The 288,358-nt window shown below is 45.2% G+C and overlaps 1 protein-coding gene across 2 annotated transcripts; it reads left to right on the forward strand.

Moving 5' to 3' along the window:
* Positions 1 to 16,110: 16,110 nt before the first annotated feature.
* BACH1 (BTB domain and CNC homolog 1) lies at positions 16,111 to 238,676 on the forward strand. Of its 2 annotated transcripts, none has more exons than XM_078658391.1 (5): positions 16,111 to 16,245; positions 145,342 to 145,626; positions 187,888 to 189,267; positions 205,174 to 205,380; positions 235,878 to 238,676. In XM_078658391.1, the coding sequence occupies exons 2-5, from the start codon at positions 145,387 to 145,389 to the stop codon at positions 236,331 to 236,333; spliced, it is 2,283 nt and encodes a 760-aa protein (XP_078514517.1). In that variant the 5' UTR covers positions 16,111 to 16,245; positions 145,342 to 145,386; the 3' UTR covers positions 236,334 to 238,676. The 2 variants fall into 2 exon arrangements, with proteins under 2 accessions (XP_078514517.1, XP_078514516.1); XM_078658390.1 differs by lacking the exon at positions 16,111 to 16,245 and adding an exon at positions 80,100 to 80,259.
* The last annotated feature ends 49,682 nt before the right edge of the window (positions 238,677 to 288,358 follow it).

Raw genomic sequence — 288,358 nt, forward strand, 5'->3', positions numbered from 1 at the left:
GTACTTTATAGGAATAAACCTTTCTACTACCATACTGGATTCCTGAAACTTATTTAGAATTACCCCTTACTACAAAGGTGTTTCTTTTAGTGAAATTACTGTGCATACGTGCAGTATGCAGGATGAAAAAAAGCAAAAGGAGTAAAATAAAAGAACATGGAAAAGGGCGGCCATGTTGAAGTGGTATCAAGGAAACTGCGAGAAAGCACATGGGCCTGAATAATACAGCAAAATAAGCAGAAAACATCAATTAAGACATGACGCTGCAGATACATCTTATTAATTATTAACCCTTATTAGACAGTAAACAGTGCCTCAAAGCGCGCATGCAGAAATGTTTTTTACTTGTGGAAAAAGATGGGCTTCTCCTTGTTGTACCTGTTCCTGCAACCGTAAGCAGAGCAGGACTTCGCCAACTTCACGCGGAGCACTAAGACTGCTGCACCTTTTTTTAAGAGCGCTACCATTAATCCATTTTGGCCATAACCAGTGCTAGATATGGAAATGTTTTCATCAGCAGCCAAGAGAGAAAAACAAGGCCAATCCCCCTTACAAAGAAGCCCAAACAAAGTAATATCCTACCCAAAAAAAAGTCCAACTGATGGTTGACAACAAAACTGCAGAATAGCTAAAACAATACAACCAAGGGAGTGGGAAGCATAGCGTGAGAAGAAGCACTAACACAACTGTAGCATTAAGAGGGAGTGGGAGGGAGAAATTCCATAGTTACATCTAAGCAGCTATGGCACCAAAGCTTAAAACAGGCGAAAGTAAAGGAGCAGGAAACCAAGAAAAAATAATCCCCCAAAGAACAGATAAAGAAATAACGTAATGAGACAATACTTAGTCCCTGCTGCATGGGAGGTACAGTAGGGAAAAGGGAGACAAAGGGGCAAGGCTGACCACTAGCAAGAAAGGATTTTTAAAGGATTCTGAAACAAATACATCAAAAGCAAGGGTATGGCTTTAAGCTCACAAGAGAAGTTACAACAGATCTCGAATGCTCGACCTAAAAAGGAAGTGTTGAAAGCAGCAATCCCTGTTGTGGGGGTTAATATTGTAAATGTCCTGGGGTCATTAGTTACAGGTGGGAGGGATCATCGTCAGAGAACATCAGCAAATGCGGGTAGCCTTATTGGAAGCAAAGTAAAGAAAGTGAAATGTAAGTATTCTTGCTAGTGTTACTTTGTGGAAGTTTCTTTCCTAGGAAGAGATCTTATCATATGTTTTAATTTACGAAAGCCTTCACATTGATGCCCCATAAACTGTGAAAATGGCTCTCCATTAACATATGTTAAACAGAGGCCATCGCGAAAATATTGTTTAATACTTTTGAATTGAAGGCGCCATGTGCTTTAAAAAAAGAAGTGTTGAAAGCTGCAATTCAAGTTGTGGAGGTTAATATCATAAATGTCCTGTGGGCAGCAGTTATGGGTTGTCAGAGAACCTCAGCAAATGTGGGTTGCCTTTTTGAGATCAACTACTTTGTGTCATTAAAGTGTGTTGTTTTGTAAAGTATGTAAAGATCTACTAAAACTTTATAAACACAGTTATGTATATTTTGCGCTATTTAAAAGGAAGGTAATTAAATGATGTATTTATGTTATTTTAACACTGGAAAATAGTGTTGTGCATGAAGTAATGAAACAACATACAGTATATATGTACAGTCATGAATAAGCGGGACGCAAAATGAACTTGTACACCCAGGGGGAGCTTTAGTAGAAACAGAAACCAAATGGGATAGAACAAAAGCAGGTATGGGGCTCGAGAAGGTTCTATCTTTAGCTACCGCAAGCTTGCTCGCCGCATGCTGTTGAAAATATCATTTCCACAAGTGGTGACGACTCTTCTGTATTACATATCTCTCTTTTGGGGTGGCTGGCCCCACCGGATGTCACACTCGAAACTGCAGATGACCTGCTGCAACGCTTTGCTTGTTGTATGTCTTCCTGTTGGCAAAGCCCTAGTAACTGCCATTCCTGCCACTGACTTCCTGCCTAATGGGGCGCTCTAGGCCTGCAGCATCCTTTCCAGTCTACTTGGTTTTTGTTATTTGGGCCTCATCCATAGGCATTCCCCTCTTCACGCTGCCACCCCTACTGCTGGCAACAAGCCTTAAGGGTGTCCTTCCCTAAAAATGAACTAAACTGGCCTTCAATGGGCCTGCCACTGAGACTTAAAGTAGTATATCCCCTTGCATATGATGTATATTGAATGCATTACATTTGGATGGGGTCATTTGTCCTCCACTCCTCATATTATTATTATGTTTAATGTTTTTTCTAGCAGCCTGTCCCATATTCCCCCACTGAACCTTTTCCCTCCCCAAGTACCACATGTGTCACTTCTCATTCATTATACTGTACACATGCCGTCTACTGACTACAACTTTCGGACATGGAACATTAGGAGTATGCAGTGTTACGCTCTATTCACCTTTCTAAAGCGCAGAGGGATGCACATAACCCACCTGCAGGAGTCACATATGATTGACCCAGAGATAACTCCACTACAGCAATGTTAGTGAACTCAGTGTTTCCCACAAACTATTCTGCCTTTTCCTGTGGTGTGCTGATTTGAGTGAGAGCTGGGGTCCCATTCCTACAGCGCAAAACTGTCCTTGACCAGGAGGGTAGATATGTCTTAGTGAAGGGGAGGCTGGATGGCCGACCACTTTTAAAAGGCAGCATATACGCCCTCAACTCTGTACAAGCCACCTTCCTTAAGCATCTTTCTGGGGTATTGGCACAATGGGTCAATGTCTCTTGGATACTTGGTGGGGACTTTAATAGTGTGCTGGATATCTGGTTAGACAGGTTATGCCCCCTTCCATCCTCAGGTACCAACCACTGATAATGCTAAGCACCTGGCCCACTGACTACACAGGATGTGCCTAGTGGATATTTGGCGACACTGCCACAAGCGTCCGAGAGTCTACTCTTTTTACTCTTCCTCAACAAACTTCATGTACAGCTTGATCGGTTTGTCTGCACCGCTTCCATAAGTTCACTGTTTACACAGACTGACTACTGGGGCCGAACAGTCTCTGACCATAATCCCTTTGAGGGAACTCACATCAGGCTATCATGCTACTTTATGACCCCCTTGGTAGTATTTACCGAAAAGGTTTTTAATCTGACAGGGCAGTCCAGTTATAAAAAGTATTTGGAGGTCTCCCTGACCAGTTTTAACCCACATCATCGCACTTGAGATACCACCCTACCTAGACTCTACCTTGAATTCAACATAGGGCACACCAATAAAAGATCTGTGCCAAAGTGACCCTTCAGGGGACCCATTGGGCGCCGGCCCAACAAGGAGCAATAGCCCTATGATGATGCATGACATCCCTATGGGATGTGTGAGGGCAAACTGAAACAGTCCTGTTGACTGCCACCGTGCACATGCACGAGTCCTGCTTAACCTGTCGATATCTCCTCTTTCTCTTTAGGAACAGTAGCCCTATTTTTTGTTTGTGGTATTTCTATACTAGGACTCTAGCCAAAAGGGAGCTGAGTGCTGTGAAGGGTTAAAGACAAGCATAAAGGCAATGAGTGATAGGAGAGGTGGTTTGTTAATGGTTATTGAAATGAGATGTAGTGTGGAGCTTCGACTCTTTCCTGAACTGGAGAAGAGTTGTGGTGGTCCTGATGGGCATATGGATGTTGTTCCAGATCCAGGCTGCTTAGATATTTTTTTCTTTTTTTACACTTCTTAGTCTTCAATCTGATGGGGGCTGTGTGGCAGGTGTGCCAATAACTACCTGGGTTAGTGAGCTTGTCTACAATATAAACGGGACACTGGATGTGATGGCGTTATAAATGATGCCGCTGATTTTGAAGATGGTGCGGGCTGGCAACGCGAGCCAATGGAGTTCCATTGGGATGGGGCTGATGTGACCATATTTCTTCAAGACCCGGATGTGATGTACTGTAGCATGTAGGATGCCCTTAAGGGGTGCCAGTGTAGAGTCTAGAGGGCCATAGAGCAGGTCGTTACCACCATTCAAGTGCAAGAGTACCAGGGCTTGAATAGCAGTTCTGAAGTTGTTTTGTGGAAGATACGGTTTTAATTTCTTTAGAAGAGGGAGCTGGTACCAGGTTGTCTTTATTTTTTTGCAATGGGTTGTTTGAGGGCGAGGCTGGTGTCTAGGGTGAATTGAAGTGGCTTGGCACTTGGTGAAAGTTGGAGTTTGAAACGATTAATGATTATCTCATTGACCAGGTTTTTACTGTTTCTTGCTTGCCGTTCTTGCAAATAACAGGATTCTGTCTTAGTTGGTTTGGGCTTCAGGGAGGTGCTGGACATCAAGGTTTGGGAGATGGTGCAGGCAGTGCTTGAGACTTTCATGTAGAGTTGCCTATCATCGGTGTTGAGAAGGAAAAGTCCTCTAAATGGTAATAGAAATGCAACCCTGACCTGAGTGCCCAACTGTACTGACGTCTGGATGCCTAATGCTGATTTTTGTTGTCATGTGCAAACATGCTGTGACATAGGCCCATCTCATGGATTGCGGTCTTGTTGGACCAGGAGGGATACCCAAAGTGCTACCCTCATAACGGTGGAAGGCTACTGCATTCACCAGGAATTAAGCAGCATGAGTGTGGTTGTGGCAGTATACAGTGTAGTGATCAGTAGGAGTGAGCAGGTCCTTTTTAACTTGTGTTACTGGAGTGACGCCTAACGGCTCACCCACTTTTCAAAGTTCCACTGATGTGTGCTTAACTCAACATTGGCCTACATCAGATTGGTGTGAAGTGGTCCATCTGCGCTGGGTGTATGTGTGCCTGGGAAGGGTACAATACAATGATAGTGCAGTACTGAGCAGTGCGGGCATGGCGTATGCATGCGCTGGATGTTCATGTGCCTATGAGTGGTACAGTACCTGAAGAATGTAGTGTATATTAAATGCATGTGCAGGATTTTTGTGTGCCTATGAGTGGTACAATACATAAAGGATACAGTGCTGGACAGTGCAGGCATGTTATATGCAAGTGCTGTGTGTATGTGTGCCTCTGAATGGTACAGTACATGGAGGATACAGTGCTCGGCAGTGCATGTATATTGCATACATGCACTAGGTGTATGTGTGCCTGTGAATGATACAATACATGGCGGGTCCTGGGTTCCATTTTGAGAGACCCAACCCTGCATAGTGAAACATGGAGAGGAGGTAGAGAGATCCCCCTCAGACAGACCTAAATCGCTTTTGGTGTCTAAAAATGGACTATAAGAAGGGGATGTTGAGACACCAAAATTGTCATCAGCTAAGCGGCTAAACAGGCTGCATGGGGAAGGGAAGCTCAGCAAGACTTCTGCCTGTGATCAGGACTGGGGGCCAATGCCTGCTCGCCTCCTTGCTGGGTGAGGAGACATCAACCAAGGGATCCAAGACCACCTACCCTGGAGCATCAGCACTTGCCTGCTTGTCAAGATCAGTATGCTCTGTGAGGAATAGGAGAGCAGGAGAAAGTGAGGTCCAGTGGACAGTTCTGTCAAGTGGACCCTCAGTATGAAGTGTAAGTAAAATGTCTGATGCACCGATTGGTCTTTGCCAATCGGTGCATCAACAGTGAAAGACTGTTGTGCAGTAAGGGCAGAGGTCTTGTGAGGTAGCTGTGCTGCTATTCTGTATGCTAGTAGGGGCCACCGAGGAAAAGGACTGCTGTGAGGGCCAAAGCCTTGAGCGGTAGCCATGCAGCTACACCGTAAGCCAGGAGGGGCCGCTGAGGAAAAGACTCCCATGTGGTAAGGATGAAAGCCTTGTGCGGTAGAGTAGCGGCAACCTTGGATGCCAGGAGGGACTACCGTCAATAACTTCACTGTGCTAATCTGGTTGGAGCCCATGGTCAGTAAATTGAAGTGAGTTTGTATGTAGCACCATGGATTATGACTTGTTTTTTTTACCCACGCTGGAGAAATGAGGACTCCATGGTAGCACCCGTACACCTTAACGAGGCGAGGGATCTAAGACAGGATCATTGTAGCCACCCACCATTGGGAGCCGAAGGAACGCTTACCCCGCAGGTGGACTGCATAATACCGCTGGTTACTTCAGGAGAGCAACCACGAGTGTGAGAACCTGGACCCACTGAGTGCAGCCGCCTGGGCCACATGCGTTAGACTTACCCAAACTTGGCTGCCGCTGCTGTGAGCGCCTGCTGATGGGTTGCACTGCAGAACTCAGGACACTGCAAGCCTGTCAGTGCGGGTAAGACTTCTTTCATGCACGATGGCGCCGGGGGAATCTTGCTGCTAATTTGAGTGTGTTTGCACTGGAACACTATTGACTTTAAATCAGAGTCGCAGTATACTCTTGAGACTCAGACTACTAGTGGGGCATACACTGAATGTTACCAATAGTGAATGGGTAATAACCACGATCATTAACACGAGGAGTGTGTGGGACTGGACACCGCCAAAGAAACATTGGAACCCAAGCCTCAAGGGAGGGCTGTGTAATTGTTTGTGAATGTCTTATTTTTCCTTTGTGTGGCTATAAAAATAAATGAAATAGTTATCTTTCTACATAAAAGTGAGTATTTGGCTGGACAATGATTTATTGCTGCTGTTACACGCATGTTGAATTGTGAGCCTGTGTTCACTAATCTGTATCCACCTCTCTGCCGAGGGAGTCTTGGACTACTGGTACCATGCTACCAAGAGAGTCAAGTGCAGAAGGGGTACTTTGCCCAGATTGCTCGGAGTCCATAGTAGGATGGGCCCCCAGACATCAGGAGTAAAACGCCTCATCCCCCATGGGTGGGCCCAGTAACATCTGCTTTCCCCGTGGCTCTCTATATGGGGTTTAGACTATCGGCGAACTTGTGGATCTTGATGCATTTATCTATGAGTAGTGCACCAAACGGCTCCAAGTAGAGGTTGAAAATGAGTGGCAATAGAATGGAACCCTGGTGACTCCGCAGGTGGTACCGATTATTTGGAACATGGAGGTGCCCTTATTAACAAACTGGTATTGGCTGGAAAGGTAGGAGGAAAACCGTGAAGGACATTGCCAGTGAATCCCATTTGAAAATGCAGGATAGGTATGAGGGTGAGATGATCAACTGTGTGACAGGCAAATGAAAGGTCCAGCAATATCAGAAGATAAGAGTCACCTCTGGTAAGGGAGGCATAGTCTACAAATGTGGACTGATGGCACCGGAGGGATAGGCATTGTTGGCCACTATGTAATAATGCTGCTCCATTTATAAATGAAATAAATGCCATGGGCCACAGTTATTCTTCGAAGCCTGTTGTGAGATGTAAAGTGTCTTGGTTGTTTTTGAAGAAGGCTCCAGGGGCCAGATGTAAGACGCTTGCATTTTGCGACTCAGTGTTGATTCCCAATGGGGTCGTAAATTGTATGCCTCATCAATATTCATGAGGCAAGTGCAATTTGCGACCCCATTGGGAATAGCTAACACTTTCATGGATGGTGGCCTGCTGGGGTCAGCAGACCACCATGTCTGGTAATACTTTTTACATATACAAATACGGTCGCAAAACAATGGTACATACTATCTGGACTCGCTTTTAGGATGGGACGCCCTCGACACGCCCCCTTCCTAATAGCGAGTCGTAAACGATATTTTGTGAGTCTGTGACTCGCAAAATAGCTTTGGTACAAAGCACCACTGTTTTTTGCGGTCGCAAAAGGGTTGAATACACTTTTGCGACCACAAAAAACGGTCGTACATCTGGTTCCAAGTCTTGATTCCACCTCATTCCTTGTTTCTTCCACCCTGCAATTCTTGTTGCTTTATTTCACTCTTGAAAGATATTTTGCACCTCTGCTTTTAACCGGTGTCACAGTTTTCCTGTTTTTCTTCCTCCTTCTGTTTCCCATTTCTGCCTCTCTCTCTCTCTCGCTCAGGGTTAAAGTTTGATTATGAAGGAAGGGCCGGAGACGCATGAAACCACCGGCACAAATTAAGCGCTTCGTTACAAACGTCTCTATTTCCGAATAGCCCACAAATGCAATGCACAGCACTGCTCCTGCTGACGTCTTTTAGCCCTGCTGCTCGTTTCTTTAACCCATAGGGCAATATCCTGGCGTACAGGGTAGAACTCAGCTTTGGCGTGTGAACTTTCACAAGACCAGCATGTGAGGTCTAATTACACAAGTGATTTATCAACAGAAGAAGATCAAGTCTCCACGGATATATCTGCACAGCACCTGCTGTACTTGGTATTCTCGCCACAGCAATAAATACTTTGCCCAACAATCCAGACAAATAACGCTGCATTCGTTAAACATAAATATAACACCTCTGCGTAGAGCTCTAGGCTGACCGCAAGAAGGTCTCTGCAATGATAAAACGATAAGTATGCTGTGCAGTTTGGCCATGCTACAGAATTCCTTTAGTGTGCCTACCGGGTGCGAGTCCCCCCCCCCCATAGAAGACATGAAGCAGGTTGTTGTCGTTCACCGCGTAGTCTTTTATTAAAACTTCAAGCAGTGTCATTAATCCTTTATTCATCTTGATTAAGGTAAATCTTTAAAAATACTTGCTTATCAACACCACAGCCTTAAATAATTCTCAAAGTTATACATTGCCATTATATTTATGCCCCGCTCTCCAAGGGGCCTTTTGCTTGTCCTTCGGGCTGTGCCAGCAGGCCACAACCAAGATAGCCTGCTCTCCTTAAGTTGACCGCCCTCCGGTCAACAGAGCCGCAGGTAAATAATCTGCCACTACTTGTGACAAACATACCGGGGTATACCCCCTCCAATGTTTATAAACCGACACCCCTTCATCACGGGTAGGGCAGGAGTGGTCAGGACCACCAGCAGGTCAGTCCCCCCTCTCCCGCCAGCCCAGAGCCCCACAATGACTGCTTGCCCTTTCCATGGGCAGCCAGTCCATACCAAAAGGGGAAGTCCACACCCTTTTCTTGCCTGGGACCCCGCCATTCTCTTCCTTGTTGCAGGGATGGGTGGGTGGGTAATTCTTCGCTGGTCTGCTGCCGCCGGAGCTGTTGAGAGAGGACAAAGAGGGTTAGTTCAGCCTCCCCCGAGACTTTTGTACCCTCGGGGGAGGGAAGGTCGGCCCTGCCTTCCTGATGACGTTAGGCTCGCGTGGTAGGCTCACGTGGTCATGCCTATCCTCCTTTCTTGCTGGCTATTCCCTGTCCTTGTTTCTGACTCGAAGACGTCTCTGCTGGCTCCCGCCCCGGATGCCACTAAGGGCGCCACGCCCCTAGGAGCGGGTGGCACCGTTCATAGTGTGCCTACCGGGTGCGAGTCGCCCCCCCCATAGAAGACATGAAGCAGGTTGTTGTCGTTCACCGCGTAGTCTTTTATTAAAACTTCAAGCAGTGTCATTAATCCTTTATTCATCTTGATTAAGGTAAATCTTTAAAAATACTTGCTTATCAACACCACAGCCTTAAATAATACATTGCCATTATATTTACGCCCCGCTCTCCAAGGGGCCTTTTGTTTGTCCTACGGGCTGTGCCAGCAGGCCACAACCAAGATAGCCTGCTCTCCTTAAGTTGACCGCCCTCCGGTCAACAGAGCCGCAGGTAAATATTCTGCCACTACTTGTGACAAACATACCGGGATATACCCCCTCCAATGTTTATAAACCGACACCCCGTCATCACGGGTAGGGCAGGAGTGGTCAGGACCACCAGCAGGTCAGTCCCCCCTCTCCCGCCAGCCCAGAGCCCCACAATGACTGCTTGCCCTTTCCATGGGCAGCCAGTCCATACCAAAAGGGGAAGTCCACACCCTTTTCTTGCCTGGGACCCCGCCACAGGGCGAGTAGCTTACTGGCGCGCTCGCCCTCCCCCGACCTAACAGACTTCGCTGCTGGGTGCCACCTCAGCACCACTCCCCTGTTCATGTATGACCGGGAACTCTGGTGCCTGCGGATCAGCCGCCGCTCTTTACCATTGCCTGCCAATTCACAGCTGATGGCACGCAGGGCCCCCCATCGGTAACACACCATCTATCATGATGCTTATGTTGAGGCCTGATCAAGACAACTGCACCGTAGTGAGCTGAATGGGACTAACTCAAGAAACCCATCTCTGGGACCTTGGAAACCTCCCTTCATTTCCAGGGTGGCTTTTCTCACTTGCTGCTTTCCAGCTGACCTGTGGCTGCCAATCCTACCGTAGAAGGTAGATAGTTCATAAATTAACTTCCAGGCTGACTGCAATTACTTGTAGTGACATGCATTCCTTGTCACGCTACCTGGCAGCAATGATCCTCTGAATAAAATACACATTGATGATTGCCAGCCTGGGGAGCATCTGGAGATTCTATGTTCTTGAAGGCTACTTTACGTGACGCCCGAGGAAAGATGATGCAGAGAATAAATAATATGAAGTATGCCCCGCGGCTGGCGGAGCCTAATCTTAGCTGATGAAGTATTGCATTAAATGTAACATATGACCCTTAGTAACTGCAGGCGGTCACGTTAAAGACGTCTCCATACATAAATGAATTCAACTTCATATCCTTACAATGGGAAATGTGAACGCATTAACCATGAACCTATAACTGGAACACTGATTCACAGGCTAAATTTGTACACAGTCACGGACTGCTCTAACAAAATGGCAAATTAACACCAATTATTCATGATAAAGACATACCAAATATATATGCTTTCTAATTAAATGTAATTGGTCTCCATTGATAGTCAAATTTCACTTGTTTGGTTCGTCGAATGAGTGAGCCAGTGAGTGTGAAAGGGAGTCACCAAGAAAACCATTCACAGTCATGTGACATGGACGCTTGCAGAAAGGCACATTTGTTTAGGCAAAAAATGGCAACTTTCTAAATGTTACGCTTTCGGAATTGTAACTTAAATTCCAACTTTACTATTAAAGTGCAATTTACAATACAACTCAAAAGGGGGAAAACAAATTAACTATCTCTTCCCAAAAATGAGGTTATCAGTTATTAAGACTAAGGTAACCTAGTGCTAGTCTATTGGTAAATGAGCCACGAGACAATGATAAAAGCGACTTTTGGCGCTTTTCACTGTCAGGACATATAGAACATAATCACATATGTCCTACGTTTGAAATACAAAGCCCCCTGCCCTATTAGTGTTTAGGGTCTGCCTTATGGGTGACTTCCAGGCGTTAGAAGGGAACCTATATGCTAGGCAAAAGGTTTATTTTTGCTGGGGATAATTAGCAGGTTACAAATGCTCAACAAGTTGCAGTGCAGGCTTGAGAATGTTTTACTATGTCACTTCATGGAGTGGCACAGTGAGTGTTGCAGCCCACTTGTAGTATTTAATACACAGGCCCTGGGTTCATGTTGAACCATCTAAAAGGAACTAATAAGTATAGAAAATGAGACAGTTGCGTGTATGTCAATTTTTCCTGTTTAAAAGGGGAAGTGCACAAACCTTTACCGCATATTAATTGTCCTCATGCCAACAAATATGATTTCAGCAAAATAGGGAAGTGACGTCAAGATTTAGAGGAATACCTCGCTAAGGATGTCCGATCTACCAGAATAACGTAATGAATTGCAATACCTAACATGAAACTGGGGAACAATCGGTTCACTTCTCCTGTTAAGTAATTATTTACCAATTTATAATGAATGGGATAGTCATGGGCCTATGGGCACTTAATGTGCATAGGTACATTGCCAGCTTTTAACACAACCATATAATAATGGCAGTTATAAACATTATTTGAAATATTGACAAAAGGTCTAGTGTAATTTTCACTAAATATTTTTCCGCAAAAGGAATCAATTTGGATTTGAGTTCCTTCAGGAATGGCTACCCGTGCAAAAGCAACAGGGCACGATATAAGAACATAATCTGATTTTTTGAGGAGACATTTCATATATTAAAGTTTTGAAATATGAAATTTACATAGGGAGAAAATGTATATCGACCTGAAATACCTACGTTGTTGCTGAAATGAGTGTCAACACAAATGCATATATATGTTTCAAAGACTAGCTTTTGGGGCAGTCGATGTGGTGTCCCACCGTTTGATATCCTCTCCCCCTCACAACACACTAGGCAGCAAGTGAGGGTCCCGATCCGCATTTGTATGCATCATTTGCAAGTTAAAAATGCAATAAAAGGTTTATACCACGGTGAAACTCCTCATATTACGATAGAGAAAATGCAAAATACAACACTTAAGCCCAGAAACAATGAACGCATCATCACCACAACAAAATGTTGTAAACTACTTTCTTGTCACACATTACTACCTCCAGAGACCTGCTGACATAAAACTCTGGTAAAACGCTATTGCAATTAAGCCCCCCCTTGCTTACCACAATGGCATGAAAGAAACGCCTGTCAAAACAAAACTGTGATCTGTCCTCCTGACTAAGGAAACTCTTATCCACTTCTACGGGAAGGCAAGAGGCAACGGCAGCTTTCTTCTTTTACGTGACAGGTGAAAGAGACTTTTTAGAAAAGAGAAACAAGGCGTTGCTTTGGCAGCTCTGACTATAATAAAACATAAAACAATATATGACAGCTGTGAGGTGAGCCTGCATTGCTGGACTGGGGCAAATCCCAGCCTTTTCTCTCATGCGCATGCTACTCTTCCATTCTGGGTCTCAGGGTGCTGTTGTAAGGAGCACGGGGCCCATCGATCTGGACTGTCATGGACTTGCAGCATACATGAATAAGAGACCTACTGCCTAAGTCTCTATTCTATGTATGCGGAGCTCTTGTGCAGTGCTTTAGGGTTGAACTAAACTATGTTCCCCTCCCCATACAAGTTATCAGTTTAGCCCCACAAGTCCGACCATCAAAACAGTGATGCTACATTTCGCATTGCGCATGTTCTGTTTGTCAACAATTTAAAACTTGTTGAGAGGCCATGTATAAATTAATGATTTATTTTGTTCATAGTTGAAAAATAAAACGAAAAATGAATTCTCTTACTAAGCACATACTCATTTATGTAGACTGTGCACAATACTAAATGTAGCTCATTACATAGACATGCACCTAAGCGAAGCAGCCCATGTTCTGCTAGCTTTAATTACATGCATGCTTGTGCAGCTAGTTATGTGACATGAAAAGTCATGTGTGTGCTTCGCTGCTCTAGGTCAAAATAAATATAGCTGAAGCATTTGAAGCTCTCCACAAAACAAGCCTCTCGTGAAATAGTCAAGAGTGAGCTGTACGTGCACAACTAGCGTATAACCTTTTGAAAACCCTTTTGAAGCACACAATAGAAGAACACAGTGATAGCTCAGTAGGAGACGTTAATTAAGTAGGATGCAAGTTGCAAACAAAAATGAAAATACTTTCCATGAGCCGGCATAACAAGAAATATTAATCCCTTGTTTATTTTAGGAGGAAGAGAAACAAAGCGTTGCTTTGGCAGCTCTAACTATGATAATACATAAAATTAAAACAATGTATGAAACCGTGTAGGTGGTGGTGGCAGGGGATATAGGATTATATAGGGTTGAGATTAAAGTTATTATGATGAGTTTTTTGGCCGACATATGCATTTGCACGCACACTTTCAAATCGTGCTCTCATTGCAGCCTGCTAAGAAACATCAGCTTGCTTGTGTTTTAATAGCCATCAATGCAACCCTCTCTTGTTTCCCAGGAGCCTGGTACGGCCACCATTCGAGAATATTTACAGAAAGATGGTAGGAAGATGTCAGAAAAACGCCTTTTGAATTAAAAAACACCACTCTGTTGTGGTTTCCAGCATGAGCCGGCATGACCGAAATTATTTATCGAAATTATTTATCCCCTGGTTATTTTCGGAAGAGTGTGTGTTTATGAATGAATACACCCAGGGTGTTTGGGGTTTTTCTATGTTGGTCCGGTTTTCGTCTGTGTTCTGCCGACTCTCTTAAAATGGCCGCCCAGTTAAACTGCCGACTCTCTTAAAATGGCCACCCAGTTAAACAACATTCAGCTCTCCAGATTAGCGTTCATTTCCTTACTACAAAACGCATTCCAAATGAATGCCCTAAGGCACGTTATCCCGCGATGCCGTCGCGTTTCCCTCTGTTTGATGATGTGTGAAGAGGTCTGAAAATAGTTATATTTCATTATATATCTCGAGACATACGTTTTACTGGAGGAGCTCTTTACCCCGTTGTGCACGCTGAGCTTAACGATATCAGCCCAAACAATTTACCAATGCTTCAATCGTGTAGGCAAGGAAAGCACACTCGGTGCAGAGCGGTCCGCTTTTAATAAATTGAGAAAAGAGAAAAAAAAACGAGCAGCGCGTCTCGGCTTACATTAGCTGCTATGTTTAAACGGTCGCGCACGCTGGGCTTAAAGGTATCAGCCTAATACAATTTACCTATGCTTCAATAGGGCAAGAAGGGAAAGCACGTACGGAGTAAAACCGTCCGATTTTTACTAAGCTTAGCACAATGCGTTATTTTGTTTGCCATACCCATCGTATGCTGTGAGGCTGACTCCTAGATCTACTCTTACAAGCTGGACATGTCTCAGGAATCACAGTAACATGAACAGAGGACAGCATTCGGACATATGAATATGAGCACGTAACTTTAGGAATGCACAACAATAATGAAAATTACGCATACAGGAGCATTTCTAGACCACTTTTACAGGAAGCATCACTTTTCCATATCCACGTTTTTATAGACAACTACAGGAGGGCACTACATTATCCCCATCACCATTCCATACCCCTTATGCACTAGCCCTGAGGCTTTCGCCATTGCTAGCCGCGTTGAGGAGTTCTTCCAACGTTCGTTGCTTATATTACCGGGCTAGGCTCCTGCTCCGGGCCTGGAAATTCTCCACGACTGCATTCCTTTCTGCAGCGCCTTTCCTCGAAGTAAGGAAAATAAAAGAATCGTCTGGCTAAGAATCTCGCACTACTGCACATGTAGCGCCGCTTGAGCTCGGTGAGCACTCGGCCTAGTCAGCAAAACAGACATTTCCTAACACTCACCTGATGACTACGCTGTGAGGCCCTCTCCTTTCCTCCACGTGCAGTAATCCAGCTATCACTGTAATTCTTCGCTGGTCTGCTGCCACCGGAGCTGTTGAGAGAGGACAAAGAGGGTTAGATCAGCCTCCCCCCGAGAAAAGGTCGGCCCTGCCTTCCTGATGACGTTAGGCTCGCGTGGTAGGCTCACGTGGTCATGCCTATCCTCCTTTCTTGCTGGCTCTTCCCTGTCCTTGTTTCTGACTCGAAGACGTCTCTGCTGGCTCCCGCCTCGGATGCCACTAAGGGCGCCACGCCCCTAGGAGCAGGTGGCGCCGTTCAGTTCAATGTTTATGCAGAATCACATTTGTCCGTTAATATAAAACACCTTCCCAATTTGTGACATTGACCAGGGGTAGCCAGCAGGGCCAGCCTTTACTCCCTTGCTTGCTACCTCAGGCAGTGTCCTTACATCCCCTCGTCTGAAAGGTCCTTAAGGTCAAAGCAGGAAAAGGGATTAAGAGGGCTCAGCGAGCCCTCATCCACTGATAATTACTCGGGGCTCCATTCCAGTCCACTGTTTTTTTGCTCGTTTGCCACTCCTGAGAGCAGGCTGCCTAATACTGGTATGCAAACCAGCCTCGGTGTGGCTCTACTAAGAACACTGCTGCTCTGCGGGAAGGGCGAAAACACATTTTACTGTCTATATTGGCTAAGAAGAGCAAATAAAAAACAATGGAATGGAATGGAATGCGGTCCACAGTAATTACCAGTGGATGAAATTAACTCAAGCCTTTGTGCTGTCCCTCTCCCCGCCCTAGGACAGAAGAAAATAATTAAGGATAAGCAGACATGTCTAATATCACACAACAGGCATAAAAGTGGACGGCATTGGTGCAAACTAGACAAAATAATGCACTGCAATCGGTAAGGGTTTGAACCCGGCGGTCTGAGCTGATGTAACGGCTCTGGAAAAGGCAGCCACGCCTAACGCGCTTATCTCTCACTCAGTATGTGGTTACTTTTCTATTTTCGCTATAGATGTTCAGGACACACAGTACTTTCGTAGGCACATTCAATTTATGGCACCCTATAAAATCCTGGTTAGAAATGTGTCGTGCACGGTGCATTAAGCAAACAGACATTGCACAAGCGGAAAACTGAATGAATAATTTCAAGTTACTTTTTGCTTCTCTTGCCTTGCTTTTCAGACGTACAACAAGATTAGCAAAAATGCCTGCTCATCCCTGCTCAGCAAAATGCAGTGAATCAGCATTCTTGTCTTTCGTCATCACTGGTTTTGGCAGGCATGAGACGGGCAGCGAAGGAGAAGCGTGCGGGTCGTCGAGAGGTAAACTCCAGACTGAATTCTCACATCTTCAAATAATATTCATAGTTCTGAAGTAATTGAAAAACTCTTTTATGTATGGTGTGTTGTGGGCATTTATACAGCAGACTCTGCCACCGGGAGGTAGGCTTCAGGCACTGTTAGCAGTCCAGTGACTTTCCGCATGGTTCTGGGGTTGTCATTACAGACCCGGAGGTGGATTCAGCCAGTTGTGGCAGAGACGTTTTAAGGCATGGGCAAAGTGGGCTTTGGCCCAGGGCCCCTGCCTTTCATGGGTCCTCCTGATAGAGCGATCTCTATTCTTCACAGTCTTACTTTGATGACCTTAGATAATTCTTAAACAGATTGTTTTAAAAACCATGTTCCTTTAATTTATTTTTGTTATGTGGGTGATGTGTGACAGTCTCATACAGACATTTTGCAGAGAAAAGTTGTGTTTATGTTTCATGCAAAATCCATACAAAATGTCTTTTGGATCAAAAAAAGACCTAACATAACATATAAGAAATGGGATGGTGTTACAGAGCTTTATTTGCAGTTATATTAGTGAGCTGCTGCTGTGTTACAATATTGCAAACACTCATCACTATCCCTGAATATTAGATGCAAACACATTTGGAATTCGGATGAGGGTGCGTTTGCACTGTCAATGACCTGGCCATAAAAGGCATGAAAGAGCTGAAATTGGATCATTTACTCAAAGCTGTTCGGAACAGGGCCCCCAATATACTTTCGGTCCAGAGCCCCCAAAATCTTTTATGGGGCTGCGCTCAGCTCGTGTTCTATGCTATGTGGTAGCTCTATGCATGTATATTTCATCGAGTCGTGGTGTAGGACTATGGGGCCATATGTATCAAAAAGTCATTTTGCGATTCTCAAATAGCGACTTTTTGCGAATCGCTATTTGAGAATCGCAAAATGCTATGTATGTAGGATTTGCAATAAACTTTGTGAATCCTACATATTCCTTAATTGCGAATCGCTATTTGCAATTCGCAATTAAGGAATACCTCCCCATTCATTCCTATGGGCCTAGAGACCCATAGGAATGACTGGGAAGACATTCTCAATTTGCGATTAGCAATTAGCGAATTGCAAATTGAGAATGCAATTTCAAGGGTGCAGGGGTGTCAAAAGTACAGCCTGTTGCACCCCTGAAATAAGCATGGGTGAACATGTGGCGCACATACATGCCCTAAGGGCATGTATGTGCTTCACATTGCACTTTGAAAAATGCAAAAAAGTGAATTTTTCAAAGAAATCGCAAATTTCCACCAACCTGAAGTTGGTGGTAATTTGCGATTCCTTAAGGCCAAATTGCAATTTTTTGGTGCTTCTTACATTGCGTTTAAGGAATCGCTAAATTTGCAATTCCTTAAATGCAATCGCAAAATAAGGAATCGCAAATTTTGCGATTCCTTATTTTGCCATAATACATACTATTGGCAGAATTGCATTAGCAAACGCCGAAATTCAGCGAATTTCGGCGCTTGCGAATGCAATTGTGCTTGATACATATGGCCCTTGGTGTCTAAAGGTTAGGGCCGGAGGGCAATGCCAATTTCTTCGACATCGTCTAAGTCGATAGGTTTTGGTCGCTGCCTGGCAAATGGCTACATCTGCATAGTGTTTCGGGGTCCTCTGATAACCAACTACGTGGCATATCTGGTCCCTTTTGGATGTAAACAGATTAAATTTCAATATGCTTTGTTGAATATCATAGTATTGGCCCCTATTTTGTTTTATCAGATGAATATAGAACAACTTAATTTATCAGTTGGATAGAAGAAATGTGTTAGTATTCATGTGCAACGCTGGTGCTTGTTTAAACCTATGTACTGCAGCTGCATCTGTGAGCTATACCACTAGCCTCACTGAAGGGAGCTTCAGGGCTCCCTTCTGGCTGAATGCATGCTGGGGCCTTGCTAATAGGATGCAGCTTGAGTCATGTGGCACAGTGAACACAGCACCCATGTGAGGGCATACCCCAACACATACGGCATCACCTGCAACAAACCGGGGGAGGGATGGAATGTTTGAATTAATCTCTACCACTGGTGATTGCTCAGCCCCATATTCCAGTCCATTTTAGTGTTAGATGTGGGAGGGCACTAGGATTACACTCGTACATTCCCACCTCTTCCCCGTAGCTCTTAGAGTCACTCTTTAGGGTGCCTAAAGACTTCTGCCACTTGAGAATGTCCAAAGTGTGTAAGTTTAGTCCCGGGAACCCGGACCCCATTTGTTAGTGGGAGGAACCAATCAAAACAAGGAAATTGTGAAATCTATCTGATCTTCGCATGGTCCGTGGTTTGTTCCGTTCCTGTCTCGATCGCTAAATCCAGCTACACAAGTGGGACAACTGTTTTTATAGGGACAAGTGTGGGAATGCTGAGTGGTAGGAATGTTGTGGATCACCACAGCTTCCAGAACTTTTTCTCACAGAAATGCGTGGAAAATGCCAGTTTTTAGCCCAAGTCAGAGGTTTGCAAGTCCTTCTGGGCAAACAAAATTGTATAATCCACACAAGATGGACCACCATGGACTTCTCGGAGTGTTCAGTTTCTAAAAATGTCTAGGGTTGCTAGGTGTCCACAGCTGTTCACATTGCAAAACATGGGATGGGTATGGATGAAACAATTTGGTCTGTCCATGTTGTGCTACGTGTCCTTTCCTGTTGTGTGGGAACCTATGTGGTATGAAATTTGATGGATGCCAACAGATTTGGAAGATTTCCCTCATAGAAATGTAAGGAAAATGTGTGCCTTCAGGCAAAATGTGAAGTTTGTTAGGCCTTCGGAGTACAAAAACATTGTGAAATCCACGGCAGACCATCCTGGACTCCCCTGCATGTCTAGTTTACAGAAAGTCAGGGTGTCTTATGTTTCCCTCGGTGGCAGCTGGGACGAGGCCCACAACCAAAATTCACAGCTACCCACACTGCAAAAATAGTTTCGCTTAAAGTAGAAAAATGTGATTTGTCCACGTTGCACCCTAGGGCCGCTCCTTCCGTGGGCCCACCCACACAAGTGGGGGTACTCTTTTTATTGGGACAAGTGTGGAAATGGTAGGTAGTAGGACATTTCTGAATCCCTGTAGATTTTGGGACTTTCCTCTCACAGAAATGTGACAAAAATGTGTGTTTTTAGCAAACATTTTAGGGTTGCAAGTGCTTCAGGTGTAAAACAAAAAAGAAGAAAAAAAGGTCACGAGATCAATGCAAGTCACACTATCCTGAACTCAACTGAGTGTCTAGTTTTCAGAAATGTTTGGGTTTGGTAGGTTTCCCAGAGTGGCAGCTGAGCTGTGGCCCGATTGCTTAACTACTCACATTTATTTTCTTTAAATGTGTTGATTTTTCTTTAAGAAATGTGGTGTCTCTACATCATGTTTTAGAGAGTTTTGTGTTATGGCCAAGAGGCTGAGCCGCTCAAGTTCAGTAATATTTTTTCAGTAGACGTGTGGAAACACAGAATATTACAAGATTTGTTTATTATCAATTGAATTTCTCTGCAATTTTGGCTTCTAAATGTATGCCAGGGTGCAATAAAAAAATGATATGCAAAACACGCTCTGAAACACGATGGTATGGGTAACCCCAAAATCAGAGGTTTACAAATAACAACTGTTCCTAACTAGTGCACATTTCAGAAATAAATAGGGTTCCTTCATATCCATTTTTCATTCATTATTTTTTTACCATATGAATTGGTGTATGGTCAGTATATCAATGAAAAATCTTTATAAGCTGCAGCTCAATTAAGGGCTCTGGGTATCGCATGTCATTGAAGGATTTACAAACCCGATCTGCGCGACCAGAAGGGTCGAGTGAACGGTTTATTGCTTTTGTTCATCTGCCATCATCGTGATATACAAAAATTACAGAAGAAAAAGTTGTCACCAGCAGTTATTTTTCCCTACTTATTTTCATTATTTATTTTTATTTCAACATTTAGTTTTTGGGAAAACCTTAAGGGATTGTAAGGAAATTCTTCTTTCTGCATGTTCACCCCATGTGACTGCTGCTCCTGGTTTTTCGACTCTGAACTTGCACTGAGGCCTGATAACCAACCTCAGTGCCATTGCTCTGGCCCTTAAATGGCATATGACTGATCGTTTCACCCACAAATGGCATAAGTGAACTTACTTTTAATTCTGTAGTGTATGGTACCAGGGATACCCAGGGCCTCGAGGTTAAGGTGTCCCTTGGGGAGTGCAGCACTAATTGTGCAACCACTAGTGAGACAAAGCAAAGTATGACTCCCAGTCTGTCTGGTAGAGCAGGTTTCACTGCTAAATCAACTTTGCCATTGAAAGCAATGGATCCCAAGCCTTCCCTTTTTTGTCAAACATCTTTTTATTCGTTTTCAAGAGATCGAGGTACATATAAATGCAAAAATAACATGTAGGGGAAGGAGACCCCAACGCATAATTTAAACCGAACCATACAGTGTGCTAATAGATCTTATACAGTTTGTGAACTAGTAATCGGCGTCTTACAAGTATCTTTAGTGGTCAACTTTCGTTTTCCTCATCCCCTCCACTCACCAAAACGCTAGAACACAAAAACATAAACTAAGGTGTCACGGTCCAACATAAAAAGAAATAAATGTTCCAAATCGATTGCTGTGTAAGGTCACTGTCCAAGGACCTAGATGCCCTTCCGTCTTAGCTTCCCTTTCAACCTCTTGGGGGTGCAGTGGCTGTGCTAGATGTGGAAGAAATGAAGGGCACGTAACCCCGGTCCACAAGCAAATAGGGGCAGCCCCTCGGATAGGTATTCCACCAGAGAGTCCCACACAAAGTCAAAACCCTTACGGGAGTCTTCTACAACGTCTGCAATTCGTTCCATCGCCAGAGCACACCACAGCCTGGCGTGCCATTGTGTGAGGGAGGGTGCCTCTGACTTCTTCCAAACTGCGGCCACTGCCATCTTGGCAGCCCGAGGCAATGCCACATCACCGAGCGGTCCCCTTGTGTCTGGCGCTTCAGCTTAGTGTTCCGGATCCCAAGGAGTGTGTGTTCTAGAGTATCTGGAATTGGGTACCCCAATATCTGCTGGATTTGAGCGAGGACCTCCTTCCAAAAAGGCTTGATGTGGGGCCAGTCCCACCAGATATGTCTAAAGTCACCCAGCTGCCCACACACCATCCAGTACCTATCTGATATACATGATTTTGTAGTGGGCCTCTCTTTCAAGTGCACAGAACGGTTATTCTTGGGAATATCTCTATAGAGTGAGGTCCATTATTTCTTCTGTAGTGGGGTGTTTAATTGTGTATCCCAGAACCTTTGGTGTCTCGGGGTGTGCGGGGGGCTCTGCGCCCTTAGGAGGGAGTAGAGAAAGGAGATGGTGCCCTTTGAGGAGGCCCATGACTGGGCAACTTTTTTAATGGGAAGTAACTCCCTGGTAGCGGCAAGCCGTACCTACAGTTGCAGAGCCCAGTGTTTAAGTTGAAGACAATGGAATTCCTCTGCACGTTGGAGTTGAAATGCCCTACAACATTCCGGGAAGGAGAGCAGTTTCCCCCCCCTCAAACAAGTGGGAAAGCATAAGGCATCCCCCCTCCCACCAGGCGTTAAAAGGGCCTTCTTGGAATGCCAGGGGAAATTCGGGATTGAAGTGTATGGGCGTGTAAGGGGAGGGAAAAGTGGTGAGGGGTGTGGTTCTGTTCACAACATCCCAGAACCTCAGGGTGGTCACCGTGGGAGTGCTGCTGTAGGCGTTGCAAGGCCGATGTTGTTTGTGTTTCCATAAGAGGTCCCATATCGTTCGATTTGTCTGTTCATATGGAGCCAGAGTTTTTCCGATTCTCAAAGGGACCACTCCATGATCATCCTCAGTTGGGCCGCCACTAATAATAGCCCAGGAAGTCAGGAAGGGCCAGCCCTCCCTTCTCCCTCAACCTCATCATCATGCGGTTTGAGAGACGTGCCCTCTGCCCCAGCCAAATGAACTTGGCGACCATTTTTTTCAATTCGGAGATCCACCGGGATCGGAAGGCCTTGGAAAAGGTATAATAAACGCTGCAAAACATTCATTTTTATAGCATTTAACCTTCCTATCAATGAGAGGTAGGCCGTCCGCCATCTGCCAAGGTCCACCTTAAGTTGGCGCAGTAGTGGGGGGAAGTTTCCCCTTTTATGCCCAAATTGGTGATTTCTTTGTGTGCACTATGAAAGGGGATCGCGCCCTCCATGGCCTGCATTGTTTCCCTGGGGACAGTGAGGTTTAAGAGGAAGGATTTTGAGAGGTTTACCTTGAAGCCAGAGGCCCGCTCATATAAGGTGAGCTCTGCCAGAATCGCCAGGAGGAAGGACTGCAGTCTAGTGATAGGTAGGTAGAACGTCATCCCCAAAGAGGGATATCTTGTGTTCATCCGTGCCAAACGGGATGCTCCCCATGTCCAGGTTGGACTGAATGCGCTCTGCAAAGGGCTCGATGCTGAGCGCAAATAGGAGGGGAGATAGGGGGCAGCCCTGTCGAGAGCCCCGGGGGAGAGCAAAAGGTGCAAAGGCCACCCCATTCACCAGTACCTTAGAGCGCAGCGCATCATAATTCGCTTTGTTCATCCCAATAAAAGTGTCAACGAAGCGAAGTGACGCAGAGTGTGAGTCAAGAAGGCCCAGTCCACCCGGTCTAAGGCCTTCTCATTATCCAGCGTGAGAAGGACCGTGGGTATTGCCTTTCGTTGTGCTTTCTCTATTATAAGGACTACTCTTCGCAGGTTATCATGAGTTTGTCTCCACTTGATAAAGCCCGCTTGGTCGGCCTGCACCAAGAACGGCATAATGTCTTCCAGGTGAGTGGCCAGGATTTTTTAATAGAGCTAGGTGTCCAAATTAAGGAGTGCTATCGGCCTGTAAGAGGCGCAGTGGGAGGGATCTTTCCCTTGTTTGGGGATGACGGATATCAGGAATTCGCCCATCGAGGGGGTCACCTGTTGTGAAGAAGTGATATCATAAAAAAGTGTAACCAGGCGGGGGACAAGATCCGGAGTGAAGGTACGATAGAAGTGGGCGTTAAGGCCATCCAGACCAGGTGCTTTTTGAAGCTTAAGCGAATCGATAGCCTTCTGAACCTCCTCAGCCTAGAAGGGGCTACTCAGCACCTCGTTGGTAGAGGCTGGTAGGTGTGGCAGGGTCAGTTCCTCTAAATATTGGTCTTGGGCTCGCAAGTCTGGTTGGTTGGCCGTGTACAAAGTATGATAGAAATCCCCAAAAGCCTGGGCTTTACAATCTTGGCCCTGGTGCAGGACCCCCTTCCCATCCGCTACCTTCTTCTCTTGCCGGAACGGTAGCTGGCATGCTAATAGCGAGCCTACCTTATTTCCCCCTCACATTTATGAGCATGGAGGTGCAGAAGACTCTTTTTGGCCCCATTAGTGTAGATCGCTTGGAGTTTCCCCTTAACCTGGGTAACCTTGCAAAGGGTTTGTACTGAGGGGGAAGCCTTATGGTCCTCCTCAGCGGAGCGAAGTTCACTCTCCAGAAGGAGACATTCTCCCTTGCATTGCGTCTTGAGCATGGCCTCTAATTCAATGCACTTCCACCTAATGACTGCCTTGAAGGCGTCTCAGTTGTTGGCTAGGGAAGTGTGTTCCAGGTCATTAAGATCAAAGAAGTCTGTAATTGCTTGTCGCAGTTCGTCCAAGAGGAGTCTATCTCTGCATAGGTAATTGGGGAAGTAGCACCTGGCAAATTTGGAACGTGGTGCAGGCCAATCTAGGGTCAGTTCCAGAGGCGCATGGTATGAGAAGCAAATCGGTTGGAACTGAGTACCTAGCACCGTATAGAGGAGGGATTGACTCACGAAGGCGTGATCCATTCTGGAGTATTTCTTATGTGAGTGGGAGAAGAAGAAGTAATCTTGTGTCATGGGATGGGAATTCCTCCAGACATCTACCAATCCCAGACCCCGTAAAGTTGCTTGAAGCGGTTTACTGACCCCCCCTGTTGCCCTGTGGCTGCGTGTGGTATCAATAGTCGGTTCCCATATTAAGTTGAAGTCCCCTAGTAGTATAACATCGCCTCTTGCAAAGCCTCCCAGAATAGATAGAAATGCGTTGAGGAAATCATGCTGTCCCGTGTTGGGTGCATAAAGCGTTGCAAACGTACAAGACCTACCCCGTAACTCCCCCCATCACCATCACAAACCTCCCCTCCTTGTCTGTTTTAGTGTCATGATGCAGAAAGGGGATTGAAGTGTGAAAGAGCAGCACCACACCATCGTGTTTGGTGTGTGCAGATGAGCGAAAAATTTGAGTGTATACCCTGTGCTTCAGACGGTGTTCCTCTTTATGGGGAAGATGCATCTTCTGAAGGGCAGCAACTTTGATCTGGTGATCATGTAAGATTTTCCAGATCCGTTGCCTCTTGTTAGGGGAATGAAGCCCCTTAACATTCCATGTCAGACAGTTAAAGCCTGCCATTTGTCGACGGTAACAGGACACTAGGCTCTCTCATCTCCCCATCAACTCTCTGGTCTTCAAGTACCCCCCCTCCATCCCCCCTGTAGCAGCAACCAAATAGTAAAAACAGCAAAAAAATAGACTGTGTCACCAAAAAACCAAGAGGAAAAAAGAAGAAATAAAAGTGAACCGTGTTCAACTTAGTCCAACAGTTTGCTCCCGAAAATCCTCCATTATGGAGGAGGACCTCATTTTGAGCAAAGAAACTGGGGCGGACCTACTTCTGCTGCGGCGGCCCATTTTCAGTATCGTAGATGTTGAAAGAAGTGGAAACCAGTAGGTCGCCGGCTCTTTGGTGGTTATGGTCGGCAACGTGAGTTCAAGCCTTTCCTCTCATCGCTTTAGCTTGAGTGACATAGCATGTTTCCGTCTCTAGAAACCCCAGGCTCGTCAACCCTCAGAGTTCTTGCTTGGGTGTCGCTGTTGCAGCCAGGGGCCTCCTCCTTGTTTCTTTGTGCCTGTCGCCTTCTCCGCCCTCCTCTCGGTTGTCGATGGGTTGTAGCAGGCACCTCGACACCCAGGATAGTTGCCGCTTCCTCTAGCTCCGTACAGTGACAATTTTTATTGTCCCATGTGAATTCCAGCCCAAAGGGGTATGTCCAACGGTACCTCACCTTGTGTTCCCATAAGGCTTCGGTGACAGGACGGAATTGCTGATGTCAGGCTAGTGTGGCTTGGGCCACGTCTTGGAAGAGTGAGCACTCCGTGTTTTGGAAGGAAACCTTGTCCAGCATTCATGCTTTCTAGAGGAACCTTTCCTTAGTTTTAAAGGAACTGAATTTTGCCAGCATGTCATGTGCTGTCTGGCATCACCCGGACCCCGGGGTCCCACTCTGTGTACTCTCTCCAGATGCACCTCCGGCTCGGAGTCCCCCAGCACTGTAGAGAAGAGCCCCACCATGAAGGCCTCAGGGTCTGGGCCCTCGCATCCTTCCTCCAGGCCTCTCACTCGTATGTTCTCCCGGCAGGAGCGGTTCTCCAGGTCTACACACCGGAGCACTGTGGCCTTCAGCTGTGCTCGAAGGTCATTGGGTTGGGTCTCCAAGGGTCTCATGCAGTTTTCCAGATCTTGCTGTTTGGCCTCAAGGTCAAGACTACGAGCCCCGACTGAGTCCAGTGGAAGAGGTGTGGCGCTGCGGCCAGGGCGACTGACGCTGGAATCTGGGGACCACGGTTCGATCCCCGGCTCCGGCGGCAGGTTAGCCCAGCACCATGTGACTCTGGGCAATAGCTCGCTTGATCTTCCCGACGGCCCCCAGCGCCTAGAGACCCTTACGGGTGATTGTGCGCTTTACAAATGTGGACTTTACGTCTGACTGCAGAATCACCAGCCGACCTCCCATTTCTGACTTGAATGCTTCAAAGGAGGCCCCTATGTCAAATTTAATGTCGTCCCTCAGCTCTTGCATGAATTCCCTTAGCGTGGTCAGCAGGTCATCTCGGGTGAGTGCCATATTGTCGGTTGCTCATGTGGGTTCGTCACTAGTTGCCCCTTTGGTAGCGGGGGGGGGGGGGAAGAAGTTGGAGACCCTTGGAGGCTGTGACTTTTTGGGTGGCATAGGGACATTCACCTCCCTCTTGCGTGGGCTTTCTCAGATGTGAAGGAGCCGGGGAGGTCTTAACACTACGGCCAGTTGTCAATCCTCTGAAGCTGGGGGTCAACTGGGTGAGACCCAGAAGGCCCGGGGCTCCAGGCTCTTCACAGTGGGGGAGGGCGTATAGGGAGTGATCCTTTCCCTTCCCCGGGCTGCCTCGTCCGGCCCCGGGCTGGGGTGCTCAAACGGACCCTAGCCCCCCTCTCAGGCATTGGACTTGATTAGCGGTATATAGTGGGCCTTTGGGCTCGTCTTCATTTGCGGAGGCACCTTTGGTACTGTAGGGGGCTGGTGGGGACAGCGCCTCAATCTTTCTCCTCCTAGCCGCAACAGGGATTCACAGACTGGGGATGTTGGACTGGTCCTCAGTTTGGACCCTTCACTGGGCCTAAACACCTCATCAGGTGCGAGAGTGCCCCCCGTCTGGGTCCCCTCACGAGGCTCTGGGCTGGTGCCTGGAAGCTGCCATCCTAGGGTCAGGCATTGCTCATAGCTGTATCCGTTAGCTGGCTGCTGAGGTGAAAGGGGCCCCGCTCCTTACTGGCGTTATCATTTGGCTCTTAAGTGGGCCCACTCTTCTACGGGCCCTCACTGGACCTATCCTAACCAAAAGTGTTGCATGTTGGGGGGGGGTGACCCACTGCACATGCGCTGGTGGCTCCGGTTAACTGGAGTGAATATGCGCTCTCATCCCTGGGACAATGCCCACTAAAGGGTTGATATCTCACCGTCGGCGCCTCCTCAAGGGGTTACAAATCATCGTCTGGCCTGCCACCATCTTAGGGCCAGGCACCGTAGTCGGTCGTCTCCGCGAGCGGGCTGTTTGATTAAAAAGGCGGTCTCCCCCACTCCTCACCAGCGCCGGCCAACACCATCGGGGGGCCCTTCCCCCCTGCAGTCTCATAGGGACCCTGCTCCAGCTGTCCGGGATATTGGTGGGTGAATGCTGAAACCGCACCAGAGCCAACAGCAGCAATCCTCACGCCTTCTGCTTGCAGGGACAGCCCCCGGGGATTTTGCTCTCACGATCTCCCTCCTGCGTGCAGAGCCCTCAACAAACCTTTTTGCACCGAAGCGGGTTCTCCCCACTAAGCAGTGTGACGGCCGCCATTTTGCTCATCCCCAGGTGCCCTCTGATGAGGTCTCCTGCTCCACTCGCCACATGGGGAGGCCGTTTCTCTTTCTGGCTGCTGCCTCTCAAATCACTGGTGCGATATATGTAATTTTTTGCCGAGTTTAGGGCATGGAGGGCTCCCGAACCTACTGGATTTTTAGGGCCTGGCGCGGAGCCAATCCCATTCACGTCCGGTCGGCCATGATGGCTAGCCACGCCCACCAAGCCTTCCCTTTTAATATTAGACATCAAAAGAAGATGCCCCAACCCTCGTGTATTAATACAGAAGAATCTATCAAATAGAGGCCAAGTATAACTACATAAGACTTGGTCCGGTACTTTTATTTATACCAATTATTCTTGTTTTTTATTTTATATCTTGTTTTTTAGCACAAAAAAGAACACAATAGAAAATGTATGCAATATTTACAATTCATATGACAAGACATTAAGTCAATACAATATCACACTAACACAAGACGATATATACATAATATACACTTTCATCATTGTTTTGGAGATAACTCGATCAATAACTTGAAAAACAAAGCAATGTGAAATCAAGAGTAAGAACAAAAATACAGCATTTTTCGCTTAGTCATTCAATGACATAACTTGCTCTTGAAAGAGCAAGTTATGTCATTGAATGACTAAGCGAAAAATGCTGTATTTTTGTTCTTACTCTTGATTTCACATCGCTTTGTTTTTCAAGTTATTGATCGAGTTATCTCCAAAACAATGATGAAAGTGTATATTATGTATATATCGTCTTGTGTTAGTGTGATATTGTATTGACTTAATGTCTTGTCATATGAATTGTAAATATTGCATACATTTTCTATTGTGTTCTTTTTTGTGCTAAAAAACAAGATATAAAATAAAAAACAAGAATAATTGGTATAAATAAAAGTACCGGACCAAGTCTTATGTAGTTATACTTGGCCTCTATTTGATAGATTCTTCTGTAGTAATACACGAGGGTTGGGGCATCTTCTTTTGATGTCTAATAGTTTATATGGTCCTGCTCCTCCCTCAGTCCCACTTAGGACCTAACTCCTTTGCTTCCCTTTTAATATGGCAGGGAGCATTATATTACAGCGTTGGACATGTGGTTCTTAACATAACATGTCCTAACGGTAAAAACCCTGCATTGTTGTTTTTACTGTAGAAAGGCTAATAGCCTCATTGGTGGGTACAGTTACATGCTGTCAAATCAGCAGTGCTAACTTCTGAATGGGACTAGTAAATCTCATATTTCAAGGTAGCAAAATAATTTTTGCATTAGACCAGACTTGATGGTCAAGGTGTATTTAATGTAATGTTTGTATGAAAGACAACTTTAGTAAGTTGCCACTTTGTTGCCCAAAATTTCCCAATTACCCTTTATGGTTGTTGGCCATGAGTCGTACCATTGGAAGAGGTATGACCTCTGCCTGGCAGGAAGACCAAACAGAGTGAGCTCAAAAGGCGAGCATCAAAGGGGAAGCTGGCTTTGAATGGGAAATGGTGGACATACTGGAGAGGGGGTGACTGAACAATTTACTTTATAGCACAAAGTTATAGGCACATTGGCTAACAGCCCCAAACAGTTAAAATGCGCATAAAGCTTTCTAATACATTAAGATCTGGAACAGTACCAAGGAGCATTTTTCTTCACAGCAGCAATCCAAGGATGCATATAGTAAAACACTGCATTCAGCTCTTCCACAGCTGCAATAAGGCCTTAATGAATAAGGAGCCTTCAAGCCTTAAATTTGCCACTGTCCCAATAAATCTTTACGAAAGAGTCAGCCCGGCCACTAGGGTCTATTTAAAAATGTATGTGCTTCAAGACTTAAAAAAAGATTCCCTTTCACCTTTGCCTATGTAATTTACTCCAAAGGCACAAAGAGTAAAGCAGATGTGCATGCATTTGTTATATGAGTGCACAGTCTCCTCACTCATGCATAGAGCTTAGTCAGTGTTTTCAACTTGAGTTACAGAGAGTCAGAGTATACAAATGCTCACTTGGTCTTAATTTAAGGGTGTATCAAAAGTATAAAAAAAGTTCTTTACACTTTGCAGCATATTAATGATATAGGTGTAAAACTGCTGAAAGTGTAGGAAAGGGCAGCAACTTCCGTAGCTATTGGATACTGTGAGGATTATCCTCCTCGGCTTCATACAGTTTTTCAAATAAAATGTCAGAATCTTTGTAGTCTTTACGAAGGGGCTGATTTAGTGTTTGGGAGGCGGAGGTAAGTCAGTCGTTATGGCAGAGTACTGATGGTCCTCCGCCCCCCAAATTTGGAGATGTGTGTCAGCCCTGTACACATAGCTAAACACTGGCAGGAACTGCCATCACTGTGGATTGTGTCAATGTCTTAAAAGTTTGATGGACAGTACCATCAAAATTACAGTAGCATACGTCAAACGTTTAACATGTTTTTGTTTATCCCAAAACAAAATCCCAAATTGGGATTTTGTTTTAAAAAAAACAAGACTAATAACCCTGACAGCGTGGGGATGTTCTCTTGTGTTATGGGGATCATTTACTTGGTTTTATTGTCCATTACCGCCACGTTTTTCACAGCAGTAAGGCAGAGTACAAACTTGCCATTCCACCACCCTCTCCAAATCAGACGGGTAGTCAAAGGGCCAAACTTCAGATAGCCCTTACTCTATCGTAGTAGGATGTCATCTACAGAGACTGAGTAGTCTCCATCACTGATATAATTAAGGTCCACCCATCTGTAAATAAGCCTGGGGAACTTTCTGTTCGGCACAGAAGATACTCCATCTCCGCTGCAAATGAAAACTCTATCCGCCAAACTCTAAATAAGCCCTAGAGTTTGCAAGATCTCCAAAACAGAAATAGCAGTAGAAAATCTATTTAGGATTATGGATACAGATGTATGGAAAAATGTTTTCGGGGTATCTCTGCTTCACAAAACACTTTTGTGAGAACATTCTCTTAGAAAAACATACTTTTTTCACCAAACTTTTTGCAAAGGCAATAGTAAATTGTGAACGGTGAAATGAAAAGTTGTTTACCTACACCCAACTAAATTTTCAAATAGGTTTTAGGAGGAAGGGATGTGTTGGAGAAAACTGAAATGTATATATATGACGATGCATAGATGGTCATAATTTACATTGGTTTTGTGAGCAGGACCTGATAAGCTGCTATGAGGGCCACCTTCACCATATTGTGAACACGAAGAACAGTGACTCTGCTGAACGGATTGTAGTAGTAAATCTCTCAAACCTGTAGCACAGCAGCATGAGGGGGTTTGTGATTACCATGGCAATCTATATCCTGCACAGAAAATCTAAAGGGACTGAACTCACATTAAGGATGTGAATAGGAGTCAGAACCTTATGGGAAAGAGTTCAGGGACCTGTGCCCCTGTTAACTCTACTCTTTTTAATGCCCCAGACACAATAAATGCTCTGGTTACTATTGGTCCTGCAGGTCCCTTGTATAAACCAGAGTCTTCAGGAACCAACACACATGCCTTGATGGTTCCAATTGGAGTAAATACATCAACTATTGTTCTGATTGGTCCCAGATGGGGAGGCACAAGAAGAGTTTATTTGGTTCCAATAGGGTGACTTCACCATATGTTGCTCCCGTACCATCAGCAATGAATCAGACATGACTTACCCCTGTAGAGGAAAAAAGCTCAGAAGCCACAAAAGTCTCACCTGTCCATTTGGAATTCAACTCAGTGTATTGCAAGCAGTAGTCAATAATTCTGGAGTCCAAAATGGTGTTAAATGACCACAGTTGGATGATTTGATTAGGTTTTTCAATGGATCACCACAAGAAGGTGAGGGTTAAGGATTGAGCAGAGAACCACAATCTCCAGGAAGGGAGAATGCAGTGGATGTGGTCAAATTAAAACTAGAATTAGATGCAATCATATTAGGAAATCTTGATCTACCTAGATTAGATACCTATCAGGAGAACAAACTTATATACATGTGCAAAGCTCATGATAAGCTGTCTGAATTAGCATGAGTGTATGATATACATTTAAGTAGGAGCAAATCCTTACAGAAAAGTTGTCATGTATGTTTTGATGTAAATGTCATAACCAGTATGAGAACCTCTGTAATGAAAATGTAAATTAGAGAATTAAGTGGTAGTATCCGGAAATGGAGTGAATTACACAAGTGGAATGGCAGATGGGCCAAGAAGAAAGATACGAAGAAAGCACAGGGAGAGACACATCCGTTTTTGATGTATGAAGAAAGTGATTCAAATTTTCCATTGAGAGAAGTGCCTGGTGGAGGTTATGTTCATGTACCATGTACTGGGAGTGATCTTGCATCATTTACGAATGATATCCCCAAATTGAGAGATAAGCCAGTGGAGTGGTACACCCAGGTTGATCGTTTTTTGAAGATTTCACAGGTATTGTGGATAGATATGAACACTCTTTTAGACATAGTGGGGCAGAGTGATTTGTGGGCAGATTGTAAATTAGCTGTACAGTAGCCCGAAAGGGAGCCACAGAAAAATTTGATACCTCATGTTCCATCACCATTGGAGATGAAAAAGTATCAAAAGGTGATTACCTTTTTGAAAGGGAAATTACAGGCAAAAGACATTGATTGGTTTAAGATTGACAGAACAACTCGGGAGCCTAAAGAGACTGTGCATTCTTTCAATGAGAGATTGTAGTATGCGAAATATTGCAGTGATGAATTGGAAAAGAAACAGGAGCGGTTGAAGGAGTACATAATGTTGGTCCTAGTTGAAAGCAGCAGGGAAGAAGTCAGAATCAACCATATATAGGGAGAGATGGCGCTATGCAAGGTGTGTATCTGCAGGGAGTTCCTGTGATGCAAGGTGAAAATGGTTATCTGCAACAGGGTACAGGTTGTGGTGTTCTGATTGACCCAGGTACTGAAGTTAATGTTGCAACATTAAAGAAATTGAATCCATGCCATTATTGTAACAAGTTAGGGCATTGGAAGTGGGAATGTCGTCTTAATCGCAACAGCGTAATGGATGAGAATCAGTTTCAGAATTCAGGGTTTGTACAGACACAGGTTAATAAACTTGTACAGCCACAAAATGTGGAAGGACACAAGGTCCTAATGTACAGCAAGTTCCAGTGGTGCAAGTTCCACAAGCCCAGATTCTTCAGCAAAATGCCCAGATTTAATTTGAACCAGGTTCCAAATTTTAATCAGAATTCCTTCCAGAAACAAAACCAGTTTCAGCAATTTTCCCCATTTGACTTGACACACTTGAGGGTTATGGTTCAGATCTTTCACAATCACGGTGCCTGAGTGGGGAGGAAGATTGTGTACTTGGTGGAGTCGTAGAAGTAGACTAGAGTGGTCCGTTTGTGGAAAGTGAGGTAAATAGACACCTGTTTCATTGTTTATTGAAACTGGTGCTACCCATTCCACTGTTAGAGCAGTGGAAGTTCCACACCTATCCCCGTAAGGAAAAAGAATCAAAGTTGCAGAAGTTGCAAATAAACAAATGACAGACCCAGTAACACGAGAATTAAAATTGTTAAAATGGTGTGCGAGTCTAATCCTGTAAATATTTTAGGACACAATTTGTTGTGTAAGCTAAAGTGCACTATTTATTGTGCACCGAAAGGTGTGGAGTTTCAGACTCATGATGAAGATATTGATTTCAAATTGGCGAGTCAATCGCCAAACAATGGATTGTACCCATCAATGGCAAATGATGATCTGATACCGGATCTCAGAGATATGGTAAAGCCTGAAGTCTGGAACTTCTCAGGAAAGGACACAGATATCATAAAAGGAGTCAAGCCTGTCCGTATAAAAGTTAAACCTAATGCTAAGTACCCAAGAATCCTTCAGTACAAGTTGACTCCTGAAATGATTGCTGGGGTTACTTCAGTGACTGGGTCAATTATACAAGGCATTTTGAAACAGATAACTGAGAGTCCATGTAACTCACCCATCATGGGCTTGCAGAAGCCTAGCGATAAGTACTGAATAGTGCAGGGCCTGAGAAAGATTGATACCATCGTTAGTCCCTGTTGTTCTGTGGTGCCTAATCCAGCTGTCATTTTATTTCAGATTGCATGTGAGGCTGAGTGGTTTAATGTAATTGATTTGTGAGAGGCCTTTTTGCTATACCTTTGCATAAGGACAGCCAGTACCTTTTCGCCTAATGGTTTCAGAACTGTTTTTTGGCATGGTGTCAAGTCCCACAGGGAAATACAGAAAGTTCCTAGATCTTTAATCAGACCCTTAAGAAGAAGCTTGAGTCCCTAATGATGCCTTTTAATTCCATTTTAGTGCAGTATATAGATGACTTGCTAATAGCGTCAGATACCCAGGAAGCATTGAAATAAGACAACATTGCACTGTTGTACCACTTGGCTGAGAATGGAAATAACATGCCCCCGAATAAGTTCCAGTACTGTCAAAAAGAAGTTCTGAATCTCGGACATCAGATTTAGAAGGGAGCAAGGAAGTTGTCATAAGAGAGAATCTCAACAATTCTATAAATGAATCTGCCAATCACCCAGAGAGAAGTCAGGATGTTTTGGAGAATGGTGGAGAATGGTGGGCTACTGTCGACAGTGGATACCCAACTTTTTACCTAGTGGCCAAGCCTTTACCGGGGATATGTCGGATCCAGTACCATTGGGATATCGACTGCATGGTTGCCTTCTTAGAGCTCAGAAAAAAGTCTCTGTCGTGTCCCCGCACTCGGAATGCCTGATTATAAGAACACTTTTTTCTCTTTTCTGCAGTGAGAGGGAGGGCTGTGCTCTCAGTACTTACACAGTACTTACACATTACTTACACAGATGCATGGCTTATTTTTCTACCTGTAGCCGCAGGACTGCCAAGATGCCTTAAAGGTGTAGCGGCAGTAGGTGTCATCATAGGATGATGTTAAAGTATTGTCATGGGTCATCCCCTTACTCTGTTTGTTCCCCATTCTGTAGAAATTATGTTGACATATTCACACACTCAACACCTGACCAATAGTTGATTGACCAAATAGGAACAGATTCTACTTGCTGGAGAGAATGTAACTCTCAAAAGCTGCATGTAGGAAAGTGGAATATTATGTGGTATGGGTTGGTAGCCTTGCCATGTAATATCATCAAAATACTCCAAAGATGGTCCTTAGATTCACACTAATAAATCCTTGGCTCAGTCCTGGTAGAGTGTCAGAGAGCAGTCAGGCTTTACTAGAGGAACTAGAGGAACATGTTAAGCATTTTAGCGTACAAACATGGATGATAATTAATTGACAAGACTTGAGAGAAATCCCAAATCAATTTACAAAAATAGAGTATTTTTATCTCAATTTAGACACCAAAATTAACATAATATCACACACATAGAGCTATAGATTTTTGAAGCAATAAAAAAATCAGTGCAGAAAAATACATAGACAAATTAGCACTGCGGTCACTGACAAAATCCACCAGTAATAATCGCTCACTTGCAGGTCGAGGTACTTTAAACCCCTATAGGGTTATAGACATGTGGGCCCCAGGACCAGGCCTCAACCGTCAGATCAATATTTCCTAGCCTCTGGAGTCCGGCTGCAGAGTTGTTCTGGTTGTCCATGGTGCTGAATGGGAGCTGTGGGTGATGTGGACTTTACCGCTTTCAAAGTGCTACAAGAAACAGAATGCAAAAACACAACAGATACACAGCTGCTGACATCGGATGATAGTTGCATGGTGTTCACTGTAGATGCAGATGCTGACGTCAGATGATGGTTGCACTGTGTTCTCTGTAAATGTGGAGTCAAGGGTTGGGGTTGGCTACCAGATTAGTGACCAACAAGACTTGGCAGCGTTATGCACAACAAAAAGCTTCTGGAATCTAACTACAAAGAACAGGGTTTCAGATGTGAGGGAAATTCTGGGCGCACTGCTAGGTTAACACACAAATGGATGCTTTAAGGCAGAAGGTGCATGCAGATGAGAGGCAAATCCCTGTAACCCCTCACAATGTGTTTTGAGGACACACCAAGTGAAAGAAAACCAAATTCTGCAGCACACTTATAGGAAAATTCAAGTCAAAGCGATGTCTCAATGGACATAAAGTTCAAAATTCATGGGCGAAGAAGTTGTCCACCAAAGTATCGTTTCTTCTTTATTATTCATACACAAGCCAGCCGACACGTGTTTCGTCGCAAGAAACCACACTGTTTCCGCGACTCCTCAGGGCTGGGGAGGATACAAAATAACGGATGGAGTATACAATAATAAAACAAAATATATTGCAAGGGTGACTGTATATGGTGTAAAAGCTTCTGGAACTTCACTGTGGATTTGAGCAATCCCTCAAAGGGCCCGATGCCCAGTGATTTTTGGATCTGGAAATTGTTTGCATATGGCCAGGTCTAAACTGGGGCGGTATAGTGAATAAAAAAATGATGGATGTAACCCAGATCTCTTGACTAGGGGTGAATGTTTTGATTTGTTCTGCATTCCGTCCATGTGTGTCTTTTGCTGTAAAGAAGATATGTGGCCAATCCTCTAATGTGTAATGGTTATTAATAATGAAGATATGCCCTTTGAATGTGTAGACCAGTTTTGTCTTTAAGTACTGTATACTGTATTTGTATGACCATTTTAGATATATTTATTGTATTTTATGCTCTGTGCTTTTATGATTGAAATTTCAGTTACATAAAGTTTATGATGACAGCAAGAGGGGATTTTGAAATTTCGAGGATATCAGTGAGATTCCAATTGAACCTCTGTGAAATAAATCTTGTGGCTGAACTGCGCATTGAATTTGTGTCACCATTGAATACCGGGACACAATTTGTTACTGGCATGATCTCTAAACGGAACTTTGATGTGTGCTTTTACAATTAAACTAGCAGCCCGTCACGACGTTGTCCGGGTATGAATTGCTGCCGGCCAGTAGTATATTGTTTTGTAGGATGTCGTTTAGATAGCATTTCTTATCCGTCACAGGCCTGCGAAACACTCTGATTCACAGTGCACTGCTGATGCACTTAAGAGTGCGCGTTCAGTAGTGTGTGAACTCGAGTTTCCCTACTTTATTTTTCCTTGCAATATTATATAGCGCGAACTCGACAACGTGGCATGAGCACAATTTACATTACAGAAGAACACATTCATTTGTGGTAGGCACGGGGAGACAAAACGATTTGCCTGGAATCACAGAATGTTGAGCTGATGCAGAGATTCGAACGTAGCTCCCCAGTTCTAAAGTTCGCAATTCTAGAAATTGTGGCGGGAGGTGTGTCTAAAAGTGTATGTCGGTGCTGGCCATCAATGAGAGAGACCTGTGCATTTTTCAAATGGGTGGTGAAAAAATATGAGTATGTTGCTGGAGAAGTGGGCCGCCATGCCACCAATGTACTTACTGGGGGAGGGTAAACACCCATTATTCCGCAACTTTCTTTCCGCATACCATCACTCCGCATACTTTCATTCCGAAAGTACCATGACTCCACAATGCCATTATAACGCATGGCATTACATTTTATATGCTTTTACCACGCATACATTTACAACGAAATTCGTTGTAAATGCATGAACGGTAAATATCATGTTTTTTTTTAATGTTTGGATAAGGTAAGTATGGGTATAGGGGTATATGTTTTGGGGTAGTGAGGTATATGTTTTGGGGTGTTTGGGTATTTTAAGGGTTCAGATATAGTTATGGGGTACAGAGGTAGTTTTAGGGTTTAGGGATAGGTATGGGTTTTGGGGTAAAGGGGTATTTTTAGGGTTCAGGGCTAGGTTTGGGTTTTGGGGTATAGGGGTATTTTTAGCGTTCAGGGGTAGGTTTGGGTTTTGGGGTACAGGGGTAATTCGTTGTAAAGGCATGAATGGTAAAAGCATGTTTTTTTAATGTTTGGATAAGGTAAGTATGGGTATAGTGGTATATGTTTTGGGGTACTGAGGTATATGTTTTGGGGTGTTTGGGTATTTTAAGGGTTCAGATATAGTTTTGGGTTATGGGGTACAGGGGTAGTTTTAGGGTTTAGGGGTAGGTTTGGGTTTTGGGGTACAGGGGTATTTTTAGGGTTCAGGGCTAGGTTTGGATTTTGGGGTACAGGGGTAATTCGTTGTAAATGCATGAATGGTAAAAGCATGTTTTTTAATGTTTGGATAAGGTAAGTATGGGTATAGGGGTATATTTTTGGGGGTACTGAGGTATATGTTTTGGGGTGTTTGGGTATTTTAAGGGTTCAGATATAGTTTTGGATTATGGGGTACAGGGGTATTTTTAGGGTTCAGGGCTAGGTTTGGGTTTTGGGGTACAGGGGTATTTTAGGGTTCAGGGGTAGGTTTGGGTTTTGTGGTACAGGGTTATTTTTAGGGTTTAGGGCTAGGTTTGGGTTTTGGGATACAAGGGTATTTTAAGGGTTCAGGGCTATGTTTGGGTTTTGGGCTACAGGGGTATTTTAGGGTTCAGGGGTAGGTTTTGGGGTACAGTGGTATTTTTAGGGTTCAGGGCTAGGTTTCGGTTTTGGGGTACAGGGGTATTTTTAGGGTTTAGGGATAGGTTTGGGTTTTGGGGTACAGGGTATATTTATAGGGTTAAGATGGGTTAGTGTTTAAGGGTGTTGGGGTATTTAGTAAGGGTGGGTTATGATTATGGGGTGCAGGGGTATTTAAAGGGAGAAGGGTGGGATTATCACACGATATGAGACATGGCATGAAGGGCGGAACGTACCACACGCCCCCAGCGTTTGTCACGCCCACAGCACAACGCAGACACACCCACAAGGGACTACTTTGCTTGCACGGTTCTTTTACCTTTTATGGTGGGCGTCTGCATAGCCTATGTCCTTCGGCTGCAACTGCCCTTTTCAACGCTGTATTGGGTGTTGTGATTGGTGCTGTGGTTCCTGAGATTACCCGCCTCAAAGGTTTGGGCTCTCTCTTTATTATATTAGTATGGATGAACTTCGTTAAAAAGAATTAAGAAGTTTCCCTTGGCCCGAGGCTGCAGAAGGAGCATAAGGGTGGCATTTAGAAGACGGAGTAGGGTTAAGAAAGATTCATGAAGATTTTGTAAATAATTTAATCATACAATTTATGGACTTTGTTTTGCTATTTACACAAACAGAAATGTGTGGAAGAAATCTGTTTGCTACAATTTTCTATTTTCTATTTTGTGATGATACCACATTGTCTTTTAAGCATGCTCACCATTGTAAAAAGCACAGTGTGATGTCATGGAACGAGAGAGTTGTTTCACCTCCTAAGTAGTTGTGGCAATGTTGATATTAAATTCCTGAAATTCAAAGTGCTGCGAACTAACAGCATTTTCTTGTGGTTGCACATAGTGTCCCCTGAGGAAGGGACAAACGGTCCCGTAATGCATATGGCATCAAGGCTTTTCTTTGTGGACCTCATAGAAACACAATTATGTTTTACAAGAAACTTGTTGTCATAAAGTCTTTACGTTGTACTGATCATCATTCAATTATTTGAATTTCGATGTTGTAAGAAATGTACATGCATGAAAGCATTATACATATTATTTTTTATTGTTTAAAATAATTGAATAAACTGTTCATTGATTATATTACTGATAAATTTGGCTTCATATCATGTACATTGAATTCTAATCAGTGTCAGATGTTGTGATACATTTTGCAGCGCACACTGGTCCTTTTGAAAGTTCTGTAGATATTGTTTGTGATTTTGGATTTTCCCAAATGTTCAAATCTCCAAACCACACAGCAGGCCATATGTTGGATTGGATTTTTTGCCAACCATTCGGCTTGGTGGGGGGGGATAACAGGTAAAGTGTTAACCCAAATCTTATAGAAGGTGAAGCACTATTTCCTCCAAAGATATGGCACTAGCACTTAGTGAGACCGTAGTGAAAAATAACTTGTATGGGATGGTGTTTATATGAGACCAAGGGTACAGGAAAATTGTGCAGTGATTTATCTCACGGAAGTTCCTAAACTTCCATTTAGGAGTCATGAAGATCGGGACTCGCTCAAGAATAAGGTCATCTATTGGTTCCGGCCTACTTGTCACTGCTACTCAATAATCAGGGATGATATAAAATGGGTTAGAAGAATCCCTATGCAGATATCACCCCGGGATATGATTGAGGTTAGCTTTCAGGACGTTGGTATTATTACTGGTCTATTGTCAATTCCTCTAGAAAATTCTCATATTTCTATTAGATATAGACCACCAGCCCGTGCAACCTTGAGACCGCTGTTGACACAAAATGCTGATACCCACACAAGATTGCCCCTTTAAACTCATGGGCCAGTCGCACCAGGGCTGCTGCTTTCAAACATGGGTGAATGGAGAGGGTATAGTTGACCGTTGCCTGAACTGCAGATAACACCTGTAAATAGGAGAGGATCCTTAAGCACCCTGGTAGTGCCACCTACTGGTCAATCTCTAACTATAATCCCCCCACCTGTCAATTTGGGTCATGCCCCAGAAGATAATATCAAGATGGTTCCTTTGGTGGGTGGTGGGGTTGTGACTGCCCTCCCATTGGGAGAAGTAGAAGGTGTAGAGTGGGAAAACTGCCAACCCACTCATTAAGGGTACTTGTATGGAATGTGGTTGGGATTTCCAAGCTAATGGGGGACCTTGAACGGTGCTCCTTTGTAGACTCCTTCGATGTAATCCTCTTTCAAGAAACTTGGAGCTTGCAATGCCCCCACAGAAATGTTTTTTTCCAAATACACCATTAATGCAAAAAGAAAAGAGCTGGGAAGACCCTTTGTGGAATTGGCAATATGGGTGAAAATTGACCCAGGGGCTAATGTTAAACTTTTACAAGTTGATACTGAATATATCCTAGCAATGGAGCTCACCTTCTGTAGTGGTCTATAAAAATTAGGATATTTAATGTCTACAATAGAGTGCTGCGGCCCCAAGAGGAAACCAATACATTATATATCCTAGATTTTGCCCTGTCACATTATGCAGACAACCTGCCTGTATTAGTGGTGGGTGACTTCAACTGTGCATTTGAACGCCTTGCTCCAATCCCTGCAGAATTGACTGATGAGTGGGATAGAGAGTGGCATATCCCACCGCTCGATCTCCCTGTAGTAAGATGGTCCAAGAGAGGTGCCCAGTTAATGGCTCTGACGATGCAACATGAATTGAGAGACACAAATGGAAGGACATCCTCTGATCCAAATGGGGATCCTACTTTTAGTAGGGTAGGTTATGAAAGCAGGATAGATTACTGCCAGGTGTCCCTAAATTTGTGGCATTCAGTAAAAGACATGGTAGTGGTTAAAAGGGTTGATGGTGACTATTATTGCTCTAGCACTTACCTTATTTGAGCAGAGTACTGTGAAGCCTACTAAAAGGGACTGCCCAGACTTAGGTACCCTGGCAATTTCCAATAATCGGAAGCAAATTAAATGGGACTGGATGGAGGCTCATCCAGGGGTCTTAGATAAGGCCAAGGGCAAGGTTTGTCTGCTATTGGAGGAAATAGCCAGCTTTACTTTTGATAATGTTGTGGAGATAATAGGCTCTTGACACAAATCCTTATATAATGAACTAAGGGAATTACTTGGGAAATCACCAAATCCTCAAAAAACAGGAAAGCATTAGTACACACCAGAGGGCAGCCCAGCAGGGTGTCTGGTACAATAAGGAATGTAAGCTCCACAAGAAGGTGCTCTTAAAGGCAGTTAAGCTAAAAGAACTTACTGAGATAGTGGCCTGTAGATCTAAATATAAGCAAGCAATTGAATCTGCAAAGAAGGAGTGGGAAGGCTCTCTATGGTCATCCCTACGAACAGCAGTGTCAGCCAAAGATTCAAAGAGCTTTTGGAGCATAGCAGCATACTGGCTAAAAGGAGAAGAGAGAGTTTTAGAACATACAGTCCAGCCACAAGACTGGGTAGAATATTTTGGCTCTCTCTATGAGTCAAGGGATGATATAGTTGAGAAGACATCTCAGGGCCTAGGTCTGGGGTCTGTAAATGAGGGTGGAGGTCTTTCTCTATTGAAGAAACGCAAGTTGAAATTCGCTCATGTCTCTCGGCCCATGCCCCCGGACCAAACAGGATTCCAAATGACCTCTGTAAGGAGGACATAACACTCTGGGGGTTTTACATTAACCTTCTGAACAACTCAATTCTTAATGGTACCCCTATTCCTCCATCATGGAAGAATGCAGAGGTTGTTCCTATTTATCAAAATGGGGACAGAACAAGGCCATCCAGTTATAGGCTCATTAGCTTAATAGACTCCCTGCAGGCGATCTTTTGTAAACAGGTACTGGGTCGTTTACAGGAATGGATTCTCGAGTCTAGAACCCTGAGTGTTCTTCAAATCAGGTTTTCAAGCGAAAAGAAGTACTCTTGATCAAACTTTTTGCCTATTGTGTATCTACTGGAAAGAAGTGCAAGTCAAGGGAGGAAAGCTTTATGTGACCTTCGTTGATTTGCGGTCTGTCTTTGACCTTGTCCTGCGTGCTAGTCTTTGGATGGTATTAAATTAGCAGGGCATACAAAGTAATCTTTTAGACATTGTAATTAAATTACATACATCAAACACAGCACAGGTGAGATGGGGCCTGAAAAAACAAGCAACAGATCCTTTCCCAGTCCAGTGTGGAGTGAGACTGGGCTGCGTTTTAGCCCGCACACGTTTTATTCTTTTTGGTAATGATGTTGTTAAATCTTTAGACAGAGATGGATATGATGCCCCAAAAATTGGCAATATAATAGTGCCCGCCCTTCTCTTTGCCGAGGACACGCTATTGATTTAAAAATCGCTGCAGGGATTGCAGCAGCTTTTAAATGATTTTATTGAATTTTGCGATGGGTGAGGGCTGGTGCTAAATGAAACCAAAACTAAATAGATGATTTTTACAAAAGGAGCGGAAACCCCACTAAAAGACCTGTACTAGCTGGCAGTACTAATCTGGAGCGAGTTGATACCTTTGATCACCTAGGCATCCGCCTGTCACCAACAATTAATTGGACAGTGCAGATCGAGAAAGTTAATATGCAACTCATACACCAGACTGCCAACATCACTAAAATACACGGGAAAACTCTGTCAAAACAACTTGCACCGGCCCTGGAAATCCATAACACGAATGTTTTAGGCGGGGCACTTTATGGAGCCGAACTGTGGGGCATTGGGATGACAAATTGCTTGTCCACAATTGAGAATCGTTTTATTAGATCTTTGGTAGATTTACCTGCAAGCACCCCGCTGCTGCCACTATACCTGGATCTTGCAAAGAGGCAGCTAGCACATAAGCTAAGCAATAAACTTCTCATCTTTTGGCATAGGCTGTGGGCTGTGGATGAACTCTTGCCATATAGGGAGCCAGTTCTTGATTTATTTAAGTCACCATCAATAACCTCAATCCCCTGGTATAGATCACTTAGAGTGTTATTGGTGAAACTTGAGATGGAGGGCTTTTGGAATGACCCAGAAAGTTTGGTAGATATATCTCGGAAGAGCCTGAAGAAAAATTCTGGGAAGTAACATCATTGCAAATCTTGGCTAAAACGGAGGGCTGATTGACCTCTGAATTTTTAAATGTTAAATTGGCTCCTTGTTTTGAGGAAACACTAGATGAAATTGTCCCCCCCTTGGCTCGTAAATTATTCTTCCAGTTTCGATATAAGACTATACCCAGGAAACCTTTTAGCAAAAAATGGCGAAATGATGTCCTTATGAATGATCTATGTCCGGCATATAATGCCTCCCCAGAATCTATAGTTTTCTATTTTTCTGCCCTAATTATAAACTCTTTTAGGAACAAATGGATATTACCACTTTGCAAGCTAGTTGGCAGGGGCCCCTATTTAGAAGTCCTCCGAATTCTGTGTACTGACACTCGTAGAGTTGTGATCTTTGGTCTTACTGGATTTTGGCAGGCACTATAGATAAAGCATTTGAAATGAACTGTATGACGCACTGCACTTTTTAAAAATCTATGTGATCTAAAATACAGTTTTATGGAAATGCCATGTAATTTGTTAAACATTTTCTTCTTTGGATATGCCCTGCGATTTTGGCAACCGAAAAGCACTTTATGATGGATTTTGTTTTAAACTTATGTGATTTTATCTTAACTCTTTTACATGATGCTTTTATTTATTTAGGTTCAATTGTCTGCCTCTTAACGTATACTGTGCTGTATTCTTTTATGATCCTCTGTGATTGAAATAAAGCAATGAATGAATGAAAAATAACTGTTCACAGGAACCAACAGCATAGAATTGTAATGGTTGTCGGACGGCCGCAATTGAACAGATTGCCTCAATTAAAAATAAAACTGGCCATACAATTAAAGCATCTGCATCTTGGTTCTCGGACAAACTAAAAGACCTCAGACTGCAGTGTCAGAGGCAAGAACGGAGGTGGAGGTTAAATCTGACGTTAGAGGAGAAATTTAAACAAAGAGCTGATCCTTATGTACAAGCGTGCCATTATGACTGCCAAAATCTCCTATTAAATTAACAAAATAAGATCTGCCAGTAACACTCCCAACAAACTTTTCAAGGTAGTTAAAGAACTCTCTAATTCCCCGGTCCAGCAAAGTTTCTGCAATAACATCATAGTTTATTTCAGAGATAAGATCATGAAGATCTTCTCTGACTCTAATGTTAATGAGGATAGGCCTCTCCTAATTTCTGCCACAGAGGACTCTGCGGATCGGCACCATACCACAACTATGTCCGCTTCAATCTCTTATCCATTTTGAAAGTAAAAAAACTCTTCTTTTGCACATGACAACATGTTTTACGGAAGACCCCTGTCCTTCCACAGTCTTACAACGCATACCGGGTCAGATTGCAACTTTTCTGGAAAAGGTCTACAATCAGATGTTAATAACAGTGTTTCCCCAACTCTGGAAGGAGGCAGTAGTTATTCCCCTTAAAAACAAACCAAATGGGGATCCAGAGGGCCTTAAAAACCCTTGCCCAATCTTTCTCTTGCCTGCTCTGGCTAAATGTTTTGAAAAATATATCTATTAGGAATTGGCAGTTTATTACCGCCCAGGACCTTCTCGACCCCTCACAGAATGGCTTCCGGTCAGCAGGATTTGGAAAATATCCTGCATGCTTGCCATGGTGCGACTTCTTCTGCATTTCAAAGCAGTATAGAGGTCGCGCATAGATGAGAAGAGGTGGCAGGCACGGCAAGGACAACCAAAGCTACCGCCCACCGCCTCAGGGGCCAATCACTGCGTGGCATGGGTCACAGTGAGATGTCGCCGTTCCTGGCACTGAAAACAACAGGCAAGGCACAACCACATATTTACGCGAGGGCATAATTTCTAGAGCGAGAACCCTTGCGCCAGTCGTTGTAAACTATGACAGCTGTTCTGTTGTCGCCAACCTCCTAAATGTTATTCGGCCACACTGTATTTTAAGATAGCAGGCTCAGAGCACTGCATTCAAAGGCAGAGTATGCAGCTTAACCGCAGCGTGAATTCCGTTGTGGTTTAAACGAGTGGGCGGAGCTGCGCGGCCAACAGACGTTCGTAGCACTACCGAGGTAGTGCTTGCGACGGGCGTTGGTCGACACACACAGCGAAGGGTTTAAAGAAATGCAGCTCCATGTTGTTGAGTGTCTCGCACTGGGGTCCTCCAGGGTACTATTAATGCATGACTAGTGCATTTTAGTGCAGTGATGCGGACGCCACACTAAAATGCATTAGTCTAACCCCTGATGCGTGGTGCTTGGCAGGGCTGAGCTAGAATGAGGCTTATTGTTTGTATTAGACTGCTGACAGAGAGGCATTGAGGGCAGAACTTGGCTGTGAACACGGAGAATCAATGGTCGAAAGAGGCCTTATGTTCATCATGTACCAGGATGTCAGGATGTTCATGGTTGAGAACTGTAGTCCAAATATTGATGCGATGGGAAACTAGAGGGATGTAGCAGATGCACTAGAGCAAAGATTTGATTGGTTCCCAATGGTGTGAAAAGAGAGGATGTTTTGGAGTCTCAAGACTTTTAAATTGGTGTTCTCACAGTTCGAGAGATTGCAGATTCCCTTTAGATTTTGAGAGGTATAGACCTTTCTGCTTGCCTTATTCTTGAAAGTGTGAAGTTTATGCTAAGTACTTATTTCCTTTTCAAGACTTCTACTGAAATCTGATCATGCTGACACCTTCTATGCTCCTGAATTGGAGACCCTTTTGAGATGACCCAATGCTTAACTTATATTGGAAGAGAGAAGGAAAGCTCTTTAATGAAACACTGGTTGACTGTAATCTGTTTCTTTATTGCTGTGGCTATCATAATTCGGTATTTCATTCTATTGCACCTTAACCTACTGAGACATTTCAGCTTACTTACTGTATCGTTGCACTTAATTTTAGTTAGTGTATATATATATATATATATATATATATATATATATATATATATATATATATATATACTGGATTGATTGGTAATTCATAATAAAACTTTAACACATTCAGTGATTCCTGCTCTTTATTGTAGAATCACATTTGCTTCTCAGGTTAGAAACGCATTGTTAATGTTCTCTACCGTTCAATAATTCACATCATCCAATAAGTCCATACACTAATGTGGAACAATCTTTAATGACTTGACTATGATTACGCTGCAACAAACCTTTGATACTTTAGGAAATAAAGTTATTAAGGGATAAGCATAAAGTACCCCAAATATCAACAACAACAAAATTTGATGTCAGCATTGGGAGTAGAAAAGCCTTAGCAGTTAAGGGGTAATATCAGAATTAGTGCCCGCCCTTTCTGAACAACTGGGACACACAATTATTCCAATGAAGGCAAAGACAGCCCCTGAGAAAACAGGTAACTGTGCGGTAAAAATTATCTGGGCACTGATTACAAAACATCGTCCCACCTGAGGCAAAACCTTGAGGAGCATTTACTAAAGGGTTACGATAAGGTTTAATCTAATTTTAACAAGAACGCTAACAATGGTCTTTAAACTCGGGAGGTATTAGCAGTTCCTTATGACTGAGCCATCGGCAAGATGTTAATCTTTGCGTGTAATGAGTAGGAGAAGGGATTAGTAGAAAAGGTTTAAATTGCATTATACAGCGCTTTACTACACCTGTACTCGCCGAACAGCACCCATGGGCTTTCACTTCTACACTTGGGGCTCGGCCTACGAAACAGATCGCATATTTGATTTCACGTTATGACCCGCCACTCCCTGTCTGGTTGGCCCCTTCCATATTGTGCCTAACGCGGATGTTAGTCCTAAAGTCGAACGTCACTGGGGGGTCAACGAACGACCAGCTCACAAAACTGCAACTCAGAAATAACGGCCTGCGTGCGGCCAGAAATATAGTAGGCATATAACGTGCGATTCGTCCCACCATACTTTGCCTCCCTTTTGGCCCACCACAAAAAGGCACCATACAAAGTGCCTGGTCTTCACTGCGTAGTCTTTATTAATTCTCAGATAACGCTCTCTTTATTTGTTGATGCATTGTCAACATTCGACCAACTTTAATAAACCAATCCAACACACATAGATACATTGGGTTGTGCAATATTCGTTTGCACCACAGGTTACAATTGTATTTACAATACAGGATCTCCAGAGCCACCTTGGATATGGGTTGTACCAGCAGGCCACAACCCATCTCCATTGCTTCCATTCCAGGTAACTACCTGTCGTCTATGCCCTAGATGTGTCCGCCTGGTACTGCTTTGCACCTTTCCTTGCGCACCAGCTTTCCACCCCCTTTCCTCAAATTGCTTCTTCCAAGCACCGGCATCTCGGGTAGGGCGGAGAGTCCAGGACCACCAGCAGGACGGCCCCCTCTCCCTCCAGCCCGGAGCCCTATTGACTGCCCTCCCTGTTCCAGGATGAGTCAGTCCCAGCCAAAAAGGAGTCCCCGCCATTTTCTTGCCCGGGACCCCGCCACAGGGCGAGGAGCCAACTGGCGCTCTCGCCCCCCTCCCCCCCAGCAGCTACTTCCCTTCCACATCCGGCGCTACGGCCCCCAATATAGTGTAAAGGAATGATTCGACCCTGCATTCCTGATCACCAGGAGACTCCTGCCAATAACCATGTTAGTACTCTCCCCAGACTGTTATTGTCGGCTTATTTTGGATAGTGTAAACCTGCTGCTACGCGATGTACTGAGATAACCATGCCTCCCCAGCAAGTACCGTCTATAATACGGCAGGCATATATTTGATATCCTTTGGTTGAGGCACCAGCTCCCAAACTTCCCCCTTTTGCTAATCGATTACCTTTTTGCCCCTTAAACTAAGCAGTGGCATCCCAACCACCTTAGAAAATTATTCCACCGGGTAACATGTGTGCCATTGATCCAGACCCTCTCGGCCCCCTGTATGGTGCTTTCAGACCACCGTACCCATACCCGACCCTTGCTTGAAATTGGTGCCGAATAAACTTAATCAGGCCTGCAGGACAGAGTACCTAGCCTATGTCACGTCACACGCCCATATGCGCCATGAACTTAGCACTGCTAAACCATTACCGCTGAGGTATTGAACGCACTGCTTAAAATCAGATGTAAATTGCCAATGAAGTGCAGGTAGTATGCTCAGCTCACTATGGCATATTCAATGACCGGACACATAGCAACCGTTAAAGTACTACCACACCGAACACAAACTCATCCACTCTTGTGTGCGGTACTGAATGTTGGCTATCCTGGATGTTCTGCCAGTTATTTTCCGGAGATCATGTTACCGTCATATCCGTGCAGTGCGCCTCCCACCATCACATGGAGAAAAAAGAAAACACGCAGTCAGTGTTTGGTATCTCCTTTGAAGGTGCAATTATAAATACATAGTAGAAAGTACATTTTTTATCAACCCCTGAGCAGCTCCACGGCACGAAAGCTGTAGTTTTCGTACCCTCTGAAGCAGCTCATCCCCCAAGCGCGAGCTATGTAAACACCCTCTGCATTACCCCACCCATTCTTAAATCACTCTTTAAAAGCATGACTCTGCCTGTTTGGAATGCCTTAACCCCTGAAATAATTGCGCCTCCCGCATAGCAGCTATTAAGTTATTGATTCCAGCCCTGCCAGTGGCCCCAAGTCTAACCCGCCGAAGCCACCTGTAAGACATTCCACTTTTCATCAGGCCGCCCCTAGGCTCCATATAACCTCAGCTGGCGACATCAGCCATACCCCCTTAACAACCTGGCACCCTGGTGTCATTGGACACAACTCAGCTATGCTGCACATTTTGTGCCCTCCACACGACCCTCTTGGGCAGGATTTTTTTTTTTGGTTGTACTTCTGCACTCTGCCCACTGAATGTTAGTTGTGTTGCACACCATTAGCCCTTACTAAAAACTATTGACACGTAAAAGGAAAGAAAAACTGTGGCCCTCGACCAAAGCAACCCTAATGATTGTTGATTTGGTAGCTATTCACATCGCCCGGGTATTATGCCACAAGATAAATCGCCACCCATTGTAAAAAAGGTCAGGGACAACTGGTGAACAAGATCCTTAAGTATTGCCCGGCGGTATCGCCTCTTTAACCCACGAAACATTAACCAATGAAGAGGCAGGCGCTGGAGACGGGAAGGCAGGAAACAAGGTTTTATTCTCTCCGGAGGAGAACACATCGGTTCGGACAGCAAATATCGTCACGAGGTGCTCTAACCGCATCTCTGAGGCCTGGCCTCTTATATACAGGTTTATAGCTTTATTACATATAACACATTCTTAGAAATACTTTGATGTACGGAAAGACTTTCTCGGAATCCCCGCTCCAAGCCCGTTCCCACACACATTTACAGTTGAAGTCCCCACCCCGGTCACAGCAGGTGCTGATTATCGCGCAGCTGGATATTCCGCTGATTCGCGGAGTGTGGGGGTTCGATCGTATCCCATAGGGTGGGGGCTTTGATCAACTCGGGGGTCCTTTGACGAGGGAAGCTTTCTACTGTACGGGGAGGGGCAACAAACAGTATCGGCAGGGCTAGGTGTTAGCCTGGGAACGAGGAAGACAAGCGGGCACAGGAAAGGGGTCTTTGCATCAAAGGATCTGGGACTATGAAAGGAACGATGGGAGGTGTCGCGCTGGGAACAGGATGGGGCTTTGAGGCAGAGCTGCGCTGAAGAGGGGTTTATGACTCAAGGCAGGTGCGAGCAGGAGGGGTTGGTCAGCGTGCAGGCTTGGTGAGGGCGAAGGGCTATGTCGGGGGCCAGTGGCGTGCAAAAAGGCTGTTCTGATCGAGGCACCTAAAATGGCGGGCGCGCACGACAAAAAGTGTGGCATCAGGGGGAAAGGCAAGATGGCGCAGATAATGTTTACCAAACTCGTACTAATTTTCCACAGTCCTCCCTTTAACATATCTAGCCAACTTGTCTATTCAATGTCAATCTTCATCAAGTTCTTAACCTCGGCATCATATAAAGCTCCCATGCGTTCGTTTCCAAAGTCCACAGTCTTAGGGCAAATACAGTTTGCGCATAATGAACACAGGGGTGGCAGACATTGGATTCCTAAGCATAGACCACATATTACAACTACAGGAATCAGGATAATGGTGAACAGTCTCCAGCCCCAGGTCTTAACAGTGTTCCAGAACCAGCCACCAAGCGACCATTCTTCCTGCTCCTGGTGGACTTCTGAAGAGAGTCTATGAAGATGTTCGATGGCCTTGTACACTGAGGGCGAGTTGTCCGGTATGTATGTACAGCAGCTGGACCCAATAATGCGGCATGCTCCACCACGGTCCGCCAGAACCACATCTAGGACAAGGCGGTTCTGGAGGGCCACCAAGCGGACCGCTTGGAGTTCCGCGGTGTTGTTAGCAAAGATACCAGCCGTGATGTTCATTGTTGTCTCAACTGCCTGAGTTAGATGTCGGATGGCTCGGCTGTTTGCCATCGGGCCCCAAAGAGGAACAAGTCCCTTCATAGCATCGAGGAACTGCGCCCCAGTTGAGTCGGCTTGCTCAACGTCCTTGGCTCGTTTTTGTCTATGGTGATTCGCTGGAGCCACATAAGTCGGAGGAAGGATGAAAGAGATGAAACAAGTGCCCCCCCCAGCCTTTGGGGAGCCAGGTGTAGGCTTTTGTGCCACAGATGAAATACATGTTTGGGGACGATACAAAAGAGGGTGGATCTATGGAGTCCAAAGTTCTGGTAAAACGGCAAGCACTGTGACCCACCAGCTGTGTCCCAAGTCCTTCTATGCACAGGTGGCCTGTGACGTTGATGACTGACAGAGCTACAGTCAAGGTGGCGGCCGTTCGTTTCCGCAGATAGGAGAAGGTGGGCCTGGTTGGATTGTTGAACACCTGCATTTCGACTCGCTCTTTAGCAGGGATGTCCATTTGGGTGGAGTTGTCGGAGGTCTGCGGACAGAAATGTGTCTTTGTTCTGTTTCGCCTGACCCCGTGAGAGAAATGCATTACGGTTTTGCTGGAGTTGGTATTGTCCTTATAGCTTTCTTGCAGAAGGATCAGCCAAGCAAGGCAGGAGCCATGAACTGAGAAAGGTGAAGGGATGAATGGTATTGAGTGTCCAGTGGCGTGGGGTAGCAACCCACAGATCCAACAGTTGGTGGCATTGGTGGCGAGATTGTGCTGGTGAAGGAGCTGTACGAAAGAGTTATTCCAGAACTCCTTTCGTCTCTCTCTGAGTTGAGGAGAGAGCGAAATCAGATAATGTTCCTTTGTGGTGGTAGGCTGAGCGGTGGTCAAGAATGTTTCGTGAGCGGGTGCATTCTCTTCCACAATCCAGAGTGTGGTTATGAGGAGAAAGCAAAAGAGGATTGTGATGAAGAGTGCGATTGTCTTTGAGCTGTGGAGTCTGTCTGTTCTCGGGTTTCTGTAGTGGGTATTTCCTGCTGCCTCCATCATCTTCTTATTTGGCGCTTCCATCATCTTCTTATCTGGCGCTTCCATCATCTTCATCTTCAAGGTGCTCGGTAGTGGGAAGAACCACAGACTCAGTTAGCTTCTCTCCGGGTGACCCTTGGTTGCTTTGGGTCACCGTTCTGAGATTCAACTTGGTATGTGGTCTACTTACCCGAAGCTCCCTCCTTTCGACGCAGGAAATACCCTTCTCTGGATGGCACGGTGGGATCAGAGAATCTCGAAAGTTCAAGTGCCTCGGTATCAGGATAGCAGGTTAGCGACGGTCGATCCTTGTTCAGGAGCTCTTCTTGGTTGTCGATGTTGTCTGTCGTGGCCAGGGTTGCGGAGACCTTCTTACAGTGGTGCGCGTGCAGCCAATGCCTTTTCCCCTCCACACGAAGAGCTGTCCGGGTGGTGATTAGCACTTGGCAGGGGCCCGTCCACCGGGGTTCCAAACTCTACGTCCGCTGAAAATTTCGGATCAGCACGAAATCCCCGGGTTGGATGGTGTGTCCCGGACCCCTGGAAGCATCGGGGATGGCCTGCTGCACCTGCTGATGAATGACAGACAGAGTTTCAGTCAATTTATACAGATAATCAGACATTAGGACGTCCGGGACGTCATGGATGGAAGTCGGTTTCGGTGCTGACCAGACGCTCATGGGTCAGCCGAAAACAACTTCATAAGGTGTCAGGTGATGTTTGGTGGGGGTGGAACGCATTGATAGCAATGCCAGCGGGAGGGCGTCTGGCCACTTCAGACCTGTGGTAGCCACTATCTTGGCCAGTTTAAGCTTCAGTGTGGCATTGTGTCGTTCTACAAGTCCAGCAGACTGGGGGTGGAAGACTGCGTGGAACTTCTGTTTGATGCCCAACCCCTTTAAGATGAGTTGGATGACTTCGGCTATGAAGTGGGGGCCATTATCGCTCCATAAAATACGACAGAGGCCGTAACGGGGGAAAAACTCCTTTAACAGTACTTTTGCAGTGGCCATAGCAGTGTTGTCACGGGTTGGATATGCTTCCACCCATTTGCTAAAGGCGCACACCACGACAAGTACATATTTCAGGCCTTGACATCTGTCTAGTTGGATGTAGTCCATCTGCAGGACTTCGAACGGGTGATCTGGGACCCCAAATCCCCCCCGGGGTACTACAGCTCCCTTCCCGGGGTTGTGTTGCAGGCATATCAAGCATTGCTGGACCAGACGTTTGGCGGAGTCTGCGATTTTATCATTGTGCCAAACTCTGGAGACAAGTTCGATCATGGGGGCTGAACCTATGTGGGCAGGGGAGTGTGCCATAGTCAGTATGGGAATCAGGTATGAATCGGGTAGCAACCATTTGTTCGTGTCTCTTGTCCGCCAGCAGCCTTCGTCATCTTTCAACCCCACCCGTGCCCATTCAGTCAGTTCGGGCTGTGTGCTAGCCATTTGAATGTCTCTTATAGTGTCCCTAGCGTCAGTCCATTTTTCTGCTTGTGACCTGGTCACGTACATACGTGTCGTCGTCCTGTTTTCAGCTGTCGTTCGGGCAGTGATGTCGGCTAGTGCATTTCCCTGTCCAATGATGTCTGTCACCTTTTTGTGTGCCTGGCATTTGATGACGGCAAGTTTCTTGGGGAGGAGGACAGCTTCGATCAAGGCGGAGACTAGATCCCCGTGTAAAATGGGGGTGCCGTGTGAGGTTAAGAATCCCCTTTCCCTCCAAAGGAGCCCAAAATGGTGAACCACCCCGAAGGCATACTGGCTGTCGGTGTAAATGTTCGCTGTGGTTCCTGCTGCCAGAATGCAGGCTTGTGTCAGGGCAATCAGTTCCGCTGCCTGGGCCGATCGTTGCGTGATGCGGGCTGTCTCGACTACAGTTCGAGCCGTGGTGACCGCATAGGCAGCGGAAGTGGTGCCGTCGGGGAGTTTGATGCAAGAACCGTCCGCCCACAGCTCCCCGTCAGGGTCAGGGAAGGCCGTGTCTCTGAGGTCCACCCTACTCCTAGTCTGTTCGTCCGTAAGAGTCACACAGTCATGCACAGGGTGCACGTTGGGATCGTTCTCTGGCAAGGGTAACAGAGTTGCCGGGTTCAGTGTGGTGCATCTTTTCAGGGTGATATGGGGTGCAAGCAATGTCAGTTCATATCCAGTCAGTCGTGCACTCGTTAGGTGTTGTGTCTTGGTTTGGTTCAGGAGGGTGTCAACTGCATGGGGTACCAGTACCGTGAGGGAGTTCGAGAGTACGATCCCCTCACTCTGTCGGATAGAGATTGCAGCAGCAGCTACAGCTCGAAGGCAGGCAGGCAAGGCTCTGGCTACAGGGTCAAGAGTGGCAGAGAAGTAAGCACACGGTCGTTGCTTTGGGCCGATGGCCTGGGTCAGGACAGATAAAGCACACCCCTCCCTCTCGTGAGTGTAAAGGAAGAAGGGTTTTTTGTAATCGGGGGTACCTAGAACAGGGGCCGAACAAAGGGCATCTCGTAGTTCCGTGAAGGAGGTTTGACACTCGGTGGACCAAGGGAGTGGGAAGGGGACGTCTTTACTTAGCAGAGAAAGCAGCGGTTTAACTACAAGGCTAAAGTTTGGTAACCATTGTCGGCAGAAGGAGGTGAGGCCTAGTAGGGAGCGAACTTGCTTCTGGGTCTGAGGGACAGGGGTTTCGAGAATGGTTTGGATTCGATCAGGGGTGAGTTTCCTTCCTTCTTTGGACAAAAGGTGGCCTAGGTAAGTGACCTGGGGTTGGCAGAATTGTAACTTCTTCTTGGAGACCTTGTGGCCGTTTTCCGCGAGGAAGTGTAGGAGCTGGATGGTGGCTGTGACTGCTAAGGGAGTGGTGTCGGCTGCCAAAAGGATGTCATCGACATATTGCACTAACACCACTCCATCGGGCAACTGGACCTGATCTAGTTGTCTCTTGAGGGCCTGGCTGTAAATGCTAGGGCTTTCTGTGTAGCCCTGTGGAGCTCGACAGAACCTATACGAGCGATTTTTCAGGGTGAAGCCAAAGAGGTATCGGCTATCTGGGTGGATGGGGATGGAAAAGAATGCGTTTTTGAGGTCAATGACAGTGAAGGTGGTGGCGGTAGAAGGAATCAAAGTCAGGATGGTGGTGATGTCTGAGACCACAGGGTACTGGGGTACTACCACCTTGTTGATCTCCCGAAGGTCGATGATAAAACGGTATGCCTTCTCATCTCCCTCTCCCTGTTTCTTGATGATGGGTAAGATAGGGCTGTTGCAAATGTTGCTTACCACTTCCTCTACCACTCCTGCATCTATTAGTGACTGAATAATCTTTACCAATGCCTTCTCGCCCTCGGGCGATATCCCATATTGTGGAAGTTTCGGGAGTGCTGCGTCGGGTTGGACAGTAATGCGCACTGGGTCAATTAACATGCGCCCTACGTCCGAATCCGTTTTGGCCCACAGATACGGAGGCAGGGTGTCGAGCAGGGATGTGTCAGCATCGGTGATGGAAAACATGCGTCGGGGAGGGCAATGTCTGAGCAGAACGGGGTTGTCGTAAAGGAAAACTCGAACTCCGTCTTGGGAGCACCTGATTGTCGCTCGGAAGTGTTTCAATAAATCAAGTCCCATAATGGCGTCAGGGCTATTTGAGGAAAGCAAAAACGTGGTGTCAGTGGTGTTATTTTCTACATCAAAGAGGATCGGGGCAGACAAAGGGTTAGTGGAGGGCGTTCCATCGAAACCTGTCGATGTTATAAGTGAGCCAGACAAGGGTGCCTCCGGAATCAGTCGTTTAGATAACGCACTACGTGTTGCGCCAGTGTCTACCAGAAATGGAGACTTGGTACCCAGGACCTTAGCAGTGACATAAGGGCCTTGCTGGTCAACATAGAGCTCGACTGGATCCCTCCCTTGTCCTTGGCAGTCCTATGCAAAGTCGTGGGCGTCATCGTAGTCAGATTGCTGGTATTGGTTCTGTCGGGGTCGATCAAACATATTTGGTCTACCTGATCTGTCGTTAGTCGTGTCATTTGGGGGCCCTCGCTGTTGCCCCTTACTTCTCGGTCCGCTCGCTACGTCCTTGGGGTCTTTGTTCCTGATTATTTCCAGAAGAACTGGGCACTGGGATTTCCAATGGCCAGTTCCTTTGCAGAAAGCACACTGGTCCTGTCTAAGGTCTGTACGTCCACTGTGGGGAGTCAAAGGGCGGTCCTGTGGAGATGTAGCCTTAGGGGCGTTCGTCTGGTAGTTTCCCCGGTATTGGTCTCGCCCTATAGTCACCCCTTGCAGTTGAGCCATCATCACCCTCTCTTTCAAGTCCTTCTTCTTTTTCTCTGTTGCCCTATCGTTTTCATTTTTCTGATGTTCATAATATTGGGCCATCTGGAGGATAGCCGTAGGTTTGGAGGCTGCCCAACTACTCTCGCTAGCCTGCAGTTTCTGGGAGACCTCCGACAACAGACCCTTGACATAATTCTGGACAAACAGATGGTGTCCGGTTGCAGTGGTCATGTCCTGGCCGCTGTAATCGGAGAACACTGTTTCAAACCGGGAGAAGTATTCGGATACATCCTCCTGGGGTTTCTGGCGACAGGCCGTTACTATCGACCAGTCCACTTTCTTTTCTGGGATCAGGGTTTTTAATTTCATTACAATTTGATCTGGGAGGTCTAGGATGGCTTTTGAAGGCTTTTGTCCGGGTCCTCGTTGTTTATCGACGGCATCGAGTTGTGACCAAGTGTGTCCGAACAGCTCAAGGTGGTCGACTTTCCGGATTTGCTTCCACACATCAGCTGGTAGACATAACCCAAAAAACAAGTCGATGTCAGCCAATGTCATTATTGTTGAACCTAGGGCTGTACCTAATTCAGTATAGAAGGCAGTGGGGTTTTTACGTAGGTCGGGTAGAGATTTCCGGAATGTCAGAATCTCTTGTCGGTCCCAAGGCTGGTAGACCCAGTTGTACACTACTCTTCCTTTAGCATCTTGATGGTTTGCATCATCGTGAGTCCCTGCACCTCGTGGAGGAACCCAGTAAGGGGCAGCCTCTCGTATCGGCATCATGGTGTTAGATTGCTCAGTTCGTGGCTCGGTCGCTACGGAGGTCGTGGGTTTAATCCCCGACTCTCGTTCAGTGAGGTGGCGGAAGACCTCAAGCGTACGCATAAGGAGGTCCGTCACATCACACTCGCCCTCATCCCCGATATCGACCTTCCGGTACAGAGTCGTAAGGCTCTCGGGACCTTTGTCTCGATATCGGTCCTCGTATGCGTTCAAGACATGGTAACACAGTCGTACGGTAAAATGTCGTCTGTGACTCCCAGTATACGATTTAAACATATCCGTGATGTACTCTTCACCTTCCTTCCTTTCTACCAGTGTTCTTACTATCTTGTCGATCCCTGTTAGCTCATCTTTGCTTAGTCTGTTTGTTCTCGTGGAACCGATCTCTCGGGTCTCGTGGTCGCCTAACGTTGTCGTTTGTGGAGGATTTGGTGTAAGGGGTTCGGCCGGCACAGAGACCGTGGGGGCCGAAGCTGTGGCACTACCTTCGTTTGTACCTAGGGGTGGTGAGTGTTGTGCTAAGGGTTGGGAGGGGGCATGTAGATGATCGGAGGACCTAACAGCAGATCATCGTTGGCTCGTTGTTTCGAGGGTAGATCAGGGTAAAGCGTGGAGGACGTTCTAACCGGGCACTGGCTTGAGGTTTCCCTTTCTAACTTCTGTTTGGCTTTCTCCCTTTCCTTTATCTCTTCTTCTAATTTCTGAGCAGCTAGGTGGGCTGCTTTTCGCAGCTCCTTTTCCAACCTACTCTCAATTTTCCTTTTACGTTGTTCGGTTTCTTTGCGCCACATGCCGAAACTATCAAGCATAGTGGGTGTTGTCTTGTTTTTACCAAGGGCTGTTTCTAGCGCATTTATTTTGTCATTATCGAAGGATCCTATCAGTGGCCACCGACTTTCTTGATCCTTTTTCGTATATTTATGCCACAGTTTGTTATAGGCTATAGCGATCAATCCATGCTTCATGAACATGTCCTTATTAGGGGTGCCTTCCGGTGGGGCCGGATGGTTCACCTCTAATAAGCGGTCCGGGCTAAACAGGCTACTAATCAGTGGGGAGAAGACAGACATGACGGCTCGCAACGAGGGACAAAAAGTCAGCACTGCCTATCTTATCACTGTGTGCAAAGACTAGACAGAATATTGCTATTCTACGTTGTTTGCAGGCAGTGAATACCTCATGAACCAATATCAAATAGTCAATGTTCGGTAATAAATAATTCAGTGGGGAGAATAAGTAGGCCCGCAAAGGTCTGCGTTACCTTACCCTTTCGCTATCTGCAAAAAGGAGAGGGGGGCCTTTCCTGTTTGCAGACGGAGAATCTCCAGAAAAACAGTCCGCGAACAATAGTTCAGTTTCAGATAATTAATCAGTGGGGGAGAAAGACAGGCGCAGCGGTTGCATTACCTATCCTCCACTGCTTGCAAAGAGAGAGCCTGTTGTTTTCTCCGTTTGCAGACAGCGGATCTCCAAATAAATTAACAATGAGTAATACTAGTATTTTCTAAACAATTCAAATAATCATTTCGCCATTCGTCGTGTTTACACGACCTTACCCGGACCGCATGGACAGTTTCTTGTCTTCCGAATCCAGCGCCCGATCGTCCTCTTTTCCTCGTAATCTTCGCGGCACTCCTGATGGTTCCCAGTCAGGACCGTAGATCACTCGAGAGAGGTCTGTTCGGAACCAGTGAAGTTCGGATGATCGGCTGTCAGACGAGGGTCTATCGGACAGGTGCACTTCCCGATCGTTGCAGTCGTTCACTCTGTCGTCAGGACCTCTCCCACTGGATCCACGAGTCGCTGATGGGCCCCACGTTGGGCGCCAATTGTAAAAAAGGTCAGGGACAACTGGTGAACAAGATCCTTAAGTATTGCCCGGCGGTATCGCCTCTTTAACCCACGAAACATTAACCAATGAAGAGGCAGGCGCTGGAGACGGGAAGGCAGGAAACAAGGTTTTATTCTCTCCGGAGGAGAACACATCGGTTCGGACAGCAAATATCGTCACGAGGTGCTCTAACCGCATCTCTGAGGCCTGGCCTCTTATATACAGGTTTATAGCTTTATTACATATAACACATTCTTAGAAATACTTTGATGTACGGAAAGACTTTCTCGGAATCCCCGCTCCAAGCCCGTTCCCACACACATTTACAGTTGAAGTCCCCACCCCGGTCACAGCAGGTGCTGATTATCGCGCAGCTGGATATTCCGCCGATTCGCGGAGTGTGGGGGTTCGATCGGATCCCATAGGGTGGGGGCTTTGATCAACTCGGGGGTCCTTTGACGAGGGAAGCTTTCTACTGTACGGGGAGGGGCAACAAACAGTATCGGCAGGGCTAGGTGTTAGCCTGGGAACGAGGAAGACAAGCGGGCACAGGAAAGGGGTCTTTGCATCAAAGGATCTGGGACTATGAAAGGAACGATGGGAGGTGTCGCGCTGGGAACAGGATGGGGCTTTGAGGCAGAGCTGCGCTGAAGAGGGGTTTATGACTCAAGGCAGGTGCGAGCAGGAGGGGTTGGTCAGCGTGCAGGCTTGGTGAGGGCGAAGGGCTATGTCGGGGGCCAGTGGCGTGCAAAAAGGCTGTTCTGATCGAGGCACCTAAAATGGCGGGCGCGCACGACAAAAAGTGTGGCATCAGGGGGAAAGGCAAGATGGCGCAGATAATGTTTACCAAACTCGTACTAATTTTCCACACCATTATGGGATGCACTTTAAAATGCCAAGGCTCACTCCGTGATAATTGTGTTGCACACTGCCAGTCCTCCCCAAGGACTGCCGATGCATAAAAGGAAATGAGAAACTCTGTATATAAATATTTGACCATTCAGTGTTTTCTTCCCCAAGTCCTCACCGTTAATTGTGTTGTACCATAATTCCTCACTCTGATATGCTGATTCCATTCCCTACATTACATGTGGATTACCTCCCATTTACATTGCCACCAGCTATTGGTATGAGTTTTAAAATGCTGTCCCTTCCCCAGGCCCATTCTTTGTGGATTGTATTGTACACCATAAGTCCCTTACGAGAGACTGTTGTAGTTGAAAGGAAAAGAGAAGCTCTGCATAAAATTATTTGGCCATTAGGCAAAACCCAATGATTCTCCACCTTGTATTGGGATGAGCTGGGTGCTCCTTGCAAGGGAACAAAAAAAAAAAAAAAAAAAGTGCTGGTTGGCAATTATGCAAGACCCAATGAATCTCCACCTTTTTTGTGGGATGTGCTTCCAAATTGAGTACCTTCCAAAAGCTCACTCCATGCACCTTGTGTTGCACACCCGCAGTTCTCGCTAAGGACTTACTGGCACAATTCCCCACATTGCCTGCAGATTAATTCACAAATGAATATCAGGTATTATGTCACCAATATATCTCCACCCGTTGTTGGGATGAGTTTTTAAACTGACTCTGAAACCTTTTTAATACCTTAGCTAGCTAATGAAATGCTTAAGCCTATGGCAGTGTACCCTGGGGAAATGGTCTAGACATTGGCTAGCTCCCTTAATGATGCACCAGGCAACCTTTAAGATCCTGCATGAATTAGCAGATTAGCATGATTGTTTTGATGTTATGGACATTCCCTAAAGAGATTCCTTTACTCCAGTTATGGATTTAATTTCTATGGCAACAATTACACATCTTCTTGGCAATAGCCCTTCAAAGATCAAGCCATAATCACTGACCGACTTTCCTAAATAATCATGGAACAAATGCAGTTACACACATGTTTCTTTCATCACTACCGTTGTTTTTAACTACTGATATAGCTAGCAATGCCCAAGAGCAACACCGCCCACAGTATGCAAGGAGGAGACGCCTGCCCTTCCCAGGAAAAGAAGAATTGTCAAAGGCCCCCTACTGCAGCTTGTGTACCATGCAACAAGGAGGGATCCAGAATGCAGTCAGGCCTTCTGTGGTAGCTATTGCTATTCCTCTCATGTGTATGAGTGCCGCTGAGGCAGCTTCCCGAGCCTCCACCCAGACTCACCCGAATACTTCGCACACCTTTTAAAAGACTGTGTACCGGCTAACGAGGCGTTGTTGGGTTTTCACCCTTTCCTCAAGTCCCTGCATGTCCATTCTGCATATTAATGTACAACGGCAAGCTGGAAATGACCAGCAAACACAACTGCGCATAGGCTCCATCCAAACAAAAACCCCTCCCAATGCGGCGGCTTGTGTTTGGTACTTTTTTGTAACATGCACACACCACTTTTCTCTTGTAACACACGGTTTGCTGCCTCTCACATTTTGTTTGCGTTTGATACTTGCACAAGTGCCTCCATTGCCTACGTAACATTTGTTCTTGTGCCTGAGTGTCTAGCATATATTGCAGTATTATACCTCTAATTGTACTTTCTTTTCTCTTGTAACCTGCACACTTGTCACTTTTTCCTCCTGTGCACTTTTTGCTACTTTTTTTTTTGCAGAGTTTTATATAGCGCGAACTAGACCCGAACCGAATCAGGTATCAGAGCGCTTTACATATCACCAGTTACGTCACGTTACATGAGGACACACATTCATTTTAGGCACGGGGAGATTAAGGGATTTGCCCAGAATCACAGGAGGTTTTGGCGTCGTTACAGAGACTCAAACCCAGATCCCCAGGTCCGAGGTCGAGCGCCCTAGCCGTTAGGCCAACTCCTCTCCCCTCATGTATTTTGTTTGCTCACAATCGTCACTTTTACCTCATGCAATTTAACGTCTGCTTTTGTAACCTGTTCACGTGTAATGTTTGTAGAGAGCCACCCGGCCTTTCCTAAACCATGTTGCCACCTTACACGCATCTACGCATACCCCGGGGCGGGCTTGCGCCGGGGTATAAATATACAAGGCGGAAGACCGCTCGGGGTCTTTCCGGCTACCCCTACTGTGTCTGTGTCCCTTCTTCTGGGATCAGGGAGACCACGTGCAAGGCCCTACAGCGGCCCACCACATTGGCGACGAGGTATGAAGACGACGATGATGACGAGGTATACGTCATCTCCTATGTCAGAAGAGTGTCAACGAGGAAAAGACCACCACCCATGTGCTCCGTCTCTATAGAGGGCACCGAAGTGAGAGCACTCATCGACACAGGAGCATCGGTAAACGTGATGGACTCAGATCAGTATGACAAGATGTCACCCAAACCCCCTCTCGCGTCTTCCAATGCCCGGATATACACCTACGGTGGAACAGACCCGCTACCATTGAGAGGCGTCATAGAGACAACCGTTGTGAATGGGGAGTACTCCACCAAGACACGCTTTCACATCACTGAAGGCAAGAAGGGTACCCTGTTGGGCTGCCACACCGCAAAAGACCTAGGTCTCGTATTCTTTGCGAACCAGGTGCATCAAGCCCACGCAGACACCCTGCTGAAGGAATTCCCCGAACTATTCCACGGCCTGGGGAAACTAAAAGGGAACAAGCATTTACAATGCAATGGTTTTGCCTTTGTTAAAGTTAGAGCTATTGGCATTGCTCTTGACATTATTTTTATTTATGTTTATTTTTAACATAAATAAATGGCATTGTCATTTACAATCCCACTAGCTTTATCTCTCGCAAATGACACACACAAACACACACAGAGCCCCCCACACACACAGCCACACAAAGCCCCCCACACACACAGCCACACAGAGCCCTCCACACACCCACACAGAGCCTTCCACACACACCCACACAGCACAAGCAGGCAACAGGGGCACACGGAGACACCCTGCATAAAAATGTAAACTTGGCTGAAAACCTTCAACCACCCCCTTTTGGGGACTATATCCTGCACTCTTACAGTGCATAATCATCTCCATCCTATCTACTCATCCCACCAACCATATTCATGACCTTACACAACCCCCACTATTGATCACACCCAACGCCTATTAATCTAATCTACCACTAGGAAACAGGACCAAATGCATAAAAGTAATTCCTTGGGAGCACAATACTAATGCCAGTAACCAATAATAAACACACCAAAGATGATGGGAGGAATGCTTGCATCCCAATCTATCGTTCCTTCTTTGCTCATCATGCCATTTCATTTTGGACTCAGCTATATGTAAATCAGTAAGAACAGTCCAGCCTGAACTGCCAGGACGGGTACTCCCCGAACTGGAAAAGAAGCAACGCAAGACCAGCTGTGCCCTGATTCGATCTGAAAAGGGACTCACTTCTTGTACAACAATGGTGGTGCAGCATCTCCTGTCTTTATACAATTAAATTCTCCATAGCCGCCTACGTGTTTACTAGTTGAAAGAGACTATGGCTCATGGTGGCAAACAAGCAGTGAAGGAGTACTAGGTGTTGTAAGACACCCTTGGTTGATCGGGTCTTGCGATTTGGGTATAACTTGGAGGATGCTGCAAATTGCTAATGAGACAAGTTGCTATTTTATGGCTCATCATCAAACATTGACCATCCCCTCTGCTCTGAATGGCCCACTCTGTCGAAGCAACATGATTGTACCTGGTACCCACTGGGATTGATTCCAGTTCGTGAAACTGAGGGTTCTGGGGTGGCTTTCAAGTATGAAAACTAGATGAGTAGGTTGTGTGACAGGAGATAGAATATGTGCAATTTATTCTTTTTAGATGCCCAACGATCAAAGTTAATGTGACCAATCAGGAGAGAGGGATTTGCAGACACAGGAGAAAATACATAGTGTGATTACGAGGGTTGTTGACGACTAGATCTGTTATCGATTGATTATTTTAAATTTTAAATATTATTGTAGGTTTGCAAGTGTATATTTATGAAGAAATGTACAGTATGTTAACTAAAATAAAGAAGTAAATAAAGCACTCCCTGTACAAGAAACCTAAATCTTGAACTATGAGTCAACTTGATTCTGTTTCATCCATATATAGATCAAATCCCTTAAGCAGACCGACCGATTTCTCCACGCTCTTCTCATCTTGGTACATTTACCAGCAGAGCATTGATGCATCGGTGAAGAGTGCTGCAGGCTGGAGTGCAGAATGTCATTAAAACCTACCACAGAACCAAGCAGCCTTCAGCAAAATACAAATGCTTGTTGGGAGATTTCCAACTTCCTTCTTGCTCCTTTTCCTTGTCTTGTTCTCTGTGTCTATCTCGGTCTATTTTGCTCTCACTCTTTCTCTCTGAATTTTCCGCATTATCTATCTATCTATCTATCTATCTATCTTCCTATCTATCTATCTATCTATCGACCTATCTATTGATCGATCTAGCTAGCTGACATTCATTCTTTCTCTTTTTCAGTCCGTCTCAGTCTGTCTCTCTTCCCCCTCCTTCTACCTGTCCCACCCATTCGCGTTTTCTTTTTGTTCCTTATACCTCTCTCTCTCTCTCTCCTTCTCATTCTTCTTCTCCCTTTCTCTCTCCTCCCTCTTTCTACCTCTCTCTGTGTTTCTCTTTAACAGGACCCTCTCTTGATCTGTATCTATCATTCTTCCTTTCTTTTTTCTCTCTGACATTCTTTCTTTAACCCTGCTCTTACACTCCCTCACTCACCTACTCACCTCTTTGTCCCCTTCTCTCTTTTTTTGTTGCAGTTTTATATAGTGCGAACTCGACCAGAAGGTATTGGAGAGCTTTACATGAGCACCAGTTACCTTACACAAGGACGCATTCATTTTAGGTAGGCAAGTTGAGATTAAGTGATGTGCCCAGAATCACTGGAGGTTGAGCCGAAGCCGAGACACGAATCTGGTTTTCCGGCGCCAAAATCGCCAGGTCTGGCCATTAGGCCACATCCTCTCGATATTTATTTTCCCTTTCTGTCTCGTTTCTCTCCGCTCTCTTTCTTTCCCTCATTATTTCTCTCACATGCACCACTTATCTTGATCCCTCCTCTTGCTTCTTTTCTGTCCTCTCACTTACACACCCCTCCCTTTCACTTTATGTCTCGCCATCTTTGTCTTTCTTGTCTCTCACTCAATCTCTATCTCTCTCTGCCTTTCTCCTGCTGTCCCTCTTTTTTCTCTCTCCCTCCCTCGCCCTCACGCACACTCTCTCTCGTTGTGACGTGTCAGATACACTGCTCCCCAGGCGGGACCTCAGACACCCGTCTAAGGCTGTCAGATGCCACAGCTGTTATTCCTGACAGTGGCTTTTAGCAAACACAGCCAGGGACCTCAGCCCAGTCAGGGGAAAACAAGACAAACATTGTAAAGAAAACAATAATGACAACAATAGGGAATGCCCTGTCACATTGTCATGGTAACTGTTTGCATTCATTCTGCTGCTTAGCTCCTCGTGCACAGCCGGTGCATTGCTAATTGTGAGGAACGAGCCTAGGTCATTTGAGAGGAAATATGGCATTCCTTCGCCTTATCCCACTAATAGATTGTGCTAGATACACCAGGTGCTCTAATTCATGACAGACCACCAGGCCCTCTCACGTGTATGCTTATAAAGAGCCTAGTTTATAATAGGACGCCTCGCAGCGCTGTACATTGTATGCCTGGATCTAACTTGGCCTTCTTCACTGGACACAGAATGATTTAGGGGTTCTTTCTGTTATGCACTATGTAAAGCGTTTAGGATGACACCCGTGATTTACACCTGCCTCTCCCCTATCAGGCGTAGGCCCTACTAAGAGCCTCGTTAGATCTGCCTCGGTATTTTGGTGCGGTAATACCGCACCTGGTAAATACAGATATTATGGGTGTCCTATTACCCAGGGGTGGGTTTAACGTATTCTGGTTTCTGCGCCTCCTATTTAGGAATACTGCGGGAATACACTGTACTTTCGCTCTTACCAGGTGTGCTATCTCGGAATGTGAGTATTGTGCCCATACAAATGCTGTCAGTTTTTCCTGACGAAAAGTGTGAGAGCAAAAACACAGCGGTCTAGTAATTACCGTAAAACCCAGAGTCCTAACTCGGGTGCAAACTCTTGTGAAGCTGCTTACAACATCCGCGTGCCACTGTGCACAGCGTTTTATCTGAGGAGCAGCGCTGAGATTAGAGCACGTATTAATCCCGCTTTTTACAGCACCGGAAGGCTCCTTGCAACGGGTTACTGCGTCCTGCGGCCACACACGAGGTAAACGGAGGAGGGGGGGGCGGAAAGGCACGAAGAGCGGGAGGGGGGTCGGGAACGGCCACACACGAGGTAAACGGAGGAGGGGGGGGCGGAAAGGCACGAAGAGCGGGAGGGGGGTCGGGAACGGCCACACACGAGGTAAACGGAGGAGGGGGGGCGGAAAGGCACGAAGAGCGGGAGGGGGGTCGGGAACGGCCACACACTGACAGCGGGAGGGTGAGGGGCGGGAACAGACACACACACACGGACAAAGCAACAAACTAAAAAACAAAGCACTCACCTGGACATCTTCCGGCAGATCTCTTGCTTCCTGCTCTCCACTCCTCCTCCCGATGACGTGGTGGAGGCTCGGCCGGCTGGGCCAATCCCAGCGCGGCCCTGGCTGGAGGCGGACGGCTGCTTCTTTCGGCTGGCCGGCCTGAGGAGAGGGAGGGAAACGGGCTGCCACGGAGCGGGAGGGAGGGGCTATCGAGCGACTTTTGTGCAATCGTCCCGAGCAGGAAGGCTGATGCAGGTGCCGGCAATGCCGGACCAGATTCGGGGGCGTTCCCGGCTTTTGGCTGACGTCGCGTGACGTAGCCAAAAGGGAAAAATTCTCGGGAACGCCCCCGAATCTGGTCTGGGATTGACAGACAGAGCCCTCTACCAATGGCTAGCCTCCATTTATGGAGCTAGCCAATGGGAGGAGGGGGCAGATACCCGACCCCACATAGAGGATATCATTAGTTTTTGCTAGCGCATGCGTACTTCGTACGCATTGCGTGGGCAAAACCTAAAAAGGTCAAGCTTCACATCGACTCGTCTGTGCGGCCCGTCGCCCGGAGGCATAGGCGGGTGCCATTCAATCTGAGACCCCAGGTGGAGGCGGAGCTCCAAAAGCTGGAAGACCTCGGGGTGATAGAGAAGGTGCCGGGCCCGACCCCTTGGGTGTCCCCACTGGTAGTAGCGCCCAAACCAAAACAACCAGGGGCCATCAGACTATGTGTAGATGTGAGGTTACCCAACGTGGCCGTCAAAAGGGAGCGACACATCACCCCGACCATGGACGACATAGTGGCCGACCTAAATGGGGCACCCAACCGACTACCTGTCCCGACTTCCGGACAACACCAATCCGATCCATCCGCTGGAAGACGGAACGGGAGCCGAGGCGTTCGTCCATATGATCTCGCAAGCAGCTTGCCCGGAAACAATGACACTGAAAGAGATAGGAGAGGCAACTGCGATGGATGAAACGCTGTCCAGAGTCCTCCACGCTCTAGAAGGAAACAGATGGGCCCACTTCCTAGATGGAGCGCAAAACCTTCGAGCGGAGGTCAGCCACATGCGCCAACAACTGTGGCAGGTCAGGAGTGAGCTGAGTGTGGGTGACGAAGGAGTCGTCCTAAGGGGACACCTAATCGTAATTCCTGAAAATCTCCAGCCAAGGATACTGGCGATAGCGCACGTGGGTCACCAAGGGATGGCAAAAACAAAAGCACGCCTGAGAAGCAAGGTCTGGTTCCCAGCTATGGACAGCATGATAGACGCGATGGTGCGTTTCTGCCATGCCTGCACCATCACCGGCAGCGAACCAGCACCAGCGCCGGTGATAACAGAAGAGGCCCCCCTGAGGCCGTGGACCCACCTCAGCATAGACTTCGGGAGTTTCCCAGATGGCCGACACACACTCGTCCTGGTCGACTCATTCTCCAAGTTCCCGGTAGTGGAAGTAATATCCTCTCCAGCGTTTCCCCAGGTCAAAAAGGCCCTGAATCGCATATTCGCCACCATGGGGCTCCCGGAGGAAATCAAATCAGACAATGGACCACCTTTTCAAGGTACAGAATTTCAAAACTATCTTCAGAACCTCCAGATCGCACACCGGAAGATCACCCCACTATGGCCCCAGGCAAAGGGGGAGGTAGAGAGACTGATGAGAACCCTCAACTGCGCTCTGAGGATTGCTGTGGACGGTGGGGAGGATCCTGAAGCCGCACTTGATCAGTTCCTAGGGGCATATCGGCAGACGCCACACAGTACAACGAAATGGGCCCCAGCACACGTGCTATTCAAGAGAGCACCCCGAGACAGCATCCCGACTGACCACACGTGGTGGCCCGAAGACAGGAACGACGAGGCCATTCAAGCTCGGAGGCGAGACAGCAATCGAAAAGCGAGTGAGGCCAGACACGCCCAAGAGCCGACGTTGCAAGTAGGGGACACCGTGGTGGTTCGGGACCGACACCCGGGCTGGAAGTTCCGAACCCCGAATGAACCCGAAGTGTGGATAGTAGACCAAATTCAAGGCACCATGGTCATCGCCCGGCGTGGCGGACAAATGGTCAACCGCAACGTGTCCTGCTTCAAGAAGGCGTCAGTACCAGCGGAGGCCCGAAGAACAGCGGACGACCAGGAGGCTGTGGAGGAGTTTGGTCAGGATACGGGGGTCTCGTTCTCAAGATCACCTCTGGCCAGGCAGGATGGAGAAAACTCACCCCAGGGGGCGAGTCAAAATATCAGAGCCGAGCCCAGCAGTCCAAGGCCGGTCTTCCGGAGTGAGAATGTGGAAGTAACCCCGGGTGGGGTGGCAGCGTCTCCATGTGCACGCAGCCAGAGGTACAACTTGCTACCTAACCCAGAGCCCAGCCAGAGACTGCGAGACTTTGCATGGACATCACCTTAGGGTGAATGAATACTTGGAAGAAGGGACTAAATTGAAGGAGGGATGTAGAGAGCCACCCGGGCTCTCCTAAACAATGTTGCCACCTTACACGCATACCCCGGGGCGGGCTCACGCCGGGGTATAAATAAACAAGGCGGAAGACCGCTCGGGGTCTTTCCGGCTAACCCCTTACCTACTGTGCCTGCGTCCCTTCTTCTGGGATTGGGGAGACCACGTGCAAGGCCCTGCAGCGGCCCACCACAATGTTCTCCTGATGTATCAGTTCTGTTCCTATTGTGAAGCGCTCTGACGCCTTTGGGTAAAGTCTGTGCCCCTCATTGCTAAGGCTGACGACCCCAATGTACCGGAATCCACTGAGGCCGTCCGTTCCTTAGTACAAAATGTTCCGGCACCCCCTGATGGCGCACCACCTGTCGCAGTCATACTCGCAGGGCAATCAGGACGCCCCGACGGCAGGAAATAGCTTGCGTAAGAAATGCCCTGCCACAATCGTAATACTGGTTATATAGCACAATGTATATACGAACAGTACCATAAAAGTGGTTCTGCACACGCATTACCTGTTTTCCCTGCCATAAGTTGTCTAAAACATATATAGCATCCATCGTGCTAAAGGGTGACGACCCGCACCCCACTAGTGCCACCACCATATGTCAACCCTGGACTACCTAACCTAAGGACTGTACGAGGGAATGAGTAAGAGAGGAGTAGCTCAAGTAGCTCAAGTTTGGGTCATTCTCGGCCACTAACCAAAATTTCTCACGGGATGAACAAGCTCTGACCATTCGGGTCACTTTTGCTTATTTGGAATGAAGAGATGCCTCGTATCTCATCTATGGAACTGGATTTCCCAGTCACCCGCCAGTGGGGGGGGGGGGGGGGGGGGGGATAAAGCTGGATGTCCCTGACAGCGAGAAAACAGCCTCTCTCAGTGCGTCAGCTGGAAGAAGCTTCTTTCGGCACTTGCAACTGCGAGGCATCGGCAAGTAGTAAGTTAATCTGCTTGTCAGGATGAATTTGAACCTATTCCGACTAAGGAGGGAACAAGTTTCACGTGTGATTCTCCCTGCTAACGTCGCATGAGGCCTCCAATCCCAGTCAAGCCTCCAGTCAAGCCCCGATTCCTGGCTAATTTAGCATCCAGCCAAGGGGAACACCCGAGCTGCTGGACGCAGGTTTCTCTACGAAACAGTCATTGATTCCAAGAACTTAGCGTAAGTCAGGTAATGTTTTCTGTGGCTCTATGAGGTTAAGATGCCCATATATAGGGGGGGGGGGGGGGGAAATCGGATGACTGCACTAAGGGGCCTAGATTCCTTACTAACAAAAGTATGTTTCCCTATCCCGAGGACCCCCCCTTCTCGGATGGGCTAGCCTCCCACGGGTGAATCACACCCTCTGGTATCTTTGCAGCGATGACACCCATCCTGCTTGAATGCCTGCTTAAAAATTACTAATATCCCTGAGAAAGCCACACTGCACCCCCCATTCCTTTATCAGTACACACAGCATTTTCTTCTCCTCTGAAGCCGTCTATGTTCTAGCAGTCATGCACCTCTCCTTCACACATTTTCATACAACATGGCCATTACCTTTGGCACAAGTGACGTTCGCTATGCGCCCCCTGCCACGAGGCCAATGATTGCATGACGTAGACTAAGCGCCTGTTTCCCTTACTCACAGGCATTGTTATCGCTACCCTTCTATTTTTTAGCAATCGTGTACATCCCCTTCACAACCTTTCACATAAAATGGCAATTACCTTCGGCACATGTGACATTTTGTTGTCTATACACACGACATAAACAGGCCACAACTCGGACTCCGTCACACCCACAGCAGATCGGAAAATAACATGCGACAAGACTCAACGCCATTGCCGCGCTCCAGTTGAGGATAGCTTAGCAATGAGGGTGGCTTCGCGAGACCTGTCAGGGAGAAGACTGGTGAAACTCGGTTTATGTCGGACACCGTGGAGAATTAGGCTCCCACAAGTCAAAGGCACGGTTATGAAATATGTGACCTGCTCAAGATCACATGACCTGGCTGTCAATTCAGCGGTGCGAAACACACGAATATGCGCGCATATGCCTACAACCTTATTGCCGCCCATATAGTCAATAGAGGACACTTTTCCATCATTGTTAGGAGGATCAAGCTGTCGTGTGGAACGAATCATTTCAGACTACACCCATAGTATTAACTATTATTCCCCTATTCATGCAGGTGCTCCATTTGAACAGGCGGCTGGGCCTGCGCAGACTCTCTTCATGTGATTGGGGCAAGATAAACACCTAATTAATACAAATTACTGTTCAGACACAGGGACCCCTAAAGAGAATACCCTCACGGGTCACTGATGCAAGTCTACCACACGACAAGGGCCACTGGAAAAGCGCTCAGTTAGACCTCTGCGCCATTACGCTGGCTGACGCCCAGCTGAAATGTCCTTTATGAGCGAGAGACCCATCCAGCCCAACGCACTGCATTGTGGTACATGAAGTCCAGTAATTACAAGGGAATAGCGAGTTAAAAGTGGGTCGGCTCACCTCGCATGTAACTCCGAGGACCCGATGAATGATAACAGATAAATCTCTCTCCTTTCTTTATTTGTAGCGCAGCCCAAAATGAAATCATGTGGTCTTGGTTTAATAAAGCGGTATTTCCAAGCACTGTGTGATGTATAAATAACACTGCGGTCTTATCCTAAACGCTGTGCGCCTCAAGGCCCGTTCAGAATGATATGTTCTTTACATCGGGAAATAATACCGTTCTTTAAAGTCTATCCTTTGCCCTTTTATGCTCGATGTAGCGGGCGGGGCAAGGTCAGGGCAGGGTAGCTCGGTGGGTATAATTTTGACCAGTCTCATCTGTTCTTTTGGTAGTACAGACTGATTAGGGAGGACTCCCACGAAGTCAGCTCACTTCTTCGAGCCCGATTACGCAGCGGTTGTAGATGTGGGGAGCGGTCGATGTCTGCACAGACCCTACATTATATCTTACAATCCGGCCGCCGGTTCTCTGACGCTGCCTACCTCTGAGCTTGTGTACGAGAGAGACAATCTGCCGAGAAGAAAGTTCAACTCTCCGAACTCGACATTATTTCGCGCCAAGAGACAATTCCGTCTTTTTAACTGCAAGTTCCAAACAAGGTACGCTGGACACTGACGTCTACCCAGGAGCCGAAATGGAGAAATCTTTACAGGCTGGCTACCGACTATTCGTTCTTGTTGACTATTCGCAAGTGTATTAAACTGCTGTGATATCTTACTGGGACTGATTTTATTGTGATTAGAACGCATGGCCTGCTGGGTAACATATCCCGATAAAAGGTGCATTAATTTGCTAAACTCTCAAACCGGATTAAGAACATATTGTCTGCATTGTTGTACTCGGACTCCGCAGGTGTGGTTTTAACAGATTACCAATTTTATAGGCACTAGAACCAGTGACCGACAGATTACACACAGATCTCTACACAGGTGCATAAACCCGCTGACCTCTCTAACCGGCTGATGCATATATCAACTGAGCTATTTTATTGTGATTAGAACGCATGGCCTGCTAGGTAACGTATCCCGATAAAAGGTGCATTAATTTGCTAAACTCGCAAACAGGATTAAGTTTGATTGATTGATTGATAGCTTTATTTCGATATGCAGGTATCATAAAAGCATTACTAAATATATAAAAACAGCACATCGTAAAAGACTGTACATTTAAAAACAAAACAGATAAAAGGTAACAATAAAATCAGTAGTAAATTCATTTAAAGGTATGTTACATAGATAAGGACAGTCTTTTTAAACGGATCAACCAAGCCCATTTTAAAAATTTGGATACAGCACAAACTACCCGAGAGGATGTGTCAGATCGTAAAATTCTCAGAGCCACCAGGTGCTGGCGAGTACCCAGTTGTCTACAGAGTGGTTTCAACCAGTGGGATCTTGGACGGGCATAATCTGGACATTAAAAAAGGAAGTGGATCACCGTTTCGGGCCTATTAGTACATAGGGCGCAGTAGCGTGATGCCTGCGCAGACATGTTCCATCTAGAGAGGAGGTCGGCTAGAGGTAATGTACCTAGTCTAAATTTAATGAAAAGACCCCGGTCCATAGGTGCCGTAATTATGTCCAGATAAGGTTCAAGGGCAACAACGTCTTTTATTTGCAAATAAGCTGCGGTGGAATTGCAGTGACGCGGATTGCTGATGAGGTTGGCAGAGACCCATTCCCAGTATAGTTTTTTTAGGCTCGCCTTCGGGGGGGCACAGTGTGTGGACCAGCACGACCCCAAGCCTAGGTCCCCTAAAAGATTTTTAATGTCCCCAAGCCATTTGATCTTGTTCCAGCCGTCCAAGCCCATCACCTCTGACAGCCCGCCTGCGTATGATTTTAGTTCCGGCACCCTCCACAGACGAGCCCAAAGGAGGAGAGGCCGTAAATGGGCCTGGTCCTTGATTGATTTACAACCCGTATCCAAAAGCACAGGAACTGTCGGGGTACTCATCGGGATGTCCAGGAGGTCCTTTAGAAATTTATTCTCTGCCTTGGTCAAAGCCTCCACGTTACCTAAGCCCCAAAGCTCAGCCCCATAAAGTGATGCGGTTACTGCTCGGGCTTTGTAGATGTCTATTATTGGAGCTACACATTGTTTAGATGAATTATTGTACTCCTTCAGCAGAGCTCCCCCCACCCTTTTGTGGCTGATGGTCATTTTGTTTATATGGGGAGTCCAGCTCATGACATCACTCATTCGAATTCCCAAGTAGTCAAATTCTGACACTCTTTCAAGAGGGATGGAGTTCAAAATGGGAGGGCGGCCAAGCTTACGGGGTGGGTGCATAATTAGATATTTGGTCTTATCCACGTTGATGACAAGTCCTCTTTGTGTACAAAAGTCCTGGAAGCGGTTCAAAAGCTTCTGGAGGCCCTGGGGGGTTTTGGAAATGAGGAGGGTGTCGTCGGCAAACAACAGGGTTGGAATCCTAACGCCCCCCAGAGAGGGAGCGTCTGCAGATTCTCCAAGCTGGTGCTCTAGGGAAAATAAGGTGGGAGCTAGTACGCCCCTAACGACCGGGATCCTATCGGTCTTTTCCCCATGCAGTCCCCATCGCACCTGAGCATAGGTGTCATTATGCAGTTTGATGAGGAGCATTAAGATGTAAGGGGGTATCCCAAGACCATACAACACCCTCCAGAGTTCCTCCCTGGGAACCAGGTCAAAGGCAGTCTTCAGGTCTATAAAGGCCAAGTAAAGACTGCCTTTGCCCAGCTCCACCACCTTCCAATAAAGTAACAGGAGTCTAAAGACTTGCTCGATAGTTCCTGTACCTGAACGAAAACCAGCTTGCATATCAGACAATATATGGTTGTCATCCACCCACTGGAGAATCCTCCCTAAAATAGCTTTACCCGCCAATTTCTGGGTTGAATCAATGAGGCTTATTGGCCTATAATTCCCCAGTGAATCCCGACAACCCTTTTTAAAGATTGGGACTACCTCTGCCCCTTTCCAAGACTCAGGCACAGAACCTCCCTCAAGGATGGCATTGAGGAGGCCAGAGATCAACATCCCCCATTCGCCCGGGTAGGCTCGGAGAAGGTCCCCTGGCAGCCCATCTGGACCAGCTGCTTTCAGTGGAGTTAAAGATTTGATCAAATTCGTGACCTCCCGTACGGAAAAGAGGTCAGTGCCTCTGTCCACGGGTGAGGGGGGGAGGAAAAAAGGGTCATTAAGTGTGCCTTCTACGGCAGAATAAAGGGCCTTAAACTGGTTAAGCCACGCCTGGGCAGTGATAGTGCAGGTCCTCAAGGTGTCATCTGGGCGGTTTCTGCTACCCACCAGGTCCCAGAACCCTTTGGCATCTCTCCCTCGACTGGCGACCAGGAGGTTCTGCCAAAAGCTATCCTCCCATTCCTTTTTGGCATTTTTTAAACAGTGTGAGTAAAGCCTTCTGGCCTCCCTAATCCTGGTTTGTGATTTGGATTTAACCGCTTCGACAAGCAGTGTCTTTGCTTCCCTACAATTATGATTAAACCAGCCCTGCCTGGCCAGGGGACGTAATTTCTTCCCGTTGGTGCTGGCTGGAACAGTAAACAGGTTGGTTAACGCCTGGGTTAGATTACAAAACCTGTCGGAAACCCCCGCCCCCCCACCCTCAAGAGAATTAGAGATATCTAGGGCTGCCGCTAGAAGCTGCGTTATAGAGGATGTTATCTCGACTGAGAGCGACAGCCTTGCCCACTTTAGCCGTCGTCCACAGTTAGAGACAGATGACAGGTCCGAAACGATGGCACATGGGGTTCCATTCACTACACCTTCTAACCACCAAGGAGTCATGGCGAGAGAGAGCAGATTGTGATCGCTCTCGATGGAGGGTATAATCTCCATGTCTTTGACCGAACTCCATAGGTTGACGTCAAGCAAGATATAATCGATTCTTGACGTATGGCCGGGCCTGTTGAATGTATGTGCGCCCTTTTTGTCCGAAATAGTCCTACCATTAAGGGCCCTCAGGCCAAACTCCATTGATAGGGAATTTACCTGGAGCACCACTTCCGTCCATCTTCTAATAGGGCTGATCTCTAAGGCCGGTATCCCCCTCCCATAATCAGCATCCTCTTGATCTTGTGTAACATCTGAGCCAAGAGGCTCAAATGTGCAATTGAGGTCACCTGCTATCAGGGTACAGGACTTGTAGGGACAGGATCGAAGCAGGCCCTCAAGGCGGGTTATAGTAGGGGATTCTCTACCCCCCTTGGTGCCTCGTGCATAGATGTTGTAGATGTTTAAGATAACACGGCCCTTGGGGGATTTTAGGATGATATTCAGGAGATCCGGACACTTTGTGTCGTGCTCCTCCACCCTACAATTAAGTGAGGAGGCTACCCAGACAAGGAGGCCTCCCGAGGGACGACCTCTACCAGTCTCTGAGTGTACAGCTGGTATATGATGGGATGAATATCCTGCCTTATGAAGGGGTTCCCTACTCCAGGTTTCCTGGAACAGACATATGGAGTACTCCTCCACAAGTGCGTTCCAGTCGGGCAGGGCCAATTTCCTGTCCAGACCAGCCACATTCCAGCTGAGAACCCTGACAGGTGGGTCCGCCAGAGCCGCAATGCTACTGGGCTCGACAGGGCCCTCCGTGACTGTGTCTCCCAAGGGAGGACAGACAATGGCAGGCTCGATTTGAACCCTCGCCGCCCCTAGTTCCCCTATATCGCCTGGGGCGACCTGCTCCCCTGGGGTAGGCAGTGGGTCGTTTCGTACTACAGATCTGGAGTACTTGATATTAGATGTTCTGTCCACTCTACTATTTCTTCCCCTACTAATATTCAGGTGATCAAGGGTCTGTCAGCATCCCCACCCTGGGTCTTGCCACCCACCCGAAGGATTACAAATAGGGCCAGTGATATGGTTATGGTACTGTAGCAGTGGAGCTGATGTAGTAATCCCTGGCCAAGAAAAACTTGAGGGGCGATTTTGCTCATTAAACAGACTAGACGAAACACTGGTAGGACGTGGGTAGAAGAAAGTGAGGTCAACAATGCCAATTCCTCCATTGCTTGTGCCCCAACCCTGTCTTGTTAACCATCCTGCCACCCTTGGGTCTTGAAAGTTAACCACAATACAGTCCCCCCCCAGGCTTTAGATGGTAGAGCCTATCCAATCTATTCTCCTTACCCCCAATATGAGACCATCAACTTCCCCTGGTAGAGGCCGATTCACCCTTAGCCAGTGCATAACTTTATTTTTAAGCATCTGGAAGGTTTCTCTCTGTCCCGGGAGAAGTGGTGGGACATTTATAAGGACTACTACAAAGGGGAAGGAATCTGGGGTGAGGTTCATGGGGGGTTTCTTATAAGGTGGCTTTATCGGGGGTGGTACGGGCGGTCTGGGGACAATAGGAGCAGGGCGGGGTATAGATTTATTTACTAAAGGCTGGTTACGAGTAGATGGGGCAGATGGTAAAGCAATACCCATTCTGGTACACACATCACCCCCTGCTTCTACGGTACCCAAGGAGTTTGAACTGGGCGGCGGTTGTTGCGCCGCAATCTGAGCTGGGGCTACAATGTTAGGGGGATTTTTAACAAATCCCGGTGGTGCTAAGTCGGGAGGCTTAAGTGGTCTCTTCACAACCGCACTAACTTTCTTAGATGGTATAGGTGAGTTAGTTTGTTGCCTTTGTCCCTTATCATGTGGTACACCTTGGGTAGTGCTCTGGCACTTACTACTTTCGTCCAACCTTGCCTGAGCTTTTATCAATGTCTTTGTTGAGATGAAATTATCTAATGTAGCCTGCTCAAAATGGTCTAGGCGGTCAGAGAGCTTACTAATTCGTTCCTCTAATGGGAGCAAAATTGACCGTAACAACCTTTCTAAGTCAGGAAACAGATTGCTTGGGGGTGGCGGTTTATCTGCCATTGCCAAACCAGTGTCTGAAGGATTAATAATACTAAGGTCTGGGCTGTCTAATGTCACAACATCCCCCTCTTGTATAATTTCCCTACTACGGCTTGCTTCAGTGACAGCCTTACTGGGACACATACTTTTGTTTACTTTTCTAAGTTTGTGTGGGGGTTTAACTGGGTAACATTTTCTAGATACAGTATTCCTTTTTCTTTTTGATCCAGATTTAGGATGGGCCAAAGAAACCCGAGCACATAATTCAGCTGTACAAGTTATAGAATCTGTATGGCTCACACAAGATGGAATCGGTTCGCCCAGAGTACCCAGGATCTCCTCATTGATGATAGCATCATGAACTAATTCATCTACAACAGGCAAGTTTAGTGATGACAGGGGTGTTACCAATGCAGGATAGATTTGTACAGAGCGCTTATCTATAGGATTTTTAAGCAGTTCAATGGATAGTCTCCGCTCGGCACGCCTCTCTGCAAGCGATATTTCTTTATCAATAGTCTGGTTCGGGCGGTTAAAAAATTTATCTAAAGGGCCAATAACTACTGACCCAGCCTCGCCCGGTGGAGTCATCAAAGCGGTGCTACTTGGGAATTCCGGCATTCCTTAAGGTTACCAGCCCTTTATACAAAACTTACTGGTAAACACTTATATGACACAGCAATGTACTACAAATTATTAGATCTGTTGTAATCAAATTCAGAGGGAAGGCCCAGCCCGGCCTCCTCCGGCCCCGGACGGCCACAGACGGCCACAGACGGCCACAGACGGCCACAGACGGCCACAGACGGCCACAGACGGCCACAGACGGTCACAGACGGTCACAGACGGTCACAGACGGTCCCGCCCTTGTCCCGGGCTTCTCCCGGTCGCGCTCCCGCGCAGCGGCACGTATAGTTCCTTTTAAAATAAGGGAGATAGATTATGGGCGGGTGGGCGGGGCCAGCAGGGAGAGCAGCCCAGGTGTTGCGAATAGGGCTCGCAGGGACTCCTGGTAAGTTGAGTTCCTGCTTCCACGCTCGCAGCCCTGCCGGCAGCTCCACAGGCCCCAAGGTCAAAACTCCTCCCCTCAGATGGCACACACTCGGTATGCGGCGCTGCGGGACCCGCGATGCGGGTCCGGCGAGTTCACTCTCTCCACAGGGGCAGACACGGAGGCAAGAAGTCAATAGGCAGCAGCAGCAAACAGGCAAAAAGGGTTAAGAACATATGGTCTGCATTGTAGTACTCGGACTCCACTGGTGTGGTTTTAACACATTACCAATTTTTTAGGGACTAGAACCAGTGACCGACAGATTATACACAGTTCTCTACACAGGTGCATTAACCCGCTGACCTCTCTAACCGGCTGAGCTGTTTGCACCGAGGCGACAACTGCTCAAATGGCAAGACAGAAAGGAAGCGCTTCGGCAATTTTTGTAAAATTAATTTTGGAATCCTCTATACTTTTTTAACAAAGAGGAGCACTTTATTGCCACTTTTCTGGCGACTTCCCAATTCCTCAGCCTTTCAACCTATTCCACGCGCTTGTTAAAAACATTCGGCATCGTGTAATAACGCCCCGACTTTTGAAATAAATCTTCATCTTTTTAATTATGGGCACAGAATTATGAGCAGAAACACAATTTCTACACACAGACAATGTTGAAGAATGTAAAATTCAGCATTATTGGGACACTTTGCCAGAGCGTGTTCTTATCGAATGCGCTATCCCGAGGTTGTTTTAGCTCGTGCTGAAACCTGAGGGCATCCTGGTGCTACGCAATGCGCTGCTAATACCCGCTAGTATGCGCTGTTCAAACACCCCCAATGCCCAAATGCTCTTCACAATGAGGCCCACAACGTTCCCGCTCCCCTCCCCCGGGGCCTGGGTCGGGAGCTAAAGTGACGGAGTGTGCCCAAACCATTTTCGGAACAAACCCCTGGCAGCCGCAGGCGGTAGGAGATGGCTGCGATCTACTCCCTTGCCCCCCTCCCCGCCTCCCACGGCTGCCCGAGGCCCCTAGGGACACCCGACACCTCACCTCCCGAGCCGGCCGCTCGTTTCAAAACTCCAACTTTAAATTCAGCCCTGGCATCCCATCGCCGAACCAATCCGCGCCGACTGCCCCGAATCTGCTGCAGTGGAGAACACGAGGCGCCGTCCAAGGGGCATTCTGGTGTGGGCGGGAAAAGTTCAAATCTTAATCTAAGGCGAGGGGTATGGGGCCAGGAGGGTGAGAGCAAGTCCGATGTAGGCGAAGGAAGAGGCCGAGGTCCCTGTGTTACTGACCTAAATAGGTCACGGCCTCTGCCCCCGCCCCCCACCGGACGTGCGTCACCTCTCGCCCCGGAAGCACTTCCTCCGGCCGGCCTCCCATACCTCTGCCCCCGCCGGACGTGCGTCACCTCTCGCCCCGGAAGCACTTCCTCCGGCCGGCCTCCCATAGGGTGGCCGGCTACCTACACTGACCAATGGCGTTGCGTGGGCCGGGGGGCCGGGCCCTAAAGGCGGGCTCGTCTAGCCTCGCCCTTGGTAAAGTCTGCGCTATATAAAAATGCATAAATAAATAAATAAACCAACGGAATCAAACAAAAAGGCGCCATTACACGAGCGTGCTCCCCCACCCCGTACCCCGAAATGCAAAACCTCCATCATGGTGCCTGCCTCCGGGTCAGTAAGGGGGGGAACGTCACTCTTTACCAAAAGACGAGCCATAAACCTCCCCCACTCATCCTCCCGCCAACCAACAAACCTGCATATTCTCCTGTCCCACCGAGGCCATATGGGAACCGGCGAGCCAATCAGCAAAACATGCACTCTGCCATATGAAACAAAAAACCCGAGCACATCTAGTTTAACAGTAACACCTGTTATCAATATTCTTTCCTTTACATACGATGCACTGTTCTCGTTTCATACAAAGAGCCCCAATACCACTGATGCAGCCATGCTGTATGCATTAGAAGCCAAAGTATTGTGGACATATAGAGTTTATCGATAATTTGGTGCTTTCAAGAACATGGCCAAATTAATGTTTCGCTGTTTTATATAGCGCTACCTCGGCCCGAGGGAACTGAAGCGCTTTACATGAGCACCAGTTCACATTCATACAGATTATGGGGACCCATAGCAATGGTGATGAGGCGTGGCTGATGTCAACAGAGGCCGCGACAATATAATAGCTGGATGAGAGAACAGACAATTTCTCTCTTTTTTTTTCTTTTCTACAATATTTTGAGCGCCTCGTGCAGCAGGGGGCTCAGGCTGCCTCCCAGCGCCAGGGGCGGTTCAGAAGTGCACGTGCAGAGATGCACCATGAGGGGCAGCAGGTCCTCGCCCCTCAGCCATGAAAGTCACTGGTACTCAAAGCAGCCGCCGCCGCTAGGGCTATGCTGCACATTTTGCGCCCTCCAAAAGGAATGGAAAACAACAGTTGACTCTTGAAAAACAACCGTCCTCGGTGCCGGAAAGTGTGCCAACATCGTGTTTTCGAAGGTGCCACCGAGTCGCCTCAATTGTCATTCCATAACCAATTCCTTTTTGGGAGAGCAAAACAAAATATTGGGGAACCCACCGTCACCCTGAAGAACGCAACGGTGGTTTAATTTCATGAGGCGTACTCTTCCGGGTCAGCCGAAGGGTGGTGTTTTCCGGGGCGGGCAGACAACCTTTTCCTGGTGCGGGTCACGTGCTTTTGTATAACCAATTACAGGCTACGTGGGACAGAACAGTCACGCAGACTGTCATAGTACGCACCACCCCTTCGCCCGTCAATCAGGTGGTACAAGCTTTTCGATTGCCTCTCACTGCTTTCACTTATGGAAGTCTGACAGAGTCCTTCATATTATGTGGAAGTCGGTTAGAGTCGTACCCAAAGCAGTGGCAAACGGATTTTTAGGGTGCATTTACCTCGAAGCAGCAGGTATGGTTCAAGACACTTCTTTCCTGAAAATAATGTGTGTGACTTCCCAGGGGTGTTGTTACGCTCTGGTTCCCCAATCTTGAATAGGGGTGCAGTGCATTTAATGATAAGTCCACGCCTATGATCATCGAAGACGCTATCGGGGCCATAATGTTGTAAACACGTAGGTTAACTGCATGACATGTTACGTTATGTTCAGTCACAGGAAACGCAGCGCCCCTTTCGTTGATATTCTGCCCTTGTACATTAACACACTCCACAACATAAATCTTAGAACAGGAGTCCAGTCTTCGATATTCGCGGGGGCCCATGTCAAATAAGCAGCTTAATTGAGGCAAGATGTACGATGTGTGTTCTGATTCCTGACCTTTGTACACGGTGCATCCCTGTAGGAAAACCAGGAATGGCTGCACTTTCTCAAGTTACTGAACCTTACATAGATCACTTGTTAATTAAGTTGACAAAGTGCCGGCCAGCACCAGACCAGCGTTCTGTAAACCAATGAGCAGAGGCATATAATAGCACGTGAAGTGATGTCACGATCATGACGGATACATTACTTATATTTTATGGGCCTAGTTTCTAGTGAAAGCCAAACACAGCACACAATTAGCTATGTTAATTACATGTCAAATTACGTTTCTGTTCTATAACTTATATATGTTGATAAGAAACATTCATTTGTATCTGCTTGTCACTGCGGAGTAGTGAACGTTTGAGGCTGTACATAAGCCAACATTTAAAATGGCGTTGTTTAATTTGTACCTGCAGTGCATCAATTCCCATATAAGCTAGTACAAACCATATTGTTGGAATGGGTGTGTTAGAAATTGGGGTCTCTAATTGGCAGTGGTTTGTACCCTGTCCAAGTAGCTACTCTTCCTTCTAGTCACAATAAGGTAGTTACTCACCTTGATAACCCCCTCTCACCCATTTGGTAGGCAATGTGTAAATTATTTGTACACAACACACAGTTACATAGTGAAAACACAACAATTGGACACCACACCAGTTTAGAAAAGTAGAATTGCAAGGATTGATGACTACGCTCTAGAAGCTTCACATCTATCACAAAGTCATGGATAAGTTGAAATAACAAAGTGTCCAATGTTCAAGCATATAGTGGTGCTGGCTTGCTATGCACAGAGCCACCTTAAGTGCCAATTAGCCACACTCTGAGAACAAAGTGCAGGACTATATCCACAAAGAAATAATGCTCTCCGGCGCACCCAATCCAATTTGTAACATTGAGTCCATTCTTGATAAAATTATGAAGCAATGATTAGATCCACAGGAGTCAAGTTTTTCCACAGCCTTTTTACTTTGAGAAAGGATTTCAAACAGCATTTGTCCATACCAGAACAGCCGATATGTGTTTCGTCCTCTAGGACTTTTCAAGGCTGTAAGATGTATATAGCACTGAAATTTACAATACTGTTATTTTTCTACTCGTTGACATCACATTGTATCCATCTCCAGTTATATTCTGATGTTACACAATGCAGTGTACACATAATGCATCCAAACCGAAGGGCAAGGCAATTTGATGACAGCTGTCCAAATTACATAGTGCATTATTCTTTAAGAAAAATGAAGTATCTTTATCTAAACCAAACAAGACTAAAACCTAACATACACAATTCAAAATATGATTTTCAAAAGGTTTCAATCGTATCTGTCCATAGAAATCGATGGATGTGTAATTTCTACACAAAGTTCCTCAAATATGTCATACATCACAAGGCAAACCAACCACAGAGAAGGTAAGCGTTGGAAAACACAGCAGTGTATCAGTTCCTGAGTTCTTTGGGAGGCAATATGATAGTTCTTCTGCATGTAGGAGAAGTGATGCATTGAATTCAGACTGTAGGGGGAAGTGATGCGTCGATTCTGAGACGGTTCTGGTCTGTGGGTGCTGCGTCTGAGATGCGCGGCGCATGGGTGCGATGTGTCGAATCTGGACACGCTGTAGGTTGATGAGACGCCAAACAGACGTTGCTTTGATTTCTCTAGCCACGGTCTGACAATGCGTTGTGCCTTTTAGCCGCACAGGAGAGCCTGCGTCAGAGTGGTGGTCTCAGACTTCAGAGACGGGCTGCTGGCTGGCGCTGTGTGGATGTCTTTGGCTGCACGGGGCTTTGCGTCGGGAGTTTCTCCCGCAATGTGGTGCTGAATCGGAAAATACATTGCTGCTGGCCTACTAGTAGCATTTGATTTAAAGGCCCTGGGCACACAGAGTGCACTTTACTAGGGACTTAGCAGTAAATCAAATATGCCAATCATGGATAACCAATTATAATCGCAATTTACACAGGGAGCACTTGCACTTTGGCTCTGACCAGCAGTGGCTCCTGAGGGAATGCCTTTCATGGTTGATGCAGTGTTTTCGGTGGTCACTGGGGTACAGGAGGAGATGGTGGACTGGCTGGCGTTGCTGGAGGAGGGAGTGGTTTCGGAGTCAGGTGTCTGTTTGTTGAAGTTGTCGTAGAGGGACTTGATTTTCAGATGGAAGTAGGAGCTGAGCTTGTTGTAGAGGTCCAGGGATGGGGTAATGTCTGGTTTCGCTGGGGGGTTTGGTGAATTCCTGGATGATGCTGAAGAGTTCCTTTGAGTTGTTGGAGTTGGCGAGGATCTTGCTCTGGATGAAGTTCCTTTTAGTGGATCTGATTAGTTGGTGGTATTCTGTCGTGGTGTTCTTGTAGGTTGTGCGATCTTCCGGGGATTTGCTGTTTCTCCAGTTCTTCTCGAGACGTCTGCAGGTGCATCTGGATTGTTGAAGGTCGGCGGTGAAGTTCTTTGGTTGAGTGGTTGGCATTGGTCGAGGTGGAGGGGGCATCGTGATTGAGGGTGGAGTTGATCTGCTCCTCAGTGACCTTGCTCCAGTTCCTTCGCAGAGGGCAGGGTGCAGGTTTGGGGCGGTGGCTTTGTCAACGTGGAAGTGTACGCAGTGGTGGTCCGTCCAGGGGAGTTGTGTGGTTTGGCTGAAGTGGATGTTGTTACCTCCTGCAAAGATGGGGTCGAGGGTGTGTCCTTCCTTGTGGTTGGGGGTGGTGATGAGTTGTTTCAGTCCGAGGTTGTCCATGAGGGTGGGGAGTTGGGGTTGCTGAGGTTCTCAATGTGGAAGTTGAGGTCTCCAATGAGTATGTAGTGCTTGGAGGAGATGACATGGGGCTCGATGAAGTCGGCGATGGTAGTGGTGAACGTTGTTCGAGGTCTGTAGACGAGTGTGCCTCGCAGGGACCTGTTACCTGCCCTTTCTCTTTCTTCTCTTTCTCCTCTGTGACCGGCCTCTCTCTCTTAGGTTTCCTTTCATCTTTCCTCTCTATAGTTGGGGCGTAACGCAGGGCCTGATAGCCCTTGCTGGGCAACACCATTCAGCCCAAGGAGTCTCTGTGAACATCAAGTCTTTGGGACCCTTCACCAGATTCGGCAGGTGCAGCAATATTATTTTGTTTTACACCATTGAGTGAACCCAGAGCTAAGTCACTTTCGCGTGTGCACTTTAAGTATGCCTCAGATGTAAAGCTTTAAACTGTATTCCAGTGAGGGCTTTGTACAGCACACATCCTGAACTGAATTACCATATCCTCACCACAGCTTTCCTTTTCCCCATTCCCTCACCATGGCTTTCCAGGTCACAATCAATCATCACCTACATCTCCTCAGTGTTTTCTTTCCACCAGAAGCCGCGCTTTACATTTGAGCACAGTGCCCGCTTTTATGTTTAAAAAGCAATAGCTTTAAGTCTTGCAAATGCAAGGCCTATTGCATTGCAAATGCTTGTTATTAATACTGTGGAACGGCCTCCTGACTCTGGGTTAGGGTTGTGTGGAAGCTACAAATAAGATATAGTCACACTTAAAACATGAAAAAAAAATATTTAAAGTTTTATTCCTCTATTGTTTTTTCTAGTTATTGCAGGTTTGCAGATAATTGTGAATGACTCATAACGGCTAGGTGGTTATCACACTTAAAGGGCTGTTTTCAATGAGTATACGTTCTGTATGTTTTTACTATTTAAGAGATTGCTTTGGTAGTAATCCTCAAAATAAAATGAGATGATTTTAGTTGCAGTCATGCACATAATCTTCTTAACCTTTAGCTTTGCTAATTACCCTGTTTAACACATTTGCACATTCTTTCTGAAACCAAGCACCTGGTAACAGTCCATGGACACATGAGATCAAAGGGGATCTTTTTTCCTTTTCCAGCTGTCTCATTTGCTCCTTCTCCTTGGTTGACACAGACATATTCATCCTTCATTTTGGTGTTCTTATTGTTGTTGTAAATAGATAATGTTTGGGCTTATGCCCTCTTTTTAGGTCGAGCAGACGTAAAAAGCAGGCGAAGCCTGCTATGTCTGCGAAGACCACTTTTGCTGGCGTGTCTGGGGGAATGTGAGACAGCGATCGCCCACGCGCCTCGCTGTCTCAGATTACTTCTCGAGGGCGCGCACGTCGCCGTGCACATCCCCTGCCTGGCATTCACTCTCAATCACACACACATACACCCACACAGGCACAATGCATACACACACGAAAACGGGACGACAGACACTCGCCTACACACCACCTTCCCCCCCCACCAACCAGTCATCGTGCTACATACACACGCATACACACACGTGCACACACACACACACACACGCACACATCCCCCTCACATCCCACCCAACAGGTTCTTCTTGCGTGTCCCTCGGCAGCCAGCGGGTCATTCCGGGTAACAGGCGGGGGCCGCGGGGCTCACCACGAGCACGGGAGCCCCGCTAGCTAACATGGAAATCCTCCAGCGGCCACAGGAGCGCCTGCTTCCTGTTTTTGTCCGTCCCCGCCCCCGTCCCAACAAAGCTTGCCTGACTTCCTGTTGAAGCCGGGCTGCGGCGGTGAGTTTGCTCGTTTATTTAAATTGCTGGCGAGCCGGGGATAAAATTGAGTCGGTATTATCCGTGCTGTCCTGGTGTAACAATAAAACACAGTCTTAATATTGCATCAAGCATCACATAAAGGCGTCCATGTTCTGGGGAGAGTCGAGAGATATGTAACGACTTGAGTTCATGTATAAAACTATACCAATCTGCCAGAAAATAATTACAAATCTCGCAATTTTTTATTTATTTATTTTATGCGTTTTTATATAGCGCGGAGGTGTCAGAGCGCTTCACTCTAGGAACAGTAGTGAAACATGAGGAAAAATTACAAGTGAGCATGTTACAAAAGCAAACGTTACGTTACATAAGGCAATAGTGACAAGTGTGAAGGTATCGAGCAAACAAAATACAAGAAGTAGCAAACGATACGTTACAAGAGGAAACAAGCATTTGCAATGCAATAGGTCTCGCATTTACGCGAGTTTGAGCTATTGACATTGCAAATGACAATGCCTTTTATTTTACTTTTCGTTTTTAAAATGTAAATAAAAGGCATTGTCCTTTGCAATGTCAATAGCTCAGACTCGCATAAATGCGAGACCTATTGCATTGCAAATGCTTGTTACATATGTGATTGGGGTATAAAACACCTTCTTCTGCGTGATCTCCTTCCTGCTAGGCTCCAGGAATTGCTTGACCATTTCCCCACATGCCAACGCAGCTGAAGCGGACTCCCTCACAGCTCATAGAGGATGGACAGAAGTGCAAAATCAGCAGTTATTAGCTTGAGATGAGTTGTGTTGGTCTGTACTTAGAATGTGGCATTGGAATGCGGGGGCAACTTCGAGGGAGAATGTTCGGAGGGAGGATGGTTGGAGGACATCGAAGATTATGGTGTCAGTGGTAGGCGTCGCGTCTGCTCCTGTGAGTTTATGAACCAAACACTTTTTTTTACCTGCAGAGCATGTTTCTTACATGTTGGCAATGAGCAGGAACAGACGAATGAGGGTAAAGAAGTGGATGAGGGCTGGTTGCTGCGAGTGGCCACCCTGGTGGCGGTGGCAGTGGCAGCTGGGGAACCAGATTTCCAGTGGTACGACTCTCGGTGGACCCGCAGCAAGGTCCGAAATGAAAACGGAGGACCTGCTGGTCCTGCGCATAGGAAGCAAGGTCCTGTAGCGCACATGCATTTCATCCAGCAACACGTTGGGCATTCACGGCCCTGCGGCGGGCAGGTGCAATTAGAGCGTCATCGACAGTGGCCATTTTGAACTTGGTTTTAGTTTGTCAAACCAACCCCAAGCAGCTTTAAAGGAAACACACGCACAGTGAAGTTTGCTGTGTCATCGCGTTACACTTACAATTTTCCTGGCTTTATAACGAGCTGTTTGTGACAAGAACACAGGCATGTCTTCAAGGTAATTTACCTTTCGTTGGTGACAGGCCCACCGGTCTCTCGAGACCATTAATCTCCAGTATATGTGGAGCATCAGTGACAGAAATCTGTATTTTGGAAAACGGTTTTCTCTGAAGTTGAATCTAAAGGTAATGGTGACATCTGTTTTGCCACTCAGCATTTTTAGGAATTTATTGGTGTGCAAATATTAGTGCAGGTATTAATACTATGTCTTTCTTCATCTGTTAACATTTGGTACATTCAAACTTTAAAATGGGCAGTATTACTCACCCCAACTTCATGCCTGCAATCTAAAGGCGAACACCCAATAGATTGGGAACTCTGGTATCCAGTATTTTTGGCTTATGTGGATGTCTTGGAAGGAGACTACTTTCCACCCCAAAGAAAGCTCGCTCTCTTGAAACACGTTGGGCGGTTTGGGCTTCAGAGTTCAAATTGTTACCACCCATGGACATTCCCGGTAAGTTTTAATGTGTTTGACTATACTGTTAAACAACCTAGTAATAGAATGGCAGAAAACTCGATACAGTGATGGAAAGGTTCAAATTCTACTCAAGAGCCCAAAGAATTTATGAGAATATTCATTCTCATAAGTTCTTTGAGGAGTATATGTTGGCTTTAAGAGCCCTATGACCAAGTTTTGAGAGATCAGGTCATGATGAAAACTTGGAGTAACAAAGTTCAGGAGAGACTTTGGGTAGGCACTGACTTGACTCTCAATGCTACTGTGAGTATTGCCAAGAGAAATCAGAGAAGTTTGTGCAAGAGATCAGAGGAAGCGGCAAGAATGGTGGTGGATACTGGGGGAATTCAGAGTCTAGTGCAGGAATTAATGTTATTAAGAATGACAGAGGGAAAAAAGACGTTTCTAACAGGAAAACATTCTCAAGTAGCTGTTAAAGGTGTGGTAGTAGCTTTCATATTGGTACCGTTGAGGGGTGTCCTGTGTAGGAAGCTGGCTCTGTAAATACTATACCAACGTGAGGTTTGGTTTGCACAGAGTCCAGTGGATCCCTAAAGGGAGGCAGAGGTTAAAGTAGATAGTACCTTACTCTCTATTTGTGGTAGTGTGGGCGAGCAGTAAGGCCGTATCAGAGGGTAGGGATTAGCATCTATTGTACACACTGAGGCAAGAAATGATTTCACACACTCAAGGACTGAACTCTGACCAATTTGTTTTGTGTAAAAATAATATTTAGGTATCTTTATTTTCTAGAACCAAGCCAGGCCTGGTAAATGTAGGCATAAAAATAATTTGCAAGCATATTCAGTTTACATATAGTTTGAATGCAATAGAATGCAATGAATTGGTTACAGAGTACTTCGTACTTATAAATAGTTGGAATTAGTTTTCGGTTACTTTCTTACACAGCCAGGTATCTCTAGATACTAGGCTGGTGCATTTCCTAGAAGAAGGAAAAAGGAGCTAATGTGTTTTGCAATATCAGTACAGGTTGGCAGTATTACTCACAATACATACTTAGTCCTGGGAAAACAGAACTGGGTTTATTGGTCAGTCGGTAGGATTCGGTCAGATGGCCACTCGACTCACACCACTAGAGGTGCCAGGGGCCGAGTGCAGGGACCACATTGTCATATAGTTACTGCTTATCTATATACCGTGTTAAGTTAGCATGAGCTTATTAAATGTTTAAACGCCATTTTTCCTTTTGCTGCTTCTGCACACGACACACAATTGTTGATTTAGCTTTCAGCCTAGAAGAGCGTTGTGATGTACATGAGAATAATATGTTATTGCTCTGATATCAGCTTTGCTTGGTAAACTATGTCTGTACAGTGAGTGCTGAAGCTTCAAGGATAACTCGACACAGAATTGTTGTGAGGTCTGATCTACGCACCTTCATAGACATAACATAAGTGCAGCTCCTGCCAAATTCTGGCTTTAGGCACGTTTTATATTGCTTTGCTTAGAGCACACATACACACTTGATGCGGTTCGCATGCAGAGAGCTGGTGAAAGCTGATGTGATCTCTTCACACTAGGATCTTGAGGTATGGGGCCGCCCTGCTAAAACCCAAAGAGACCTTCTTAGATATTAATATAATATGCTAGTTAGGGAGGGTGAGAATTAGGTGTTGTTAACCCTTATTCATTACAGTATTTTAGCATGCTGTCACCTTTTGCTTTCTATGGACTAGTAACTATGCTGATAACTTTGCTTCTGATAATATGTTTCCTTGTATTATCTAAGATACTGCGTTTGAGAAAACGGCATTAGTAAATAAATATTTCAAATGTGCACATGTCCTCATTTACTCCACGTTCTGGTTTGAAATTATTGTATAACGAAAGAGTGCTCATGTGTTCCACGTGACCTGAGGTTTTGTAAGTTCATGTTCTGGTTTGTCTAAACATTGGGAGTTTGTTATGACCAATGAGACTGTAGCTAGCTCGGTAAGGGGATTTTGGGTACTGAGGTGCGTTTTGGGTCACCCTAATTCACCGAGGTTCCAAATCTCTATGCACAGTTCTGTAGGAGAACGGAATCCCTGCTACATGGCGCCCGATCGTTGGTGGTCTTATATCATGACACTCGAGTAGTATATCATTCAAACCCTAACCCCTTCACTGTCGTTTCTGGAAAACGGTTGTGTCGGACAAACCTACCTATTTTTAAAATAGGTCTTTTCAAGCTTGAATCTTTCTAAAACGGATTCCTTGAATTACTACCCAGTTGTGCTACAAAGTTTACTTTGTTTTTCTACGTTCCTGTGCTGTCATGGCCCAGCCGGTGGACATTCCCCTGCTTAGTCGTATTGCGGTGCACAATCATTTGCTGAATTACAATGTACCCGTTGAGGGCTTGGCTGTGATAATGGTGGTGAGTGCGGAAGCTGCTTACCCGTACGAACTCTTTTATTCGTGGGTGACGTTTCCGGCTGTGGAAGCTAACTTTGGTGTGTTCCACACTTACACTCCCTCACCTGTACTGAATGAATATACTCCGTACAGGGCACAGGAAGAACCTATTGATACTTGGCAGCATCGCGTTTGGTTTGGTGGCGCCCTACCCCATTCTTTAACTGCTCCGAGGTTAGGTCCTTTGTCCATTCCAGGCGCTAATTGGCCTGTTTTGGCTGGATTTACTCCTCACCCTCTACACGGCAATTGTGCTCTTGCTGAAATTCGTAGACTACATGTGGTCTCTATTGCCGTGATTAGAGCTTTAGTGCAATACATAGCCCGCAATCTTCCGGGTGGGCCCCATGAGGTGCGGCGCTTCCGGCCGGACAGCGCGGTTTGAAGCTCAGTCCCGTAATGGTCAATGCAGTGATGGGCAAACGTCCCCAGGAAAAGGATGATTTTCCTTTCTGGCTTGCCGAGAAGTTTGATCAGCTGGAAGCAGTATTTCCTAACACGACTCCTGGTGAAAAACACAGGATTCTGACACTTAGTTTGCCAAAAAATTTGGCCCCTGAAATCGGTGACTGTGAGACCTGGGGTAAAACATTTGCGGCGGTCTATGCGAGGTGTTACGGCACTCCGTCTATGGCTGTCCTGCCAACGGTCCTTAAACGTGTTCAGGATGATCATGGACCTGAGGCTGCGGTTGAATTGGGTATGCGCCTGTGTGGCACCTTTGATGTAATTTGCGAACTCATTCTTGCTAATGTCAAGGGGAATGCAGTGAACTTTCAGGTAGCTAATGCTTTGGCGGCGATTCCCGATGCTGAGAAACCCCGACAGTTAGCGAGGATTATTGTGGCGACTTATAAGACCATGGGTCGCAATAGTAGGGGTCTCAAGCCTTTTTCTGTTAAAGAGAAAAAGCAACCCCAAGGGCAGAATTCAGAAACGGAAGTTCAGCCCAAGTCCAAAAAACAAAATTGGCCCAAAAAACAGAAACAGGGTAAGCAACAGCAACAACAGCAGACACAAGAATCTCGTCCTGCGTCTCCGATGCCTGCGCAATCAGAACGTGTTTATGACTTGAGCGACGATTAAATCACCTGATCGATTTCAGGTTTCTGATCAACGCTCTCCTCGTTCCTTTCAGGACTCATCGGCCCCGAAGACCGGTGGTGGAGGAGGCGGAAGGGGTCGGGGTGGTCAGCAAGGACGTGACCAGCCCCGCCAGACAGACGGTACAGGAAAGCAGGACGGCTCAACGCCGAAGAGACCGCAGTTTGCCAAAAAGAAAGTTGCGGCTTTAACAGCGCATCGATATGCCACAGATAGTGAGAACGCGGCTTCGGATTCTGACATGGGCTCTGACTTTGCTGGACAGCGCGGCGGAGTTTACCATTGTGAGAGAGGCCCTGCGTCCGCTACTGAAGGTGACAGCGACTGATATTTATGTTGTGATAGAAACAGCTGGTACAAGAGTTGCTCCCCCTGAAAGACTTTATGAAATTTTCCTGTTAATCGAAGGTGACATACAACGTACCATCAAAGGGGTATTTTGGGAAAATCTTTTGTCTACGTATGACATTTTGCTTTCGAAGGCTGACTGGCCCCCACCTTTTGTGCTCGCAGCACCGCGAGGGGAGGAGGTAATCCTCCCGAGTTTCGCGAACACAGTCTCGAAAGAGGATGCGCTGCATTTTGCAGAAGAGTGGACTAAGGCTCTAGCGCCGGCTCTGTACCGCAACCAATGTGGTTGGAATAAATTGTCCCCATGCCACGAGATTCCTTTACGGTCTCAGCCGCAGCCTCAACCTCAATATCCCATACGGCTGAAGCCAAGGCTTCCGTCGTGGCAATCCTTGATCAATTGGAATATCAGGGAGTAATTGAAACATGTGTGTCACTGATGAATAACCCTCTTTTTACTGTGACCAAGCCTGACGGTTCATATCGTTTGGTATTGGATTACCGGCATTTAAACTCGCATTGCCGTAACTGTGCTGTACAGAATACTCACGGCTCTGCCCTAGTGGATAGTCTTGTGCGTAAGCGTTTTAAAACCACGCTTGACATTTCCAATGGTTTTTATGCCCATCGATTGGATGGTCTTGGTTCCCAATGGACCAGCTTTACTTGCGGCGGTGTCCAGAAACTATTTCGGCGTCTCCCAATGGGCTATAAGAATAGTCCTGGGATTTTTACCGCCCGCATAGTCTCTCTCTTAGAGAGGATCAACCCAGATGCATGTTCGTATGTGGATGACATATATCTCACAGACGACGAAATTTGGGAGCATCTGTGTCGAGTAAACAGCATAATTTGTAACTTTGCTGACATGGGTTACAAATGTAACTTTGCAAAATCGCACATTGCTGAGTACACAGTGTTGTTCCTGGGCTATGAGCTCAACAACGAAGGTAGAGGTTTGGCTCCTCACTTCTTGGAGAAATGCGCACAGTTGCGCGCTCCTACGACACTGAAAAAATTACAGTCTTTGCTGGGTTTTTTAAATTTCGGGAGAACTTACATTCCGGAATATGCCCAGCTTATCAAGCCTTTGTATGCTTTGATACAACCAACTTTTTCCAAATCATGTTGGCTGCCTGAGCACTCAGCCATCTTGCAATCCTTGCAGGCTGATCTGCTCGCTTCTAAATTCTTACTGACACGTGATAACCACACTAACCGGGTGATAAGAATCATTCCTGGGACGGTGGGTTTCACGTACCTCACTTTTAATGAAGGAGACACAGTACCTATTGCTTACAAGTCACACTTGTACACTTCGGCTGAAATGCAGTTTTCCACTGTGGAGAAAGTTTTAACGGCTGTGCAGATGGCGATTCTTAAGGAACGTGCTCTGTCACAGGGAAAACGCATGTTGGTTGCTACACCCTGTCCTCATTTGGAGGCAGTTACGAAAGCCAGTGTACCAAATTCTAAAGCTTTGCACCCTAGGTGGATTCAATGGGCTGCTTCCTTGACGTCCACGGATGTAACGTTTATTTTTGACGCCTCATTACGGTCGCAGGAGTACTTGCAGTATGAATTCGTTCATCCTGCTCCTCTAGCTATGCGACCTTTGGAGGACTTCCATTGCATCATTTACACTGATGGTTCGGCGCAGGTTGCGCATGGCTCTAAACACGCCTACGTTTCCGCATGCGCCATTGTGGTCGGTTCCATGGTGAACGATGAGTTCAAGTCCAGAGTTGTGCACACGCAGACTCTAGGGGACTGCACCGCACAATTGGCAGAGCTTCGTGCTCTATTACTAGCGTTGGAGTACGCTGATCCTAGTGTGACTACTCTTATTGTGAGTGATTCGTATTACTGTGTCCAGTCTTACAATGAAAACTTGTTCTTTTGGATTCAGAATGATTTTCGTGATTCCAAGGGTTGCACAATAAAACACAAGATGATCTGGGTTCGAGTGGCTGAGCTTAAGGCTACCTTGCCACTCGTGTTTGTGATTCATACTCTCGGCCATCAGCGTGTGGGAGTTCCGCTGTCGGTAACTCGCTTGCTGATGAAGCGGCGAAATCTGCGGTATCTAGATATTTAGTTGCAGCAGTTACACGGTCCAAAAGTAAGATTGATGATGACATCTTGGCGGCTGTTGCTGCCACTGCGAAGGGAGGTAAACCTCCTACGGGGTTCCCTTCGAAGTACACATACCACTTAAGTCCCGAAAAGGTTCCTTTTGTGACAATTCCTGAAGTTGGAGAACGTTTGATTCCCAACTCGGATCGCAGAGCTAGCTTGATTACAGCGGCGCATGAAGGTGTGGCGTCTGCGCATGCAGGCGTCTCGGCCACTGTAGCTCAATTACAAAAAGGTTTCTGGTGGTGGGAACTGTACAAACAGACGCGAGACTATGTCCTTCAATGTGACATTTGCCAGCAGATTAAACCTTCGACTGCTGCGCGTCCGCCACAGACACAGTTGTACATATCTAATAAACCGCTAGGTTGTGTTTATTTAGATCACTGCGGTCCTTTTTCCTCTGATACTGCGTATAAGTACATCTTAGTAGCAGTTGATTCATGCACACGCTTTGTGTGGGTATGGCCCCATCGCAGCGCTGATTCACGGACTGTCATAAGAGATTTGCGTGTCTTTGTAGGGATTTTTACCTGTGGTACCTTCCATTCGGATCAGGGTCCGGCTTTCGCCTCTAAGGCGTATAAGGATGCCATGACTTCGATGGGGGTCCAAGTCAAGTTTTCGTCTCCCTACAGACCTGAGGGTAATAGTGTAGTGGAGCGAATGAACCGTGACTTAAAGCAATCATTGACAGCTCGAGTTATAGGCACTGGCAGAAACTGGCTGGCCCACCTCAATGGCGTGCAGCGTGCACTTAATAATCTTCCTAGAAGGTCTCTGGGTGGGCGGACCCCATACGAAATGCTATTTGGCATCAAGATGTACGTCCCTGACCTTGATGGTCTAGACTGCGTGGCTCGCGCCACAACCTTTGACGTAGATGAACATTGCAATGTTTTACAGGATCTACAAAAGACCAGAGACAGTCTTGCGAAGGAACATTTGCCCTCCACATCGGATGTTGCGCTGCAGATCCTGGTAGTTGGCTGGCTACCCCAAGCTGGAGAACTGGTTCGAGAGAAGTTAGATAACAAGAAAGAATTTGGACCTTCCTATCGAGCTCCGGTTCCAGTCCTTGGAGTGAAGGGCACAAGAACGGTCATTTTACCACCGCTTCCAGGTTGTAAGGAAAACAGGTTTATCTCCATTGACAATGTCAAGATACACAGAGTGGCCGATTCTTCTTAGTATGACACCGGCAGTCTCCTGTCCTTCCATTGTGAGAAATTCTGTTTTGGCCTCTGCTTCTAATCCTGAACCAGAAGTGGCCATCGAGTTGCCTGCAATTTCCAGTCCTTTATTAAGTACTTTGCCTGGTACAGACCATGATGACATTGATTACACTTACCCCACTGACTTATCTATGCCTGACCTGCAAACACGTTTGGCCACAGAATCCAGATTTTCTTTTGACTCTGTTTCCAATGCCTCGAAGAAGCCCTCACGGTTTGCAGTTTATGCCAGCTTATTTAAAAAACATTTTTTGATTCCCCTTGGACATATATTTGGCTGGTACTTTTTTCAATTTACCTTTTTATGTCAATTGGTTTTGTGTTTTATTTTTTTCGTATTGTCAATGGACACTATGTCGAGGAAAGAACATGCATTTGTCATCTCAATGGAACTTTGGCCCCCCTTTCCTCGTCGCATTCTGCACACAGACTGAAAAGAGACTTGACATTTGTTAACATCACTGCTTGGCCTGTCCTTGATGGGATTGTGTGGGATGCCGTTAGATTTCAAATTCATGGCCCTACAGAGGTTGTTAATGTCCCTAATGTGCTTAGAGTTAACATGAGGGATGTAGTGAAACAAAACATACGTTCTGATTATTGGGATGTTCAGGCCGTAGAGACTTTGTTTTCTGATTTGAAATACTATGCTGCCTTTGATGCTGAAGATTTGTACTTAGAATCTGCTAATTATGGTGATTTGTTTTGCTTCCAACATTTTGGTAATCACTTCTTACATGAAACTACTTCCAGAAGGAATACTGTAAATTATACGCAATGGGAGCATTGCCCAGCTCCTAAACAAGGCAGTTCAAGTACTTTTTTGAAAAAGTACACTTATTTTACCAACTTCAATCAGTCTAATCCCTAGTCCTTTTATTTTAAAATGACACAGAAGCCAATGTCCAAGGTTGTACTTACCGATACCAAATTATTGTACTCAAAGTCCTTTCTTGATCAGCTGGCTGTTGGCGGCTACGAATTGTGGAAGGAAAATATTGACCTTAAATCTATTTGGGGTTCTAAAAACTGGCAGGTACAAGGCACAGAGGCTTTGCACCGAGCTTGTCTCATCCCGAATCATATGTTGTTTTTGAATTCTTCTATTTCACAGACAACATGCTTTGGATTGGCTACTTCTAAAAAATTAAATACTCCTACAATCCCTGAGTTAGAAGAATATTCTGGCTGGAGTAATTTTACTCAGTTTTCCATTAGAGACTTGCAGATCCTATTACTAAATTCATCCTTTAACATATCCAGTATGAATCCAAAAGGCTGGCTGATGTGGCACAGGAGTGCTGATTCATGCCAGCATTGTTTTTTGGGTTTGTCTGATGCCTTTAAACAGGTCAGACCTGATCCACGTTTTGACTCTGACCATTCTGTCACGACTTAGGTAGGCAAATTATGTCAAAATCGGCTGAAACATTCTACCTTGGCTGCGGATAAACTGCATCTATCCAAGCTGAATGAAGATGTAGATTTAGATGATTTCATAAAAGGCCCGGCTAGTGGTAGATCAAAAAGATGGATATATGCGATTTATAATGAAATCTGGAAGACATCACAGATTGAGGCGGCGACACGCCTTGGAGCTGTTGATCAAGCTAATCTAGAAAAGGTGCTTGCAGTTGTTAATAATAGTATTAACATGCTTTCTTCCCGCATTTACACGTTAGACAAAATTGTGTCCTCTGTTGTGGATATAGTGCAGGATGAAGTATCTGTGTTGTACCATGGTCAAAACCAGTTGCGTTCTATTATGCAATTTGCATGGACCCTGCAGACGCTGAAAGCTGGCAAGGTGCCATGGACCTACATAATTGTGTCCTCCCTTTTTGCCCCTTTTAATTTGACTGACAAGCACGCTTGCTTTCCATGCGTGATGCACCTTTTTCCATGTTACATATTGAAAGGTTAGAATCTTTACCTTTCTCTGTGGCAGAGGCCACTGCTGCAACGTGGCTTATCCACGGGTTGATAACATTACCATTTGCTTTATATAAATTTACAAACTGTATGCGCTATGTTGCTATAGGTCGATATGAACCATTGGGTAATGCATTTCTCCATGAAGTCTGCTCCCTCCCATTTACTTACAGATGTTTAAAAGACGGACAAGAAGTGTATCTGAATGGGGAGGAGTGTACAGAGACACCAGATCACTCTTTAATGTATAGACACATTCAATTGCACAGTTCTTGCAACCAGGACCGCCCTAATCTGGCCTGTGTTTTGAAAGGAACACCAGTTCCCGCAATCATTCCCACTTTTACTTTACTGGCAACGGCAGTTATTTACTTTTAAATAATGAAGATTGTTGTGGGTTAATTAAAGGTGTTGCTTATGTGGTTACCGTATCTGAACGTGTAGTTTGCTGCAAAAATGTTTTGTACGCACCCCCGCATGGGAAAGGGGATGTTTCCATCTGGCCGCGCATCCCAACCTTGACGGCGGAGTTCAATGGCATGAGTAGAATAAGAGCTCTTTTGTCCCAAAAAGAAGTGGCCTTGAGTTCGGCTCGAGAAACATTTGTGCTTCACATAGCTAACACCCGCACAGAGGTTCAGGCCCTTTTAAATACTGATTTGCCGTTGCATTTCAGCGAACTGGTTCATTCAATCTTTAACGCGTCCTCCACGACTGGGCTCGCACACTTTTTAAAGATAGTTAGCAGCGGTCTCGTGACTTCATTTGAAAAAATATTTGGGGTCATTCCTGCTTTCTTCCATTCGATTTTTTTCAAGTCTGTTTGGTGGATTCCCGGTTTTGCTGGCACTGGCGGCAGGCGTTCCAGTGATATTTTGCTTTATTAAAAATGGATGCCCTTCCTGTGCAAGAAGCCGCGCAGCCCCTCCTGGCACTGTTTCGCAACAGGATGCTTGAATACTATGGCACTCTGCCACTTGCGACTTTAAGCACGGCATATGGATTATCGTTTCGATTTTCCTATTTTACATGTGTCCAGCCTGTGTTTCATTGCCTGAGCTGCGATTTTGACTGGGCCCTTGATTTGTGTCTCTGCAAGACGGTGTCTCCTGACGTCGATTTTAATCAGCTGATGAGTCCCGTCGTTACTCACGAGTTGGTTTGTTCTGGCGAAAGGATTATGGCCTTGGCAGCGATGCATGGACTAATGGGTCATTGGAACATTCTCGCAGCAGCTCAAGATTTCTTAGCACATAGCTTTCTTGAGAACCCACCGAGTTGTCCTCTGATGGTGATAGAGGCTCCGGTACTAGAAGAGCACGTATGTTCTTTCCCACTATTAAATTGGATGGCTGAACTGTTTTCCGATGAAGACGGTGACTTCATGTTGGAGGCTGTTGCTGCATATTTTGCATATTCGGTCTTGCCCTAAAAACTTTCTAGGTTTCTGATCATAACACCTTTTAGTTTGGATTTTTCACCTCCCAGACCTATTGACACTGTATTAACATTTTGGAATTTCTTTGAATTGATTCATGAACATTTTTTCCATCAAATTTTTAAATTATGATATTGCTCATCGTTCTTGAACTCTGCTTTCATGAGGAGGCCCTTATCTTATCTTATCCGTGCTCGGATCATGGAGGGGTGTCATATAGTTACTGCTTATCTATATACCGTGTTAAGTTAGCATGAGCTTATTAAATGTTTAAATGCCATTTTTCCTTTTGCTGCTTCTGCACACGACACATAATTGTTGATTTATCTTTCAGCCTAGAAGAGCGTTGTGATTTACATGAGAATAATATGTTATTGCTCTGATATCAGCTTTGCTTGGTAAACTATGTCTGTACAGTGAGTGCTGAAGCTTCAAGGATAACTCGACACAGAATTGTTGTGAGGTCTGATCTACGCACCTTCATAGACATAACATAAGTGCAGCTCCTGCCAAATTCTGGCTTTAGGCGCGTTTTATATTGCTTTGCTTAGAGCACACACACACACACTTGATGCGGTTCGCATGCAGAGAGCTGGCGGAAGCTGATGTGATCTCTTCACACTAGGATCTTGAGGGATGGGGCCGCCCTGCTAAAACCCAAAGAGACCTTCTTAGATATTAATATAATATGCTAGTTAGGGAGGGTGAGAATTAGGTGTAGTTAACTCTTATTCATTACAGTATTTTAGCATGCTGTCACCTTTTGCTTTCTATGGACTAGTAACTATGCTGATAACTTTGCTTCTGATAATATGTTTCCTTGTATTATCTAAGATACTGCGTTTGAGAAAACGGCATTCGTAAATAAATATTTCAAATGTGCACGTGTCCTCATTTACTCCACGTTCTGGTTTGAAATGATTGTATAACGAAAGAGTGCTCATGTGTTCCACGTGACCTGAGGTATTGTAAGTTCATGTTCTGGTTTGTCTAAACATTGGGAGTTTGTTATGACCAATGAGACACTGTAGCTAGCTCGGTAAGGGGATTTTTGGTACTGAGGTGCGTTTTGGGTCACCCTAATTCACTGAGGTTCCAAATCTCTATGCACAGTTCTGTAGGAGAACGGAATCCCTGCTACGACATATTAGCCAATGGGCCACGCACGGCTGTGGGCTTGGGGACTGCAACGAGCAGGCCACCAGTTTGGGAAAACAAAAGCTTCTGGGGTCGAGGTCAGCACGGTAGGGCTAAATGGCCAACACAAGAACTACACCGCTAGCGGCACAGAGGAGGCCAGGTGTAAGATGCGGTCTTGGCTGAAGCTGAAGATTTGGTTGAGGGTCCCTCGGACTGGTGAATGAGGTCTTTGCCAGTCGTCGTCTTGTGACCGCAAATGTTCGGAGACCGAGTCGGTTGGACGGTCGCAGTTGGTCTTTGTGGATCGCTTCGGTTATGGAGTCGGTCAGGGACCTTCGGTTGCAGTTGAGGCTACCTTCCAGTTTTGGCAGCAGATTTGGTTTAGGAGCTTGGAGAGTTAAATGGGTCACTGACATCCAGGCTTGGATCGCCGGGGGGACCTCCTCAGGTTATCAGGCCACACGGGCTCGGGGTGCTAGGAGCGGAGTGTTGGAGACTCATGGAATCAACCAGAGTCAGTCAATTGGTTTTCAGCAAGTCCGGTGCTCACGGGAGACAGAATCTGTTAGGTTGCGAAGGCAGTGCAGGTTCTCTGGGCTTTTGAGGACTGCTGGCTGCAGGACACACTGAGGTTTTGAAGTAGGAGTCTGAGGTTGAGACAGGCCGGTAGGGCTGGGGCCAAATCAGTAGGTGTCCTTCTCTTCCTTTCATCTGTGCGGCTTTTTAGTCCATCTTCTCCTGGTTTCTTCTTGTCAGCTCTGTTCTGAGGAGGCACGGTTCAGGGTTGCCCCTAAATACTAAATTTAGGGCATGCACAGGTAGGTACAAGTCAGGACCAAGGGGTTCCTTCCTTGGGGTGGGTCCACCCCCTATTATGCCACCCTCCAGTGGGAGGGGGGCATAAGCCTCACTCTGGTTGGCTGGGTCCCCCCATCTGCAAGAGTTGTGCTTTACCTCGCCTAACCCACCTGAGTTGTGGGGTTGGTAAAGGTGGGCACACATCTCCTCTTAACTTTGGTTTTCCCTCCGATTCTCCCGCCCAAGGTGGGGGTCAGAATCAGTGGGGGCCAGTTGCTGGGAGCAGCAAATGGCTGGGTTAACTCACCAAGGCGGCAAGCCTTTGAAGCTTCTCCTTCGTGGACCCTGCCCATCCTGAGGGAGGAGGCTCGGCACCTCGTCCCATGGTGTGCTTTGTTTCAGGAGCCCGAGAGTGGCAGGCTCTTGACCCAGGGGTCCAGAAACATGTCTGGTGGTGGCAGCTGGCGAGCAGCCACTCAGCCAGGACACTAGAGGTATGTTGATAGTCAGGGGGTACCTCTAAGATGCCTCCGGAGTGTATTTTTCATTAAATCCCACACTGGCATCAGTGTGGGTTTAAGGTGCTGAGAAGCTTCATACCAAACTTCCCAGGTTTCAGTAAGGCCATTAAGGTGCTGTGGAGTTCGGGCAGACCAACTCCCATACCATATACTCTTAATGGCATTACTACACTTGCAATGTCTAAGAATTAACTTAGGCACTGTAGGGGTACAGGGTTCATGCACCTGTGCCCTCACCAGTGGTACAGTGTACCTAGCTAGAGGGGTGGATTACCAATGCCAGGGCAGTGGATTGTATGCATGGCACACAGGGATATGTGCCATGTCGACTTTTCACTTTGTTCTGCACCAAAACATGCAGCCGGCAATGGCAGTGTGTTTGTGTGTGTGTGTAAAGGTAAAGGGCCTCTAAGGGTGACAAAATACGTGCTGCAGCCCTTAGAGGCCTTCCCTGGTCTCAGTGCCCTTGGTACCTAGGGTACCTTTCATAAGGGACTTACATGAAGCCCGAGAGTTGCCAATTGGGGTTTGCAACAGTTCAGGTTTTGGGAAAGAACATAGGCCCTGGGTACCTGGATGGCAGGAACCACGGGCACACTGATTGAAAGTAAAGTCGGATAAAAGTGGGGACAACCATGCAAAAAGTGCACTTTCCTACATTCTGCAATTGAGAAGTCCTGTTATTGCTGCAGGAAGAAAGGACATTTTGGAAGAGTCTGCAAAAGCAAACCTGAAACGAGTGTTAATTGCATGGTGGAAGAGGATGAAGATGATGATGGCCGCAATCCTAATGCTATACTCTGTGACAGAGGTGTGGATGTAAATAGCTTTCAGAAGTGTATCATCAACATTAATGGGAAGATTGTGGAAGTCATGGTGGATTGGTGTGCTTGGTGCAGTATAATCAGTAAAGCCTTCTGGGAAATTAAGTGGAAGGATGAGGGGTTGCTACCTCCTGATGTACTTCCAGGGGGTTACATGGGTAAGAAAACTGAGTTATTGGATTACATATGGGCCAACGTTTGGTTCAGTGGTAGAGAAACTCATGGTAACATCTATGTTGCTGCCAAAGGTGATCCCATTTTGGGGTGCCCCCATCAATATGAAATGTACATAAGGTTAAATCCCAATGCTATACCGCCAATTTATGCCGTAGAAAGTGGGAATGATGAACAGTTGAGGAGCAACCCAAAAGAGCGAATTTCCCGAGGTGTTTTATGACAAGCTAGGAACATTTGTAGGATTTAATCATAGTGGTTTTGCTGGAAGTTGTAATTCCAATGAGGCACAAAGTTCATAACATGCCTCTTACCTACAGGGCAAACTTTAAAACATGCTAGAAGATCTATGCGACAAACAAGTTATTCAGCCAATTGAATCGTCACCATGCATTTTACTGTTTGTCATTGCATTAAAACATTCAAGTGAGCTCAGGGTGTGCATAGATCTTGACTGCGGTAAAAGTGAGATGTAGATAGACACCCATTAACACATTTGCAGGGTCTAGTTTTGATGTTAGCTGGAACCACAGTTTTCTCTGTGTTAGACCTTGCAAGTGCTTATCACCAAGTTGAGGTGGGCGAGAAATCTCATCATGTAACAGATTATTTTTTTTTTAAACCAGAAGGCATGTTCTAGTTTTGCAGAATGCCTTTTGGTTTACCCAGTGAGGCGTCTATTTTCCTACATTTAATGAAAGAGATGCTAAAAGGCCTATATGGTGCTATCACATTTCAAGATGAAATTTTAGTCTACGGTAGGAATGAGGAAGAACATTTATTGAATTTGAGGACTGTACTTTAGCATCTGTGAGAGAAGGGTTTAACTATTAAAGGGTCGAAATGCACATTAAAATGAGAAGAGGTTGAGTAGTTGGGGCACTGTATTACTAGGGTTAGAATTATATCAAAGTGAGATCATGTACAAGCAGCTGTGTATGCTCCAGGTCCAAAAACAAGGCAGCAGTTAGTATCGTTCCTGGGTTTGACAGAATTCTATTAAAAGTTTATTGACAATTACGCTTCCAAAGTTGTACCTTTTGCGTGTTTTATTAAGAAAAAAAATTTGTATGGGGGTGGGGGGGTTGAACAAAACAGCTCTTTTGTTGACCTTAAAGCTGAGTTGGTCAATGCTTCTTTTCTTACTTAAATCTGTGGAATTGGGCCAAGAATGTATTGTTGCAGTGGATGCTTGTGTTTGTAGCTTAGGTGCCGCTCTGTTGCAAAGAGTCAAATCTAAGGCATGAGTAGTGCCTTATGCTTTGAGGACATTGAGAGAGGCTGGGAAAAACTATTCGGTGATGGACAAAGATTTGCTGGTATGTTCTTGGGCTGCAGATCATTTCAGGCAATGTATGTGTGGTACGCAATTCGTTTTGAGAACGGATCACAAATCTCTTGTCTATGTACTTTCCCCTGGAGGTGGAAGGTGTTTGATTGTTAGGCTGACTCGTATTAGAGCAAAACTTTAACCGTTTTGATTCAAGATTGAATATGTGCCAGGGAGAGTTAATGAGCAAGCAGACTTTTTGTCACGGTTTCCAATCGCTTTGAAGTTTGGCGAACAGCAAGTGATGGATGATTGCAAAGATGGCATCAATGCCTGGGCTGATTTGTATGGTGGAGCTGGGGCGATTTCTAAAGAAATGTGGAAAAATCACATGGAAGGTGATGTCGAGATGAAGTTGGTTTGTGATTACATTTCCAAAAGTTGGCCCGAAGAGAGGAAGTTGAGTGGAGGGATAGCTGTGTTTTTCAAAGTAAGGGATGAGTTTAAGTAGGATGGTTTCTGTCTGTTTTTAGGAGATAAGGTTGTACCACCTGTGGGATTGAGGAAGAAAATGTTTGCTATGAGACATGAAGCACACACTGCGATGTCGGCTACTAAGAGGCATGTTTGTGACTTTTACTGGTAGCCTGGTAATGACAGGATGGTGGATGCTTTGGTGAGGAGTTGTAAACTCTGTTCCGACAGTGACAAAACAGCGAAACCATGTGTTACTTAATGCTTACTCATTGAGTTTGCTTTGGGGCCATGGATGAAATTAGGTATAGCTATTTTAGGTCTGTTTTGCACTTTTCCCATCATGCTAATCAATTATTTTTCCAAATTGCCTGAAGTAAGGGTGACCAAAAAGGTGAACTCAGAGATTATAATTGAATTTTTAGAAGATTTTTTTTGCAGAGAAAGGTTACCAGAAGAGTTGGTCTCAGATAACGGAACTCAATTTGTGAGTAAAACGCTTGAGGAGTATTTACCGAGGTGTGCTATAAAACATAGGAAGAATGACAACTCTTATCCCCAATCTAATGGTCAAGTTGAGAGGTTAACTAGGTTGTCAGAGAAGCTATTCAGTTGGCCAGTAAGGGTGGTTTACCTTGCAGGAAAGCATTGCAGGCCACCTTTTTGTCATATCGTACTATGCATAATTCTGTTACTGGGTGTTGCCCGTTTGAATTGCTCCGCACAAGGAAAACTGGAACAAAGGTAGCTCCATTGTGGTTGAAGGATTGTGGTGGCGAATCTGAGGTTGTTTATTATACGAATATTGGAGAGTGTGTGGAAAACTATCACGAAAAAATAAGGAAAATGGTGAACAAGAACTGAGGAAAACCTTCTAGTGTTAAAATTAGGTAAGGTGATTGGGTTTGTATCAGGAAACTTGTGATGTTTGGAAAAGAGTTCCCTAGATGGTCTGATCAGATTAAAGTTGTGGAAGTGTATGGTGGATCGCTGATAGTCACGGGAGGGAGATTTGAAATTTGAGAAGAATTTCTGTTTGCAGAAATCCAGAGTGTCTGGAACTGTGTGGTTGACCCCAAGAGAAACTAAAGAGAGAAATGTGTTTTTTGATGTGCCTGTGTGTGAGCGAGCGCATGATTCTTATATTATTGATTACCATGAGTGTGCTCTGAGAAGTAAAAATAATGTGGAAGATTGGTTGAGAAGGAGCTCACGAATCAGACGGTCATCTGCAAAATGTTTAGAATATACTAAGTATTAATTGCAACTCATATAGCTTTTAGGTCGAGCCTGGGCAGTGCATGCACTACTCTGCGAGGCATGCTGTATTCAGGGAGGACAAAGCAAAACCAAAGGGGATGATGGACGGAGTGTTTAACATTGCAAGCACTCACCCCCAGTCAACTGATCTGGGTTTAATCCATCATCATGTTTTAGCTCACTCCGCCACCCCAGTTCAGACATGGCCATATGCAAATCAGTCTGACCCTGTGCCTCATGGGAACAGTCCAGCCCGAACTGCCAACCATGTCTTCCCTGGACCGGAAACAAGCATCCTGGGACCGGTTTTTGGCTAATCTGCCGTCATCGGCCAGGCTAGCTTGAATCCAGTGGCAAAGTGAGCAAGGGACCCATGTCTGGGCATACCCTGCCAACTTAGGGCGAACAAAGCAAAACCAAAGGGGATGATGGACGGAGTGTTGAACATTGCAAGCACTCACCCCCAGTCAACTGATCTGGGTTTAATCCATCATCTTTCTTTAGCTCACTCCGCCACCCCAGTTCAGACATGGCCATATGCAAATCAGTCTGACCCTGTGCCTTATGGGAACAGTTCAGCCCGAACTGCCAAGCCATGTCTTCCCTGGACTGGAAACAAGCATCCGGGGCCGGGGTTTCTGGCTAATCAGCATTCATCAGCCAGGTTAGCTTGAATCCAGTGGCATAGTGAGCAAAGGACCCACATCTGGGCATACCCTATTGGGTGGGAGTACCTGGCAGTTCGGGTTGGACAGTTCCCATTGGGCGCAGGGTCAAGACTGATTTGCATCAGGCTGGGTACAAACTGGAATGGCATGGTGAGCAAAAAAACGATGGATTTAGGCCCAGATCTCTTTACTGGGGTGAATGTATGACATTATTCTGCATTCTGTCCATCAATTGTTCTTTTTGCATTTGTCACCCCAAGTAGGATGGGCATGCCTAGACGTGGGTCCCATGCTCTCCATGCCACTGGAGTCGAGCTATCCTGGCGGATGAGGGCTGAAAGCCCGAAACCGGTCCTAGGATCCTTGTTTCCAGTCCAGGGAGGACCTGGCCTGGCAGTTCGGGCTGGACTATGCCTATTGGGTGCAGGGTCAAGACTGATTTGCAAATGGCTGGGTCCAAACTGGAATGGCATGGTGAGCATGAATTTTATTTCATGTCCATTTTTTGTTCTATTGCTAGGTTGTAAATTTGATTACTTAGTGTATGTTTTTATCATGTATGTATTTCTTTTGTTTTCTTTTGTTTATTATTTGTTCTCTTACCCGACGAGGTATGCTGTGCACTTAGAAGTTGGGGCTTGGAATGCTGGGGAACTGCAAGGGAGAAGGTTAGAGCATTTGAAGTAGGACGGTTGGAGGACATTGTAGCTTGTTTTGTCTATGGTGGTCGTCCCATCTGCTCCTTTTATTGTATTAAATAAACACTTACTGTTATTTTAACCTGGACAGCGTGGTTCTTCTAAGATTGTCCATATGTCTCGCTATAGAGGGATTCCTAAGATGTCTCCAAGGATTGCTAGTGTAGAGTCTACTGCATGCAGTAGCATGTTTCACAAGTGGACATATTTGTGCTGTGCTGGACTAGAATATTCCTACTTGTTCCAGAATGTTACTTTTCACACTGCTTTGGTGCATAGGCTTATTCAGCAGAGTATGTACCGCCCGTTTTCTAAACCAGACACAAGGTTCATTTACAACATGGAGTGTCTTCGAGATGAGCACTGGCAATCGAAACATCTACATTGTACAGGAGCTCCAGCATCACGTATGTTACTGTTCTCCTCTCAGCTGTTCTTGTCTCTGTTTAAAATAAATGTGTCCCCAAGCAAGAGCCAGATGATGTTTTCCACAAGATCATCTAGTTGTACCCTTGACAATAGGACAGTGAACTTGTGTAACCTGACTGCATGCTTCTTCCAGGGCATGCATTGGGACTCGGTATGGTGTCCATTTTGAGATTCCTAATGGTGCCCATCCAAAGTCCACTTTGATACTTAGCTTACAGCAGCACAAGCATCTCGTACTTTAGTACCCTTTTTAGGTCGTGCCTGGGAAGCGCATGTGCTGCTCTGCGAGGCATACTGTATTCAGTTAGGGATGTGAAGCTCTGCCCACACTCCACCCATATTTTTCATTGTCTTTGTCCTTTGTAATTACTGACTTCTGATTCATTAATCGCATTGTTAGTCCCTCCTTGGTACCGCCTTGTCTTTGTTGGAAACTTCCCATGAGTACTGGCCTTTTTGCTTCTGATGCTGCACGGTATGTTTTATTCTGTTTGTAAGCACTGTTTTCTTGAATTGGTTTTGCCCTTCTGCAGGCACGACATACTTTCCTAACATTCAGCTCACCATTCTCACTTTCACTTTCCAAGCAGCCGGGACAATGTCTGCCGCTTCTTTGCAATGCCATAGGTCTCGCATTTAGGAGAGTTTGAGCCATAGGCATTAGAAATGCCAATAGCTTAAAATCTTGCAAATGCGAGACCTATTGTGTTGCAAACATTTGTTTTGTTGTCAAAGCCCCCATGCTGCACTTTCACGTGCATGAAGACAGCACTCCTTTCTTTAGAAAGAGCCGTGTCTCAGGAAAGGTGCGCAGCCACTATTTAAGTGAAACTGCGATCTTAATGCATGTGAAAGTGTGGCATGGGGACTTTGACAACAAAACAAATATTTGCTATGCAATATGTCTCACATTTGCGAGAGTTTAAGCGATTGCCATTTACAATGCCAATAGCTCAAACTCTTGTAAATGCGAGACCTTTTGCATTGCTAATGCTTGTTCAACATCCTATCTCGCATCCCTGCCCCCAGGGACCAATCATTTAACACTACTGCAGGCATGCACAGCGCTAAGGGACTAACTTATCTCATCATGAGTAGCCTTCACACATTCAAGCCGTTCCAAAGAATTACACACCATTCTCTGAACCAAGAAGTCAAAATCAGTTTCAGTTAAGCCCAGATAACCACAAGATATATTAAGACTTGTGCTCCTATTTCAGACCAATTCAAGTAGTGCATCTGAGGCAGCCCTGCAGGGAATGGGGAGACAGGGAAGACAGCAGTGAAGTTGAGGCCATCTTCTTGGTGTTTGCTTGTGCCCAAAATTTTCAATACCTGAAGCAATATTCGGAACCACAATGAAAAATCACCGGTTGTTGTACATTTCACTAAACATAAGCATAATGTTAGCCAATTGAGGTTTCTAATTTTAGAAACCGTGCCCATCGCAGAGGAAGATACAACAAGAAATGGTTACTCCAACAAGAAACCTTTTGGATAAACAAATTGGACTCATGCAGTCCTAAAGGTCTATAATGAACGGTTGGATTTGAGATGTTACCTTTAATGTGCCATCTAGCTCCATTTCCATTGGAGACTGCTTGTTTAATTAGACCATGACATTGGGTTACCTGGACTCATGTACATTTACCACACGTATTTTATGCATATCATGCGTCTGGAACTCTATTCTTTAAGTTTATGCATTTATGATTTCTTCTATTGGGTTAAATTTGTTAATTACCGCTAACCTTGATGAACTATGTATGTTTGTGAACTTCTGTTACCTTTCTGGAATCGAGTTTCCTCTCATTCTTTGAAGAAACTGTTTGGAACATCATTAGTATGGTATAAACACAACAACTGTTTGTTTATTTTAGTGCATAGAGTCACTTTGGGTTGACGGCTTGACCTTGATGTCTTGTGCACTATAAGTATTCTTTCATGTATTTATTTCAGTTTTCCTCTTTCAAGATGGCGCAAACTTAAGTTCACGTTTTCTTACCTTTTTTATGAATTACGTCCTTTTTCATTCTTGAACGACGTCTTCTTTCTTTTTCTGTATCCGCTGAACGTTCACACTATAAACTCATTCGCATGCAACTGCATATGCACACGCTGGGAAAGACTTTGGTCTCTTGACGAATGCACTTTCTAAGTAATGGTATGTATCTGACTTCAGTGTTGTATGCCACATTATTCTATCGACACTTCATCACTGGTGTTCACAGGGTTAAAGCTACTCTGCACTTTTGTCGTTTATTTAACTACTGGTTACTCTGGCTTCTTTTTATTTTTACTTCTACGCATGTGATTTGATTTGTTTGGTCTATATCTTCATTTGTTTATGTTTCTGCACTTACCTTCCACCTCACAATACAGCAGTTTTTCTAACTTCTTTCCATAATTCTGTAGCGTTCTCTATGAGGCATGTTCTCCAATTTTTGCAACGAACTACTCACAAGATTAATTACTGACTTTTCTTGAAAACCGGTCATCCTAATACTAGACTTTTTACTTCTATTTGTTTCCTCTTTAATTTACTAATACTTGACACTTCGTGATATTTCACTATGTTTTCTTTTGGGCTAAAGTGATTCCTACTGAGCTTGTTTTTTTCATCAGATACTTAAGCTGCATCACTTGGATTATTTGTATGGTTCTCCTGATGAATGGCTTGTCCCGAAATGCATTGGGATTTATTTAACAAAATGAAAAATTAATTAACGCTTCAAAGTGTGACTATTTAACACGGCGAATATGAAATATGAAAAATTTAATAAATGCAGAATTTCATTTCAAAATCAAGATGATATGAGTGAACACTAGTTATTGGATGTAATTATTCAGGAGTGCCAAGTTGGGACGTTGTTCTTGTTCAAGACAACGCAGAATGTGTGTTTACGAATTTCACGCCCCTGATCAGATGGCAGTACCCACCTGCACCCCATACCAGATCTACTCAAAAGAAGGGGCCATAACACGTTAACAACAGAGTACCACGATTTAAGCATTACACTTTGATGTGAAAAGCACAGAAGTAGCTGGAGAGAAACATGAAATTAGAATTTATTATAGTATGTAATTATATATTTTTCTTTATTATTATTTCTATGGAATGTCAGAGCTGCAGCTCACCTGGCAAATCCATGAGGCAATTAATCTGCATGGCGATTATAGAGTAGAGCTAATATACCAACCTCCACAACTCGTTGCCCAGCCCTAGAGTGTAGAAGTTGGTGGCTTCATTTAGCAGCACCAAATGTGCCCACTGTACTTCAACTACATGTGTCTCTTCTGTCTACAGTACTGGATGATTGCACATTTGATTAATGTTACCTGTCTGATTGGGAGGGCAGTGGAAATGTTCAGTTGGGTGGTGAAGTCTACCCAATCTGCAAAAAAAGCAGTGGCCTTAGCATGGTCACAGCAAATTAACAAAGCCCACAAAATGAGACCATGACTTATTCTAGGGAAAGGAACAGGTTCTCTCCTGTGCAATGTATAGCCTAGAGATTTATCTGCAATCTTTCTCCGTAATCAAGATAGCTTAGGCTGCTGCAGTCTGTCTTCCTTTCCTTTACCATTCTACTGTTGAGTGGATTGACGGTTGTTGGACTTGTCATCTTTTTGGCGTGTTTTCCCTGTCTTTTGCTTTCTGACCTCCTGGTTTTGACTTTTATTTTGCTGGTTTAGTGTCTCTGCACACTTTTTCACTACTGTTCAGTGTTAAAGTGCAAGTGCTCCTGTTGTAAATTGTGTTATGGTTTGGTGTTTCCATGATTGGCATATTTGATTTACTGTTAAGTCCCTAGTAAAGTGCACTGAGAGTGCCAGGGACTGTAAATCCAATGCTACTGTGGGCTCGCAGCACGGGTTGTGCCACCCACGGAAGTAGCTGGTAAAAAGGTAACTCAGACCTGCCACTGCAGAGTCTGCGTGCAGTTTGTAACTGCCATGTCCACCTGGCAAGTGCACCCACTTGCAAGGCCCTAAAACCTTCCCTTTTTACATGTTAGTCACCCCTAAGGTAGGCCCAAGCTACCCCTGTGGGCCGGGTGCAGTGTAGGTGAAAGGCAGGACAAGGTCTGGTGTGTTTGGCATATCCTGATAGTGAATTACTGCCAATTTCGTTTTTCACTATTGCAAGGCTACCTGTTCCCATAGAACAGAATAGGAAATTTGTTTATAAATCTTATAAACATAACTGGCCCTGGGAACTAGGTAGAAAAATAAAGTTTAGTATGCCTGAACTCAGAAGCTAAAGACGCATCTTTTAGTGAAGGTGATTTTTACATTCTGTGTTTGAAAATACCACTTTTAGAAAGTAGGTATTTTCTTACTCAGCCATCCAGTAGGCCTCTGTTAGGTGTGGATTGACTGTCTGGGTTTTGGATGACAGGGGGTGGAAATGGGTAGTGGCTCCAGATGGTGTATGTGGGCCAGGAAAGGGCTGAATAGACCTGGGCTGCATTTAAAGTAAGGGGAGGAGATTTCCTTTCACCTGAATGGGCCTGGTCTGCCTCTGACAATGCAGTCTCCACCTCCTGCCAGGAAGCCACACCAGAGAGTGCAGAACCGGTTCTGGCTGGGCACAGATACACTGTGCCTGAGAAGACAAAGGATTTTGGGCTATAAAAATTAGGGCCCAAATCCCTGAATTTTAGAACTCTTTTGGACCAAGAAGACTGCCAAGAAGAATAGCCGGAGAAGCTGTGAGGAGGAACTACAACTTTGCTGAGTGCTTTGCTGTGCTGGCCTGCAGTGGCTGCTTCTGTCTTGGGCAGTGAAAGGACTGGACTGAACTGTCTGCGATCTGTCTTTGTGAGTTTCTCCAAGGGCTTGAGGTAGAGTTGGCCCCCTGTTCAAGAAGTCTCAGGAACAGCAAAGACTTCAAGTTCTTCTGCCGTCAACACTGGGGACTGTGTGTTTTGTGCTGCAACAGAAGAAAAAGCAACCAGACACCGTCCACGACGACACTGCCGACTCCGTGTCCTGAAGGCACTGCAGAGGGCACTGCCGCAATGCCGCACCGTGACCCTGGTCTCACTGACTATGCCATCTGACGCCGCCACCGAGCCGCTGCTTGCACCACGACCTGAGGGCATCGCACGCCGCAACGCTGCACTTCACACCACTTTTTTTTTTTGGGAAGGGGAGTTTAGTCCAACTGTGGCCGGGCAGGACCCAAAATACTTTATAAAGGAAAATGGGCCTGGCCTGCTATTGTAGTGGCTGTTTCAATGAATAAACAGACTTCAGACCATTTATCTTTTTTGCATGGTCTGGGTAATTTAATTACCAACGTTTTTCAAAGAAACATGTGCTCTCACAAATTAAATTTTTTTTCAAAAAGTGTCCATGGAAAGACACACAACACCTTGTTCCGTAGTTTCAGATTAACATATATAACATATGCTGTGAACAAAATAAATCGCATGTATTAAGACAAGACATTATAATACAAAAAATCCCAGTAGATAATTTAAACCATAAGCAACAACCACATCTCCTTATAGATCAGATTACATACAAAATACAGGGGTTGTTGCACTCCTGGGTTAGCATTTGTAGATCCAATGTGCGTAAAATTCAAACAACATGCTACATCTGGACAATTATTATTTCAATAACCCAGTAGAAAGGAAAACGCCAAAGGAAAGCGCACTTCGTATCGTAGCATCCGACGCCAGCACTCCTGACTTCAACCACAAGGAGTTCGATCTGCAACATGTGTGACTTCAAGGGCCCGACAACTCCTGCACCGACCTCCGGAACCGGCGCCTGCGGACGCCGTGTTTTTGGAAGCTCAGCCAGAGGTCGCCGACACCCTGCATTTCTAAAGGTACTGTTTTGAGGGTCTTCCCGACACCCTAGCTGGCCCGTGACACCACTTTCTGCCAGATCGGTTTGGATTTGTTTGTTCACGATGCCGTGATAGCCCCCGACGGAGCTATCGACTTCAAGGAACTGTATTTCAAGGTTTTTTTGATAACTGAAGATTTCTAAGTACTGTATGATGGATTGTTATCGTTTTTGGTCTTGTTTCGAGTATATAAAAATATTGGATATTTTTCTAAACTGATTTGTCCTTTTGTAGTGCTTACCCTGTATTATTGTTGGTTATGTGCAAATGCTTTACACACTGCCACTAGAATAAGCCTGACTGCTCTTGCCAGGCTACCAAGGGGGTGAGCAGGGGTTATTTTAGGAGAGTAACTCCCTTATCCGGACTAGAAGGAAGGGTCCCTACTTGGACAAAGGTGCAAACCCTTGGCAACTAGAGACCCCTATTTCTAACAACTGTCATGACACATCACTTTAAGGGAAGAGATTACAAGGCAAACAGAAGCAGGTACTTTTCATTTATTACAACAAAGAAAAACAACAAAAGTATTTCTCCTCCCCTCCTTCACAAACCACCTGATTACCACTAATTTACTACCACTACTACATTACAGAAGTTTTCACCGCACTCCATGCTCCCCACAATTGCCATGCTTAATATTTTCTTGAAGGGGAAATCAGGTGGTAGTCAAGAAAATTCAAGGGACAGAACTGGCACAGTATCAACTTTTGTGTTACTAGGTAAAACAGTGTACTGGTGTGGAATAAGACGTTTTTGTATTAAAGCTAGAATAAGAAATATTCCACATCTGTGTCAGAGTTTGGACCTATTGAGGTCACAGATGGGAAATCATATTTTAACTTCCTTCATTTTATCACTCAGCAGTCTCCATTCAACGTATTGAAACTACAAAGTCCATAAAACAAACCAATAAAATCACACATTGACCACGGTACAATCTATAAGCAGCAATCTCATTACTTTCTGCAGAGAAATGCTCTGCTCCCTAATCCCCTTTCTTTGCAGCGAAAATACTAGGCCATGCTTCATGTCTAGAAACGCTATCCGCTTCATTCCTGCTTCTGGTCATTGCCTACAAAAATGAACAACAATCACTATCATATCCTCTTATTCAACAGCAAATATTAAACACACAGTAGAAACTTCATGCAGTTAATTATAAAATCATGTTAACAATGACTTTCGGAAGGGCTAGTAAACAGTTCTTCTCAAACATAAATATTACTATTTGAATGGGATAATCATTGCTTCCAGGGCCTTAATAGAAAATAAGCTTTGTGATCTAAAAGATGATATTTATTTTATTCTGTTGCAGGGCCTGAAGGGGACACCTATGTTTGTGTAAAACCTGACCTAAATACAGATGACCAGCCTGCTAAATTAGTATCTACTGATTTCCTGGGCATACATCCTCTATGGATTCTTTAAACTCAGTAACCTCTTCGAGTTAGGAATCTCATTCTCCTCTTCGGGCGTCCATTTGGAATCCTATGCCATTTTGGCTATCTTGTGGATCTCTGGGGCCCTCGAGAATTACCCTGATAGGATTGCTAGAGCTGGAGAGGAATTCTCTCGAGCTTCCCAAAGACATTACTTTGTGCTGGGCGGCAAGGTTTACACGGGGCATACATGTGTAGGCTCGTTTAGTTCCACTGTCTTCTTAGGATCCTATTGCCCTTGTTCACTATGTTTCCTTCTAAAAAGGGGTGGCGGTGTCTTCGGCACAGTAAACGTTTTAAACTTTTTGCTAGATCTTTTAGTGTTGCAGTAACCACGTTCTGCATTTGCCTTTGCATGTAACAGTTAATGGCCTCAGATAGGGCTGCTGCCAGTTCTTAGTCGTTCATCCTCTGTATGCATTTCCTTTCTTAAGTTCAAGTCGTTTTCTCTGGACGTCATTGTGAAATGATGAGAGTTACAGATCTTGGTAATCCAAGCACCTTTATATCTCTGGTTCTAATTCATACAGATCCACTTGTTCATGGGAAATGCAGAAAAAATAGCCCTAAGAAAAAGCATAGGATTGGCACTAGCAACAAAATACATGGACTGCCTTGTTGATTTTTTTTTTCTTTTTTTTTAAAGATCCAGAGGCAGACTTACTGGACCTTGTACCTCCCTGCAAGCTATACTGCACTAAAGACCTCAATACGATGTCGGTCGGAAAGCATTCCGACTGACTCCTTGTCAGAATCCTTTCCCAACGACTCTGGTTCGGGGAGTCCGACCGACCGATTACGATTGTTCCGAACACCATTCAGGCCAACTCCCATTGACTCTATGGGTACCTGTGTTCCGACCGACAACACTGGCTCCCATTGAATAAATGGGTGGTTGCGGAAAACCTTGCAACCTGTGGCAGGCACCCTATGATGCCAGCCAGGAGAGGTGTGGCGCCGCGGCCAGGGCGACTGACGCTGGAATCTGGGGACCACGGTTCGATCCCCGGCTCCGGCGGCAGGTTAGCCCAGCACCATGTGACTCTGGGCAATAGCTCGCTTAATCTTCCCGACGGCCCCCCAGCGCCTAGAGACCCTTACGGGTGATTGTGCGCTTTACAAATGTGGACTTTTACTTTACTTTACACTGTGCATGGTTGCAAAGAGAAGTCCCATGGGTACGCCCATGAGCCCCAACCAGAGGTCTGCTGGTGAAGGGGGCCTGCTATGGGTCCCCAAAGACAGTTTCCGACAGCCGTTCTGTGTCGGACAAACCAGTTTGGAAAGGCTGTTTGAATCTGACATTGTAATAGGTCAGTCAGAAACGCGTTCCGCAGGCCTGTACGATTCAGCTCCGACCGTCTCGGAGTTTCCGAATGCCAGTCGGAACCGAGACGGACAGATGGAACAGTTACCTACCATCGAAATCTGTTGGTCGGAAACATGAGTTCCTACTCGTATTGGAAAAATCTAAATGCCGTTCGGAGCCTTTCCAGCCAACATCGTAATGAGGCCCTTAATTGTCACCAGAGTGACGGTAGGAAAAACAATGTGGGGAAAAAAGTGACAGTGAAGCAGTAAGCGGAAAGGTACAGAGGACTCAGTGGGATCGGCCATGTCTCTCTATGATGGGTCTTGTGATACGAAATGGACAGCTCAGCCCTTGACTGAACAAACATTTGCAATGCCATAGGTCTTGCATTTGTCAAAGTTCCAGATATTGTAAATGACAATGTCTTTTACTTATGTGTTTTGGTTTGGAGTGCAGGGGATGTATGCAGCCCTGTCTGGAGGACTTAGAATGAGCAATTACCGATGGGACCAGAGAAGCAGCTGCTGCACTATCTAGAGGCCTTAGAGTGAGAAATTACTGATGAGACCAGAGAGGCAGCCGGCAGCACTGCCTAGAGGATGTAGAATGAGGAATTACTACCTTTTACCATACGTCGAATTAAAACCTCATTACCACATGGTACATAACCTCTAAGAAAAATGTCACAACCCATTAACCACCTGTCACACCGCATAACATAAAGAAATGAAAAGAAACAATTACAATTTTGCACCAAGCTAACTGCCTGCAATAACTTTATAGATTTCTTTTTTTGGAACAGTGGTGTTCTCCTTTTATCTGCTATATTTTAGACATATTCCCCAGTGCATTGGGCCAGACCTTTGGGAAAGTAAGTGCAGTTAAAAAAAAAAAAACTGGAATAATCTTGAAGATCATCATTATTCATTAATAAGAAAAATGCCTCAACTACGTTTTCCCCCCTTAGAAATGACCCAGTACCACTACATCACCAGACAGAAGGATTCCCCAAAAACATGCCATTAGTTAAGGCAAGGCTTGACCTACGTAAAAAAAAAAACAGGCAAATATCCAGCAGTGTACTCCAATTATCTCCGACAATGAGCAGTCACCTGCTGCAATTCAGTGCCACCAGTCATAATAAAGTACCAGTGTTTTGCACAGAATCACTTTGTAAACAAAATGTCCAATTGTAGTCCATGAAAAGGGCCCAGTGAACATGGAGAGAATAACAACTACAGAAGAAAGAAAGTATTTGAATGTGGCCAGGATTAAGCCTGGGAGATCCTGTGAAGGGAATTACGTTAAAGGACTACAACTCCCATCGTTGCTTGGTAGTACGGAAAGGCACGCGCTGTGGCTGCTTTTAAAACGGAGTACTTGGAAAGCTGTTTAGTTACTGAAAAAAGTCTGTGTGTGTGTAAATATATATATATATGTGACCAAGCCTCTTCGTGAGGCGAAACGCGTCATGAAAGATTGCTGGCGAAGATTTAGCACGAAATAAAGCACCAAGAAAATAAGCACTTAGCTGTGGTTTCGCTCTGGCGTTATTTTTCCATTGTTACATGGGAACTTGTCGGATGGCGTCCTTTTCGAGATATATATATATATATATATATATATATATATATATATATATATATATATATATATATATATATATATATATATATATATATATATATATATATATATATTCACTGAAAAAAACATAGGTTTCAGGCCTTATATAGTTAAGAATTAGCATTTAAAAAAACCTTTTAAATTCACTGAAAAAACCATAGGTTTCAGGAGTTATATAGTTAGGAATTAGTTTTTAAAAAACCTTTGAAATTCACTCAAAAAACTATAAGTTTTAGTGGTGTTATAGTTAGCTGGACATTTTACTCCTACAAAACCAATGAAATTGCTCCTATATAGTTAGTTGTACTAACTATATTTCGCGCACCCGCAATCCACTGCTGATGATGTCACATATTAGATCATTCATGACATGGTCAGTGACATCACTGATGACATCTCAAATGACATCACTGATGACATCATCCAGTGAATGTGGTTTGCTTCGTTATTTAAATATGCATTATATATATATGGCAATTTACATTGAAGAATGAGTGGATATATATAAATAAATATTTGGATGGAGGATTTAGTAGCAGTGTAATTGACTGTTTACTTGACCAATTTATAATGTCTCACTAAATATAGTGGATAGTTACTAAACTGTGTGAATATCTGTATCACTTTGTCAGTTGTTGTGTAAACTGATTCTACAGTTGGTTACTAGCTATGTTAAAGTCTATATTAGTTATTGATTAGTTAACTGAGTATTTGTATGGGAGTGTGAAAGTGTGTGTGGTTCGGTGGGGGGGTGTGTGACTGTCCAAAGATGTGTGAATAGTTGATTCAGTAGATATATGAAGTTAAAACTACATGTTCTAACAGTTTGGGTGAGGGAATCTCTTTATGGGTGTGGTGATGAGCAAATATATTTCTCAAAGGTACAGGTCCAACAAACTAGAAAAATAAAAGGCAGGGTATGTGTCAGTTGTTGTATATAAATAAGTATACATAAGACACAATGATTGTGTGAGTGACTGTATGGATAACTGTATACTTGTAATAATGATTTTATAATTCACTAAGTATGACTTACTATCTAAATGAATAGAAGAAGTGGTGTTTGTATAAGTGTTTTGCTAAGTAAATATGTAAGTATGATCCATTGTTTGCATAAGTGAGTAGGATGACTTCATATGTAAATAGGATGCGTGCTGTTGTTTAATGTCGATATAGATGTATAAGTATTTTTGATAGTGTTCTATTGTTCATTGACAGCATGTATGAGTGAATCCATAGGTAAGTGATTAGATGTGTGTATACATCTATGAATCACTGAGTGGATTTTTAGATACTTGTATTGCTGTGACAATGGATTTAAATATGATACTCTGTATTTTACAAACAGTGATGAAAAATTGTAATAGTGTATGAAAAGGTGTATGTGATTGTCACGTGGATGATGTCATCAGTGATGTCATCAGTGATGTCATTTGAGATGTCATCAGTCATGTCACTGACCATGTCATGAATGATCTAATATGTGACATCATCAGCAGTTGATTGCGGGTACGCGAAATATAGTTAGTACAACTAACTATATAGGAGCAATTTCATTGGTTTTGTATGAGTAAAATGTCCAGCTAACTATAACACCACTAAAACTTATAGTTTTTGAGTGAATTTCAAAGGTTTTTTAAAAACTAATTCCTAACTATATAACTCCTGAAACCTATGGTTTTTTCAGTGAATTTCAAAGGTTTTTTTAAATGCTAATTCCTAACTATATAAGGCCTGAAACCTATGGTTTTTTCAGTGAATTTCAAAGGTTTTTTTAAATGCTGATTCCTAACTATAGAAGGCCTGAAACCTATGGTTTTTTCAGTGAATTTCAAAGGTTTTTTAAATGCTAATTCCTAACCATATAAGGCCTGAAACCTATGGTTTTTTCAGTGAATTTCAAAGTTTTTTTAAATGCTAATTCCTAACTATATAAGGCCTGAAACCTATGGTTTTATCAGTGTTTTAAAAAAAAAAATGAATGTTTAACTGGCTTATTTAGTGTATCTTAGTGAATACATATATTAGCGAGTAACGTTAAATATTTAAATATATGCATGAGTGATGTAATATGTGACGTCATCAGCAGTGCATTGCAGACGTGCAAGTTATAGTGAGTCCAACTAACTCTAACGTGGGAATTTCAATGGTTTTATGCGAGTAAAATTTCCAGCTAACTATAACTGGTGTGAAACCTATGGTTTTTTCAGTGAATTTCAAAGGTTTTTTAAATGCTAATTCCTAACTATAACTGGTGTGTAACCTATGGTTTTTTCAGTGAATATATATATATATATAAAATTTCTATGGCAAAATGAAACCCCTCATTTTGTTCCTTTTCAAATTAAGTGTATTAAGTGTTACCACTTTATTCCAATCAAGATGACTTCAGGTGTGCCATACTTTTGTCATAAGTAAGACTGTTAGCGTTCTAGTTGTTCTTTAGAACACTCTGGGACATTCTGTCATTGGGCTATAGTTGGGCTACATCTGGCTGATATTTGGGCTACATTTCAGCTCTTTTGTCTCTGGTGGCCATCTTGGGAGACTGCATATAAGAATTTTTTTAATGAAATATAAGAGGATTTGAGAAGTCACTCAAAATGTGCCCTAATTTTTCTTTCTTCAGCACTAATCATAATTCCTATGGCAAAATGAACCCCCTCATTTTGTTCCTTTGCAAATTAAATGTTTTAAGTGTTAACACTTTATTCCAATCAAGATGACTTCAGGTGTGCCATACTTTTGTCATAAGTAAGACTGTTAGCGCTCTAGTTGTTCTTTAGAACACTCTGGGACATTCTGTCATTGGGCTATAGTTGGGCCACATCTGGCTGATATTTGGGCTACATTTGTTTTTTTTTGTCTCTGGTGGCCATCTTTGGACTACATTGGGCTACATTTGGGCTCTAAGATATATATAGCCCAATGTAGCCCAATATATATATTTTTTTCAAAGTTAATTTTCGTAAAAACCACTAGAGCACATATCTTGAGACATAGCAAAGGCACATCGGGCAACTAGTCCCTACAATTTTGCCAAGTTTGGTGGAAAACCATTCAGCCGTTCGGGCTAAAAGTGAGCCCAACCGCCCTATGGAAATTAACATGGGGAAAACACGTTTTGGGACCCCCCTTTTATCTCGCCCCTCGCTTGACGAATCCCCCCCAAACTTTCAGGGAAGGAGCGGAGCGCCGCGAGGCAAAGTTAAGGAAAATGTCAGGAAGATTCCTCAACCGGCGCCAAAGTTATTCCCAATAGAATGTTGCGATTTCCCTATGGAAAACAATCCTAACTATATATACCTACTGGCTATCGCCAGTAGGTAATATATATATATATATATATATATATATATATATATATATATATTTCACAAAAGAGTTCCATTTACCGGGGGCCCCGACCCTGCAGGGCGGGCTCTCCATAGCAGGAATGGAGATCCTGCTGCTTCAACAACATTTCACCAAAAAGAGCCCTACTCCGTCTGACTGCAAGAAGCTGACTTTATTCGTCACACCCACAGCATCACATGACACACTTGAGAGTCCTGACGCGTTTCAGCGTTGTTCCGCCTTAATCATAGGAGGGTGTGTCCTCAATAAGTTCCAAGTGGACTTGGTCCCACAGTGTATGGACTGCGGGTTCCAGCATGCAACAGGTGAGTATTCAAAAGTCTGGTTTTGCTTAATAGCGTGATTTCAACCAGTGCCTTCGTCGATAATTGCACAATGCTATGAGATGTTGCGGTGTTCTCAAAATTGGTTGCTTCCGCTGCGGAGTTGTAGGAAACAGGAAAGCATCCTTCTCCTCTCCCTTTCTTAACGGAGTGCCACATTGCCTCGGAAGTCCATGAGTGGCTGGCAGCACCGCAAGCGGGTCATCCCCCTCAATTAGTATTTCACAAAAGAGTTCCATTTACCGGGGGCCCCGACCCTGCAGGGCGGGCTCTCGAAAGCAGGAATGGAGATCCTGCTGCTTCAACAACATTTCACCAAAAAGAGCCCAACTCCGTCTGACTGCAAGAAGCTGACTTTATTCGTCACACCCACAGCATCACATGACACACTTGAGAGTCCTGACGCGTTTTTCTTTTTACATATATGGGCCTCCTCAGCCACCCTCAGAAAACCTAGGGGGTCAGGATATGTCTCCCGTGCCCCCTTATACCCATTCCCAACATTGTTTATCGTCCATCTTGTGACTAAATTCGTCCGAAAAACAAGATGGCGGACTCCCGTTACGCTACCGGTGAGCTACCCGGTTCGCGTACCGGGTAGCGCTTCCACCGCGAAAAATCGAAAAAAAAAATATTTTATTTTTTTGCCCCGCGGGGCCCTTTAATAGCCCCCACATCAATCCTAGGGGCTCAGGAGGGGTCTACCTTGCCCCTTTCATTCATTTCCCCCTTCGTTTATTTCCACCTCTTGTCCCTCGATCCTACCGAGAGACAAGATAGCGGCCGCTCCGGACTGTTTAGAATGTTGACAGTCACCGGAGAGCCAATCCGCTTCTCCTCGCGAAGTTCCGTTACGCGTCTGGTACGCGAACCGGGGCGCTAACCGGGACGCTGTCACAGATATATATATTTTTTTTAACGTTAATTTCTCAAAATCCACTGGAGCACATATCTTGAGACCTAGCAAAGGCACATCGGGCAAACAGTCTCTACAATTTTGCCAAGTTTCATATAAATCCATTCAGCCGTTCGAGCTAAAAGTGAGTCCAACCGCCCTATGGAAAACTCAATGTTAAAAACACGTTTTGGGACCCCCCTTTTTTCTCGGCCCCCGCTTGACGAACCCCCCCCACACTTTCAGGGGACGCTCAGAAACAAAATGTGCCATTTTCCTGAAAATTTCAGCCAATTCCGTCCATCAACGCCAAAGTTATTCAACATAGAATTTCCAGAAATCCCTATTCAAAAAAATCCTAACTATATATACCTACTGGCGACCGCCAGTAGGTCATATATATAACATTTCTATGGCAAAATGAAACCCCTCATTTTGTTCCTTTTCAAATTAAATGTATTAAGTGTTACCACTTTATTCCAATCAAGATGACTTCAGGTGTGCCATACTTTTGTCATAAGTAAGACTGTTAGCGTTCTAGTTGTTCTTTAGAACACTCTGGGACATTCTGTCATTGGGCTATAGTTGGGCTACATCTGGCTGATATTTGGGCTACATTTGGGCTCTTTTGTCTCTGGTGGCCATCTTGGGAGACTGCATATCAGAATTTTTTTAATGAAATATAAGAGGATTTGAGAAGTCACTCAAAATGTGCCCTAATTTTTCTTTTTTCAGCACTAATCATAATTTCTATGGCAAAATGAACCCCCTCTTTTTGTTCCTTTGCAAATTAAATGTTTTAAATGTTAACACTTTATTCCAATCAAGATGACTTCAGGTGTGCCATACTTTTGTCATAAGTAAGACTGTTAGCACTCTAGTTGTTCTTTAGAACACTCTGGGACATTCTGTCACTGGGCTATAGTTGGGCTACATCTGGCTGATAGTTGGGCTACATTTTTTTTTTTTTGTCTCCGGTGGCCATCTTTGGGCTACATTGGGCTACATTGGGCTACATTTGGGCTCTAACATATATATAGCCCAATGTAGCCCAATATATATTTTTCAAAGTTAATTTTCGTAAAAACCACTGGAGCATATATCTTGAGACATAGCAAAGGCACATCGGGCTACCAGTCCCTACAATTTTGCCAAGTTTTGTGGAAATCCATTCAGCCGTTCGAGCTAAAAGTGAGTCCAACCGCCCTATGGAAAACTCAATGTTAAAAACACGTTTTGGGACCCCCCTTTTTTCTCGGCCCCCGCTTGACGAAACCCCCCCACACTTTCAGGGGACGCTCAGAAACAAAATGTGCCATTTTCCTGAAAATTTCAGCCAATTCCGTCCATCAACGCCAAAGTTATTCAACATAGAATTTTCAGAAATCCCTATTCAAAAAAATCCTAACTATATATACCTACTGGCGACTGCCAGTAGGTAATATATATATATATATATTCACTGAAAAAACCATAGGTTATAGACCATATATAGTTAGGAATTAGCATTTACAAAACCTTGAAAATTCACTGAAAAAACCATAGGTTATAGACCATATATAGTTAGGAATTAGCATTTAAAAAACCTTATTTTACTCACACAAAACCATTGAAATTCCATATATAGTTAGTTGCACTAACTATATATCGCGCACCCGCAATCCACTGCTGATGATGTCACATATTACATCATTCATGACATGGTCAGTGACATCACTGATGACATCACTGATGACATCACTGATGACAACATCCAGTGATTATGTGTTTCTGTAAAGTTTAAATATGTTTTACATATTGAAGAATGAGTGGATGTATAAGTGTCTGAATGAAGGTTTTAGTAGGTGCGTGATTGACTGTATGAGTGAGTGATTAAATGCGTCTTACTGAATGCACGGGTTAGTGACTAAACTGTCTGAAAGTGTGCATCAGTATGTCTGTTGTTGTGCAAGCTGCTGCATGTGTTGATCAGTAGCTATATAAGTAGCTATATGGGTTATTGATTGGTTGCACAAGTATTTGTATGGGAGACTGAGTGTGTGTATGGCTGGCTGGGAGGTGTGTGACTCTGTGCAGATCAATGTGTACTTGTATCAGTGATTCTATAAGAGAGTAACTATGTGTTAGTATATGTTTCAAAAATGTAAGGTGTTCTGTGTTTAACTGTATAGATGAGAAAATGGAAGTGTGATTGATTCTTTTCAGGACTGACTAGGTGTGTGAGTAACTCCATGGATGAGTGGCAGAGTGTGAGTGTCTGTATAGGTGTATGAGTGCATATGATAGTGTTGTAAAGATGAGTGATTGTATGTATGAATGATTGTATGAGTGAATGTGTGTGTAGACATAGGAATCAGTGAGTGCGTATGTAGTAACTAGTATTGGTGTGTCAATGGTTTCAAAAATGATACTCTCTATTTAACACTGGGTGTAACGGAGGTTATATTACAGTGTGAGGAGATGCATTGTATTATCACATGAATGATATCATCAGTGATGTGATCATTGATGTCAAGTGAGATGTCATCAGTGATGTCATTTGAGATGTCATCAGTGATGTCATCAGTGATGTCACTGACCATGTCATGAATGATGTAATATGTGACATCATCAGCAGTGGATTGCGGGTGCGCGATATATAGTTAGTGTAACTAACTATATATGGAATTTCAATGGTTTTGTGTGAGTAAAATAAGGTTTTTTAAATGCTAATTCCTAACTATATATGGTCTATAACCTATGGTTTTTTCAGTGAATTTTCAAGGTTTTGTAAATGCTAATTCCTAACTATATATGGTCTATAACCTATGGTTTTTTCAGTGAATTTCAATGGTTTTTTAATAGCAAATATCATAAGCTGTCGAATGTCAAGTACGTGGTAAGTAAAAACATTTTCGTGTTTATGCACACTGATCTGCTTTGAATGCTGCCCCCCACCCCTCATTTCTATTAGGAGTACTCTCTCTTTGCAGATAGTGAAGGGTAGTTAACGCAGCCCTTTGCCCCCTTTGTAATCCGTCGTGCCTGCTTCTCTCTCCATTTGATTGATTGTTCTCTTTGGTTCATTCTCTATTTACAAACAAGCACAGAGTCAAAATACTCTGTTTAGTCTTTGCAGATAGCGAAAAACCGTGTAAAAAAACAAAAGGAATCGAGCAAAATCAGTAGGCCACTAATGGGATCTCTTTTTGACCTCGCTAAAATAGAAACATTAGGAACAACCTGTTGAAAATAGCAATGCGTATGTACATAAGCGGCGTTCATTTGTGTTCACAGTACCCCTTGTTGATTGTTTGAATCGAGCATTGAATTGTTCGAAGTTGGTTCTCTTAAGGATCTTCTCTGCCTGCAAACGAGGAAGAATAGGAATATTATCTCTCCCTTTGCAGATAGTGAAGGGTAGGTAACGCAAGCCTTTAACACGTCGTACCTATTTCATTCCTCATTGATTGATTGATTGTCCGAACATTGACTGTTTGGGAATTAGTTCTTTTTGGAGGTATTCCCTGTTTGCAAATAAACGTAGGAAAATCTTTGCAAGTAGTGAAAGGGTACGTAATGCGGACCTTTCTCCCCCGTTGTAATCTGTCATGCCTATCTACTCCCCACTGATTGATGCACCTGTTTCACCCGGACCATTTACTAGACATACGTCATCTGGCCCGACCAGAGAGCACCCCTAGTGAAAAGGACATATGCAATAATAACGAAGTGATCACTGTATCCTGTTAACAGAAACTTTAGCATGAAACAACCTGGAAAGAAAAGAATAGGAAATCGAAAATCAGTAGGCCACTGATGAACATGAACTTTTATTAAACAACGAACAAAGAAACGATAACATAACGTAATGATAAAACCTATTAATGTCCTAGAAACAAGAAAACGTTAGAAATATGCCAGTGGTGAGAGACCAGAAAAACAGTAAGAGAAACCAAATCACCCCTCGCTGTCCCACCGCCTGCCACGCCCAAAAAATCGATAGACTAGGGAAAATGCAAGTCAGTAGAACATCCGCCCCCACTCTGGAAACTTCCAAGGTGGGGCAGGGTTCCGGCTACGCCCAGCCGGGAGCAGCCCATGTAAGGCAGGTCCTGCTGCCACGCCTCGGCCAGGAGATCCTAACGTAGGGTGTAGCCGGAGGAGAGGCCGAGACCAGCGGGACCCGGCCAGGGGATTGCCTTTACAACGCTGAACAGTTGCAGGGGGGGGGGAATGTCTCCTCGACCCTCCCCTCTCTCTCCCAGTCCGGCCGCGGTGGCCCTTGAGAGTTGCAGGTAGTCCCGCCACATGCTCTTCCGGTCCGGCCACCAACGGTCGGGGGGCCGAGGCCGACGGGATCCGGCTGCAGCCGATAAACCAAGAAACCCGTTCATGGGGCCAGAGCCAGGGGCGTCCGGCCGACATCTACCGGAAGCCCGGCCCGAAGACGGACGGGACACTTCTTCTTTCTTGTATAATTGCTGCAACAACCCTGGGGGGGATGTCTGGCACATGCCTCCGACCCCCCCCCCCCCTCGTCCTCATCGCCTGGTCCGGCCATAACAAATCTCAAGCGAGACGCCGTGGGGTGCACTGGGAGGGAGAGACGGTGCGAACAGGCCTCTCCCGCCTCCCCAGGTGGAGGCTTCCCAGCTGCACCCTCAGCGCTCCAGGCGCCCGGAAAAGGGTTCTTCCACTGTGGCCATGCTGCAACGTCTCGCCCGGCAGGGTGGAGCCCGTCCGCTCATTTGACCCCGCGATCGCCAGTAGCTACCGAACTCTCAAAATGGCGGTCGACCTGGCAAGAGCGGGCCCAGCATAAAGAAATGGCCCGGTCACTGGTTGACTCCACCACCGTAGTCCTCCACGACCTTGAAGATTCTAGAGGAGCCGCGGGAGTCTCCGACCCCCGATGGGGAATGACTGCCATGATCACCCGTGGAGTGACGAAACTGTATCCGCGGGACGTCGGCGCCAGCCTCACTTTGAATTACTAGAATCCTGCAGACCTCACTTCCGGTGAAAGCACAGTGTGACCCGGTAGGAAAAATTGTTGCACCCCCTCCCCTTTTTGACTGATAGTTCAAACCACCGATCCTTTCCTTTGCCCTTTTAACGGAACTTTGGACTGCCTCCCCCTCTTTTACATTTTCTAGAGAAAACAAAACATTAACCACTACAATAACATAGCAGTTGACACCAGAACTGTTTTCAAATTGAAAACCAACAACATCTTCAACAGAATCCTTTTTGTTTCTGCTGTGACCCTGCTACAGCACAGGCATTGTCCCAAGCAGTAATTCTGCAATGCCGGTAAGAATAGCTGTGGTGCCTACTGGACTCACTCACCCCCGCGGCGCCCCACGCCGTTATTTGCTGGGCGGCAACTTGCTAGACATCACTTTCGTGCCATCTAGATTTCAGCGCGTTCTGCTGCCTTGGAACTATTCGCACAACAGACCGCTACTGACAAGAATATTTCATTATTGGTGCTGTCAATTTCAATAAATCTATTGGATAATTCAAAAGAAATTGCCACGGTCTCTTCGTTGTTTAAATGTTTTTACTGTTTTTGTTTTGTTGTATATATTTATATGTTATTAAAGTTTTATATTCCTACTACTTTGTTGGAGTGCTATATATTTTTAATGTGACACATAATTGTAAAAACTTTGATGTACAAAGAGTGATTCCTGGAATCTTCCGCTTCAGGCTCGGTCCCCTCCCCAATCACAATACAGGATAGTTTTCAGATAGTAGGAACACGTGTGGTGTGACGGATCTCATCGGGTGTGGGCCTTGATCTACTATAACTCCTTTGAAGAGGGGTGATTCTTTACAGCTGGGGCCATAAACTACATCTGCAGGGCTAGCTGATAGCCTGGACAATCGGACACAGAGGAAGAGGAGTGTCAGAGGGTGCGGTAGTGAATAGGGCGAAAGGGAGGTGTCGGGCGGGCACAGTGTGATTCTCAGGGAAGAGCAGCGCAGATGGGGGGAGGTTTATTGCCCATGCATAAGACAGAGAGCGGGGGTGACCAGTGCCTGGGGAAGATGCTTGCGAGGGTGAGGAGCCATGCTACGAATCGACAGCGTGCAGAGAGTGGGTCTGGTCAAGACATCTAAAATGGCTGCCGTGCACGACAAAAGTGTGGCATTTCAAAAAAGGCAAGATGGCGCAGACAATGTTTTTCAACACTTCCTCATTTCCTTCGAATCGAACGTTAACAGACGTTGGGGCATATTACCAAAGTTAAGCGATATTTATCGCTAACGATGCTTACCAACGAATTTTTTACCGCTAAGCATCATCAGAAATTATCGAAGATAAACCTTGCTATTATCAAGGTTTATCACAAATGCGATAATAAACGGCCGCAATGCATGAATATCGCTAAAAACTCAGCGATATTCATACATTACCGAGCTAATGCTCTTAGCCATGTTATCCACCTCCCATTGGATAACATGGCTAAGAACTGCTCAGGGCAGGTGTTACTTTTTGGAGATATTCGCGCTTAGCGCGAATATCTCCAAAAGTTGGTAATAGGAGATAGATATCTTGCATGTTGTAATGCAAGTTATTGTGGTATATGGAACTCATACCATAATCTCTCAGGAAAGCAGAAACTGATCCTTTTGGGACCGCCTAAAAAGGCCTAGGGGGTGAGGAGTACTCTACTTTGCCCCCTTTTCACGTTCCGAACTATTTTATTTTACTCTCTTCTGTAATTACAGAAAATAGCAGCGATAAGATGCATCGGAGACACACAGTGAGAGAAAGGAGGCCGGAGATGAAGAAGAGATGTCAAATACACATTGGAGATAATATAGTGGCAGAAGGGAAGTAAATATGAGTAAACTTACCATGTAACATAAAAATGTTGCACTCTATACTATAAGTCTCATTTTATACTACAATCACTTCGCTACAACCTCATAAATTAAAAATAAAAATGAATAATGTCTCAAACAATTTTTGATTTCTAAATATAAATTTATTCTTCAGAATTTTCTAAATTTGAAAGAACTAGTAACATGTCCTCATCAGCAATGTCCTCATGAAAAGTCTCCAATAATGATTCTTGTAACTCTATGGTCTCCAAACACTCGATAAATTCGCCATCAAGAGATTGATCAAAAAAATCATTCAAGTCATCTCCTCCTTCTGACAATATTTCATTATTGGTGCTGTCAATTTCAATCAATGTAGTGGAATCATTCAAGTCATCTCCTCGTGACAATATTTCATTATTGGTGCTCTCAATTTCAATCAATGTAGTGGAATCATTCAAGTCATCTCCTCCTTGTGACAATATTTCATTATTGGTGCTGTCCATTTCAATCAATCTAATGGAATCATACAAGTCATCTCCTCCTTGTGACAATATTTCATTATTGCTGCTCTCAATTTCAATCAACGTAGTGGAATCATTCAAGTCATCTCCTTGTGACAATATTTCATTCTTGGTGCTGTCCATTTCAATCAATCTAATGGAATCATACAAGTCATGTCCTCCTTGTGACAATATTTCATTATTGGTGCTCTCAATTTCAATCAATGTAGTGGACAATTCAAAAGAAATTGCCACGGTCTCTTCATTGTGAGCCATTTTATTTTGAAATTGCTTGCTGTAAATTGCAGAAAAAAATAATCACTTTCATTTATCGTTTTTAGTAATACATAATATAAAACTAACTTTATCAAGTATTTAGTATAACAGAAGGACTGCAAATAAATAACAGAAAACATTTTTCAAATTATCTTCAAGTGTACAACATAGTTCCCCTTACAAATTAACAACTCACCTTTTTAAAAGTAGGAAAAGTGTTAGTACTGTGTAAATCAAACACCAGAAATTCACCACCAAACATTCCTCACAAATGTACCTCAGACAGTAGTATCACAAAATGGCTGTGGTTTCCTCTCATTTGACATATATACATAACCAATTAACTTTCATCACACACAAATACAAAACCAAAGTAACATTTTAATTGGTTCTAAATTTCAACACTTTCAAATGTGTTTTCCCCATGCAATTTTCCATAGGACATTTACATACGTCTACAGCCTGAATGGCTGAACGGAATTACACCAAACTTGGCAAAATGGTACATCAAACCTAAGAGGTCAGGAAGGATCTACTATGCCCCCTTATGGTCATTTCCCCCTTCGCTTTGACCTCCTCTTGTCTCTCAATCCTACCGAGAGACAAGATGGCGGCCGCTACGGACTGTTTGGAATGTTGACAGACGCCGGAGAACCAATCAGCTTCGCAAAGCTCCGTAACGCGAAAAGTACGCGAAGCGGAGCGCTGTTACAGATATATATCTTTTTTTGAACGTTAATTTCTCAAAATCCACTGGAGCACATATATTGAGATCTAGCAAAGGCACATCGGGCTACCAGTCCCTACAATTTTGCCAACTTTCGTGCAAATCCATTCAGCTGTTCGATTATTATTATTTTTATTATTTTTTGCCCCGCGGGGCCCTTTTAAAACCTCCACATCAAACCTAGGGGGTGAGCGACAATGTACTATGCCCCCTTATGGTAATTTGCCCCTTCGCTTCGGCCTCCTCTTGTCTCTCGATCCTACCGAGAGACAAGATGGCGGCCGCTACGGACTGTTTGGAATGTTGACAGACGCCGGAGAACCAATCAGCTTCGCTTCACAAAGCTCCGTTGCGCGACAAGTACGCGTCCTGGGCCGCTGCCCGGTCCGCTGTTACAGATATATATCTTTTTTTAAACGTTAATTTCTCAAAATCCACTGGAGCACATATATTGAGACCTACAAAAGGCACATCGGGCTACCAGTCCCTACAATTTTGCCAAGTTTCGTGCAAATCCATTCAGCCGTTCGGGCTAAAAGTGAGGCCAACCGCCCTATGGAAATTAACATGGGAAAAACGCGTTTTGGGACCCCCCTTTTTTCTCGGCCCCCCCTTGACGAACCCCCCCAAAATTTTCAGGGGCTGCTCAGAAACAAAATGTGCCATTTTCCTGAAAATTTCAGCCAATTCCGTCCACAAACGCCAAAGTTATTAGACATAGAATTTTCAAAAAACCCATAGAGAAAAAATCCTAACTATATATACCTACTGGCGACCGCCAGTAGGTTATATATATATATATATATATATATATATATATATATATATATATATATATATATATATAACGCTTTTAAAATTGCACTAGTGGGACACAGTACTGACAGCTCTTCTAAAAGTGCATTCATTTGAATAGAGGACTGTGATGCAGAAAAAATATGGGAGCTACAGCACAAACTTACAAAAATGCAAAATATGCTTTTTGAAGTGCATTAACAGAGTTGGGCTTCGGCTTATTTTTTCCTTTGGTGTTGCCACGGCAAGATGCTCTGAACTTGCGTTGCAGAAGCTGCCCTGTCAGGGTTGGAGGCCCCCCTTTTCAGAGGAATTTGGAATTTGGCTGGATATATATTATATATATATATATATATATATATATATATATATATATATATATATATATATATATATATATATATATATATATATATATGCAGATACAAGAAATCACGCGGCACACTTCTTGGCAGTGAAGATTTTTAGTTTATTTCACAGGTCTAGCGCAAAACTCCTACGCGTTTCGAACAAACGTTCTTGGTCACGGCAGTGTTCTACATTAGTCCTTTTTTACTTTCCAAATTTTATACTCTCTCCCTTTAACTTTCAGGTTGATGCACTATGGGCCTTGTAGTTGAGTCAAAATAACTTTATTGTTTTTTATTTTTGTTTGTAAGTATGTTTCAGCTGGGGGTTATTGTGGGGATGCTTATCTAAAGCGATGCTCAGTAACACGTATAATCCTTTAGTAGGAAATTCATAACGTGTTGATTCACGGAAATACCGGGAAAATATACCATAAATGCTATTGATAAGCATAATGGTTCTGTGAGTATTCATTAGATGATGTTTCATTTGATTACTAGGGCTGAGTGCCCTTTACCCCACTTTTTGCCCACTATTATGCTGTTCGCTATTATAGGCCCTGTTGTTATTTACATTTGTGCATTAATCTATACAGTGGTTTTTACTGCGACCAAACAGTACATGCTTTATAAATATTGTCCTTTCAAATTTCATTTCTCAATTATTGCAGATGAACATGCATCTCCTCGTCTGCATTCAGACCCAACGGATGCTTTGTCTTGAATTTTCTTATAAGTCTGGACTCCAGTCTTCTCAATTTTAGTAGTCTATCCTCCCCTCGTTCTGTTGCCAGGCCCAAATATTTTATATCTTGCCAAGTCTTTCCAATATGAGTTTTGATGTGTTTTGCCATGGCATATGTGTTATCATTGTTCTGAATTGCCCGGATATGCTCAAGTATCCTCTTTTTCAAAGGGCATTTTATGCTGCCTATGTATTCCTTTCCACAGCAGCATCTCAACATATAGACTACAAATAAGGATTCGCAAGTTATCTTGGTCTTAATTATAAAGTCTTTTCCTGACGGGTCTCTCAGAATGGTAGTATTCTGTCCTATTTTGCAGGCCTTGCATGTCATACATTTTGTAAATCCATTGCTCCTCTTTTGGAGCCAATCTGCAGGTTTGTTTATTGAGAAATGGCTTTGCACCAAATGGTCCGAAAGATTTGGCGCTCTCCGATATGTGATTAGTGGACCCGTGCCAATGTCAGTTCCTATATCAGGATCTTTTAGTAGGACATGCCAGTATTTTGATAGAATTTTTTGAATTTTTTAACTTTCCTTGGTGTAGGTTACAATCATACGTGGTCGGTCCTCTTCTCCTTGTTTGGTCTGCGTGGGCTTTTCTTTATTTTGTGATGTTGTTATTGTTCCATCTCTATTTCCCTTATCCAGTGTTTCCAATCTTGTTTTCAATCTTGCTATTGCTTCCCCCTGTGTGATGTCCATATGTTTATATCCTCGTTCCAGGAAACGATCTTTAGTGTCTTTAAACTTATTTTCCATCTCCTCACTGGTTGAACAATTCCTCTTCATACGGAGGAATTCTCCATATGGTATGCTTTATATCAGTTTCTGGGAGTGAAAACTTAGTCCATGAAGGATGCTATTCGTTGCAGTCTTTTTTCTGTGTGTGGTTGTTTCTATCTTGTTGTTTTGCACAAAGACCTTAATGTCCAGAAATTCAATTTCTTTGGGACTGATAGTATACGTGAATTTTAATCCTTCTTCATTATTGTTCAGGATGTTGAAAAAGGTCTCAAATTCTGTCATCGTTCCCTTCCATAATAGGAACAAATTGTCTATAAAGTGCAACCATAACGCTACTTTGGCCATGTGTTGGCCATTTTCTTCTCTCCAAGCTACACTCCTCTCCCACCACCCCATCATGAGATTCGCATAGCTTGGAGAGAAGGAAACTCCCATGGCTGTTCCACATCTTTGTTGGTACATTCTTTGATTGAAGAGAAACACATTATTGTACAAACACATCCTGATCATGTCAAGTAACATTTTTGAATGTTCTCGTTCCGTGATTGGTCTCTGTTTTAAGAAGAATTCGATGGCTTTGATTCCTATGTCATGGCTTATGGAGGTGTAAAGAGACACCACATCTATAGTCACCAAAAGATATGATGGTTGCCATTCTGTATTCATTAGAATCTGTAAGAAATCTCCCGTATCTTTTATGTAAGATGTCAATGTTGGAACTATGGGAGCAATGAAATAATCCTCTAGAAAAAGAGAGTTTTCCCAACTCAACCCAGAAAGGACCGGGAAATAGCACAGTAAAAAAAGAAGAATTCCTTTCTGTGTGTTTTTAGACTCTTATATGTGAATTAACTACAAATAACCATTTGTTTAGACCGGTTTCATAATAATAAGGAGCCCTATGTAAAGATATGATCATACCATAAGCATGTGTGTATCTTAGTAATCATTTATTTTATATTAAAACAGACTTAAAATCAATACATATTTGTTTGTCAGACAATAAAATTTTTTGGGGGATTACATCCATTATTTACAATAACATTGCATACAATTACCTATTACACAATATACAATTATTGAAACATTTTGCCTTCTAATTTTGTACATAAAAATAGTCCGTGTGTCGACGCGTTTCGGTGCTTCGTTTATTAAGCTGCACCTTCCTCAGGACCGAATCATTTAAAAACAAAGAATCTTCTTTCTAAAAAAGATACATACAATTAATATCATTACACAATTTTGGGTCATTATCAACAATCTAGTGGGCTGATAGAATTAAAAGGTCATTAACAGATCTTACTTCTTAATAAGTTTGATTTTAAGGGTACCAGATGAGTTTCCCTGGGGTCACATTAGACGTGGAACTTCAGTTTCAGTTGTCTACGTCATCCGAAGTTCTGTATAAAAATATTGTTCAATTTTAGTCATAAGGTCTATCATTTTATTTTAATAGTGAGACTATAGGACCCGATATACACTTACTCGATACATGGGTTGCCGTGCTTTACTTTGATTTGCACCGATAATAGGACTCTCAGGCTTTATCAATTTCCACCTTTGTTGGCAGGGGGGTATTATGCCACCTCTGTCATGTCCTAATTGGATCCCTCTTTGTGGCCTTTGTTGGATCCTCTGTGCCTACATCATAAAAATAGATAATGTCAACACAGTAGTATCTATTTCTCACGGTTACAATTGTGAATTGCAGTTCCCTCTCTTTTTTACAATATTGGATCTGGTCAGCAATGACAGGAGTATATGTCATGCTTCTGCATATTTCTACAGATCTTTCATTATCTCCAAATTTATGAATAACACGATAGGTAACCCTTATTTAATACATGGGTTCCGCCAATATAGTCTTATCTCATTGTGCTATACCGATTGTGTTACCAGAGATAATTCAAAGAAAACGGCATGTGTCTTAACGCTCATCATTTTACAAGTTATACTATTCTCGATATCTGCCGTGAGGGGTTACTTATTCAAAAAGATATTATTGGTGCGTATATTGCCCGTCCATGTTATTAGAAACGGGGAATGTATCGCACATGTCTTATTCACCTATATTTAGGAGCCTCCCCAGCCAGACCGCGGATAAGACAGATTGTCCACATTATTTAAAAGTGCTCGCGAGTGGTTCACAACCCCCGTACTCGGCACACGCTAGCCTGTCTTATTTCCCTCACCTTTGCACCGTATAACAGCGGTTCCCCGTCCCGGTCTCACTGGTTCCCGGAGCACGATGAACTGCTTCGGAAACAGCGCGTTTATTTACCCATTCAGCCTCTCAGTCATTTAGTAAATGGAAAACAGGTGATTATTTCGATTCGTGTTTCCCTTTGTTGGCGCCATCTTAGTAGTTTATTGCGGTAGTTTAGGCCGTGTATTTTCATTCAAGGACGGACTAGGGCATCAGGTTTAACTATAAGCTCGTAATAGCTTTCCAAATTAATAGGGTTATACTATTTCGTGTATAGTTTAATGGCATAAGAATAAGACCCTAACTTCATCACATCTCACCACGCTTATTGATATAAGTGTTAAGTTTGTCGAGTATTGTTTATGTGGAAAAACCGCCGCCATGTTTGTAGTTTTCACTCGAACTACAAACCTGTGTTTCCTATTTTGTATATTTGGTAAGCCGTACTTTGTGCTGATAAATAATATTTTGGTGTCTAAAACATGACATGCCACAGCGTTTCTATTCATTAGAATTATCTAATCACATAATGTACCTGCATAATCGTATACACAATTCATGACGGTTCTAACATTCATTTTCATCGGGAAGTAAATTTGTAATAACATTCGGGGAAGCAAATTATTTTGCGTTTTTTAGCGAAATATTCACTGATCATCCTCAACAGTACTCATTTAAAACATGGTTCCGAATATTACACCAACCAAACCAATATTTGAATAAACGAATAAAGATCTATACATATGTTTAGTCAAAATCTGCAGTTACATGATATAGTTTGGTGTACACAACAGTTGTTTTCTCTCTCACTGTTTTCAACACGTGGAAATAAATGTCATTTTTTCCATTATATCACATTATTTATGTTTATAGAAAAAACTTTTTCAAGCATATTATTATTCCTTTACACCAGTGTTTGGTTGTCCCTCTCGGTGACTGACATATGGGTCCTATACAGATTGTTATTTATCCTTCTATACCATTGTGAACTTCCTCTATACAGTATCATTTTTATACGATTAAATATAATAGTGCATTGCCCACATGTCTCATATACAATCTTAACATTGACTTGGTCACGTATCTTATGATGGTTTTAACAGAAAATATCTATACATATGTATTTATCTAATGATCCTTTCCCACTCTTCTCTGCTGTTTAGCCCCTGAGTGTAGGTTCTGAATTTGGACATAAAGAACTGCTCTCTCTGTTTGCGTCTTTTTTCAGAATCACCCCCTCTTTGGGATGTCTTAATTTTTTCTAAGATAAACCACTTGAGTTCGTCCGCTTTATGATTTTCCGCCATCCAATGTTCTACCAATGGGGCGTTTTTTTTGTGATTCTTTAAGGATGATCTATGCTCAGTTAAGCGCAATCGCATCTCTCGGCCAGTTTCACCAACGTAGCCCTTTTGACAAGGGCATATTAGAAGGTATACAACATTGGACGTTCTACAGTTCACATGTTCATTCATCCAATGTGAAATACCTCCCAAATCAATTCTGTCTGTCTTCACAATTGAATTACAATGGGTACACGTGTCACATGGTAAATTTCCACGGATCGGTCTCCCTTGATCAATGCTCAACTGAGCACCCATTCTAGGTTCCCTATATGACTGAACCAAACAATTCCGGATTGTTCTGTTCCGCCTGTATGAGAAAATGGGTTTTGGTAATGGGTTCTCGCCTGTTTTGTTCAAAATAGACCAGTTTTTGTTGATAAGGTTTTTCAATCTAAAACTCATGCCATTATAATCAGATACCATCACAATCCCTGGGTCTTGTTGCTGTCCCTTGGATTTTTGTTCAAACAAGATTTCCCTGTTCTGGTATTTAGCTCTTTTGTAGCTTTCCCTGATCAATCTTTTTGGGTAGCCCCTCTCTAATAGTTTTTCTTTTAGATTTTTAGCATGTTTCTCAAATGTATTCTTATCTGTGCAGTTGCGTTGGATTCTAATGAATTGGCTATAGGGGATACCATCCTTCTGACATTTTGGATGGTAGCTAGTGTGATGGAGCAAAGTATTTCTGTCAGATGGTTTCACAAATAACTCGACACACAGTTTTTCTTCCACTACCTTGATCTTAATATCCAAGAAGTCAACTGCCACTTGACTCTTGTTAGCTGTAAATTTTAAGTTCAAGTCCCCACAGTTTAACCATTCAAGGAATGCATTTAGATCGTTTTCACTTCCTTCCCAAATAAAAAACACGTCGTCTATAAATCTAGACCAGTGTTTGATGTTCTCATAGAAGGGACTGACTTCATTGTAAATATGTTGTTTTTCAAAATTTCCTACATATAGGCAAGCTAAGCTGGGAGAACATGTGGCTCCCATGCTCGTGCCTTTGATTTGACAAAACAGATCTTTATTAAATAAAAAGATGTTGTTCATCAAAACAATTTGTGGAGAAGTGTGGCTCACTGGTTAGAGGAGGCAGACCTGGAAGCAGAGGTCAGCCCGGGACCAGGGTTCAATTCCCGGCTCGGCGGGGTCTTGAGTCCTAAAATGTCCATGGACTCGACAATTCTCGCTCCGGTGCCTACTCGATTCACGGGTTCACACTCTGCGACTCTGGGCAATAGCTTGCTTAATCTCCACAACGGCCCCTCGCGGCGGGATGCCTGGCTTTCACCTTGCGGATACCCTGCCGGGGTTATCTCACAGGGGAATACCAGGACGGGTTCCCTAAGCAAGCGCTTAGAAACCGCTCGGTGATTTGCGCTATATAAATTCCTGTACATTTACATTTACATTTCAATGTATTCAAGAATAAAGGTATTATGAGCTGAGAGGTCACCCTCCTCATTACTTAGAATATCACTCATCATGGTAATAGTGTCCTGCTGTGGTATATTTGTATACAAGGACTCAATGTCCAAGCACACTAACCACTGGGTTTCCTCATTAAAATCAATACCTTCCACTTTAGAGATCATGTCCGTGGTATCTTTTATATAAGATGGTAATTTTTCTACCAACGGACGGATAAAGTGATCCGCATACTTGCTTAACGGCTCTGTGATAGAATCTGTTCCAGAGACAATAGGCCGCCTGGGGGGATCCATCATGTTCTTGTGGACTTTTGGCAGTCCATATAGAGCAGGTATTTTAGGATGATCGTTTACCAAAAATCTAAATTCATCCTCACATATGACCAAGTCTTCCTTTGCTAAAGTGGCTACATCTCTCACTTTCTTTTTTAGTCTGTTCCATTCACCTAGATTGGAATTCCGATAATATTGTTTATGGTCAAGCAGGGACTGCATCTTAGTGTTGTAATCTTTGGTGTTAAGGATTACAACACTTCCTCCCTTATCTCCGGGTTTTATTGTTAATTCCTCACAGTTGGAGAGATTTTTTAAAGCATCCCTTTCTCCCCTTGACAGATTATTTTGAGTCCAATGCTTTTCTTCCAATAATTTCTCTAAACCTATGGATACTACTTTTTCAAAAGTGTCAACTTCTTGACTGACCATTGAGATGTTGGGATCGCAGGTGGATGGGGGTTTAAGGCCAGATTTGTTATCAGAAGGCCTATTTAATTTATCTTCAAAGAATTTCTTAATTCTAATTTTGCGGAAAAAGTCCCGTACATCCTTCTCCGTGGAATATCTACATCCAGAGGTGCTTGGGGCAAAACCCAGACCTTTTTCTAATACTGCAACTTCTTCCCTGGTAAGTACTTTATCCGACAGGTTTCTTATTGGTGCTTTTCTATCTATTCCCAGTCCTTCTGACTGCGGGTTCTCATATAGGGCCTTCTCATTATGCCTTCCTTTTGACGATAGCCCTGACGGCCCCTCCCCCGCGTCCTCAAGCCACGGGTCTGTCTCCTTTGTTGACCTAAAAAAACCTGATAATCGTGGAAATCTTCAGAGGTCCCTTCTTTGTGCTCATTTCGTTTTGTATTTTCTTGTACCCTCTCAGTCTCTGATTCACTAGTGTTATATGAAGTATCAGAGAATGTTACATTCTTTTTAAAATATCTATTCCTATTGTATTTGTACGGACGATTGTTGTATTCACTGGGCACTGGCTGATCATAATAATTCGTCTGTAAGTATGGGTATACCAGTTCTGTTTTAAAGTTGGCTATATCTTTTCTCAACTTATTTGATTTTTTGTTGATCATATTTTCTTGGTATCCACTAATATCTTCCTTTATCTCTGCTAGTTTCTTTATAGCGTCATCTAGAGCTGTAGATTCATTGAGCTCTTTTTCTAGCATTTCTATCTCTTCTCGTTCTATTACTATGATCTCTTGTGCAGTTTCAATTATAAGCAACATCCAGTCGCGACTGCATTGATTCGCGATTAGTGTCCAATTCTCCTTAAATCTTTAATTTTTAACAAATAGCCCCGGTTCATTGCTGATTTGTAGACCTTTGGGAATGATCCCCTTTTTGCAATACTGAATAATAAATTCTGAATGTAATTCAGTGCGAATCATTTTTTTCTTTAGATTCCACAGTTTATTCCACTTATCATCATCCCCTTTTGATAGGGTCACTGTGTTTATGGTTTTAGAAGCACCGCCTATGATTTTTTTAAAATTGGTCTTCTGAAAACCCAAAGGTACGTAGTGTATCCATGTTATTACTTGCAACTCTCCAGCTACAGGAGCAGTGAAATGACTCTAGAAAAAGAGAGAGTTTTCCCAACTCAACCCAGAAAGGACCGGGAAATAGCACAGTAAAAAAAGAAGAATTCCTTTCTGTGTGATTTTAGACTCTTATATGTGAATTAACTACAAATAACCATTTGTTTAGACCTGTTTCATAATAATAAGGAGCCCTATGTAAAGATATGATCATACCATAAGCATGTGTGTATCTTAGTTATCATTTATTTTATATTAAAACAGACTTAAAATCAATACATATTTGTTTGTCAGACAATAAAAACTTTTTTTTTGATTACATCCATTATTTACAATAACATTGCATACAATTACCTATTACACAATATACAATTATTGAAACATTTTGCCTTCTAATTTTGTACATAAAAATAGTCCGTTTGTCGACTCGTTTCGGTGCTTCGTTTATTAAGCTGCACCTTCCTCAGGACTGAATCATTTAAAAACAAAGAATCTTCTTTCTAAAAAAGATGCATACAATTAATATCATTACACAATTTTTGGTCATTATCAACAATCTAGTGGGCTGATAGAATTAAAAGGTCATACGTAAGTTTTCTTTTTTAGAGGAAAGGAAGCTGCTCTATCATGAGCAGCAAACACCACGCTAGAATCCAGGTGGACGTGGATATCAAAGATCAAGAGGAAGGGGCTCACAATACTCAGGAAAACAGAGCGCAAAACAATATGAAGCAACCGACAAAGGAGGAAGGTACAACCTGAGATCAAGACCAGTGAGGAGCTAATTACAAAGAAAAAAGCAACACCAAATCTGGTAATAAATTTATCAAGATACAACCTATCGAAAGAGGAAATTAAACTACTCAACAAAGGCCTATCCTTCTGACCTAAAATTCATCATGAAGAAGTTGATACAAAAATAGAACTATACCAATATATAAGGAAACTTAAACTAAAAAAGTTTTTTGCGAGAAAAACATTGAATCCACAATCGATCTAAAGACAAGAAATCACTTCAGAAAATCATACAAATTCAATGGAAGAAATAGTTGACCCATCCATCTTACAAACTACTCAAAGACAAACCATCACAAAAGAGAGTGATATATATAATATCGAAGATGTTCCCCATTTACGCATTGCTTATGAACTTGCGAAAGAAGTGACAGGTTCCCAAATAACAGAAACCCAAATTCTTGAGGAAATGGAAGTTACAACAGACAAAAGAATTGCAACCACCTTTAAAGCCAAATCAAAATTTTATCCTACTCTCCACCCGGGAAATAAAATTGATCTTTTTTATGACCTAGTAATGAGTGATATTGAGAAGATGAAAAATAACACTTACTCAGATGACAAGGAAAATCTTTCAAAAAAAGAACTAGCAGCTATCCACTCATTAAAAAATAACACCATGATTGAAATTAAACCTGCGGACAAGGGCGGGAACATCATAATAATGGCCAAACAATAATATACTGATGAAGCCCTGCGCCAATTAAATGTGAGTAAAAACTATGAACTGTTAACAAACCATCCTATTCCGGAATTCATATCGGAGTTGGAAACAAAATTAAATCGTTGGCAACAAAAAGGTTTAATCACAGAAAACGAAAAGAAATACCTCATGGTGGAAAATCCTATCACACCAACAATGTACTTTTTACCCAAAGTGCACAAAACATTGAATAGACCGCCTGGAAGGCCAATAATTTCAAGTTGTTGAGGATTATATGAGAACATTGCGAATTATGTTGATTATTTCATTGCTCCCATAGTTCCAACATTGACATCTTACATAAAAGATACTGGAGATTTCCTAAAGATTCTAATGAATACAGAATGGCAACCATCATATCTTTTGGTGACTATAGATGTGGTGTCTCTTTACACCTCCATAAGCCATGACATAGGAATCAAAGCCATCGAATTCTTCTTAAAACAGAGACCAATCACGGAACGAGAACATTCAAAAATGTTACTTGACATGATCAGGATGTGTTTGTACAATAATGTGTTTCTCTTCAATCAAAGAATGTACCAACAAAGATGCGGAACAGCCATGGGAGTTTCCTTCTCTCCAAGCTATGCGAATCTCATGATGGGGTGGTGGGAGAGGAGTGTAGCTTGGAGAGAAGAAAACAACCAACACATGGCCAAAGTAGCGTTATGGTTGCGCTTTATAGACGATTTGTTCCTATTATGGAAGGGAACGATGACAGAATTTGAGACCTTTTTCAACATCCTGAACAATAATGAAGAAGGATTAAAATTCACGTATACTATCAGTCCCAAAGAAATTGAATTTCTGGACATTAAGGTCTTTGTGCAAAACAACAAGATAGAAACAACCACACACAGAAAAAGACTGCAACGAATAGCATCCTTCATGGACTAAGTTTTCACCCCCAGAAACTAATAAAAAGCATACCATATGAAGAATTCCTCCGTATGAAGAGGAATTGTTCAACCAGTGAGGAAATGGAAAATAAGTTTAAAGACACTAAAGATCGTTTCCTGGAACGAGGATATAAACATATGGACATCACACAGTGGGAAGCAAAAGCAAGATTGAAAACAAGATTGGAAACACTGGATAAGGGAAATAGAGATGGAAAAATAACAACATCACAAAATAAAGAAAAGCCCACGCAGACCAAACAAGGAGAAGAGGACCGACCACGTATGATTTTGACCTACACCAAGGAAAGTTACAAAATTCAAAAAATTCTATCAAAATACTGGCATGTCCTACTAAAAGATCCTGATATAGGAACTGACATTGGCACGGGTCCACTAATCACATATCGGAGAGCGCCAAATCTTTCGGACCATTTGGTGCAAAGCCGTTTCTCAATAAACAAACCTGCAGATTGGCTCCAAAAGAGGAGCAATGGATTTACAAAATGTATGACATGCAAGGCCTGCAAAATAGGACAGAATACTACCAATCTGAGAGACCTGTCAGGAAAATACTTTATAATTAAGACCAAGATAACTTGCAAATCCTTATTTGTAGTCTATATGTTGAGATGCTGCTGTGGAAAGGAATACATAGGCAGCACAAAATGCCCTTTGAAAAAGAGGATACTTGAACATATCCGGGCAATTCAGAACAATGATAACACATATGCCATGGCAAAACACATCCAAACTCATATTGGAAAGACTTGGCAAGATATAAAATATTTGGGCCTGGCAACAGTCCCAAAACAAGAACGAGGGGGGATAGACTACAAAAATTGAGAAGACTGGAGTCCAGACTTATAATAAAATTCAAGACAATGCATCCGTTGGGTCTGAATGCAGACGAGGAGATGCATGTACATCTGTAATAATTGAGAAATGAAATTTAAAAGGACAATATTTATAAAGCATGTACTGTTTGATCACAGTAAAAACCACTGTATGGATTAATGCACAAATGTAAATAACAACAGGGCCTATAATAGAGAACAGCATAATAGTGGGCAAAAAGTGGTGTAAAGGGCACTCAGCCCTAGTAATCAAATGAAACATCATCTAATGAATACTCACAGAACCATTATGCTTATCAATAGCATTTATGGTATATTTTCCCGGTATTTCCGTGAATCAACACGTTATGAATTTCCTTCTAAAGGATTATACGTGTTACTGAGCATCGCTTTAGATAAGCATCCCCACAATAAGCCCCAGCTGAAACATACTTACAAACAAAAATAAAAAACAATAAAGTTATTTTGACTCAACTACAAGGTCCATAGTGCATCCCCCTGAAAGTTAAAGGGAGAGAGTATAACATGTGGAAAGTAAAAAAGGACTAATGTAGAACACTGCCGTGACCAAGAACGTTTGTTCGAAACGTGTAGGAGTTTTGCGCTAGACCTGTGAAATAAACTAAAAATCTTCACTGCCAAGAAGTGTGCCGCGTGATTTCATGTATCTGCAACTAAACAGAGACACGCTCCCGGTCTCGAACGCGGGCACCGACATACTGAGTTCCCTCTACGACGGGGAAAGTTGAGAAGAAATATATATATATATATTCTAAAGAATGATGATTCATCCCAGATCTGGGTGTGAGTGTTTGAAAAGTTTCAGCGCTCCGCCCATCATCTGCTTGTGTTTGCTTTGTCCACCCTAAGTTGGCAAGGTATGCACAGATGTGGGTCCCTTGCTCACTTTGCCACTGGATTCAAGCTAGCCTGGCTGATGAGGGGTATTACCCCCAAACCGGTCCCAGGATGCTTGTTTCCAGTTCAGGGAAGACCTGGCTTGGCAGTTCGGCCTGGATTGTTTCCATGAGGCACAGGGTCAAGACTGATCTGCATATAGCTGGGTCTGAACTGAGGTGGCGAAGTGAGCTAAAGAACGATGATGGATTCAACCCAGATCTGTGACTGGGTGTGATTGTCTGAGAAAGTTCAGCAGTCCGTCCATCATCTCCTTGTGTTTGCTTTGCTACACCTTCTAGTTTAACACATAGCCAGCAAGACAACAAAAAAATAACTAAAACTTTTTAAAAGAAAGCCAAAGAGAGAGAGAGAGATAGAAAAAGGGCAAATAACAGGACTGAAAATGATGGCCTGACAGGAGGAGGAAGAGTATCAGTCCGTCCTGGGCAAGGCAACACATGAGCAGCGGAGCAGGCACTCGGAGCCAAAGTAACTGGTGCTCATGTAAAGTGCACAAATACCTTTGGGGCCAGTTCGCGCGATAGGAAAAACCAGCAAAACAATTATGCCGTGAAAATAAATTCTGATCCGAGCACAAAATGTCTGCAAGGGAAAATGAAGAGGATTTTCTCCCGGCCACGCATCGGACCATTTCTGGCATCTGCAACTGCTAGGAAGGGTCTTTTTTGCACCTTACCAGTACAGTAGTGAAGGAACAAGAGGGGAGGAGACAGGCAGCCGTTTTAGAAGAGGATTCGTAACGTGACTGATCGCCCACATCTATAAAAATAAAATAAAGCGATGTGCCCTGCTGATGAAGCAACAAAAGTTTAATAAAAATAAAACTCATAAAAAAAGACATTCCATGAAGCTCCCACCATCTGGTTTCTCCAAAAGAAAACAAAAAAAGTGCAAAAAACGTAACGTGATAAAGGATCAATAATACTTGTAACAGGGCTAGTTGCCAGGGACAGGAACCACCCACAGAAAGGAGGAACAAATTTAACAACTGGCCAATGAAAGCAAAGGAATTTAAATAAGCACACATAGGAACGAATGGGGAGCGAGAGGCATGATTAATGCAGCGTGAGGAGATACAACATGCCTCGCAGATCAGCGCATGCACGCTGCGCTAGGCTCGACCCAAAAAAGGGGTTTAGTGCCTGTCGGCTTCTGTAGCATTATTGCTCCTGCCGATTGAGCCTGCAGCACATCATGGGTCTTTTGCCTGCTAATCGGACAGTGGTTAATGTGTGATTTGTTGTTGTTTTGCATTTCCTTATAGCTGTTGTACTTTCAAAGATAAATATAAACGAAGGCTGTTGAATATTAAAGTCAAGAAAATTAAAACATATTCCTCACTTTTGAGTACTGACAAAATTGGTGGCCCCTAAATTGTGAATGTTTTCTGTATGCCAGGAGTGAAGCGCTGCATTTCTACTTTTTGTGAAAGTGTAACTGGGCTATTCTAGATAGATATAGGCACCTTCACGTTGAGAAATGTGCTGTTTTTAATATGACTGGTACTTAATGATGATATCACATTTGCAGCCCGATCAGTATTTTTCAATGTGACTCAAAACTCCGAAGAGGCTCCCAAATATGGTTCTAAATTTTAATAAAATGTGGGCTGACTTTGAATGCTATTCGTGCACCTACGTTAATGACCACATTTACAAGGGGGATATCCATTTTCTGATTTACAAAACCAGTGATTATGGGATTTTGCCGTAGCAAATGACATTTGAGGGCTAATTTGCTCCCTCTGGTGGGTTTTAGATTGGTGGATGTTTGACAAGGGCATGCATCACTCTTTTTCAGGTCGTTTCCACCCCCCCCCCCCCCCCCCCCCACATTCAAATTTACTTCTGTCTAGGGCAGGAGGAAATGGTTATTCAGGGTTTTAGTGAAGAGGAACACAATTTACTATGGTCAAGAAAGGGATTTGTACATGATGTCGAAGCAAAAATAACATTTTAACGTGTAAATGTGCTTATGCACCACCTTTCTGTATGCTGATTGCAGAAGTGCCCACCTACTGCATTTATGCTGAAATATTCTTTCTTGTGGGCCCTCCTGGGAAACTTCAGCAGTCGCAGAATCCCACTTACATTCCTGATATTTTTGTGATAGTCCTCAAAAGTAATCTATTTACTCCAAATATAGGGGTTATGGCTATAGTTCTAAATTTCTGTTTTATTGGCAGGGACTTCGTGAACCACCTGGCCTCTGGCCATTATTGTGAATGACAATGCAGCAGCGATGTTGTGTGTCTGACAATTCGGCACTTCTCTACATAGCATGTGTAGTTAAAATATCTTGGGCTCTAAAAACGTTTTCGTAAAGAGAGAAAAATGAGGACACCTGAAGTGTGAAACTGTTTATATTTAATAAATCAGATTTTCAACAAATCAATTGTAAATGCAGTTGGAATTGCAGTTTGAGGTTCTGAATCCCTTTTCTCGTTGAGCAATTTTGGAACACACACTGCCATTGCCTGAGTATCTGTTACCTGACGCAGTACCAAGAGAAATACAGTAAGATGAATGGGGATAAAGCATGACATTTACTAGCATTTGTACACCACTTTATTGTTCTAGTTGTTTTAGTCGTTCTGACATGACCCCCGTCAGTGCACAGTGTTTCCTAGCATGTTTCACTAAAATACAGTATATTTGGATTCACAATCATTTCAAACCCTTTGGCTTTCCTATAGGTGTGATGGGTAACTGAAGTATGTGCGAGCCATTGATGGAACAGAATGTCTGGGAGCAGTGAGAAGAGCTCGGTGTTTGCCTATGAATCTTCTGTGCACAGCATCAGCGTCCTCCTCCGTCTCAATGACCAGAGAAAGCAAGGCCTCTTATGCGATGTCACCATCCAAGTGGAAGACCAGAGTTTCCGGGCTCACAGGTCCCTGCTTGCAGCCTGCAGTGACTACTTCCTCACACGGATCGTAAACCAGCATGACACAGATCTTGTTATTTCTCTTCCTGAACAGGTGAGATTTGTCTGAATGAGCAGTTACGCAGTCGGAGCAGAAAATTAGTATTTCAGGTCCATTATTTAAAGTGGTCTGCTGGTATCTGTGGGGACAAGTAGAATGAAATGGTTTGTAGATTTGCAAAGGCGAGTGATGTCTGTGGATAATGTTTAGTCATTCAGAGAGTGGGACTTGTTCCTAATGTTTTTTGGGGTGTAGTTTCATTTTAGTACTTTTTGGTGCACATACGCGCAATTACCAACTGATGCTTTCTCTACTGCTAACGTTACCAGTGTGCTATTTTTGATCACCAACACGCGCCTTAACAACCAACATGAGTTTGTATGACCATGAGTTTTTTGTGTGCATTGATTATCATAAAATTTGGCATGTTTTGTGCAGTTGTTTTTTTTTTATTTATCATTCCCTTTCACTTCCCTTAAAGCATGAGCCATGTAAGCGTTTATCAAATCTTAAAGTGGAACTGGAGTTAAAATGTCGAACAATCCTGTTGGAGTTAAAGGCAACGGTTGCTATAGGGGTTTAAAAAATAGCATTGTTTTGCTAGGTGACGGCCAGTTTCGGACATTAACATTTCTGAGAAGAAACCTCTACATTCCAAAGGAAGGTGGCAGGCCGTGTTTTAAATCTTTTAATTTGGAGATGTCATGGACTTTGTGTCTGACATAAATATACTCCTTACCCTCTCTGGATGAATTCTATTTTCTCAAGGTTCTCCAAGCAAGTAGTTGACAGTTGTAATGACAGAGATTGGCCTGCGCCATTCCATCTGGTTGGCGCGAGTCAATCCCTGGCAAGCGACCACTTGAACGAGGACAGGTATTGTGATGTATTCCCATCTTCCCTTTCCCATTGGTCACCCGCTCCCCTCACCACCCCACGTTCCATAGCTTACAGTTTAACTGACATTACCTGCCAGTTGTACCAGAGATGTGAGATGCATTAGATGTGTTATGGGGCTCGTTGTAATAAACTTAATCTGACGAACCTCAAGAAGTTTCCAGCTTCGTTTCTACAACAGTCAACTCCTTTTTCAACTGGAGACGTGAGAGTAGTCTCTAAGGGATGCAGAGTTCCCTTCTGTAGCAGGCCCTACCTTGGTTGTTTCAAGTCACTGGGTCTTCAGTTCTAGTGTATTAGCAAGATTCTTCTCTTTTAATTCAGTTTTCTTACTTTGGCTTCTTTTTTTTGTTCCTTGACTTTCTTGACTCACATGAGCAAGTCATTGTTTCTCTCTAGCCTTTTTTTCTACTTCTGAAACTCTCTAACTTCCCTTGTTCTCTACAACTCCATCCTAGCTTCATAAGTATGTGAATGCAAGCAATACTCATTGACGGGGCTAGTGACCGAAACCGGGAGTGCTGGTGCCAAAAGCACAGGTAGGCGCCACAGATGTCTGAGCCTGTGGGGCTAGACCTTCTTTAATTCTGAACTGGTGACAAGTTGAGCTTTTTGTTATTTCATATACTCCAGGTTCAGTCTGTTTTAGGTGGTCTTTTATAATTAGCTGGCCTTACTCTCCTTGCGCACCGCAGCTCTTCAGTCAGTAGTCATAGCTTCACCCCACAGCTTCTTGAAAAGTACAGGCTAACTTCCATTTTACTATACACTTTTATTGAATGTACTACATTTATTGTTTGGTATCCGGTATTATCTAAATCCTGGGATTTTACTATTCACCTCTTACAACAGTCTCAAGCTCAACTCCAGTGCACTGTGCAATCTTTTGAATAAGTATTGCCTGTTATCCCTGGAAACATAGACCCCCGTATTATAGTAAACTCACTGAATGCCAAGAACCCGTTTTTGGGTTTCACATTCCAGGAGTCCTATAGGTGACAAATGGAGGCATGATCTCGAAGCATGGTTTACACAGATAAAGTTAACACTTGAACTCTGCCAGTACATATGCTGTTCACACTGTGTTTGTAGCACATTTTTAATATTAAGGCGTATATTGATGATTAAAAGTTTTAGAACAGTCACAATGTTTCGCTTTGCATCACAGGAAGCTAATTTCAGCCTACTTAAATGCAAACAGCCTGACTCTTTCATCCATGCAGGTAAACCCCATGTTCCTTAAGTTCTCTGCAGAAATAATGGCGTGTGTACTACAAGTTGCCAAGCAGGTGTGATTTCCTGTCTGAAGAGAAAGCCAAGGATCTGTTCAAAATTCCTACTGTATGTGTGGTTGCATGCTCAGCTGAATGTTGATGTGACTAACAACTGTGGGACACAGATTGTCTGGGTTTCTTTCGGACAATTTCAGGGATCTGTATGTGATAGAACAGTGTCAGCTGTAAATCGCCATGGACATGGTCCTCAGCTGCTGGAGCACATGGCTATGAGGTAACCGATGTAATCATGGGGGTCAGCTTCAGGAGACCAATATAATGGGTATGGCCAAATCTTTGTCACGTTCGGCAACCAGACCACTGTGAAAAACATAACACTTTCTCTTGGCCTCATAGCAGTATTTATTACTTTAGTTGATAATGTCAGGCTGACAGAAAGGAAAAGGGGAATAGGGGGCAAAGGGTAGAAGATTTAGTAAATCTTTAGGAAGATTAGCTGATCAATCCCATTGCAGAACCTTGGGAAGAGAACTCTCATATCAGTTTTGTATGCATGAGAATAAGGTTACCCCTGTGTTAAGTCCAACGCAACCTCAAGCTCTCTTCCGATGTTCTGCAGTACCCACCAGAGTCCTGCATCTAAGTTAAGGACCAGGTCCCAAAGAAACCCCAATTGCACAATGTTGTAGCAGGTAATATAGTAATCCTAGCAGTCTGAGAAAAGACTTGAGGGACAACCCGTTATCTCAGGTGAAGCATATCCACAAAGGGAGAGCACAACAGAACAACAAAATAGGGAAAAAATTAACAAAAGTGAAAAACAGGCAGCCTGATGTAACTCATAAGTTGTTGACTCGAAAAGGCACAGTCTAAAGGCCAGTCAGTAGTTATGCCTATAAAGCGGAGTCTGACGAGAAAGTGTAAACATAACAGGAGCCCTTCGGTGGATCCCATTAGGTCCATCCACCAGAAACCCAATGGTATGCAACCTCCTGTCCAGCGATATGCCTAGAAAGTGCCAGAGGCCCCTTTACCACAATCACCATGTATCTGACAAGCACTCTCTCCTTTCTATGATGTGAACCCCAAAGCAAAGCTTCAGCATTCCAGCTAGATGGTCCATTGATCAGGGGCTTCCTGTAGTCTCTTATACTCCGATTGTCAGCAGGGCTTGAGTTAGGACTAACAAGTATGCCTGAAGCCTCGAAACACAGTACATCACCACAGAGAAAGTTGAAGAAATATGACAATCTATTTAGATATATAAATATGTTTAAAAACTCGACAGTGCATATATACTTAGTCATTACAAACAATGCTTCTCGGGGTATGGAGATGAGGTTTTTATTATATATACATCCTGGTACATTGAACTATGCTTGCTTTTATAAGCAGATAAATTAATATAAGTGGAAAGATAAATAAATAAATTGTATACTTTGCCACAAGATACATGTGTCTGTCTAGAAAACTTCACCGAAGCCAACAAAGTCCTGGACATATCCCAATCCGGATTCCGCAGCAACCAGAGCACTGAGACCGCCCCACTCACCACCACCAACGACATACACTCCCTCCTCCACCAAGGCCAAACGACAGCCCTCAACCTCCTGGACCTCTCAGCTGCCTTCAACACCGTCTCCCACAGCACACTAGCCACCAGACTCCACAACGCTGGCATCGGCGGAAAAGCCCTGGGCTGGGTATGCTCATTTCTCACAGGCAGAACTCAGCGCGACCGCTCTTTCGGGCATCCGAGTCGCCGATGAGCCCTGCGTTGGATCGCCAATTTGTAGTAGTGGGCCTCAGCAAGCAGGGCCGTTTCTTGGTGTTGTGCTGCCCTAGGCGAGAATTGAAAAATGCCACCCCCTCCCTTTTTCTGTCATGGGGAACTACATTCTCCACACGATCTCCTTGGTCTGTGGACAGTCCAGGCAGTTCTTGGGGTTCACATTGCACTTTCGCATCAAGAACCCCCCAAAGTGTATGAACCGAGAGAAACTTTCAAAATGTATTAATTTATCCTGTTGGCCTGCAGCTCGAATTTGGGTATTATATCCAGCCTAAGACCGCTCTTCATCTAAATAAAAAAAATGGCAGATTTTGCGTGTTTTGAAATTTGCTAAATATTTTCAAATATGTCCACAAAGCAAACTATGTTGTCTCTCTCCTCATTCTTACAGAGTTGATACAGCTGCAAGTTATCGGTTGCTGGTTGGATGAGACTGCAAACATTCTTCAAGAGGACCAAATGAGCTGGCATCTCCTAAGATCACCTACTTACATGTAGGACCAATAATGCCCACTAGCAGTCAACTTAGATCATAGGATTTTCTAGAATATTTGTCTTTTCGTCCATTATGAACGTTGTCTCGTTTTTAGGCACATATAGAGCCCAGGACATGGAAAGTGCTCAACTGCTGACCAGTTCAACCCTGGACATGCTGACAAATGTTGCTACATTTGTAGTTCAACTGGCTCTTAACAGGTGAAAAGCAAAAAGAGAGGAGTCTGCTTGCAATGGTTGCCTGTTATTAGGACTGCTGTCAAAGGACTCAGAAAGATATACGGTACAAATAGATATTTACTGGGGAAGCTTTATTTTTCTATTTTCTTCTGTAGTTTGGCAGTGAAGTAATGACCATCCCAGTTATTCAGTGTGTCTATGTCATTTATGCAATGGCGAGAAGTGCCATCATAAAGAAGTTACTCAATAGGGTCACAGTCTAGTCTTACATCCCTCATAGGCAAACCCGTTTTCCCATAAAGCACCCTTTGTAATATTGTTTTAGCATCAACACTCTACTCTAAGGAAAAGTGCTTTGGTGCATTTGACAAAATTAACACCAAAAGTGCAATCATACAATGTAATGAACTTCAAGGTTTGACGGCTTAGACAGATATACTCGCAGGAGTAGATGCAATGGGGTCTCCCTACCACTTTAAAGAACCACCGCTTGTCAACAAATCAAGCTGGCGAGTGAAAGGTCCTCTCAGACTGTTCCTATTGTGAAGCGCTCTGACACCTTCGGGTAAATTCTGCGCTATAAAAACGCATAAATAAGGTAAGGGGTCCTCTGCTCTTAAGTTCTGCACACTCTTTTCATGCTTCTTTGACCCCCTCTCCCGTGTCCTACTACTCCTCCAGGCTCCAGCCTCGCTCACATGCAGAGAGGTAGATTCATCACCTCACCTCAGTCACAGGCCGCAGGCCTGGACACATGGGGCCGCCACCACGGCCATCTTATGATCTCACTCTCAGATCTTTTTAGACTGCCTGGCCTGCTGCTACAAACAGACCCGACCTGCCCGTGCCACCACAAACCTCACTCAGACACAGGGCATCACCTCACCCCTCACAGTGCTGATAGCCAGCTCTGCTCACCAGTATTTTGCGCCACTCACTCTCAGTCCGGCCGTGACCGTGAGGACGGGCCCGGGCTCCGAGTCGGAGATAACAGATAATGATTCACCCGCCCGCCTCGCCTCATCATTTACAACATTATTAGCAATAGCAGGCTGCCTGAGTAATGAATGATGAACAACATTATTACACATGATTCATTTGCAATTGAATTTGCATCCGATCCGAAATATGTATATTTATTTTTGCCAGCGGCCTTCTGACTGACTCACCGGTGCGTGCACTGCTCAAGTCACGACCTGCGTACGTCCCCACGACCACCACGGCTAGGCCTGACCACGGCTGTGCTGTTTTGCAGGCTCGTGGTGCTGGAGTCAGGAAAAAAAAGAGCGCCGACGGGAGACGGAGCCGGGACCGGACAACAAGACTGTGTGGCACTGTGGCAGGTGGCAGCTGCAGTATACTAATTAAATTATGGTTAACTCACGGCCATCAAAGGGGAAGCAGCGCGCCAGCCGACACACACAGTCCGACCGTCCCCCGCACGCGCCGAGAGAGATGGTGGCACTGGTGTGCCGTGCGCGTCACCGGCACTGGCCTGCCCTCCCTGGCTGAAGCACTGCTCATGGATTGGCCAAAAATGTTCACCAGGGCCGTCATTGGTAGCGCTATCCCAGCGCTACAAGATTGACGGCCCTGGGGACTCACACTTACACTATTGTGTCCCGCACCCCGCTCTACACACACACGCTATTAATCTAGGCTGCGCAACATCATGATGTCACAAGCAATTGCAAACAGCAGGTGCGCTTGCACAATGCACTCTCCACTGCATGATTTCCTGTTTCCAGACTAGTGCCCCACACAACAAAATGCCGCCCTCACCATTTTGCCGCCCTAGGCGGCCGCCTAGTCCTGCCTAATGGCAGAAACGGGTGTGTCAGCAAGGCCTACCAGTGCTAGGGTTTCGCCCTTCTCTGCACAGAGTCCTCAGACCATAGAATAGAAGTTGGCACAGAAACTGGAATAGAAAATACAAGATTTATTAAACCTCATGAGGTGGAACTACATTCACACAACACCCTTCGGTAGTGTATGAAGTAGCACCCTGAATCGAAGGAGCTTGGTTCTTTTATACCCACACAGGGGCTCAAAAGAAGGCGGTACAAGTACAAGAAGAAGGTTATAGGTACATATAAGGTCATACAGAAAATGCACAGTCAACAAGTAGAAGGAGCTAACAGTTGCTAATTCTGGTGAACACATCCTGACAGTTACAGACTAACAGCAGCTGCATGGACAGTTGCAAGCACAACTGAGCATGTGCGAAGCAGAGGAAACTAAATATAACCTGTCTCTAGGCAGATTCTAAGAGCAGACAACAGCAAGAAAGGACAGAGCACATGGCACGCACGTGGTAGCACATGGCAAACAAGATGGCTGCCAGAAATACCAAATGGATTCCACAAAACGGATAAGATAACCTCTAAATACAGGATGGCTTCTGCTAATGCTAACCCAATCGCTGCCAAATTACAACAGCCCTACCTCTCCGAACCTACAGAGACCAGATGTGGAGTGCCCCAGGGATCCTCCCTCAGCTCCTCCCTTTTCAATATCTACATGGCTCCCCACGCAACCATATTCAGAAACCACAGGCTCAACATTGGATCCTATGCAGACGATACCCAGCTCATCTTCTCCCTCACCAAAGAACCCAACATCACCAGGCACAACTTCCAAGAAGGGATAAAAGCAGTTGCCACCTGGATGAAGAAGAGCTGCCTGGAACTCCGCTCCGAGAATGCCGAAGTCCTTGGCTCCACTCCCTCTACATGTCTACATGGGATGACACCTGGTGGCCCCCTCCCTCGGAAACCCCGACAGACCACGCACGGACCATCGACATCATACTTCACTCATCACTCACGATGAACCACCAGATCAACACCGAATCCTCAGCCTGCTACAACACACTCCGCATACTCCGGAAAATATTCAGATGCATCCCACCAGAATAAAGAAAAACGGTCACACACGCCCTCATTAGTAGGAAATTAGACTATGGCATCACCCTCTACGCCGATATCAACAAGAAACTCCTCTGCAAACTCCGGACCTTCCAGAGCGCTGTGGCCAGACTGATCCTAGACATCCCCCGTCACAACCACATCACCCAACACCTCCACGATCTCCACTGGCTCCCCATTAAAAGAAGAATAACCTTTAAGCTCCTCACCCACGTATACAAAGGCAGTCCACAACATCGGATCAGCATACCTAAACAAACGCTTCTCCTTCCATGCACCTAAGAGACTCCTTCAATCAGCTGACCTCTCTCTGGGCACCATCCCACGCATCTACAAGACCAGAACGGGAGAAAAGTCCTTCTCCTACCTCGCAGCCAAGGACTGGAACGATCTCCCATCCACCTTTGGCAAATGCCTACACTGCCCCAGTTCAGGACGGACATCAAGACCTGGCTCTTTGGATGACCCCTGCACTCAGTGGAACTTGCCTCCACCTCCCCCCCCCCCCCAACTCATTGAGACCCTCTCAGGTAAGTAGCTGAGCTTCACAATTCCCCGATTGATTGATTCTGTCAGATCATGTAAATATTGCTGCTAAATACAGGTGTATTTATAGAGGGGTTTAAAGCTCGCTACTAAAACTTCACTAAGTGTCGTGTATGTATATCTGCATGCATAGGTTAATTTGCTATTTGTTTAATAAAAGATGAACTCCCTTCAACCTTTGTCATTTCCCTCCTCTCTCACACCCAACCCAAATCTTCCGACTACTAAGAACTCCCAAACAGACTTTTTTCAAACCCCACCCTTCTTTTTGCACCAATTCACATAACTAACTGGTGCATATGTCTACTACTCCCAGTAATGACTTACAACTCCCCATTTTCTAATAAATTCCCCTCATTCCACCCCTTCTTTAAACACTACTAAACACACAAGAAATCAAGAGCTCAAAGGTACCACAAATAATCCACAAGGAAAAATAAAGCACATATTACTAATCTTACTATTTAACTCAAGTCATGGGTTTCAGAGTTGCGTATTGCTCCCTGCAAAGCGCTTCAAAGCCTTGTCAGTGGTAGTAAACGCTAAATACATTAAAGTTTATTTGAAAATAAATCTAATAATTGTCGGTGATTGTGAATTTCACTCTGACAATGCTTCAGTCAATGTGGTACTTGTTGCAGGGCTTCAGTCCTCTTCTGCCAGAACAAGCTCATGTGTGGATGCTGATGGACACACTGCACATCTTCTTTGTTTTTTTGTTCACAGTGCCCATGCCCTTGGCCTCTATTGTGTATAAGGGAATGTTTTATTGCAGGCAAAAGGCAGATCCTTCAAAACTAATCTGATCCAGTGAAGTGAGCATCAATAATTCTTCCCTGTTCTATTGAGAATTAGTGGATCTAAACCAGATATATAATCTAACAGTGGTTTGTACAGAGAGAAGCATGTTGAATAAGTCAACATAAACTAGGGGACAATCGTGCCTTGGTTGTTCCAATCCCTCTTGTATCCCGACCACTTCTTCTTGCTCCCTTGCCTCTGGCTGGTGTTGGTTCTCAGCTCCATCCCCAATCCATTCTTTTCCACTGTGCTCATTATTCGCTCTTGCATCCGAAGCTTCTCGTTTTGAGAGATGTAATAGGCATTACCCTCTCACAATGGGAAAAAGCACGCCAACCAGCTGTAATCAAAAGCCTTGGTGCTAGAACAGGAAAAGAAGTGAAACAGTGTTTTAAGGGTTTTGTTGGGGGTGCCCAATGAGAGTTTACTCACCTTGGAGGCACAAGGCAGTGTTTTGACAAAAGGTTCATGGGTGTGGCAGTTTTTGGTGCTGGTTTATTTCTTTGGGGGGTTTTTCCCTACACTTTCGCATGTGGAGCACCATGGATTAAAGGCCTGAGAGCAGGGCTGGGCAGGCAGAAACAATAGTGTGTGTTCCTCCTCCACCTTTTCCTGGTATGGTTGCTGGCAAAGAGACGACTGGACAGGGGAGGACTCTGCCAGCCAATGTACATTGAGTGTACAACTGTTCTCCTGAGAACGTAGAAGAGAAAGGAGCACATGCTGGTCAGTGCAAGCAAGCAACTTTGAAGCAAGAACAGCGGTCTGTGGCTCTTTTTTAAAGTCTCCTCCTGGCTCCATCCATGCCATGATTTCCATCCCACACAACAAACTTCACCTTCGAAGTAGCAGGAGTCTCCAGATTGGTACGTCGTGGGGCTGGCTAGTTGTGGCCACTTCCTACTTTCCGGTTGCAGTTGCCTTTTACCCACCCTGTCCAACTCGATTCACTGCCTATTGGACCCACCTGGGAAGTTAAGAGGTGACACCTGTCTCTGGTCAGTGGTATGTAATCTTAGCCTGACCATAACCGAATTGGTGTGCCTTTGCTGTCAAAGTTCCAAGCGCCGAGATACCCTCATGGGTGATTCAGCGCTATATAAACCAATAAACATAAACAAACATAAACATTTGCCTTTACAGCCCCTAACCCCCTAGATACTCTGGCTGCTGCAGATGGGGAGGGGACTCCAGGAGGACCGAGTGCAGCATCCTCCCTCTACTGGTTCTACCCTGGGAGAGTAGATCGTGAGGTACTCCCCATTAACCCTTCTTTCTAGCTGGCTGCAGCTTGGCCCTTCCTCTGCTTGGCCTCCTTAACACTCAATCTCACACAAACGGCACACAAACTGAAACAGGTACCAGGAAAGCACTTTGCCTGCCTGACCCTAACTAGACTCTGTGGAGAAGGAAGTGCAATTTAGTGCTGCTGCAGCCTAGTCTGTGCCTGTGTGCATGCAGAGTGAAAGCTGTCTGCGAGAATGCAGGGTATGTGCATTTGGGAGTGGTGTGATGGTAAAAGTGCAGGGACAATGGTGTGCCTGTCTGCTTCAGCAGAGGATCTTGTAATGTTTTCTTCTTTGGTATGTTAGTGGCATAACAAAACGCAACAACTTTAAATAAAATGTCAGAGTGTACTGTAAAGCAGTATTGCTTGATGTAAGATGACCTGTAATCCAGTTACAAGAGGATGCATGCCAGAAGAAGGATCAGGGAACATAAGTGAAAGTCATAGTGTTTCTTTGGGGTTTACAGAAAGGAAAAAGGGGAAAAGATCAAAGTGGTTTGGTGTTTTATCAGGTGCAGTTGCATCAGTGGCTTGTTGCACATGCATTGCCTAATATACTTGTTTTTACTGCTGTGCTAAATGGTTCAATTGGGCGTTGTATGGTGGTTGCTGATCTGCACTTCGGAGGTAAATGGTAAACAAGACACCAAACAGAAGGCAATGACTGTATTTGTCTGTGGAAAAAAAGATCAATTTAACATACTGCTCTTCTTTCGCACCTGTGGGTCTGTCTCTCTTTAGCCCACACCTACGTTACTCTTCACAGTCAATGGCTCTCTTGTTTCTTGCTGCTGCCTCCCTTGGTCCTCACATGTATCTTGTTGATTATTTATCTAGACCACTGCCGCCTCCAAAGCCTGACCTTCACTGAACTTATGTGGCCTTGTCCTTCATGCACCACGTTTCTGTTCTCTTCCTTGTTTTGGACCAGAAGGGTCCACTGGGTGTTAGAACTCTTTTCTCTCTCTCTTCAGTGAAACTGCAACAAATGGTGTTGTGTGTCCCCGTTCCCTGTATGTGTCAGCTGGTGTCTGGAATACTGCCAGTAAGTGATGTAATAGAATGTTAGTGTGTGATTTGGACTGGAGGCTGTGAGACGGGAGATGGGCACAATGGAGGAGAATTGAGCCCTGATAGAACCCACCTGGTGTTGCTGTGGCCTAAGGGCCTAATGTGAAATAAATAACTTTTTTAAGTGGATCCAGGCTCGTGTATGAAGACCCTGCCCTCTAACTTCAACATTTTTGTGGTGAGTTGTTAAGGATCTACGTGAAAATAAAGCAGGACACCGGTGGTAGTTGGGAGCTATTGTTGGCAAAGGTAGATGTCTCTCAATAGAAGGATTATGGTCCTGTGACCATGGAAGACTAGTTTGGTGCCCAATCCATTAAATCGACTGGCAATTGGAGCCATCTTAGTGGGTTTATAAACTCGAGTGATGTGTCCCAGGATATAGTCCTAAGCTTTAGGACAATGCTATATAGACAGTGTTATAAGGACAGCGCTGTGGAGATGGTCCTATGGAGACAGTGGAAAAATGCAGGAAATCTCCTTTACAGTAAATATACTGAAATGACGCATGGAGCTTGAAAAATCATAACAATTATACCAGGCCTGCACGTCTAGTGACTTTAATGATCTACTCTACCTGACTATGATGCACTCTACCCATCAACTGGTCTCAGCTAAAAAAAATAAAAAAACATTAGCTGCACCACTAACACGAAACCATTGACCACTATAATACCAGTGAACGGGAATTTGACTTGCAAGGATACCAACATGTGAAGTACACCAACAAAGCCCTGAATCTTTAAAATGTTAGCGATATAAATCTACAAACAACAGATTGGTGAAGATGTTGAGCTCTGGTATTTTCTATAGTACAAACCTGTTCACTTTCAGACACTTTTGAACATTATCACTTCCCGGAATGAGATCGGGAGAATATATATATATATATATATATCTCATATCATATCTCATAACTCCAGCATGTTGATTTCCAAATACTTCATAGCGCTTTGAGACCATGGAGTAAAAGCTGAAAAAGCGGAGCATATTATCCTTTGCCAGATAGGGACACGTGCATTATTCAACAATTTATTGCTATTTGGAATAGTGCTAACATCTGGCCTCCCAGATAGTTCTCATCGCTATGACGTTCCACAGATGGAGAAGTTGTGCATACTCTCCTCTTTTCCCACAGGTGGTAAGTTAATCTACTTGCTACATTGTATAGTGTCAACATGGTGCCTTCCAGGCACTTCAGGGCACCCAGGGACCAGAGTGACAGAAAAAGGAGCAAGGCACGCTGGGTTGTTTTGTTGGCCAGCAAGAGACATTAAATCCTTTAGTGGTATTTTGTGTAATACCAACACTTGCCTTCCAGGCGCAGCAGTGCACTTCAAGATTTTACTGCAGGGTTCTCCAAAGTCAGTCCTTGACACCCGGATCCATGCCAGATTTGTAGCATATCCCCATTTAGATAAATGTAGTTATTTTAAAAATCTGGCATGGTTCCAGCTCTCCATGACTGACTTTGGAGACCCCTGTCCTACAGCGATCGAGGACAAGCTAGCCACAGGATGTAGTGCTGCTTGTGAGCAAGAGAATAATTTTTTTATTTATTGGTATTTTCTGTACCACCAATATATTGCGACAGTACATTTCAGACCTTTATTTATCCCTTTATCCCTAGCGGGAGATCAAAAAGAGCTAGCTTACTCTATCCTTTAAGCTAAAAAGACCGGTTGATTCATTAGTATTCACCTGGCCTATTAAAGGTACTTTAGCCCACTGTAGGGCTCTGGGGATAGAGCGAAATAAAGTGCTAGGCACATCCTTTCATTTGCATACAAGAAAGACAAGAAACATGCAACCTTTTCAGCGGCTTTGAGAGCCTCAAGATCCTGGGGCGAGAGAAAGAGAACTGGGTATAATACAGTGTTTCACAGTTGGACATACTTATTATTCATCTGTGCTTTCCATGCCGTCTGCATTTTGCCTGTAAGACTCTTCAGAGCGCCTGGAGTTCAGGAGTATGAAAATTAATAGCTGGGCATAGTCTATTCTGTTCCAGCAGTACTCTCATTTATTATCATTTCTTTGCATAGTGCCAACATGTCACCGTGAAGCACCTCCCGGTCCAGGACCGAGAAAAGGAAGAGCCCTCCTGTGAAGTAAAATAAAAGGATGGGTAGACGGCACAAGAGAAGGTCGCTCCACCTACAGAGGGTCCAATGTATGGAGCTTCCCTAAATACATATGTCTTCAATGTAGCACCCAACCGTGACATGCTGTAAGTTCTCACATACTCCCATGCCACCCTCCCCCCACCCTTGGTCCCTCCTGGGAGTGACACCACATCAGGGTCTGTACACACGCCATACACTAGCTGGGCACCACAGCAAGTGAACACAGCCCGTGAAACCAAGGAAGCCACAATCGACAGCAAGGGGCACGAGCGCGCGCCCTCTGATCCTAACCCAACCCGGATTACCTAATATGGACTTCATATGCATTCTCTTGTCTAGGGGCCAGATGTAGGTAATTGCATTTTACCGACTCTTAAATACCGAATTTTACCAATTTCGGTATTTATGAGTCTGTAAATGCAATGTAGGAATTTTTTTTTTCGGAATCGGTCATTCGGTATTTACCGAATCGGAATTTACCAAATCGGTATTTCCCATTAATTCCAATGGGCCTTTTGGCCCATAGGAATGAATGGGAAATACCGAATCGGTAAATTCCGAATCGGAAAGCAAACAAAAGTGAAACTTAAGTAGGCAGCCGATCAGGTGCTACCACCCTCCCCCTCCCTACCAGGAAGTGGCTACACAGGCAGCTGCAACTAATTAGAAGCTTCTGGAGAGGCAGTTGGAGCAAAGAGTCCCTGTGCAGCAGAAAGAGTTTAGTGCACTTTTAAATCTGAAAAATGGCAAGCAGCAAAGACAAAGAGCAGCCAGAGAGGAAGAGGAAACTTAAATTCAGTAGCATGGAGCTGCAGGTCCTTGTTGAGGAGGTGTTGAAGGTGCACCAAAAACTGTTTGGCAGGCAGTCCCTCACTGTGGCAGAATCTGCCAAAAGGAAACTCTGACTGGACATACTTGACGAAGTGAATGCAGTGGGAGTGACTTACAGAGACACAGAGGACCTGAAAAAGAGGTTCTACGACCTCAGGAGCCAAACAAAAAAAAATTGGCTGAACACCACAAGCAGGCAACCAAAACTGGTGGAAGGAAGAACCCAGCACCCCCCCTTACTGACCTGGAGGAGATGGTGGCCTCAACCATTGAACCTGACAGCATCTGCGGACTGGGAGAAGTAGACAGCTCAGCTAGAGCTGCAAGCAGAAAAGGTAAGACGCATGCACAGCAATCCCCCCACACCATCATCCTTACCTTTACCCTTAGTGGCTAAGTGAACCCCAGTCCAGTACTGCTAGCACTATACAGGAGCAATGCATCATGGGACATATAGTCAGGAAATGAAATACCATGTCATACAGCACAGCAACCAGCAAGTTAGGGAAATGATTGCAGACAGAATGAAGCGAAAGTGAAAAAGATTTAATTGTAGTGTCTGTGAGACAGTAGCGCTTAGCTAATGTACGCTCATATGTCCACAGGTGACACATCTCGCAGGCGTTCCCAGGAGACTGAAGGCACGGCACCAGAGAGGGATGAGAGTCAGGAGCCAGGTCCAAGTGCACAGAACGTATCACAGGACACAGGTGCACCAAGTAGCCATCCTCCTTCACAAGACACAGGAATAGCTCCAGAGTTGCAGGCGTCCCCAGAACGTTCACAATCCCCTCTGTTGCTGTCATCCCCAGATATGCCACCATCACTGCATGAGACAACACCTGCATCACAACCAAGCAGGAGGCATGTAGTGGCACCACTATTGGAAATGGACTCATCAGCAGGTGACATGGAGGGGAAGACACACACACCTTGCCTGGGGATGGTAGCTCTGCCACACTGCAGTCCAGTGCAGAGGTGTCCCGTACTGGCGCAAGACGCCGCAGAGTCCAAGAAAGCAGTGTAGCTGCACATGTGGAGGGTTCAAGTGTGTTCCGTGGCCTGGAGGGGAGCATGGTAAAAATCCAGAGGATGCAGGGAAAGGCCATCATGTCTTGCCAACGCCAAATGAGGAACCTGAATAACAACATGGAAGACATAGGAAAGGGCATCACAGAACTAGTAGATGTCAACACAGAGATGGCTGCAGGGATGCGTGAAATGTTACAATCGGTGCAGTTCCTGCGCACCAAACTAAACCTTGAATTTGCATCAATTTATTTGTTGATTGGGCCGTAAGGAGTTTGTTTTGGTAAACTAACAAATAATTGTTGAATGAATGCAACAATCACCAATTGTTCCAAGAAAAAGAATAGATTGTTTAAAAAATTGATGCTTTAATGGCTAATTTTATTGATGCAATGCACAATATTTGTTGAATAGGTTTACAGGGGTTATTGTTTTGTTATTATGCGCACAGAGTGTAATTGGTGAAATTGATGCACTACTGATATTTTAAGAATGGATATAGCCAGTAGCATTAGGAGCGCACTGGGGATTTTTTGTTGAAGTGATGGGGTGACAGTATTTTTTTAATTGATTTACCGAATAATATCTTTTCGTTTGATGCATTGAGGACTATTCATTTATTGCATGCACTTTAAGCCTATCTATTTAACCCCTTTACCGCAGTGTAGAATCCGCCGCAGTGCGGAGGTTTCCGTGCGCGGGCGGGCCGCATCGGCCAACGGATGTGCGCAGCACTCCGAAGGTTGTGCTCGCGACGGCCGTTGACACACGCCAGCACGCAACGGGTTAATGGCCACAGTGATGATTATTGTTGCATTAATTAATTGATAATTGTTTGTTGCACAGTAGGCTGGTGGTTACGTGATTTATTTATTCATCACACAATCCCCAGTCTACTGTTTAAGAAGCAACCCGCAGTGTTCTCTGATGGTATTTGTGGGGTGAGAGCATCACTATTTATGGGATGGAACTGTATGGGTGCAGCATACATCTTCACAGGTTGTTGTTTAATACATTGTTGAACTGATCTTTTCTTGCAAAATGACTGCATTTAAACTCCTTTGTAGATATGGATTCACTGAGGATTATTTTAACTCCTTTTTAGGTCGAGCTGGTAAACTGCATCCAAAGGATACAGGTGTCCAGCTGGAGACCTAATGTTGTCTGTTACGGGGGAAGGAGGACAAGAGGGTGTTACGAGCTTTTTCCCTGGATTTGTGTGCGCGAACGCGCACGTTCTGCCTCGCGCCGTGCACATGCGCGCGCATACAGACACTCGCTCACACACCCCCCGTCCTCCGCAGTCACACACACACGCACTCCAAGACACATACACACACGCACGCACACACATACATACATACACAGGCCCCCCCCCGCCGCACGCGCGTGCACACACATGCCCCCCGCCCCCGCCCTCGCAGCTCAGCAACCCACTCACCGGCTTCCTTGGTGCGGCGGCTCTCCTCAGCTGCAGGGCCCGGCAGCAGGACTCTTCCTCCCTCCTTCGGCACCGGGGCGCAGGGTAGGCTCCTGCCTGCTCCGGTGCTCCAAACAATCACGGCTCTTCCCTGGGAGGCGGGGTAGGCTCCCACCCTCCTACTTCCTGTTTCCGGTTGTCGCGCCGGCCTGCCTGACTTCCTGGTCGCAGGCCGGTGCATCAGGCGTATGGGGACCCGCGCTGCCTGAGGACTGCTTCCCGCTCCCGTTTTCAGCCCTGCCCGTCGGAGCTCTTCTTCCCCCGCACATCGCCGCCGCCCACGGGTGCCCACAGCCCCTGTCACATGCTGCTCCAGCGCCTGCCGTTGCACAGTCCACCGGCCGCCATGCACACGCTGCAGAAGGACACCACCATGACCAAGATCTTTGTTGGCGGCCTCCCCTACCACACGACCGACGCCTCGCTCAGGAAGTACTTCGAGGTGTTCGGGGACATCAAGGAGGCCGTGGTCATCACCGACCGGCAGACCGGTTAAGTCCCGGGGCTACGGCTTTGTGACCATGGTGGACAGGGCCGCGGCGGACCGGGCGTGCAAAGACCCGAACCCAATCATTGAGTATAGTAAGTATCTACCTTTTTCATTCTCATTTTACTAAATTATTGTATGTAGGTAAGTTGTAAAACAAATGCTGAGAATCATTTCAATATGCAAAAAAGGGAATATTGGCTTTTTTAAGACAGCAATATTTCCTTAGTCAAAGGCACTGTAACATTTTCTTATTGTAACTGTTTGAATCCTCGAATTTAGGTATATTTTTTAAATGGAAAAGAATTTTGATGGGTCTCGCAATTGCTGCAAGGTGGGGGCCTGTTTCAGTATTTATGTAAAGGCGTATGGTACAAGCCCATTGGCTGGGGAGGGTGGAGGAGTTGGGAGGGGTTTAATGCAGATTTTGAACAAATAGTATTGAGCAGCCTACAGTCTCAAGTTGAATTCCTCACTTATTTACAAGGAACGCAGCATAAACTGTTATTGACACCCTGCCGATGCGATATTTGACACCCTGCTGATGCAATATTTCTCCATTTGTAGAAATGTGGTTTAACGGCTCAAACATGTACTAAGTTCTACATGGAAATATTCATACATGCATCTGTAGGTTTTTTTATATTTTATTTTGAGAGGAGCTAATGGCACCTTTAAGTCGTATCCTGATATGGGGGCAACCGTTTACAGTAATGATCAAAGCCATTAACCTGTCTGGGCAACGGGAGATTATTTTATTTTCTTCCCATTTTGCCCCTCCCGCCTCTTTATATACTCTTTAATAAATGGCATGGTAAAAGCTGCTGATTATCGCTGCCCCACCTTCTTGTCTACCTACCTCACAAACCCTCCTCCTCGGTTCTGGGTCATTAACTATAATTGCCCACCTGACTGTGGTCCCCCTTGTCCCCTCAACCTTTCTCCTCCTTATTTGGTTCTCAAAATACACTTAAAAGTATAAATAAACGTCAAGCAATGTTTTAAAATAAAGTGACCATATTTAAGCTTCTGACAGACTATTGTCTCTTGCTTGTGTTGGCACCTCTCTAACCACTGCCCGATCTTGTGTCCGGTTGCTCTTTTCTTTATTAATTTTTTTGGGGGGGGGGGTTGTCACTGTTTTAGTAAGCGTGAATGTGGGTCTTGGTTCACAAAAGTTCTTTAGAAAAGTTTAAGCTATTGCCATTATAAATTACAATAACTTTTATTTAAGTATTAGTTATTTAAAAAAATTAAACGCCATTATTATTTGTAATAGCGATACATCTAAGTCATGTAAATACAAAACATATTTCATTACAAATGCTATAGGTATCACATTTGCGAAAGTTATAACTATTGGCATTGTAAATGAAAAAGCTATTAATTTCGCTATTTTCAAAAACAACACATAAATAAAAACTTTGCCATTTACAATACCACTAGCTCAAACTTTCCTAATGCGAGACCTATTGCATTGCAAATGCTTGTTATTATGTTTAATATGGTGTATTTGTTGGATGGGTGCACTAAGGAATAGATGCAGTGTTACTTGCTGAATATATACACCATGATGTGTTAAATGGATGCACTGAAGGTTAGATTAAGTGGTGCCACAGGCATTTATATGTGAAATGCATTTCCCATGGTGTTTGCATTGGCTATATGCACTTAGAGTTATTTGTTCATTGATGCACTATGGGATATTTTTCACTAACGGCCCGAAGACCTATAGTGAACAATACAATTTGCATATGATGGGCTTTGGGTCAGTCCATTGCTCATGACTCTCATTTGCCTGCTCTTTGTTCTGTTCTTGTTATCCTTCTTGTCCTTGTGTTTGTCCCTCTGCTGGAACATTTCTGTTTTGCATAATTTGTGACTGGATGAGTTGTATCCTTCCACTCCTGACGACCTGATAAAGCTACTTTTTAGGTCAATCGTACTAGACCGCGGCTGCGCTGTCTGTTACGATACCTATTGTGGCTTACTAAGAACAAAGAGGGGCTTGGAGCCTGCCCATTGCTAACCATTGTTTAGCTTTCCTGTCAATCTATCTCACTTGTATGTTTCGTGTTTGTGTCCCAGCTTGTCAATCTTGGGGTTTGTCCATCCCATGTACCATTGCCTCTTTACCCTTGCTTTGATTGGCTGGCATCTCTGCTTCAATCACTCTTCAAGCACTACTTTTTTGTGTTAAGCACTCCATGAGAGTGTGTGCGTTTTCGAGCTGTCGCCTTTTTGTACATCCCTCCCCATGCACTTCGTAGTGCTCTCTGTCACGTGGCTACTTCTCCCTGCTTTGCTCCCTGCTGCTCTCACCTGCGTTCTTTTCCCCATTGCTTCTCTGCATCTCCTTCCACACCATCTTCCCTCCTTGTTGTTCCTTTCTGCCCATCCTCACCCTTTGTTTTGCTTCCCCCAGCCATCACTTTCTTTCGCATTTAATATCGTTTTGGCACCCTCTCCTGCACCATATTTTGTGATTCTTCTGCATCCCACACCCTTCCCAGTGGTGCTTCCATCTTTACCAACCCATTCCCCCCTTTGCTTCTGTTCCTCTCTCCACTCACTGTTAGCTACTGATTCAACTCAGCAGTAACTAAAGAGAAAATAAAAAGCACCCTTGTCATCTAGTAGGTGCACACGTGTTGTGCATACTTCAATGAAAGGATGCAGCCGCCACACCAAAGGCTTTTATTTTTAACTAGAGCCATGCTGCACAGCACTGACGATGTTTCAAATCCATTGGCAAAGCTGATCAGTCGCAAAGGCAAGACCTGTTGTCTTTGCCAGTGCTTGTTCATTTTCGTTTTAGCACTCCATGGGAGCCATAGCTGTTCTCGCACTCTAGCGTACTGTTCTTTTCCTACTTATGACCCCACCTACCCCCTCCTCCATTGCTCTCCCACCCTTCCTGCTTCTTTTTTTTTTTTTTTTTTTACAAAAAACGTGTTTACAAAGGTTTTATAGGTGCTTGGAAGCCGCTCACTGCTACTGGACCACTTCTTTTAGTTTGAGTGTCATCCAGTGCAAACGTAATTTTTTATTTACTGCTCAGCAGTCAGCGTTGACCGTCATAGAATAGTAAATTAAAATTAAAATTCCAAAACGTTCACCCGTGTATCAGTATGCATGTGCGCACATGCACAGGCAACCTTCTTGAAATGTTTTTCTTTAGGATAAAAGCCACCACAAGATAGCCACCCAATCATCTGTGCTTACATATAGGTGTCCATCTTGGATGTTTTTTATCATATAAAAAAAGCATTTCTGTATGGCTGGAAGTGCAGGCATGCAACTGCATCTAGATGCATAGGCTGTCATTTTGGAATTTACTTTACGTGACTCAAACATGCATTGGCAAAGCTAGTAGCGATATGAGTTGTTCTAAAAGAGGAGACCACTTGGCTTTGCCAATGTTTATTTGGCCCTGGTGTGGCAGAAGGTGTTGGTGTAGGGAGGCCTATCCTAGTGCAGTGCCGTATATGGGATAGCCCTGGGTGGTGTATCCTGAGGTAACTCCATCTAGAGTATGCTGTGTGCTGTCGGAGTGGGATGAAAGAGAGGGATATCTTGATGGTTGATGCTGGGATTGTTGGGATGCACAGTGAATTATTTTCGCTGGAGCTTGAAGACACAAATACAGGAGTTTTATGTGATGCCATGATGCCTCCTGCTGCTGGTGAACAGCCAGATATTGTTTGAAGATAGAAGTCACCAGATGCATAAGTTGATTGGCCCATGGCCACTTCTGCAGGCACAAAGGGTGGCCACCAAAACTAGAGCCTATGGTTTAATTTTTAAGTGAAAGACTGTCAGACTTTCTCTGCTGATGTATTATTTGGTGTCTGTTAGAGATATGTGCACTTCAGTCTGTAACAAGGAATTTCTTTCAGCTGCCACTGGTGGCAGCCCTTTTAAGAAAAAGAACTAGCACCTGTTGACCACTGCTGTCTGCCTTTGGAGATTAGGCAAGGCTAAAAGTGATCCATAAATCCACCTACTTATTCCCTCAAATGATGTCTCTCTCTCTATATATATATATATATATATATATATATATATATATATATATATATATATATATATATATATATATATATATATATATATATATATATATATATAGACAAAATGATAAGCAGATATTGGTAAAGCCAATAAGGCTGGCTTTAAAGGAATGTTGTTTTGTAATGCAAAACATTACAAGTAAATAGCATAGGAATGGATATGTATTTGTGTGTTAGCAAATAACTGTAGAATAATATTGATGTGGGTTAAAAGGTGACAGTTGCAATGTGAAGCCAGACTTAAACTTCCGTGTCGGTTGATGGGTAATGACTGTCCTACTACCACCTGTGCTGGTACCAGAGAAAAACACCATGAATTATCTAGGTATCTAAGACACATTTACTGCATTACGATGTCATATGTGTGCCCCAGAACATTTAAGATCAAGCAACTGGATAAAAGAACCAAATGATCACAGTTGTGTGGAGGGCAAGCACTTTTTTGTGGAAGCACACAACTTCTGCCCAGTCAAAGCATCTACTTCTGACTCCCAGTGTGTGGACAGATTCAACGCCCCTTTCTAGTGGTGCACACATAATTATCCATCGACAGCTGCGCTGTCAAGCCAGACCATAAAAAAATATAGATTCAAAGCCAGAATGTGGGATGGATGTAGTGGGAGGGAAAACTAGACTCATCCGCATGGTCCACACAGTGAATCTGTTCTTGGTGCATAACTATAGTTTGGTCTATCACCAAAGTCAGTGGTACTTGCACCGCAATCAGTTGGGTAGCATGTGAGTGCAGCCCAAAACACATAAAAGAAATATTTTATGCATTAGGATGAAGGGCGAGATATTCCTGCCTGGTTTGCAACATCTGATCTCCAGCTTACAAACTGATGTCGGATTTTAACTTTTAGAACGGTGTTTGTTTACTCATGTGTGTATATGTCTGTCAGTGTGAGATAGCAGCACATTTGCTGTTTCTCTGACAATGCTGTATGACTGACATAGGTTTTCTATGTATCTTTATGAAAGGTCAAAGCAGAAGTGGACTGTACGATACAGTCTGTAGCTGTTGCAGTGCATTTGAACTTTCATTGAGTTACTGTATCGTTCAGAAATATGTTTATTTGAACCAGTAGGTGTAGCTTTTTTTATATGTGAAAGAGAATCCTGACTGATTGGTGAGTTTCTGTGTGTGATTATGTCAGTGAAGGAGAGAATGAGTCAATGTGAATGTATGAGTTCATGGATTGTTGGATGGGTGCATGGCTAAGTTCATCTATAGATGAGTAGTCTGGTGTATGAAAGATGAATAGCTGAGTGAGTGTCTGATTAAGCAGCAGAATCTGGCAGGGAGAGCAGTCTAGAAAACAGTTGGGATCACATCCACCCCAGTGCAACTAGTGGGACCAGTCAAGTAAATGCCAGAAAGCTCTCTTATCTGGTTTCCCAGCCCTGGCGAGATCCAGTTTCGATATTTGGAGGATTGATACACACCAGTCATGTAGGGATGGAGAGGAGGCCTCCTTCCATCGCTTACAGATTTCTCTGCGAGCCACCAGGATGGAATAGAACTAAAGGTTCTTGGCTGGGCTTCGATTCTGATCCACTACACCGAAGATTACGAGGCGAAGGTCCATAACCACTGTAAAGCCCAGGGAAGATGTAAGTTTATTGCTGATTGAATCCCAAAAAGATGTCAAGTGGGGACAATCAAAGAACATGTGTGCGTCCGAGGCCGCAACTAGTCCACACCGGGCACAGGCCACCGAACCAGGCTGGTTTAACTAGATCCCACAAAACATTACAAGACGTTAGCCACAGGTCGTTCAAGTTCAGGCTAGGCATCAAGGAACCCCACAATAGCTTGGGGAGCTGAAATTCCCCATCAATCTCTTCCAGGATTGAATTGTACCATAAAGAAACTTCTTTTGTTACAGATGGTTTCTCCAGCAAAAGAGATTCCAATTGACTGCCTCCCCCTAGAGGCAAGTTGTTACGACGGGGGGTTTTAGCGGAAAGGGCTTGAGCCCAACTTGATATTTGCAAATATTTAAGTCTTGAAAGGTTGGGGCCCACTTTGCTCACTAAATATTCCCATGGAAGCAAATTCCCTTCCACAAACAAATCACCCCATGTTGATATTCCGGCATCTTTTAGTGGAATTGCTAGTATATCACTCACCCAACCTGGAGCAGCGGGGAGATCCCATATGGGAGATCTGTTAGAATAGTACCCCAGTTTTATAGAAGACCGGAGATTAGACCACGTTCTTGCTAGGCCCTGCAGCACCTTCAGTTCAACCTTCTTAAAAAATTTGGGGTCGCCAAACTTAAACAGGAAACCCGACTGCCCAACTCCTTCACCATCCAATAAGGCCGAGAACATCGTCCCTATACCCTGATCTGTTGGCATTTTTAGCAGCATTCGTGCGTGTGACAGTTGAAATGCCCACGCATATATCTGAAGGTCTGGGCCTGCCAGACCACCTTTCTCCCTACGACGCCTTATTTTCTTCCAAGCAATCCTTACGTTTTTATTATTCCAAATAAATGAAGTGATGTCCCCCTGTAGCTTCGCCATCATAGATGTATCAAAATAAAGTGGAATGGTATTAAATAAAAAGGACAACTTAGGTAGAATGGACATTTTCACCAAATTTGCACGACCCAGAACAGTCAGGGGAAGATGTCCCCAGGACTCTATTAACTTCCGGCACTCTTTAGCAACTATAGCAAAATTGGTGGAAGCGATCAGATTAATATCTTTAACAATTCTTAATCCAAGATATCTCAAATTTGTGCTTAGTTGCTCGTTAAATCCTGTTTCATCGCTATTCCAGATCATTATTTCAGACTTTGAGGCGTTTACCTCATACCCTGAGATTTTCCCAAATTCCAAGGCTAACCTAATAGCTGCAGGAAACGCGGTACTGATCTCTGACGTCATAATCATGACATCGTCCGCATACAGGGACACCCTCTTTTCCCATTCTTTATACTTAAAAGGCTTGATGGTGTTATCCTCACGTATTTTTTGAGCAAACGGCTCTATATAGAGATCGAAAAGCAGCGGGGATAGAGGGCAGCCCTGCCGTGTTCCTCTTGTAACAACAAAGGGTTCGAACAGACCTCCATTAACCAGGACAGATGCGGTCGGCCTATGGTACAGGTGCTCCACCGCTCTACGAAAAGCCTCACCCACCCCGAATTTAGCCAAGGCCCCCGACAGGTACAACCAATTGACCCTGTTGAAGGCCTTGGTGGCATCCAACGTGAGGATAGCCAGTGGGATTGAGGTCATGGTCGCCATATCTATTGCTCCTATAAGATCGTAAGTTAATTCGAAGAGCTGGCGACCCTTCACAAAGCCCTTCTGGTTGGGATGTAAAATTGCAGGAGCAACCTGACCCAGCCTCTTAGCCAGGAGCGACGCAAAGATTTTATAGTCTGCGTTAAGGATTGATATGGGGCGGTGTGAACCGCAATCGGTAGCAGCCTTACCTGGTTTCAGAATCAGCGTAATAGATGCGTTGTTCCAGGATATTGGGGGAGTACCCCCTCCTGCAATATTTGATTGAAAAGTACAGCAAGGAAGGGAGCTATTTCTCCCACAAGGTTCTTATAGATCTCGGCTGGCAAGCCGTCAGGACCTGCAGCCTTACCCCCCTTGCTACCTTGTATCGCCATCACCACCTCTTCTTCTGTAATCGGCTTATTTAGAGAGGCGCTTTGTTCTAGGGATAGCGATGGTAATGACATACCATTCAGCCACTCACCTATGCTTTCAGGGGAGATGTTCTTGTCCTCCTGGTATATATTCTGGAAGAATTCTTTAAAGGCCAATCTGATTGCTACGTCAGATGATACGGTCCCTGCACTAGTTGTAATAGAATCAATGTGATTGCGCGCCTGATTGGTTCTGGACTTCCAGGCCAACAGTTTGCCTGCCCCTTCTCCAAATTCGAAATGGGCTAGTTTGATCGCTTCCCATTTCTGAAGGATGCGCTGTTTTAGAACAGAAGCCAATTGCTCTTTAAGTTCCAGCAGTTTCTCCTGCTTGGCCAATAAAGTGTGGTTGGGAACATTACTACAAGCATCTAGATCAGCTTGCGTTGTCAATAGATGCAACTTCTTGCGTGTACTGCCTCCTGCGAAATACGGCCTTATTCTTAATGACTCCTCGCAGGGAACACTTAAAGGCATCCCAAACAGTACTAGAGCCTGCAGAGCCGATATTAATTCGCAAAAATTCCCGTGCTTCTGATTTGATGTATAAGACATCGTCTAATGATGAAAGGAGGGACCGGTCTAAAGACCATAACCTAGCCGATTGAATAACACCGACAAGATCTAAAGATACTGAAGAATGGTCCGACAGGTGCGACATTTTTGACAGTATCGACCAAAATGCGGCTTATTAGAAAAAAATCTATCCTGGATTGGTGGTGATATTTAAAATTCCGAAACGAGAAGCCAGGTTGCTGTCCTGCCCTTACCCTCCAGATGTCTATGAAGCCGTATTGGTGCATGCATTTGAGTAAGAAAGCTCTAGATTTGGACAATATTTGTTGCGACTAGATGGAGTCTTATCTAGAGAGTGGTCGAGCACGATGTTAAAATCCCCTGCTATTATGATAGGTTCTGAGAAGTGCAAAAGTTGAGAGAATAGGGATTCTAAAGCTGAGGGATCATCCCGATTGGGCCCATAATAACCAGCTATAGTTAGACGTGAAGCACCTATATCCACAGTGGTGATTGCCCACCTACCTTCCGAATCTACCTTCTGCATGATTAATCTTGTGGTGATCGTTTTTTTAAAAAGAATAGTCACACCCCTTATATTAATTGATTGGGAGGTAGATACTGAAAGATCTATCCATCTGTTCTTTTTAACCAAATCAAGTAACTCAGCCTCAACTAAATGTGTCTCCTGGAGTATAATGACCTGCGCCTCAGAATCCCGCAAATATTGTAAGATCCTTTTTGCTCTAGGTTTGCTGCGCAGCCCATTAACATTCCAGGAGAGGATCCTGAGATTACTCATATATAGTACCACATCCTCTATATCTATGTAAAGAAGGCATATAGCCCTTAGCTATTACCAGTAGTGTGATCCTTGCCCATACCATGTTAAAAAATGTATCAACAACCAAACCGGAAATGAGGAACATTTTTTGCTTTTTTACCCAATCCCCTTCACCCCAGTGACCCCCACCCCCCTCCCATGAGGAACCCTTGTACTATCCAGCCGGAACATGTCTGGTTGGTGGTACCCCTTACCCATACCGAGCCCCTACAGATCGCCTTTAACTATAAAGTTGAGAACTAGATCATTGTTCCTTTATACTTATCCTACTGTATTCCCTCCGCTTATCCAAAACCAGTTTTAATTGCGGAGGTGCAACCTAACTTTCGTCTATTAATTTCTTCCTTTTTTAATTAATTTTTTTCTTTTTTTTTTTTTTACGTGTCTCCCCCCTTTTATTTATTTTTATTTTTTTTATTTTTTCCATACCTCTGACCTTGTCACCATGTGTCACGCAAAAGAGAAAGAAAAAAGAAAAGGAAGGAAAGGACGGGGAAACAAAAGGAGAGTCAAGGAGTTGTACAACCCTAATCTCCTACCTTAGAAACCCACACTCTCAGCCGGCCCCCCCCCTCGGCCCCACCAAAGGACATCAGTAGCTCGTCCGGCGCCTGAACTGAACGGATGTTAAACATTTTATTGTTGAACATTATTTTCAGAGCTGCGGGGAAGCCCAACTGCACTGTTGCACCTAACTTCCTGAAAGCCTCCATTCTCCTACCCAGTTCACACTGTTTTTCCAGGGTAACCCTCGATAAGTCAGATCTTATCTGAAAAGTAAAACCTGCTCCCGATAGGGATTTTTGCTTGAGGGCTAGGTTAAGAATGTGGTCTTTTAACGAATATGTGTGAAAATTCACTAGGATCTTTCTTGGCTTTGTCCTTTGTGGGTTACGCCTGAAGGGGTCCCCATGTATCCACTGAATGTCATTTGCTAGTTCCTCTTCAGATTGATCCAAATTGAGAGACTGCTTTAGAAGCGAGATGATGTAACGCTTGATGTCTGATCCTTCGCTACCTTCTGGCATATTCAAAATTCTTATATTGCTGCGCCTTCCGTTGTTTTCCAAGATCTCCATCCTTTCTGCCAGAGCAATGTCCTCTTTTTTTAATTTCACGATTTCCTGTATAGCATTATCCAGATGAACAGACATCCCCGCGACTGTCTCTTCCAACACTCCAGTTCTTGAGAAAAGACCGTCAATCTTACTGTCTAAGGACTCACAATAAGTTCTAATCTCTCTCTGAATTAACGCTGACTCTTCAAAGCCCCGTTTAATATCGGCCGATAAGGTGGAAAACATAAGCTGTAAGGAGGAGACTGGAAAATTTAGAGGCATGCTTGCGGTGGTGGCTGAAGGGATTGAGGAGGTGGCGCTGATACTATCTAACTAACTAGGAGATGTATTGGAAACAATTTGCTGTGAGATATTTAGATTCAGGTGCTCCTCCTGGCTTTGACATCCCAGGCCATCTGGCTCTAGATCCGCACCTTCTTTATGGCATATATCGTTGCTATGCCCATCAAAGCTACTGCAACCTCCTATTGCGACAGAACTACTTGGAGTGTTGGAGTTTGCTGCCTCACTTCTCAGCTCGATACTGGGCACTGATGGTACCGCTGCCAGGGGGACACTGACATTAACATTGACATTTGATTTAATTGGCGTTTTGTCAGTGGAATTGCAGACAAGGCAGAGTTGTCTTTTATAGAGGAGTTGTTGGATGCGTCTCCCACCCCAGGTAGAAGTTCCTTACAAACCTCCTCCATGTTTGCAATTGATGGCAGAGCTAAAGCAACAGTGGGTGTGCAGCCAGATAGAGAAACTGATCGAGAGAGTGACGCAAGAGCTGGTGGCGTTAGAGGGTAGGCAAAGCCCAAAAGATCAGATTGAGCCGGAATCGCATGAGTTGTTGGTAGAGCAGGGAGACCGCACACTTGAGGAGGGTAACTTTGAACCAAGTCTAACACCTGGGGGATGACTTTGAAATAAGAGCGCAGAGAAGGCGTTATCCTTGAGCTGGAATCAAGGACAGACTTGGCTAAATTAGCTGACTTGTTAGTCCTTTTTGTGCGCTTGGCTTTCACCTCAGTAGACAAATATGATGAGGTCTTGGAAGGCGTCTTAGAAGGTGCTTTAATCAGCTCCCGACCCCCTTCGGCGCTGCCCTGAATCGCTACCCCAGAATCCAGCCTTGAAAGAACCTGTACAGCCGACTCAGCAGTCCGCCCCTCCTTCCTTCTTTCCTTTTGCAGAATTTGCCCCCCCTGCCTTTGTCTTTACACCGTGCCCCCTGACTTGTTGTCGACAGTGGTGCCCTGGTAGCAGGAACAGATGGAGAAGGTTGCACGTTGAAGGGGGAATCAGTTGAATTTAGGCTAAGCTCTCTTTGAGTGGTAGCTCGTGTGGCGACTCTTATAGTGCACCCTCCGCACCGCACCTAATCCTAGGTTTGATACCACCACTGCAGGAGACGGGACCGGCTCACACTCCGCTGTCCCCCCCCTACCGGCTTCCCCTTCACCTCTTTTATTATGGCCGCTGTTAAGGTCTCTGCTTCGGCTTCTTCAAGCGACTCACCGCGCCTCACGACCACGCTTAAACGAGGGTCACTCCGGAGACACCGCAAGCGTCTCCCTCAACGGAGCTCCAGGGCGGCCCGATGCCACGGCCTCAGACCCGTCGGTGGTGGTAGCGGCGGGTGCGTTGGAACGCCGGGAACAGCAGGAGCCTCCGGACCTGACTGAAGCTCGCCCCTCTGGAAGCACATAGACACGGAGGAAAGACCGCAATACAGCGACGTTCGTACACCAGGATCAAGAAAGAAAGCTTTAAAAGAAAGCTTAAAAAGCTTCAAAATGATCTTGTGATTCAAAAACTGAACATCGGGGTTTTCTTCAGAACATTCACGCCTGCTTCTAGTTTCTCGTAGCTCTCACGGCATGACGCTCTGATAGGGTTCAGAGCAGAGTACCGCGGCAGCTAGCTCGCTGCCGCCATGTTCCTCCCCATTAATCTATCCATGTACTTTGTCATCACTCATTCATTCCTCAATGCATGTATTTGGTCATTCATTAAGACCTGAATGTATCTATTCATGCAGCCCCTTCTCCATGTATTCGCTTATTTGTCCATACACCCAATTGCTCTCCCAATTATCCCATTCAGCCACCCATTAATTTATCCATGGCGCACTCACCTCTCTTTATTCCTTAGTTTTCTCAATTATCTATCCTCTCAAACAGACGTTGACTTATTGTGATACCCACTCACTTATCAATCCCAACAGCCATCCATACAAAAATGGCAGCCAGTAAAGATGCAATTTCATTTTACAGAGCCATATCTCTTGGCTTTGGCAGTGGTTGTTTGCTATTGTAGAACAATATTGTTAAACGTGGAGAGAATACGCAAGAGCTCCTCACCCATAAGGTCGGCCTCCCGAGAGATACTCTCTGTTAGAACTGTGGGTCTCTAGTTGGCAGAGGTAGGTACCACTGTCCAAATAGGGACCCTTGCTGCTTGTCACGGTAAGGAGAAAACCTCCTGAGATAACCCCTGCCCACCCCCTTGGTAGCTTGGCACGAGCAGTCAAGGCTTATCAAAGGCAATGTGTAAAGTATTTGCACCAACACTCACAGTAACACAGTGAAAACACCACAAACTGACTCCACAACAGTTTAGAAAAATAAAGGTATTTAATCTAAATTACACAAGACCAAAACGACAAATCCAACATACACAGTTCAAGAATATGGTTGCAAAAGAGTTCTTAAAGTTGCGATAAAATAATCCACAGTTGCATGAAAAGTTCACAGTTGCATCACGTTCAGCCAACAGTACCTTTAAATGTGACAAAGTTCCAAAACAGAAGCTGGTGCAGTGGAAAACAAGCAATGCGTCACTCCTGAGACCTTGGTGAGGCATTGCGACAACCCCGCTCGATGAGCCGGGCGTGTTGCGGTGACTCCGGTCTGTACGGGGAGGGATGCGATACCTTGTATGGATTCTGGTGCGGAGGTTCCGTAGTGAAAAAGCTCGCAAAGGCACGATGCGATGAATTTTGGGGCTGCGACGATCTCCGCGGCGACGATGCGCGGTCCAGCCGCGATCTTCCTCTCACAGCTCCTCGATGCGATGGCTCTGTGACGATGTTCGCAGCGACGAGATGCGGTCCGCAAGCAAGCGGTGCGACGATCTCACCAGTGACGACAGGCTCTGCGACGATACTCGCAGCGATGGTAATCTTCCCGCACCGGACTGGTGCGTCCTGCAAACGAAGGATGCGACAACTCTGGCAGCGGCAACAGGCACTGCGACGATCTCGGCCTTCGTAGCGGCGGGAATTTCCTCGCACTGACGGGGATGCGCTCCGCAAGCGAGCGATGCGATAAACCTTGCAGAAAGTCTTTAAAATCTTGGTTTCCAGCTTCCCAACACAGGTACAACTTCCAGAGGCACCACAACTGGCCCAATCACTCTAGGAAGGGCAGAACTCTCTCAGCAGAGTTCAGGGAAGCTGGGGGTGAAGTCCTTTTGTTCCTGGGACGTCGTAACAGGGAGCCAGCTCTTCTCAGGCCCTTGGAGATTCCTTCAAGCAAGGGGACACAACACAAAGCAAAGTCCTTCCCCTCTCCTTGGCAGCAAAGCAACAGCAGGTCAGTCCAGTAGAGCAACAGCAGGACAGTCTTCCTTCTTCAGTTTCAGCTTTCTCCTTGGCAGAGGTTCCTTCTTGATTCCAGGATGATCTAATTTTCTGTAGCCAGGGGTCCTGTACTTATACCCCTAATAGTCTTTGATCCCTTTGTGCAGGAGGGCTCTGAGCCTGGTCTGAACCAGTTCTGGGTGTTCCTTGAGCACTTTGTTTTCCTGGCCTCTCCTTTCCTTTCAGGGAGAGTGGCAGGGTCATCAGCCCCCCAGCAGGAGGTGGAGCCAGCATTGTGGGAGGCAGACACAGCCCTATTCAGGCCCAGGTGCTATCCCCTCCCACCACTCAAGATGCAGATGAAGTCATTCAGCCTAGGGCTGACTCAGCCAGCCTCCTGGGGGCTCCCAGCCTCCGTCACTCTCAAACCAGACAGTCAATTCACAAACAGGCCAAGGCACACAGAAAGGTCAGACATGAGAACAGCAACTTTCTAAAAAAGTGCTGTTCTCAAACACAGGATTTAAAAACAACCTTTCCTAAAAGATATGTTATTAAATTCTGAGTTCAGGGATACCAGACTTTTATGTCCTATCTTGCTCCTATGGGAAGATATGCTGGTAGCCACTGTAGCCAGCATTCGCCATGATAGCCTATGGGGCAAGATAGCCTCACAATAGTTAAAACACTGAAAATGGCTGTAATTCACTACCAGAGCATGTCACCTGCACTAGTACATGCTCTACCTTTCACATACACTGCACCCTGCCCAAGGCGGTACCTTGGGCCTTCCATAGGGGTGACCAATCTGTACAGAAAGGGAAGGGATCGGCCAGGCCAGTGGGGACACTGACCAGGAGGACATGGCAGTTCACAGACTGCACACAGACACTGTGGTGGCAGGCCAGAGCCACCATTTTAGGGCTACTCATGTGGGTGGCACAATCAGTGCTGCAGGCCCACTAGTAGCATTTGTTATCACCAGCCCTGGCACACTCCGTGCACTTTACTATGGACTTCTTGGTGACACAAATATGCCAATCATGGATAACCAATCACAATAACAATTTACACAGGGGGCACTTGCACTTTGACACTGAACAGCAGTGGCAAAGTGCCCAAAGCATCTAAGTCAGCAAAAACGAAATCCAGCACAGCATCAAAAATACAGGAGGTAGAGGCAAAAAGATAGGGGGAAACCACGCCAAGGATACCAGGTCTAACAATCTGTCTAGAAAACGAGATGCTTTGGCTAAGGATTCCCCCCACCTCCCACTTATACCATCGCCTCCCCCACCCCACTTATACCTTCCCGTTCCCCACCCACAGCATATCCATTCTAAACCTTTTAAAATGAAGCACCAAATACCAGTGAAAAGGTCCCTGTTTCATGTAGCATACAGACACTAATGCCTATCTAACTCAGAGACCTCTAACCGTCAACCTTTATAGATTTTGCCTCCACAGCACTTGCGCTGTGCTTGTGAAATCTCTTGTTAAAAAAAACATTCTTAAAAGAGCCTTACTTACTATTTGTTGGCCTTCTTGTCACTCTAATTTCCTTGATTTATATTGGTTACTGCCTGCAATTTCCTGTTGGTTTCCTGTCTCCCTTTGTGTGTGTTTTCTCTGGAGCATGGACCAAGTACCTCTTCCTTTTGGAGACTTCATCCGCTGCTTTCTTTGCTGGGGCACTTCTTGCTACTGCATGTTTTTTCGTATCTGTGCTTCTTTAACTCACTGTATTTATACAATAATGTCACTTTTAGTTACAGTGAAAGGGTTGCTTTTCACCCTCCCAATCACTCTGCTGTTTTTAAAAAAAAAGAACAATAGGTTGCACAGCAGCGTGGGCTGCTGTGCAATATGGCTTAAAGGGGTGGGGGGGAGCACTATGACGCAGTCAACGCTGCACAGCTTTAAACCCTTTTTTTTTCTTTAAGCCATGTTGCACAGCAGCTCGCTGTGCAAACTAATTTTGTAAAGCCAATAGATCTTGCAAAGGCAAAACCTATTTTTAATGCCAATGCTTGTTTCCATCTTCATTCGGGTAAGCAGCCTTCCAGAGGCACGTACCACAGTACAAAACAAAACGAATATGGACAAGGAAAAGACTGCCAGTCTGTATAGTAAAAGTGGTCTTATTCTTCCTTATTATATTGGTCCCAATAACCCTCTATCCTCATTCTGGCATGCCATCCGCATGGATAAAAGGCAGGCTGCTGCTGCAGAAGATACGTCGTTGGAGAATTTAGGTGGTATCTTTTGTATTTGCTTGAATCACGAAGAACGTTAGTGATGTATTTAAACTAAGACTTCAGTCACCTAACAGAACATACATTTTGATTTGGCCTGTACATTTCTAATTGAAATACAAAGTATTGGTACACGAAACGGCACCAACGCCAAGAAGCTGCCGAGGTGTTGTCATCGAACACCTAACCCATATCTTCCCACAAATCTATGCAACAAAATGACTCATCAGAAGGTAGCCCAAGCATAGCATGCCCACAACTCTCACCGCTGCACCAGCAAAACCATATAATGGGCTAACGGTGCCTCTCAAACAGCCTTCAGAAGCAGAGCAAATAGACAGCCATGCACCTCAGCAGAAGAAAATGAACAGTATGGTTTTCATCACATGCATATGAGTACACAATATGTACAACAAAGATCTCTGCCAGAGTCTGACACGTTCTGGTTATCCCATTATCTAATAAACACCATTGTACATTAGGCTGACGGTTCGTCTCTGACCACTCAATACAACAGACCACCTTAACTTTCGATTGGTTATATGGTCTGGGACTACCGACCACCCCCTCCCCGCCACACAACCACCACAACAATACATTTAGTAACTTAGGCAGGCGAAGAGTTTCTTTGAAAGGAGGGGGGTCTCGGGACCCCCCGGCCGTATTTATTAAAATATGAAAACAAATTAAAATTGTTAAAATAAACATTATTTACACAATCATTAATATGCAAAATTCTGACATTAGATTACATCAACGTAGACCGGTATGAAGGGCTAACCTTAACAAATGTCTAATACAGCGTGTTCCTAACCGAATCTAACATCCTACGTATGAATTTTGCATCCTTACAATTTTGGGCCTACGGCAAAGTCGTTGACCGGTGTCAGATCCTTATTACCAGCTACGCCCTCACGTATGAGTGCGAATGCGCAACAGGGCCCGGTTACCGTGAGAGTACGTACCTCTCCTGGTTACCCCGTACGCTCCGTGAACTCCATTAAACCAAAAGAGGAGGGCCCTTTCACTCGCGCCACTTTATGACGTCATAGTGTATGTGCGGGGTGGCTATCAGCCCAAGGAAAGCGTTACTCCCTCCCCCGCAGCCTTCCGACCAAGCGGATATCCTGCCCCTGAAGTTCTAGGAGAGACCATTGGCTCCTCCCCCTTGGCGACCCCATTCGAGAATGGTGCCGCCCCCTAAGGACCTTAAATTGCTGCTCACCGATCATGACCTTACCGCCTGACCAAGGGTTACATAAATACGACAATAAGACTCCTGTGAAAGGGAAAAAAGGCCTAAGGAGAAAACAAGATATGACACTTAAAAACATATCAAAATGTACATATTAACCAATATTACCTGTACCAGGAGGGAAAAAAGGCCTACGGAAAACATTTACACATATTTACAGTGCAAGTACCAAACCAGGATAATAGCAACAAACGTCCAACTGCAACTGCTGTTTTAAGGGATGGTGGGTGGGAAAATAATTACGCCCCCATACGGAGGCGAGGAGCAAGGCCTGGGGAGCGCTGGTGCAAAGAGGGTGCCTCCCACGCTCCCCAGGCCTTTTAACTTACTAGGCCCCTCCCCCTTGACCCGAAAGCATTACACCACTTCCGGGTCAACGCTGGGGGGCCAGGACCAATCGGTGATGGGGCGCCCCCAGGTCGCGTCATCACGGGGCGACCCGCCCTGGGTTGGGCACACCCCATCACCGGGGGTACAGGAGGAGGGGCGGGCCGGGCCCATCCATACGTTCGTGGGGGCCGAGCGGCCCCCCCTTTCCTTATGGTCTGGGACTACCGACCACCCCCTCCCACACAACCACCACAACAATACATTTAGTAATTTAGGCAGGCGAAGAGTTTCTTTGGAAGGCGGGGGGTCTCGGGACCCCCCGGCCGTATTTATTAAAATATGACAACAAATTAAAATTGTAAAAATAAACATTATTTACACAATCATTAATATGCAAAATTCTGACATCAGATTACATCAACGTAGACAGGTATGAAGGGCTAACCTTAACAAATGTCTAATACAGAGTGTTCCTAACCGAATCTAACATCCTACGTATGAATTTTGCATCCTAACAATTTTGGGCCTACGGCAAGGTCGTTGACAGGTGTCAGATCCTAATTACCAGCTACGCCCTCACGTATGAGTGCGCATGCGCAACAGGGCCCGGTTACCGGGAGAGTACGTACCTCTCCTGGTTACCCCGTACGCTCCGTGAACTCCATTAAACCAAAAGATGAGGGTCCTTTCACTCGCGCCACTTTATGACGTCATAGTGTATGTGCTGGGTGGCTATCAGCCCAAGGAAAGCATTACTCCCTCCCCGGCAGCCTTCTGACCAAGCGTATATCCTGCCCTGAAGTTCTAGGAGAGACCATTGGCCCCTCCTCCTGGGCGACCCCATTCGAGAATGGTGCTGCCCCCTAAGGACCTTAAATTGCTGCTCACCGATCATGACCTTACCGACACAGGCCAGCATAGTTGACCGACTATCTGACCCCCCCCAACCTCCTACACTGAAAGGTCATACCTACCTCGCGAAACCCTCTAACCATGCCAGTATGTTCCTTGTGAATAAGTGATGGCCTGCCTCAGTCAAATGGACCCCATCCTGTAATTAAAAGTGATCCCCTCAAATGCACCCATGCGGAATTCTCTGTAAGTGTGGTGTCCTGAACAGTCTCTCAATCTTGTTGTTGACTCTCATTACCGAGTGATTCAACACCCTAACTGACTCCGCCCCTCTCTACTGCAGCCTAGGTATTAACTGAGAACACACTATGGTGCAACCCGGTAGCACCCTTGCCAGCCAACCCGCCGCCGCGATAATTTCTTCTAGTAGGACCCTTCTGCCCAGTGTCACTAAGTCATTCCCCCCAAGATGCAAGATGACAATTGAGGGCGGCGGGTGTGTCTGTCAAGCAAGTCTGAAATGAATCCCCTCAGTTGATTTAGGCAGAGCCCCCCCCTACCATGAAATGAGACCTGACAACCCCTGCTCTCTGCCCTTGGTACACAATCACCTGCAAATAAAATTGGCTTAGCGCGTCTTACATAAGAGTGACCAACAACCCATACTACATGCGTCCTCTTCCTGTCGTCTTGAGGTTGCCACGTTGCTGTTGATTGTATTCGTTGAGGTAACACTTTCCGCCTTGTGTCACAGGTCCCAGAAACTGAAAGGAAACAGACAAGGCAGGTGTCAGGTTGGTTTGACCGAACTTATAACATGTACAGCCGCACATAGTGCTTATAAGCCTTGGAAGACCATCTCCCAATCCTCTTTACACTGGTGGCATGCAAACCTCTTGCTGTTGCCTCCGTGGCCGCACCTATTCGGAAAGAATGTGTCCCAAACTCCTTGGGATCAAGACCCGCCTTGGCGATTGCCATTGCTAAAACTCTTTGGAACTGAAACCTGGTCAATGAGGTACCATCCCTGTGCATTAACAATGACCCCATTGCCCCGGCCACCGGCTGCCTGAGGTATGCCTCCACATGTGCCACCGGGCAGCACGGGTTATTCGGTGCCCGGTGTAGTACCAAGCTATCACCCCTGGCCTCCTGATCAGTTTTTCATTTCCTTATCGTTAACCAGATAGAATCACTCCTTAATGTGAGGTCCTCCCGCTGCAGCCCACCCAACCTGTCCAGTTTGTCGTTGGCCACCAGTTCACTTACCCGCAAGGCCCCTTAGAAGGCCAAAGCAAATGCAGCTCTAAATAAGAGTACTTCCCCTGGGGAGCTACATGTGTCAGATAAAGCATCCAACACCCGGGACAACCGTTCCAAACCTATTGGCCGTCTGTAATCAGCGGGACTTGCCTGTAGGCGTCGCCACCCCTTTAATGATTTCCGCACCAAAAAACTGTTTGTGGGGTCCCTGACACCTTTCAACTGTGCAAAGAAAGAGACGGCCGCTTTGTGTCAGCTAGCTGTCGCCACAGAGCGCCCCTCTCCGTGCAGTGCGTTCATGCCGCAGGTAAGTGTTCCCTGAATAGCTGCATCTTAAAGCGAGAAAGGGCATCAGCCGCGTTATTCAAGACCCCTGGCACATGTCTGGCCTTAAATTGCACATTCAATTTCAAGAATCTTAACACAATTTCTTTTTATGAGGCGGAGTATAAACTTAAACCGCGCTGCCTGTTGGTTGATGCATTCAACTACAGTCATGTTGTCAGACCAGAATATCACTGATTGGTTGGACAACTGCTCAGGCCAGACCGTTAATGCGACCCATATGGGGAAGGGCTCGAGAAAACCAATGTTTGCTGTCAGACCGCCTTCTTCCCACCACTCCGGCCATCTTTCTGCCACCCATTTGTTGCCCAGTATGGCACCGAACCCCACACTGCCAGCAGCATCGGTCCATAGACCTAATTCCGCCGACGCGGTGGGGGGGCCGCACCACACCACTCTGCCATTGAAATCCTCCAGGAATGCCATCCATATTCGCATGTCCTGGCGCACCTCAACTGACAGCCTGGTGTGATGATGCTTGTCCCGCAGGCCCTTCATGGCCTGGGCGATTGAGCAGGAAAATGGGCGTGCCATAGGTATCACTCTTAATGCAAAATTCAGTTGACCAACGGTCTGTTGCAACTGTTGCAATGTGACCTTCTCTTTCGCTAAACATTGCTGCAAGGCTGTCCTGAATTTAACAATCTTTTCCTTGGGTAACCTGAAACAACCCTCCACAGAGTCCAGTTCGATGCCTAAGAATTCCAAACATGTAGACGGACCCACTGTTTTTCCTGGCGCCAGCAGGACCCCAAAAGCCCGCATAAGCACGCAAAATTCCTGCAATGCCCACGCACACTCCCGAGAGCCCGCTGCCCGCAGCAAAAGGAAGTCGTCCAGGTAATGCATTACATGCTGATGCCCTGTTGCCTGCTCATCACCCATTCTAGGAATGAACTGAACGTCTCAAAATATGCACATGACACTGAGCAACCCATGGGCATGCACATATCCATATAGTATTTGTCCTCAAAGGAAAAACCCAGGAGGTGTTGGCCCAAAGGATGTACTGGCAGTAATCGGAAAGCTGATTCAATATCTGACTTTGCCATCAGTGCGCCGGGACCCAGAACTCTCAACATCTCTACCGCCTGGTCAAAGAACGCATACTTGACGCTGCAGATGCCCTCGTCGATTGCATGATTCAAAGATGCTCCCCTAGGTGCTGAGAGGGTGTGTATAAGTCTGAATTCGCCCTTTTCTTTCTTCTGGACCACCCCCAGGGGTGAGCAAACAAAGTCAGGTACTGGGATCTCAGTGAAAGGACCCGCTACCCTACCTAGACGTAGCTCCTTCAAGATTTTGGACGCCACCACCCCAGGGTTGTGTCTAACAGACAACTGGTTCCTACACTCTGGTGTCCCGGTGTATCCCCCCGCTGGAATCCGAAAACCATGTGTGAAACCTTCTTGCAGCATCCTTGTGGAGGCATGATCTGGGTACCTGTTCAGCCAAGGGATCATAGCCAGGACATCGATGGGTGAGTGTGCGACCTGTAGGCCTCCCCTACTAGTTTCCTCTTCACCCTGTTGCCTGAAGTACTACCCCTTGAACGGCATGCTGTCTCTGGGTGGGATGAGTGGCCGCATATGTAGCAGGCATGTCTGAATTTGCAGGTGCCCCTGCCCTGGTGCATGTGCGCCTGTTAAAATCCCAACACACGCCCTTTCCACCTCCACTGCCTCTGGCCTTATTGAACTCATCCCCCCCTGCACTGGCCGAAAGGGCTGTTGGGGCTTGGGCGAATATCCCTTGTTCCAACTTGTGGCAACCCCTGTGGACTGACCACCTAAAAACTGACCATGTCAGGAAATGGAGTCTACCTTATCCCAGGCTAACAAGCGGTTAAACTCCCTAGATTTCCAGAAAGAAATGTCATATTCCTTCCATCCGGTCTCACCATGCTTCTCGCTGAACATTGCAATTCTACTTTGATAACACACCATCTCTGCCTGCAGGTTGGGTGAACGTTCAGCGGTAACAGCCGTAAATACAGAAAAGGCTCTGATCCAATTAATCAGTGTCTCCTCCACCCTGAATTTAGACAACTGAGACCACCATTCGCTAGGCAACATAAAATCTTTTCTGACCTAGCATACTCCACCTCCCTGTTATCAATCAACATCGAGAATATATTCACATATTTGTCCGCCCAAATCAGTTCTTTCACTGCTTGTGACACATGTTGCGCCAGGTTCTCCCCCCGGGAGGGTATAGCGCCTTCGCCCAATACCGGCAAAGCAACCTCCTTACCACTCTCAGTGACTCGCGTAGGTTCTAAGGTCTTGTCTCTCCCCACATCGCTGGCAGAACCTGTCAGGGGAGAAATTGGTGCACTTGGCATTCCACCATCACCCCTAGCCAACATGGTCTTTGCTCCTCCGCTGAGGGATCCGTTGATGAGGGTAAAACCCCCCCAATACCCAACCAGGGGAGTACTGCCTCTATTTGCGCTGCCAATTCTGGGGGTACCTGACCAGCCCCCGGGGGTTCACTGACCGGTAGGGGTGCTGTCGTGGATGGCAATGGTACCACCGGGATCACTGGTGGGACCACTGGCGGGGCTAGGTCCCTGGGTACACCTATCAGTGGAAAAGTTGGTGCGGGGGGCCTCCGGTGAAGTTGGTACCAGATCAGGGACTGTCCCAGGGGATCCGCCACCCCCACGTGGCTTAGGATGGCGACTATAAGTCCTCTTGGCCGTCACTCGTTTAGGTAAAGCGTCTAATTCCCCCCTTGGTTTAGGGGGCACTACCACCCGCTTGGGTCTTCCTGATGGCCCAGCCTGAGCCTCAAGCCTCTCGCCCATCTCCGCCACGGTCTTCCCCAACCGATCCACTTTCCTCAATTTCCTGTCCATCACTGACATTCTGCACATCATGGTCTGAAACATAAGCTCCATGCGGGAACCCCTTGCCCCCCGCTTACCAGACATACTCTCACAGTGGATTACAACCTATACTGCACAATATGTCACTTATGGGCACTATGTGCCTTGTACCTGTACAACGTTGGAGGCTCACAGGCTGGCCGTAAGCACCACGCAACTGTGACCGCAACACACCAGCTAGCCTGGGTGAGCGTACTCTAGCCCGGCGGCCCGCCAGAAGCAGTGAAATGCAGGCCTGCCTGTGTCCTCGGTTCTCGCCGTCCACCGTGTGTTGTCCCGACAGTCGAGTCCGCTGTACCCCAAAATGCAGACCTACGATGAGAGGAAAGTTAAAGGCAAACCTGGCTTAGAAGACAGTGACCCCTCTTGTCAATGAGCTCCCAACACAAATGCCTCAAAATATTTAAATTGTGATGTTGCGGCAAATTTCGCGCCAAACTGCTCTAAATTGCAACAGTCCCCCTGACCCAGATCTAACAAGGCCTAGACACACACGAAGTGCCCCAACACTGATGCGAACTTGTGCCCAAAAGAATTGCGATAATTTCAGCCTCCCACTGCTTAATACTGCAACAGTCCCCTTGACTCGATAAAGGCTTCAAATTACACAAAATACCCAAATCCTGATGTGAAGTTGTGTCCCTACAGCAAACACACTGTTTATATTATAATATGACACAAATTAAAGGAAAGCACTATTGGGTCTCCCATCCAGTTGCTGCCCCAGGCCGACCCTGCTTCGCCTGTTTAGACTTATCAGGCCACTTGTGTCTAGCTAACACACCGAGCGTGAGCGGAGCCGGGAAAGCAGCGCAAACCCTCCCTGCCTAGCTACGAAGGAACTGCTCAGTCTAGGAAGACAGCCCTGTGCACTTGAATGGCTGCTGCTGACTGCCGTCTCTCACACGTCTGCCCGTAGCTAAAATCACCGGCCCAGCCTCCTGCTGACAAACCTCCTCTCACGCTGCTTATTATGTGGCAGGGTTCAGCAAATTATACTGCAAGAAATGGCAAATTACGCAGTGTAATGCGGCACATTAAATAAAAGCATGCACGCAAGGTCCTCTACCACATCGGACCTCAACAGGGGCACAATCGATCCTCCCGTGCCGTGCAAGCCAACTCAGCACCAGCAGGCACGCCGTGCACGCTCCTACCGCTCCTGCTCGGAAGAAGTTCCCCGCTCCACCAGCTGGGCTCCGCGTCACAGCACTCGTCGTCCCGCGGTCAAAAGCCGACAACCTCACCCTGTCCCACGGTGGCGCTTCACCTAAAACACAAAAATAAAAATTACTACGCCCCCGGACGTAGGCGAGGAGCAAGGCCTGGGGAGCGCGGGTGCAAAGAGGGCGCCTCCCACGCTCCCCAGGCCTTTTAACTTACTAGGCCCCTCCCCCTTGACCCGGAAGAATTACACCGCTTCCGGGTCAACGCTGGGGGGCCAGGACCAATCGGAGATGGGGCGCCCCCAGGTCGCGTCATCAGGGCGCGACCCGCCCTGGGGTGGGCACGCCCCATCACCGGGGGTACAGGAGGAGGAGGGGGGAGGCTGGGCCCATCCATTCGTTCGTGGGGGCCGAGTGGCCCCACCCTTTCCTTACTTACATTATTGTATTGGGTGCCTTTACTCGAAGCACAGCATGCAAATGCTGGTAACGTAAAAAAACAGATTGCACTACAGTGGATCTATACATTTTAATATTGCACACCTTTAACTAGAGCGTCAAAGGTTTACAGTGTCATTCATCTTCAGATCCTGTGTGATTCAGGCAGTCCTTTGTGAATGTTTGTTAATACCAATGCTAAAGGCCAATTGTTGCCTTTAGGGTCTGAAACTTCTTTACGAAATTAGAATAGGAAAATTTTCTTTAAACCCAATTTTCAGCATCAGTACCACTGTGGGATTGATTCCACATTTGTAATGGTACCAGGTCAGTAACATTTGTCTGGTGTATTGAAGTTCCGAGGACTTTTTTCTAGGTATTGCTTCAATGATCTTCTTGTATTTGTGTTACAGTGGGTAGTTTGTCCATTTTTCTCAACTTGAAAGATGTATTGGATGACTTCTTGTACCCTGCATTTGTTGTCAATAACATTTTAATATAAATACAAATAAGTAGAATGCTATTCTTTTTGATAGTTTGCCTACCACGAAGTTCATATTTTTTTCTGTTTTTGTACAGGTGACTGTGAAAGGCTTTGTTCCCTTGCTTCAGTTTGTCTACACTGCTAAATTGCTTCTCAGCAAGGATAATGTATCCGAAGTCTCCAAATGTGCAGAGTTACTGGGAATTCATAACATAGAGGCATCATGCTTCCAGTTTCTCAAATTAAAATTTGTGGGCAACAAAGTGAACCAGGAGTTTTCAGGAAAGAAGTGTTGCAAACCCTTATCTAAGAAGGTGGACCTAGGCGTCTTCCTTGATGATCCGGCAGGCCCCAAAATTGACGAGACAGTGAAAGAGTCTTTGGAAAATGAGCACATGCAAGTTCCGTGCTCAAAACTTCGCAAATTTGAAGACCACATTGAAACACCTCCCTTTAGCCAGGAAAGTTCTGTGCCACAATGCCCAAATATCTCCTTTGAGAGTGAAAAATTCTCCTTACTTTGTCCAAAGTACAAGAAATGTCAGCAAGGTATTAAGGAGGACTGTGTCCAATTCCCAGTATGTTTGCCAACCTTTCAGCGTATATCTGCTGAATCCTCTCCTCAAGGTAAATCCTACGGCAATGCAAGTTTGCAAAATGCTCAGGGAAATGCAAATAAAGTAACCATAACTCCAAAATGTGAAGAATGTCCAATTAAAATGGAAGGCTGTGTGATTGAAGAGGAGTCTGAGCCAACAGTAAGACCTGTGTCTCAGGGTGTCGAATGCTCTCTCGAGACAGCAGATCAATCTCCTTTCTCATCACAACCCTCAGTGGATCCTCATGAACTTATACCAGTGCCTTTTTCATGTTCATATAGGCAATACAATGGTTTAACTATAAGTGAAGTGGAAAGCAGCATTCCTACACCTATACTTAATGGGTCTGTTTTAGCAAGCACAGATGTTCAACAGGAATGTTCTGGAGCTAATCCGAGCCCTAACTTTTGTCAAAAGTTTGATTCATGCACTACAGAAGGAAGCAGCGGTTTTACCACTGGTCGTAGCAATGTGGAGCGAGAAGTGGCTGAACACCTAGCAAAAGGGTTCTGGAGTGATATTTACAGCACAGAGAATGCCTGTACTGAAAATTCCTGTCGGACACAACTGTCTCCCGCAGTCACTAAAGAATTCTCGGACCAAATATATCAAGAAAAAAGATCTGAGTGCCCCTGGTTGGGTATTACAATCACAGATAGCCCTGAGAGAACATTTACCAATCTAAATTCAGTAAATTGTCCTTTTATCAGTACACTTGCCACAGAAGGCTTCTCAAACAGCTCAGACCTAAGTGGTAGTGAATACGTTCCAGATCAACCGCAAGAGGAATGTCAGTTTGATTGTGTTGGAGACGACTCTGAAACGGATACAGAGGGTGACAGTGAATCTTGCTCAGCTAGAGAGCAGGAACGTGAGGTAATTTTTTCCTTTAAAATATTTCTTTTTCTGTATTCTGGAAATAGTAAAGCTTGCAATAATGTTCAAAACATAAGTTTTCTTGCATTGAATTGTTTGTCCCTATGTCCTCACTGTCTTACATTCTGAACCAGGTGGTACTGTGCCATGTAGTGGCAGAGCCAGAAACTGATGCTATGGTTGTTTAATAGAGTGTGCATGCCAGGTAACATGAAATCTGCCAAGTGTCATTGGTGGGTTCCTCACCGTCCCATTAGCAGTAGTTGACCGCCATAACCTCTGTGTTCTCGGGTTGGTAAGCAATGTGCGCCTACGCTGTCTTTACTGTAGTTCATACGAGCGACCTTCAGCATGCAGCATAGGAACAAAGTGTGCTATAAAAGATGTTGGATTCCAAAATTTGCGAGTAGAGTAATAAGAGTGGGACAGGGTCTTGGAAATTGAACATAGTACTTCACCTTTTCTGGCTTTGAGCCACCCTGTCCATTGATCACCCCCTTTCTCCCAAATTCCATTGGGAGGGCTGAAGCACAGGTTCGCACAGCCATTTTCTCAGTGATTTATAATTCACTGTTTCCTTCCAGTTATCAAGGTTCTGGTAAGGGGCTCCTGACAATCAGGTGTATAAGTCTATTTCGGCCTGAAGCTGCGCCTGTTTAAGAAACAAAATAGGATCGTCAGTTCATTCCGACTTCTTCTCTGAACAGAGAGGTCCCAAACTTCTTTTTACAACATTGTATTATTCAAGTCTCTTTTTGTGGGTGTAGTGATGATGATTCTTTATACTAAAAGTTCAAGCATGTCTCCTTCATTTGATGTGATTAGGGAATCCAGTGTCAGTCCTATGGAATACAGCATACCTTCATCTTTGGATGGCCTTTGTGGCAGCCCTAGCCTGACAAAACCTGTGGGGCTCCCGACTACTCTTCATCCCCTGTGCTAAGCCCAGCTTCTGCTTGGTATAGAAGGTTACTGCGATGGCGAAGAATACTGAGTTTGGAAATTAGACCCCTTATAGCAGTAGAAAAAAATGTGGGTAATCTTACCCATTCTGTACAGCAGATGTCATCCCTGGTGTTGTCACTGGCTCCAGGCTCTTTTGGTGTGTTGTGAAGACAGTGACAGCCCTACCAGCTTTGCGTCACCTCCTAACATCTTGCCTTCATAATTTCCATTAAATGCCTGTTCTCTGGGAAGGTGGATATCAGATTCCCACTTCTCTGACCCATCAGATCAATAACAGCTGGATACTTTGTTGACTTGCCAAACCTGTTATTTCTTCATTTAGTACTGGCTCCTTCCCGGTTTACAGTGCTATCGGTACAGCTGTCAACATTGACGGGTCATTCCATCCTGGTGCATACTGAGCATCTGCCAGCCCACCAGTTAACCTCACCATTGCAGTTGCCAGTCTAAGCTGCCCCCTCCAAGCCCACACATTAATATATCAGTTAGAACAACAAGATTTAGCAAGGCCCCAATGGATACCATCCTGGTCTCCTTAAAGTAGTGTGCTTTTATTTGTTCCGGCAACTGATTCCAAGTTCTGAAAGAACCTGCACACAACTAAGTGCTAGTATGCCTTGAAACCAGCTCTGGTTATAGAGTCCAGAATCTCAATCATCTCAATAGGTCCTACTCCAATTCAGTTATTTCAAAGTGTATGGATTTCATGTTTAAGTTTTAGACTTTCTAATACAGTCCATTTTTGTTTCTGGAAATCCCCTGCACTGTGTGTTGTGTTAATAGCCACCTCCTTAAAGGCAGCACATTATCCTCCAACATGGATTGGAAGTCAAAATGTCTGGAGTCTTGTGGTATAACCTTTGTACCAGAGTAGTGGTATTTAATTTAGACAGAGTAATGGTGACTCTTTCACGTCTGGTTACAGACCATACCAGTGGAATACGTTTGAATATTGTCATTTTTTTTCTAGATGATTACCAGACAGAAGGGACATTTATTTAGGGTTGAGACAATGGAACTGAACTACTGACATATTAGAGCCACCATGAGCCGGACCATTAGTCTCTTCATGCATAAGCAGTCATCGCTGAAATCTTTAGACGGGAACCTTGGGGCCCAAGAAAAAGTTATTGACTTCCACTTCTTCAATGGTTAGAACCTGATTGATTCCTCCACCGATGAGTTCCTCTGGTAGTACAGAATGTGCATGGTCCTGATCAGATAACTAACTACCAATCAGTCACTACCAGCCAGATTATGGTCCTTTCCTCAGTTGACAAAGAATCTTTGATCTTTCAATAATAGGCCCAAACAGTTCAAGTTTGCCCTGATCCATGGATTGAGTGAGTGACTAAGACTGTCTCCCACTGCTATCCATGCCCTGCTATCCCAGCATCTGTCATTAGCATTGTGGGAGCTTTAGAGGAGGCCATGATGTATCTAGCAGCATGAGAATTTGGAATATTTTTTGACCTCCAGGTTAGTAGGGCACGGTGCTGAAGCTATCTGAGAAAGTCGCTGTGAATTTTACTTTTGTCCCTTTTGAGATTTTGTCACTGCAATCCAGTGTTTTAGCAGGACTCCTTTATTGGAGTCCTATTGAAGATCAAGGACAGCCCTGGTGCTCCGTCATCTACCTGGTCTGGTTCCTGGAAAACCTGAACCTTCTTCACAAGGACCCAAAACTTGGTAACAGTGGATGGAGTAGAGTTCTACTGCCAGAAATTTCACCGCCTAGTTCCAGTACTTTATCTATTTGACTTTGCCTAAGAACATCTGTGGCCTCCTCTGCTCAGTGGACACTATTGATTCCTCTCCTAAGTACTTTGCAGAATCATAGTTTCAGGCAGACACTGGCATGGCCAGTTTTAAAGTTTTAATGCCTACAGAAGGAAGCTGATGGAGTCTTTGTCCATGGCTACATGGGTAATATAATACAATGTAGTTTATTTAGCCTTCTACACTTGTTGTTGCTGTCTGAAGGCCTGTCATGAGTGGAAACCTCAATAGTGTCTTTTTCCTGTCTCATGCACAGACTTGCAACTTAATGCCGTCCTGTGGCTTCAAGCGTCTTTTACAGCCTTCCACATTGCTATGCCATCTTCAAGATGTGTTAATGTGGTTCAAACCCTGTGTGCGACTCTAAAGTACGTCATTTTACACCTGGATAAGGTGCTTGTGGTATAGTCAGGATGGCACGATATTTCTGATAAGGTGTTTCTTACCTCGATGGTCTTGTCTGTAGACATCCCTTTGGTGTATGCTGTGGTATGTTCTTGTTGAATGTTGGAATGCTTATTGTTAGATGATGCGCTGTGAAGGCACTTGCATGTGGATCTCTGCGATGTTATGCGGTGACTGGAGTTTTTCTTTCCTATGATAAAAAGAGAACTTTATATTGACTACCCCAACCCTATTTGTCTTATTCCACATTGGCGCTAACAGTTATGTTGATTGTTTTGGCTCTTCTCCAGTTTTCATTTCAGCGTGGGTTTCTCAAGGTACTGTTACATGTGTTTATTTATGGACGTGCTAACTTTGAAAGCATTGTGAGCACTCTCCTACTGTATTATATTCTCTGGTGTACACTGGAATTCTATGGATGAGTCCTTTCATCATCCCCATTTCATTTAAACAGTTCGGCTAACATACTGTCTATGAAACTGGGGCGAGGTCCTTTGGATATCCTCATATTTCATGTATAGTAGCGTTTTTCAGGGACTTAACTTCTGCCACAGTTGTGGGTGAGCTCCCTCTCAAGAATCTTCTGTTATGCTACAAACAGTGAGGATACGTGCAAGCTCACCCGTCTTGGACCTTTTTGTGCATACAGCCTGCCTTGCGTCATAACCTCGAGGGATTCCAAACACAAGTGTACGCGCTCTCCCTATCCTCCATCGGCATTCTGTTGCATCTTTCCCTCAAAGATTAATATACGCGAGTGAATGCTCTTTCTTGTTGCCCACTCACAGTATTTCTGCACCACTCATCACTCAAGCAGGAAGTGAGCATTTTAGTTGCCTTTAGAGATTTGTGTTTTCTGTCTCTTCCTCTTGAGCGCCCTTTTGCAATTTCCTGTCCGGCTCACTTTCTTCAATTGAAACAGAAGAAAGACTGTCCTTATGGAAAAAAGATTTTATTTCTATGTGTGTTTGCTTGTTTACTTTACTGTTTTAATCTAGACCTATGGCTGAATCACCTCACGGCTTTCAACTGCACCCCTGCATTATAGACTCCGCCAAATCTCTCGGAATCACCCTGGACAAGCACCTGAGCATGAATATTCATATCAGCAATGTGTGTAGAGCAACAAATCACTTGTTGAGAACACTTAGAAATATCAAACCATTCCTTCCACAAACTGAGTTAAAGCAAGTGGTTCAAGCGCTCATCTTACCGAGATTAGACTATGGCAGCGCCACGCTCTGTGGCCTTCCCAAATATGCCCTGGCTCCACTAAGGGCATCTCTGAATGCTGCGACCAGACTGGTTACAGGTACCAAACGAAATGTGCACATATCCCCAGTACTAAAATCTCTTAAATGGTTGCCCTATTAAGCTCGAATCCAGTTAAAGATTGCCTCTCTGGCGCACAAAGCCATCCACTTGAAAACTCCCTGGTACCTAGCGCAAAAACTTGAACTCTCCTGCGGGGGTAGAGCCTCAAGAAGCGCTAACACTTTCCTCCTGAAACCACAAATATTTAGGAAAAAGAGAACTTGCCAGTGAGCCTTCTCTGGCGCTGCCCAAAAGATATGGAACTCTCTTCCATTGGAAATACCCAGATTCTCCTCAACGGCTGCTTTCAAACTGGAAGCCAAAAGATTCTCAATGAACACATTCCTACCTTAATTGGCCTAGGTTCACCTGTTCAAGAACATTGACACTACAACCACTGGACCATCGTTGGATGCTGCTCTTCTTTACCTCATAGTGTGCCCCCCCATTTAGTCCGCTATGTATTTGCTTATTGCATTACTCTCCTTGGACCCATGCGTCTTGTAACTATGTGATTATTCTTGCTTTATTCCTACTTAATGTCGATATTTTATGTGTTACCCTCCTTCCATCCTTTTAGTAAAGCGCTCTGATATCCTTCGAGATCTTGTTCGCTCTATATAAAACTTTGCAAATAAATACATTAAATAAATGAAATAAAAGTAACATTGTTTTTTCCTCAACTGAACTTCAGGTACGTATTCGAGTACCGCAGTATGTTATCACTTTAATCGTTTTTTTGTTCTTTCTTTTTTCGCTCTTCTTCCTTTCCTCCTACTTTTTCATTCTTGCTTTTCTATCTTCTCCCCTAGTTCTTTCATCTCTCTCTTCATTGTACACAATGTTTCTCTCTCTCCTCTTTTCCAACTTTGTCAAGTGGGCCTATTATTCCACGGCTGAAATGGAAAAAAGTATTTAGACATTTGTGAGAATTTGCCTATTCTTGACCGTGAGAGTGGGGCTACTCGATCTTTGAATGAGTTTAAGGCATCTATTAAGAGGTTAGAGAACCATTTCCTTCCCAAAGTATAAATTATTCTGCAGCATTACTAGTTTGGTAAAAGAAAACAAGGGGATAATGAGCCTGTTGAAGATTTAGTCACTGCTTTGTGTAATTTAGCTTCTGTAGTAGGGGATCTCTGTGTATAGTCATAATCTAGTGAATAGTCCCGCCCATGTGCGTGGACCCCGGAGCAATCAAAAATAATCTCTTACAGTGTCAAAAAATGCAGAAAATGCATAGACACTTAAGAGAGAATTTAAAGACAGATAATGCAGCCAAAAAGGCTACACTGTCCAGTACTTCAACTAGAAATTCCACCATAAAATCCACAAAACAGCAAAGCCTGTACAGATTTCCCTTGCTTAACAGCAAAATCCCTCAGGAATGATAGAGAGAAGAACCTGGACAGACAAGCCCCATAGGCTGCCATTATGTGGCTTAATTAGGATACTGTGCCTTTAAGGAACCTTCCAGAACCTTCTCTCAGTATCCCAGAATGCATAGCAGGTCCAACTTAGCCTCAGTTCTTTTTTCCGGCTCCTGCAAGCAGGACCCTGGAGCATTGAGCTCTCCCTTTTCAAGGGTTTTTGTTAGTGTTTTACACTAATTTCGATTTTTGGTGCTTTTAAAGTACTTTGGTGACTTTCTTTCTGTGTTTCTGCACTCTTTTTTGGTCCATAATGCCTGCATTATTCGACAAATGCCCTGAGTGCTCAAGAAAGAAGGCCAGGACAGACTCCCATGAGGTCTGTATTCTCTGCCTTCCCTCTTCCCACATTCCTGAGGAGTGTAGGATCTGCAGAAGCTTCTCTGGAAGGACCCTGAAGGAGAGGAAGAAGATCAGGCTTCAGGGACTTGAGGAGAGAAAGCTGAAGGCACGAGGTGGGTCAGGAGGGGCTCCTTCTACCCATGCTGAGGCCTCTGGGGGGCTCCCCAGGGGCAGGAAGACCAGCCCTCGCCCAAGGTCTCCGTCTGGGTCAGTTGCGCTGACCACGACGTCGAGGGGACGGTCAACGGCCAGTTCCAGGTCTCCCCAGGGCTCTGGGTCGAGAAAACGTCGCCCGTCGACGTCGAGGAACGTGTTCCGGCCGCCGTCGAAGCCGGTGTCGATATCCTCGTCGTCGCTGTCGGCGTCGAGTGGTCGACATCGGAGGGCCCGGCGTCGGCGCTCGCCGTCGAGGCGACACCGCCGTTCGCCGTCGAGGACATCGTCGTCGAGGGGATCCTCGTCTTCGAGGTCGCCGTCGAGACGGAAGGCGTCTCCGGCGCCGAAGAGGTCGACGTCGAAGCATTCCAAAAGACCGACGTCGAGACGGTCTAGGAGATCGACGTCGAGAAGGTCAGAGAGGTCGACGTCGAGAAGGTCCAAAGTGTCGCCGTCGAAGCGACCCGAGAAGTCGACGTCGAGGCCGGCGAAGAGGTCGAGGTCGCCGTCGAGGCACCATCGCCCGTCGTCGAGGTTTCGTGGCTCGTCGATCTGGTCGGGGTCGACGTCGAGACGGAGACACGGTTCGACGTCGAGAAGTGTGATTCGGTCGACGCCGAAGGACCGTTCGACGTCGAGGGGACATCGGTCGTCGTCTGGACACCGGTCTTCAGCGTCTGGAGGTCCTATGGACAGGCCCAGGACTGTGGGGGGCTCCCCACGCTCTGGAAGAGGTGATGGCTCGCCGGGACCGGCGCATTCCGGGGTGGATACTCCGATGAAGCCGTCTACACCTCCTCCGCGGCCTGCTGTGCCGAAGGGTCCTCCTCCGAAGGCCCCTACCCCGCCTCCGAAGCCGGCTCCGCGGGACCCGCGTCCGGTTGCTCCTCCACCCCCGATCCCACCGAGGGAGGTGTCGATGCCTAAGTTTCCGACGCCTCCGAAGAAGACTCCTAAGAAGCCTGGAGCTCCTGACCCTGGGAGGCCGAAGGAGCGTCCGAGGCCCAAGAGGTCGAGGTCTCGCTCGGGGAGACGGGACAAATCGAGGAGTGGCCGCGGATCTTCATCACGATCCAGGCATCATCACAAGAGACGTCGGTCCAGGTCACGTTCTCCATCTGGGACCCGTTCCTACTCGCCCACGCTGTCCGATTCGCTGGAGACTAGGGTGTCTCCGATAGACGATATAAGCACGTTTCAGGAGGTTCTCCTGCGTGGTGCGGCGAAGTTGGGCATTGAGGTTGAAGCACCTACGGCTTCTACCTCGGTGATATTTGAGACTTTACACAAAAGGCACTTGTCTCGCCCCCTGTTACCTCTGGTGCCGGGGCTCCTTGAACCCGCCGAACAGCTATTCCTGACGCCGGCGACGGTGAAATCTGTGCCTTCCAGGATCCTAAAGAAGTACAGGGCTCCGGACTCAGACCCAGCCTTCTTGAGGAAGGACCCGGTACCGGATTCAGTCATCGTGACTGCTGCTCGGAAGCTTCATGCCACCTCCCCTGCGTCCACGGTGCCTCCGGACAAGGAGAGCCGGTGGATCGATTCTGCTGGTCGCAAGGCGTGTGGGACATCCGCCTCGTCCATGAAGGCCGCCAGTGACTCGGCGTTGCTGGGACGTTACGACCGGTCCCTGTGGGACTCGATGGAGCAGTTCGCAGACCTCGTCCCTCGAGACCGCAAGGAGGACTTTGTGGAGATCGTCAAGGAGGGGATGCTGGTCTCTAATCAGGCCATCGGCGCCGCAGCGGACATATCATTGCTGTCCGCGCACGGATATTGCCACGGGATTCACCAGAGACGCCACGCTTGGCTCAGGTTGACGTCCTTGAAACCGGAAGCACAGCAACGCGTGGCGAATCTCCCGTTTTCCGGAGATACCCTCTTCGGGAAACACGCGGATGATGAGATGGCCAGGATGAAGGCCGAAGCGGAGACCCTGACGGCAGTGGGCTTGGAGAAGCCCAAGGAAAAGAAACCCTTCCGACAGTACCAACGTCGGTTTGGGTCGCAGGGTCGTGGAAGGGGGCAGTCTGCTGGACAACATCAACAGCAGCAGCAGCAGCCGTACAGGCGGCCCTTCCAGAAGCGACAGGGTGGTAGAGGTCGTCAACAGTCCTCTACCGCGACCAAGGGCCCGGCCGGGTCCCGTCCCTGAGCTGTTACTTCCCCCTCGTCCGCTACCCGCTCCGGTGGGGGGAAGCGTTCAATTTTTTCTGGCAGAGTGGAGAAAAATTACTCAGGACAAGTGGGTGCTGAATATTGTTTGCAATGGATACAGTCTACGTTTCACCAGCCCTCCTCCATCGATTCCTCCCGTCTGCTCGCAGTATCAACTGCGCGAGCTTCAGGCGGAGGCGGACATTCTGCTAAGGAAAAGGGCGATCGAAGACGTACCTCTGTCTCAAAGAGGAAGAGGTCTTTACTCTCGGTTCTTTCTTGTCCGCAAGAAGGACAAGAACGAGTTCAGGCCCATTCTGGATTTGCGGCAGGCAAACAAGTGGATTCGCAGAGAAAAGTTTTGCATGCTGTCGTTGCATCAGATCTACCCTCAGCTGCAACGAGGAGATTGGATGTGTGCCATAGATCTACAGGACGCATACTTCCACGTGCCCATTGCATGCAAACACAGGAAATTTCTGCGCTTTCAAGTCGGCACCAATCACTATCAGTACACGGTGCTACCCTTCGGACTGAAGTCGGCACCCAGGACATTCTCAAAATGTATGGCAGTGGTAGCGGCGCACCTGAGGAAGAACAAGGTGTTTGTCTACCCGTACCTGGACGATTGGTTGATCAAAGCCTCCTCCTTCTCGGAAGCTCAAGCACACTTCCAGAAGACGTGCGTTCTCTTGAACAAGCTGGGGTTGCACATCAACATGTCCAAGTCGGTCCCGGTTCCGGTGCAGTGCATCCAGTACTTGGGGGCCTCCATCAATACGCTGTCAGCAAGCGTGTCTCCTTCGGAAGAGCGACGTTTATCACTCGTTCGGAAGGCTCAGGCTCTCATGAGAACTCCGTCTACGACTGTGAGGACGGTGTCTTCTCTACTGGGATCGATGGCCTCTTGCATCTTTCTCACTCCTCACGCACGGCTACAGATGAGACCTCTGCAGGAGTGCTTGGAGGATCAGTGGGACCAGAGGAGAGGTTCTTGGGACGACAGGATACGACTGTCTCTACATGCTCTTCAGTCTCTGAAGTGGTGGTGCTCGAAGGAGAATCTCCTCAGAGGCGTTCCCTTCCACAAGGACATTCCCACACAGACCATCGTGACGGATGCGTCTCTCCTAGGTTGGGGGGCGCATTCCGGAGACCTGCAGATTCAAGGGACGTGGTCCCCGACGGAGTCCACGTACCACATCAATTTCCTGGAACTGAGAGCTGTCCACTTGGCACTGAAGGCCTTTCATCCGTCCTTTCAGACCAACTCTCTGCTTGTTCAGACGGACAACACCACCACGATGTATTACCTCAACAAGCAGGGGGGCTCGAGATCGCGCACTCTGTCGCAGGAGGCGCAGGCGATCTGGCACTGGCTTCTGGCTCGAGGACTGTCGATAACGGCCACCCATCTGCCAGGTGTGCAGAATGTTCAGGCAGACGAACTGAGCAGAATCGTGCAGGAAAACCACGAATGGGTCATAAACGACGAAGTACTAGGAGAAGTCTTCGCAAGGTGGGGAACTCCAGACGTAGATCTGTTTGCCACCGCCGAAAACAGCAAATGCCGAGGCTTCGCCTCCAGGTACTACCAGCCAGGGACGCTGGGGAACGCGTTATGGATCAACTGGTCGAACAGCTTTCTGTACGCTTTTCCACCAATTCCCCTGATTCCGGCGGTTCTCATCAAGCTGTCTCAATCCAGGGCGAGGATGATTCTGATTGCCCCGGAATGGCCCAGACAGTGGTGGTTCACGGACCTACTTCACCGATCTCTCCTTCCTCACATGAAGCTGCCGTGCAGGCCGGACCTTCTCACGAAGTTCGGGGGGCGGATGGTGCACCCCAACCTCTCGTCTTTGAGTTTGGCGGCATGGCTCCTGAAATAGTGCAATATGGCCATCTGAATCTCCCAGAGGATTGTATGGGCATACTGAAGGAGGCTAAGCGTCCTTCCACTAGGACTTCCTATGCTTACAAGTGGAAGAGGTTTTGCATCTGGTGCAAGTCTAAGAACTATGACCCTACGTCATGCAAGGAGGATGTCATCCTTCCATATCTGCTTCATCTGGCGCAGTCGGGCCTTAATGTCCATTCCATTAAGGTTCATCTGGCTGCTTTGACTGCCTACAGGAAAGGGCCTTCACAGACTTCCTTTTTCCAGATCCCTGTGATCAAAGATTTTTTGGAAGGCTTGAAGAAAGTGTTCCCTCCTGTCAGGCTTCCTTCGCCTTCATGGGACTTGAATGTGGTGCTGTCCAGATTGATGAAGGAGCCTTTTGAACCCATTCATAAGGCTTCGTTGCAGCACCTGTCCTGGAAGGCGGCGTTCCTCGTGGCCATTACATCGGCCCGCAGGGTGAGTGAGATTCAGGCATTGTGTTGCCAAGAACCTTATACTGTATTTCATAATGCTAAAGTTGTTATGCGTACTCACCCTAAGTTTCTTCCCAAGGTTGTTTCTGATTTTCATATCAATCAGACTATCACTTTGCCTACGTTCTTTCAGAATCCTTCATCTCCGGCGGAAAGGTCTTTACATTCCCTGGATGTGCGGAGGGTGCTGAAGTTTTATCTTGATAAGACTAAAGATATTCGTAGGTCAGACCAATTGTTCATCAATTATGGCTCAGTCAGGACGGGTCTTGCTACCTCTAAACAGTCCATCTCTAGGTGGATTGTGTCCTGCATTCAGTTGTGTTACTGCAAAGCTAATAAGACCTTAGGGGGCAAACCTAAGGCTCATTCCACCAGGGGCAAGGCTGCTACGACAGCTATGCTCCGTAATGTTCCCATTGCAGAGATCTGCAAGGCGGCCACTTGGAAGTCGGTCCATACCTTTGCTAAGCATTACTGCCTGGACACTGATGCCAGGGCAGACGCTCAGGTTGGGCAGGCTTCGCTGCGGAATCTGTTCGCACAGTAGTGGCGTTATTTTATTCTCCACCGCCGCTTGGTGTGGGGATGGGCTTGCCATTCTATTCACTAGATTATGACTATACACAGAGATCCCCTACTACAGAAGGAGTAGTTTCTGTCCTGTAACTCCAGTTCTGTAGTAGGGGTATCTCTGTTATAGTCATAAGCGCCCTCCCGCCTCCCCGGTGGAGTGTTGTTCATGATCATAATGCTACAGGTCTGGCGTTTTCTACGCCTTCGAAAAGAACTGAGGCTAAGTTGGACCTGCTATGCATTCTGGGATACTGAGAGAAGGTTCTGGAAGGTTCCTTAAAGGCACAGTATCCTAATTAAGCCACATAATGGCAGCCTATGGGGCTTGTCTGTCCAGGTTCTTCTCTCTATCATTCCTGAGGGATTTTGCTGTTAAGCAAGGGAAATCTGTACAGGCTTTGCTGTTTTGTGGATTTTATGGTGGAATTTCTAGTTGAAGTACTGGACAGTGTAGCCTTTTTGGCTGCATTATCTGTCTTTAAATTCTCTCATAAGTGTCTATGCATTTTCTGCATTTTTTGACACTGTAAGAGATTATTTTTGATTGCTCCGGGGTCCACGCACATGGGCGGGACTATTCACTAGATTATGACTATAACAGAGATACCCCTACTACAGAACTGGAGTTACAGGACAGAAACTACTCCTTCTCCTTGTAGCTTTTGGGCTAATACAGAGGGATGGATAAGGGGCCATGCCATGTTAGAATGTAAGTGTGACCAAAGAAGAGACGAAATCTGGACGAAGAATGACCCCAAATTTAATGAAGTAGTGGCAGTTGCTAAATATGTACAACATTCTGTGTTGTGTGTTCAAGAGTTACGAAAAAACAAAAGAACTCCTCTGCTGTACTGTCTGTTTCATCTAAACAAATGAAACACTGTACTCCTCTTAAGAAAAAACAAAGATTCTTGTTTTAGGTGTGGTAACTCCAACCACTTAGGCAATTTTAAGAATTGTCCTGCCTCAAAAGTTGTTTGCAAAATCTGAGACTAAAAAGAAAATTTCGCAGGTGCTGCAAGCCCAGCATGATTAAGGAGAAGTGTTTAAAGTGAGTGCTCAGGAACCAGATGTTTTTGTTCAGATAATTAATAATGTCAATTGCCTAGTAAATTATTGAGTTGAGTGTGATCATCCCTCAGATATTGTTTCCCTCAATGGTATTACTGTTACTATGATCTTAGCTTCTGGAGCTAGACATTTTCTGGTTTCAGACCAAGATTATGTACAATAGTTTCAGGGAAGGTGAATCTTTGTGAGCATGCTGTCACTCGCTATAGTTATGGGAGAAAACTCTTTGACTTGTTTCGGTATTTTGAGGCAGAGATAGAATTTCGAATTATTATAACTTTTGGGAAAATATATGTTCCGTCAAAGGTTGACTCTGTGTTAAGTTGGCCCTATCAAAAGCTCTAGGTCATCTCCCTTGATCGGAATCCCAAACCCCAGGTTCAGATCAGGAAAATTGGTAACACTTTGGATAGGTTTCTTCAAGAATTTCCCAACTTTTTTTCAGCAAACATTCCCTGTGTTAAGGGGTACATACATTGCATTAAATTGAGGAATGGAGCTTTATGCATTGTTTCTAAAGTTAAAAATATACCTTTCAGCTTACAGGATGCAGTCAAAAGAGAATTGGCTTGCCTTTATGTGGACAGAATAATTGAAACAGTGGAAGCGTCCCACTGCATGGCACCGGTCGTGGTTGCCACCAAGAATTTTGGTGAGATCAGACTTTGTTGACCTTAGACATCCCAACAAAGAGATGATTGAGATATAGGTCCTCTACCCAACATCACTGAGCTGGTTAGTTTGTTGCGTGATGCTAAGTTCTTCATAGATAAAGAAACAACACAAATGCAGCGTTTGTAGCGGTCAGCGATACCAACTGTTGCCTGTCCCGGAGCGAGTTCATCATGACTCGAATTTTATTTCAATCAATTGGAAGAATTAAATACGCTCAAGAGATTTATCTCCACAAATCCTACAAGTTCATCATTATACAGATTTTAAGGTGACCCAGGTGGTTAAGCATTCGTATTTGCATTGATTTTACATGCATCCGCTTTATTGGCGAATATATATATATATATCACAACACTCTCTCCCCCTTGATGGAAAAGACGAGCCTCACACGCAACAAAGATGCTTCCAAGCATTTATTCGAGCAGATGGGCGATCCTGACGTGTTTCATTCCATCTTGGAACTTCTTCCGAGGTAAGCCCAGGCAAATAGGAAACCGATTGCGAGTCCCCACAGGTGCAGATCTTTAACCATTGTGGGCCCTCTAGTGGACATCACTGTGAAGTACGGCAAGATGTTATTTTCTTTATTGCCAAGTATTACAAATGACGCGTTTCGGGCGCGAAAGCCCTTGATCACATATATATATCCTCGTCAAACGATTATAGGTCCCTCAAGGTCATTGAGCTCTTGACCAGAATAATCGATTTTTATCTACATCCATGACCTTTTTAAAGATTTTTCTGAGATCTCTACCTGTGTCTCTCATTATTGAAGTAGAATATAGAGATTCGTATTCGTGCTACGTCACTACACGCATTAGGTGCCATTCCGACCGCCCTGCTTGCGCATACTACCAAAAGTGATGTCTAGATAATGTGCAACACTAGTCCTGAAGAAGGTGACGAATCATTTACTATTCACCGAAACGCCACGTCGACAGTTGTTTGATAATTGTAATGATTTTTAAATATTTTGCAAGTACATTGTTTTTAACTAGATACATACGACGATTATGTTGCATATGTATATGTGATCATATTTATATGATTTTGTTAATCTATGCATTTGCACTTTGTCACATACTTTGAGATACTGTGAATGGTTTTTAATAAAGCACAATATATTTAAATATATAGTTTATATTTAGTTTTTGAATTTATTTATCATCATTGTCTCCCATTTCGGCAACCTTGATGTTTTATTTTTTTATGTACATTTAAGATTAAAATCTTTTGAAGCTTTGTATATATCATATCACAAAAGTATTCTATTTGGTTTTCCAAGTTATTATATGCATTAGCGTTGTTTCTTTAGCTATAAAAAGGACATTTCTGGTTTTGTTCTTCACGTACCCTTCCCTTTTCTAAATACTTAACTTCTGCTTTTCACTAGGTCCGTCTGTGCAAGGATTGTAAAGATCAAACTGCTTTTATAACGCCTTTCTGTGTTTTTCGTTTTAAAACAAGATCAGGGAGGTGTTACGGGTTTTAAATCTCTAGGGTTTAAATTTGAAAGTTAACTAGTGCAGGTTTTTTCAGTCTGAAATTACCTACTTGGGTCATGTCATTATAGCTGAGGGCATTAAATCCAAGATGAACTCGTCAGAACTGTAGCTGATTTACCTCATACCTAAACAAATTAAGAACTGATCGTATTCTTGGGAATGGCTACGTTTTATAGCAGGCTTACTCCAATAATGAGATGGAGTATCCTTGTTTCTAGTGATCGGCGTAATGCAGCAAGCCTTTACCTTTTACCATGTTTTTCTGATTGGATTCCTTCTGCATCTCACATTGCTATGCTCTGTTGGGAAAGTGTCTTCTTTGGAATTCTGCTATATCGAAGGCAGCATCTCTGGCATTCGCTAGGAGGATTCCTGTCAAGCAATTATACCACCCCACGTGCACTCTTCATGCAAAACGCTATGGATGCTTCATCCAGTGGTGATGCACAAATTGATGAAGTGGTGTTAAGAAATATTTTGTTCGTAGACTCTCTGGCTACTTGATGTTGATGGTTCCCCATGAACTCCCATACCTTTAATCTTGTTGAACCTATCCACCTGTGAGTCCGAGTAGGAGAGACATTGAGCGTAGAAGATAAAGCTATCTTTGCGATGACAGTTACCCTTGATCAGTAATGTCTTCTACTACCAACAAGCACCCTCCTGCCTTGGCTAAACTCATAACATCACAAGTCATATTTAACAAAAAAATGTACTAGTGAGATTTAACACTTATCCAGCGTCAAGGGCTGGGGCATTACAAGCTTATGAAATAGAAAAGCTGCTCTGAACTAGTAGTAAAGGAGATAACTTTATCCCATTTACATCAAATGGGTTTTTAAAACGTATTTTTTGCGGCAGTTGATCCTTATTTCATCTCTGGTAAAACAAAGACAATCGATAGCTCAAAAATAAAATTGATAGTGTTGCTGTCCGAATGGATCCTTGTATAGTTTTATTTTAGAAACATCTGTTTTCAGCGACAATCCGACCCTCTGTGTGAACGTGATCTTTACTGAAATGTATTTTGTTGAACTATGTAATGTTTTGTTATTTGTCATACCGTAAATCGTGGTGCCGAAAATAGGTTAGTGTATTGCTGAATATGAATTGTGAATGGGTTTGAATTGCGATCTTTTTGATTACAGGTAAAACTGCCCTTCAGTGCACGTCGAATCGTTTCACTTTCTAGAAATGACTTTCAGTCACTGCTGAAAGTTCACAAACTCACTTCAGAACAATTGGATTATGTTCACGATATAAGGCGGAGAAGTAAAAATAGAATTGCCGCACAGCGCTGTCGCAAAAGAAAGCTTGACTGCATACAGAACCTGGAAACGGAAATTGAAAAACTGGTAAGTATGTTTGACGTTTAGCAAGACTCTTAGATGTTCCTTTTATTTTTCATGGAAATGTGCGTTGTAGCGACTGTGCCTTTATTGTTAATTCTCAATGTCCACTAAATAGGCAATTTTTGGTCTGCTAACAACTTGAGCGCCATTTGACAAATTGGCAAATATTAGACCTTTTGTTCAACTGTTAAAAGTTCGGATGGAAATGTCTCCTGCATATCCATCTATGGAGGAAACCGAGGCGGGAAAAGAAGTTGCATTTTCCATGACAACTCCCATTATTGTCCCCAACAGCAAAATCTGCTTAACAGAATTGCACAATTCGTGGCATGTTTTGTGGTTTTGTTTCAGCATGTTTAGTAGTTTTCTAGATGCTTACATGGCAAAAAGGTTAGCTTACTGACAGTCTGCAGGTCAAAGTGTTCAGGATAGTTAGAGGAACCTAACTTGAAAAATAAGTCTTATTGGATGAAAGAAAATGTTTCCTTTTTACCAGTCTGAGCTCAGTGGATTCTTGAAGGGTCCACCAGACTGAATAATATGATCAGCGGACAAGCACCAAAGTGCTTGTGTCCTGGCCAAAAGTCAAAGAGGCAAGTGGAGAATCCCTGATCCCAAATAAGTTGTGGGACATTCCAAGGGGCAAATACTATCCCACCCAAATAAAAAAAGACCCAGTTGTTGGTACATGGTATATGGATCCACCTTGGTGACCTGGAGCTGGTCTGCAGCCAGGCCCTGCTTTCAGAGCTTGCTGTGGATGGCCAAAAGACAGGCACAGCATGCTCACAACCAGATTGGCTGGTGTAAGGCCTGTTCACTAGCCCTCTGCACACAACCTACGGGTGCATAGAGAAACCCCCAAAACAAACTGAACGAAGATTTATTAAAATTGAGTTAATCTTACCTTTGTGCACAAGACCATAACATAAACCCAAAATTAAAGAGATATTCTGTTTTTTCGGTTTTCAGTCTCAAACTTATTGAAATTCATTTATGGTTAACTAAAATGACTGAGGCCCTGTGTATTACAATACATTTCTTTATTGGAAATTTGATAAGCAAATGATAATGCCACATGCTCTTTTAATAAACACACACATGTCCCATGGGACTCATTCAAGGTGGAAGCCTCTTATGTGACTTATGGAAACCCAATAATTAATAAACAAGACATTTCTCCATACAATTAATGTTTGTAAGACACTGGAGATGATACCAGAAACAAATCTCCCGATATGCTATCATTACTGTCTATTCTAAATATCAGATAATATACATATCGCAGTTATAGAAACCCAATAATTAATTAACAACGCATTTCTCAATACCACTAATGTTTGTAAGACACTGGAGACGATACCAGAAACAAATCCACAGATTCTGTTATTCCTGCCAAGTCTATATATCAGATAATATACATATCGCAGTTCATATGCAGTCAAAGGTGAACAGGCAGATGTATTGTGAAGCGGAGGCAATCACCGCTCTCGGACTACTTTGTCGGGTGATTTGTGCCTGCTTTAGATACGTGATACTGTGACTAGTCTTGGTCCTGATGAAACTTCTTAAATAACATAGGGTCAAAATGTCTACAAGCCCTCCCCTTGTTTTTTTTAGCAAAATTATTGTAATGGATATACTGTGATGTATGACACTGCCTCTCCACCTGTATAACAAAGGATACTATGTGTAACCAGGAGTTTGCACAGTGTCTTTATCTATCTATCTATTTGTAAATATTTGTTTACATCTGAGCACTGCGTCTTCTGCACTTGATTCACTTTTGACTGCATGTGAACTGCAATCTTCACTTCACCGGGGAATGAGCGAAAAGTAAGAAAGTGTCCCAATGGGATAAATTGAAAGAAATAGAGTCCCACCCTATGAAATGAGAAGCCGCAAGGTGAGGCAAGAACAGTTCAATAATTTCGTACAGGAGAAACATGGCTATGCAATTACTACAGAAGACACAGATACTTTAAAAGCTCTGACATGCCCTGTGATAACGCATTACTGATTCACTTAAGGCCTTAATTTCCAGCTATAAACGCCATTGCCGAATGAACATCTATGGTGTAAAAAAAACACACACACACACCACCCCCAAGCAATAGCGGCCGGGCACACATGCTCCAATTAGCACAACAGCCATACACTAACAGGACATTAAAAGGCAGAACACCACCACTCTCTAGACCAGAACAGACTACAATAAAGGTTTAAAGCAGTGATGGGATCTGGGGTGATTTGTGGCTGTGGCAAGCACTGGGAGGTACGAGGGCGCAAGCAGAGACAGGAGGGAGGAGGTGGGGCAACGAAGGGAAAAGCAGTGATTGGGAGGGGGGTGATCTGTGGAGAGGCGTGAGGGCAGGTGGGAGGAGACTGAGCTGGTAAAAGCAGGAGCACTTTGTAGAGTGCTGAAAAAGAAAGAAAAAAGTAGGTCCTAAAATGGTAGTAAAAGCAGGAGCAGTGGATGTTTACAAGTACTTGGTCCATGCTCTGGTGGGAGGGCTAAACACAAGAAGAGTCATGACCATGCGTGCCAGGGACAATTAGTAACAAAGAATATGAGACAGATAATGGAGAGAGCAAATGAGAAGCTTGTGGGTGGGCTGAAGCCCACAGATTAAACACATGTCTCTGCGAGACAGCACATGCGCTGCCTAGCCAAGACCTCAAAATTGTTCAAATCCGACATACCATTAACAGATTTTTAATACTGATATTCTGTGTAAATTTCAATTTAAAGAGAGCTCAAGAGTGCTATAGGATTACTCCTGGGATGTAGTCCAGATAAGTAGTTGTCTGACGCTGTAAGTTCCACCTGCTTGTGGTTCCGTATGGTATTTCCCTGTACAGCGGATCATACTGTGGGAATCGCTGCTGCCACCAGTTTCAATTTAAAAATTACAGTCACTTATCTTTTTCAGGAAAGTGTAGTGCACTAAAGCCTGCAGCTGTATGATGAGCACCTCCTGTCTCGCTCTGACACTGCCAGCTTCACGTCGGTTCAAAGTTGGATGGCTTGCTTTTCAGCAGTCACCATCCCTATAGGCCCTCCAGTGCCCACCCTCTCCTTCTTTAATCTACACCTGGTACTTCGTGAACAAGCAAACCAGGATGCAGCAGTCTTGTTGGCAGCCGCATAGGACTTCTGTATCAGCGTCTTTGTCACAAACCGGATCTTGGAGCTAGACTTTGGCAAGATTTCTAACGTTAATTCCCTTGTCTCCTACCTGAAGAGACATGGGATGCAGAAAAGAGAGTAAACTTGCAACAACAAGGGAAAAATGTGGTTTGAGAGAGGGAGATAAAGCAGAACTGGATCAGTCGTAATAGTTACTGCGATGCTGCCACGCATGGCTGTGAGATTTCAGATAAAGTGGATGCTTTACCTGACTAGATCTAGGTCAGTAAGTGATAACATTGATACATTGCGAAAAAGTGACCACATAGCTTATCTTGCATTGACACACTTCATACTTTTGAGGGCACTTGTGGTCTGCCCACACAGTAAATGGAAAAACTGAGCCTTCTAAATGTCACCAGTGGACAAATTCTTCTTAGATTACTAGTAATTCTCTACTGCAGTAGTTTTAACCTGTAGAGCAAGAAACCCTGGGGATCCACAAGACCTAAATAATATAAAATGAATCGATTAAAATTAATGAAGTTATTACAAATAAGGACGCAACATTTAACATTTGATAACTTTTTCTATATTTGAATGTGAATTATACAACATATTTCAACATTTGAGCATTTCTTTGATGTATACACTGTTTTTATATCTGTGTGTATTGTTTTGAGGTCCAAATCATAGAAATTGCTTCCTGCCTCCAATAATGATTCAGTGGGGGTCCACAGAAGTCAAAAGGTTAAGAACTGCTGCTCTATTGTAAATAGTATCGTCTTACCTGGAGAGGTTAATATGGGAGAAATCCGCCACAGGATGCAAATCAAATGTCTTTGGAAAATAATTGGCAAATTGACAAAAGCGGGAGCTTTTATTGTCTCTTCAAAAAAGGCTGCGTTTAATGTGGATGATGTACAGAAGGAGCAGCGGTGAAGGAAGTTATTAGGTACTGGGACATGTATTTTTGTTCCCTTTTCCACACAAAGATTTGACTCTTCTGAGTTCAGTAATTCGTTTTACAATTTAAGAAAAATCCTTACTAAAGTGTCTGTAAAAACTGGTGTAATCTGTAAACGTTTGAATCTCATCTTACTCAGGGCCATCTGTATTCCCCGATTAGAAAGGATGAAGGAAAGGTCAATTGTCTAGTCTCAGATATACACCTCTCCATCATAACATGTAAAGACAGTTGTTTTAATCCAGATATACACCTCTCCATCATAACATGTAAAGACAGTTGTTTTAATCCACTTAGAAACTCCTTCATGTGTTTCCAATAGTGTTCTAGATTTTCAGAAAAAAACTATGCTTTTGTCTATAAAAAATAACCATGAAGGTACCCAACAGATATCTGAATATGTCATCAACAAAATGCTGGAATGTGGCATGGGCATTTCACAACTCTACAGTCATGGCCAGATATTCATATGGTCCACACTTAGTATTAAAGGCTGTCTTCCATTCTTTTACGTCTATTATGTATGCAAGTTATATGCTCGTTGAAGATCTAACCTTGAGAATATCTTGGCTGTCTTCGCCTGATCCAAGAGAACAAAGATTACTTGAAAATGATGACAATTTCAGATGGTGATACATTCAATTCTCTGTAATCTAAAGAGGACCTCAGCTCGTAATTTGGTTTCAGAATGACAAAACATATGGGTTCTTCAGCAGGACAGATTAAATGCGAAGTGAAGCCCTCAGTAGATTCTACTTCAAATTCATATTCAAAATAGCATTCACTTTAGGAGTAAGTGGATCTGTCTTCCCATGTGGTACCTTAGCGTTGGGTAGGAGATTAACAGAGCAAGTGCATATCTTTTGCCGTGAAAGTGCATTTGCTCCTTTTCTGTTAAAACATTATTAAATGTTTCATATGCAGCTGCAAGGATGGGTTCTTTATTATTTTGAACGCAAAACATAGCAGGGGTTGTTGACTCTCTACGTTATGTATTGGCCAGCAGTTTTCATATCAAATCATATTCATCTGTCTAGTTAATAAATGGATTGTGGGTGCAAAGCCATGCTGTTCTAAGGACCAAATGGAACATCTGAGTCGAAATGACTTAAATGATATGACTTTGTGTGGCCATTTTCTAGCACTACCAATATGGGAAATGTCTCCTAGCATATATCTCTGGAACAGGCAATTGCCAGAATAGTTTCTGCTAAGGTGTTTTCCTGTAGAGGAATATTCAACGTATAACTAAAACTTGAATTAGTAAAGCACCACATTCAATTACTGCTGTAGTTTTCCTTGGTCATTTCCGTATGATGGCGACTTCTAACTGGAAACTGTTCATCTCAAACACAGATGATGCAGAAAGGCTTGTGTGAGGTTTGCCAGTCAAAGACAAGAAGTCTTCTTTCCTGTAATGTAGGACAGCTTACATGATGTTTAACCTCTCTGCAATATTAACAAGAGTTCTTCCTTGGGGGCTGTTCTGTCCTACCTAGCGCCTCCTGAAAACCTCATGCACCACCTGATGTCAACATCTCTACAGTAATCTGAACCGTTCTCCATTAACAAAGTGGAAGGCATTTAAAAAACCTTTGCCGCTGAACACTCCTCAGCTGTACCCATTACCCCCACTGCAGCTTACCTGTTCAATTCCATTTTACTTCCCTTCAACCCCACCTAAACTGAAAGCATGTTGAAGGCCTCATGTTTAATAACACAAAATAACTTTCTTAGGCCTAGCTGATTTGGGGATCTGCTGACCTGTCGGAAACCTCATTTGTCCCTCCAGTCTCCTAAGGGGTGGTAGCCTGGCTAATGAAATTCCTTTAAGAACATGTCATACCAGACCCATGTCATGTTCTGGCATACACACCCCACAAGGTTTGAGATGTCATCCTGATCCCAGAAGACCCCATCTCTCTGAAACTGCTTTCAGCAAGGTGTGCACATGAGGTCCTCTTTGAGGAATTGAATTCTGCCACCAACGTTGAAGGATGCACTTTAGAATGGTTTAGATGATTTCTTAACTAATGACGCCCAACTAATGAAACGTTTACTGTTGATATTCAAAAGAGCATGAAAGACCTGCAGAACTGACTAAGTCTCTCTTGTTGCCAGTCCTATTCAACATCTTCATGCACCCCACCGCCATGAGACTCCTTGCAAACATAAGCTTCACATTTCACCCCTTCTGGTATGACGCACTATTGATTATTAGAGTCTGCCTCCCAGACAATGATTCAGCCCTTATTGGTAGTAACATATGTACTACCAAAGACTCAATAGCCAAAAACAGTCTGAAACCGAGATCACGCCCGGCTCCGATTTGTGGCAGTCCTTCAGACTCTGATACCTTGCCATTACCACGTGGTAGTGCCTAACCTTTTCACACTTTCCTATGAGGGGACAACTATGTTTCTCAATATGATGGGTAAAACTGGTATGAATACCCTCAGTGGCCTGGCTACCTCACTGGATACTGGCCTTATGTTTCCACCTGGTCATGTCTTGAAGCAAAGCTCCTACTTTGCAGTTATTATGCAAATGACAGTAGAAGTGCTAGACATACAGCTTCTCACTATGGAAGTGGAGACAAATGTGTTAACTAAAGTGCTTCAACCACATCAGGCTTCTACAGAGCCCCTGTTATCATTTAATGAGGCCCTTTTGGGTATTTTGTGAAAACCAAATAGGCCTGTTAATTGGCAGGCGGTGCATCGCTAGTGTCCCGCACTAGTTGACCATGCCTTTCTCACGCTATGCCAGAGAGCCTGGTGGTACGGCCATGCACAAGCAAAGTAAATCCCAACGCTTTTTTCCTCCACTCTACCTGTTAGACCTGGCACCTTGGCGTGAGTCTCCCTTCCTCTTTTTGCTGATGTGCCTCAGATGTTTTGCTGGTGTTCGATGCTCAGGGCACTGCGCCACGGCCGATCCGTGCCGCAGTGCAAGTGCTCCCAATGTAAAGTATATGTGCAATTGATTTCCACGATTGGCTTATTTGGTTTACTGTCAGTCCCCAGTAACGTGCACGAGGAGTGCCGGGGCTCGTAGATACAAATGCTGCTAGTGGGCCTGCAGCGCTGGTTGCGCCACCCACAGAAGCGGCCTCGTAAGACATGACTCGGGTATGCCATTGCAGACCCCGCGTACAGTCCCGTACTGTCACGCTGACTGCGCAAGTGCCCACACTTGCCAGTCCCTGAACCTTCCCTAACCTCCATATCAGTCACCCCTATGGTAGGCCTACGGGCAGGGTGCATTGAAGCGTAAGGTAGGACAAGCCTAGAGTGTGGCATGTCCTCATAGTGAATTACCTCCCTTTTTCGTTCTTCACTATGGAAGGGCTACCGGTTCTCTTAGGCCAAGATGAGCTGTCGGAACTATTACACGCTATAGTCCCGACCGACTCAGGGAACACTGTAGCATGTCGAGTTTAGTATGCCTGAACTCAGAATAATAAAATACTTCCTTTAGTAAGGTTTATTTTAATATCCTGTGTTTGCAAATGCTACTTTTAGAGAGATAGCCTTTGCGTGCCTAACTATTTAGCCCGCCTCTGCCAGGATGTGTATCTGTTGTCTGGGTTTGTGTGAGTGACAGGGCTGGGAGATTCCCGGGGACAGTTGGGACCCCCAGGTGGTAAATAGAGTGCTTGCACCAGGATGGGTGGGCGGAGTAGTCCTTGACTCTGAGTAGGGTTGTGCTCCACCACCACAATGCTGGCTCCACCCCCCTGCGGAGCGCCTGATGTCCCTGCCCGCACTCTGAAAGAAGACGGCAGCTTCCTGTAAACAGAGTACTCCAGAACCGGGTTGAACTAGGTTCAGGCCCCCTGGCCTGGAAAGACAAAAGAAACGCAGTATAAATGTAGGAGCTCCGCTCCTTACAAATCAGATCCAGTTTTGACCACGTCGAACCTCTGCCTGACTAGAAGGACCAAGAGAAGCTGAAGGACGGAAACCGGTCTGAATCCTGTAAGACTGGCCTGCAGTGGTGCCTTGCTGAGAACGGAGAGGAATGGACCAGAAAGGACTTTGTAGACTTGTGCCTGAAACGATCTCCAAGGGCTTGATCGAGAGTTTGCCCCCTGAACGGAACCCCAGGACCATTGGGTTCTATCTGCTTGTGCCCGTCTGCTGTTGGGCCTTAGTTCTTATTCCCTCGCCGGAGTTGTGACCCGGGTGCCCTCGCCCCCTCCCAGGTCGTGACAGCTCGGAGCCTGGCCGCCCCGCCGTAGAGAGCCCGCTCATCCCTGAGCCGCTCTCCGCTTCAGTGCCGGGCCGCCCGCTCTCCTGTTACCTCGCCGCTAACGGAGCGCGTTGTGAACCTCTCATCTTCTCCCGCCGGAATCTGCACGGAGTGCATTCCATAGCCTCAGACGGTCCGTACGTCGTAACGTACCCGACTGTCTCACTTTGCCCTCCTGCATACCACGACCCGTGCCGCACCTCAAGAAAGGCCTCCCCGTACAGTGGTACCGGAAGCCTGGTGTTGCACCCGTCGGCCGTAGAACGTGACGCCCCTCACAGATCCACGAATACGACCCAGCGTGCTAAGAAGTAGTACGCCCCGCAGGCCTTAACGGCGCCTCGCCCCGTGAGCTGCATCGACCCCGGATCGCCGCAACCCTCCACAGTCCTGCTCCTCCACCCCGCACCGCGAGGGGGACTTGAGCCGGAGAGATCTTCTGGAGAACCGTCGGCCTCGTTCGGAGTCCGCCCTCACCGGCCGCGCCTGAAACGCCTCAGACTTCCACAAGCAAGGTACACTTGAACTCCGTCCCGAGTTCATATCGGATCCAGGGTCCGCAACGTTCTTATTTCCCTGTCATCGTACCTTGCTGAACAACGAACACTTAAAGACTAAATCTTGCCTATTATAATCTGGTGGCCTCAAATTGCTAAACGTTACATGGTCTTGTGATAATCCTGCTTGAATCTATCTTTGATATAAAATATACGTATTTTTGATACAATTACACGACTGGTGTCCATTTGTGGTGGGTCAGTGGGTTTACTGTGTGTGATCATAAATGCTTAACTTACTATCGCCCTGAGGATTAGCCTTGTCTGCTCGCGCCACACTACCTAGAGGGTGAGCAGGGGTTATTCGAAGGAGTAGTTCCCTTGCCCTGACGTGGAGCTGAGGGTCCCTGCTTGTCACAAGTACATACCTGTGCCAACCAGAGACCTTCGATTCCAACATTGGTACCAGCGGTGAGGATTTCGGATTTGCATTTATGATTTATATACAGTGAATTACTGATCACCACGTAGTGAGAGCAGACCAAGTAACGAGCCACAGATTACGTCCTTGCCAAGAGATCTCCAATCTCCGAAACCATGCCTGGTTCACTCCCCGTGGGAGCACTCTCTGTTGTCTCTGGATTCGACGAAGTTGACTGGGAAGGGCTTGGTCAAATGAAGATTGATCAATTGAAAGCCCTGTGCGAAAAGTTCTGAGTCTCCCAAGCGGGCTGCAAAACCAGAGCCCAGCGCATCAAGGCACTAACAGCTTGGAAGGAGTCGAGAGAGCCAGAAAATCGGGTGGTAGTGGATCCACCCGAGAGTCTTATCGAAGTGCCGGGAGGTCTGTCGTCAGAAGAGCTGGCGGACAGGGCCGCAACCAGAGTGCATGAAGTGGAGATGGCCAGATTGAAAGGACAGATGGCAATGGAAGAAAAACGGCTCCAGCTGCAGCATGAGATACGACTCAAAGAATTGGAGCTGAAAGCAAAGAGCTTGGACGCAGCTCCTGGTGGCAGCACAACGCCAGTCCAGGTAGAGTCAAGGGTCTACGTACCGAAAGATGTGGTGAAGGAGTATTTTAAGGGGGATGACATAGGGCAGTGGTTCCGGGCCTACGAGGTAGCCATGTCCTCCCACCGGGTCCCTGAGAAAGACTGGGGAGCGGGGTTGTGGGGACGGTTCCTGACCGAGGGGCGGGATACCCTGCTAGATCTTCCTTCTGAAGAGTCCAACTCCTACCCGCACATGAAAGATGCCCTGATGAATCGATTTGGGTTAACTCTTGAAATGTACCGACAGCGGTTTAGGAAGTGTGTGAAGATTCAAGGGGGTACGTATGTGGAGTATGTGACCTTTTTCTGCAGAGCGCTGGATGGTTGGGTGAAGGGCAGTAAAGTAACTGATTTTCAAGGGCTGCTTGATTTGATGGCATGGGAGCACTTGTCGGATAATTGTTTTCCTGAGTTACGCCAGCACCTGATCGATAGCAACCTGTCCAACCCGAGGAAGCTTGCCGTGGAAGCGGACCGCTGGCTCAGCACCAGGGTCCACAAAGGTCCAGTGGGAGATTCAGCCAAAGGTGGGCAGGGTCCCCAGCAGAAGAGTGGGGGGGGGGCAGGGGAAAACAGAGAGTGTTCCAAAAAGGCCCCCAAAGTAATCCCCAAGTGAACCAAGGGAAAGGTTCTCAGCCTCCTCCACCCCCGAAATCAACCGGGGCCCCGACAGGTAAACCTGTTCAAAGAGGGCCCATCACCTGCTTTAGGTGTGGTGACCTGGGTCACATTGCCTCTGACCCTAAGTGTCGCTTATTCGCAAAACCCGCACCCACTGGTGCTCCACCCCGGCAACTAGCTAATGTTAACTTTGGGGAGGAAGTAGCCGTCCAACTGGGTGGGGATCCCGTTCAGATGACCCTAGTCTCGCTAGGAGACAGTGAGATGGTCCCCGAAAACTACCTGCCCAATAACACTAAAAAATATGCACAGGTAGTGACCATCAACGGTAAGAAGGCGGAAGCTCTTCGAGATACAGGAGCCAGTGTGACTGCAGTGAGGCAGCACCTGGTGTCTCAGGAGCAGGTGGTACCACACGCCTACTGTAGGGTTGTCAATGCTGACAATTCTGAGAGCCAATGTCCGATGGCTCAGGTTCCCTTTGAGTGGGGGGGGTCTCTGGTACTCTGCAAGTCGCTGTGAGGACCTCCATGCCGGTAGATTGTCTGCTAGGGAAGGATTTGGAGAACTCCCCTTGGGGAAAGGTGGAGAAAACGACTCATCTGCGGATGGTGGGTCTACCCGACTGGGCGTGCGTGACCACCCGGTCCATGGCAGCCAGTAGGGGTGTCGAAGAGGTCCTGGAGCCTGAGGGAGAGGCCCACGAACCGGCCTTAGAGAGAAGGCGTAGGGGGCGCGGACCGCTGGCTCCCGAAGTTCCCACGGCCCAGGAGGAAGCAGACCTCGAGGGGATGCCCTGGAGCCTACCGGGGAACAGATCGCCAAACTGTGAGACCTGCCTGAGCTGACCCATTGGCAGCAGGAAGGGGGTCCCTCCAGGGAGGAATTCTGCAAGGAGCAGAGAGAATGCCCTTCTCTCGTAGGGATGCGGCAGCAGGCTGCAGACCAGGCCAACGGTGTTCAGTCCGGGAAACACTTGGTATACTGGGAGAACGATCTCCTGTATTCAGAGCCTAAGGCTGCTGAACCTGGGTCAGCCCGTGTGCTGGTGGTACCCCAGAAGTTCAGAGCCTTCCTACTGGGTTTGGCTCACGACGTACCGTTAGCAGGACATCTGGGGATGGACAAGACCTATGACAGGCTTGTCACCCACTTTTACTGGCCCCAGATGCACAGGAGCTCAGATGCTCACTGTAGGACATGCCCGACTTGCCAAGCCAGTGGTAAGTGTGGAGGGAAGAACAAGGCTCCCCTCCAACCATTCCCCGTCGTCAGTACCCCATTCCAACGAGTGGGAATTGACATTGTGGGGCCTCTGGACCCCAAGACAGCCATGGGCAACAGGTACATCCTGGTCTTGGTGGACCATGCCACCCGGTACCCTGAAGCCATCCTTCTGAGGACAGTGACGGCCCCCGTGGTGGGACGAGCACTGATGGGAATTTTCTCTCGAGTAGGGTTCCCTCTAGAGGTGGTGTCTGACAGAGGTACCAACTTCATATCGAAATATATGAAGTCCCTTTGGCAAGAGTGTGGTGTAACGTACAAGTTCACCACCCCTTACCATCCCCAAGGAAACGGGTTGGTTGAAAGATTCAACCGGACCTTGAAAGGCATGATCATGGGCCTAGAAGGACCAATGAGGCGTAAGTGGGACGTCCTCTTGCCATGCCTACTGTTTGCGTACCGAGAGGTGCCGCAGAAGTCGCTCGGGTTCAGTCCCTTCGAGCTTCTGTACGGTCACCCGGTCCGAGGACCTCTGAGTCTGGTTCGGGAAGGCTGGGAGCAGTCTCCCAGGAAACCTCCCCAGAATGTATATAGCTACATGCTGGCCTTCCGACCAGGCGATTCAGGAAACTTGCTGAGGCAAACCTGGAAGCCAGCCAGGAGGAGATGAAGCGGTGGTACGACCAGAACGCCACTCGGGTGGAGCTTCAACCTGGACAAAAGGTGTGGGTCTTGGCCCCAGTGGAGCCCTGTGCACTTCAGGATAAGTGGACGGGTCCATTTGAGGTTGTGGAGCGCAAGAGTCCTGTCACCTACCTGGTGAACTTGCAAACTCCCAGGAACCCTTTGAGGGTCCTACATGTTAACCGCCTTAAGCCCCACTTGGAAAGGTCCGAAGTGGGCATGCTGTTGGCAACCGATGACGGAATGGAGGAGGAGACCGAGCCTCTTCCGGACCTCTTGGTGGCCACCGAGCGAGACGGGTCAGCGGATGGAGTTAACCTCTCACCCTCCCTGACCCCTGAACAGCAGAGTGATTGCCGCCAGCTGCTGGGGCAATTTTCTGACTTGTTCTCCCTGGTCCCGGGTGTCACAGATTGGTGCGTCCATGATGTGGACACGGGAGACAGCTTGTCGGTGAAGCACAAGGCTTACCGTGTGACTGACAGGGTACGAGCCTGCATCAAGGAGGAAGTCTCGAAGATGTTTGCTCTTGGGGTGATTGAGTCCTCCAGCAGTCTTGGGCCAGCCCAGTGGACTTTGTCCCGAAGGCTGCGACGCCGGGAGCCACACCCGAACTACGGTTCTGTGTGGACTATCGAGGGCTCAATTCGGTCACGAAGACCGACGCGCACCCCATCCCCAGAGCTGATGAGCTCATCGATCGGTTGGGGGCTGCCCGGTACCTCAGTACGTTGGACTTAACGTCTGGGTACTGGCAGATCGCCTTATCTGACGGGGCCAAGGAGAGGTCCGCGTTTTCAACCCCAGATGGGCACTACCAATTCCGGGTTATGCCCTTCGGGATGAAAAACGCCCCTGCCACCTTCGAGGTTGGTCAACCGGGTGTTGGTTGGACTGGACGCGTTCAGTGCCGCCTACCTGGACGACATCGCAGTGTTCAGCAGTACGTGGGAAGAACACTTGCGACACCTGTGGGAAGTGTTGGCGGCTCTGTGCAAGGCAGGCCTCACGATCAAGGCAAGCAAGTGTCAGATCGGGCAGGGTTCAGTGGTGTATTTGGGACACCAAGTTGGGAGCGGCCAGGTGGCACCCCTTCAGCCCAAAATCCAAACCATCCTGGCTTGGGAAGCCCCCAAGACCCAAACGGAGGTGAGGGCCTTCCTCGGACTCACCGAGTACTACAGGAGGTTCGTCAAGGGATACGGCACCATCGTTGCCCCCTTGACCGAGCTGACTTCGAAGAAGCAGCCCCGGAAAGTGATCTGGACTGACGCCTGTCAGGTAGCATTCGACACCCTGAAGACGGCCATGTGCACGGCGCCCGTGCTCCTGGCTCCTGATTTCTCCAAAGAGTTCTTAGTGCAGACAGACGCTTCAGAGCATGGGATTGGGGCTGTCCCCTCACAGACGACTGAGGAGGGCTGGGATCACCCTGTGGCCTTCATCAGTCGGAGGTTACTTCCACGGGAACAGAAGTGGAGTGCGATTGAGCGAGAAGCTTTTGCTGTAGTCTGGGCCCTGAAGAAGCTAAGACCCTACTTGTTTGGGTCTCACTTCCGCGTTCAGACGGACCACAGGCCCCTCAGATGATTGATGCAAATGAGGGGTGAGAACCCGAAACTGTTGAGGTGGTCCATTTCTCTACAGAGTATGGACTTTACGGTGGAACACCGCCCTGGCATAGACCACGCCAATGCTGACGGTCTGTCAAGGTTTTTCCGCCTTAGTGACGAGGAACTCCCTGGGCAAGGGTAGTTCTCCCCACATTTCAGCTGGAGGGGATACGTGTTAGACCTGGCACCTTGGCGTGAGTCTCCCTTCCTCTTTTTGTTGATGTGCCTCAGATGTTTTGCTGGTGTTCGATGCTCAGGGCACTGCGCCACGGCCGATCCGTGCCGCAGTGCAAGTGCTCCCAATGTAAAGTATATGTGCAATTGATTTCCACGATTGGCTTATTTGGTTTACTGTCAGTCCCCAGTAACGTGCACGAGGAGTGCCGGGGCTCGTAGATACAAATGCTGCTAGTGGACCTGTAGCGCTGGTTGCGCCACCCACAGAAGCGGCCTCGTAAGACATGACTCGGGTCCGCCATTGCCGACCCCGCGTACAGTCCCGTACTGTCACGCTGACTGCGCAAGTGCCCACACTTGCCAGTCCCTGAACCTTCCCTAACCTCCATATCAGTCACCCCTATGGTAGGCCTACGGGCAGGGTGCATTGAAGCGTAAGGTAGGACAAGCCTAGAGTGTGGCATGTCCTCATAGTGAATTACCGCCCTTTTTCGTTCTTCACTATGGAAGGGCTACCGGTTCTCTTAGGCCAGGATTAGCTATCGGAACTATTACACGCTATAGTCCCGGCAGACTCAGGGAACACGGTAGCATGTCGAGTTTAGTATGCCTGAACTCAGATTAATAAAATACTTCCTTTAGTAAGGTTTATTTTAATATCCTGTGTTTGCAAATGCTACTTTTAGAAAGATGATTCAAAAAGGGGGGTGGTGATGGACAGAGTATCTGAATTAAGCAGAACACTCCTACCCAGTCAAAAGATCAGGGCTTGATCCATCACCGTTTTTTAGCTCACTGCACCATCCCAGTTCAGAACCTGGCTACATGCAAATTAGTCTGACCCTGGCCCAGTGCATCATGGGAACAGGGCAGACCAAACTACCAAGCCATCAGGATTCAAGCAAGCCGGGCCGACGACGCCTGAAATGGCAGAAACCGGTCCCCGGAAGCTTGTCTCCTTTCTGGTGAAAAATTGGCTTGGTAGTTTGGTCTGCCCTGTTCCCATGATGCACTGGGCCAGGGACAGACTAATTTGCATATAGCCAGGTTCTGAGCTGGGATGGGGCAGTGAGCTAAATAACGGTGATGGATCAAGCCCTGATCTTTGGACTGGGTAAGAGTGGTCTGCTTAATTCAGGCACTCTGTTCATCACCACCCCCTTTTCTGAATCGTTTTTGGCCACTATAGGTGTGGCAGGGTATACTCAGACATGAGTCCCTTGCTCACTGCTCCATCAGGATTCAAGCAAGCCGGGCCGACGACGCCTGAAATGGCAGAAACCGGTCCCCGGAAGCTTGTCTCCTTTCTGGTGAAGAATTGGCTTGGTAGTTTGGTCTGCCCTGTTCCCATGATGCACTGGGCCAGGGACAGACTAATTTGCATATAGCCAGGTTCTGAGCTGGGATGGGGCAGTGAGCTAAATAACGGTGATGAATCAAGCCCTGATCTTTGGACTGGGTAAGAGTGGTCTGCTTAATTCAGGCACTCTGTTCATCACCACCCCCTTTTCTGAATCGTTTTTGGCCACTATAGGTGTGGCAGGGTATACTCAGACATGAGTCCCTTGCACACTGCTCCATCAGGATTCAAGCAAGCTGGGCCGACGACGCCTGAAATGGCAGAAACCGGTCCCCGGAAGCTTGTCTCCTTTCTGGTGAAGAATTGGCTTGGTAGTTTGGTCTGCCCTGTTCCCATGATGCACTGGGCCAGGGACAGACTAATTTGCATATAGCCAGGTTCTGAGCTGGGATGGGGCAGTGAGCTAAATAACGGTGATGGATCAAGCCCTGATCTTTGGACTGGGTAAGAGTGGTCTGCTTAATTCAGGCACTCTGTTCATCACCACCCCCTTTTCTGAATCGTTTTTGGCCACTATAGGTGTGGCAGGGTATACTCAGACATGAGTCCCTTGCTCACTGCTCCATCAGGATTCAATCAAGCCGGGCCGACGACGCCTGAAACGACAGAAACAGGTCCCCGGAAGCTTGTCTCCTTTCTGGTGAAGAATTGGCTTGGTAGTTTGGTCTGCCCTGTTCCCATGATGCACTGGGCCAGGGACAGACTAATTTGCATATAGCCAGGTTCTGAGCTGGGATGGGGCAGTGAGCTAAATAACGGTGATGGATCAAGCCCTGATCTTTGGACTAGGTAAGAGTGGTCTGCTTAATTCAGGCACTCTGTTCATCACCACCCCCTTTTCTGAATCGTTTTTGGCCACTATAGGTGTGGCAGGGTATACTCAGATGTGAGTCCCTTGCTCACTGCACCATTAGGATTCAAGCAAGGCGGGCCGAAGACGGCTGCAATGCCAGAAACCGGTTCCCGGAAGCTTGTTTCCTTTCCAGTAAAGAATTGGCTTGGTAGTTTGGTCTGCCCTGTTCCCATGATGCACTGGGCCAGGGACAGACTAATTTGCATATAGCCAGGTTCTGAGCTGGGATGGGGCAGTGAGCTAAATAACGGTGATGGATCAAGCCCTGATCTTTGGACTGGGTAAGAGTGGTCTGCTTAATTCAGGCACTCTGTTCATCACCACCCCCTTTTCTGAAACTTTTAGAAAGAAAGCCTTTGCGTGCCTAACTATTTAGCCCGCCTCTGCCAGGATGTGTATCTGTTGTCTGGGTTTGTGTGAGTGACAGGCCTGGGAGATTCCCGGGGACAGTTGGAACCTCCAGGTGGTAAATAGAGTGCTTGCACCAGGATGGGTGGGCGGAGTAGTCCTTGACTCTGAGTAGGGTTGTGCTCCACCACCACAATGCTGGCTCCACCCCCCTGCGGAGCGCCTGATGTCCCTGCCCGCACAAAATCAGATCCAGTTTTGACCACGACAAACCTCTGCCTGACTAGAAGGACCAAGAGAAGCTTAAGGACGGAAACCGGTCTGAATCCTGTAAGACTGGCCTGCAGTGGTGCCTTGCTGAGAACGGAGAGGAAAGGACCAGAAAGGACTTTGTAGACTTGTGCCTGAAACGATCTCCAAGGGCTTGATCGAGAGCTTGCCCCCTGAACGGAACACCAGGACCATTGGGTTCTATCTGCTTGTGCCCGTCTGCTGTTGGGCCTTAGTTCTTATTCCCTCGCCGGAGTTGTGACCCGGGTGCCCTCGCCCCCTCACAGGTCGTGACAGCTCGGAGCCTGGCCGCCCCGCCGTAGAGAGCCCGCTAATCCCTGAGCCGCTCTCCGCTTCAGTGCCGGGCCGCCCGCTCTCCTGTCACCTCGCCGCTAACGGAGCGCGTTGTGCACCTCTCATCTTCTCCCGCCGTAATCTGCACGGAGCGCATTCCATAGCCTCGGACGGTCCGTACGTCGTAACGTACCCGACTGTCTCGCTTTGCCCTCCTGCATACCACGACGCGTGCCGCACCTCAAGAAAGGCCTCCCCGTACAGTGGTACCGGAAGCCTGGTGTTGCACCCGTCGGCCGTAGAACGTGACGCCCCTCACAGATCCACGAGTACGACCCGGCGTAAGAAGTAGTACGCCCCGCAGGCCTGAACGGCGCCTCGCCCCGTGAGCTGCATCGACCCCGGATCGCCTCAACCCTCCACAGTCCTGCTCCTCCACCTCGCACCGCGAGGAGGACTTGAGCCAGAGAGATCCACTGGAGAACCGTCGGCCTCGTTCGGAGTCCGCCCTCACCGGCCGCGCCTGAAACGCCTCGGACTTCCACAAGCAAGGTACAATTGAACTCCGTCCCGAGTTCACATCGGATCCAGGGTCCGCAACGTTCTTATTTCCCTGTCATCGTACCTTGCTGAACAACGAACACTTAAAGACTAAATCTTGCCTATTATAATCTGGTGGCCTCGAATTGCTAAACGTTACATGGTCTTGTGATAATCCTGCTTGAATCTATCTTTGATATAAAATATACGTATTTTTGATACAATTACACGACTGGTGTCCATTTGTGGTGGGTCAGTGGGTTTACTGTGTGTGATCATAAATGCTTAACTTACTATCGCCCTGAGGATTAGCCTTGTCTGCTCGCGCCACACTACCTAGAGGTTGAGCAGGGGTTATTCGAAGGAGTAGTTCCCTTGCCCTGACGTGGAGCTGAGGGTCCCTGCTTGTCACAAGTACATACCTGTGCCAACCAGAGACCTCCGGTTCCAACACTATCGGATTGGAAATCTAAATGAATAGAAACATTTGAGAAACGTATTGTCTCCTCTATGAACCTTGCCCTGAGATCAGTGAATGCCAGCTGCCTTTTAGGCTGCTTATTCTGATGCTCTTTGGGATACAGTCTAACTGCAACAAATGATGGACGGGATGCTGAATGATTCAAACAGTCTACCCCAGTCAAGAGATCGGAGTTAAATCCATTGTTATTTTGCCCACTACGCCACCACAGTTTGGACCCAGCCATATGCAAATCAGTCTTGACCTCGTGCCTCATGGGAACAGTACAGACCAAACTGCCAAGGCAGGTCTTCCTTGGACCTGAAATCAGCATCCTGGGATCGTTTTCCGGGTATGTCACCCTTCATCAGCCAGGCTAGCTTGAATCCAGTGGCATAGTGAGCAAGGGACCCAGGTCTGGGCATGCAGTTCGGGCTGGACTATTCCAATTGGGCGCAGGGTCACAACTGATTTGCATGTGGCTGGGTCCAAACTGGAATGGCATGGTGAGCCCAAAAAACGATGGATTTAGGCCCAGATCTCTGTACTGGCGTAAATGTATAACATTGTTCTGCATTCTGTCCATCAATTGTTCTTTTTGCATTTGTTACCCAGAGTGGGATGGGTATGCCCAGACGTGGGTCCCGTGCTCTCCATGCCCCTGGAGCCTGGGCTATCCTGGCTGATGAAGGGTGAAACCCTCAAACCCGTCCCAGGATGCTTGTTTTTAGTACAGAGAGGACCTGGCCTGGCAGTTTGGGCTGGACTGTTCCCATTGGGTGCGGGGTCAAGACTGTTTTGCTTATGGCTGGGACCAAACTGGAATGGCATGGTGAGCAAAACAACAATGGATTTAGGCCCAGATCCCTGTACTGGGGTGAATGTATGACATTGTTCTGCATTCTGTTCATCAATTGTTCTCTTTGCTTTGAGATACAATGCCACAAGTTCTAGAGGCTGTTCTGGTCGTTCTTATCCAAGCTATTCAAAACAGTTGTGTTGCTGCAAGGTTTCTCATACGTTCTGGGTTGGACATGGCTGATTGCTTATTTAGAACAACAAGTGCTAGTGTGGTTGCTTGGTGCCATGCCTGGAAGAAGTCTTTGGGCTTCTCTGTGCACTTCCAAGTGTTCTCACTGGACCTGCCATTTGACGGCTCTTGCCTTTTTGGTGAGAAAGCAGACTTGGATTTGGAGCGGTACAAGGAGTGCAAAGCCAGTGCATGTTTCTTAGGCCTTTCTGCTCCCACAAGACAATTACACAGTCAGTTTTGCCCTCTCGGTGGCTAGAGTAGAAGTTTTTCATTTAGTCAATGCTACACTCCTCCACAAACCCAGCAGTCCTTTCTTGGTTGAGGGCACAGCTCTCAGAGACAACACCAGGACAGCGGGACAATGTGCAGCCTAGTCCCTGACCCTCCAGCAGCTGCAGGAACATAACAACTTTACTGTATCCTTGCTGTCCCACAGCCACCCTGTCCGGAAGAACAATCCCATATTTTCTCCAAGGTGGCAGGCCATCATTTTATACAATTAGACCCTTCAAATTGTCCATCCGGGCTACGCCCTGCACTACCTTCCACCACTATCATGATGACTGTCGGAGGACCACCAGTCTGTCTTGCAGCAGGAAGTGCAGCCCCTTTTGGCAAAAGAGAGGGTTCCTGCATTGGAAGTAGGAAACGGGTGTTACACCTATAATTTCTTGTGCTGCATAAGGACAGAGGCCTTCGTCCTATTTTAGACCTCTCATCGCCTTCCTGTGGAAGGACAAATTCAGTATGCTCATGTTAGCCCAGGTCCTGTCTGCCATCAACCCCAAAGACCAGATGGTTACTTTGGGTCTGCAGGATCCTTATTTTTCATACCTCTGTCCTGCAGGCCTACAAGTGCTTCCTGGGGTTCGCAATAGGCCAGAAGCTTTTTCGTTTTGTAGGGCTATCTTTTTGCCTCACCAGTGCCCCAAGAATGTTCATGATTTGATGGCTGTGGTCGCAGCACACGTTTGGAGGTCGAGGGTACCAGTCATCAAGGGAGAAGACTGACTGCTAATGGCAGTCTCCCCCCAGGCAGTAGTAAATTACCTTCAAAGGATTGTGAACCATTTTAGTAATTGTTGTTCACTATCAATGTACTTAAGTCACATCGGACTCCGCAGACGCTCGCTTCCATTGGAGATTTTTGGGATGTGGTATGGTTTTGTGATTTGTCTCTTATGGGGACAATATAGGGCCTACAGGTTATGATCCTGATGTTTCCATCTTGGATCTCAGTGTTGATGACTTTAAGATTCCAGGGGCTGTCGGCCTTCTGCATTCTGCTGTCCAAACTTGCCAGGTGGCTCATGTGGGCTCTGCAGAGGGACCTCAAATCCTAGTGGGCAAAACTTTAGGGACTCTGTTATGTTGTATCCTGATTTTGGAGGAGGCTACCAAAGATCTGCACTAGTTGCTACTGGACCACGATTCTGTCCCTCTCCTTAACCTACCCAGAGGTGACACTGATCACGGATGCATAATGTCTAGATTTGCCAGGTCATCTGGGAGAAGTGGAAATTGATGGCCTCTGGTCTTCGGCGGAGTCTCCACTCCACATCGATTTGTTGGAGTTGAGGTTGACTTGCTTAGCTTTAAAGGCCTTCCTGCCCACTATCAGAAGTAGGCTGGTGGCAGTGCTCGTGGACAAAGCCATTGCCATGTGGTACTGCAACAAGTAGAGCGGGCCCTATGTCAAAAGGCTCTGCACCTTTGAAAGTGGTTAGACAGCCAAGAAATTTCTTATATGCTAACCTACTTAGTGGGATCTTTAAACGTCACTTTGCAGATGAAACTTTCAAGACTTTAGGCGGTGTGTGTGGTGTCCTGGAGTTAGGTGGTGCTTTTGCAACAACCTCCCAACTACTGGCACAAATTAAGCACAGCTCCTAACTGTAGAATGTGTCTCTATCTTCCAAATGCATTAAAAGTATTCATAATTGAAATAGTTCAGTGCTGCTTTTAAATGAAGTAATGGTAAAATATAGTGCATTCTATGGAAGTATATGCTTCGTAAACATATTACGAATTATAACCTGGGCCACTGGAATTATGCAGCACCAGAGAGCCAACATTATGCAACAGGGTTGAGTAAATTATGCGGCAAGGGTAAATTATGAGGCATTATGCACCATATTTTGTGATAGGATTACTTGATTGTTTTGTCATTCTTAAACTGTTAACACTGTCTGGGCATTAGTTCCACCTCATCAGTACCAGTTTAACCCCCAAATATAACAATAAGCTACAGAAAGGTCACCATTCAACATTTGCAAAGTTCCTTCTACTGCACGGCAACACATGCCACTGTGGTGTTAGTAACTTTTGAACAGTTTAAGCTAGCGACAATCATTTGTGGGTTAAAATCTACAGATTATCCAGCAGATGATAGATTATGTGCCAAATGTAGCAAATCTATAACTATGCAAACATCGCTGCAGCCGCCCAATCGCATAATTACAGTGTCCCTGGTTATAACCAATGGGACCACAAATTAAATGCTGCATACAGACTACTGAATCCTCCCTTGAAGCTCTCTGATCTTTCGAACGTTCTCGAACGGAGGGGGTGTTCGGGGACCATTATGTTTTGTGCGTGAGATGAAAGACCTTTAGTCATCAGTGCGAGGCCAAGGAAGGGGCCAGGGTATGAATAACCAGTATCCTGACCTGGCAATGTGGCAGTTTATCAAAGTTTTAAGCACAGTAAAATAAAAAATACAATCATCTGATTACACCTGCTATGTAATTCTTCCATTTTCATAGTTTTCCTTTGGCTTTCATGGTGGAACATAGAATAAACAAAGCAGTTAAACATTTTGTAGGGCTTATATTTTTCAGTGCTCAGAAAAAAAAAATGCAAGTCTCTGAATTCCCTGTGGTTCCATCTGATGGCTCTGGTAGTGAGAGAGCATGTGTTTTTAATATAATGTGTAGGGTCTTGAGTGTGGGAATGCACAACTATTCTTTGTCAAGATTTGCTGGCTGTGATTGCACTGTTTGATTCAATAGAACAGTAGCTGTGCTCAGTGTCAGAAAAGGAGCGGGAAGAAACTGCAGCAAAGGTCTTTGGCGCTGAGAGGTGGTCTCCGAGATTCTAGATTCTCTCTGTCTCATTGCGCTTGGAAGTGCAAAATAAGTTCTTATTTGTTGATGTCTGAAATGGCGCTTCCTGGCACAGACTTATTGAAGTTTATCCAACTGTTTTGATTTTGACAGTGGATATGTGGGTTTCTTCTTGGACATGTTCCAGTTGCAGTGCAAGCTTGTGCAGTCCTAGCACATTTCAAAACAATGACATTAAGGCCCTTCTTAAAAGGCAGGGGCAAAGGAGACTGCTTGATTCTGGGTTTTACCTGGTCCACACCATGTAAAACCATAGACTTCTTAGCAACCATTTCACACCTGCCAAAATCATCTCCCCGAGAACCTGTAGGATCTCGAGCTGAGCCACAGCCAGGCATCTGTCTCGAGCCTGGCTCGACCTGCCAGAGGTTCACTAACCTCTAGGTTGTGCGTGGTACTGTAGGAGCCTCATAAGGAATGTGTGTTACTTCTGGATAACAGCTGCATTGTGTCAGTGTGGCCCACAGCTACTGTAACTACACATCTCATGAGCCTTGTTTTGGAGGGCTCATGCACATCATTTCTAGGGTTCCGTGGTTAGTTGTTCCTTTCCTCTGACAACCAGCCTTGGTGGTGCTATAGGCACCCTGATAAAGCTATTGCATGTTCTTAGTTTGTGTGTTTGCCGCTGGACAGGCTCCCCTTCAAGAACACACACTCAGCATAAATTCGGATCTTATCAGTGATGTCATCAATGATGGGTGTGATACCATTGGGAAAGACGGGCAATGGGTATAATCTTAGCATCCACGTTCCCTAGGTTACTAGATGTAAAACTGTTTGTTTAACGAATTACCTTATGTTTTTTAGAACTGCTTATTTTAACTAAGGTATGTTAAAGTTCTTAACAGCACTGTTTCAATGAAACCGTTTTCCAACATAAACTTTCCTAAGAAAAGGTTTTATCGATTTTAGCAAGAGACGGCGGGAGCAGGCGTGCACTCGGCGGTGTTAAGAAACAGGGTATTGCCAGAAGAGGACTTGAGCTATGATATAGGAGGAGGGTGGGCAAACGACCGACATGGGAGGAAAGTAACAAGACAACAACCCTCTCAAAAAGATATCATTCATGAAACTAACTTGCCAAAATTCGAAAAATACCCGAAGTGCCTTAGTCCTGTTTTGAAATGTAACACACACTAATAGAGCAAATAAAAAGAAAGAGTAAAGAGACCTGGTCCTGCTCTTGTGCTCGTCTCGTGACCCTGGTGCAAAGAGCGCTTACTAGGGGTGCATGCCAAAAAGTAAAGCAACTATCTCCTATGGGCCGTGGGGCATGGCACCAAAAAATTCAGTATGTTAATGAGAAATTCTCTGTGCCTGTGAATGTGTCAGTCTGTAAGTGCTCTGATGCCTTTGTTGGGGTCGTGCACATATGCTCACATATAAAGACGCTTGACGACAAAAGCGGATGAAAAGGAGTACTTGGGCCATGTGCCACTGATAAGAAAACCACACGAAGAACAACAGGAAATTGCATGCTGCAACCAATAGAAAGGGAGGAAAAGTAAGTTGCAAGCACACAAACAAATGAAAAGTAGGGATGGGATGAAAGCCTGTTTTAAGATTTATATTAAATACAATAGATTTCACAAACACTGCGCAGGTGAAACCTAAAAAGGGACGGGTTGGGCCTGGCGAAAGGTTTGTTTTGCCATGTTGACATGGCAGTTAAAAACTGTACACACAGGCTGCAATGGCAGGCCTGCGACATGTTTGAAGCACCACTTAAGTTGGTTGCACAATCAGTGCTGCAGACCCACTAATAGAATTTAATTTACAGGCCCTGAGCATGTGTAGTGCCACTTTACTAGTGACTTGTAAGTAAATTAAATAAGCATACTTGGTATGAGCCAATTATATCATGTTTAGAGGAGAGAACACAAGCATTTTAGCACTGCTTAGTAGTAGTAAGGTACACAGAGTCCTAAAGCCAGCAAAAATGAGGTCAGCAAAAAAAGAAGAGGAGGAAAGCAAAACGTTTGGGGGAAGACCACCCTAAGGCTGACAGGTCTAAGATCAGATAGATTCTTTAAATGTTTTTTTTCTTTTTCTTTTATGAGGAAAAAGATAGAATTTGTTAAAGCCAAAATACTGCTTTGTGTATTTTTTTATCATATGTCTTTATTCGTTTAGAGACAACTTATACAGGTAATAATAATTCATAGCAGTCTGAAGCAGCAGGAATATCTATATTGCTGAATAAACCAGTACACAGTTTCTTACAAATCAACATTCATAGATACAGCATGTAGTGAGGCACACGTGTTGGGATTGTCCCAGCTTAAGACTGTAGGTTCAGTTCCCCAGCCCAGATATGAGTGTGATAAGATAAACGATGTATCCGAACATAAGTATGTTACATTAGGCTCTCAATGATGGAAGGAAACTACGTTCTCATGGGGGTGTTAAGGGAGGGAAGAGCGGGAAGGAAAAAGGGGGTGTGGAGAGGGGAGAGCTGCGGGGGTGAACATCTGGGTGCTAACAGTATGTATGGTACATGGGAGCTCAAGGCGACCTCTCTCCAGATTTGGCTTCTAGCGCAGCCAGGTACTCCGCCCAGGCAGGGAGTGGAACCGGCCTGTCTGCCATTGTGCCAGCTCAGGGCAGAGCATCCAACTTTGCCATTAGTCCAGACCACAAATCCAAAAGCCAAAGCAGTAAGAGGGAAGGGAGAACATGGCTATCTGTTGCTTGCCGAGGACTAGGGCCAGATCAGCGAACTCATTGCGAGATTTATGTTTACTGGTATGCTTAGTGTGACCTAGTAGTGTGCTGCGTCTTTTGCCATCTGGTGGCCTATCATGTCCAAAATGTGTGCAAGTATCCCATCCCAGTAGGCATTGATAAATGGGCATTCCCACACCATATGAAGGAAGTCAGCTGCTTGATATGAGCAGCAGGAGCAGGCGTCGTCGGAATCTGAGAACTTACCTCCTATTCTCTTGGGGGCTAGGTAGCTGTGATGTAAGTAATTAAATTGGATGTTTCTATAGGGGTTTTAATACGTGTTTACATTGTTGAAAGAAAATCAGAAAAGAATGTGTGCATCTACTTCTAGATGTGTTTGTTTATGATTGGGGCAATTTTTTCTCTCTGTAAGAAATGTTCCGGGATTTTGCACATCTACAGAGATATTCTTATCTTTATGTTATAATGTACTAGCTTGCTTTATTCTACCTGTGTCATCGTATTTATGATGTACTCACATTCCACATGTGAGGTCATCATACTGTAGACTGTTACTGTTTAAACCAGCTGCGTCTGGTAGGGATCGTCCTGTGTTTCTCCTGCCAATAAATTACTTGAAGAAACTGTATGTTTCCAACTTGATAATTACAACATTTTATTAATTTAAAATTACGTTTTCTGTAGGGGGGAACTTGTGCCAGTTAACTTTTGTTTTTAACACCTATCACAGCTTTTTCCAATTTTTTCATTAGTGAGAGCTGTTTTTAATCAGGGAAAACCATCCAGATTTACTGACTAATATGAAAAAATTTATGAATACAGTACTTTTAAAGCGCACTAGCACTCAAACTAGAGCATCTTGGCGCTGGCTCAGACCATTGCACTGAAAATCAGAAAAAGAAGAACGAGGAAAAAGAAGAAACAGCACGGAGAAGATAAAAGGGCAGTAGACCTTAACCAAACAATTAAATTAAAGGATAACATAAAGCATCCGGGGCAAAGAACAGCCGAGTCTTCAGGTTCTTCTTGAAACTGGCTTGATTTGTGATGAACAGGAGTAAACCAGGAAGTATATATAAGGATTAGATAAAGGGTACATAGATTTCAAGTAACTTAAATGCTTCCCCCATTTTTATGCGATAATTAATGGCAAAAGAGCTGTATTCTGTACGGTGCTCAAGGAACTATTTTGCCCCTTTTCTCTTGTTTATGAATCACTTGTTAAAGGTGTTTCTCCGGGGGTTTGTGGTTTCTTTCATAAAGCACATGGATGACGATGCTCTCATTTTGAGAAAGCCTGCCTCCATTATCTTGATACTTGCCCTCAAGTCCCTTTGTTGATGTCACTAAGCTTTACCTCAATTAACGATTCAAGATTCAGAATAATGTTTAATGGTTGAAGGAATGATACAAGGGTTATTGTCAAGGCAGTCCCTAAAATTGTGCTTCTCTGTGAGAAAATGCTGAGGGACTCCCAGGCATGCACGAACAGCGATCTACTGGTATCCATCTCTCTGAAGCCATGCGCATACCAATGCGAAGATGAAACACTAATTAATTGACAGTTTTAGGAAATTGTAAGCACTGTTTAAGGGAGGAAGAAAGAAGAGAAAGAAAATACAGGAGAGAAGGATAGAAAGAGGGAATGTAATAAAGGAGACTAGGGTTAGAGGAAGGAAGAGCGCAAGGAAAAAAGGAATGAGGAAGAATGGGAGGAAAGATTGGAAGAAAAGAGAAACGAGTAGGAAACGACAGAAATAAGGAGAAAACGAAAGAAAGAAGGTGCAAAAGAAAAGATTGAAACTAAGAAGAACAGTAGGGCAAGAAGAAAAGGGCGAAGGAAAGATTTTCAAACAGTGTGCTCTAATTCCAGACATTTGAATAGAGGGACTTCTGACCTTGCAACAGTATGGCACTTAAAATTTAAGAATAGCATAGACTTTATCTTGCCCCTGCACTGTCACTCTTCTCAGCCTCCCAGGACCAGCACACACAGTTTTAAAATGCAACATTAGCAGAGAGGCAGTGTCGTACTCCAAAACACGACTGATAGGCAGCGAGCTACCCAGACAGGCTATGAGCTACTGGTAGCGCTCAATTGACGCATTGAAGACTCCTGACCTGTCACCTCCTAGTGTGCCCTGCCGTTTCACATAGGAAGAATACGTCAGTTCCCAAAGGGAATAACCTGGCAATTCTGTTGTAGCAAAACTGTATTGTGTCTCTGGAACCGTGGTAGACAACTGTACCCAAGCAAGATAATAACCACAAAACAGTTACTGTCTAGAACCCACTTCCCACATCATTTTTCTCGCACTATCCATTCACTCTGTTGCTTAATTACTCATTGTTTTTGAAATATGAACATTTTGGTGCACCAAGAAAGTTTTTTAACTGTTAATTAACATGCCTGGTAGTAGATTTGAGATGATAGGAAGCTATTTGCAGCAGATCTCCTGTTTAAAATGAATAGATTGTGCTTCTTCTATTTGTAGTCCAACTCTGAATGAGCTGCTGGTTGGGCTTTTCATATTTACTTCTCCCATTTCCGCATGAACGTGCACTGGCTTTAAAATCATTTTTATCATGAGATAAATGTAAGTAAAGAGAATGACCGTTTAAAAAAGATTTATTATCTATAAAAGTCTTTTTGTAACTTGTTGATTGAGTACATATGAATGTCATGAATTAATAAGTAAAACCAAAGGAAATGATGGACGGAGCGTTGACAATACAAGCACTCACCCCCAGTCAACTGATCTGGTTTTAATCCATCACCATTCTTTAGCCAACTCTGCCACCCCAGTTCAGACATGGCCATATGCTAAAGAACGGTGATGGATTAAACCCAGATCAGTTGACTGGGGGTGAGTGCTTGTATTGTCAACGCTCCGTCCATCTTTTCCTATGAATTAATAAGTAGCATATAAATCAGACAGGACAAGGAGGCACCGATTTTAAAATGCAGTGAAAACTGCCATGCAGTACAACATTTCCACAAAATAGGAACACTTAAAACATACAATGCAAGGGTCTGGAAATTCATGTTTTTAGGAGATACATTTATTTTAGGATCTTGCAGCAGCAGAAGAGAAAAGAGCAATTTCCATGTATGCCTGCCTTCTGCACTGGGAAGTGAAAGATTCTAAAGCTGTCTCATTCGGTAGCATGTGTCTCAGTGGAGGCATATTCAGAGGGATAGGTGAACATTCTAGCTCTTAACTATAGCTCTGTAATATTTAAATGCACCTGTTAGAGAAAGGTGCCTTGTGAGATGTGGTTGATACTGTAAAGAGGCTTATCTCTGGCACTAACTATGAATCTCTTGTGTGGATATTGACAAGCTAGGAGCCAAACACAAGGCAGCATTTCCATAGTGTAAAGATGTCTGAGTTACAATTAAATAATATTATCCAAGAGATATGATGCTCTCAGGTAGTTATTGACCAAATTGGATTCAAAGGGCTTTCAGCGAAGTAGAAGGCCTTAGTCTTCCAATCATACACATACTACGCAGCAAAGATACGTTACCGGGTTGTGCATATGGGGTTTTTCAGATTATTCATAAAACTTTACACTGGAACAAATCAGCCTTAAGCCAAACACAGTGGCACTAAACAACTTTGACTCTGGTCAGTGAAAATACAAGGAACACAGGGAAAAGGCATCCAGAACCCAAATGTGGTATGGTTTCATACAAATGGTAGGAAAGTCCTATATGTATGTGTATTCATCTATGTTTGTATGTGTTCTTTGTACAGCAGGAGTCTAAACAGAAGACATTGGAGTACTGCACAGGGTCAAAGGCAAGGATACACTCAACAAGTGATTGGAGAGGCAACTGGTTTATGGCAGAAATGTATTGTTACTGCAGTGTGATATAGTGTTCAATAAAGTGTATTTTCAACTCTTTCATAAATTGGAATAGCGATGGGATGGTCCTGATGGCTGAGAACCAATAGAGATGGTGAGCTTGTCTGCAAGATAAGCGAGGCGCTGTTGTGGTGGCTCTGTAAATGGTGCATCTGTTTTTCAAGATGGTGCTGGCTGGCAAGGGCAGCCAATAGAATTCTATGGGAGGAAAGCCAAATAGATGATAACTACATAACATAAATATGAAGACCTGTTTCTATCATTGAACTTCTTCTGTGTAGGCGTTAGAAGAGATTTCCGGTAAAAAATATTTTCTCTTTTCCTAATGTAATTCTCCAAAAAATGATAAAGACAATGTGGACAAAGAGAACTAATCTTTATGGCCTGGAAAAGAGTAATATATTTTTAAAGAGAAACTATATTGACTGCTGAACTGAGGAACGTAGGTGGCAAGATTGTATACGTCTGAGACAAATCCAGTACTCTCATTCCTGGACGCCAAAACAAGACAGTGTGTTGTGATCCTATTTTAAGATGTGGGGTTGCCTTGAAAGTTATGAAGGGTTTCCAGAGCGCCTGCAGACTTTCTGTTCAGATGGTCCCCTTGGACCCGCCTCAAAGGTGTAGTGGGCACGAAGAATATAGCACTTCACACCGCATGCGTTTACAACGCATGCCATTACAGCACGGTCGTTACAACGACTGCGTTGTTACATTGCATACGATTACAACCAAGTCGTTACAAAGACTTGCTGTAGGGGGCGCGCTCAACTTAGGAATAGTATAATTTACTATTCCAACTCCAGTGTGTGCAACAGTAGGGAAAGTGTTGGAATAGTAAATTATACTATTCCTTAGTTTAACGTGCCCCCTCACCAAGTCATAATGACTTGCGTTATAATCGTATGCGATGTAACAACGCAGTCGTTGTAATGACCGCTTTGTAATGGCATGCGATGTAACGCATGTGATGTGATGGCTGTTTCTCGGGCACAACACTTCTTAAGAAAGTGTTCCTTTATCCCGACAGCCTATGAAGATGTGCAGGGCGCTGTGCAGGTGCACACTTACATGGTGCCCGCTTGTGCAGCTCTTGGTTTGTCTTGCCCTAAGTGTGTCTACAACTTGAAGCAACATGTTGAAACCTCCAGCATAACACAGTAATAGCCATGGAATTGCACCTGTTTGTGACCCCAACGCTGTTTTTTAGGTCGATGGTTCTACCCACCATGCATGTTTTGATGGCTTTCTGCTCCCTAGATGTAGTCTTCTGTTCGTCAGCTCCACAAGCAGTAGTACACATAGCACATCTTTGTAACAGAATGTCCTATAAACAATGCTTGTCCTGCTGTATTTTTAATGTTAACTACCATGTTCTGAATGTTATCTTGAGTTCTCATTGTCTGATATTTTTCCTTCCTCGTGCAGCAATACGAAAAGAACAGCTTGTTGATGGAAAGGGACCACATATTGTCCACCTTGGGTGATACCAAGAATAATTTAAGTGAACTTTGCCAACAGGTGTGCCGAGAAGCAGCACTAAGTCAAGAACAAATACAAATACTTGCTAAGTACTCTGCCTCGGAATGCCCGCTTTCCTTTCTGGTTGCAGAGAAAGAGAAAAATCCATTTCCTGAAAGTGTGCACGTGGGTCCGTCCGGCGTTGGATTTCCGGATTCGTTGATCAGTCTGATACCTGCCACCGAGGAGCACCCAAGCCTTTTTGAAAGAGAAAAAAGTGGAGTGACGTATAATGAGCTGCAAGAGTTTGATGCAATTTCTGGAATGAGCTCCGAAAGTGCTGAACGTGTTGAGCATTCTGGTCAGAGCGGCATAACTGATTTCTGTCGACAAATGACGGACAAATGCACCACGGATGAATAAATGGGAGACTTCCGCTCAAGTGAAAGGAAATGTTGCTATTTCATAACTGCTTTTTAGTTGCCTACAGGCGTATGATATAGGCTAGCCCTGTGTGCCTGCTATCCAAAGTATTAGTGGCGAGCCTACAGTTGTACAGTTTATAAACCCAATCTGTAAATATGTGAACAATAATGCTTCTTGCTTGTGCAAGGGGTGTATGCTTGGTCTTTCAAATGTATTAGGATTCAAATCCTGTAGTAAGTACGCAGTCTCTAAAACAGACATGTTCTGGCCCGCGAGGACTGGAGCTGTGCCAGAAGTTTCAGATATCCACGTGATAAGTTTACATACAAATAAGTATGTATGGAAATCAGTTACGTAGTTAGTGATTATCCTGAAACCTAATAGGATTGCAGCTCTCAAAGACAGAATATTGTTATGCTTCTGACAGAACGTTAGCAACTAGATAACTATTTTTTGCCTGGCTTTATTTTCCTTCATTTTACTTACGCCTTCGGTTTGCTTTGCAGGTCATAGGCTTTCTTTTATCATTGCAACTAAGCTTCATTTTCCAGAGGACTATACCTTAGTACAGCTAATCACTTTTGTTCCCTAAAGCATTCACTGGTGTTGACCTTTTGAGAAACAGGCTTTATAGAGTGCTATCCTTTTTGAAACACAAAACCTCAGAATAGCCTTCAAAGTGTAGCACAATGAACTGTCTTACTTGTATATGCAACATTGAGTAGCATATTGTTTTCAATATGTCAAGTAATTTTCGAAGCCTCTAGTATAGACCTCCGAGCCTGTGGTCTTGTAGTAAGCTATATGCCCCAAGGTCTTGATAGGGAACAATACTTCCATTGTTTTTTTTCTGTCGGGTTGTATATAGTTAATGGGAAAGTTTGATTTCTCAGATCGTTCATCTGCACTCCCACATGCAAGATTTAACGCACTGTTTTTTGAATCCTGTACAGATTTTTCAAAGATACACGAATACTACTGCCTGCAACAGCATGCTCAGCTATTATATGAGGCATCCAGGGGATGCACAGAGACTCTAAAGTGAAGTTCTACGACCTACCCATTCATCATCTAAAATTAATTGTTGACTCCAAAGTGCATTTTGTCATTGCTGCTTATTACAGTTCGAATTTTATATATTCAAAATGCATGACATAAGTAGTAATTTGGGCACTTATGTCGTTAGACACTTTTATCTGGAGGACTATGCAAAGACATACGAATCATTTACTATTTGAATTTCTATGTTTATTAAAGGTTGCAGTGATTCAGTCTAACTTTGCATGTCAGCATATTGACTGTCAAGCGTTTGCTTATTATGGAGTAATTCACATTTTAAAATTGAATTTGTATTTTTGTTTTAGTTTGTACAGTTTTAGAAACAATTGAATCTTACAAAAGTCAGGAATACATATGTCCTACCTCAGTATGTACAGCTGTTACATCAATATAAATTAATGTAAATATGGTGGGTTAGCATTTCATTAAATTCATGCTGTAAATATGTATTTGCTTGTACAGTTTTGTTATTGTAAGATTTCTATGAATGCCTTCTCATTTTTTCAAATAAAACCTTTTGCAGGAGATATTTGTTTTCACAAATGGGCGGACTTCGTCAAATAGCATTAACCAACAATTTTTATTAACACAAACGATGCAGGGCTATATGTGAAGCATTATATCCATGAAAGGTATCATTTTAGTAGCCAGCGTGTGGTCCAAGTAGCTACCTCACCTCATACCCAGTTGGTTTCAGTATAATGCAGCCCTGCAGATTAAATGTTCTTTGTAAACGGCATTGCATTATTTCATTTCTGTGTTCTTAGCTTCACACCTGAATTATTTTAGTCTTATGAATATATATGCATCCGCTCCGTAAACATATACAGCTGTTATTTTTATTTAAACATTTTTTTATTTTGATTGTGCCATTTTTCCCTAATGCAAAATGGAGATACATTTGTACTTTAAGAGAATGCAATTAAAAATCTTCAGCACAAAAATGATTGTATCCTAGAAATAACATTTTCATTTTCTTTTCTTGCCAACTAGATTTTTTGTGAGGGTTTCAAATATTCTAGTTTTTCATACCTATGTATATGAAATGTCTATCTAATGCACAAGGTTTTTACCAGCTGTGTAAATATTTTGCAAAAAAAATTAAACTTATACTCTGACTCAGGTACGTGTTTTAAAAAGAAATTGGATGAAAAGCAGTGGTACACGATAACAATCTAAGTATATTAAAAGTGCTTTTGAATGTTTTGGACAATGTTGAACTTTAAATGCATGAATAAAATTGGAATACAGATTGTAAATTAATAAAATAAGTAAAACTCATGATTTTGTATTTTTCATAATGTAGTCATATTTAACAATGCAATAAAACACTATGTATTTAAAACGAAGACTTTATTTTTTAAAAGCAGATCTATCAGTTGCACTGTGATATTTCTTTTTAACTGCGCACCATTATCTTCTTATCTTACGTATACAAATATTTGTAAAATTATTGTAATAATTTAGCTTGAAAACTACAACTCTGTTTGAGAGCCAGCCCCTAAGGTCATAGCATGCATTGCTAAAATCAATTGGTAATATATGCTCGGACTCGACCTGATAAAGATCAATTCAAAATGGTCAGGCGATTTCAGTAGATGTTTCCTAAGTTAAATTTGCCCGGCGTAAAAACGCCTCTAATACCATACGAAGTTATTCAATAAAGAGGCAGGCGCTGGAGACAGGAAGACAGGAAACAAGTTTATTCCGACGGAGTAGAACACATCAGATCAGACAACAAGGTATCGTCTCGAGGTGCTCTCCCAGCCTCTTTGAAACCTGGTCTTTTATACACTGGTTTAAGACATGTGGACGTTCTTTATTACAACAAGGACATTGTGAAGTATGAGAACGACATCCCCGGCACCCCCCAGTTCCGGCCCCTTCCAACACATGACAATAGTAGAGGCCCTTTCTGTGGTTCTAGAAAATCCACATACTCCTACTCAGGGGTCTTACCAATAGGTAGTCCATTCAAAAAGCAGCAAAGGAATTGACAGAGAATCTGAAATATGAAAAGACATCTTTATTACATACAACAGTGAGGCTACGTCGCCCAGCCACGCCTAAAAGCGACTGAATGAGATAGCCTGCCTTCATGGACTCCGCACAGTCCTTTTATACAGTTTTTTATGCCTTAGGCACATATTTGAAATACATTCCCAGAACGTGCACACAGATGCAAAACCCACTTTCAAGATAAGTCCAGGCCATAAACAATGTCCACATAATGAATACATTCTTTAGCTGACAAGGCCGGGTAAACCCAAAACAGTAAGATCACAGCCCATGGCGTAAATAGCTCGTGGAGGCAGGAACAGGGACAGATGGAAGTAAGATAGGCAGGGTGTGTATGCGATGAAAAGGTTTATGGCATGTTGGGCCTTGATGTTATCTTGCTCGGCCACTGGGAGAGGAACTGACCAAACAGGCTCGGCCTGGGGCAATGGTTTCACCTGGTCCAGGTCAGGAAAAAGTCAAACAAGGTGTACGTGGCTTTTTGGGATCGAATTTAGCTGTGTGTTATAGCCTATGTAAAGGGCAACACACAACATGGCTGCTGTACACAAAATGGATGCCAAGGGTTCAAAACGAAAATGACAATTTCGAGGTGAAATTGTTACTGGAACAGAACGAAAATGCTTGTACATAGTGTACTGGCCATTCTCGGTCTTTTGATATAAAAATCGTCATGCTATGACAAAGTTTATTACATGAGTCCAAATTTTAAAGTACCACAGACGCACTTTTTGCCCTTACATAGGCAATAACCTATACTCACGCTAATCTGAGTCCAGATCTATATTTTATAAAAATCCTCAAGATGTTACTGAAGCGTAATCCTATTACCTAGCGACTCTCTCGGGATAGGTGTCCCTACACACGCAGTAGCACAAAGGCCATATATGGCAGGACAAAAATAGGGGGTGCCTCTATCTGTGGTATGTGGTCCAAGACCACACACCCAACAATAAGTGATGTTCAACTACTAACTGGTGTTGATGAAAACGGTACAAAAGGGATCAGTAAACTCTGATCTCCTAACTATCCGTGTTCGGGTAACATCTGGAAAGATGAAAAGAAGTAGAAGTAGGAAAAGACATAGGTTTGGGAGGTGGGTGCAGATGTGATTTGGGCAGCAAAAACAATCCCACCCATAAAAGACAATGCCTGCTTAAAACACACTAGAAAACACGTCATTAGGAACATAAGAACAAAGTAGTGACCGCTATTACAAATGAATCATAATTTTCCACAACCCTAAGCAAGCGTAAATCCTAAAATTATCTAGTACATTTTAGGTCTTCTCATGCATTTCTGTAATTCATTATATGTTCAAGTGAAACAGTGGTGACTCTCATTAATGCTCTGAGGTGAAAAGGGAATACTCTTTCACAGAAAATGGACGTTATTCTGCTTCAACTCAAGGGAATAGTACTTTAAAATAATGCTAGCAAAGCTGCAAAAATTAGTTTCCAAACTCCAACTCTTATACAAGCTCACAGAAAATACCCAGAGTCCGTCAAAGCCTCTGCTGGTAGGCTTCTATTGTCCATCAAATCCGCTTCCAGTGTCTTCTTCGCGTTGGGCCTCTTCATTCAGGCTCTTCATGACTCAGTGTCCGTTGGAGTGCCCTCCTGGCAAACACTCATAGCTCAATTACAAAGTCTCAATGTCTCAAGGCAGTGCACCAGTGTCTCTTCTTCGTGGCAGATACTACAGATGATGCGCCCTTCATTGATCAAGGGCACAAAGCATTTCATGCAGATCCAAGCACTATTGAGAACCAACCCAGCAAGATCAGCAGCACTTTCAGACTCCAACACTCATTATTTAGTGTCAGAGGACGCTCAAGCTGCTCTCTCACGGGCACCAGAATGTAGTGCCTTTTTCCAAACGTGGATCCTTGGGTGCACTGCCTTTCCATTGGAGCAAAGGGAAAAGAGGTGTGTGGGGGGCCAAAAACTCAGGCCAAGGGGATCAGGGGACCGCGCGCTGTCAGAGGTTCAAGCACATGACAGTTGAACAAACTGAACAAACTGGATGACAGCCCTGTCATCAACAACAGGGATCCTTCGCATCTTTGAAACCAGCTCCTCTTTTCTTTTTCTGTTTACAACGCCTTCTGATGAAACAAATGGCTTGCTTGGGAGGTACCATTGGGGGCACGCTGATGATCGCTGTCACGCTGATGATTGCTGTCACGCTACTTGGTTGCAGGAATTGTAGGGCCAAGAAATCTGTCTTTCATCTGTCACTGATGGAGAGTGTGCTTAGTCTCGATCACAGGTCTGCAGGGTATCACTCTTCCTTTGACTCTGGAAGATTCCCGCAGAACCTAGTGATATAGGAAATGTGACAACTGTTAGTTTCCTTCAAATCAAGCATAAAAACAGTTCATGGGTTTTGACAAGGGGACTGAAAGCAAGTGGCCTGCAATCTGCAAAGGAGTGACCACACGCCATAGGACAATGTTGGTCTAGAATGCACTGTAATTTTCAAAAAGCAATTTCAAACATAAAGGCAGTAGGCCAACGGTGTCTCTGGGCTTTTCAATTGGGTTTCCGTGTCAGAGCATATCCTTCATCATCTAAGGGTAAATAACTACATGAAAATTCTATCTAAATGGATGTTTTTACATATCGTGGCATTGTCTAATGGTGCAAATACATATTTTCCTCAATGATTAAGTGCTCCTAAATTCCTTATCTAGAACATCTCAAATAGAGAAATGACATAATACAGAATATCGAGGACATGAAGAAAAGTCTCTTTAAAAATGTGCATTAAGTGCACTATGCAATACAAAGGCTAATGATCAAATGTGCAGACAACAAGACCAGAACTGGAGAGTCCCGCTATTTGCATGATTAAAACACATCTGATCCCACCACAAATTAAAGCAGCAGGAATAAAAGAGAACTGAGGAATTAAAATACGTCATGTAAAAAGGGTAAGCTTAAGATATCTCCTATTGAGATGGAAAACGTGTCTTACTATAACATTGGGTCAGTTAACCAGCTTGTCACTACCCCGACAATCAATCTGAAAAAACATTTTACATAACATGGGGGATCCCTGATACATCACTCTAGTCTAAAAGTGTGCACATAAACAATACACCCATAATAATAAATGGGCTGACTGGTGAAAGGAATATGAAAAAGGGAAATGGAAATAGGACACAACTAAAATCCCCAATAACTAAGCATGATGCGGCATCGGTCAGGGGAGAAACAACAAAAGAAAAATCTATAGGAAGAACAAAAATTCTTGGGTGATAGTCAAGTTTGTGACATAATACCAAAAAAACATGGACACAAAAGTCACAAATAGTGCAGAAATTTGGACTCTACCACGCCCTTACACCATATACGGTAATGTCAGTTAATGGTCCAGTTCCTTCTGCAGGGAAAAAATGAAAAGTTTAGGTCACCTTTAACAAGAGCCACAAATCCATAATTTCATCCTTAGGTCCAATCAAGGATACATAAATTTAGAGTTACCTGGTCCATAAGGGAGAGGGCAATATCATGACTCATGTATATCTCTTTTATTTTACTTCAATACTATTATGGCCAAATTTTGACTTACACTGGTGAGGTGTTTGTCTATTCGTGTCAACAGCATGCAAACATCATGTCTGTGAAATTTAGTGTCAATACAAATTTTACCCAATTATTGTAAAAGTGACACATATCGTCATACATGCCTCCTTGCAATAAAGGCAAACTTGTAATACTTTCTTAAGTAGCAACATAAAACACAGCCAACATATACCAAGCCATCAAATATACATGCAGTATAGCAAGCACAAAAAGGCATGGACAAATCACAATAACATAAGCAGTGACGCATGTATTCATGCAGCCCAAAACCCATCAATGCAGGCCTGCTTAATTTGTCAGGTTTAGAATCAAAAATCAAAATTGCACACTTTCATTTAATCTCAAAATTTACACTCTCACTTACTCCCACCCTTTTGACAGATCATCACCAGCACTGGAGATTGAACTGTCAAATAAAACTTACAGTGTCGACCAGCAGGAACGATTCATAAAGGGGAAAATGCTAAATCATGAAAAAACACGAACATTTCCTTGCAAAGAAGTCATAATAAAAACCCATCTCTTTTCAACATACTGCTGACTTGCCATAACATACAAAATACCAACTGTAATTAACCATCTTCCAAAAACATACTAATTCCAACTTCTCAAAAAGCAGAACTCATTCACAGACACTCTACATCCCCTGCGCCAAAATGCCCTGAGGTCCGAAAGGCCCTCAGCAGAACATCTGGTTTCACTTACTCCTAACCCCCACCTCACTGACCTTCAGGTCAAACTCTGCCTGACATACTTCGTGCGTTCCTTGATCATCCTCCTATTCGTCCCTGGAGCTGACAAATGCAAAAACTGTCCCACTCTTTTTAACCCTCCAATAATCAACCCTATTGAAAACCAACATATTATAAATGACTTCTTTAAAACGTTAAAAGTCACTTATTCTTAGAATTTTTAAAACATTCACTGTGAAGAATTTGCTGAGCACAACAACACAGCATACCAGCTTAAAACAACTGCTTGTTACCACCCTATGCAAAGATACCCCTTTTCACCAACCCTAAACATGAATGTCCAAGTAGGCCCTGCCAAGGCTAGAACCTTCAATCCTGATACAAAACAAAACCTGTGCATCATTCACATTGGCTCACTGAGGCAGCATAGCACCCCAAATAAGAATAACTGGCAAACTTATATGATACCTAAATGTATGTATTTACTAAAGCTTAAGACACTGTAAAAGTTACTCTAATGGCAAGAATGCCTCTTTAAATAGTCTAATTTACCCATTTTCGACTTTGGCATTCAGGGAACTTAAAAGTTAATATCCTATGATTGCTTTACATATTAATCATCCTCAGAATGTCCTTTACACATGACAGAGGTTGAACATTGGGCATCTCTCATGTAAATCCTAGAAAAAAGTCTTTTACGCCTGCACCAAGCGAAAACCAACATGCAAATTACCTAATTATTCAGTAACACATAACTTAAATCGAATTGTAATGCTAGGGAGTCATAGCATGAGTACTAAGCTTTATAAATATCAAAAAACGATATTGAAAAGCACTTATTTTTTTTCAGATAATTTTTTTCATATTGAATAATTTTTCTTTCAAAGAAACCAATTATCTTTTTATGAGAATTCCACATATAAAGGTGAGTTGCGTCCCTTGCCTATAATTTTAGATGAGTTCCTTTATGCGCCGAAGCACAAAAGCTTAACTTTAAACATGACATTTTTCTGCGTCAAATTTCTGCGCCACTTTTTTAAAAGGCCATCAGTATTTAGCATAAGAACCAAAAATATACTTTTAATTTGCTTAAAGAGAATAAAACCACATTTGGATGTTTTCCAGTGATACACAGAACCGTATTTTGTAACCCTCTAAAACACTAATCTAAAATTAAAAAAGATCCAACTGTGCTAAAAACGTTCCAATGCAATTTATGGCCCTCGAAAAACAACATCTGCTGCCTTAAGGCAGGAAAGGCTGAAAACCTGAAAGAAATGCTGAAACCTGAGCACGCTTTTAGTTTTACTGAAAACAGGCATTTTAAGTTTTAAAAATGCACGTGCAAAAAGATGCATTTAAATCTGGCAAGGAAAAAATGTACTTTAGCTGAGATGTTTTCCCGTGACCATCTGATACAGTGCATCTAAGGAAAAATGCAGTACATTTATTTATTTTTGAAAAAATAGACAATTTCGTTTTCTCCTTTTTGGGGCCTGATTTATATCCATTGAATGTTTTTCCTAATTTTATCCTTTTTAAGCGTGTAACGGTAGTTTTGTATGCGTGCATATACTAATGCATGTAGGTACAAAAAATGCTATAAATTCGTTTTTCTATAAAACACACAATTTATTTTTGAGGCCTTTCAAATTCCTAGTAAATACGAATTTTAACTTTATCTAATTTCAATCCTTTAACATTTTGCACATATGCGTTTTGCTTAATCTATAAATTAAATAGCAACATATAGCGATTTTAGCATGTCGCATGGTAAACTGCTTCATGTTCATGTAATTTTCGACCTCATATAAATTAATCCAACATTTCACTCAACAAACTGAAAAACATCAAAAAACTCTTAATACACACATGAGCTCATTTCAAACAGAAACAGAAAGTGTTGAAACATTCAAGACACACAATACAGCGCGCTCTAACCATTTCTTGTAAATAGCGTTGTCGCAATTTACAACAAAACCCACAAACAAAATAGACATTTAAACACACATTTTAAACACACATTTAAACACATATTTAAACTCACAATTCAACACTCAGGACGAAAACAGGACAGTCCAGACTGTACGTAGCTGTAACCATATTTACAAGGAACACTTCTCAATAGTGTTCAAAAAGACTGCATAAACAGCACAACAGACCACTGTATGTGCAAGAAACCAAAAATACACTCAATACACTAGCTTTAGGTGGCAGAACACCAAAAATCGTTTTGCATGTAAAATTGCCCAGAGCAAAGGATCCTTGTTTTGCATTATGTCATATTTTAATTCCCTGGGGATACAAAATCACCAAGGAAGAAATATGTTTGTATATCTAAACCTATTTAGATATTCCCTAATGGAAGCCGGCAAATTAAAACGTATACCAAAGTTGGCCAACACAAATCTCTAAAAAATGCTAAGATCACGCATCCTGTATCCCACTAATCTAGCTTCTAAACTTCAAGGGGTTATCTCTATCGATACACTCGCAAATTTACAAGACCCTTGGTTATTGAATATTGCAATGTTCAAATAATCTTAAGCGCAATAATGGGCGCGACCCACAGATACTTCCAAAGTACCAAAGAACTAAGTAATGGGAGCGACCCACAAAACTAAAGAATGGGCGCGACCCACAAATACTTTAACTGGAGCAGATGGAGAAAAGTCTCTTCATATCCGCCTACACAAATTGCAATTCGCATATCCAAACCTATACAAACCTATCAAAGCTATACCAAACAAATAGTTGTCCAAATTCTAACTGCCAATTCCCAACTGCACTAACAGTCTTTTATCTTAAAAAAACACTTACGCCAAAAAGAAAGGGTTTCTCAATCAAGAGTGGCATCTTTTGAAGATTCTGAGTCAGAAAAAATCAAAAACATACTGAGCCGCAAAGACAGAGAATCCCCCAGAACCTCTGTGCACAGAGTACCTTTTTTGTAGATTTCTGTCTTGCCTTCCCCAGCAGTTTTTCCATCCTCTGACACAATACTCCTCAGATAGCCACTGGACGATCGAGCCGCGAGTTGGGCGCCATTTGTGGTTCTAGAAAATCCACATACTCCTACTCAGGGGTCTTACCAATAGGTAGTCCATTCAAAAAGCAGCAAAGGAATTGACAGAGAATCTGAAATATGAAAAGACATCTTTATTACATACAACAGTGAGGCTACGTCGCCCAGCCACGCCTAAAAGCGACTGAATGAGATAGCCTGCCTTCATGGACTCCGCACAGTCCTTTTATACAGTTTTTTATGCCTTAGGCACATATTTGAAATACATTCCCAGAACGTGCACACAGATGCAAAACCCACTTTCAAGATAAGTCCAGGCCATAAACAATGTCCACATAATGAATACATTCTTTAGCTGACTAGGCCGGGTAAACCCAAAACAGTAAGATCACAGCCCATGGCGTAAATAGCTCGTGGAGGCAGGAACAGGGACAGATGGAAGTAAGATAGGCAGGGTGTGTATGCGATGAAAAGGTTTATGGCATGTTGGGCCTTGATGTTATCTTGCTCGGCTGACCAAACAGGCTCGGCCTGGGGCAATGGTTTCACCTGGTCCAGGTCAGGAAAAAGTCAAACAAGGTGTACGTGGCTTTTTGGGATCGAATTTAGCTGTGTGTTATAGCCTATGTAAAGGGCAACACACAACATGGCTGCTGTACACAAAATGGATGCCAAGGGTTCAAAACGAAAATGACAATTTCGAGGTGAAATTGTTACTGGAACAGAACGAAAATGCTTGTACATAGTGTACTGGCCATTCTCGGTCTTTTGATATAAAAATCGTCATGCTATGACAAAGTTTATTACATGAGTCCAAATTTTAAAGTACCACATTTCCCCCTCATATGATTGGGAGGGGCTATCACGCAGCTGAGTGTTCTGCCGATTCCTTTGGAATGTGTGCGCCTGATCGAATCTCAGGGGGTGGGGAGGTCATGATCAATAGTGGCTCCTTTCAGGAAAAGCGAGTGCATACAGTAGTGGGCAATAAACTATATCCTCGGGCTAAAGGATGACCAGCGGTTCGTACAGGCAGTCGGGCTCAGAGGAAGGGGTCATCAAAGGAGGGGTATTCATGGACGGAAAGGAGGTGTTGGTCAGGCGCGGGGTGTGATTCCCTGAGACAGAGTCATGGGAGGGGAGGGTTCATGACTTGTGCATGTGAGTGCGGGGGCAGCCAGGGTGCGCGGGGAAGGCTTGCAAGGTTCAGGGAAGTGTGCTGACGGGCGATCGTGAACAGGGAGACCATGGTACCTAAAATGGCTGTCGTGTATGCTCATACGTGAGTCTGCAAGATGGCGTAGATGATGTTCAGTACACAAACTAAAATTCCACAGACCCATGATCTGCCCTCTCAGCAAGCTTAAAAACTCTATGTGATGAAGAGCAGCCAAGATGGATGGAAGGATCATCCTATACCTAGTTCTGCTGCAGTACTCATGAATTTAGATACTATTTCTTAAATACCTCACTGTTTCCCGAGCACAGTCCTCCTGTGGACAGCATTGACAATATCAGCACAGCCACTGTTGGTAGTAGGGATGTTCCCCTGCAGCAGTGATTCTTTCCTGACTGGGTTGGTTCGAGGAGAGTGTCCTCTTTTGTAGGTTGTTCCCCTGCAGAAGTTACTCTGTCCTGACTATGTTGCTAAATGTATGAATAACAAAGGAGGGAGGGAGAGAAACAGTGGATTCAGTCTCCCTAAACGTATTTGCTAAACAGAATAGAATCCACTTGGGAGGTGGTGGTGGTCCCTACAATGGTGGGGAGCACACAGGGTTGTTTAAATACCCCTCACACACCAACAGGCCCCTTGGTGTCATGCTTCATCATCGGGGTCTTCGCACCCTACCCCTCTTGCCCCCGAAAGAAATCACCGCTGCAGCCCTGCTCCGTGAAAACCGGAAGTCAGGCACTTTTGGCCGAGACGGGGGCGGGGCCTGCAATCCGCCCGCCGCCGCCGAGGAAGAAGTGAAGCCGGCCGACTGATGGCCTCTCCGCAGCCCGGGGCTCCCATGAGTTGAGGAGAGTCCCGGGGCTGCCAACAGCAAAACAGCCAGAGTGTTGCGGGGCTCCCAGGTGCTGGAGGGAGCCCCGGAAGTGAAGTCCTGCCCCCTGGTGCCGCTACGATACGAGACTGCCGCAGAGAGGAGCCCGATCCCCAGCAACAGCCCGGTGAGTGCCCGACCAGCGCTGCAGAGGAGACACGGAACACGCCGAAAGAGCCCGGTGAGTGGGGGGGGTGTACGCGCGTGTGTCTGTGTGTGTTCGAATGTGTCTGTGCGTGTGTCTGTGTGTGTGCGCGTGGGTCTGCATGTGTGTATGCAGTGTGTGTGTGTCTGTGTATGCGTGTGGCTGTGTATGTGCGCATGCGTGAGTGTGGAGTGTGTTTGCGCATGGGAATGAGGCACGAGAGGGGCACGGCGCCGTGCGCGCCCTCGAGGAGGAATCTGAGACAGCGAGGCTCGTGCCTGAACGCTGTCTCACATTCCCCCAAACACGCCGGCAATAGGTGCTTCGCTGCTTCGCGCTCGACCTAAAAAGGGTGCAGTGTGAGGTTACTGGTGTATAATTATGTACATTAACCTCTTTTGTGCGTCGACATGAAAATGTTTCGGAGTGCGAAACTCCTTCTTCAGGACGGGAAATGCACAAAGATCCCCACCTTCCTCACATGGATATAGATGTAAAAGTGTATTATACAAAAATTGTGACGTGAACTATAGGTGTTATGTACCTAAATTGTAGTTCAACACGTAGTCTCGCCGCCCATTTGGCGTTTTTATCAAGACCTGGAGGGAGAGAAGGACATAATCAATACCTTTCTCATTATGCAGTTGTGACTGTCATATAGGTGTCAATGACCTTAAGGACAAAGAATATGCATATATATATAAGGTTGCAGATTTCCTCCAAAGATCGTACACCCAGTGGATAAAAGTGACAAAAAAGGACAAGGACACACATATAAACACATACATAACACACATGTTGGATTTGGTAATGGTTCCAAAAGTTCCATGAAGTATGTGGATGAAAAACAACAAGGTAGAAATTGTCTTACTTGGTGTTTTAGGTTACATTGCCTCATGAGCCATTAGCGCATTATTGGGGGTTCCATCATGCTAAGTTCAGTGATCTGTGGGCATGAGAAAACCTTGTTTAGGATCCGCTACTTACATCCACTGGTAACCCTTCCTTTATGTCTGATATGCTGGTAACTCACGGTTTTACAGGAGACGATCTGCCCTCTTCCCCTCAACGCGGCTCCGACGGCACAACCATAACCTCACACTGCACCCTTTTTAATAATACCAGCCGGGGACTTAATTAAAGTCTTTTTTACCCAACGAGCCAGGTATTTTTTAAGTATCACTTTCACCACTTCACCACTCACATTTAAGTACCCCACACGCATTCACACATAGTCCACAGAAAGTGCTCCCACGTAGTCGGTCGTAGCACGCCGCATCCCGTAGAGGGGTGCGAAGACCCCGATGATGAAGCATGACACCAAGGGGCCTGTTGGTGTGTGAGGGGTATTTAAACAACACTGTGTGCTCCCCACCATTGTAGGGACCACCACCACCTCCCAAGTGGATTCTATTATGTTGCTAAATGGACAGTAAGCACATAGTACGGTGATCTCTGTTGTAGGAGCTGAGCAACCAAGATGGCTGCCAAGGAACATCCCGTACCTAGTTCTTCTGCAGTGCACAGGGATTTAGCGAATATTTCTTAAATACCTCACTGTTTTCCAGAGCACACTCCTCCTGTGGACAGCATTGAATTGTGAATATCGCCACAGCCAGTGTTGGTAGCAGGGATAATCTAGATCCACCCACATCAGCTGATGGTCCTGCCTGGCCGAGTCCCAACACACTCATTTCCAACAGAGGGGTCTATTCCGATGTTGGACGGACCTGAGCCCGTACGACATCGGTCAGGAGCCGAAACCGACCGACTTGCTGTCATCTGTTGTGTCCCTGCTAGTACGATGCGACCGAACAGGGTTCGGTCGCATTCGTATACATCACAATGCAAGCATGCATTCCGAACGGAAAGCATGCTTGCAATGTGAAAAGCAGGGGTACAGTTCATCTCTGCACCCTGTGGCCAGCACCACTAGGTGCCTGCCACCGGGTGCAGGGATCCACAGAGGGGTAACATAGGTGCCCCCAAGCTGCCATTCGGCAGCCTTGCACCATGGTGGACCTACTGGAGGCCCCCAAAGACAGTTTCTGACTGCCTTTTCATGCCGGAAAGACCGGCACGAAAAGGCAGTAAAAAAAGGCATTGGACTTCCTCGGTCGCAAAGAGGCGGCCGGGGTAGTACTGAGGGATTCGAGCCTGTCGTCCGCAATCCGGAAATCAGAGTCGGATTCCTTTCCGACCAAGCCCATCAGAATGGCTCGGTTGGAAATGAATCCGTGCGACACGTTCCGGTTCAGTCGGAAGGGCTCCAACCATCGTTCAGAGCCCTTCCGACCGAAATCTGAATCGGCCCCCTAATAATTCCCCTACTTTCCCTACTCTGCCTGCGATGGGAGCACTTTATGGCACACTGTCAGTAGTCTCAGATGGGATATCTGGTCAGTATAATAATATGGCAGCATTACTTGAGGAATTGAATTGCAAAGCAGCAAATGGTATTCTGCTCCTACACTTTGCAGACTACTTTTTTAAGATTAACATTCTCGTATAAAAGTTATTGAAACCACAGAAGACGCCCTATAGATTAGATAATATCAACCTTGTGAAGCTTGTGTATCACACTATATTAATTCTCTTTAAAAACATGGTGGATATTCAGACTATGTTATGCATTTAAGCTTTACCCATCTCCAGTAGCAACAGTACTGCTGAAATTAGCATATACATGTAGTGTAAAGACGACGAGATAAGTATGGTTGAGCTACGAGGATGGGGTAAGGCTGATTCTTCATGCATACATAAACTGAAATGATTGACAGTCCAACTAAAGATGATTTAACTGGTCACTATAGCGGGAAAAAAACAGCTGTGAAAAAAAATTATTTAAATATGTTCCGAATTATAATTTACTGACTACCTTCAAATTACTAGAAGTCGCGCACATCCAAACAGTGTTGTCACCTTACTCGCTACTCTACATTGACTATAACTCACTCCTTCTTCATGCACTGGTTATATCCTCGCATGTTCAATCACTTATGCCATGAAAAATCATAGCACTCATAACACCATTTATAACATCTCAAATTGCGTTGTTTGTTAGAACATAGTGCACAATAGAGTGGTGAGGTATAATTAATGTAGTGTGGCGAGTGAGGTGAGAACACTGTGTATGGATTAATTTGAAGGTAGTGTGTAAATTTTAAATTTAAGTTATAACTATAACTTTAGAATTTCTAATGTTTTTGTAGTTTAAGTTGGGTTCGTATAAAAAGAATAAATAACATTTTCCTAACTATAACTTATCCATAACCTTTGTTTTTTTTCATTGAATTTCATTTTTTTTATATATATTTTTTTAAAATATAACTGTTTCATATCATAGTGTTGTTAATTGGAGTGTTGTACAGTATAATGCAGAAGAGTTGTAGAGTGTAGTATTGTAGAGTGGAATAGAGTGCAGTGGAGATGCAACAATATAATACCGTAGAGTGAAGTGGCATTGAGTGGAGCGGCGTAAAGTGAAATATTTATTTATTTATTTTACCATTTCTAAAGCGCATGGCTACGCCATCTGGCGTGTCCCCACGCTAGCAGATTCACAGCTAGGACCTACAATTAAGCACTTCGCTATAAGTTGCCGAGTAATGCAATCTTGTAATACTTATATAATTTAGTATGCGGAGGAAAATAGCCAGGTTTTTAGCTTCTTCCTAAATTGGCCTTCGCATGGTTCCATTCTTATGGTTTCTGGGAGTTCATTCCAATATTTTGCTGCAAGATAGCTGAAGGACCGGGAACCCATTCTTGCGCTCCGAAATAGAGTATGGTGGAGTAGCGTACAGTGAAGTGGTGTAGATTGGAGTGGCGTACAAGTGGAGTGGGGTAGAGTGTAATAGTATACAGTGTAGTGACCTCCAATTGAAAAGCGTAGAATGAAGTGGCATAGAGTGGAGTAGCTTGCAGTGTAGTGGCATACAGTGAAATGGTGTACACTGGAGTGTTGTATGTTGGAGTGGGATACAGTGGAATAGCATAGACTGGATTGATGTACAGTGAAGTCAAAGTGGGATATCGTGTAGTGGTGTACAGTATGAGTGGTGTAGATTGGAGTGGCATGCAGTGGACTGGGGTAGAGAGTAAATAGCGAACAGTAGAGAGATGTCCAATGGAATAGCATAGAATGGTGGTGCGTAGCTTGGAGTGGCATACACTGGAGTGGTGTACAGTAGAGTAGCTTACAGTGGAATAGCGTAAAGTGGAGTGTCATACACAGGAGTGGCATAGAGTGAAATAGTGTTTACTGGAGTAGCGTACATTGGAGTGGCGGACAGTAGAGTGGCTTAGAATGGAGTTGTGTACAGTGTCATTACACACGTGGAGTGGCATATAGTTTAATAGCGTAGATTTGAGTGGTGTGCAGTGAAGTGCCAAAGAGAGTAATAGTATACAGTGGAGTAGAGTGGAGTGGCTTACATTGAAGAGGCGTACAGTGGAGTGGGTGGAATATTAGCGTCCTATGGAGTGGTGTTTAATGGAATCCCATAGAGTGAAGTGGCAGAGAGAAGTAGCGTACAGGGATGTGGCATGCATTGGAGAGTTGTAGAGTGAAGTCGGCATACAGTGGAACAGCATAACATGGAGTGGCGTACAGTGGAGTTGAATAGAATTAAGTGGCATAAAGTGGAGTAGCATACAGTGTGGTGTTGTGAAGTGAATTGGCATGGAGTGGTGTACAGTGTAAGTGTGCATATTGGAGTGGCGTAGACTGGAGTAGCATAGACCGGAGTGGCATAGAGTGAAGATGCATATAGTGAAATGGCATAGAGAGGAGTGGCGTAGAGTTTAATAGCGTATAGTGGAGTGGAAGGTAGTCGAGTGAGTTAGAGTGTAATAGCATACCGTTGAGTGACGCCCAATGGAATAGCATAGAATAAAGTTGTCTGGAATGTCATACACTGGAGTGATGTAGAAAAAAGTAGTTTACTGTGGAGTGACATATGCTGGAATCACTCACAGTGGAGTGTTGTAGAGTGGCTTAAGTGGGATATAGTGGAGTGGCATACAGTGAAATGGCATTGAGTGGAATAGCGTGAAGTGGAGTACAGTGGAGTGGAGTAGTATCTAATAGCTTAGAGTGCAAGTGGCGTACACTGGAGAGGTATACAGTCGAATAGTGTATAGTGGAGTTGCACTCAGTGGAGTGGTGTACACTAGAGTGGCATATACTGTAATGCCATAGATGGGAGTGGTGTATTGTGTAATGGAGTACAGTGGATTGGTGTATGTATGTATGTACAGGGAATGTAGCAGTAATGTAAATTAAGGTGTGCAGAGTAACAAAATAGCAAATTTCGCTGCTTGCTATCCTCCCGATTTACCAAGCAATGAAGGGCCATGCATAGAGGCCCTGCTTTGCTTTGTAAATGTGACTTGAGTATTGCATTGCTCATGCGACACCATGCGTAACACAAGGTTACTGCAATACAATATCTGAAAGAGACACGTTAGTGATAGATTCCTTACCTTAGAATATCCCCAGGCGTCAGACTGGATCCGGAAATTTTTGCGTAGCAATACCCCTGCGCGTCGGTAGGCGCCGTTGGCGGCTCCGCGTCCGTCGTCGGCGTCGTTAGCGCCGGAATGACGTCGTTGGAGTACTTAGACGCCGCCCATGCGCGCTGACGTCAGTTCTTCTTTTTTCCGCGCCAGCTAGCGCAGATCCGGAGAAGCTCTACCCCTAGTCATTTTTTGACTAAACTTTTTGATCTTTTTGATCGTTTCTTATCTTGAGTCTTCGACTCTATCGGTGCCGGTAGGGATGCCCGGGTTCAAGCCCTGTTCGAAGTGCGACCGACTGATGTCGGTCACGGACCCCCATCGCCGGTGCCTGAAGTGCTTAGGCCTCGACCACGATGACCGCACCTGCTCCGACTGCCGGGCCCTGATGTCGAAGGCTAGGCGGGAGCGGTCCCGCAAGCAGCTCGAGCTCCGGCAGTCGGCCCAGCGCCATTACAGGTCCCGGTCCCACGGGAGGTCGAGGGACCGGTCGCGGGGTCGGAGTCCCCGCAGCTCCGGGAGTGGACATCGGTTGTCGGGATCCAAGTCCTCAGGTAAGAGGCGTGAGAGGTCGGAGCGGCATCATCACTCCTCCGACCCACCCCGACGCTCGCACGATGCGGCCGGGGGTTCGGGTGACACCGCCCACCCGGCTACAAGAGAGTCGCAAGCGTCGCCGCCGGCCCCACACCTTCGGGTCCCTGGGCACGGCGCGACGCCGGAGGAGGTCGAGTGGTACCTCATGGCCATGAGGTCCCTCCCTCCTCAGCCGGGTCCCGCGGCGCCTCCGGGCCCAGCGGTCCCGGCTGGAGGCCCTAGCGGGTCGGGTGCTTCAGCCCCGACGCCGCCGGGTGCGTCGGCCCCGGCGCCGCCGGCGACTTCGGTGACGGCGCCGCAGGACCTCACCGGATCCGCTTCCGGATCCGGGTCGTCGCCGGTCGACCTCACCGGCGCCGGCCCCGAGGGTGTCTCCCCCGGCGCCCATTGTGGACGCCGTCCCCAATCTTTCCTTCGGTCCGACTCTGGCGCCGGAACGGCGCCGTTGGGCGCCGCTTCAGACGGCCTTTGGAGATTTCTATTTCCATGAGGAGGTCCAGTCTGTTGACCCTGGGTTACAGGAGACTGGTGACGGAGGTGATTGGGAGGGGTCTGAAGACCCTCTGGCACAGGAGTGTCAGTCTCAAGAGGACTGGACATATGAGCTTGCGGAGGCCAGTGGTATTGACACCTCGCCAGACACTGGATTTGTCTCCCCTCCCACCGTGGCTACGGAGGAGGGGGCTGCTTACAGCGTAGTGTTGACGAGGGCAGCCAAGGCCTTGGGCCTTGAGCTCCCCGTCGTGGCCGTGAGGACTAACCTCACTGAGGTTCTTAAACCGCAGGCAAGCTCCAGTGAGCCTCTGCTGCCGTTTAATGATGCCTTATGTGACGTTCTGGTGGGCACTTGGTCCAAGCCCGCCACAGGTCCGCCTGTGGATAGGAACGTGGCCAGACTCTACCGCCCGGCTCCGGGCGACCCTTGCTTTTTGTCCACCCATCCCACCCCCGAGAGCCTGGTTATCCAGGCCTCCACTTCCCAGACAGCATTCCCGACGGCCCCGCCCGATCGGGAATCCAGGAGATATGAACAATTCGGAAAGAAGGTGTTCTCGTCCCTGAGTTTGGGTCTGTGGTCTGTAAATACCGCGTGTCTCTTGGGCCGCTACACCCACACCCTGTGGGACACGGTTGCGGACGTGCTGCCACAATGCCCGGAGGAGGTCCGGGCTAAACTCGCCCAAGCCCTTGTGGAGGGTCGAGATGCGGCATGATACTCTATCCGGTGTGGGCTGGATACCACGGACTCACTGGCAGGGCGATGGCAACGACGGTGGCGGTTAGACGCCACGCCTGGTTGAGGTCCGCCAATTTTTCGGCCGATGTCCAGGCCACTCTTCTGGACATGCCGTTCGATGGCCGTCGCCTTTTTGGCGACAAGGCAGACCATGCACTGGAGCGCTTTAAGGACTCCAGGGCTACGGCCAAGTCCTTAGGCCTCGGCCACGTGCCAGCAATCGGGTGCCTTTCGCTCCTTTCGTGGCTACGGAAGGGGTGTCCCCACACGTGCTGGCAGCCACGCACCGCAGAATGTCCAGCAGCGCGGTGGCGGCCGTGGAAACCGCCGTGGCGGCGGTCGGGGTCACCGGCGAGGCCAGTCCACACCTCCCTCCGCAGCACCTGCCTCAAAACCTTCCTAGTCCGAGTTTTCAGGCCCATGTGACGCCTGTGGGAGGCAGGGTTCGCCATCACCACTCCCACTGGCGCACTGTCACATCGGACAGGTGGGTGCTGCAAATCGTCCGAAGGGGCTACTCCCTCCCCTTCAGCCATGCCACCGCAATTCCACCGCGTGTCGGGGGATCACTTGCAACTTCTGCAAGGGGAAGTCACAGCCCTCTTAGCCAAGGGGGCCATTGAGCGCGTTCCTGGGCCAGAAGTAGGGTGTGGATGTTACTCCCACTACTTTCTGGTGCCCAAGAAGGGCAAGGGGGGCCTGCGCCCTATCTTGGACCTACAGAACATCAACGGCTTCCTCCGACTAGAGAAGTTCAAGATGCTGACTTTGGCTCAGGTCTTAGCTGCCCTGGACCCCGGAGACTGGATGGTAGCTTTGGACTTGCAGGACGCTTATTTTCACATCCCCGTCCTGCCGGCCCACCGGCGTTACCTGCGGTTCACGGTAGGCCACGAGCACTTTCAGTTTACCGTGCACCCCTTCGGCCTTACCAGCGCCCCGCGGGTGTTCACGAAAGTGATGGCGGTGGTCGCAGCTCATCTGCGCAGGTTAGGGGTGTCAGTCTTCCCCAACCTCGACTACTGGTTGTTGAAGGCGGGCTCGCCCCAGACAGTCGTCACCCACCTCCAGACTACGGCCGACCTCCTGCACTTGCTGGGGTTCTCCATCAATGTGCCGAAGTCGCACCTGTGTCTCTCTCAGAAGCTCCTCTTCATCGGAGCGGTTCTAGACTCGGCGCAGTTTCGGGTTTACCCTCCCGAACAGCGGGTTCGGGATATTCAGGCTCTGATTCCAATCTTCCAGCCTTTATCCCGAGTCTCGGTCAGGTTGACGCTGCGGCTTCTGGGACTGATGGCCTCCTGCATCCTTCTGGTGCGTCACGCCCGGTGGCGGATGCGGGCTCTGCAGTGGGACCTGACATTTCAGTGGGCCCAGCATCAGGGCAACTTGTCCGATCACGTCTTGATCTCGGAGGGCACTGCGAGACAGTTGCAGTGGTGGCTCACGGATCGCGATTAGGTCAGTGGCAGATCCCTCTCCCTACCCCACCCGGAGCACGTAGTTGTGACGGACGCGTCCCTCCAGGGCTGGGGTGGCCACATGGGAGAGGCGGAGATCAGAGGACTCTGGTCTCCGGCGGAGGCCCGGCTCCACATCAACCTGTTGGAGTTACGGGCGATTCGTCTAGCACTGAAAGCATTCCTCCCCTCTGTCTGGGGGAGTGTAGTGCAGGTGTTCACGGACAACACCACCGCCATGTGGTACTGCAACAAACAGGGCGGGGTGGGTTCGTGGACCCTATGCCAGGAGGCTCTGTGCCTCTGGCAGTGGCTGGAACGTCAGGGCGTGACCCTGGTGGTTCAACACCTGGCAGGTTCTCTGAATACCAGGGCGGACGAACTCAGCCGTCGGTGCATGATGGATCACGAATGGCGTCTGAGCTCGGAAGTGGCGCAAGGCCTCTTTCGACAGTGGGGAGAGCCTTGGTTAGATCTATTGGCCACCGAAGAGAACGCGCAATGTCATCAGTTCTGTGTGTTGGAATTTCCAAGGCGGCACTCGCTCGGAGACGCTTTTCGTCGCAAGTGGAGTTGCGGTCTGTTGTACGCCTTTCCGCCTATACCACTTCTGCCCAGAGTGCTGAAGAAGATCAGGCGCGACCGGGCCCAGGTTATCCTTGTGGCTCCGGACTGGGCACGAAGATACTGGTATCCCGAGCTACTCAGCATGTCAGTCGATCCCCCGATTCGTCTGCCTCTTCGGGAGGACCTTCTGTCGCAGCAGCAGGGGACGGTCCTCCACCCGAACCTGTTCAGTCTCCACCTACAAGCTTGGAGATTGAGCGGCGACAGTTGAGGCCATTTGACTTGCCTCCTGAAGTCTGTAATGTCATTCTGGCAGCCAGGCGTCCCTCCACAAAGTCGGTATACGCCTGCAGGTGGAACAGATTTGTGGCATGGTGCACAGCAAAGGCTGTGGACCCACTCTCTGCCTCCCTTTCCGAGGTTCTCCTCTTTCTTCTTTCTCTTGCCCAGCAGGGCTCTGCTCTGGGCACTGTCAAGGGCTACCTTTCTGCCCTTTCAGCCTTTCTAAGACTGCCTGATCAGCCTTCTTTGTTCAAGTCCCCTATTGTAAATAGATTTCTTAAGGGCATCACACACATGTTCCCTCCTGTTCCCTTCGTGATGCCCCAGTGGAACTTGAACCTTGTTCTTACTTTCCTGATGTGCGCTCCCTTTGAGCCACTTCACAACTGTCCTCTTCGCCTTTTAACTCTGAAGACTGCTTTCCTGGTTGCCATCACCTCTGCCAGGAGAGTGAGTGAGCTCCAGGCCCTTTCTTGTACGCCACCTTTCCTTTCTGTCCATCCGGACAAGGTTGTGTTGCGTACTAAGCCATCTTTCCTGCCCAAGGTTGTCTCAGCCTTCCACATCGGGCAGTCCATCACATTGCCTACCTTCTTTCCGCCTCCGCATCCCTCTAAAGAGGAAGAGCGGCTCCACCGTCTGGACCCAAAACGTGCGCTCTCGTTCTATTTGGATCGCACACGCCAGTTCCGAGTGGATGACCAACTCTTTGTTGGTTACGTGGGCGCTAAGAAGGGGAAAGCGGTGCACAAGCGGACCATCTCCCGGTGGATCATCTTGTGTATCCAGGCATGTTACTCCATGGCTAAGAAGGAGCCCCCTGTTGGATTGAGGGCTCATTCCACTCGGGCCACGGCGACTACTACTGCCCTGGGCCGGGGAGTGCCCTTGCAGGACATTTGCCAGGCAGCTACGTGGGCCTCGCTGCACACGTTCGCAAGACACTACTGCCTGGACAGTCAAGTCCGGAGGGATGGCTTCTTTGGCCGTTCCGTCCTCCAGGACTTTCTGGTGTGATTATTGGTTCGCAGACCCACCACTGGGGTTGGTATTGCTGGGGCATCTATTCTAAGGTAAGGAATCTATCACTAACGTGTCTCTTTCAGATGCACAAGTTACTACTTGTGTAACGATATATCTGTAAGAGACATTAGTTAGTGATAGATTCCTTACCGACCCACCCATCCTCCCCGTTCTGCGAACCGATATCTAGGGTTAAGGTCATCCCCTTTCAGGGCCCTAGTTTCTTGGCACCAGTGTTGGTTCTATCATGGCTCTGCGTATCTGGCGCGGAAAAGCTGTGTATCAGAACTGACGTCAGCGCGCATGGGCGGCATCTAAGTACTCCGACGACATCATTCCGGCGCTAACGACGACGGACGCGGAGCCGCGGATGACGCCTACCGACGCGCAGGGGTATTGCTATGCAAAAATTTCCGGATCCAGTCTGACGCCTGGGGATATTCTAAGGTAAGGAATCTATCACTAACTAATGTCTCTTACAGATATATCGTTACACAAGTAGTAACTTGTGCAATAGGCCTTAGTTATATTTTGTGTCCGTGTATAGCGAAATAACTTTGAGGTACACTATGATATATTTGGCAATCGCAAGCCATTATACATTTGAGTAATGGCTGTTATTTAAATTATTATTAATTAAAAGGTAGCCACATGATATTTACTACACTTTGTTAGTGTTCAATCAATCAATCAGAGAATTTGTAAAGTGCACTACATACCCGCGAGGGTCTCAAGGCGCTGGGAGGTGGAGGCTGCAGCTAGTGGTCGAAGAGCCAGGTCTTGAGTAGTCTCCTGAAGGTCAGCGGGTCTTCACTTTGTCGTAGGAAGAGGGGGAGGGAGTTCCAGGTTTTGGCGGCGCGGTGGGAGAAGGACCTGCCCCCGGAAGTGGTTCTGTGGATGCGTGGGACGGCGGCCAGAGACAGGTCGGCGGAGCGGAGTTTCCTGTTGGGTACGTAGAATGAGAGTCGGTCGTTGAGATAGGCAGGGCCGGTGTTGTGAAGTGCCTTGTGTGCGTGGGTCAGGAGTTTGAAGCTGATTCTCTTGTCTACGGGGAGCCAGTGCAGGATTCTCAGGTGGGGGGAGATGTTGTCTCGGCGTTCCACGTCGAGGATCAGGCGTGCAGAGGCGTTCTGGATTCTTTGAAGTCTGTTGATGAGATTGGACTGGGCTCCGGTGTAGAGGGCGTTGCCGTAGTCTAGTCTGCTGCTGATGAGGGCGTGGGTGACGGTTTTACGTATGTCTGTCGGGATCCATATGTAGGTCTCGCGGAGGATGTGGAAGCAGATGGAGGACACTGCGTTGACTTGGTTGGTCATGCTGAGCTTCAGGTCGAGGATGACTCCAAGGTTGCGTGCGTGGTTGGTAGGTGTGGGGGGGTGGGCCCAGAGATTCAGGTCACCAGGAGTCATCTCATGCTGAGGGTTTGGGCCAGAGGATGAGGATCTCTGTCTTGTCCGTGTTCAGTTTGATCCGGCTTTCTTGCATCCAGTCGGCGACGGCCTTCAGACCACCGTGGAGGTTGGCTTTGGCGGTGTGGGGATCCTTGGTGAGGGAGAGGATCTGCTGTGTGTCGTCGGCGTAGGAGATTATGTTGAGGTCGTGTAGTCTGGCGATGCGTGCGAGTGGTGCCATGTAGATGTTGAAAAGCGTCGGGCTGAGGGAAGATCCTTGTGGGACACCGCAGATGGTCTTGGTGATTCCAGAGTGGTATGAGGGAGGCGGATCCTTTGGGTTCTGTCGGAGAGGAAGGAGGTGATCCAGTCCAGGGCCTTGTCGCGGAATCCTGCGTCGTGGAGGCGTGTGCGTAGTGTGTGATGGCAGACGGTGTCCAAGGCGGCGGAGAGGTCCAGGAGGATGAGGGCTGCTGTCTCGCCGTTGTCGAGTAGGAGTCTGATGACGTCTGTGGCGGCGATGATGGCGGTCTCGGTGCTGTGGTTCCTGCGGAAGCCTGACTGGGAGGGGTCGAGGATGCTGTTGTCTTCCAGGTATCGGGTAAGTTGGGTGTTGACGATCTTCTCGATGACCTTGGCTGGGAACGGAAGCAGGGAGATGGGCCAGAAGTTCTTGAGGTCGCTCGGGTCTGCCTTGGGTTTTTTCAGGAGGGCGTTGATCTCGACGTGCTTCCAGCTCTCAGGGAAGATTACTGTCTCGAAGGAGAGGTTGATGATGTTACGCAGGTAGGGTGCGATGGAGCTGGCGGCTTTGTTGACGACGTGGTGGGGGAGAGGGTCGGATGGGGCGCCTGAGTGGATGGTGCTCATGGTCTTGATAGTGTCCTCGGTGTTTACGTTGGTCCACGTAGTGAGGTGGTCATGCTCGGTGGGGTTCGGTGGTTCCGGTGTGGTGAGGTTAACAGGGATGGTCCGAGGAATGAGGCTGTCGTGAATGTCGATGATCTTGTTGTGGAAGAAGGCCGCGAGGGCGTCGGACAGGTCTTGAGACGGTGGGATGTCTTTGGTGCAGGAGCTGGGGTTAGAGAGCTCCTTCACGATGTTGAAGAGCTCCTTGCTGTTGTGTGCGTTGTTGTCGAGGCGGTCTCTGAAGGGGGCCTTCTTGGTAGTCCTGATGAGGTTGTGGTGTTTGCGGGTGGCGTCTTTGTGGGCTGCGCGGCTGTCGGGTGTCTTCTCCTTGTGCCAGATGTTTTCCAGTTTCTGACAGGTGCGCTTGGAGGCTGGGAGTTCCGGGGTGAACCAGCTGGCTCTCTGGCTGGTGTCCCTGTTGGTGCGCTGTCTTATAGGGGCCAGGGTGTTGGCGCAGTTTTCCATCCAGAGTCTGAGGGTGCGGCCCCCCTCCTCGGGGTCGGCGGGGTTAGTTGGTGGGTTCAGTTCGAGGTGTGTCTGTAGGAGTTCTTTGTTGACCTTGCCCCAGCGATGTTGGGGGATCTGAAGGGTGCGGTGACGTGTGACGGGTTTCTGGAAGGTGAAATGGACGCAGCGGTGGTCGGTCAAGGTGAGTTCGGAGGCGTGGCTGAAGGCAACGTGGGGGCTAGAGGAGGAGATGGCATCGAGCATGTGGCCTGCGATGTGGGTAGGTACTGTGACGATCTGTGTCAGTCCGAGGGTGGTGAGGTTGTCGATAAGGGTGGAGGAGTTGCTGTCGTTTTCCAGGTGGTAGTTCAGGTCGCCGAGGAGGATGTAGTCGGTGGAGGTCAGTGCGTACGTGCTGATGAGGTCGGCGATGGAGTTGCAGAACTGGGGACGGGGTCCGGGTGGTCTGTAGACGAGGGTGCCTCTTAGGGTGGTCTTGGGGTCCGTGTGGGTCTGGAAGTGCATGTGTTTGGCGGTGTTGAGGGTGTCGGCGGTGTTTGTGGAGACTGATGATGTTCTTGTGGATGATGGTGATTCTTCCTCCGACTCCGTTGGTGCGGTCTCTGCGGGTGATCTTGTATCCGTCGGGGATGGCCACTGCGATGTCTGGGGAGGAGGTTTCGTTCATCCAGGTCTCGGTCAGGAAGGCGATGTCTGGCGATGAGGTGTCGAGTAGGTCCCAGAGCTCGACTGCGTGTTTGCGTGCGGAGAGGGTGTTGAGCAGGATGCATCGGAGCTGGTTGGGTTCCGTCGCAGCGGGTATCTCGGCGTCTTTGGCGCAGGAGAAGCTGCAGTTACGGCAGGTGAAGGGGCCGTGGGCGCGTTTAGGGGCGGCCTTGTGGCAGCTGAGTGGTTGTCCGTGGTTGAGTGCGATGAGGGTGTTGGCATCGTACTGTATGCGGGCTTCGTGGGTGGTGCGAGGTTCAGGGGTTCTGGCGCTGGGCGCGATCCAGGCGCGGATGGGCGCAGACGGTATTGCCTTTGCTGCGCATGCCCGCTGCGCGCGGCCCGCTGTGCGCGGACGCACAGCGGCCGGCATTATATGGCGATGAGGGGTGGAAGGCTCAGCTGGGAGGCGGGAGGTGAGGTACTGGACGGCGAATGGGCGCTGGGGGGGCGGGGCCGCAGTGGAGTCAGCGGCGGGAAACTGACAGAGCGCGGGGCTCTAGTGCGGGAGGAGCGGGGATACTGAAGGAGGAGGGCACAGTCACGTCACGCGGGCAACCAGCAGGGGCAAGGAGCAGGCAAACGGGGTACAGAAGGCAAGGAGGACCAGACAACAGGGCAGGCAGGCAATCGGGGTACAGAAGGCAACAGGGGCAGGCAGGCAATCAGGGTAGACCGGAGGAGCAGAAGCGGCAACAGCGGCGGCACTGGCGGAGCAGCTGCTGCGGGGGGAGCGACCTACCAGGAAGGTCAAGGGTCGCTCTCCTCACCGCGCAGCGGCCGCCATTATATGGCGATGAGGGGAGGGAGGCTCAGCTGGGAGGCGGGAGGTGAGGGACTGGACGGCGAATGGGCGCTGGGGGGCCGGGCCGCAGGGGAGTCAGCGGCGGGAAACTGACAGAGCGCGGGGCTCGAGTGCAGGGGGAGCGGGGATACTGAAGGAGGAGGGCACTGTCATGGCACGCGGGCAGCCAGCAGGGGCAAGCAGCAGGGAAACGGGGTACAGAAGGCAAGGAGGACCAGACAACAGGGCAGGCAGGCAAACGGGGTACAGAAGGCAACAGGGGCAGGCAGGCAATCATGGTAGACCGGAGGAGCAGAAGCGGCAACAGCGGCGGCACGGGCGGAGCAGCTGCGGCGGGGGGAGCGACCTACCAGGAAGGTCAAGGGTCTCTAGGGTCAAGGGTCAAGGGTGTTCTCTATAAGGGCCTTACATATAAGTAAGTAGTAGGTTTTATTGTTCTCCCTACAATTCATAGGGAATTTTATTCGTATTTTTTTACATTTTTAAACAAGTTTACCGAGTACTGCGGTATTACCAAGTAATTATCCTTTTTCTCTCTTTTTTTTCTATGTGGCATTTGCATGGACTTTTTTGGGTATTTTCGCTGTACTGTGTAGACTTTGTTTTGGACATTATTAAACGGGTAAAAAATGTAAAATAAATATAGTACATGTGAAAAAGAGTTTATTTCAGTGGTTTTTTTCTTCATTTTTTGCATATTTTTTTAAAAACTTTTTTAAGTACTGCACTACTACCTACGTAGTACTGTGGTATTCTGTGAAGTTTTTCATTAAATGATAGAAACTTATAATACTTTTTCCCTACCTATTACCACTTAAATTACGCGGTAGGAGGTTGAGAAAGAAAATAAAGCCTAATACCTAAATGTAAGTCCCTAAGCCAGAACACAGCAAAGTAGCCTTAAAGCAACATGGCTTCCTTGAATTTTTGTAAAGGCAGTCATTTTCCAATTAAATAATGACTTCATCGCCATGTACAGTGGTACTACTGCGACAACAGCCATCACTAAGTTTTTGTACTTTATACTTAATAACCACTAAACCGTTTCACTTGAAATTCCTAAAAAGATACTCTACATACTGTTTGTATATTCTATTTAAAATTCAATGAAATCCGTTCAGTCATTTTTGCGCAACATCAAATAAAAAAAGTCTATGGGAAGTGCATTGGCGTAAAAACTTGTTTTTGGACCCCCTCTTTTTTTTTTTGCCCGTTCACCAATCACTGCAAACCTTTACATCATCTGTGAATGCAGACGGAGGAATAGGTCTGCTGTGTTTCATGGAGTTTTGTCAAACGTGCGCACAGTTATTAATGGCAAATCTGAGGAATTCAGATTAGGTGACCCTAATTATAACTTCTGCTTCTCTGTAATATATGCATACATATAAATATAGATTCACTGAAAAAAACAAAGGTTACAAAGATGTTATAGTTAGGCTCACATTTCACTTGTACAAAACCAGTGAAATTCAGCAGTTATAGTTGCCTGAGCTAACTTTAACTTACACCTCTGCAATGCACTGCTTATGACCTCACATGATATCACTGTTTACATCATCCAGTGAGTGTAATTATTTTGTAAGAGTTTAGGATTGTTAACATATATACTAAGGTATTACAAAAGGTAAATTAGTATACTAGGGGCCAGATGTACGGCCCTGTTTTGCACTCGCTAATGGGAGATCGGCCCATTCGCTAATGCAAAAAAGGGTAATGTCATGTACAAACGCTATTTTGCGAGTCACTGACTCGCAAAATAGAGTTTGGAACGCTCGCTATTAGGAAGGGATGTCCCTTCCTAATAGCGAGACTCACAGCCATGTACTATTGTTTTGCGACTGCATTGCGGCCGCATAACACTCGCAGTTTACCACTTACTTCAAGTAGGTGGTAAACCACTCGCAAACAAGAAGGGGTCCCCAAGAGACCCCATCCCCATTGGAGTCCATTTTTTTTAAAAGCAGGCAGTGGTCGCAGGGACCACTGCCTGCCTTTAAAAAATGAAACTGAAAAGTTTCATTTTTCTTATTTAAATACATCCCCATTTCCTTTGAGGAAAACGTGCTACATTGAAAAAAAAATAATCTGCTTTATTTAAAAAGCAGTCCCAGATATGGTGGTCTGCTGACCCCTGCAGGCCACCATCGCTGGGAGTGCTAGCCATTCCCAATGGGGTCGCAGATTGCGTTTGCCTCATGAATATTAATGAGGCATGCAATTTGAGACCCCATTGGGACCCGCTAACAGTGGCTGTGACACTGTTGTACATTGAATTTTGCGAGTCGCAAATTGCGAGTCGTAAAGCAACGCAATTTGCGAGTCGTAAAATGTAAGGGTCATACATCTGACCCCTAGTGTACTACTAATGAGTCATATTACTTCTAAAATATATTACGTGAGTGGCTGTGTGTGTGTGTGTGTGTGTGTGTGAGTGTGAGTGGTTGTATGGGTGAATGCATAGGTATGTGAGTAGCTGTGTGGGTGAGTTTGTGGCTATGTGAGTGAGTGGCTATGTGAGTGGCTGTATTGGTGAGTGAGTGGGTGTGCCAGTGGCTCTATGTGTGAGGGAGTGGCAGTGCGAGTGGAGGGGTGAGTGAGTGGGTGTCTGAATGGGTGTTTGGTTAAGGGAGTTGGTGTGTGAGTGGTTGTATTGGAGAGCAAGTGCCTGTGTGAATGGCTGTATGGGTGAGTGAGTGGATGAGAAGATGCTTGTATGGATGTGTGAATGGGTATGTAAGTGGGTGTGTGAGTATGTGTGAGTGTTTGTATAGGTTAGTGGTTGTGTTGAGAGACTATGGGTGAGGGAGTGGGTGTGTGAGTGGCTGTACGGGTGAATATGTTGGTGTGTGAATAGCTATTTAAGTGAGTGAGTGGTTGTTTGAGTGCCTGTATGTTTGAGTGAGTGGGTCAGTTAGTGCCTGTATGGGTGAGTGACTGCATGTGGGAGTAGCTCTGAGTGTGAGTGGGAAAGTGAGTGACTATGGGTGTGAGTGCAAGGATGAGTGACTGGTTGTATGAGAAGCTGTGTGAGTGGGTGTGATGTAGTATGAGTGAATGGAGGTGTGAGTGGCTCTATGGATGAGTGATTGGTTGTGTGAGTACTTGTATGGGTTTGTGAATGGGAATTTGAGGGGTTGTGAAAGGTTTTATGGGGTGTGTGAGTGGTTCTGTGGATGATGTCATCAGTGATGTTATTTGAGATGTCATCAGCGATGTCATCAGAGATATCACTGACCATGCCATGAGTGATGTAATATGTGAGGTCATAAGCAGTGCATTGTGGGGGCGTAAGTTATAGTAGGCTCAGGTAACTATAACTTCTCTGTAACATTTGTTTTTTTAGTGAATTTCTAAGGTTTTTAAATTCTGTTTCCTAATTATAACGTCTCTGTATCTTTTTGGTTTTTCAGTGAATTTCTAAGTTTTTTTATTCTATTTTCAAATTTTAACATCCATGTAACTTTTTGTTTTTCAGTGAATTCTTAAGTTTTTATTATTCTATTTCCTAACTACAACATCCCTGTAACCTTTGTTTTTTTCCAGTGAATTACTATGTTTTTTTTAAAATTTATTTCCTACCTGTAACATGTAACCTTTGAGAGTGAGTATGTGAGTAGGTACATGAGTGTCTCAGTGGGTGTGTGAGTGAGTGCAGGCGTGTTTCAATGGATGGTGAGTGGGTGTGTGAGTGTCTGTGGCTCCATAATTGTCTCACTGGTTGTGTGAGGGTACAGGAGTGTCTCAGTGGGTCTGTGAGTGGGTGTGTGAGTGCCTATTCGATTTGGTGCTTGAGTCTCTGAGTAGGTCAGTGAATCGATTTAATTTATGTAAAATGAACATGACCATGCGAATCAATTGTTTTTTTTAGAAGACTACATTTATTTGAAACTTGTGTACTCATCTACGTTACTTTGTACTTGGAAATTAGTTACTATTCTGTCATTGTGGAAAACTGTACTGCATATTATAATACAATGGTATAATAGACGACTAATAAAATATAGCGAAGCATCTGTAGAAGGTTGCAAAAATCTTGTGTTTCTGATAGTGTTAAACACATATATACTCCTTATGTAGTAGTTATTTGAGAACAGCTGTTTACTATTGTACTGTTTTAACATGCATTTGTTATCAATATTGTATAGTACTTTCAAATTGTATTTTGCGCCGTCGCAACACCTGTATTCGTGATGACATTTTGATATTCGGAAATACGTTGTGAAAACGCAAAACAAAAGCAGACTTTCAATAGCCACCACCACTTTCAAAAAGGAATTCTGTGCATCACACTAGGTACATCACTATCTAAATAACTCTATAAAAACATGTATCACTCTCTGAGATAGTGTGAGTATGTGTATCAGAGTTTGAGTGAGCGTCAGTGGCTGCATACACTGAGAAGATATGTCAGTTTGTGAGAGTGACTGAATCTATGACAGCTTGTATGAGTGCATCTATGAGTGAGTACATGAGTGTCTGAATGGGTGCAAATAGAGTCTGACTAGGTCTGTGAGTGGGTGCATGAGTGTCTGGTTGCGTCTTTGACTGTATGTGAGTCTGAGTAGGTCTGTTAGATGGTGCATGAGTGTCTCACAGGATCTGTAACTGGGTGCATGAGTCTACGTGGGCCTGTGAGTGAGTACATAAGGCTCTGCGTGGGTGAGTTAGTTGGTTGCATGACTGTCTCAGTGGGTCTGAGTGGGTGCATAAGAAAATAAGTGGGTCTGTAGCTGGGTGCATGAGTCTCAGAGTGTGCATCAGAGGACGAGTTAGTCTCTCAGTAGGTCTGTGAGTAGATTGTGAGTGAGTCTGTGAGTGGGTGTATGAGTCTCTGGGTCTGTGAGTGGGTGCATGCATGTCTCAGTGGGTCTGTGAGTCGGTGTGTAAGTGTCTGAGAGGGTATGTGAGTGGGTGCATGAGTCAATGTTGGTCTGTGAGTGGTGCACGAGTAGGTCAGTGAGTGGGTACATGAGTGAGTGGGTCTGTGAGTGGATGCATGAGTGAGTAGGTCTGTGAGTGGATGCATGAGTGTCTCAGTGGGTCTGTGAGGGGGTGCATGAGTCTGAGTGGGTGCATAAGCCTCCAAGTGGGTGAGTGTGTCTGTGACTGTGTGCATGAGTGTCTGAGTAGGTCTGTGACTGGGTACGTGAGTCTGTGAGTGGGTGCATGAGTGTCTCAGTGGGTCTGAGTGGGTGCATGTGTCTCTGGGTCTGTGACTGGCTGCATGTGTCTCTGGGTCTGTGACTGGGTGCTTGAGTTTCTGAGTGGGTTCTTGAGGCTCAGAGTGAGTCTATAGTGGGTGTCTAAGTGTGACTGAAGGCGAGTGTATAAACAAATTCATTTAAAAAACTTTTTTCACTGATATTCACAGTCATTGCAACGTTACACAGTGGGGGCCATGCAGACGGTTGCGGTGAATATTGCAAGTGGAAAAAATGCCTTTTTTAAGGCATATTCTACTTATAAGGGGTTCCTCAAACACTCCTATATCCCTCTCATGGAGTCAGGGTGCAGGCAAACTGACCCCTTATACCACTTTTACCCATTTTGTTTCAGCCCCTGGGACTGTTGTGATGAGGTAAAATGGTGTCTGCAACTCTCTGTTCGGGTTTACCCCAGCCAATCACGGCATTCCTATTTGCACGCGCATTCATGATTAATCGCAAAATCTGCGCAAATTAGCAGCCACCTCAAGTATCCTTATTTTTGTCCCTGTAAATTTCTCAACAACTACTGAGTGGATTTACACCAGATAACTGAAAGCGTGATCTACAAACCAAAATCTACCTTCCTGCCAAATGTTGTGTAATTGCATCCAGCAGTTCGGGCTGGATCTGTGTTGAAAGCTCTTATGGGAATTAACATTGACAACACACTTTGTATGATTCCCCCTTTTTCTCAGGCCCCTGCTTGACATATCACTCTAAAACTTTTCATGTGCAACAAGAATCAGAAGCACACTTTTTCAGGGGAAATTTCGTGAGAATTTTTCAAACTGCACCAAAGATATAGCCATGTCAAGAAATGCTTTTCCTATGAAACCATGGTCCTAACTATAACTACCTACCGGCGAACGTCAGTAGTATATATATATATATATATATATATATATATATACCGCTCCAACAATCCCTCCCCGCAATCCACGGGAACCAGGAGGCAGCACTCCAAAGGCAGGTTACACAAATAGGTTTTATTTTCTCTCACAAAAGCGCTTTCGGCACTCGGCCTTCGTCAGTAATGAGACGCAGATACACCATTCTAAGATGGCGACTGCCACTTTATTGATTTTGAGTATGATAGTCCTATCTTTATGTTGATTACCCGAGTAACGCGGGTGTTTAAATACATGCTGATGGAGATGGTCTGCGTCTCATTACTGACGAAGGCCGAGTGCCGAAAGCGCTTTTGTGAGAGAAAATAAAACCTATTTGTGTAACCTGCCTTTGGAGTGCTGCCTCCTGGTTCCCGTGGATTGCGGGGAGGGATTGTTGGAGCGGTATATTGTGTCGGGTGCACCCCCGACTGGCAGGCACCCGCCTCTGTGTGCGACAGGCTGGTGCGAGTGGAGCGGCTATATATATATATATATATATATCTATATATATATATATATATATATATATATATATATTACCTACTGGCGGTCGCCAGTAGGTAGTTATAGTTAGGATTGATTTCCATAGGGAAATCGCAACATTCTATTTGGAATAACTTTGGCGCCGGTTGAGCAATCGGCCTGAATTTTTCAGCAACTTTGCCTCGCGGTGCTCCGCTCCTTCCCTGAAAGTTTGGGGGGGGATTCGTCAAGCGGGGGCCGAGATAAAAGGGGGGTCCCAAAACGTGTTTTCCCCATGTTAATTTCCATAGGGCGGTCTGTTGCACTTTTAGCTCGAACCGTTGAATGGATTTTCACCAAACTTGGCAAAATTGTAGGGACTGGTAGCCCGATGTGCCTTTGCTATGTCTCAAGATATGTGCTCCAGAGGATTTTGATTCAAAAAAATTTATATATCTAGAGCCGCGCCCCGGTACGCGTACCGGGGAGCGCTCCGGGCGCGCCACGCGACTTGCGCACGGCAAGCTGATTGGCTCTCGGGTGTCTGTAAACATTCGAAACAGTCCGCAGCAGCCGCCATCTTGTGTCTCGGTAGGATCGAGACACAAGAGGTGGAAAAAATCAAAGGGGGAAATGAGCAAAAGGGGGCAGGGTACATCCCCCCTGAGCCCCTAGGTTTGATGTGGGGGCCATAAAAGGGTCCCGCGGGGCGAAATTTTATTTTTTATTTTTTTCGATTTTCGCGGGGGGGAGCGCCCGGTACACGCACCGGGGAGCGTACCAGGGAGCGTACCATGGAGATAAAAAGAATGACAGACTTTTTTTTTTTTTAAATAGAATTTTTTTTATAAATTGGAGGTAGTTCTGAAAAGAACTTTTTTTTGTTTTTGTTGTTTTATATTTTTTTATACTTTTTAAAACGATTATTTTTTTTTTTGGATTTTTTTCAGGGGAAAAACAAAAACAGGGATTCAAAAACTGCTCAACAGGAGCAAAACAATGTGAAAATTTAGGGACGGGGAGGGCAGCGGTGATCCTGTTTCTTTATAGCAGTGAGTTCAACACTCTGCTCCCCATAGCAGAGGAGTTCGTCACACTGCGTGCACAGAAATTTGATGCCTGCAAACACCGGCTGTATGTTAGGGACCATTCTTCCACGTGGTGGTCCCGAAGGTGTTGCTCCACCAGTGGAGGTGCTGCCGCCATCTGTTGGTAAATTCCGTGCCAGCTCCCTGACACTCTCCCTGGCAAAGTTGATTGGGTGTCTTCTCTTCACATGCCTAATTAAATTGGCATTTCCAAAGCTATATTTTTTTAGAGGATTGCCTCTGGATAAAATACTGCCACATATTTTGCAGGTTACTTTTGGAGCATTAACTTTTTTTTTGTCCTTCAGGGATGTCATAAATTTTCCAGATGAAGTGGTTCTTTTGTTTCTGGTGAGGAGGGTCCGCATGCAAAAATTCATCTGAATCACTGCTGCACTCCCTTGCAGCCATTGCTGTAGATCAGGAAAATTAGGAAAAGAAGACAATACACAGAACAGCTCTTGCTCTCTCCAAGTACAAAGCAATAGTGAGAGAAATGGGTCGGTTTCTCAAAATTTTGAAAAAAAAAAGTTCTGAACCAATGAAAAGTGTTATTTTGAAGTCACATGGCTTGATGCGCTTACGCTACGCGCCCTGGGGCGCGTCCCGGGGGCGTAGCTTAAGAGCGTTGGGGCGCTTACGTTGCGCGATCGTATGCGCTTCCGGGTGTGCTTACGCGATGCGTCATAAGACGCATCTCGCGGCTACGCGATACGTGTCTTATGACGCAAGGCGTGGCGGCTACGCGATACGTCACGATGTTGTTTTCGTTCATGGCAATAGCGCTATCGGGACGCTCACCAGTACGCGCCCCGGGGCGCGCCGTAACATTGCGCTTAACCGTGCGTTTACCGGTACGCGCCCCAGGAGCGCCCCGGGGTGAAAAAAAATAAATAAATAAATAAAATTGACATAATTATACAATATGAAATTCGCTTTAACATTTATTATTTTTTATAACTATAAAGATTTGCTATTAAAAAACCATTGAAATTCACTGAAAAAACCATAGGTTTCACACCAGTTATAGTTAGGAATTAGCATTTAAAAAACCTATTAAATTCACTGAAAAAAACAGGTTTCACACCAGTTATAGTTAGCTGAACATTTTACTCGCATAAAACCATTGAAATTCCCACGTTATAGTTAGTTGGACTCACTATAACTTGCGCGTGCAATGCACTGCTGATGACGTCACATATTACATCACTCATGACATGGTCAGTGACATCACTCATGACATCACTGATGACACCATCCAGTGAATGTGTGTATTTTAAAAAAATTATTATGTGTTATATATGTATATGTAAAAGTTGATGGAAGAATAAATGTTTAAATAAGTGTTTACATGGATGTTTTAAAAAAAAAAATTGATTGGTTAACTCGCTTATTAAGTGTATGTTAGTGAATACATATATTAGTGAGTAATGTTTAAATATTTAAATATATGGATTAGTGTTTCACTTTGTGTATAAGTGGCTGCATGGGTTGGCGAGTAGCTACATGTGTAGGTATATGGGTTATTAGATGTTTTTCTTAGTATCAGTATGAGTGTTTGTATGGTTTGGTGGGGGTATTACTTAGCACATAGATGCATGAGTGACTGACTCTCTGTTTGTATGTGTTTTGAAGACAGCATATGTGCAGGACTGTATGGGTGGATGAGTGTATATATGTGTGTGTTAGTGACTGAATGACTGTCTCACTAGTGTCTTTATCAGTAACTACATATGTTTTAATCTAATATTTGTGAATATTGATGTATATGTGTATGTGTAGGTTTCCTTAGAAGTAAGGTGGTAGTGTGTGTATATCTGTATATGCAAATAAATGGATGTTCAATAGTTTATTTGCATGTGTGAGTATGTGTGTGAGTAACTTTTGGATGACTGTCGGTGTGTAACAGGATGTATAGGTGTATCACTACATATGATGAGTGAGTATATGTATGAGTGACTATATAAAACTGTTTGTGAATGAGTGGATGTGTATATAGATGGTGGAATTATTTAATTGGTTGTTGTAACTGATATGGGTATCTCCATTTTTTTGAAAATGTTAGTTTCTATTTTTGAATATGTGTTTCAAGGGTTACATTACAGTGAAAGGAGGTCTGTCACTCTGTCACAAGGATGGTGTCATCAGTGATGTCACTGACCATGTCATGAGTGATGTAATATGTGACGTCATCAGCAGTGCATTGCACGCGCAAGTTATAGTGAGTCCAACTAACTATAACGTGGGAATTTCAATGGTTTTATGCGAGTAAAATGTTCAGCTAACTATAACTGGTGTGAAACCTATGGTTTTTTCAGTGAATTTAATAGGTTTTTTAAATGCTAATTCCTAACTATAACTGGTGTGAAACCTATGGTTTTTTCAGTGAATATATATATATATATATATGTATATATATATATATATATATATATATATATATATATATATATATATCCTCAATGCAATTATGAAAGTAATTGAAGTGAAACCAAGTGTAAATGTCCAACAAGATGTTCTCAGTGATTAACAAGAAGAGTAGCTTTAATTCTGCCAATCAACATGTAATACTTGCTGAGAAAAAGCTTTAACCTAATGTCGCTTCAGGCACTTATGCAATAAACAACAGTGTTATGAGAGGAATGCTTGAATTTGTGTCAGCCACTGGTGATTGCTCGAGGCTACATTTAAGACCACATTTTCTCATCCACCATGTAACTCGGGCCCCATGCAAATCACCCACACTCCTGCTTTAAAAGAAACAGCCCAATTTAAATACTAAACCAGGTCCGCTCCAGGTGGGACCACAAGCAACCCGAGGCCTTGAAGAGGAAGATTACTAGCTAATAACTCCGCCAATTATCCCTTTTGTGGTTAATACTTAAAAAAAAACTTGTAAAACCAAAATAAATTGCACTAAAATAACTCAGTATGTAAAACACACAGATTACTACAGAAGCCACATTACTACATTCTAGATTTACAGCTGCTGAACAAGCCAAGTCTGACATTGCCAAAGACTCTGCAAATATGACGAGAAGAGACAAAGAGAATTAATATTAACTTACCTCCAGTAATGATATTGCAAAACTGAATAGCCATGTCATGGATTATTTTGACCCCACCTACATCAAAACAACAATTTAAGGATCTGGTGACACATTGGCTTTGAAATCTGCAGCACCAGTTAGAATTTGCAATCTTCTTTGACTATTTGTGCGTTATAAAAGTGTATTTAATCATATGGTTGCTCCTTTTGACCAAATAAACCCCAATAAGGTGAATGAAAGTGTTGATAAGCAATGTGCATCGACTGTTTGCAGAAACTTTAACCAACTTAAAATTTGATTTCCTCTCAAGGGAACACTGGAGAATGTAGGTATAGTGTAATGGAAGTGTCATTGCCAAGTGTATTACTATGCTTTGACTTTAAGAAAGTAAATTAAATAAAAGTAAACAGAGGAGGAGCACAGTTAAACCAATAGGTGAGGCATTATTACATCCTCATTGGTCAAAGGGATTATGGTTGAAGGAGAAGGAAGTAGCTAATTTAACAGTAAAACTAAATAATGTGGAAAGGCTTGTCAGTAATCTCAGTGTCGATTAAACTCCTAATTCAGCTTTAGAAGGGGGGATTATATTAGTTCGTAACACATTACTAACAATGCTTGGGAAATATTAATAATTACCTCTAAACTTACCATTAGCAGGCCGGGCTACATATTTTTTCCTGGGACATCACTGAAATCCAACAGCAAACTGATGCTTTTGATAGCCAACCATATGGGCATTAAGGATAAAACAAATAATATGGATGTACTTCTAGTTGTGGCTATGCAGAAACGAAATACCATGAAGAAATATCCTAGTGCTTCTACTTATCTGGATCTCTGACTCAAATTGTAACCTATTTACAGTCTGTGAACTGGAGGCCCTGGTAAAATGGGATCCCAAAAGGTTACTCTCTTGATTCAGTTTTTGCAAGTTTACAAATGAGAAGTGATGGCAAACAGGTAAGATCAGTGCGTAGAGTCAGACCAACAGAAGTTTAGGCACTTTCTAATGGGCGTAGAAAGAAGTAAACTTATGTCTTCAACGATTCTGGAAGAATATTTTGAAATGTGCACCACAAAAACAAGCCATACCCTAGATGGTCTCCACCTAAATTGAAGATACTAAGATAGTAGTAGGAGCGGCAAGTGTTGTGAGGTTGAAGGGCACCGGGGGAGTGCACGAAGGGAAGGTGGTAGCCCCCTTCTGATGGCAGTGGCTAAAGATAATGCAATGGTTGTACACATGAGCAATACATTGCCTGCATGTGCCAAATCAATGTTTTGGTTGCTTTGCAAAAGGTTCCTGATGCATCTGAAGTTGATCATTTTTGTACCCCCCATGTGCCAGAAAACAAGAATACAGTTGCTTACTTACCTCATTTGCAATGAATGAGTTTCCATGGACTGACACGTGGAATGACGCAAAGGCCAGCAGCTCTGACAGAGGTTTTGTGAAGTATGGATATTTGACTTGGGATCAGCTGAGAAAGGAATCTTCGACTTTGTAAGTGGTGGGTACTGATCAGTTATCATGGAATTTTCGGAAATGGTTACCAGGATATAGGGTGGTGATTGGAATGGCTTGTGAGAGAGAAGAAATTACTTAGTGAAACACATGTTTGTTTGAGACCAGTTTGGCACATGACAATGGCAGGAAATTGGACTGACATGGTAATTTATTGAAAACATTTACTGGTGTTCCGAGGATGTGGATGGTGAGCTGTGTAGTAGGGAGGTCATGTTTGAAGGTCAAGAGAGTGTATAGTAAAATCATTTAATGCTCATACTGTTGGGCAGAATTTTGGGATGTGTGCAGGGATGCGTGTAAAAATGGGAGATTTGTTTTTATTGGGTATATTTTACCAAAATATCTTTAGGGTATTTGGGATATTGTAGATAATTATAGTTAGAGTGTGCTGGAAATGATGAAATGGATGTTGAAATGATGAGGGATGTTATACTCTTGTGGTTGGGTAGCAGTAAGAGAGATCAGAAGACGGGGCTTGGTGTTCTGGCTATGTACAGGCTAAGTTACGAGAGGCCTTGCTTCTTTCATGAGTGTTGTGCAATATTAAAGAGTTAGCATGTCCTTGGAGTGCTTACACAATGCATAGTAGCTTGCAGACATTAGATTCTTACACACACGCTTTCTGTATGGGTGGCTCCTAACACATGTATACTTGGCATCAGAGAGAGAGGTGATGGACCTCTGGATTTAAATGTTTGTTAGAAAGGATGTTCAATTAGAGGTGTTCTGTTTTTTTGTTTAGTTGCAGATGAGCCAAGCAGGCTAGGATGTCCATTGGAGGTTTGTATTTTTGGACACTTGGAAAATGGTTAGCTAAACATCCTGAGTGGAGAGCTTATATTAGATAGCTAAGAATGTGTTTTACTAAAGTGATGAGACCTGATCTATTAGAGGGAATCTGATGTCTCCAAATGTTGCTATGTTTTATAGGTTGGTAGAGAAGACTTGGCACCCAGGAGAATATTACTTGCCCCATTGTAGTTGTTTGGAGTTGTTCAAAATTCTCAAAAGAATGTAGTATTTTTGAGAAGGAAATGCTCTGGTGTTAGAGAGTGATTTACCAGACTGATTCCTAGACCATTAAGAAGCAGGACCAGGACACCCCAGTTGACGGACAGAGCAAGGAGGTAGCTAATCCACAAAGTTACAGGTTTTTTGTAATAAGAAAAAGATTAGGTTTGACAAATCAGACCTTTTCAGGCTTACTGAAGTGTACCTGCTTGTTCTGAAAACTGAAACATACCTGATCTGGGGCACGGAGACAGATTTGTGCAGCTGAGGCGGTGAACAGGTTTATGTGGACAGAAATTAGCACTATCCTGGGTGGTTGATAAGCAAAAAGTTAAGAACATTATACAAATTAATTGTGCTGTTTAAGTAATGGAGAGAAAGGTAAAAGGTGATAGGATTGGAACCAAGTGACAGGTAGGGTGTAATAAAATAGCAAACAAATTACTTTGATGTCAAAGATATGTGTAACAACCAGAAAGGTGGACCTCCATGCAGAGAATGAGACACTGATTGAAGAAAGGGAAAAGTTTGGAAGATTATGTTAAAGGTAATAACATTAACATGATGTCTACAACGTGAAATTTAAATGTATCTTCCCTAATAATAATGAAGCAACCTTTTTTCTAAACTGTCTTGTCCATATGCCCTTCGATGTACTACTAAAGGCGTTTTTGGAGAATGCAATGATTTGCCTGCCTCAGTCTGGGGCTTTTAGGGCGTGGACAGAGTTAGCAGAACAGGCAGACCAGGGCAACTCAGTGCAAGGTCTCAAACCACTGTGGTCTGTGCATCATTTAACATGCGCCTAAAGGAGCATACTGATTCCTTCACCATTCCTAGGAATACAATTTTGATTTACCACGTCACTCATTAGGGTATTAGGTAGTTAGTGCAATGGGTTATGTGATAGTAGGTTTATTGGTTGGTGGTTATATTGGGGGTGGTAACAACAAAATGTTGTTAGCACATTCGGATTGGGGGATAGGACACTAGAGGGTCAGTAATCTTAAATCCCCTTAGACCCTCCATTAAAGCTTGTTGTTTATTATATTGGGGGTGGACCTGGAGGATATATAGTATATACAATATAGCGCTATCCCAAAGAATATGCAGTCTGTAGTAAAGTAACAAACAAATCACGGACTAGCTAGTATATGAGATGATGATTCAAGAAAGCCAAAAGTTTGTTAAATGAGGCTAAAATATAGGGTTTGTGTTCAATTAAAATTACCTTGTATTAGTAATAATAAAGTTTCCGTTTTGCAAAACTGTGTTGCTGTGTAAACTTTGCTGCACCCCTGCCTCCAGTCTTTTTAATTGGATCTCGCACTAGTGACATGCAAACTTAAGACCAACGTATTTCGGGAAGAGAAGACAAAATACGTTCTGCGTGAACTGACAGATGTTATGGACTTCCATGCCAGTAAGACAAATGCAAAAGTTCAACACCATATATTTCCACGTTATCTTCAAGTTATCAAATCGTATTAAGATCTGTAAGTGACCGTCACTCTTATTTTTGCCTTACATTGGAGAAACATGTAGTTATGCACATTGCTAGAAGGTCTTGTCAATGAGGTTACCAAGTGTGGATTTGAAAATGGTGTTCTAGCTAAATATCCACTCAAAAATATTGTGTGACCATAATATCATGGTCCAAATACTGTGACAACAAAAAAAATAAAAAGTACATATATCGATTTTGTAACTTTTTATAATAATACCAAAGTTTGAAATATGGGTTACTAAGATATGATTTTTATGTTTTATTGTTTTGTATTTTTCTCTTATTTGTTATTGTGACATATTTTTTGTAATGACATGTTAATCTTAATTTATAAATATATTGTTTATATGTATAATGAAGGGCTGTGGGTTTGTTGGTGGTTCGGTGGGTAGTGTTTTATGTAAAATAAAAGATTGATGAGTATTATGTACATTTTTTATATGGAAATGTTTTTATCTGTATAATTTTATTTTTAAAAGTGTTTGTTAATATAGTTTATATTTGTAAACACTTAATTTTTTTATTGTCTGTGGGGTTTTTGGGCTTGAATTGATATTGATATTTGCTTGCATGTTTTATTATTTTATGATTATTTTATTTATGGTATGTGGGGTAAATTGGCAGATTGCATGGGTAGCGTTTTAACATATATTTACATTATAAGTAAAAAGTAAAATGTTCTTTATAATAGCAGGTTTTAATACTTGTATGTTTTCGTTTTTTGTAGTGGGGATTGGGGATACTGTTTATTTTAAATATGATTTATTTAATACAGGTAAAATGTGATATTCTGATATCTGCTAATTACTAAAAACGACTAACTTTTTTAAAAATAAACGTAGTGTAGATAAAACTTATATATCGCACGATTACCCACAGGTGTCTTGGTGCTAGCATTCAAAAAGAAAGCACCAGAGCCTAACCAGAGATTAAAGTCTTATTTATATGTCTGAGAAAAAAAGCCAGGTTTTAAAAAATTTCCTAAACTGCAATAAATTGGATTGAGATCCTAAATTTAACGGCAGAGAGTTCCAAAGTTTGCTATCAGAGAGGGAAAAGCTCCAGCCGCCCCATCTTCCTTTATTTATTCTGTGGATGACCACTAGTTTAGCAGAGCTTGTTCTAAGTATACAGTCAGGTTAATGTCAAAAGAAGATTTTTTGAAAATATTCATGTCATGTTAGATGAAGTGCTTTATGCACCAGACACAGTGCTTTAACATTAATCCTTTCACTGACTGATAGCCAGTGAAGGCTCTGCAAGGATTGAGAAACATAAGCAAATTTCTGAATTTTCAACAGCAGCCTGGCTGCTGTATTTTGGAGAGCTTGATGTTTTATCACCAGACGCTTCTGGGTACCCATATACAAGGCATTACAGTAATCGATCCTTGTGATAACAAGTGCCACGATAATTGTCTTCTTTAGTTCTTAAGGAATAAAAGGAAAGATCTTCTTTAGAAACCCAAGCAAAAAGAAGCAGGAGCAGGTGGTTTGGTTTATTTGGTTTGAGAAACATAGTTTGGTGTCAAATACAACTCCCAGATTTGTGGCCTTTTGAACTGGGGAGGGCAGAGAACCAAGAATGGACATCCACCACGAAGAGTTCCAAAGGGTGGAGTTGTTCCCACAGAGTAATACCTCAGTTCTATCTGAGTTTAATTTCAAACAGTTCCTCTGTATCCAACTCACAATGTGAGCCATGCAGTTACATACTTTTAAGCCACCTCCTCCACTTCAGAAAATATCGATACCCCAATTTGCGTGTTGTCTGCATATGAGATTACTCCAAAAACAAAGCTGTGGATAAGATTGGCCAGGGGGTGACATAGAGACAGAGAAATCTTCAAGAGCCACCACCTGCTACCTATCACACAAAAAAGAGCTAAGCAGAGCCAATGCTACATCCTTGGGGACCAATCGTCTTGAGCCTGTTAATAAGAAGTAAGTGGTTGACCGTGTCGAAAGTGGCGGATAGATCTGATAAAATCACCACCGCTTTCCCACCCTTGTCAACCACCCTTTTTATTTTCTCGGTAGCTGCCACTGAGTCCGACTTTGTACAGTGAATAGTTCTGAAACCATACTGCAAGGAATCAAGAAGATGGTTTGAGTCTAAAAAATATAGGATTTCCTCAGTCATAGCCCTTTTCGCATCCCTGGCTTGTAAGGGGAGGTGAAATATAGGATGGTAACTTTTCACATCCCGAGGGTCTAACAAGGGCTTTTTTTCTATCAGAGGGAGTTTCAAGGCTTTTTTCCAGAGAGCTGGAAACTGTCCCAAAAGTAAATTTTTTATTTTAGTAATTCTGTAAGATAGAAACTGTACTAGAGAACTCATGTAAAACATGAAGAGGACAAGGGTCAGCTGGAGTATCACTACTTTCTTCAAAGGGAGAGAAGGGTAAATTTGTCGAAACTATTTTGATCATAACCAATATTGGGTTCCTGAGTTTCTGCAAAAGTGCAAGGTAAAATATTCCCCCTCGGTAAAGGAAGTATTAAGATTAAGTTCTTCATTTTTTAAATATATTTAGGATTTTTATTTTTTATTTAAATATATCAAATATTTGAATCTGTATTTATTTTATTTGGGTTTAGTGAATCTGACCCCCCCCCCCCCCCAATATATGCACTTTTCTCAGTGTTTGTTACAATAGATTCAAAAAGTAAATGTTCCCCACCTCACCTAAAGTATGCACTGTCCCCAGTATTTGTTGAACTGGAGGTACATAATAAATCTGGCCCAACCAATATATGCACTTTCCCTAATATTTGTCTGACTGTGGTTAGAATAGTAAACTTAGCCCCATTCCACAAATACACATTATTGTTTGACTGGAGTTGGAAGAGTTAATCTGCCACCTGCCCTAGTGTATGCACTTTCAGCAGTATTTGTTTGAATGGCATTGAAAGAGTAAATCTGACCCTGCTTAATGTATGCATATTTTTCGATCACCCACCCACCCCTAAATTTATACATTTTCACCAATGTTTGCTAGACTGAAGTGAACATCCCATACCCTAATATATGGACTTCACCTATGCTTATCAGACTGGAGTTAGAATAGTAAATTTAATTCCCCCATCCTAAACACAGATTTATTTAAATGTTAACTGCCTGGGGGGGGAGGGGGGAGAATAGTAGATCTGGCCCCTCCAATGTATGCACTTTCCTCAATGTTTGTTGAGTGGAGTTAGAATAGCAAATCTGACCCTGCCCAATATATGGATTTTCCACACTGCTTGACATACTTCCGACTGGAAGGAGTTAGAATAGATTTCTGCCCCCTCATGCACATTTACATGCTCTCATACGTTTTTTATATTTGACTCTTCCACCCCACAATGTATGCATTTCTCACAATGTGTATAGGATTATAGTTAAAATAGTTTATTTCAATTGTTTTTTATATGTATATTTCTTATGATATTGAATTGGAATTAGGTTACTACATTAAATTTATCCTGGAAATCTTTTATACTTCAATAATTCTTTCATTATAAAGACTTTAGCACAAACACACACTTATTCCTCCTCCCTCACTCCCTTCCTTGTTTTCCACATCACTTCAGAAATGATTCGCAAGTTGCACCAAGCAGGGAATACACCTCTCAAGTTTGCTGCTGGTCTATACCCTCAGGTGTCTGGGGGTGCTACGCCTTGGAGAGTGCCTTTTGGGCATCAGCGATTTAGCGTCTTTGGTAAAAAAAAAAGTCCAGTAATCACTGCAGTAGGTGCCAGACTTTCTCTGACAAGTCAAATGCAATTATCACCATTCCGAGTTCCAACCAGAGCCTGCAATAGCAATCCAACTTCACTGAGGAGTTTGTACGCCTCATATCTCAAGGAGAGTCTGTCAGGCTGCAAGCAGTATTCAAAGGACCAGTCTCTTCATGCCACTCCCTGCCTTCCACTTCCATTCAGGCATTGAACCGAGCTTTGAACAGAGCATTGAATCAGCGCCATTCCTCCCAGGAGCAGACTCCAAAAATCTTTAATCCTAGGATAGTAACAATTTCGCCGCACCCCTACTAGCATTTAGAGGATTGATCTTTGCTGAATGACTGCAATCTAGGTGCACTGTAGGGCTATATATATACAATTTTGAGGGTTGCCTTGAATACATTTATAATGTCTAACGCTTGGATTAGTTGACCGAGAGTCTCTGTCTGTAATGTGGTCCATTTATTGAACTTTGTTTGCTTGATGTAGTTGGAGTCTAACTCAGGACCTGCTTTGTTCAATAAGTATAAACTGCATCCCCTCACCCCCCCAAAAAACAACTTTGGAATGTCCCAGCTTTGCTGTGACCTTATGTATAGACCCCTTTCTCATCTATAGCGGTTCCTATAGGATTCTTTGGCCGGCAGGTCTTCAGCCTTCCCAATCTAGCACCAGGGCCGGCCTTAGGCATGTGCAAGCTGTGCACCTGCACAGGGCCACCAAACCCCAGGGGCCTCCATGCCAATATACATCCTTAATATAATAATTCTCTGAGGATGGATACATATTTGTGTGGTGGCCCCTGGCAGGGATTTGGCGGCCTCCGGCGCTGTTCCACTCCCAAACACCTTGAACCCCCCCCCCCCTCTTTACTGGCCTCTGCTCTCCGCCCCACCCGGACCCCCTCTTCAGGGGCCCCCTACCATATGCTCCTTGCCCAGGGCCACCATGAGCCGAGAGCCGTCCCTGCTAGCACGCAGCTTTCCTACTCTATTGCCTCCTTTGCATGTTTGTAATTATTTTGCATTAACTTGGCAAGCGAATATTCTGCTATGTTAGGATCAAACAATCTAAGCTGTCCTCATATGCTAAGCACTTTACGCCATATCTTTTGCAGTTTCAACTGTTTCTGTAGCTCCTATACTGCCCTTAGTTCATTTTGCAGGGTCTCTCTCACCTCATCCCTAATTTTCTTATGTCTGGTGATTTCTGTTACTAGAGAACTTCTGATAACTACTTTCAAAGACATAGTGGGGCTACAGTCCCACAAACCGTTGTTAAAGAGGAATTCCCCACTTCACTCAAAGATGATTTTTGTTGGTCGATAGTTCACAAAGGATTGTGTCAATCAAACTCCAAGTGCAGCTTTGCTTCATTTCAGGGTCACCCCATGCTGTGGGTGACAACACTGGGGTGTAGTTAGATAGCGGGATGCACCTGTGTGATCATGTTTCGGAGAATGTGATCTGTGCATAAGATGTCCATTCTAGTGTATGTCTTGTTTGCAGCTGAGTAATGTCAGTTATTGATCTTGTGAGAGTTGTGTGCTCGCCAGGGGTCTATCAGACCCGCCTCCTTCAGTCAGCATAAACCTTCGTTCATTAATGCCACTGTCCTCACTGTAGTTCTGCTAGTCTTATCCCTGGCATGCTTTTGTGGTGTAGACTGAGGCTGTATTAACTCCCAATGCTTACCTTGTCATTCAGTAGCAACCATCTGCCTTCCATATCTGAAAATAGCACGGTCAAGTAAAACGTGTGTGCAGTGCGAGGAAAATGCCCACCCCTCCTGGTTTGGTGTTATTAGAGGCAAAGTGTTGGGTGGGCAATAACGAGATTAAAGCCACTACGTGTCCTTCCTAAATAAGTGCATCTCCAGTATACAAAATAGGCCATCTCCCAATTTCTTAGGTGTGTGAAGGGCAATGGGAGTCTTGGCTGGGGCATTTAGACCGCTAACCTTGAGGAAGTTGTTCTCAGGTACCTAACCATGGCTGTTGATCATTTGTCGTATTGCGAAGTGGAAAACCAAACGGAACTCATTCAAACTCTCTCTGCCCTTAAAACACAGTAGGGTTAACCTCTTTGTTGAACTTGACGCTCTCTGCAGGGTCTCTCCCAAACATTATGCTGTCACCCCTCCTGTTTTCAGTATTTGTTGGCCTTTGGGTCTCTGTGCACTTTACCACTGCAAACCAGTGCTAACATGTTTTCGCTCTCTTCTCTAAACATAGTAGAATTGTTTTACACCCAATTGCCATATTTAATGTACTTGTGAGGCCCTAGTAAAATGGTACTGAATGCTTCCTGGGCCTGTAGCACTTATTGTAGCACCCACTTAAAAAAAATAATCAGTTGTATTATTTTATTGTAACAACTAAAGGTGAAGCCAGATATATAGCATACATCGCATAAGGATAATGGCACCATGCTTAAGGGATGCAATAATCATAAATACAGTTCGTATACCATTACAAGGCGGCATGTCAAATAATATCTAGTTAGCCCATCAATGTTGGTAAGGCCCCACAGCTCCATCCCATAAAGCACAGAGCCCACTGCGTTTGCCTCATATATTTGGAGAGCCGATGCTATTGGTCTACTATAAAATTCTTGATGTTTACTGGAAATGGCCACCAATATCTGTTTGTGCTTAATCATTGCCTTACTAACACGGGGCTTCCAAGACCTAGTAGCAAAGTGACAGACAAAGGAATCCACCCTCTCAAGAGATCCTCCATCAGACACCAATCTCCCTTTAAAAAATGTATGTGGATTGAAAAACATCAATTTAGTCTTTGCTGTGATGATTTCCAGGCCCTGAGTGCGACAGAATTCACCTAAGTGGGTAAGCAGTTTTTGAAGCCCACTCAGATTCTTGGAAATCATTAAGGTATCATTGGCAAAGAGAAGGATAGGAGTTTTCACACTGGATAGAGAGGGGGCATCCATATAAGGTAAGGTTAGACAATGCACAATATCGTTTAAGTACAACGAAAACAAAGTGGGGGCCATAACTCAACCTTGACGAATGCCTCTGGACACAGGAACCCGCTCTGTTATCTGGTCCTGGGAGCCCTCGTGAATTCTAGTGTAGTCCTTTTTATGTAAATGAACCACAATAGACAAGACATCAATGGGCATTTCCATGGCACTAAGAGCTTGCCACAATTTGGTGCGAGGGACCAAGTCAAGTGCAGATTTTAAATCGACAAAGGCAACATAGAGGTTGCCTTTGACGGTCACTACAGTCTTCCAATAAATTAGCAAGAAGCGGAACACTTGGTCAATTGTTGACACTCTTTTCCAGAACCATGCTTAAAAGGGGCTTAGAATATTATTTACATCTATCAAATCTTGGATTTTTGCTAACACACACTGACTAAAGACCTTCTGAATGTGGTCAGTTAGGCTAACTGCCATATAATTTCCCAAATGAGACCGATCACCATTTTTATAAATAGGAAGCACTACGGCACCACACCAAGAGTTGGGGATTGGGGCACCCTGAGAATAAGGACATATTTTGACCATGCATCAACATCATGGAGAAAAATGTCAGCTGGTATACCATCTGGTCTAACAGCCCTGCCTCGTGTGATAGCATTTAAAGAGGCTAACGTGTCTGAGAGACCAAACATTGGCCCAACACTATTTGAAGGGGAATTAACAGGGACGAGTCATCAGATGAGTTTGCATTGCTTTCATGCTATAAGTTCTTAAAGTGGTCCAACCACTCCTTGGGAGCAACATAGTTGTTTGGTTCCAAAGTCCAATGCCCAGAATTTAGTGGAACCCCTAGCTGATTATGCCTCCTTGAGGTCCTGCCACCTTTGGGCATCCCAGGTCCTTTTTGTGATGTCTAAACACCTCTTATAGGCTTTCCTAGTGGTACAAATTTGGCCTAGGTCCTTAGTCGTAATGGCCTGTGCCAATAGACTTTAAAGCCATCGACATTTCATATTATACCAAGAACAAGACTTGTATGTTAAACGTATGATATTATTAGCGGGAACTGTGAAGTGTGCTAAAATATGTTAGAATAAAAGGCAGTGCAAGGAGATAATGACCATGCAGCCCCCTGCAGTCAAAGCATTGTTAGAAATGAAATCAAAGTTTTCCTGCAGTTCCCAATAGATTGCGGGCAGAATATCGGGGAAAGCGGCAAGTTGTCACCATTTCAAATGGTGCACTCGGAGGCAAGTTTGAGGTCCCTAGTTAAAGAGAGAGAGGACAACAAACAGATTGATGCTTAGTGCAAAGGGCTAGGGATAGTGAATTGTGATCACTCTCGACCCTATGCTTGATAACCATATCATTGACCTGTGGCCATAGCCTCAGATCGACCAAGATATAGTCAATACCACTAGTGTGATTAGGTTTGTTAAATGTAAACATTCCCCTAGAGTCTGATTTAATGCGACCTTTAAAGGCCCAAACCTCCAGCATGATTGTGAGGTACCATGCTTAAGGAATTCAATGATCTGAAATACAGTTCATATAACGTTACAAAGTGGCATGTCAAATAATATAACATCACTTACATAAGTTCCATTCGCTGGAGGTGGAGAGGGTGTAGCCCCAGTCACACAGCACAGGGAACCTGCATAGTGTATGTGAGTGTCTGGTCCTACATTGGGATTAGTGATAGCAATAGTATTGAAATGGGAAAGCAGGGAGAGGCTAATGAGGTCTCCCCCACCTGTGATTGCAATCAGGAGATAAGCATGTGCCAGTGAGTCCAATCTTCCTTTTCAGGGTGGTCACTTGTCATTCTTAGCCTCAATGTTTGTAATATACAAACCCCAATTCTCACCATCTACCCTCGCTATTCCTCTAGCACGCAGAGAACGCAACACATTTGACTCTGCATGAGCCCATAGTGATAGTGTATTCAATCAATCAATCATATCATTTGTAAAGCTCACTACTCACCCGTGAGGGTCTCAAGGCGCTGGGGTGGGGAATGCTGCTACTGCTCGAAAAGCCAGGTCTTGAGGAGTTTTCTGAAAGTCAGCAGGTTTTGGGTCTGCTGTATGTGGGTGGGGAGGGTGTTCCAGGTCTTGGCGGCGTGGTGGGAGAACCATCTACCACCGGAGGTCGCTCATCGGAAGCAGGGGACTGTGGCGAGGGCGAGGGCGGCGGAGCGGAGCTGGCGGGTGGGGGTGTAGAAGCTGAGTCGTCTGTTCAGCCGTCTATTCAGCCATCTACAGGTGTCCGGGTTGCTGGCGTCTTGCACTGCATTCAATTTGCCGTATAAATAGGACAAATGCTAAGTCGTTGCAGGGGTTTATCACCTTTGGTTCTGGGGCGAAGGCCTAGGAGGCAAGATTCTGGGGTGGGAACCAGTGTATGTCCCGACAATTTGGACACTAGCTGAAATCTCAGGGCCAAGTCTGTTGTAAACAAGGACAGTCCCAAACGATGTGGTAGAATCCGGCTTCCGCTAATTTACACCTCGGACATTCCGGCATGTATGCGGGACACAGCTGTTTATACATTGGGGAGAGATATATGCCCGGTGCATATAACTGAATTGTGTCAAACTGAATGTGGGATTCCAGAAGACTTGTTTTATGTCCTGGAGTGTCCGTGCCCAGCCTTTATTAGACACAGGGTTAGGATGCACCTCTCTCCATCAGGTTCTGTCTCTGCTGATATCCGCCAGATTATTGGATAGTAGGGCCCCATACAGGATCAAGATGGCTGTGCGCACCCCACTTTGCGCAAGGAATACCTGAAGAAGCAAATGAGTGGAGTAATTCCTCCTTCCCGGTCCCCCAAGTTGTCCTCACAGCATGTTTGATGGCCTGATATGTTAGGTAATACCCTGACATTATGTCATACATGTTCATAATGGCCCTGAAGGACATCAGAATGACATTTTGTTAGAGGTCACCGATAGAATCAATCCCTGCAGTCCCCTAGGTGTCAGGTCATGTGTACTAGCCTATACTCATATGTCCTGCAAGTGATTCAGTACAATCAAGTGTGAATAGGGCACAA

Source organism: Lissotriton helveticus, chromosome 8, assembly GCF_964261635.1.
Source record: "Lissotriton helveticus chromosome 8, aLisHel1.1, whole genome shotgun sequence".
NCBI lineage: Eukaryota > Metazoa > Chordata > Amphibia > Caudata > Salamandridae > Lissotriton > Lissotriton helveticus.

What these genes read in the sequence shown, in the direction of transcription:
- BACH1 (XM_078658391.1), top strand. Translation starts at nt 145,387, where the DNA reads ATGTCTGGGAGCAGTGAGAAGAGCTCGGTGTTTGCCTATGAATCTTCT. An exon ending in CTAGAGAGCAGGAACGTGAG is followed by an intron (nt 189,268 to 205,173) that starts GTAATTTTTTCC and finishes TTTTGATTACAG; the next exon opens with GTAAAACTGCCCTTCAGTGC. An exon ending in AAACGGAAATTGAAAAACTG is followed by an intron (nt 205,381 to 235,877) that starts GTAAGTATGTTT and finishes TTCCTCGTGCAG; the next exon opens with CAATACGAAAAGAACAGCTT.